General features: G+C 45.9%; 1 protein-coding gene across 2 annotated transcripts; it reads right to left on the bottom strand.

Annotated features, from left to right (window-relative positions):
* Positions 1-38472: 38472 nt before the first annotated feature.
* RBPMS (RNA binding protein, mRNA processing factor) lies at positions 38473-250635 on the bottom strand. Of its 2 annotated transcripts, XM_066574310.1 has the most exons (9): positions 250294-250634; positions 159409-159486; positions 158559-158597; positions 150074-150136; positions 112771-112921; positions 81865-81995; positions 61814-61883; positions 46135-46237; positions 38473-38810 (listed from the first exon to the last, which is right to left on the bottom strand). In XM_066574310.1, the coding sequence occupies exons 1-7, from the start codon at positions 250354-250356 to the stop codon at positions 61821-61823; spliced, it is 588 nt and encodes a 195-aa protein (XP_066430407.1). In that variant the 5' UTR covers positions 250357-250634; the 3' UTR covers positions 38473-38810; positions 46135-46237; positions 61814-61820. The 2 variants fall into 2 exon arrangements, with proteins under 2 accessions (XP_066430407.1, XP_066430408.1); XM_066574311.1 differs by lacking the exon at positions 81865-81995 and having other exon boundaries at positions 250294-250635.
* Between the last annotated feature and the right edge of the window lie 3598 nt (positions 250636-254233).

The following is a 254233-nucleotide window of genomic DNA, read 5'->3' as shown; positions in this document are numbered from 1 at the left end:
TTTTACCTCCCTTATTCCAGTGGCCCAGTAGTAATAGCGCCCCCTTTTTATGCCCTCATCAGTAATGGGCTTCAAGCCCACGGCCGTGACGGACTCCGCCAGCAGAATATCACAGCAGAGTCCGCCACGGCGCCCCCCAAAACCCCCGTACTCACCACTCTGGATCCGCTATACGCGGGCCGTTGCGCAGCACAGCGCATGGCGTGCCGAATGACGTGTCCGGCAATGGGCTGGGGCGCGTATTCACGCGATACTTCTGCTGTGCTATAGTGGAAGTATAGCGTGACGACCGGCTTCTATTGACTACAATGGAAGACGGCCGCGAGTATTCTCGCAGCAAATAGAGCATGCCGCGATTTCTTTCACGTTGCGGAATTCCGCAGCGTCAACATTGAGCTAATAGGTTCAGTAGAACCCAATAGCTGCGGGACAACGCTGCGTAAAATGCGGCAGAAATCCGGCCGTGGGTATTAGCCCATATGCTCCCCCTGACTGCCCAATCATTAAAAATGCTCTTTCATATTGTCACCATCATTAAAAATGCTTCCCCTTGTTGCAACGCGCAAATCGCGTGCAATTTCTTTCGGCCGTGGGAAAGCAGCCTAAACCGGGGGGCTTAGAGATGATGCCTGCAGGTTAGTTGTGGGCGGCCCGGGACGTGATTGGCTCACCGGTTTCTTTCCTGGTAGACTGAGTGACCAATCCCCGGCTGGTCGCAGCACCCCTGGCAGGTTCTCACGGTACACCAGGGTGTCACTGCACCCCCGATGGGAATTACTGCTCTACTAAAACGGTAGAACCTGCAGAGCATGATCAAGTTGGGTTGTGACAAGCACTTCTATTCCAGTCCTCTTCTTGGGTTCACCATTCTCCATCTCTGCATTATCTGGCCTTTCATCCAGAGTTAGAGCCGCAGCCAAAGTTTAGTAATTCTTGTGTCTATACCGGCATTTGTCTCTGTCGTGGCAGCAGCCATATTGGTTGTCACCTTTATATTGACTTATCTGAATATACCAACAAAGTAACAGTTTTGTGATCGGCTTGGGAGACACTAATTCAAAAGTATCAATCAATAGCGCCGGAAGATGGAAGACTGCCGCAAAGTAAAGCCTAATGCTGATTAAAGGGTCTCCTTATAAACCTATTCCAAGATTCTCTGAATATCCGGTGACCAACGTGACGTTCCCTCATCTAGGACATTGTTGGTCCCTGTTAATGCGAGGGTCACAGCTGTCCACAGGTTTGTCATGTTGCTCCGTGACCCTACTTCTTGCCGTGGAGCGAGCCGTGGGCCATCTCCGGCACAGTCATCATGTCTCTCTGACCCTGTAAATCCCCGTAAAGACTCTGGAATGAGTATTTCCCAAGAACAACATGTCTAAGTATCTGTGGATTACTGCTAATCCTCCGCTGATCGGTCCTGGGGTGGAAGCAGAAGACCCCATGGAAGAGCAGGTGGTTTCCTTCCCAAGAGCGGATACTATACACCCCTTATGTCTCTCTACGGCTGCCTACACGGGTCTTTCGGCCCGGTATCGCACTGTTAACCAGTGTTTTACCTGCGGAAGCGAGGCAATTTTTAAGGAGCAATCCCCTTTCATCCATTCTGTGAGATTCCGATCCTCCTGCGCGAGTCTCATACGCTATAGTGGATCGAAAGTGTTTCCCGTTGATTTCAATGGGAAACCTCGCACGGCATGAAAGAGCCATTCAATATATTTACGGTCCCATTTAAATCAATGGGCGATGGATTGCGAAAAAATAGAACATGCCACAATTTATTCCCTCACTGCATCGCAGAGCGGGACAACATCGCTCGTGCGTATGACCCTATTCAAAAGAAAGGGGTTCATAGTCGCACGCGTTTTGTGAGTCTCCCAACACACAAAACCCGCGCAAGATTCTTGGCCGTGTGAAATTGGCCAAAAGTTAGCGTTGCACGAGTGTATGCATATTTACACACGCCTGAGAGTCGCGGTGCGGAACGAACGATTACAATTTGTGTGTTTTTCTATGGGACATGCATGATATTTGGCGCATCAGTTTTGATGCGGACACCTCCCTGTATTGGATACAAAAACATTGCATGCAACATTTCTGTCCAGCTTTGGACGCCGAACCGGAGCACAAAGTGCGCCAAAGTGATATCCGTTGTATTCGGCTCCAGTATAAAAACCGTCCAGACACAGCAGATGTATGTGAACCCAGCCGAACAATCCATGGAAGTCATTGCCTCAGTGCTAAATATACAAGCCAGCTTCACACGGACATATGCACAATTGCGCGTGACTCATTGCAACGTATTTGCGCTGTGAACGAGGCTTTTTTCATTGGCGTATGTTACTGTAGTTTTTGCACCCGCCTGCAGACGGCCGGGTCGGATCCCGCTGCAAGTATTCTCACAGCAGGATGTGGACCCGTGCCCCTGCCAGCCCTGCAGCCCCCCTGCTCCCGGCGTCTTCTCTCTACGTGATGTGCCGGCTGCCGCCCAGCCGATGCATGCGCAGGGAGGAGCCGGCCTTTCACCAGTGACCTTTCTTCTTGCAGAGGCCCGCACATGCCGCGATTTTGTTTTCCACGCATGTTTTCACGCGGACAAATCGCGGCCGTCTGTCTAGGATTGTGTTATCTAATGCAATCCTATGGCAGCGGGCATGGGCGGAAAATCCCGCCGTGGAATTTTCGCCCGTGTGCAGGGGGCCTATGTCATGTTTTTTGCCCACAGGAAACAACCACTCCACTTACATGACCATTTAACCTAATTAGTTCCAGATGTGTTTTACATCGGAAGTGCGCAGTGTATTGCACGCCTCCTTGTATATTGCGTGAGCGGTTTTGCACCCCCATGGCCTATTACAGGGACCTTTACGTTTGTGTGCATTTGCGCACTAAAGAGCGGGCTTTTATTTTCCATGTGTGCAAAAAGGAAGTGCGAACAAACCCATTGACATCAATGGGGTCTATTCCCTGCGTATTGTACGCCTGAAGCCGCCCTCGATCTGATGCCCAGTAGGGCGCTGTTTTTAGGTGGTTTCAGGGTTTTGTTTTATGTATTTTTGTCTGCAGTTTTTTTTTGTTTTTTTTAATAACGAAAGTCAGAAGTTGATTAAAAATCTGGGAAGTATAAAGGACTTGTACTGCTCCCTCCTGTTGGTCAATTTCTGGCTTTGATTCAGAAAGCTGCCGCACAGTCCTTGAGGGGGTCGTTGACCCCCTCACCTACCTGCCCCCCCGTGGGGTTACACATATGGTATTTCTACCCCGGCTTCGGTCAGCATATCTTCATATTTCTGGCCATTTCGTCTGCTGTATTATCCCAGTACCCGGCCATCAGTCATGTCTACAGCTGGAAGCAGACCTGAGTGTAATGCATTACCGCGTCACGCCACGGCCCACGTCTCTACATTCCTGGGATGAGCGATCAGTCCGTGGATGCCTCTCGGGACCACCTTGCTATGTGGGGTTGCACACATCTGCTCATGTTTTCCACCACGTGAAGAATGCTAGAGATGCATCTCCTCTGTGATGGAGCTCCACGCTGCTGTCTGCATAGGTTTCTGTCGATTTGGTATTTCGGTCGCCCTCCGTTACCTTCCCCACAGCTGTTTCTGATGGGATCCAGAAGACGCTGATTGGATTTGATGGGCGCATAAAAATATAGGATGTAAAGAAGTGTGTTCTCTCGCTTTGCATCTGCCCTAATGCTTCATATTGGTCACCCTGAATCGTTCCTGTTCTTATCTGGAGAAGGAAGAAGAAACGCGGTGAGGGGGTTTATGAGCTCCAGCTTTGGTTCAAACTAATTCAGACCAAATCAAACTATTTGGCCAACCAACCAACCTGAACTTTTGAAGAAAAAAAAAAATTTGCTTCTCTCTTCTGTTAGGAAATGTCTAATTGTATTTCTATGAAAACAGTTGGTATCCCATTTAAAATGACAAAGTGTTGTGCCTCATCCTAGTCTAGTCTTAACCCTTTTCAAGCCACTGTCTGACGTCTTCCTACATTCTGATTGAAGCATGTACGGCTCCAATGCCAGAAGACGTCCGACAGGGTATTCTTACCGTCTATTACCAGCCACTCCACTGTCGGAGCCTCTCTGACCCACACACTGGCTTTAGCCAGCAGATGGCACTGTTGTACAACAGCAAAAAGAGAAAGCCTTTTAGGAAACCCTGAATCCAGAATTGAATTGGAAAGGGTTAAAGGGGTTGTCCGGCCATAAACATTAGGTCTCATTACTTCTGTTTGCCCAATACAATGCACTTTGTAATATACATTGTGCATTGTAAATTAGGCAAACAGAAGTTATTCACTTACCTCTTGGGCTGCCCCCTCCCCCTGTGTTGCTCCTCGGTTGCCATGGTTCCTGGTTCCGACAAGTCTCTTGTCCTCTTCTTGTCGGGACGACGGAGACACGCTTCTCCAGCACAGCTCTGCGCATGTGCAGAAGAACTTCAGCTGCTGGGAAGCTCAGTTCTGCCTGCAGGGGAGGCGTGGCTGCTGGCTCTTCATCTCCAAGGTAAGAATGAGTGGAGGGGTGGGGTGGGGGGTGGGGGTGGTGGTGGAGGTGGAGAGGAGAGGAGAGGGAGAGATGGATGGATGGATGGATGTGTGCAGGGGGGGGGGCGGCGCGGGGGGCGGGGGTGCAGTGATGCAGTGATGCAGTGATGTGTGTGTGTTCGTGGTGTCTGGAGACCCGGCTGTCAGAAGTCCCGGGGGAAGGGGGTGGTGGGGTGGAGAGGGAGAGATGGATGGATGGATGGATGGATGTGTGCAGGGGGGGTGTGTGTCTGTGTGTGTGTCTGTGTGTGTCTGTGTGTGTCTGTGTGTCTGTGTGTGTCTGTGTGTGTCTGTGTGTGTCTGTGTGTGTCTGTGTGTGTCTGTGTGTGTCTGTGTGTGTCTGTGTGTGTCTGTGTGTGTCTGTGTGTGTCCGTGTGTGTCCGTGTGTGTCCGTGTGTGTCCGTGTGTGTCCGTGTGTGTCCGTGTGTGTCCGTGTGTGTCCGTGTGTGTCCGTGTGTGTCCGTGTGTGTCCGTGTGTGTCCGTGTGTGTCCGTGTGTGTCCGTGTGTGTCCGTGTGTGTGTCCGTGTGTGTGTCCGTGTGTGTGTCCGTGTGTGTCCGTGTGTGTGTCCGTGTGTGTGTCCGTGTGTGTGTCCGTGTGTGTGTCCGTGTGTGTGTCCGTGTGTGTGTCCGTGTGTGTGTCCGTGTGTGTGTCCGTGTGTGTGTCCGTGTGTCACCGTGTGTCCGTGTGTCACCGTGTGTCCGTGTCCGTGTGTCCGTGTCCGTGTGTCCGTGTCCGTGTGTCCGTGTCCGTGTCCGTGTGTGTCCGTGTGTGTGTGTCTGTGTCTGTGTGTCCGTGTGTGTGTGTCTGTGTGTCTGTGTCTGTGTGTCTGTGTCTGTGTCTGTGTGTCTGTGTCTGTGTCTGTGTGTCTGTGTCTGTGTGTCTGTGTCTGTGTCTGTGTGTCTGTGTGTCTGTGTCTGTGTCTGTGTGTCTGTGTCTGTGTGTCTGTGTCTGTGTCTGTGTGTCTGTGTCTGTGTCTGTGTCCGTGTGTCTGTGTCTGTGTCCGTGTGTCTGTGTCTGTGTCCGTGTGTCTGTGTCTGTGTCCGTGTGTCTGTGTCTGTGTGTGTGTCCGTGTGTCTGTGTCTGTGTCTGTGTGTGTGTGTGTGTGTGTGTGTCTGTGTCTGTGTCTGTGTGTCTGTGTCTGTGTCTGTGTGTCTGTGTCTGTGTCTGTGTCTGTGTCTGTGTGTCTGTGTGTCTGTGTCTGTGTCTGTGTCTGTGTCCGTGTGTCTGTGTCTGTGTCCGTGTGTCTGTGTCTGTGTGTCTGTGTCTGTGTCCGTGTGTCTGTGTCCGTGTGTCTGTGTCCGTGTGTCTGTGTCTGTGTGTCCGTGTCCGTGTGTCTGTGTCTGTGTGTCCGTGTGTCTGTGTCTGTGTCCGTGTGTCTGTGTCCGTGTGTGTGTGTCTGTGTCTGTGTCTGTGTGTGTCTGTGTCCGTGTGTCCGTGTGTGTCTGTGTCTGTGTCCGTGTGTCTGTGTCCGTGTGTCCGTGTGTCTGTGTCTGTGTCCGTGTGTCCGTGTGTGTGTGTCTGTGTCCGTGTCCGTGTGTGTGTGTGTGTGTGTGTCTGTGTGTCCGTGTGTGTCTGTGTCCGTGTGTCTGTGTCCGTGTGTCTGTGTCTGTGTGTCTGTGTCTGTGTCCGTGTGTCTGTGTCCGTGTGTCTGTGTCTGTGTGTCCGTGTGTCTGTGTCTGTGTGTCCGTGTGTCTGTGTCCGTGTGTGTGTGTCTGTGTCTGTGTCTGTGTCCGTGTGTGTGTGTCTGTGTCCGTGTGTCCGTGTGTGTCTGTGTCCGTGTGTCCGTGTGTGTCTGTGTCTGTGTCCGTGTGTCTGTGTCTGTGTCCGTGTGTCCGTGTGTCTGTGTCTGTGTCCGTGTGTCCGTGTGTGTGTGTCTGTGTCCGTGTCCGTGTGTGTGTGTGTCTGTGTGTCCGTGTGTGTCTGTGTCTGTGTGTCTGTGTCCGTGTGTCCGTGTGTCCGTGTGTCCGTGTGTCTGTGTCCGTGTGTCCGTGTGTCCGTGTGTCCGTGTGTCCGTGTGTCCGTGTGTGTGTGTCTGTGTCTGTGTCCGTGTGTGTGTGTGTGTGTGTGTGTGTGTCTGTGTCTGTGTCTGTGTCCGTGTGTCTGTGTCTGTGTGTCCGTGTGTCTGTGTCTGTGTCCGTGTGTCTGTGTCCGTGTGTCCGTGTCCGTGTGTCCGTGTGTCCGTGTGTCCGTGTGTCCGTGTGTCCGTGTGTCCGTGTGTCTGTGTCTGTGTCCGTGTCCGTGTCCGTGTCCGTGTCCGTGTCCGTGTCCGTGTGTCCGTGTCCGTGTGTCCGTGTCCGTGTGTCCGTGTGTCCGTGTCCGTGTGTCCGTGTCCGTGTGTCCGTGTCCGTGTGTCCGTGTCCGTGTCCGTGTGTCCGTGTGTCTGTGTCCGTGTGTCTGTGTCCGTGTGTCTGTGTCTGTGTCCGTGTGTCTGTGTCCGTGTGTCTGTGTCCGTGTGTCCGTGTGTCCGTGTGTCCGTGTGTCCGTGTGTCCGTGTGTCCGTGTCCGTGTCCGTGTCCGTGTCCGTGTGTCCGTGTGTCCGTGTCCGTGTGTCCGTGTCCGTGTGTCCGTGTCCGTGTGTCCGTGTGTCTGTGTCCGTGTGTCTGTGTCCGTGTGTCCGTGTGTCTGTGTCTGTGTCCGTGTGTCTGTGTCCGTGTGTCTGTGTCCGTGTGTCTGTGTCCGTGTGTCTGTGTCTGTGTCCGTGTGTCTGTGTCCGTGTGTCTGTGTCCGTGTGTCTGTGTCCGTGTGTCTGTGTCCGTGTGTCTGTGTCCGTGTGTCTGTGTGTCTGTGTGTCTGTGTGTCTGTGTGTCTGTGTCCGTGTGTCTGTGTCTGTGTCTGTGTCTGTGTGTCCGTGTCCGTGTGTCCGTGTCCGTGTGTCCGTGTCCGTGTGTCCGTGTCCGTGTCCGTGTCCGTGTGTCCGTGTGTCTGTGTCCGTGTGTCTGTGTCCGTGTGTCCGTGTGTCTGTGTCCGTGTGTCTGTGTCCGTGTGTCTGTGTCTGTGTCCGTGTGTCTGTGTCCGTGTGTCTGTGTCCGTGTGTCTGTGTCCGTGTGTCTGTGTCTGTGTGTCTGTGTGTCTGTGTGTCTGTGTCCGTGTGTCTGTGTCTGTGTCTGTGTCTGTGTGTCTGTGTCTGTGTGTCTGTGTCTGTGTGTCTGTGTCTGTGTGTCTGTGTCCGTGTGTCTGTGTCCGTGTGTCTGTGTCTGTGTCCGTGTGTCTGTGTCCGTGTGTCTGTGTCTGTGTCTGTGTCCGTGTGTCTGTGTCTGTGTCTGTGTGTCTGTGTCTGTGTGTCTGTGTCTGTGTCCGTGTGTCTGTGTCTGTGTGTCTGTGTCTGTGTGTCTGTGTCTGTGTCTGTGTGTCTGTGTCTGTGTGTCTGTGTCTGTGTGTCTGTGTCTGTGTGTCTGTGTCTGTGTGTCTGTGTCCGTGTGTCTGTGTCTGTGTCTGTGTCCGTGTGTCTGTGTCTGTGTCTGTGTCTGTGTCTGTGTGTCTGTGTCTGTGTGTCTGTGTGTCTGTGTCTGTGTGTCTGTGTCTGTGTCCGTGTGTCTGTGTCTGTGTGTCCGTGTGTCCGTGTGTGTGTGTGTGTGTCTGTGTCTGTGTGTCTGTGTCTGTGTCTGTGTCCGTGTGTCTGTGTCTGTGTCCGTGTGTCTGTGTCTGTGTCCGTGTGTCTGTGTCTGTGTCTGTGTCCGTGTGTCTGTGTCTGTGTCCGTGTGTCTGTGTCTGTGTCTGTGTCCGTGTGTCTGTGTCTGTGTCTGTGTGTCTGTGTCTGTGTCTGTGTCCGTGTGTCTGTGTCTGTGTCTGTGTCCGTGTGTCTGTGTCTGTGTCCGTGTGTCTGTGTCCGTGTGTCTGTGTCCGTGTGTCTGTGTCTGTGTGTCTGTGTGTCTGTGTGTCTGTGTCCGTGTGTCTGTGTCTGTGTCTGTGTGTCTGTGTCTGTGTGTCTGTGTCCGTGTGTCTGTGTCCGTGTGTCTGTGTCTGTGTCCGTGTGTCTGTGTCCGTGTGTCTGTGTCTGTGTCTGTGTCCGTGTGTCTGTGTCTGTGTGTCTGTGTCTGTGTCTGTGTCCGTGTGTCTGTGTCCGTGTGTCTGTGTCCGTGTGTCTGTGTCTGTGTGTCTGTGTCTGTGTGTCTGTGTCTGTGTCTGTGTGTCTGTGTCTGTGTGTCTGTGTCTGTGTGTCTGTGTCTGTGTGTCTGTGTCCGTGTGTCTGTGTCTGTGTCTGTGTCCGTGTGTCTGTGTCTGTGTCTGTGTCTGTGTGTCTGTGTCTGTGTGTCTGTGTGTCTGTGTCTGTGTCTGTGTCCGTGTGTCTGTGTCTGTGTGTCCGTGTGTCCGTGTGTCCGTGTGTGTGTGTGTGTGTCTGTGTCTGTGTGTCTGTGTCTGTGTCTGTGTCCGTGTGTCTGTGTCCGTGTCTGTGTGTCTGTGTCTGTGTCTCTGTGTCTGTGTGTCTGTGTCTGTGTGTCTGTGTCTGTGTCTGTGTCCGTGTGTGTGTGTCTGTGTCCGTGTGTCCGTGTGTGTGTGTCTGTGTCCGTGTGTCCGTGTGTGTCTGTGTCCGTGTGTCTGTGTCCGTGTGTCTGTGTCTGTGTCTGTGTCTGTGTCCGTGTGTCTGTGTCTGTGTCTGTGTCTGTGTCTGTGTCTGTGTCTGTGTCTGTGTCTGTGTCCGTGTGTGTGTGTCTGTGTCCGTGTGTCCGTGTGTGTCTGTGTCTGTGTCCGTGTGTCTGTGTCCGTGTGTCCGTGTGTCTGTGTCTGTGTCCGTGTGTCCGTGTGTGTGTGTCTGTGTCCGTGTCCGTGTCCGTGTGTGTGTGTGTGTGTGTGTGTGTGTGTGTCTGTGTGTCCGTGTGTGTCTGTGTCTGTGTCCGTGTGTCTGTGTCTGTGTCTGTGTCTGTGTCTGTGTGTCTGTGTCTGTGTGTCTGTGTCTGTGTCTGTGTCTGTGTCTGTGTCTGTGTCCGTGTGTCTGTGTCTGTGTCTGTGTCCGTGTGTCTGTGTCTGTGTCCGTGTGTCTGTGTCTGTGTCTGTGTCCGTGTGTCTGTGTCTGTGTCCGTGTGTCCGTGTGTCTGTGTCCGTGTGTGTGTGTCTGTGTCTGTGTGTCCGTGTGTGTGTGTCTGTGTCTGTGTGTCCGTGTCTGTGTCTGTGTCTGTGTGTCCGTGTGTCTGTGTCTGTGTCTGTGTGTCCGTGTCTGTGTCTGTGTGTCCGTGTGTCTGTGTCTGTGTCTGTGTGTCTGTGTCCGTGTGTCTGTGTCTGTGTCTGTGTCCGTGTCCGTGTGTCTGTGTCTGTGTCCGTGTGTCTGTGTCTGTGTCTGTGTCCGTGTGTCTGTGTCTGTGTCTGTGTCCGTGTGTCTGTGTCCGTGTGTCTGTGTCTGTGTGTCCGTGTGTCTGTGTCTGTGTCCGTGTGTCTGTGTCTGTGTGTCCGTGTGTCCGTGTGTCTGTGTCTGTGTCCGTGTGTCTGTGTCTGTGTCTGTGTCTGTGTCCGTGTGTCTGTGTCTGTGTCTGTGTCCGTGTGTCTGTGTCTGTGTCCGTGTGTGTGTGTCTGTGTCTGTGTGTCTGTGTGTCTGTGTGTCCGTGTGTCTGTGTCTGTGTCTGTGTCCGTGTGTCTGTGTCTGTGTCTGTGTCCGTGTGTCCGTGTGTCTGTGTCTGTGTCCGTGTGTGTGTGTCCGTGTGTCCGTGTGTGTGTGTCTGTGTCTGTGTCCGTGTGTCTGTGTCTGTGTCTGTGTCCGTGTGTCTGTGTCTGTGTGTGTGTCTGTGTCTGTGTCCGTGTGTCTGTGTCTGTGTCTGTGTCCGTGTGTCTGTGTCTGTGTCTGTGTCCGTGTGTCTGTGTCTGTGTCTGTGTCCGTGTGTCTGTGTCTGTGTCTGTGTCCGTGTGTCTGTGTCTGTGTCTGTGTCCGTGTGTCTGTGTCTGTGTCCGTGTGTCCGTGTGTCTGTGTCTGTGTCCGTGTGTGTGTGTCTGTGTCTGTGTGTCCGTGTGTCTGTGTCTGTGTGTCCGTGTGTCTGTGTCTGTGTCCGTGTGTCTGTGTCTGTGTCCGTGTGTCTGTGTCCGTGTGTCTGTGTCTGTGTCTGTGTCCGTGTGTCTGTGTCTGTGTCTGTGTCCGTGTGTCTGTGTCTGTGTCTGTGTCTGTGTCCGTGTGTCTGTGTCTGTGTCTGTGTCCGTGTCCGTGTGTCTGTGTCTGTGTCTGTGTCCGTGTGTCTGTGTCTGTGTGTCCGTGTGTCTGTGTCTGTGTCTGTGTCTGTGTCCGTGTGTCTGTGTCTGTGTCTGTGTCCGTGTGTCTGTGTCTGTGTGTCTGTGTCTGTGTCTGTGTCCGTGTGTCTGTGTCCGTGTGTCTGTGTCTGTGTCTGTGTCCGTGTGTCTGTGTCTGTGTCCGTGTGTCTGTGTCTGTGTCTGTGTCCGTGTGTCTGTGTGTCTGTGTGTCTGTGTGTCTGTGTGTCTGTGTGTCTGTGTGTCTGTGTGTCTGTGTGTCTGTGTGTCTGTGTGTCTGTGTGTCTGTGTGTCCGTGTGTGTGTGTCTGTGTCTGTGTCTGTGTCTGTGTCTGTGTCCGTGTGTCTGTGTCTGTGTCCGTGTGTCTGTGTCTGTGTCCGTGTCCGTGTCCGTGTCCGTGTCCGTGTCCGTGTCCGTGTCCGTGTCCGTGTCCGTGTCCGTCTGTGTCTGTGTCTGTGTCTGTGTCCGTGTGTCCGTGTGTGTGTCTGTGTCTGTGTCTGTGTCTGTGTCTGTGTCTGTGTCTGTGTCTGTGTCTGTGTCTGTGTCCGTGTGTCTGTGTCCGTGTGTCTGTGTCCGTGTGTCTGTGTCCGTGTGTCTGTGTCCGTGTGTCTGTGTCCGTGTGTCTGTGTCCGTGTGTCTGTGTCCGTGTGTCTGTGTCCGTGTGTCCGTGTGTCCGTGTGTCCGTGTGTCCGTGTGTCCGTGTGTCCGTGTGTCCGTGTCTGTGTGTCTGTGTGTCTGTGTCTGTGTCCGTGTCCGTGTCCGTGTCCGTGTGTCTGTGTCTGTGTCCGTGTGTCTGTGTCTGTGTCTGTGTCCGTGTCCGTGTGTCTGTGTCTGTGTCCGTGTGTCTGTGTCTGTGTCTGTGTCCGTGTGTCGGTGTCTGTGTCTGTGTCCGTGTGTCTGTGTCTGTGTCCGTGTGTCTGTGTGTGTGTCTGTGTCTGTGTCTGTGTGTCTGTGTCTGTGTCTGTGTGTCTGTGTCTGTGTCTGTGTCCGTGTGTCTGTGTCTGTGTCTGTGTCCGTGTGTCTGTGTCCGTGTGTCTGTGTCTGTGTCTGTGTCCGTGTGTCTGTGTCCGTGTGTCTGTGTCTGTGTCTGTGTCTGTGTCTGTGTCTGTGTCCGTGTCCGTGTCCGTGTCCGTGTCCGTGTCTGTGTCCGTGTGTCCGTGTCCGTGTGTCCGTGTGTCCGTGTGTCTGTGTCTGTGTGTCTGTGTGTCTGTGTCTGTGTCTGTGTCTGTGTCTGTGTGTGTCTGTGTCTGTGTCTGTGTCTGTGTCTGTGTCCGTGTCCGTGTGTCTGTGTCTGTGTGTCCGTGTCTGTGTCCGTGTGTCCGTGTCCGTGTGTCCGTGTGTCCGTGTCTGTGTCTGTGTGTCTGTGTCTGTGTGTCTGTGTCTGTGTCTGTGTCTGTGTCTGTGTGTGTCTGTGTCTGTGTCTGTGTCTGTGTCCGTGTGTCTGTGTCTGTGTGTCTGTGTCTGTGTCCGTGTGTCTGTGTCTGTGTCTGTGTCCGTGTGTGTGTGTCTGTGTCCGTGTCCGTGTGTCCGTGTGTCTGTGTCTGTGTCTGTGTGTCCGTGTGTCCGTGTGTCTGTGTCTGTGTCCGTGTGTCCGTGTGTCTGTGTGTCTGTGTCTGTGTCTGTGTGTCCGTGTGTCCGTGTGTCTGTGTCTGTGTCCGTGTGTGTGTGTCTGTGTCCGTGTCCGTGTGTCCGTGTGTCTGTGTCTGTGTCTGTGTGTCTGTGTGTCCGTGTGTCCGTGTGTCTGTGTCTGTGTCCGTGTGTCCGTGTGTCTGTGTGTCTGTGTCTGTGTGTCCGTGTGTCCGTGTGTCTGTGTCTGTGTCCGTGTGTCCGTGTGTCCGTGTGTCTGTGTGTCTGTGTGTCTGTGTGTCTGTGTGTCTGTGTCTGTGTGTCCGTGTGTCCGTGTGTCTGTGTCTGTGTCCGTGTGTCCGTGTGTCTGTGTGTCTGTGTCTGTGTGTCTGTGTGTCCGTGTGTCCGTGTGTCTGTGTCTGTGTCCGTGTGTCCGTGTGTCCGTGTGTCCGTGTGTCCGTGTGTCCGTGTGTCTGTGTGTCTGTGTGTCCGTGTGTCCGTGTGTCTGTGTCTGTGTCCGTGTGTCCGTGTGTCTGTGTGTCTGTGTCTGTGTGTCCGTGTGTCCGTGTGTCTGTGTCTGTGTCCGTGTGTCCGTGTGTCTGTGTGTCCGTGTGTGTGTGTCTGTGTCCGTGTGTGTGTGTCTGTGTCCGTGTGTGTGTGTCTGTGTCTGTGTCCGTGTGTCCGTGTGTGTGTGTGTGTGTGTCTGTGTCCGTGTGTGTGTGTGTGTGTCTGTGTCCGTGTGTCCGTGTGTGTGTGTGTGTGTCTGTGTCCGTGTGTCCGTGTGTGTCTGTGTCTGTGTCCGTGTGTCCGTGTGTGTCTGTGTCCGTGTGTCCGTGTGTCTGTGTCTGTGTCTGTGTCCGTGTGTCTGTGTCTGTGTCCGTGTGTCCGTGTGTGTGTGTGTCTGTGTCTGTGTGTCCGTGTGTGTGTGTCTGTGTCTGTGTCCGTGTGTCTGTGTCTGTGTCTGTGTCTGTGTCTGTGTCTGTGTCTGTGTGTCTGTGTCTGTGTCTGTGTCTGTGTCCGTGTGTCTGTGTCTGTGTCTGTGTCTGTGTCCGTGTGTCTGTGTCTGTGTCCGTGTGTGTGTGTCTGTGTCCGTGTGTCCGTGTGTCTGTGTGTCCGTGTGTGTGTGTCTGTGTCTGTGTCCGTGTGTGTGTGTCTGTGTCTGTGTCTGTGTCTGTGTCTGTGTCCGTGTGTCTGTGTCTGTGTCTGTGTCTGTGTCTGTGTCTGTGTCTGTGTGTCTGTGTCTGTGTGTCTGTGTCTGTGTCTGTGTCTGTGTCCGTGTGTCTGTGTCTGTGTCCGTGTGTCTGTGTCCGTGTGTCCGTGTGTCTGTGTCTGTGTGTCCGTGTGTGTGTGTCTGTGTCTGTGTCTGTGTCCGTGTGTGTGTGTCTGTGTCCGTGTGTGTGTGTCTGTGTCTGTGTCTGTGTCCGTGTGTGTGTGTCTGTGTCCGTGTGTCCGTGTGTGTCTGTGTCTGTGTCCGTGTGTCCGTGTGTGTGTGTCTGTGTCCGTGTGTCCGTGTGTCCGTGTGTGTGTGTCTGTGTCCGTGTGTCCGTGTGTGTGTGTCTGTGTCCGTGTGTCTGTGTGTGTGTGTCTGTGTCCGTGTGTCTGTGTGTGTGTGTCTGTGTCCGTGTGTCCGTGTCTGTGTGTCTGTGTGTCCGTGTGTCCGTGTGTCCGTGTGTCTGTGTCTGTGTCTGTGTCCGTGTGTCCGTGTGTGTGTGTCTGTGTCCGTGTGTCTGTGTCCGTGTGTCTGTGTCCGTGTGTCTGTGTGTGTGTGTCTGTGTCCGTGTGTCCGTGTGTCCGTGTCTGTGTGTCTGTGTGTCTGTGTGTCTGTGTGTCTGTGTGTCTGTGTGTCTGTGTGTCCGTGTGTCCGTGTGTCTGTGTCTGTGTCCGTGTCCGTGTCCGTGTCCGTGTCCGTGTCCGTGTGTGTGTCTGTGTCCGTGTGTGTGTGTCTGTGTCCGTGTGTGTGTGTCTGTGTCCGTGTGTGTGTGTCTGTGTCCGTGTGTGTGTGTCTGTGTCCGTGTGTGTGTGTCTGTGTCTGTGTCTGTGTCCGTGTGTCTGTGTCTGTGTCCGTGTGTCCGTGTGTCCGTGTGTGTCTGTGTCTGTGTCTGTGTCCGTGTGTCCGTGTGTGTGTGTCTGTGTCCGTGTGTCTGTGTCTGTGTCTGTGTCCGTGTGTCCGTGTGTGTCTGTGTCTGTGTGTCCGTGTGTGTGTGTCTGTGTCCGTGTGTCCGTGTGTGTCTGTGTCTGTGTCCGTGTGTCTGTGTCTGTGTCCGTGTGTCTGTGTCTGTGTCCGTGTGTCCGTGTGTGTGTGTCTGTGTCTGTGTCTGTGTCCGTGTGTCCGTGTGTGTGTCTGTGTCCGTGTGTCCGTGTGTCCGTGTGTCCGTGTGTCCGTGTGTCCGTATGTCCGTGTGTCCGTGTCCGTGTGTCTGTGTGTCCGTGTCCGTGTGTCTGTGTCCGTGTGTCCGTGTGTCTGTGTCCGTGTGTCCGTGTCCGTGTGTCCGTGTCCGTGTGTCCGTGTGTCTGTGTCCGTGTGTGTGTGTCTGTGTCCGTGTGTCTGTGTCCGTGTGTGTGTGTCTGTGTCTGTGTGTCCGTGTGTGTGTGTCTGTGTGTCTGTGTGTGTGTGTCTGTGTGTGTGTGTCCGTGTGTGTGTGTCTGTGTGTGTGTGTCTGTGTGTCCGTGTGTGTCTGTGTCCGTGTGTCCGTGTGTGTGTGTCCGTGTGTGTGTGTCTGTGTCCGTGTGTCCGTGTGTGTGTGTCTGTGTCCGTGTGTCCGTGTGTCCGTGTGTGTGTGTCTGTGTCCGTGTGTCTGTGTCTGTGTCTGTGTCTGTGTGTCTGTGTCTGTGTCCGTGTGTGTGTGTGTCTGTGTCTGTGTGTCCGTGTGTGTGTGTCTGTGTCTGTGTGTCTGTGTCTGTGTCTGTGTCCGTGTGTGTCTGTGTCCGTGTCCGTGTGTCCGTGTGTGTGTGTCTGTGTCCGTGTGTCCGTGTGTGTGTGTCTGTGTCCGTGTGTCCGTGTGTGTGTGTCTGTGTCCGTGTGTGTGTGTCTGTGTCTGTGTCTGTGTCCGTGTGTGTCTGTGTCCGTGTCCGTGTGTCCGTGTGTGTGTGTGTGTCTGTGTCCGTGTGTCCGTGTGTGTGTGTCTGTGTCCGTGTGTCCGTGTGTGTGTGTCTGTGTCCGTGTGTCCGTGTGTGTGTGTGTGTCTGTGTCCGTGTGTCCGTGTGTGTGTGTCTGTGTCCGTGTGTCCGTGTGTGTGTGTCCGTGTCCGTGTGTCCGTGTGTGTGTGTGTGTCTGTGTCCGTGTGTCCGTGTGTGTGTGTCTGTGTCCGTGTGTGTGTGTCTGTGTCCGTGTCCGTGTGTGTGTGTCTGTGTCCGTGTCCGTGTGTCCGTGTCCGTGTGTCCGTGTCCGTGTGTCCGTGTCCGTGTGTCCGTGTCCGTGTGTCCGTGTCCGTGTGTCCGTGTCCGTGTGTCCGTGTCCGTGTGTCCGTGTGTCCGTGTGTCCGTGTGTGTGTGTCTGTGTGTCCGTGTGTGTGTGTCTGTGTGTCTGTGTGTCTGTGTGTCTGTGTGTCTGTGTGTCTGTGTGTCTGTGTCCGTGTGTCCGTGTGTCCGTGTGTCCGTGTGTCCGTGTCCGTGTGTCCGTGTCCGTGTGTCCGTGTCCGTGTGTCCGTGTCCGTGTGTCCGTGTCCGTGTGTCCGTGTCCGTGTGTCTGTGTCCGTGTGTCTGTGTCCGTGTGTCTGTGTCCGTGTGTCCGTGTGTCCGTGTGTCCGTGTGTCCGTGTGTCCGTGTGTCCGTGTGTCTGTCTGTGTCCGTGTGTGTGTCTGTGTGTCTGTGTGTCTGTGTCTGTGTGTCTGTGTGTCTGTGTGTCTGTGTCTCTGTCTGTGTCCGTGTGTGTGTCTGTGTGTCTGTGTGTCTGTGTGTCTGTGTGTCTGTGTGTCTGTGTGTCTGTGTGTCTGTGTGTCTGTGTGTCTGTGTCTCTGTGTGTCTGTGTGTCTGTGTGTCTGTGTCTCTGTCTGTGTCCGTCTGTGTGTCTGTGTGTCTGTGTGTCTGTGTGTCTGTGTGTCTGTGTGTCTGTGTGTCTGTGTGTCTGTGTGTCTGTGTGTCTGTGTGTCTGTGTGTCTGTGTCCGTGTGTCCGTGTGTCCGTGTGTCCGTGTGTCCGTGTGTCCGTGTGTCCGTGTGTCCGTGTGTCCGTGTGTCCGTGTGTCCGTGTGTCCGTGTGTCCGTGTGTCCGTGTGTCTGTGTCCGTGTGTCCGTGTGTCCGGCTGACAGAAGTCAGGGGGCGGGGGTCGCTGTGGGAGGGGCACTATGAGGGCATGTGTGTGTGGGGAAATGTTTTGTTTTACTTTAGCGGGGGGGGGGGCAGTAGGTAGTCTTGCAGTGGGGGGCTGCAGGAGAGTTCTCTCTCGGCTCTCCCCAGCCCCTCTCCATTCACTATACACTTATAGTATGCAGCAGGGGGCGGGGCCTGGGCGGGGAGAGACTGTACAGCAGTTCAATAGAGGTGGGCGTGTTGTGGGCGGGGCTAGGACGTGAGCTGAGGGAGGCTATGAAATCCTGCCTTTTCATGTCTCTTACTACCATCGGGAGCGCGCACACAGAAGAGGGAGAGCGCAGAGCATTGTGGGAAGGCAGCACAGAGGCGCCATCTTTGAAAGTTGCAGTGAACATCAGATTCTAAGGTAAGAAACTGACATTCCAGCTGATCTGCCTGCCGGTTTGAGCCCCTGTATGCTGTCTGTTACTATCCTTACTGAAAGGGAAGCAGCAGCATTATAAAAATTTTTTACCCTGTGTGGCCGGACAACCCCTTTAAGCAAGTTGTTAAAATGAAGCACGTCATTGTTCTTCTGGTGAAATTCTCTGCCAGTTTGATATATCGCACACCTACCTTCACACTGGAAAAAGTTGAATCCAAGCTGGCGACGTTCAAAATGGCCGTCAAGTTGATCACATGGCCTAATAGGCTTGTATGCAGAATTGGATCACCGCCTCCCCATGCGTATGCATTAATTTTCCATACTTTAAAGATACCCTATATAGATGTTTACTGACTAAGCGGTATAATGTACGGTTTAGGATGATATGGATTCTACAGATATGATCACCAAGCAGTTGGATAACACAATCGGATTATTAATAAAGGAGGCTTCAGGATTTTAGCTTTTGTTCCCAGCTTTTCGGCAATGTTCTAGAATTTCTCTGTGTGCTGTTACTTAGAAACCCGACCATGACACAGACTATGAGGCATCTACAGATGCAGTGAGCGTGCGAGCGGCCGCCAGCAAAGTTTACGACAATGCTTACGTAATAACCCATGTATGTTTCATCCAGTTTGGTCAGAAGCAAGACAATTTTATGTATGGCAAGACACCAAGTCCCATGTGGTTCCTCACACTGCAGTCCAGAATCTAACCTCTAAAAGTTGTGTTCATCACGCATCCATTAAAGGGGTTGTCCCGCGCCGAAACGGGTTGTTTTTTTTTTCAATAGCCCCCCCGTTCGGCGCGAGACAAACCCGATGCAGGGGTTTAAAGAAAAACCCGGATAGTACTTACCCGAATCCCCGCGCTCCGGTGACTACTTACTTACCTTGCGAAGATGGCCGCCGGGATCTTCACCCACGGTGGACCGCAGGTCTTCTGTGCGGTCCATTGCCGATTCCAGCCTCCTGATTGGCCGGAATCGGCACACGTGACGGGGCGGAGCTACGAGGAGCAGCTCTCCGGCACGAGCGGCCCCATTCAGAAGGGAGAAGACCGGACTGCGCAAGCGCGTCTAATCGGGCGATTAGATGCTGAAAATTAGACGGCACCATGGAGACGAGGAAGCCAGCAACGGAGCAGGTAAGTGAATAACTTCTGTATGGCTCATATTTAATGCACGATGTACATTACAAAGTGCATTAATATGGCCATACAGAAGTGTATACCCCCAACTTTGTTTCGCAGGACAACCCCTTTAAAGGTTTTACTATCTATGTTCAAATTAGGGAGATGGAACAATACCTCCACAGCACCACGTATTGGAAGGCAGCATTCCTGCAGGTCAATGTTAGACTCTTTATACAAGCCTTGTAACAATAACTGGGAATTAAAAGTCAAGCCAGAAACCTACTGTACACTAATGAGGGGCAAACACCCCAAATCAGCTGTCTGTGTAGGAAATCTGGCTTGGCTTTCAATTCCCAGTCATTGTTACAAGTTTTGTATAAAGAGTCTAACATTAAAGGAGTTGTCCCGCACCAAAACGGGTTTATTTTTTTTTCAATAGCCCCCCCGTTCGGCGCGAGACAAGCCCGATGCAGGGGTTTAAAAAAAAACAAAAACGGATAGTACTTACCCGAATCCCCGCGCTCCGGTGACTTCTTACTTACCTTGCGAAGATGGCCGCCGGGATCTTCACCCACGGTGGACCGCAGGTCTTCTCCCATGGTGCACCGTGGGCTCTGTGCGTTCCATTGCCGATTCCAGCCTCCTGATTGGTTGGAATCGGCACACGTGACGGGGCGGAGCTACGAGGAGCAGCTCTCCGGCACGAGCGGCCCCATTCAGAAGGGAGAAGACCGAACTGCGCAAGCGCGTCTAATCTAGCGATTAGACGCTGAAAATTAGACGGCACCATGGAGACGGGGACGCCAGCAACGGAACAGGTAAGTGAATAACTTCTGTATGGCTCATATTTAATGCACGATGTACATTACAAAGTGCATTAATATGGCCATACAGAAGTGTATAACCCCACTTGCTTTCGCGGGACAACCCCTTTAACTTGCAGGAATACTGCCTTCCAATAATAGGCGCTGCTGCAGAGGTATTGTTCCACCTCCCTTATTTGCATATTACCCAGAGGAGCATGTAAGGCCTTATAAGTCTCCTCACTCACTGGCCTTGTAGGTACTAGCCCTAAGGATATTTGCATATTACCCAGAGGAACATGAATGGGCTTATCAGTCTCCTCACTCACTCACCTTCTAGGTTCTCTCCCTAACGAGAAAAGTTAGTGCTCCTGACCCACTATCTATGCTGTAACTGATTCTGAAGTTCTGTTATGGACTTCTATCCTGGAAATGTGCCGCTAGTGTTCTGTTGTACCTTCTCTGCTAACGGCTCCTGTTCATCTCTTCTTAGATCGTTATGTCATTTTTGGATGTTTTTGATAACAGCTGGGAATAAACATCTGATCTAACATCAAATAAGGAGGGTAAAAAAAAAATCAAGAAAAAGCCATGACATGACGTGGAAAAACGTGAAGTCCGGAGTATGAGACCTCTTCAGAATGTGCGGCTCATGTGGTGGTCCAAAGATGATCCTCCACCCTCGGCTGACCATGAAGACAGTGCAGCGTCTTTGTCTGCTTATTACATTACGCCCATTACTACAGCTTCCCTAAATGTCAAGGGTCTGAACCGCCCCTTCAAGCGCCGCCTACTTTGGCGTGAGGCCCTCCAGCTACACGCTGATGTAGTCTGCGCTCAGGAAACACGTTTTATAGAAGACCGACATCCCCAAATGGTCACACCGTAAGGTTCCATATATGTCTCTAGCTTCCAATCCCGAAAAGAGAAGAGTATGGACAGCAACTACTAACTCTGTGTCGTTCTCATGTCAGACTTTGTGTCATTGCGCCATTTTTATTATCCTTGTCTGTGAGATTTACTAAAGTGAAAAGGCCGTTGTTAATGTATAGTCAGGCTGGAGTCTTCACCCGCATTGGGAAGGAAGCTGACGGGGTCAGGTGTACCAAGCCCCCCCTGACATGCTTCACTGCTTAAGTGGCAGCCTTTAAGGGTCTGGGCTCAGAACAAGAGGCACACCAGAGAAAGGGGTATTTAAAGCCTCTGTGATGTCACTGAGAGGTGTTGTAAGCAGGGGGCTCAGCAGGGGGCTGTTGTACTGGCGGGCGGCTCCTGCTATGGGGCTGACACTGATAAAGAATGCAGGTCTGCTCCATAGGAGCTCACCTACCACAGGTGATTAGTAAAAGGAAATTGTTGCTTACCACCCCCGCCTCATCAATCAGCTGTAGGTATAGAGATGACTCAAACATCTGCCGGCTGCATAGAGGGGTGAGATGGGCACAAATCTATACCCCCATACCTCACCATAATTGTGCCAAGCTGGGTGACAACTAATTGAATCATCATTACGTTGTCACTCAGCTCTTCCAGGATCCTGAATGCCAGCTGCATTATGCAAGCATGTATACCACATACATTGCTATAACTAGTCAGACATGGCATTTGGGGCTTCTGGAAAGCTGGGTGACAGGTAATAAGATAACCATTACATGTACACTCAGCTTTCCCTGGATCCTGAACGGCAGGTTGACGAGTAGTATATTCTTCATTCTGGGGCGGTACTACTGCTCTTTATTCCTCCTGTAATACCTCCCTGCCTGGTTTGGGGGAGTTCAAAATATTTTTTTTCCTATCTTTCTCCTCTAAAACCTGGCAGTGTCTTACAAAGCGGAAAATACGGTAAGTGATTACAATATCAGAGCAAAATGGTTATTGTGGAAAGCTGAACTCTTGAAGGGAGGCTCTAGTACCCTGTTGTACCGCCTCTAGCATGGATACAAGCTCTAGCTTGTATACAAGATGTGATACGGGCGGGCATGGAGGCTCTAGTACCCTGTTGTACCGCCTCTAGCTTGGATACAAGCTCTAGCTTGTATACAAGATGTGATACGGGCGGGCATGGAGGCTCTAGTACCCTGTTGTACCACCTCTAGCTTGGATACAAGATGTGATACAGGCAGGCATGGAGGCTCCAGTACCCTGTTGTACCGCCTCTAGCTTGGATACAAGATGTGATACGGTCGGACATGGAGGCTCTAGTACTCTTTTGTATGGCCTCTGGCTTGGATACAAGATGTGATATGGGGGCATGGAGGCTCTAGCAACCTGTTGTACCGCCTCTGGCTTGGATACAAGATGTGATACGGTCGGACATGGAGGCTCTAGTACTCTGTTGTATGGCCTCTGGCTTGGATACAAGATGTGATACGGTCGGACATGGAGGCTCTAGTACTCTGTTGGGTTGCCGATAGCTTGGATACAAGATGTGATGCAGGCTGGCATAGAGGCTCTAGTACCATGTTGTACCGGCTCTAGCTTGGATACAAGATGTAATACAGGTAGGCATGGAGACTCTAGTACCTTGTTGTACCACCTCTAGCTTGGATACAGATGTGATATGGACAGGCATGGAGGCTCTAGTACCCAGTTGTATCGCCTCTAGCTTGGATACAAGATGTGATATGGGGGGCATGGAGGCTCTAGTACCCTGTTGTACCGCCTCTAGTGTGGATACAAGATGTAATACAGGTAGGCATGGAGGCTCTAGTACCCTGTTGTACCGTCTCTAGCTTGGATACACGATGTAATATAGGTAGGCATGGAGGCTCTAGTACCCTGTTGTATCGCCTCTAGCTTGGATACACGATGTAATACAGGAGGCATGGAGGCTCTAGTACCCTGTTGTATCGCCTCTAGCTTGGATACACGATGTAATACAGGAGGCATGGAGGCATACAGGTTCTGTATAGTATCCTGCAGCATATTGCTCCACATTTGCTGTAACTGAGTGTCTAGATTGTGCAAACCCATAGGCTGTTGATATTGGCATCCCAGATGATCCCATACATGTTCTTTTGGCGATAAGTCTGGTGACCGTGCAGCCACAGAACTGTGACAATGTTGTGGGGGCTTCCTGCGACCCCCTTGTGTGCGTCCGAGCATTATCCTGCTGCCTCTTGGAAGCCGCCATGTGAGGAACACATGTGGCTGCAGGATGTCCTGACCATATCGCTGAGCTGTCATCGCTCTACTAGGGGTGACCGACTGTTGTATGCAATGGTCCCCCAGACCATCACACCAGCAGGGGGCAGCGTGCCACTCCATATCAAGGACCGGATTGTGATGCTCACCCTTTGATCTCCAGACACAAACATGGCCATCATCAGCTGCCAAACTAAATCTGGATTTGTCACTGAAGACAACCTGGTTCCAATCCGTTGTATCCAGTTTTGTCGTTCATGACACCACTGCAAACAGAGGCGACAGTGGGTTGGTGTCGAAAGGCAGTACGTGTAATGGGTGCTGTGAGACAAAGTCCTTCAGCCAAGCGCCTGGAGATGGGTCTGACAGACACGGGCATTATGATGATGTCACCTCTCTCTAGCTGGTGGACAACAAAACAATTGGAGCTGCCCATGCTTGTCAGACAATAAGGCTATGATCTCGACTGGTGGTCTGTCGAGGGCGTCCTGAGCCTAGTTGCCTTAACTTTGCCGAAAATTACCAGTCCATGCTTGAGGACATTCCACAACTTTTAGTAAGCATTCGCAAACCATGTATTTCCTGGGCTGTAAGGATAGCAACTGTCACCATTAGAACTCTAGCAATTCCTGTCCAGACTTCCTTCTGTGCTAAGATTCAGACCATTCTTAGATCTTGAGTTTGGAGTCTGGGAATCCTCGAGCATTAAAAAAAGAATCGGTGATCTACATAAAGCAAATTATACCAGGTGCGCCTCTTGGTCAGACTATTAAGACTTCAACTTGCTTTCCGTTCCATCAATATCCACAAACCACTTTTTCCTTGAGTCTTCTTTTATCTTTTTTTTCCCAACTCTGATTGAAAGAGTGGAGTAAGGCCACAGTCACACGGGGCGGATTCCCGATGGAAATGTCACGGTTTGACCGCAGCGAAAAACCGCAACATTTCCGTCGGGAGAACCACTGCTTCAAAACCCGCGGCGGTTTTGAAGCGGTACGGCCGCGGGTTTTGAATCAGCGGTTCTCCGGACGGAAATGTTGAGGTTTTTCGCTGCGGCCTTACTCCACTCTTTCAATCAGAGATGTTAGTTAAAGGGGTTGTCCCGCTGCAGCAAGTGGGGTTCAGCACTTCTGTATGGCCATATTAATGCACTTTGTAATATGCATCGTGCATTAATTATGAGCCATACAGAAGTTATTCCACTTACCTTCCCTGCGCTGGCGTCCCCGTCTCCATGGCTCCGTCTAACTTCAGCGTCTAATCGCCCGATTAGACGCGCTTGCGCAGAAGGGTCTTCTCGGTCTGGCACGAGCGCCGTTCTGGCTCCGCCCCCTTCTACGCGGCATCGCGTAGCTCCGCCCCGTCACGTGTGCCGATTCCAGCCAATCAGGAGGCTGGAATCGGCACACGGGGCGGAGCTACGCGATGACGCTAGAAGGGGGCGGAGCCAGAACGCCGCTGCTGCCGGACAGACCCGAAGGCAGAAGACCCTTCTGCGCAAGCGCGTCTAATCGGGCGATTAGACGCTGAAGTTAGACGGCACCATGGAGACGAGGACGCTAGCAACGGAGTGGGTAAGTGAATAACTTCTGTATGGCTCATATTTAATGCACGATGTATATTACAAAGTGCATTAATATGGCCATACAGAAGTGTATAACCCCACTTGCTGCAGCGAGACAACCCCTTTAAAAAAATGAACATGCTACGGTCAGCAAATCCGCGCCGCAGCGGCGGTGTCTGCCGGATTAGCCGCAGCGGATTGGCCGTCCCGTGTGGATGCGATTTTTGAGAAATCTCGTCCACATGGCTGGCTAATCCTGGGATTAGCGGCCGCATGTGGATTTGCCGCGGCGACGGCAAATCCATCCCGTGTGAACCCAGCCTAAAGCTCTTTCTAAAAAAAGTTTTTCCATAAAGCCCTGGTAAGCTTCACAAAATATATTTATGCGTTGGTACGTAACCCACCCCAGGCTGTCCAACATGAAAAAAATCAAATTCTGAAACTTTTTGGAGGGGATGCGACTTGAAATGTACATATGTGGTGGTCCGGCCCAGTTACTCAGGATTTTTCATTTTATTTATCTGGTAATCCGTCACTGGCTATTTGGTTTTGTTTTTTTGTTTTTCATTCACGACTAGACTTCCATCTCATTAGTCTGTAATCCTCTCTCCTATTTTTCTTGCATTGCATTCGCCAATTGCTAAAAAATGCAAGTCTGCAGGTTCACCTTTTATGACTGAAGTTATAAACTCGATTACCCTGACGTGCCATTTGAAAGAATTCTATGCCTATGGATATGAGTCTAAGGACTCTTCGCTCTGTTCCTGAGCACCTTAGATGGAATTCCTTCTCATGAGCGCCTCATAATTGTTTATATTGTTGCTTTAGAAGCCGGAATGTTTTTCTCGCTTTACCTTACCTGAGTCAGGTGTACAAGCCCCGGGGTTTGACATGATGTAACAGTCAGGCTGCTTCCATACATGCGACGCGATGTCCCATCTGTGTTCTGTGCGATATTGCAACTTTGTAGCGCTCTTTTGGCGGGATTTTTTTTGAGGGGGCAGCTTGAAATAGAAGTCCTAGCCCCAAAATAAGCTCCAGCCACGTAAACAAAAAACATCACACCTCAGGCGCTATTTGTCCCCCACACATCTCCCCTTAAGCTCCCGACACTTGCTTGAAGTTCTGCAGAGCTTCCTAGTCAGGACATTGAAAATCCCCCGCCTCCAGGATGCTCTACCTCTGATTGGTTCTCAAGCCAATCAGCCATTCACTGAGGAGGAGGGGATTTTCAGAGTCCTGACCAGGAAGCTCTGCCAGGGAGACGCGCGGGCAGCTGACAGCGCCGGAGAGGTGATGTATTCTTTTTTTTTTTTTTAACTATTTGATGTGATGCAACACATAGGAAGGCTCCATAGGAAACAGGGGCTACAAAAACAAAGACAGACAAAAAAGAAAAAAAAAAAATCGCAAATCATGGCTGTATTGAGCGTGCCGCAATTTTGCATTCTAGCAGTGTCACAGGCTACAAAACATCGCTCATTTGAAACAACCCATTGGACACCATGGGCTTCTCATACACGCGATTTTGTAGCCCTGTAACGCCTGTTCCGTAGAGTTGAGCGAACTTACTCTGCCGAGCTTGATGCTCATTCGAGTATTAGCGTACTCCATGGAGCATCAAATCGTGTTCGACCCCGCCCCAGTTTTTGGCTCCTCCCTGCTGTGACGCACCTATTTTGGCCCCTCCCCGCTGTGACGCAGCACGCACCATTTGAAAATTTTTGAGAGGGGGAAAAAAAAAAAGCTCTGGACCCTGCGTTCCACATACGAAAATGCTCGAGTCTCCCATTGTAGTCAATGGGGTTCGTTACTCAAGTAGAGCTCTCGAATTTTACGAAAAGCTCGACTTGAATAACGCGGACCCGAGCATTTGGCGGCTCGCTCCTCTCTACTGTTCAGCCTTCGCTTCCCCTTTCCTTTCGCCTTGTTTTAACGGTGGCGGATGCTTCACTCTACGTATTTATACATAAACAAAACCACTATAGGGTGAGATTTTTGTATGCGCTCTGCACATTTTCGCAGACACGTATTTTATTCCCAGTGTCATCGCTTGGCCAAGTCGAGGTTCGAGACTCGGATTTGTTGATCATCATCAAGTTTGGAAAAAGTTCACAATAAAGAAAGACTTAAAATAAAGATGATCCGACTTTGGGCTCAAGCTGTAGTCTTTCACAAATGGATCCCTGACTTTGTATACTTAAGTGCTTGTCCCTAGGCTCTAGGAAACAAAGACAACATTGTTTTTGTACGTTTTACTAGGATTCTTGGCTGAGATCTGTTTATAATAAACGACACCATGCCCATGTAAGGCAATGCATACAATGGATTGTGAACCATGAGCCGTCATTGTATAGACTTTATACTGGAATGCCATAGATTTTCGTAATTCATTTGTCCCATTCCTGCTTAAAGGGGTTGTCCCGCGAAAGCAAGTGGGGTTATACACTTCTGTATGGCCATATTAATGCACTTTGTAATGTACATTGTGCATTAATTATGAGCCATACAGAAGTTATTCACTTACCTGTTCGGTTGCTAGCGTCCTCGTCTCCATGGTGCCGTCTAATTTTCAGCGTCTAATCGCCGGATTAGACGCGCTTGCGCAGTCCGGTCTTCTTCTTTTCTGATTGGGGCCGCTCGTGCCGGAGAGCGGCTCCTGGTAGCTCCACCCCGTCACGTGCCAATTCCAGCCAATCAGGAGGCTGGAATTGGCAATGGACTGCACAGAAGCCCTGCGGTCCACCGAGGGAGAAGATCCCGGCTGCCATCTTCACCAGGTAAGTAAGAAGTCACCGGAGCGCGGGGATTCAGGTAAGCACTGTCCGGTTTTCTTTTTTAACCCCTACATCGGGTTTGTCTCGTGCCGAACGGGGGGGGGGGGGGGGGGGGTTGGCTGTTGAAAAAAAAAAAAAGTTTCGGCGCAGGACAACCCCTTTAATGAATATAGTCTTATTTAAAGGCATATTCCAAGAAAACAAAGAAAATTAATTATTAGGGATGTCCAGGATTTACAATCAGTGGCTGCCCATGGGGTTGTGGCTGCCATTGCATCTCCTCCCTATTAACTCCAATGGGCTGGACACAACCTACTGGCATCAGTGTGTATGTACTGTAGCTAGAGAATTAGCATAAAATAAGTAGAGAAAAAAAAAAGACAAACCATACAATAATATATTTTATTTAAAAATAACAATAAAAAAGTACCTTTAAAGAACTCTAAAGCTTCAGATACCATTTTATGTTGGTATACACACGGAACACACACAAAGAAATAAAATCTGGCTATACATGACAACGGCATCCCTTGTTTTTTAATGCGATCAGTAATCTTTCATTTAAATAAACCATTTACAAAGGACACAAGAAAATTCACTAAAGCTCAGTTCTTGAGTATTTGCAAAATACTATAACAAAGAAGAAACCAGAACACGAGGAATGCACCTAAAAAGGAGATAAGGCATACATGTGTGATAAAAGGGTTAACCAGCCTAATCTGACTGTATAGGAGACCGATGGCGATGTGGCAAACGAGAGAATAATAATAAGTCTAGACTAGAAGCAAATAGAGATTCTAGTCTAAGGGCGAAAATCACTTACCATTGTTCATAGTATTAGGATGCGATCCCTACATGGGTTTCACCAATAACGACTGGATTAATGCTACAAGTATATACAGATGAGGGGCGGCATAGGAAGAACAAAAATGGACCCTTGCCCCAGGTACTGTTTCACACCACCACAATCTCTTCCCAGTGCTTGTTCGCCTCTCATCCTCCCCTTATCTCTTACCTTGTAGGAGGACGGGGCAGCATGGTCCATGAGGAAGGGACCAACCTGAGCTGGTGGGCCTGACAATCTTTGGGCTCTATAGTTGCCCTGTGTCCACCACTGGATCATACAGTAAAACACAACCCATCTATTAGCCTTTCTTCTTTATAGTTCTTGGTTAGTAGTAGTTGAAAAAAAAAATATTGAATTTTAAAAGATTTGGTTTAATCGACCATTTGAAATATGTTTTAACCCTTTCCAATCCACTGCCTGACCTCTGAACACATTATTTATGATTTAAGGCTGTGCAGCTCCAATGTTGGAATACATCCGTCAGGGTTCTCTTACTGTATATTGCCAGCCTCTCTGCTATCTGAGCCTATCCAACGTGTCACCTCATGCAGTACTGGCTTTAGCCAGCATATAGCGCTGTTGTATAACGGCAGAAAAAGAGTAAGCCCCCCTAGGAAAGCCAGGATACAATTTGGATTGGAAAGGGTTAATAAGGCACGCTGGGCTGTAAAAAAGTATGTCTCTTCCCCCAAGTTGTGGATGCCAAGATAAAACCGTACACATTCATTAATTCCAATAGGCATCCTTGAAAACAGAATTAAAGGGTTTTCCCGGAAATCCAATATGAATTGCCTCTCCTTTGGCTAGGTCACAAAAGCCGATCTTTGGGGGGGGGGTTACAGCTCTGGACCCCCACCAACCAACTGTTTGAAGACGTTGCCTCTTAACAGGCACAGCTCCGTACATTTTGTAGTGGCGGTTCCTGGTATAACAACTCAATGCCATTCACTATGTGACAAGTGTATGCAACATCACATGCCTGTCATTTCAAAAAGCTGACTGGCAGGGCTCCTGAGTGGTGGACGCTGACCACTTGGATATTGATGACCTGTCCTGGAGATCGCTCATCAATACTGGAGTCTTGGAAAAACAACTTTAACATTACAATTTACCTTAATGGGACATTCTCAATATTAACGACTGCAGAAAAACAAGTAGTCCATAGAGTTTGTTTTTAATGCATTGTATTTTTAAATGGGTATGATTAAAGTCAGGTCCCTAAACTAGTACAATCTGCAAATGAGCTTGTAATGCCGGCGTAAGATCTCAAGGGATTTAAAACTACAGAAGCAAATGAAGACATATAAACACTCGAACCTGCACTTCAAAGCACTATGTCCTGCGTAACAACATACAAGACCCCTATTATAATGCCCTTAGTCAATAAAGGCCTCATTGTTACTTAGTTCTGGTTTTCGTGAACACTCAAGGAACTGGTGACTGTTATCCTCACACACACACAAACCACCACAAACTGCATAAAACACTATAGTACAGAGCAATATTAATAACATTAACACATGACTGGAGAACTGAGGCAATCAGAAGTAACTAGAATGGAGCCATTATTTATTGTATCAGCTATAACACACCCCAGGGGCAACAAAAAGTGCCAAATGACTCATTTCAGTGGTTTAGAACGATCTTGGACTCTTGTTTTCTGCAAAAGAATGGATGTTACTTACTGATTATTTATCGAACAACTGCAGCTATGTAGAATAAATAAGAAGCCATATTGAAAATATCACCGTTACCTCTGGTGCCGCTTCCGTCATGCTTAATAGCATAAAATCTACAGTATACTACCGGTCAGAAGTTTTAGAACACCTCCATTTTTCCAGTCATTTTTGACAATAACACAGTTCCAAGCAAATACTCGGAAATGGTTCAAAGTGAGTCGAAAGCATAATAAAATATGAAATTGTTAACCTGGAATGTAACAATAGTCTGAATTTATCATTTTAACCCAAGGAAGGGTAAGTCTGTCCTACAGAGAAATTGTACTGAATGCCACCTTGGTCTTTTTGGCAGTTTCCTATACTGTCAAAAGGCACCTGGAAACTGGAGGAAACTGACAGGAAGAGGTCTGGTGGACCAAAGGCCAATGCAAAATCACATGACAAGTTTTTTTTTTTTTTTTTTAGAGTCAATGGTTTGTATGATCGGTGCCTCACAGCAAAAAATATCTTCAAGCACAGGTTAATGTGGCAAAGAATAAACAAGTTTCCATTTCAACTGTGAAGAGTAGCAGGCTTGACAGGTAGGGTATCAGAAAGAAAGCTACTGCTAAGATTGCCAAATAAAAACAAAACCTGCCTGGGCCAACAGCACCTCCAGTGGACCACTGAAGAGGGAAAGGTGGTCTTATGGACTGATGAATCAAAATGTGACATCTTTGGTACATCAAGCAAAGTTTTTTTTTTTGCACACCGTCAGGTAGGTGAAAGGATGGTTCCTGAGTGTGTGACACCAACTGCCAAACACGGAGGAGGAAGCACGATTAGTTGGGGCTTTTTTGCTTGATCCAGAGTTGGTGACTGGCACACAATACAACGAGCTTCCGTAGCATTTTAATACACCATGCTATACCCTCTGGTATACGCCTAGTTGGTCAGGGGTTCATATTACAGCAAGACAATGATCCTAAACAAACTTCTACGTTATGTCAGAACTACTTAAGAAGACAAGAAAAAGTTGGTAGCCTTCAAAAGAATTGAATGGCCTGCACAGTCTCCAGACGTAATCCCAAAACAAGCCCAATGGGGTTTTTACTGGACAGAAGGGTGAAAACAAAGCCACCTACAAGTGCAGCACAGCTGTGGAAACTTCTGTAACAATGTTGGGAAGAAATTTCCAATCAATATATGAATGCAATTGTTCAAAGAATGGCTCAATTGTGGAAAGCTGTTGTTATATTGACAGGTTTCTCATCCTGCGACGGAAGCTCTGGATGAAGGTTCTGTCGCAAATCCAGCTGCAAATACTGGGAGAAAAAGCACTAAATACAAAGCTTTTTCTTCCGTTCCAAAACCGGGCAGCTGGGTGGAAAGTGGGTGGATCCATTATAGTCAATGGGGTCCGCCCTGCGGTGTTCGGCTGAACGGTTCCTTTTCCTGCTCCCTGAACAGCGCAAGACTGCGGAATCCCCAGTGCAAGAGTGAATGTTTTATGCTTTCATTTCACAGTAGATTCGAGACATTATACTGTAAACCTCAATAAAAACTGGAAAAATTGAGGTGTTCTAAAAATGTTGACAGGTAGTGTACATGGAAAAGAAGTGGTCCCCTAGCAAAGATCAAAACTGGCTACCCAATATGCTGCCGGGTTTCGCCACCCAAGACAGAAGAGCCTGGTGTTTGTTCTCCTCTTTGCACCCAGGGAAGTCTTGGAGAAGTTCTTGCCACCAAGTAGCAAAAGAGATCCATGAGACTAAAAAGGCTGCCCCCACTCCCCCTCCTCTCTGCAAGGGCCCGACAGCAGCTGTATGTTCTATCTCTATGGTATGCACACCATTGCCCAACTATATATGGTCAACACATGTCAAGTACTACTATGTCGAACACCTTTCAATCAGTGCAGTATCTTGCAGGGGTAAGTTGCTGTTGGCCTTTTAAATGAATGGTCTTCCTTGAAATATACGATTGCTAGAGGCTCCTTTAGGGAATATTGAACGGGAGACCTCGATAGCGCTATAACGTTCGTTGTTAAGGGAATGGATTGATGTAAACATTCTAGTATTCACCTGAAACCCACTGAAAACATAGACCTCAGTACAAGCCAGTTCCCTAAACAGGTATTCCAATGAGATTTCTCTATATTGCATAGCCGTTTCTGCTGCTTCTCATAGATGTCAATACAGTCAGGCGTTGGATTACAGGAGTAACGGGGGACAAGGGGACGCAGAGCTCTTAAACCATGGAGGCTCTTGCCAATCGGCTATGCCAAAAAAGTCAGACGTTCTTCAAGGGCTATATATCCAAATATATTATAGAGCAAAATTCTGTTAAAGTCACTACAAGTAAGAAATCCTGATGATCTCCATCCTATGACGTTTTTCGGCTCCCACCAGTGTATTTCTAAACGGACCATAATGGAGGTTTGAATAATGGACGGCAATGAGAATCACTCAGTGATAAAGGACGGATACGAATGGCACCGCATTTCCTCCTCCGTCTACACATGAGGCCATGAATATCGCAGTTCATCACAGTGACGAGCTTCACAGCATATGTCGATGTGTGTAATTATACACAACTGCTAAGCTATTCCCAAGGCTGCCAGCACCAACACATTTTCCTGAATGAGTATAAACTGCGATCTTGTTTCTTATACCCGTACCCAAGGAAACGAGAAGTAATGAACACAAAATGATGAATCATGGACTGGCATTTCCCATATGTTTGAACACAGGGCCAAAAAGTTAATTGCGTAATAAGCCTTCATTCCACTTTTATTAATTACTGTTTTACTCTATAGACTGAATAATAGGATGTCAATGATATTACTGGTCTTGTAATAACATATTACAGACCTTTTTGTAATGACAGTGCACTGAGCAGGGGGTTTGAACCTGATGACCCTGGAGGTTCCTTCAAACTCTACCATTCGACCATTCTATGTCAATGACGCATCATGAATGTTGGCCATTTATTAAATGCATTTGTTTTTTGGTATATTGGTAAGACTTTTTCACATGACTTTTTGGTTCCAGTGCCGATTCCATCATCCATGGGGACGGAAACCATGATGGCATCATAGGGAAGACTATGTCAGATGGAGACCTCTTTCGTCTCTGTGTCATATAGATTTTGTTCCGCCCTGGTTATTCTTTTACTGGATAGAAGTGCGCTGAACACAATGATTTTATACTTAATTTAGAAGACCTAGGCTGCAATCACATGGGCAAACGTGATAAGGGGCTGAGAAACTCAGCCCGATATTGCGCTTACCATCGTGTGATTTTCAAATCCCATAGCTTCTGTGAAATTGCAGTTTTCACGTGCGTGATAGGATTATCACACTCGCCCATCTGAATGTAGCCTAACAGGGAAGGCAACTATTCGACACAGGAACCAAAGTGGTCTCCATCTCACATATTCTTCCCTATGGTGCCGTCCAGGTTCGCTCCTCTTGTGGTTTTCTGTAGAGGAGTACTACAGGTGGAAAGGCAGCTAACCCTGCTGTCTAGAGTGCCGACCATACAGGCAGCTCCATAGAGCTTAGTTTTCAGGCTTCCTAGGAGTATAACATAGGAGAGTTATTGGAAACCTTTTAACCTAGGATTTAGAGGCCATTGACACCCAAGAGTATTTCATGTAATAGGGATAGTGTCCAAGCTTGACTGCACCAACGTCCGAGCACTGTATGAATCTATGGTGCTCCAGGTTGGGGGGTCAGGATACCCGTAGTCGGGCCAGGACATTCATCCGTAATATGGACATAATATGTCATGGGTCATTGGCCTTATTGAATGCAACCTGGTAACAGTTTTCATGCAAGTGTGTGTATGATGCCTATGGGGATCTATACATGGGTAAGAACATTCCAGTGAACGTTCAGTTTGCCCGATCACTGGCCAATTCGAAGTGCCTGACAAATGGGCAAACGCTTGGTCATTGGGTGATTGCATCTTTTAGGTGGCACAAAAAAAAAAAAAAAGTTATAGTCATTGGCAACCCATTCCTGTGTAAATGGAGGAAGCGCTGCTGATGGTGCAGAACAATTGTTTACCTCCTAAGATGCTGAATTAATTACTAATAGCAATATTAGGGTCGCGCTTAAACAGTAGATATGACAGTATAACAGTAGGTAGACTCGTAGACCTCCAAAATCCCAGGCAATAATCCGGTTTCAGCATGACCCTCACATTGCTTTTTCTACAATATAGTTTTTTTCGACCATATGGGTTGAGGGCTGCCGGCCATCCCGGGGTTGTGCGGGACCTTCTGTCTACTGCAAACGATTCTCGTTGGATCGCATTTAGACTGTACGATTATCGCACACTTTTGGTCGTTTGAATAATTTTTTGAATGATCATTTCATCTAAATACACCCTTTTGGGGATATCAGTGTGACACCATTTGGTGGTACACACCCGGTGGGTACTGTATGTGACGCTTTAGGACACTAATCCTTCTGGCGCCAAGTGTGGGGCTTAGCTTTTAATTTTGCAAGAGAGTCTGAATTGACCTGAAGGCCAGGCAGACAAGTGTTGATCTCATTGATTGGCACTCGTCATCTGTAACAAATCTTCTAATTTAAAAGGACCCTGAAGAATGCTACTAAATTTTCCGAATTTTTCTCAAATCACATCGAATGAGTCGGTAACGGATCAATGTAAGAGGAGGCTTGAATACAACTATTACAAGGTCCATCTTCAAGCATTTGTAGTGCTATGTAAACTATGACCTACCAGTCCCCATAAGGCACGCTTCGAGGCGGATGCTTTCTTTTTGAAGTTTTGGTAATGTTAACATTTGCATAGAATTTTTTTTTAAACAAGTACCATAAACTCTAAATATCTATGTACAATGCAGATAGAAGGACATCCATGCCTTATCTATTGTACAACTCCATACTAGGACCATCTTTGGACTTGAATGTATACATTTGACCTAGTCTTCGTAATTCACATGCTGTTTGAAACATACAGAATCTGTTATATTTCCATTTATTAAAAATACTGTGATTAGCCTAAATATATACTTAATTTATATAAAAAAAACTTCTAAGATATTTATAAATAGCTAGAAGACAATACAAGGAACCACTCACAGGCATGACAGAGAGAAGTTTTTGGACTAGTGAGACTTTGGACTTGAGAACTGACCCAAAAAGGGGGGACTGTTAGTCACACTTAAGCTGCTTTCACATCTGTGTTGAGGGTTCCAGTTAGCTGCTCCATTATATGGGTAGGAAAGTGGAATCCCCTGTCTGAACGGATAGGTCTTATGATGGAACCGAACAGTGGCAAACGGACCTAATTGACTTTAATGGTGTCTGTTGGTCTCCATTCAGCTGTCCACCGAAAGAGTCCTTTGTGCCGGATCTGCGACGGAACCTCTAAATAGAGGCTCCTAAGACAGATGTGAAGGCAGCCCTAATTAAAGCAGTTGTCTGGACTTGTAATAATTCCAGAAAGAGTACCACTCTTGACCAGGGACTGTCTCTGGTCATGCAGGTCTGTCATAATTACTTCAATGGGGCTGAGCCGCAATACCAGACCCAACCCGTGGACAAAAATGGTGTTTCTGTTAAACAAGAGATTATTTTCTAATTCTGGAAAACCACTTTAAAGAGTTTTTTTTTTCAATTGTAGACCAAACAATCATTAGAAACTGTCTATGGAGACTAAACTCTCCATTTCCATTTAGTAGCGTTCTAAGTCTCCTCTCAGAGTCTTTTCATACTCTCTGACCCCATTCAACACCATGGCTTTGAACACCCTCCCCACTGATTGCATTTGCTGCTTGGAATGAACACAGCAGGGAAGTGGTTTGAGCACGGTTCGGATTTAGGGCAATGCAGTCTAGGATCCGGCTGTTGACCCCAAATGGGGATGGAATTGGGGGTATTTCAATAGTAAGGCTGCTTTCACATCTGTATCAGGGGTTCCGGCTGGCCGGACAGATATGCTCATGATGGAATTGAACAGTGTTGAACGGACCCCATTGACTATAATGGGGTCTGTTTTGTATCCACTCAACTGTTTGGCATTGTACCAATACTTTGTGCCGGATCTGCAATGAAAACTCCGAATAGAGGTTCCAGCGTAGATGTGAAAGCAGCCAAACTTATAGATTTACAACAATTTGTAATCTGTTTTATAAAGCCAGACACATTTTGCACAATCTATTAATTGTCCTACAAAACTTGGTACTATTAATGTCTACATAGGGATGAACTGCAGTACCCGACAGTCCATGCACAAGGGTGGCACAGTTTTTGAAAAAAACTTTTTTTTTTTTGGATGGTTTCTTGTAAAGGTCAATGCTCTATGATGAAAATCTGCACTGATGTGGTCAATATGGGATAACTCACAACACAAATGTGTAACACAATGTACGGACACAATATTAAAAGGGAACCGGACAAAACATATCCTTCCCCACAGTCAGTCACTCATTGATATTGACAATGTGAACCAACTAAATAAGAAAAAAATGCAGTAGACATTCTATAGGTTCAGGCCATCCTTTCTTCTCCATTGACCCCCGTTGAATTTGGACTCTGCAAATACAAGAAAAAAAGGCACAGAAGTGCCAAGAGGTGCCCTCGCTGTGGGTCCTCGAGCAGCTTCTTAGGGTTCTGTTGGTTAGTTATGCAAGGACTGACCTAGGACTAGTTAAATCCCTTACTATAGTTGCAATAGGACAGGACATGAGGTCAAAATTGAGGATGCTAGAAATGTTGATACTGTAGTCTCATAGACCTTCGGTTGGCTGCTTGTTAACCAACAACTTCTAGAAAACAATGCCAGCATATCCATAAACTTCGAAGCAGACATTTCTGATTGGCTTGTTTTGGTCCAGAGAGGCTATAAAACAAATGTTAAACTTCTCATAAGAAATATCTAACTAAATAAACAGTGCAGTTAAAGTTTCCTTTATGGTTTGCCAATACACAACAGAATGAATTCCCATCTCATGGCAGGAAGAACTGTTGACATGTCAAGATGAGATATGGGGCATTGTTGGCACACGGAGAGCTGGGGTTATAGCATGGGTGGAGTTACATACAGTCACATCAGGCTGTACCAGGTTAGATTATAATTACATATCATCACATTTAGTATATCCAGAAGACACATCTGGATATACCTTCTGGCTTCCAGATGCTCAACTAATCGGCACACTGGAGTGTCTATGTATGGATATGGGAAATGTCATCCTTCAGGTGGGTGAGCTGTACCCATTCTTCTCAAGTATGAACTTTTCAAACCTCACATTTAGGGTAATGGGATCCTCCAAGCATTCTGAGCACCTTTCTTGAGTAAGAGCCCTTATATACGGGCCGATGAATCGTTGAGATTCTCGTTCAGTATAAATGCATGCCTCGACAGAACGCCAAACGGGAAGTGAATGAATTCTCGTTGGTCATTAAGTTTCTGCATACAGAAAACTGAATGAGGGATCGGCTAGTGTAATCAGGCAGTCGTTCATTTATGAACAACTGCCTGCTTACTGAGAATGGAGGCGGACCAGAACCAACCCTGACCCCGCTCCACCTCCATTCATTGAGTGATGCTTGTTTCTGTATAAAAGCACAGGAACAATCAATTATAACTGGGAAGACCCAACATAAATTAGGTTAAATGTAACAGTGAAGTAAGAAGGAGGGAGGTGAGGACAATAGGAAACATTAAAAAGTCCTATGTTATAGCGTCAAGTTTTCCCCTTTCCATCACCATTGGGCCAATTCCTACACTCCTGTTTGGTAACAATGGAGTTCCTCGAGATAGGGACATAGGTTTTCATCAACCATTATGTGAAAGGGATGTGTCTTATCTCTCTCCAAGGGCTCCATAGAAGCTGCATGGCTTTTCAATATGGTATAGGGGTTATTCCACTTCTAGCTGTTTTCAGGCAGCTCCATACATTGCACAGTGGCCTGTGTTGGTACTGCAGGCTAAATCCTATTAAAGTAAATGAGACTCAGCCCATAGTATTAATCTAGGCTGCTGTGCCATATACAAAGCGGTCTGAAAACATCTAGAGGTGGAACAACCCTTTAAAATCTAGCCATATAACTATGCTGCATTTGTCTATGGAAGAAACAGATTAGTTACATAATGGAGTTCAGGTGTAAATGTTGCACATAATGTGAGCCGGGTTAAGGAGCACTACGTATAAAAGTATGATGTCATAAAAGTGCAACTTATAAAAAGAACCGAGGAAATTCAGGTAACCCTTTCCAATCCAATTTTGGATTCAGGGTGTCCTAAAAAGGCTTTCTCTTTTTGCTGTTATACAATGGTGCCATCTGCTGGCTAAATCCAGTGTGTGTGCACCAGAGAGGCTCTGACAGCAGAGTGGCTGGCAAGAGACGGTAAGAATATCCTGTTGGACGTCTTCTGACAATGGAGCTGTACAAGCTTCAATCAGAATGTAGGAAGACGTCAGACAGTGGATTGGAAAGGGTTAATATGTTGATGAATCTGGGCATCGTTAGGGCTGGATCAGGGGCGTAACTATAGGAGATGCAGGGAATGTGGTTGCACCCGGGCCCAGGAGCCTTAGGGGGCCCATAAGGCCTCTCTTCTCCATATAGGGAGCCTAGTACTATGAAGAAAGCATTATAGTTGGGGGCCTGTTACAGGTTTTGCACTGGGGCACAGTAGCTTCAAGTTACGCCTCTGGGCTGGATGCATGTGACATAAAGTAGTAATCATGGGGTCAGAAATTTTTTCTGGACTTTGTCACTTATCCTATTGAAGAACGCAACAACCCAACCTGAAATGTGAACAATAGATTGAATTTAGCTACATACCAAATGTAGATAGTACATCTCATTCACATGGCTGAATCTATTCTAAGGGTGGTTTCACACCTGCATTGGGGGGAGATTCTGGTTTCCCGCTCCATTCAGGGGGGGGGGGGGGGGGGCTGGAAAGAGGAATCTCCTGGCCGACCGGCTGATGAAACTGCACAGCACCAAATGGAGCCCATTGACTATAATGGGGTCCATTTGCTTTCCACTTAGTTGCCTGGCTTTCTGCCTGAAGAAAAAGTGCTGCATGTAGAGCCATCTCTTCCAATATTTTGTACCGGATCGGTGACGGAACCTCCGACCAAAGGTTCCAAGGCGGATGTGAAACCAGCCTAAAAGTGGGACCGCATTCTACTGGCGAGATACCCCATAAAGGTTATAGTGGAGAATAAACTAGGAATGTGCCAGCCAAAATTGGGGTGCAGCACCAGGACTGGGGGACCAGCAAAGGGAACCGATTAACTGCAACTTTCCACAGGTTTCCACTACAACATAATTCACATATAACAGACTTATTAAATAAACCGCTTCTATCTTTAGAATATGAAGTACAACCAGAAACTGCTTTCTACTCCAATGACCCCCTCTACAGATATATTGGTACAATGCCAAGTAATACTGGGGACAAGCCGCTCTAGGGCACAATAAGTACAGCTCACACAAATAGCATAAAATACAGTTCCGTAGTCTTCTGGTTTTCCTCTTAAACATGATATCTTAATATTTATAAACATGCAGCTTAAAATTAAGAAAAATAGATTTCTTTCTTTAATTACAAGTATTGAAAATAGTCATCAATTAAAAGTAGAGTCTCTGAACACAGTAGATTTATTGGGGGGGGACGGAGACTTTTACGTTACATGCCCCGAGCTGGTTCTCTTAGGGTTGAAAGCATGGACTAGACCGGAAGGAATGGCAAGCCAAGCTTTCTATAAGGCACTTGCAGTTCTTTACAGTGTACAAGGGAAAGGGGGTATTCACTTGCATTTAATGTCAGTTGGACAAGGCAGATGTGTGATGGAGGCTTGGTCGGATCTTGAAGGAATCATGATGTGGCGATGGGTTGTCTTCAGTTGTTGTAGCCTGTATTCGAGAAAAGTGAGAAGAATCTAAGCAAACAATGGTGCACTTAAAGTACAGTATAGGCAAAGTTACCCACAATCCATCATTTCCATATATTGTATCTGTATTTTTTGTATATTATAATTTGTTTTTGTGGCATTTAACCCTTCCTTTAGACATCAGACAGCGGATTGGACATTTTGATGGAAGCCTGTACAGCTCCGATGTCGGAAGACGTCCGGCAGGGTATTCTTACTGTATATTACTGGCCACTCTGTTGTCGGGGGGCCTCTCCAGCATTTCCCATACCGCAGTACTGGTTCTAGCCAGCAGATGGCGCCATTGTATAATGGCAGAAAGAGAGAGCTCCCCTAGGAAACCCTGAATCCAAAATTGGATTGCAAAGGGTTAAATACCGTTTTCGGTACAACACAATAATAAAATCTGCCCCAGTGGCCATCGACACTAAGATCGGACACAGTCTGGCTTCATTTTATTTTGACCAAAAAACTTAGAAAATCAACCAGAAAATGGTTAAGGGAAATGATTGCCCTGATTTCTTGTTGTTTTGGATAGGAGCCATTGCAATTTTTGTGAACATTAAAGGCTCGGACACAAGTATAAATCAGGAATTGGCCCTTCGTTATATTATTTTCAGCATTAGCCCATTAGGATAGGTCATCGATAGCAGATCGTTGGGACCCCCACTGATTAGCTGTTGCTAAGGACGGCCAGAATGCCATCCGCAGTGCAGTGACCCAGTTTGGTATTACAACTTTTTCCCATTTAAAGGGAATGTGTAATCAGAAAATGATTTATTCTATAAAATCACATTTTTGTGTGAAGAATTTTTGGTCACTCTCTGCATTAAAAAAAAAAAAATCAAAAATTCTAATATCTTGCATTTTTCACACGGATCACTGAGCCTAATACTAGTGTGATACTTCCTGATCTGTAGAGGAAGCGTTGCAGCTTTCTAGATAACACAGGATGCACCGTTCACAGTAGGTATAGGCCGCCTGCAGACGGGCGGAAATTCCGCGGCGGGATTTCCCATGGAATTTCCGCCTGTGGAAGCTGCCATAGGATTTCGTTAACAAATGCAATGCTAGGCAGACGGCCGCCATTTGTCAGCGCGAAATCTCGTGGGGCAAACAAATCATGGTATGCCCTATTTCTGCACAGAAATCTCACTCCTCGGCCGCCGGCTCCGGTCTGTGCATGTGCCGGCTGCCCGGCAGCCAGAACATCAAACAGCCAGGGCCGCAGGAGCAGGCGAGTATGCGCTGCTCTCTGCAGGGGCTCGGGTCGGGTCCCGCTGCGAGAATTCTCACAACCGGATCCGACCCGGCCGTCTGCAGGCGGCAATAAACTGTGACCATCTACTCCCCTCCCAACACAATAACCCCTGCACAGGTCACAGAGGATATCTAGAACAGCCTCCCATACAAGCCAATAGCTCCCCTCCTGTCCATTGTGGAAATGGCCTATGAAGCTGCTGTAAAGCATCTCTCTAAATGCTGATAAATGTGGATCAGGCAAGATGGCCGCCCCCACAGCCATGTGTAGATAACAGAATTTTTTTTAAAATTCTACAAATCAGAAAACAAAAACAGAAGAATGAAAAAAAAAAATTATAAAAAAATGTGGTCGCTATAGACTTTCAAGTGATTGGTAGAGAGCTGCAATACGTAGCCGGGTCACTGCGCTACAGGCGGCATTCCAAGCATTCCAGCCGTCTGTAGCAGCGTCTTATCATAAATCCCTCCATTTTGAAAAATGCACTCATTAAAATATTCAAAACCCCCATTAGGAAGCTCGTCAGTCCTTAGGTGTTCATAGAAGAATTAATGCTAGTTCTGCGTTGCTCTAGTGTGCTGCTTGACTCCAACGTCGGCCCCAGACGGGAAGGAACAACTTATGGATTTTTTGGGGGTCTGCTATTTATTTGGACATTTTCCAGGCAAGGTTTTAAGTTTGCAGAGGTTGTGAGGCGCCAACACGTAAGCACCCCTTGAAAGACCCCATTTTGGAAATGACACCCCTCAAGGCATTCATCTAGAGGTGTAGTGAGCATTTGGACTCCGCCGGCGTTTTACAGAATTTATTAGAATTGAGCCTTAAAATTAAAAAAATACATCAGATTATGCTGAGACAGACAAAAGCCCGATCTTTACATAGACCAGGGTTTTCCAACTTTTTTGGTTTGCGGCACACCTGGTCAAAAAAGTTTCTCTCGACCCAGACTCCTACAAAAATCAGGTTAAAAAACCCCTCTCCCTTCCTCTTTCTCAAATCCTTTTCTTTTCCCACCCCTAGCAGCATCTCGTGGCACACCAGAGTGCCGCGGTGCCCTGGTTAAGAATCGCTGATAAAGACCATAATAGCAAGTGAACTTCTCCCCTGTCACCTTTAGATGGGGCTGTCTACAGCAGGGCTTCATGGGAAGGGTTAAAGCCGTGCCCCAGTATATCAGAACCTGGGTCCAGTAAAGCATCCTATATGTGTAGTAAAGGGATAGCTCTATAGAAACAACTTCTATTCCTCTGGTTAGGGTTCCAGAATTTAGAACCCTACTGAAAGCAGTTTTCCAGTAGGCTTCCCAGTGTATAGGGGCATTTTATATAGAATGGCACCCATAAAAAGTTATATGACAGCTAATGTAATAATTAGTAAAAGTTCAACTCATTTTAATTAAACTAAACTAATGTTTTTGTGCTGACATAACAGACATGCTGTTAGGAGTTAGTAGTGAGTTATTTACTGCTATTTATTCAACATCCCACTGCTCAGTACTGCTACACAATGTCCTATAGGATAATATGTCTGTGTGTGTTACAGACCAGAATCTGCAGTTCTCTGCACACAGTATATAGAACACAGCATTACAGCAGGCTCCTCCCATGAGTTCTGAGAGAGAACTGAGAATCAGATATACATCCTGCAGAGTGGAAAAAGGGTGATAAGTGCAGAATACAATTCATCTACTGCCCATAAATGGTGTTATTCCTCCTGTACATGACAGCTCATTCTGAAAAGTCATCTGGAACGTTAGGTACGCGTTAAGTTACTGATTTCACTAGTCAATTTGGTAAATACAGTTTGCTAAAATAATGATCTGAACCTTCAGATTGGAGTCGGTTCTAACCCGCCGCTCTGCTATAAATCAGTCAAGAATCTTTGGCACCCGATTTCTTAGAATGGATCCAGGGAATCACTAAGTAAATAGTGTAAAACTTGGAGGAACTTGGAGTATCTCTGCAGTTAGTGAGGCACGGTCTCTGAGCACTTCCGAGCATCCGGCTTCACTCCGTCTGTTCCCGTCCTCTGGAACTGATAGGAGTGATAAAGGTTGTGCTGATTAACCACTTCCTACCCGGCAGATATACTGCCAATGTCCTATCACTTGGGATTGGAAGAAGAACAGTGTGTATCATGCTTGTAGGATACGTATAATATATCTGGAGCATCTGTTTGGAGACTTACTTGATAATGCAGACAAAGCATAACTCCCGACTGTAGTGTGGATGCGGCTTACCAAGTCAACAATGTTGTTTTTGGTGGTGACCATTTCCCAGTTTTCATATATGAACATACTTATGCACAATTTTTCCTCTAGTCTGCATTAAATATATTAGAATACTTGTGTACCATACTCGGTTTGAAAGCCCGTTCCAAGACGGCGACTGCAATATACATACAGGGGGTGGACAAAAATATGGAAACACTGTACGAAATGCATGCCTTGAGTTACATAGGATTAGAACTCATATTTCAATAAGACTTGTAGAGGCTAATTTTAAGTGGAGGTAATAGGACACAGATGCTGCTGGGTAGCTCACACGACCAGAAGTGTAACATGTGTATCATACAGCGCTTTACTGCTGTGGAGCTGGTGGTGAGCCGGCCTTTCACTGCGCAGGACAGCATGTGCATCGGTGCCTTTAAAAGTAGCATGTATGCAAAGTCATTACGTAGAACATGTCGCATTCTTTTTTGCATGTGTATTATACACTATTAGAGATGAGCGAACATGTCCGTTACGGACACATCCGCACCCGGACACCGGCTTTGCCGAACACTGCAGTGTTCGCGCGTAAAGGTCCGGGTGCCGCCGGGGGGCGGGGAGATGCGCGGCGGCGCGGGCGGCAGTAGCGGGGAACAGGGGGGAGCCCTCTCTCTCTCCCTCTCCCCCCCACTCCCCGCCGCACCCCCCCGCGCTGCCACAGCGGCCCCCGAACTTTTTCGCCCGAACACTGAAGTGTTCGCAAAGTTCGGTGTTCGGGCGAAAAAGGGGCGGGGCCGAACGTGTTCGCTCATCTCTATACACTATGAATATACGAACGTGTGAGTGGGTCAATGAAAATCAATATACTTTTATTGACTCCATTTATGGTCATAATATCCGGTGAAATTCCACTTGTGTGAGCCTGCCCTAAGATGTATATGTATTCGAGTACATGTGTAGACTGCTATAATGGCATCCAGTATAGAATAAGCTATGAGTAGTGTGTGTCCTATGGAGAAAGGACTGGATCCATGTAAATAGAGGTTCTCTGGGGGAAGGAAAGATTTTTCTGGAGATTCCTTTACAGTAAAAAGCTTGGAAGTGTCAGGATCAGGCAATACTTTTGGAGGAAGCAGTAGTCTGAGCCCCTCCCCTTAGAAGTAAGAGCAGTGCAAGGAGCGCTCGGCTGTATGACATGCTGGAAGACAATGATGAGCCTTATCAGGGATTCACAGCGGGATACAGCTGATACTATTGTTTCAGCTGTATCCCGCTCCCTGATGACAGGCGGGGTATGAAGAACAGAGCCGTCCAGCTGTGGTTTCCATACCCTGCCTGGAGCGCTTGGCTGTATATCAGCCGGGCGCTCCGAGCGGGGAACAGCTGGATGCAGAAGACAAGCATGGACACCCCACTTGTCTTCTGCATCCTCCGCTCAGAGCGCTCGGCTGTATAACAGCCGGGCGCTCGAAGCATGGAACAGCTGTATGCAGAAGACAAGCGGGGACACCCCGCTTGTCTTCTGCTTCCTCTGCTGGGAGTGCTCGGCTGTATGACAGCCAGGCGTTCGAAGCGGGGAACAGCTGGATGCACATTGTGTGTAAATGGGCCTTAAGTCTACACAATGTTTTCTAATAAGATTATATATGCAGGAGAACGCCTACATGACTAAACTAGATAAGTGATTAAGCATTAGAGCAAACCCCTCCTTAACCTGCTATAGACCGCAATACGCCTTTTTACTGACCTCACTAATGGGCTTTAAACCTACACATACATCTTTTAAAGGCGGTGGCTTGGCTGATTACTAACAGCCAGGCTCCTGCTCTAACTGACAGTAGCAGAGAAACATCAGATCCTGATAGTTTAACACCTTACATGCCACAAATAATATCTGCTTACATGCTGTAGATGCGGACAGGGAGGGGGCTCCCTCCGTCACCCATCAGCACCTCACAATGCGATCACAAGGTATTAATGAGTTTCAATGGCAGTTGGAAGCCTGACAAAGGCCTACATATCTGCCGTGTAACTCAGTTTATTAGGCCCCGCCTCCTGCAGAGTCTGATAGGCTGCTGTCATAAGCTTAGTAAAAGGCACTACATAAATAATACAATGTACTATCCTAGCGATTAAACAATCGCATCTTTCAGTCCTCTTAAGGGGCTAAAAAAAAAGTTTTAAAGAAATTTAATAAAGTTTAATTTAAAGAAAATAAAAACTTGTTCAAAAATAAACATTCTTCCCCACAAAAAAACCAAACATTTTAAATGGATAAAATACCTAAGAAAATAAAAAAAAAAACCAACAACACATAATAGATATTATCGCATTCATAATGACCCAGAAAATGCAAATATTTAGTTATTTTTCTTGTGTTATGAAGGTCGTAAAAATAGTTAAAAAATAAGTTATATGGAATTGTTATATTTTCCTTTTGTTCGCCTTCCAAAAAAGTGCAATAAAAAAGCAATCCAAAAGTCTCATGTACCTCAAAATGGTACCAATAAAAACTACAACTCTTCCCGCAATAACCAAGACCTCCCAGAGCTCCGCTGGGGGAAAACAAAAATGTTCTGGATCTTAGAATGCAATGATGCCGATTCAATTGTTTTTCTTTAAAAATGTGTTTTTATTGTGCAAAAAAAGTAAAAAAATAAAAATCTATATATAAACTTGGTATCGCAGTGATCGTGCCGATCAGATAAAAAAGCCATCGTGTTACTTTTACCAAATATTGAACTCTGTAAAAAAAAAAACCCAAAAACAATGCCAGAATTTCTGGACATTTTTTCAATCTGCTCCCCCTAAAAATGTAACAAAAGTCATACAAACACATTATACGTCCCCCAGAGTGCTGGCATTAAAAACTACATCCCGTCCCTCATACGGCTATGTCGAGTTATGGCGCTTGCAATGTGATTGTGAAAATCACTTGTTCCCTAAAACAAAAATAGGCTGATCACTAAGGGGTTAACAGTCTATCTTCACCGGTTTGCCGGTTGCCTTCTACTTGTCTACATTTGGGTTCTTTAGTTTTGGTAAGCAATACTAACCCTGCTCCCGCTATGACAATACGAGCAGATATCTTCAGTACATTGTGTAACGTCGGAAATCTGGAGGCCCAATAATAAATACTGTATATACTCGAGTATAAGCTGAGTTTTTCAGCACAAAAAAAATGTGCTAAAAAAGCCCCCCTCGGCTTATACTGCCCTTGGTAAAAAAAAAACAAAACACCTCAATACTCCCCTCTCAGCCGGCATCTGTGTCCCCGTCGTGATGCTGTCCCTGGTGCGATGCTCTCCCAGTGGTGCGGCAAGCTGCTTCAGTCTTCTCCTCGCTGTCATCTCCCTGGCTTGGTTTTAAAATCCCTGCCATCAGTGCTGTGATTGGATCGAGCGCTGTCTGTGATTGGCCGGCGCTCGATCCAATCACAGCGCTTCTGGCTGTGATTGGCTGGCGCTCGATCCAATGACAGAGCTTCCACCACACAGTGCTGACAGCAGGGATTTCAAAACCAAGCTGGGGAGATGACAGAGGGGAGAAAACTGAAGCAGCTTGCCCCACCGCCGGGACAGCATAGTGCCAGGGACACAGACGCCGGCTGAGAGGTGAGTATTGCTTTTTTTTTGGGGTTTGCCCAGTATATACTTGAGTATAGCTCGGCGTATACTCGAGTCAATAAGTTTTACTAATTTTTTGTGGTAAAACTTATTGACTCGGCTTATACTCGGGTCGGCTAAAACTTGAGTATATACGGTATACACATAAACTGGAGGAAGGATGGAAGTCAGGACTCCGACGCAGTATACTCCCAAGGGGTCTGTAACTTACCAGCACACCGATTGGATGGATAGCCTGAGACTCCAGTGGCCAACAATGAATTCGACATCAATACCCGCAAGACAAACTATAGCCGCCATCACACACCTGGTACCTGTGAAATAAACTTCAGGTTAGTCATTTTACTGCCTGATGAACAAACTATCAATGTTACTTCAGTTAAAACTAGAAGGCTTGGCCTCCACAAGTGGATGACTCCTAAATGCCCACATTCCTGGGTCATCCATGAGTTACTTGGACCTCGGGCACGACACTCGACACGGTTACCAAAACATATAAAATACGTACATACAGTATATTATATATTATGAAACAGCCAAAATGTAACTTTTTAATTAAATCTATTTTTCCAGATATATTTTGTTTTTTTACCTTTTTTTGCAAGTGTATTTCTTTTTTAAACATCTATGTGCCCCATGACGTCATAAGATCTCTGGGGACACTCACACCTTTTTTTTTGTTATTTCACACTTTTGCACTGTAATTGTAGCATCCATAAGACCCCGAGTTACAGGGGAATACGTCCCCCTAGTGTGACAGTCACTGTCAGATCTGGTCAGAAGTCTGCCAAGACCCTGCAGCTCTGACATGCTGGGGGTCGCCGCCGATCACTTGATATTCGGGTCTCATGCAGGAAACTGCACTGCCGCTTCCTGCATTCTCTTTATAGCGCTTACTGAGCGCCATCTAGCTTGTACAGGGAAGACAGAAGTAGTCAAAACCGCTTCTGTCTTCTCCTTTGGGTCCTCAGCTGTATCTGACAACCGAGGACCGGACCTTCTCCTGCTAGATTGCAGGAGCTTTAATGTCACGCCGTATTTTTACTAGTGGCTGGGCCTAAAGTCCAGGACCAAGCGCCATAAATGTAGAATGCTTGGTCCTTAATGGGTTAAAGAAAATTTACAACAAAAGCCATTGTAAAGTAATTGAAAGGGTCAACAAACTGTGGGACGTAAAGTCATCATAATGTAGTCTTACTAAGCTTGGCTATTTCGGGCTAAGACATCTTCTTCCGGATTTAATTACCCTTATTAATCATAAGATAGCAGGATATTGGCTTAGAGTCTATTTATTAAATATCCTGGTGTTGTGTGTGTCAATATTGGTATTAGGCGAAGTGACATTCTGTGCCATCACCAGGGATACAAGGTGTTCTAGAAATGCTACATTTACTTTCATCAATGTCTGTGAGTAGGAAGATAGATTCTTATTGCCCCTCCGAAACAGAGAAATCCCCCTTTAAAAAGGAACAAACTGGGTAAAACCAATACCTAGCGCAGGCCCAAGGGGGCAGCACATGACTCAAGGAATTCAAAAAACACCTTCAGGCCCCGCATTCATCAGGACCCCAATATTGAATAAGTATCCTCAGGATAAGTCATCAACATTAGCTTGGGGGGGGTTCACTGCTCAAGACCCCCACTGATCAGCTTCTCAGGCCAGTTAGGTCGCGTTCATTGGCCACGTGACTTGAGAGCAACTCTGTTCCATTCAAGTATGGGATGAGCTACAGTGCTACACCAGGTACTGCCGCTACGGAATGTACGACATTGTGCTTGGTATGCACTGAAGAGGCCACAACAGTCAACTGAGCCCTATGTCCTAGTAGCAGACCCCCAGCAAACTGATATTGGTGACTTATCCAAAGGATAGGTCATTAATATTGGGGTCCTGGAAAACCCCTTTCAGTTGCATGTCCACTTAAAGGGGATTTCCAGCAGTGAAAGAAAAAAATTCTATGGGCAGCGAATGGTTGAAAATGGAAAAATAAGGCATACTCACCTCTTAATAATCGGCACAAGAAGCCCGGGGTCCCTGCTTCTTCAATCCCAGAAACAGCTTTTGTGCTCATGTAGCATTCGTTATGCATGTGAATGCTTATCCAATCACAGCCTTCAGCTATGATACTGTCATGAATAGCATGTGACCACTGAAGGCTGTGATTGGCCGATTTGGTCATGTGCAAAATGAGCAGCATATGACTCTAGAAGCTTCAATGGGGGCCAGTGCCGGATTAAACCCCCGAGGAGGCCCCTAGGCAGTCAAAATCTCAGGGCTCCCCTTGCAAATTTTCACCCGATACGTAGGTTTTCAATTTTACCAATCAACAATTCGAATAAACCAACATTATTACACAAAACAAACAAATTAGCATAAGTAAATCTATTTAATATCATCGTATTGTTTAATTATATCTAATACATCTGCTGGCAAATATTCTACTACCCGGTTTCCCTGAAAATAAGACATCCCCTGAAAATAAGACATAGCATGATTTTCCAGAATTTTTGAGGATGCTTGAAATATAAGCCCTACTCCAAAATTAAGCCCTGCTAACAGTTAATTAAAAAAGTCAATTTAAATAGTATCCAGGCAGCTATAAATGTTAAAAAGTTTAACCTTTTTGAACAAAAATTAATATAAGACACTGTCTTATTTTCGGGGAAACACGGTAGGATCTGGAGTCGGCAAGAACGTGCGACGCACCAACTCATAGAAAGCTGTAGTGGATTGACATTGTGGTGTAGTGTGCGTGTTGACCCTTAGGCCTCACGTTTGCGGGAAATTCGAGCCTGCACGGATTCCCCATGCAGGTCCCTCCTGCCCCGCAGACATGAGGACTCAAAATCGATTATACTTACCTGTCCGGACGCTGCTGGTCTCCCGTCTGGATCTTCTTTCTTCGGCCCGGCGGATGTGCTCGACATGCCGGCACCGCGCCGTGCTCATTTTTAAAAAAAATTCCTGCTCTCCCGCAACACAGCAGAAATTCAGCTGCGGGTGTGCCGCGGGACGGTACGGCTTCCATAGGCTTCAATGGAAGCCGCGGGAGACCCACACAAAATAAAGCATGCTGCGGGTGTTTTCCTGCACATTAGGGGGAAATTACATCCACAGGTGACATGCACACTGGCGTTTTTCATACGCGTTTTATTTTTCACGGGATTTTGCTGCGTTTTTTTAACGTGAAAGTCGATAGTCCTGCGTTAAAAACGCATCGCACGAAAATTGCAACTTTGTGTTGTGCGATGCGTATTTAACATTACAAAGTCCCTCTGACAATTGCGTTAAAACCACGCAGCGATATCGCCTGAAAAAAAACGCATGTGAAAACCGCTAGTGTTTTCTTGTGGCAAAATTGCGATCGCCAGTGCGAAGGTGCCCTTGAATGTTGATGACCGTTACTGCGGTACATGGATGCAGGTTGCACCAAAATGTTTTACAAGCTGGCAGCTGACAGAAGAAGCGCTTTTAAGAGACCCGCAGTAATGTGCGCCCGATGTCTACGCTTTATGTACCGTAAGTTGTTGATGGGTACAGTACGGTAATACCGTATTTTCTCAAATACGTCTTTAATGTAAAGTTTTTGTTTCTTTCAGTGGATTAATTTTTTTCCACCTTTTGGAAACAATATAATCCCCAGCAGTCACTTTAAAGGGGTCATCCATGCAGCGCCCGCCCGGACGTATCGGGGGCCGAGCAGATGCGCCGCTCCTACCCGTGTAGTAGCTGGCTCTCATTGAAATCTGTGGAAGCTGTGCTTGTAACTGCAGGCCTGGGTCCCATTGATTTCAATAAAGCTGCGCCTTCCATTCTGGGCGCCGGACACTACACGGGGCGGAGCAGCGCTCGCATGCCTAAGCTGGTGTGTCCCAGCAGGTGCCATCCGGATAAGCCCTTTAAATTGGAAAAATCCTCTAAAAAAATGGCATTTTAATACAAATATATTTGATACAGAACTCAGTCGCCTTAAAGGGGTTGTCCCGCGCCGAAACAGGTTTGTTTTTTTATTCAATAGGCCCCCCGTTCGGCGCGAGACAAACCCAAGGGATGGGTTAAAAAAAAAAACCAAAGTTTAGTACTTACCCAAATCCCAGCGCTGCGGCGACTTCTTCCTTACCTTACTAAGATGGCCGCCGGGATCTTCACCCACGATGCACCGCGGGTCTTCTCCCATGGTGCACCGTGGGCTCTGTGCAGTCCATTGCTGATTCCAGCCTCCTGATTGGCTGGAATCGGCACACGTGACGGGGCGGAGCTACGAGGACCAGCTCTCCGGCACGAGCGGCCCCATTCACCAGGGAGAAGACCGGACTGCGCAAGCGCGTCTAATCGGGCGATTAGACGCTGAAATTAGACGGCACCATGGAGACGGGGACGCTAGCAACGGAGCAGGTAAGTGAATAACTTCTGTATGGCTCATAATTAATGCACAATGTACATTACAAAGTGCATTAATATGGCCATACAGAAGTGCTGAACCCCACTTGCTGCCGCGGGACAACCCCTTTAAGTCTATTTTTAACCCCTTAGGAACATAAGAGCCAGTAAATAGTTTCCCCTTTTGTGTTCTAGTGGTCAAAACTCTTAACTTTTTCGGCAATACGACGACATCTTGTATTTTGCGGGATAAGTTCTAGTTTTTATAGGAATTCATTTTGAGTGAGGAAGCCTCTTCTTGGCAGCATTTAAAGGATTAACACATGGGATCAGAGTAATCTCCAATCCCAGCCACTGCAGCCAGGTGCCAGATAAGTTTTGACTCCAGGAGGTTCCCAGTCTCAGAGGAATCATCAAGTCCTCTGAATACTGCAAAAGCCTCCTAGAAAACAAGCGATTCCCTAAGCACAAGCTGAGTAAGCAACTTCCCTGGCACTGCCCTTTTCCTCGATTCTTCACCTTGCCCCCAACTCCCTGGAGCAAGCTTCCCCTCTGAGCACCACTGACCTCCTATGTAACCCCCCCCCCAAGTGCTGCACACCCCTTGGAGCCCATGTGGCCTTCTGCACATCAATCATAGGACATGGCTGCAGCATGGAAGAGGCAGCACAGAGGATGACGTGCTGAACCCTGGGGCATTTTGATTAGCACCTGAATGGGACATTAGAAGAGGAGTACTGTGGCTGCACTGGAGGAGGCGCTGTGCGAATACCATATAAGCCGAAAGATGGCGGGATGGGGCAAAAGTTAGATCCTGTGCCGCTGAATGGAGTATAGTGGTGGCACTATTTTGTAGGGAGCTCCCAAACTTTTCCTCTCTGGCTCCCTCGTTTTTTCCATATTGCTGCCCCCCCTTATCATGGGGAGAGGGGGTTAAAGTTAGCATAAATATTTATTTAAGCTCTATTCACTAATAATGCCGGACACGCACCACCGATTTATGAGTCGCATCTTACCGACTCCAGAGAAAACTAACTTCCACTCCACGAGCCCAACTCCATAGGCCTTCCTACTCTGATCATCTCTAAATATGTGCCTATTGCTTTGGCACTTCCGGAGAAGTATGTTGCGCTGCACTGTGATATTTCGTGCTACTGGGCGGTATTATGTGCACCCCATGGTAGCATATGGTTAGCAGTGCTGGGGGGATAATATGGGTGTTGCATGGCTGATGAGGCCGGAGTGGAAAGTTTACAAAGCCCAATACTAGTTGCAATGTGTAGGCAGCATCAGTATGCAGATACATTAGTATATATTCACAGGGCGGATACAGTGTGTATTTTCCATTGTGGATTTCTGTTTGTAGAATACACATCACATTACAGTACTAGAAAAATTAAAGGAATTTACATATATCTCCTCCTTATGGCTCCCTCACATGAGTGCTGCGATTTTCGGTCAGTCGTATCACAATTTTGGTCTGGTGCTGCAATTTTCGGTTGGCCGCGTCCAATGGGAGCTACTGAAAAAGGGAGATGGGAGGGAGTTTAGCAGAGGCTCTGCTAAACTCCCTCCCCCTTCCCTTCCCCTCTCCGCCCCTTGCCGGCTGCCATGATAGGGAGCACATGGGTCGGGAGATTAGCACACTAGCTCCCGCACCATCCCCTCCCCTTGCCGACTTCCGACAAGGGGCGGAGAGGGGAAGGCAGTTTAGCAGACCTAAACTCTCTCCCCCCAGTCTGTGCATAAATGGGAGATGCAGCCATGACTTGATCATGGCCACCTCTCGTTCATGCAATTTTCGATCGCGCTGTGGGTGATCGAATATGACGCGCCCGTGTGAAGGAGCGCCCACTTTGGGTTAAAAATCTGCAGTGCGGTTTGATCTGTGGATTTTAAATCTGCAGCATGTAGATGTAAGTCACTAATAGCTGTAATAGCTGTGACGTCTGATCGGAGAGCCTCATTGGTTCCCAGAATGGAAGGGTAACAGTCAGCTGAACATGCCGATTTCAGGAGTGGCTCGGCAACGTGTGTGGAGGTCTCCCAAGACTGGACATGCTGGACTTCAACAAGAGCCACAGGGGTCTGGGAGGACACTTTCCCCTCTTCCCTTAAAAAAAAACAACAAGCGTGCTGGGCAGCGCCAAAGGGATTTAAATGCTTATTAGGGCCCTTTAAATCTTACAAGAGTAATAATCCAAGATCCCTGACTTCACCGTATGTGTCTAGGACTTGACATATTGACTGGATATGCTTAAAAGTTTTACTGTCCCTTTAACAATTTGCATCCAAACAACTTACTGCATATGTAGAAGGAATGTTTATACCCAGAACCGTGACTATAACAAGGGGGCGCTCTCTACGTTTGGAGCAAAGAAAGTTCTGCACCAACACAAAAGGGGGTTCTTTACTGTAAGAGCAGTGAGACTATGGAACTCTTCTGCCTGAAGAAGTGATGGCTAACTCAATAAAAGAATTTAAGCAGGGTCTGGACACCTTTCATGAGCGATACTATATTAAGGCTTTTCTGCCTTCCTCTGGACCAACATTGAGGTGGGGTAATAGGCGGAACTGGATGGACATACAGGGGATGGACAAAAATATGGAAACACTGTACGAAATGGATGCCTTATGTTACATAGGATTATAAATCATATTTCAGTAAGACATGTAGAAACCGATTTTAAGTGGAGGTAATATGACTTAGATGCTGGCGAACAGAAGTGAACATCTGCCGAAGCAACAAGGTTCCATTGAACAGGGATTTGAACCTATCAGCTGGTTCCCAAAACCACCCAGAGCAGGGCAAGAGGTGAAGTAAACACAAATTTGGCAGGAAAGCTTTCCGCCAAAAGGGCAGCTCAGTGCTAATGATTAAACTCCCATGCATTTCATATGGTGTTTCCATATTTTTGTCCACTAGCTGTATGTGTTTTTCGGCTTAATCAGATGTCCTTTCCAGATGAGATGCTTTCATCACAGGACGATTTTGGTTAGTTTTTGATCAATACTGAAGACAAGTCATCTGAAAGGTTTGTACAGTTCTGCATTTGTATCCCGATGCCATCTATAATGAAGATACAATTTTTATACTCTTGATTGCGATTTTACCAGGATTTGGGATATTACATTTATAGCTATCTAGATGGATCATTCCATTTTTTCTGAACCTCTCATTAACATGCCTAGACGTGATGTGATGGGACATTTTTGTTCCATAGACACGGATGACTGGGGAGCGGATGAGGAATGGAGGAAGAACTTGCTTTGCAGATAACAGATTAAAATTAGAGTAAATATTTCTTGTTGAACCAGCAGGAGCCGGGCGTTTTATCTCTAACCACCTGTTAGATATGCTTTAGGTTATACCAAGGTCTCACATTCCACATTCTATATTTTGCCAATAATTAGTAGTTTAACCCTTTCCACTCCACTGTCTGACCTCTGAAGACATTATGATTGAAGGCTGTACAGCTCCGATGTTGGAAGACATCCATCGGGGTTCTCTTACTGTATATTGCCAGCCTCTCTGCTGTCGGAGCCTATCCAACGTGTCACCTCATGCAGTACTGGTTTTAGCCAGCAGATAGCGCCGTTGTATAACAGCAGAAAAAGAGTAAGCCCCTTAGGAAAACCAGGATACAAAAAAGGCAGATTGGTTATATTACGTGCCTAATGCAAACGAGCAGAAAGGCACAAAATAAGTTTTCACGTGACATTTTTTTGTTATACTCCATTCTCAAACACGTCTGACGATGCCACCTATTAGGGATGAGATATAGCGAACGCTCAGCGTGTGTGAGACTCCTCGGAGCAACAAATGAATATTTCTCAGAACAGAGATCCTATTTTTAGGTTTGACATTTCTTGTGGGCTTTCTCTAATGTTGTTCCTTATTAATTAGTGTGGCCCCAAACCAGCGAGATCTATCTAGTCCTGCCAGATCTCAGGAATGAGAGGCTGAACAAATGTCAAGCTTTACCATGAACTGTGCGCCAAAATCAGATAAGTTGTGTCATAACTCCCAAGTGTCAGAGGAACAGTCTCTAGTTGGGATCCAAATTCCTCTCCTTATCTCTTATAGCGTGTAGCCTACCTACAGTAGGATATCCCAATATGCCATTTTTGGCTTATAAATTTCTAAATAATTTTTTGAAAATCTGATAATACATGGTAAAACAGTAAGTAAGGCCGAAAAAAAGACATATGGCCATCCCGTTCAGCCTATTACCCCCTAATGTTGATCCAGAGGAAGTAAAAAAAAACAATGGAGGTAGAAGGCAATTTTCTCCATTTGGGGGAAAACAATCCTACCCAACTCTAACCTGGCAATTGGGATAATCCCCGGATCCCTGACCCTGCTCAAGTTATTAAGAATCATAACATGCAATATTGTATCAGTCAAGAAAGGCATCCAGGCCCCTCTTGTACTCTTATCAAGTCACTCCTGAATTCAGCATGTTCCACTGACTTTTATCTAAGAGTGTCTAAAGAAGGTTGGACACTACAGAACTACACGGAGGCCGTCCATTCTGGAAGCCAATGAGGCTCTGAGATCAGACGTAACCAATACCATCCTCTCATATTTGTCTTTGATATAACAGAAGATCACTTTCACTGGAATTCGCCATTAAGCTATGAAGCCAATAATAATACAGCTATTAGTGACCGCCTACCCCACCTCAGAAATGTCCTGTTATATAACATACTATGTAAGGCCGTAACAAGACACTAGTCCAGTGATGGTGAATCTTTTAGAGCCCGAGAGCCCAAACTGCAACTCAAAACCCACTTATTTATTGCAAAGTGCCAACATGTCAGGGGGCGGGGCTTATCACGACGTATGATTTTACCCCCGTTGTTCTAAAATGGGCAGGGCTGTTTCAAAACAGACAGCGTGCAGATTTTGACTGCTTTTTGGATGCAGAAATGCTGCAGAATTTGCCACGTGGAATTTCCGCCATGTGTAAACATACCCCAGCGATTATAGTGACCCACAGTGGCCCCAATAGTAATAGTGACATCCCACAGCGGCCCCAGTGGTAATAGTGACAGCCCACAGCGGCCCCAGTGGTAATAGTGACATCCCACAGCGGCCCCAATAGTAATAGTGACATCCCACAGCGGCCCCAATAGTAATAGTGACATCCCACAGCGGCCCCAATAGTAATAGTGACATCCCACAGCGGCCCCAATAGTAATAGTGACATCCCACAGCGGCCCCAATAGTAATAGTGACATCCCACAGCGGCCCCCATAGTAATAGTGACATCCCACAGCGGCCCCCAATAGTAATAGTGACATCCCACAGCGGCCCCCAATAGTAATAGTGACATCCCACAGCGGCCCCCAATAGTAATAGTGACATCCCACAGCGGCCCCCAATAGTAATAGTGACATCCCACAGCGGCCCCCAATAGTAATAGTGACATCCCACAGCGGCCCCCAGTAGTAATAGTGACATCCCACAGCGGCCCCCAGTAGTAATAGTGACATCCCACAGCGGCCCCAATAGTAATAGTGACATCCCACAGCGGCCCCAATAGTAATAGTGACATCCCACAGCGGCCCCAATAGTAATAGTGACATCCCACAGCGGCCCCAATAGTAATAGTGACATCCCACAGCCGCCCCAATAGTAATAGTGACATCTCACAGCGGCCCCAATAGTAATAGTGACATCCCACAGCAGTCCCAATAGTAATAGTGACATCCCACAGCAGTCCCAATAGTAATAGTGACATCCCACAGCAGCCCCAATAGTAATAGTGACATCCCACAGCAGCCCCAATAGTAATAGTGACATCCCACAGCGGCCCCAATAGTAATAGTGACATCCCACAGCAGCCCCAATAGTAATAGTGACATCCCACAGCAGCCCCAATAGTAATAGTGACATCCCACAGCGGCCCCAATAGTAATAGTGACATCCCACAGTGGCCCCAATAGTAATAGTGACATCCCACAGTGGCCCCAATAGTAATAGTGACATCCCACAGTGGCCCCAATAGTAATAGTGACATCCCACAGCGGCCCCCAGTATTAATAGTGACATCCCACAGCGGCCCCAATAGTAATAGTGACATCCCACAGCGGCCCCAATAGTAATAGTGACATCCCACAGCGGCCCCAGTGGTAATAGTGACATCCCACAGCAGCCCCAATAGTAATAGTGACATCCCACAGCAGCCCCAATAGTAATAGTGACAACCCACAGCAGCCCCAATAGTAATAGTGACATCCCACAGCGGCCCCAATAGTAATAGTGACATCCCACAGCGGCCCTAGTGGAAATAGTGACATCCCACAGTGGCCCCAATAGTAATAGTGACATCCCACAGCGGCCCCAATAGTAATAGTGACATCCCACAGCGGCCCCAATAGTAATAGTGACATCCCACAGCGGCCCCAATAGTAATAGTGACATCCCACAATGGCCCCAATAGTAATAGTGACATCCCACAGCGGCCCCAGTGGTAATAGTGACATCCCACAATGGCCCCAGTAGTAATAGTATGGATGAGGAGCAAAGAGAGGGGTGGAGCAAAACCCGTACAGTCGTGTTTATTGTGAAGGATGAAACTACGTATGTGGTGAAGAGCATAGAGTGATATCTTCGATGGTGGAGGTGCTGCCTGACCAGATGACGCCCCACCTGGGTGGGCATAACAGAACAAGACAATAGGACTAAAAGCTGGCAGTGGAAGAGATGCAACACTCCAAGGTAAAGCATGTAGGAAGTGACCAAAAGCTTGGAAAACTTCTTTTATTCAATAAAATACGTGATCAGCATATGAAGACGCGTTTCGGGGATAACCCCTTCATCAGCTCAGCTGGTGTTTAAAACATACAAGCAATGTGTGGGTCCCAAAAAGGGTTAATAATAAGATTCTGTTTGCCTGTGTAGTGAGGGTCAGCCAGGGCAGGAGAACGTGTGCCATAGGCTCGCCACCACTGCACTAGTACATCCAGTTCAGCCTATTAACCCCCAATGTTGATCTTGAGGAAGGAAAAACCCCAATGAGGTAGAAGACAATTTGACCCATTTAAGGAAAAGAATTCCTCCTTGACTCCAATCTGTCAGTCCGAATAATCCCCGGATCACCGAAGCTTTTGAACTTCCTAATGATTATAACATATAATATTGTATCGCTCAAGAAAGGTGTCCAGGCCCCTCTTATACTGAGTTCACCATATCCTATTTGCCTTTGCAGCAGCTGCCTGACACTGGTTGATGAACATGAAGATGCAGTGGATGGAGTAGAGTTGACCCCACGTTTAAAAATAATGGAGAACTTATCCTACTAGGGAAGAAAGAAACCCCTGGGATTCATTACGGTGTACAACTCCATGTCCAAAAAAGTTGAGAACTGGGTTTGCAAAACATGTAACATAGGAACCCAGCTATACCTCTGTCAGAAGACCTCATTGATCTCAGCAGGGTCCAGAAAAGAATCTACATTTTTTTTTGTCTCCATGGAATGGAGGTGGAGTATTTGCCATCTATGTGCTTCTAGTACTTTGGTAAGTAAATATGGCCATACGTTATCCCAAGAATTGTTCTCAAGCTAAATAAGGTTTGACTTTGATAGGCTTTGAATTTTCAATTTAAATCACACAATTTCCGACCCTCCTGAGGTGTCAGCTACTTCCCCCCACCGCTTTCCCAGCATCACCCTTATTGCCAAAATGAGCCCATACACACGAGATAGAAGTCATTTCAAAATGGCCGATTTTGACCATTTCAGTTGAACAGAATTAAAAAAAAAATACAATAAAAAACCCACAAAAACAACAACAGCAACAACGCAAACAGCCAATGCTGATGGCTGCTGGCGGTCTGAAACATGAACTTACAAGTTCAAAAATCTTGGCCATGGTTGGCTGAAAACAGTACATGGCATGGCATGATCACTCAGTCAACTCATCATTGCCCATTTTGTGCAAGTCCTCCGTGTGTTTACTTCTTCTAAACTTTACTTGTTGACCAGTTTAGGCCTAATGCACACAATCGGGTCGGATCCCGCAGTGTCCAGCCGGTGACCCCTGCCTACCTGTTCGAAGTGTTCTTTATCTGTAATGCGGATGTGCTGGGCGGCGCACATGTGCAGTACAGATGGCGCCATGCTGTCGCTAGGTGAAGGCACGGATTCTGCAGCCCGTCCGCAGTGTCAGCTGTGGATGGGCCGCGGATCGGATAGCTTCCATTGACTTCGTATTCTGTGCCGAAACAGACCATGCTGCGATTTTCCATGCTACACAGACCCAAATGCCTCATATGGTTATTAGTAGAACCAGAGTTTTTTAAAAGGCAAGCCTTCTTTAGTGCAGCCTATGGTGGCTGCATAGCCTCATATCATTGAAAGCTATCTCGGTTTCATTTTCTAAACCTGAATATTGGGGTTCCGGTTTCTCCCAGTTGGGACATTTATTTAGGATCATCGTTTTGAAGAGTGCTTCTCATATAATGGATACATTCACTGCAACCATTTCATTTACGGTATTCAATGTCTACCAATACTGTAATAATGAAGTTATAGTTGAGTTTGCAGAACACAGTCATTGCATCACTGACACCATGAGACATGTGCCCACTGTAGCCAATCAGTTCACGCCAGCCAGAAATTAAAGGGGTTGTCTGGGGCTTTTCCTAAATTGATTGGAGTCCAGCACTAGGGATCCCCAGGCCCGCTGTCAATACAGACAGCTCCAGAAGCAAAAAGCGCTGTCAATATTGCAGTGGCCCGATTTGGTACTACAGGCATAGCTCCCATCGAATTCAATGAGGGCCGTAGCTGCATTACCAACCCAGGCCACTGCAAGACGAACAGTGATATCTGCTTCTAGTTGTGTCCATACTTACAGCGGGCTTGTGAACCAGCTGATCAATGGAGATCCCGAGCGGAGGGCCCAGGAGATCAAGTATTGATGACCTATCCGTAGGATAGTCATTAATAGGAAAAAGTCCCAAAAGTCCTGAATAACCCTTTTAACTGCAGCAGTCACATGTCCCTGTGACAGGAAATCATCACTGCTGCAGCTGAAAATGAAGAACTGCAGAGGACTTGGCACCGGCGGGGATCAGGTGAGGAGAGTAGAACTCATATTTGGGCCACACACAGGGGTGCTCAACATTTGTTTCTGCCTGGAGAACAACTTTAAAGTTTCTAGCCCAAACTGTTGCCAACCTGCAATAGTTGGATTTAGTGTGTTTGCTTATCATCAGTCGCTGCTCGCTCTAAGTATTGACCCAATTTAATGCCATTACAGCTGAGTAAGGAAGGACTACTTAAAGGGGTTGTCCCGCGCCGAAACGGGTTTTTTTTTTATTCAATAGGCCCCCCGTTCGGCGCGAGACAAACCCAAGGGATGGGTTAAAAAAAAAAAAAAAGGTTTAGTACTTACCCGAATCCCCGCGCTGCGGCGACTTCTTACTTACCTTACCAAGATGGCCGCCGGGATCTTCACCCACGATGCACCGCGGGTCTTCTCCCATGGTGCACCGTGGGCTCTGTGCGGTCCATTGCCGATTCCAGCCTCCTGATTGGCTGGAATCGGCACACGTGACGGGGCGGAGCTACGAGGACCAGCTCTCCGGCATGAGCGGCCCCATTCACCAGGGAGAAGACCGGACTGCGCAAGCGCGTCTAATCGGGCAATTAGACGCTGAAATTAGACGGCACCATGGAGACGAGGACGCTAGCAACGGAGCAGGTAAGTGAATAACTTCTGTATGGCTCATAATTAATGCACGATGTACATTACAAAGTGCATTAATATGGCCATACAGAAGTGTATAACCCCACTTTCTTTCGCGGGACAACCCCTTTAACCCCTTAAAGACCAGGGTGTTTCTGTCCTAAAGGACCAGACACTTTATAGGGATTTTTACCCATACGGTGCTTTTACTGCCCTATTTTATGTTTTTCAGCTACCAAAATTATTTTTGATACTTTTCTGTGACAAATTGGGCTATTTTTTATAGCTTTTTTCTCATTTTTTACAGTTTTTTAGTTTTATTATAGGTAAAATGCTAAAATAATTTTTTTTTTACATTTATAGTTTTTTTTCTAAAATAAGTAAGTTTACACTAAAATAAAGACCTGCAGGAATGGGTCGCTCATTTTGTTCTGGACGTCTTCGGATATATAATTTATATTGGTTTGGATTACAGGGCGCATATGGTGACGGTTTTGATTGGTGGCAGTGGGATAGTGTATATATATTATATTAATTCAGTAATTTTTTCCTTACTTATTTCTGCAACTATTTTTTTTTTTTAAACATCTATATCCCCCATGACGACATAAAAGACCTCTGGGGGTCATCCACAGTGTTTTTTCCCCCCAACTTCACACTATTCCACTGTAGATGAGGCATCCATAAGAGTCCTAGGTAAAGGGGAAAAATCCCTCTAGTGTGACAATAGTCCCTAGCAGAGCTGATCTTGGTCTGCTAACACCCTGCAGCTCTGCTGTGGTAGGGGACACTCACGGTCAAGTGATCACTGGGTCGAATAGTGGAAGTGACACTTCTTTTCCCCACTACATAGTGCTCAATAAGTGCTATGTAGCCTGCAGGAGAGAAGGCAGAAGCAGTTAAACACTTTTGCCTTTTCCTCCAGCTCTGTGACTAACAGTTGAGGACCCGACCTGCTCCTGCTAGATTGCAGGAGCTTTAATCCTGTACCGTATTTGTACCACCGGTCGGGATGAAAGCCCAGGATCAAATACTGTAAATTTACTGTTGGTCCTTAAGGGGTTAAAGAGTTTTAGAAACATGGGTAACATCACAAATGGCAACAACATAGGCTTCACGAAGGTTAGTAGATAAGGTATTCGACTCTGTACACTAAGCCTATGTCTTTCTTTGCTCTCAAACACAACTTTTTGAATCGTCTGAGGTTTGCAGCTACATCTGATGACATCATGCTCAACCCCGAGCGTGCACAAGCTGCTGCCAAATACTAGTCTATGAAGATGGGGCCAGAAGCTGCAGGAAAGTGCTCTAAGATCTCTCCAACACAAGGCCAAGTGCACTAGTTCCATAATGTGGAGGTGATCTCAGGAGCAGAATCTCTTGTATTTTCATGTTGTAAGAGAAAATAAAGTTACATTAGTCATGGAGTATATTTATATAGAAGATAAGAGGCAAGAAGATGAGGTCATCTGCTTATATATGGATGATGTCACTTCATGTAATAACAGACATCAAACATGGAGCCCATTCTCATGTCAATTAAATATATTCGACACTTCAACAGTTTTGTTAAATCTCAAAACCAACATTTGCTAAAAAAAAAAAGTTTCCAATGTCAAATGAAACTTCTAGCTTATCTACAAATGGGAGGGGGGGGGGGGGGGACTCGTGTTTAACAAATCCATATTGATGTCCTACTCATGTAACGTAGATCACTGTACAAGACGTTTCCTACGTCCGGTGGAACATACTGTATAGATTTCAGGTTTCCCGTGATCTTTATGCACAAATATGTAGAAATACTTACACGTTACTCAGCAGAACTGGCGGGACTTCCAGCCCTGTGAAGTAGCATCTGAAGGAGGGAGCCAACGGACCTAAAAAGAAAAAAAAAAAATGGAGAGATACATTAGTTGGTACAAAATTAAAATGTATAAACGTTCTCCATAAATGTGAATAACTAAAAGGCTGATCGCAAATGAAATTAGTTTCAAGCTTCAACTTAATATGGCTCACACTTCTGGCACGCACGTCAAGCCCCCCCATTGATCTCCCTTCATTGGCCACCAAGCCCCCCCATTGATCTCCCTTCATTGGCCACCAAGCCACCCCATTCTCTGAACCAGCTCTGTGCCATAGCAATATTCACAAGTTGGTACAAAGAGAAGCTTGGGGGACCAATGCTGAAACCATGGATGCCAAAGCAGTATCATAGTTTGCTTCTGATATTAGCTCGATCCAAACAATAGTAATAACCTCGGGAAGTCCAATAGTAGATTCCTTTGACAGCAGTATGACATTATTGTGGATGGTAACCTTATAACCTGCTCAGTAAAATAGCCTACATTTCATTAGTGGGGTTTTCTGTGGAAAATGCTATTGATGATCTATCATCAGGATAGGTCATCAATAGTTGATCGGCTGGGGTCCGTCACTAGAGATGAGCGAACCTACTCGTTTCGAGTAATTACTCGATCGAGCACCGCGATTTTCGAGTACTTCAGTACTTGGGTGCAAAGATTCAGGGGGCGCCAGGGGGGAGCCCTCTCTCTCTTCTCCCCCCCACTCCCCGCTGCAACCCCCACTCCACCCAAGGGGCCCCCCGAATCTTTTCGCCCGAGTACGGAAGTACTCGAAAATTGCGGTACTCGGGCAAAAAAGGGGTGTGGCCGAGTTGTGACCCCGACCGATCAGCTGAGTGGGCGCATGCTGTCAGTGCCGCAAATACACAGAGGTCGGAGCGGAAGCAGTGGAAGTCTCCGCACCAACCTTGTGTTTGTCGGTGCTTGTAACTGCAGGCACATCTCATGTTAATTTCAATGAGAGACGTGCCTGCAGTTACAAGCGCCGGCCACTACACAGAGGTTGATGCAGAGACTTCCGCTCCGACCTCTGCGTATTTGTAGCCTTGACAGCATGCACAGCTCAGCAATCGGGGTCCCGAACGATGGACCCTGGCCGATCAGCTATTGATAACCTATCCTGAGGATAGATCATCAATAGTATTTTCCATGCAAAACCCCTTTAAGTTGCTATTACAGCTTGAGACCTTCTACTGACCCTTTGCTTTGGATCTACTGCATCTTTTATTGTGTTCTATAGTATGTAAGGCCAAAAAAGACACATGTCCATCCAGTTCAGCCCATTACCCCCCACCCCAATGTTGATCCAGAAGAAGGCAAAAAAAAACCAATGAGGTAGAAGCCAATGTTCCCCATTTATGGGAAAAAATTCCTTCCCGAATCCAAACTGTCGAGCTTGAGAGCCTCTGTTGCAACTCGCATTGGACAGCTGAGCTTTGATTGGTTGCTGTGGGCGACTAAAACAATCTAGCTTTTAGTCAGTTTCATAAATCGGCCCCATGGTACGGAACAAAATCAGAGTAACCAAGTCTGTACTATTTGGTACTCTCACTTTCAATCAATCCCATGATGCATCAGCCCAGGATTAGTTAAGGCTATACCATTTTTTACCTGTGGGAAGGACTGTTTAATTATCATTACTTATGGTCTGTAGCTTATATAAGTGACTATAGAAGGCATATGGTCAGATGGATGAGCTGTGATCTCCTCTGTTTTAACTGTGTGACTGGAGTTGTATGATCATCATCAATAACTGAAATAGGAGATTCTATAGTCAGTTTGTGTGGAAGATCCATATAAGCGCATCATGCATACTGAGAAACTGACTAGACAATGAATTCATAACCCCAAGTAAATCGGAGCTGGTCAGAACTGAGATCACATGACCATCTGAGGGAAAAGAAGAGAGTCCAAAAGAAATAACTAATCAAGGTGAGCTCACTTATATATACTGGGGCGATAGCTAGATAGTGAACATTCAAAATAAAATTCACCTATTAGCATTTTTTTTTGAGTACGAGTGGAAGGCGGATTGGACGCCGAATGAATTCATATGTTCTTCATTTTCGTCATTCGCAAGACATGACATGTATAAAGTGATTGTTAAGTCGTTCACATTCACTGGTACGGCGCCCCGGACGACCAACGATCGAGTAAATGAAGCGCATGATGAAAAAATGTTAATAATTATCTACATGTGTAAACTGAAATTGTAAAGCAAAGGACTGCCATTGTTCGCTCGTTTAAACCATTTCGCACTCCATGTAAAAGGTCCCCTAGACCCCCTTCACATCTGAGTCGGAGGCTCTGTTCTGGGGCACCACTGCAGGTCTGACATGAAGCCCCGGACAAAACAGCACAGAAAATGCTGAAAGCCGGACGCACTCCATTAAAGTCCATGGAGTCCGTTCAGAGCCGCTCGCGTCTGGCATGTGCCGGATTTAGCAGTTCCAGTATTTTCATTGTTTGGCTCCAAGGACAGAGCTGAACAATGGAAATAGACTGGAACTGCATGCACATATGTAAAAGGGTGTCAGACTGCAGTGTCTATATACAGTGATATGCAGAAGCTGCAGAAGAGAAACAATGCAAAGTTTTTGAAACTTTGAATAAAAGTTTCTTAGCTTCAAATCCATGCATTTAATTTGGAAAAATCCCCCCCAAAGTGTTCAAAGCCTTTACACGATACAAAGCTGTAACACCCCCCCCCCCCTCCTCAAAGCAATGTTAACACAAGATATAGTGAGGGACAGAGGCGTAACTTGAAGCTTCTGGGCCCCAATGCAAAATCTGTAACCGGGCCCCCAACTATGATGCTTTATTCATAGTACTGGGCTACCTATATGGAGAAGAGAGGCCTTATGGGTCCCCTAAGGCTCCTGGGCCCGGGTGCAACCGCATCCCCTGCATCCTCTATAGTTACGCCCCTGGTTAGGGACATTGTAGACAGGAACAAGCCCACCTACCGTTTGCTTTTCCACATTGTGCGGCATAAAGAAAAGTCATTGCCTACCGAGGTTTGTGATTTTTGGAATATTTGAAATGAACAGAATTGGCAGCACCGCGTAGAACATGACGACAGACCGTGTACTCCGTGAACCGAGGTGTGCGATATGCGCCGTGCACTCTGACCAATGGGGAGCAATTTCTACAAAAAATATAAAATCTGGTGTGCTATTATGCTTTATATGGGCAAACAACACTACGGATATAGGTTTATACGTTAGTGAGGTTACTCTCGAGGATCCAATAATCACACTTATGCAGGAAGGTACAATTATCAGAAAGGCAATGTAAAAGGGGGTGTCCAGGATTAGAAAAAAAAGCCAAAACCCCCCCAAAACGGTCTGCTTTTTATTAGAAACTGCGCCATGTACGTCCACAGACTATGGATGCTCTTAGACCGGACGACTCTTATACGAGCCAGTGACGTCATCGCTAGCCCAACCAGAATCGTTCACTTCTTGCTTAGTGTTCACATCCGCCATGTGAAACGCTGAACGAGCGCTGTTTAAACGGAAGACATGAAGGAACCAATGATGATTTTAATGCCTGCTTAAACTGAACGATGAGCGAGACGTGGACGATTCTTGTTCAAACGAGTCAAGGTGAACAATAATCGTTCCGTCTAAATGTGAGCGACAAATGATATTTCGAACCATAATCCTTCCATCTAAAAGCACCTTATGCCTATTCAAATGAACAGAGCTGAGCTGCAATACCAGAGACAGCCTGTAGACAAGTGTAGCGCTGTTACTTTTTACTCTTGGATTACCCTTTTCAGCTAACATTACTGAACCTTCCATAATGGTTTTTACATATTGCTTTACTTTACAGACTTTAGATAAAAACAATAGAAGTGGAAATCAGCCAGTCAGGAGTTCAGAAGAAGAGACTAGAGATGAGCGAGTATACTCGCTAAGGCACATGACTCGAGCGAGTAGTGCCTTATCCGAGTATCTCCCCGCTCATCTCTAAAGATTCGGGGGCCGGCGCGGGTGACAGGTGAGTTGCGGCGGGGAGCGGGGGGGAGGGAGAGAGAGATCTCCCCTCCGTTCCTCCCCGCTCTCCCCCGCCGCTCCCCGCCCCCCGAATCTTTAGAGACGAGCGGGGAGATACTCGGCTAAGGCACTACTCGCTCAAGTAATGTGCCTTACCGAGTATACTCGCTCATCTCTAGAAGAGACTTGGACTTGTCTAACAAATAGATTTGTTCTCCCCCTGAGTACCCTATTAAGGGGGCTATTGTACTTTCTATTACTGAGCTGTAAGATTATATGCCGGTTGCCGGTTCCGATGACAGGATCTTTTAATAGTAATACTAACCTATAAGGCTCTGGTCACATCACGTTTCAGCCTACTATTAGAGGTATACAGGAGTCATTTTGAAGGTGCTGTAAAGGATGCTCAAGTATAGGGGGTGCAGCACCCGGCTCTCCAAGGAGGAAGCGCTCCATCTGAGCTCCATACCCGCCACTATGTATAAGCTACCTACAGCGCTGTCAAGTAGCATTTGAGCGGTGAGATAATCCTTGGAACCCGAAATATGGTTCCCAAAAAGATACATGCGATTCACAGTCTACATCAAACTATTCCAGTACTTTTCCACACTGGGACAGTATCCAATATGGATGCCCAGAACCATATAGAGTTTTTAGAGTTGAAGCTACTGGATGTGGAAAATAGCTGCAGAATAGCAAATATTCACATACAGAGCCTATCAGAAACCACCACCACTTTTAAAGAGACAGCAATTTCACTTTTTCAGGCCCGGTTGAGTTCTTCCGATTTTACCTCATTCACCGTGCTCTTGCTAAGCCAAGGCACATCGATATACCCAGAGATATTCCTACGTCTCTACTACCCTGAGATTCGGGACCAGTTATTGTTGGCCATTAGGAACCTATTCATGTGGTCAGGCATGGGCGTAACTATAGGGGATGCGGTTGCACACGGGCCCAGGAGTCTTGGGGGCCCCATAAGGCCTCTATTCTCCATATAGGGAGCCCAGTACTATGAATAAAGCATTATAGTTGGGGGCCCTGTTACAGGTTTTGCATTGGGGCCCAGGAGCTTCAAGTTACACCTCTGTTGTCAGGCATGCCATCCTCTGTGCACCTTTAGCCCGATGTGGCACCCTCCACCTTAGAATGCAGGAGGACCTTGCGTCCTTTAACTCTATCCTTACAGAGAGCACAGACCAGGAACGAGTGGGGTTTCCCCTTTGCTTTATTCTTTTCAAGTTAATTCCCATTTCTATGCTGTGAAAATCTACAGAAAGCTCAGGCTACCCTTCAACAGGAAGGGATCCCTTAGGAGAACATTACGGCAATGCCTCCTAGACCTCCACGTCCTTCTAGAACCTGGACATACGTGAAGCAGATATCCAAACCCTCCTCCTGGATCTGAACTCTGCGGGTTCTTGACTTTACTATAGTCTGCCTAGGTGCGGCCTATTGGATGAGATGGCTCCTTTGTGTAAGTTACTTTGATCAGCCTTGGCCTTACCATTTTAGACTTCTGTCTACATATGCCGAACGTAATGTTAAAATGCTATGCGAATGAAGCCGAAATTGTACAAACCCCTTGAATGATCTAAATCTATCCAGCCGATCTTACAAAGATATTAAACACCAAAACGTTGAGTAAATCAAGAATGGAACGTCCCATCCTACATCAACACAGTAGATTCTCCTGGTCCTTCAGCTACAGTATAGACTTTTTTTTTAAAGATTTTTCTTTCAAAGCTCGATCAGATATATAAAGTATTGGCTATCTCTATATAGCTGCAAGGCTACGATTGGCAGATCCATACAATCCCTGCAGTAGTTCTATTTAGGGTACTGGTGTATCTTGATGCCACCAGAAGCTAAGGGTTTGACTGGGCTTCCATGGAGGAACGCCCCTCTCACACCCCTAGCTCCTGATAGGTGCAAGAATGTAAGGTCCTGGAAGGTGCTATGATACATTTCTTCCTGTCGCCGGCCTCAATGTACATTTGCAGTGCAGTACGTACATGCGTGCAGCGGTTGTCACTCACTGTTCCCCTTCTATGTCAATATTTCTATTAGATATACTTTTAGTATTCAAAAACCGCACAGCATCCTTATTTTAGGAAAAGCATGTGGCGCTAAGGCCCAACATGGGGATATAGTACGTTAGGCCGAAGACATATGTCCATCCAGTTCAGCCAACCCCCCCCCCCCCCTAAAGACCTGCCCATGAATACGGAGCTTCATGGTTCATATTGCCCATTTTCCTTAGCTGCCAGCACCAGTCCTTATCTTGCAGCAGCAGCTCTCATCTTGTTAAATGTCAACTTCTCCTTTCATTCAAAGAGCAAAAACACGTCCACCTCAAAAGGACTTTGCATGTCCGATGCATACATATAGAGTGCAGTTCCAGTAAGGCTGGTTTCACATCTGTGTTGGAACCTCTGGCTGAAGGTTCCATTGCAGATCCGGCTGCAAACAACGGACAACTGGGTGGAAAGTGGGTGAACCCCATTATAGTCAATTGGGTTTGCCCACTGCTGTTTGGTTCTGTACAGAAATGGAACCATTCTGCTGCCGGGATTCCCCTATCCTGCTCCCCGAATGGAGCTGGAAAGCGGAATCCCCAGTGCAAGTGTGAAAGCCCCCTAAGACATTGCCACATAATAAATGAAAAATGCTACAACATCCCCTCCTTGTATATTTACAAGTACGTTAACTGAATATTTCATAGGCCTCTAACCCAAATGCTAAGCCTCTAACACAGGGGTGTCACTCCTTTTTACTGAGGGCCACATCAGCCTTCTGGTCGCCTTCAAAGGGCCGATCGTAATTGTATAATAAGGACTCATTCAAATGAGAGTATTTATGCAGCATATTACTCGCACACTTTTTGCATGCGCAATACGCAGTGAATGGATCCAATGGGTTCATTCACGAGTATATTTGTTTCACGCTCTGTCTGATAATGTGAAAAAATAGGTGGTGGCATGGCCTACTTTGGTGCATATTACGCACCCCAATAGGCCATTAAAGTTAATCGGTGGGTACAAATCCTGGTGATAGAACATCCATAGTAAAAGTTTGCGACCATCACTAGGATACATCAGCAATAATTAATTGATGAGGATCTGCTGCTTGGTATGTCCGCTGATTAGCTATTCGCAAGGCCAACTGTCAGCATGGACAGCGGAGGAAGCAGATAGTGCTGTCAACAATGCAGTGGCCCAGGTTGGTACTGCAGGTACAGTTCCCATGCAATAGGGACAGCAGTATCTGCTTCCAGCGCTGTTCGCACTTAGGCTGGGACCCCACGGGATGGAAATCCTGAGAAAAACTCTCGGAATGATCGCACTGAAAAACCGCAAGATTCCGCTGGATGAGCGCAGCCTGCATTCCGCTGCGGCCATCTCTCCCCATAGAGAGGCCGCTGCATAAATGAAAAAATAATTGACATGCCGGGTCTTTGTTTTCCGCGCGGCATGTCAATTTCAGTGTGGCTTGCCCACAATGGATTGGCCGCAGTGTGTGTACGAGATTTTTGCAAAGGCTTGTCCATTTTGCTGGCTAATCCCGGGATTAGGAGCCACAGGCGGAATTGCCGTGTGGACATTCAAAACAAAAATTCCGCGGCAATTCCTTCCCATGTAAACCCAACCTTACAGCTATCTAGTCTCAGACCCTAGTTAAACAACTACTGATAACCTATATTGATGATAGATAATCAATTGTAAAGGTCCCGGACATCCCCTTTAACTAAGTAATGGCTAAACAGAACTGGACATAAAAGAGGACCCATGGTGAACCAATCTCTCTTGGGGTCTAAGGCTAGCTTTCCAAATTCTCCCACCTACTTTGGCTCCGTAAAGCTCACCATGATAACTGTCCGATGGACAATCAGTAATTTTATTGGCCCGACTCCCTCTTTTCCACCAATCCCTAAGCATCCTAGCACCGTTACTCAATAAATACTCTATTTCTCTCCACACATGGGCAGCTCTCAATGCAGGATGGTTGGCAACCCCAGTCACCATGGTTCTACGATGGGCCACCAATTATCTGCTTTGACCTTGGTTTCTTTGCGCCCAAGCCTTCACAACACACTTGTCATACTCAAATCTATGGAATGGAAACACTTCCTTTGCTTCGCTGTCCTAGGACATTTATTCTTCCTTTGGGTATGGATTTGTTGGACAGATACAAATAGCCTAATTTGGCTTGATTATGCAATAAGGAAGCTCCGTTGACGTATAGAGATATGAAGTGGCAGGATGAGACTTCTCTATGTGAATGCGTCATTAGAGTTTCCTGTATTTCATATCTACATGATGGTTAACATTTCAGCCTATAAAAAGGAGAATTTTCTTGAAATCAATTAATATTTAACCATTCGTTTCCTAAGAACGGCCCCAGGTGGGTCCAGACAGCATGGCTCAGTGGTCACATAACTTGAGTTTTCTTACAAGAGAACATTGTTTAGCCATTACTCCTGTGAAGAACGTCCGGTTTTATTGATGACAGACGAGAATCCATCAAGTGGAAAAAAGAACATTAAAGCTTGATCAGGATGTCTCCGGACTGACGGCCATATATATTTTAGGCAGAGCGTGATTGCTTATATACCGAGAAGTTTCTTTCTAGATATTAAAGTGAAAAAACTAATCTGTGCTTTCTTCTATCTCCTTTCATCCTGTTCACTCAAGCATGTAATACTTCGGAGGAATGCTCACACAAGCTTCTTAGGCCAGTGAAGGACATCATCTTTCATGTACCGTCAAGTGCATAAATGAGCCTTTATGATGGAAGATGATCAGTTAATACACACTTCAAACAAGGCCCACAAGCCGAATCCGGCTCCCACATCAATTTATGTGGCCCACCGGCCATGCAGCATACCTGATGAGGGACAAATACCCTGAAACAGCTGTCTGTGTATGGATTCTGGCTTGGCTTTCAATTCCCAGTCATTGTTACAAGGCTTGTATAAAGAGTCTAACATTGACTTTCAGGAAGCTGCCTTCCAATAGGTGGCGCTGCAGAGTTCTATCTCCCCTATTTTTATATTACCCAGAGGAGCATGCATGGCCTTATAAGTCTCCTCACTCACTCACCTTCTAGGTGCTCTCCCTAAAGAAAAAAAGATAGCATTCCTGGCAAACCTAACAGGCATTCTACTCTCCACATCTGCCGCTTCGATCCAGCGGAGGCAATGTAGAGTTGTTGACCACTGAACCCTCAACATATGCAGACACTGAGGTGAGAGGTCAGCGGTCACAGACTTCGTAGCAGCTGACGCATACGGCTGCAAGCTAGGTGAGTGGAATGCTTGTAGGGATGCTCTCCTATGCTTGTAGGGGAGCTCTCCGGCAATGTATGGCAAAAGTAGGGCTCAAACTCAACGTGAACAGAACTTTATATGTAATTGAAAAACTTCTACAGTCTTCATAGCCAGGCTAAACCTAGAGTTTGCTGGGACAATCTAGGTGTAGCACTTGACACAGTAGTAGGTTGCAATGGTGCAGGAGTAGTAGCAGTGTAGGATCTACTGGTTACTGTGTTGGAGACACAGGGCACTAGAGCCTCAGCATTGTCAACATACACACTTCCTGTGTCATGGCAGATACAGGAAGTGATGTCCATATTGGTCTACAAAATCACATGGAAGTTGCTGTTCCAAGGCTTGTACCAACAAGTTCCATGATGTTCTATAGGACAAGAAAAATAATTGCACTCATCACTGGTGATTGTTTGGTGCTGAAATGTCAATGTCTAGCTCCAGCTTAGAATTCCTTACCTGCACAAGTGATCTCCATTTCACTTCTGTGATGTACACAAAATCCATTGTATGCTCCATCTTACTTTAACGTTTTATCCTTTTGATTTGTGCTAAAAAAGCCTCATTAACTGAGAGCTCAACATTTGCCACGGTTGGTTGTCATATGCGATGCATTCGGAAAGTCTTCAGACCCTTTCCCTTTTTTACATTTTTTTTACATTTTGGGATGTTATGACCTTGTGCATATTAAAAAAAATGTAAGTTTTCCATCATTCTGCACTCAATAACCCATAATGACAAAGTGAAGACAAAATGTTAGAAACCTTTGTAAAGTTTTAAAAAATAAAAAAACTAACATTTTGCATTGACACAAGCATTCAGAGCCTTTGGTATGACACTTGAAATTTAGCTCTGGGGGCCTCCCATCTCCATTGATCCTCTTTGAGATCTTTCTACACCTTGTTTGGAGTCCACCAGCAGCAAATTCAGTTGGGCATCATTTTAAAAGACAGCCCCCTGTCTATATAAGGTGATACAGCTCACAATGCATATCAGAGCTAAAACCAAGAAATGAAGAGGAAAATAACTGCCTGCAGAGCTCAGACACAGGATTGCGTGGAAGCACAGATCTGGAGAAGACAACAACAAAATTCTGCTGCACTGAAAATTTCCAAGAGCACAGAGGTCGCCATAATCCTTAAAAGGAAGAAGGTTGGGACAACCAAGCTCATCCTAGAGCTGCCGACCAAAGTAATCGGGGGTGAAGGACCTTGGTAAGACAGTACGCCAAGGACCCAATGGTCAATCTGGCTGAGCTCCAAAAATACTCTGTGCAGATGGGAGTAACTTTCAGAAGATCAACCATCATTGTAGCGCTCCACCAATCTGGGCTTTATAGCAGAGTGGCTAACAAGAAGCCTCTCTTCAGTATTAAGACACATGGAAGCCCACCCAGAGTTTGTCAGAATGCACCTGAAGGAGTCGGATTGTGAGAAACCAGATTGTCTGGTCTGATTTAAACTAAGATTGCACTTTTTGCCCTCAATTCTAAATGTTCTGTCTGCTCATCCCCTCTTCAGTACCATCCCTACAGTGAAGAATGGTGGTGGCAGCATCATGCTGTGGTAGTCGTTTTCAGTGGCTGGAACAGAGAGCCTGCTCCAATCAGCTTTCTATCAACCCTGACCAGAGTGCAGAGATAATCTTAATGAAAACCTGATCCAGAGGGCAAGGGACCTCAGACTGGACAGAAGGTTCACCTTCCTACAAGATAATGACAATAATATAGCCACATTCAAGCCACCCACACAAGAATATCTTCAGATCAACCAGGTATTTCATAGAGTGGTAGAGTTGGAAGGGACCTCCAGGGTCATCGGGTCCAACCCCCTGCTCAGTGCATCATTCACTAAATCATCCCAGACAGATGTCTGTCCAGCTTTTGTTTGAACACTTCCATTGAGGGAGAACTCCCCACCTCTCGTGGTAAACTGTTCCACTCACTGATCCCGCTCACTATCTAATATCTAATCAGTCTCTCCTCCCTTTCAGTTTCATCCCATTGCTTCTAGTCTTTCCTATTCACCAACTCCCCTATTTTACTTTGTCCACTCCTTATCTTTGCCCCTCATACCTCCTCTACCCACCCCATTCGAAAAGCTCTGTACGAATGAGCCCTCCCAGAGAGGAACCCTCTCATATATCTATAGTATGTTGAATAAACCTGAAGCCGAGGAAAAACTACTGTTCATGAGAAGATGGGAAGAGGACCTAGGGAAGGAGATGACCCCAGAAAGATGGCAGCACTATTGCTTCACGATCACGAAGGGCAGCCATCAGGTTTCCCTTATGGAAACATCAGTTAAAATTCTACACAAAACGTATTTAGTGCCACAGAGACTGCATCACCTGTTCCCATACTCCTCTTCGCTTTGTTTCTAAGGCTGTCAGACTCTGGGCCACTGCCGTAACTATAGGGGATGCGGTTGCTCCGGGGCCCAGGAGCTTTAGGGGGCCCATAAGGCCACTCTTCTTCATATAGGGAGCCTAGTACTATGAATAAAGCATTACATTTGGGGGCCCTGTTACAGGTTTTGCATTGGGGCCCAGAAGCTTCAAGTTATGCCTCTGCTCTGGGGAATATGCTTCACACCTGGCGATCTTGTCCGGAGGTGGAGAAACTGTTGAAACAAAGTTCATGACTTGCTAAACCAGTTGTTTGTGGATCTGATACCTAAATCGCCCATGGAGGATCGCCCTCCTAGGTTTAAATTTAGACCCCATAAGCTCATACAGTTTATTTGTATAGCCTCAAGGATCTACTTCGCCTCTAGATGGAAATCCTCGAACCTCTCTTTCCTTGAGGTGATCAATAGATTATCCACAAGCAAACTGAAGCCTTTCCATTTACTATCAGTTTTTTTGAAACCCCATTGAAATCAATGGGGGGGGAAAAAAAAACGAAATCAGTTTTTTTCTGTTTTATTTCATTTTCTTTTCTCCAAAATCGGAGGAAAGAGACAGAAACTCTGAACTGCCCCTAATGCAGGTGTGAAACGAGCCAAACATTAAAACTGGATCAGCATAAATCATTTAAAACAAACCATGGTTCTTAAGGGTTAATAAAGGACATCAATAAAATGTTGCCAAAACACACAGCATTGCTAATCTGCATTCAGACATGATGTGGGACAGCTTGGAGGAGTCAATACTTCTGGAATTCTATTTATCTAATGTGTTTTCTTAGTTACAGAAAACTTTTAGTAGAAGGTGCGCCGGCTGCTTCATAAGTCAGTAGGAAGATTACTAACACTCAAGTGCGCAAATACAAATCACTTGGCAGATCCTTATATACTGTATTCAAATATCACAACTGCATCTGGAACCTCTTTAATTACAATCTCCCCCCAAACACTGATTGTACATGAGTAGTTCTGGGGTTGTGGAACCACTCTGGTCAGAAGCAGGAGTTCTTACTACTTTCCAAAGATGCCTAATCTAAGAACATTTTTGTGTTCAGACCCAGTAAAGTTATAGTCCAACACCTAATGGATCAGAAATCCCGGTGGAAGAGGATTCAAAATCCATAGTGTCGCCAGTGGTAATAGCGCCCCCCCCCCCCCCCATAGTGTCGCCAGTGGCAATAGCGACACCCATAGTGTCCCCAGTAGCTAGAGAAACCCCTCAAGAGTCACCAGTAGCAATAGAAACCCTCCCATAGTGTCGCCAGTGGCAATAGCGACCCCCATAGTGTCTCCAGTGGCAAAAGTGCCCCCCATAGTATTGCCAATGGTAATGGCACCCCCATAGTGTCAGCAGTGGTAATAGCATCCCCCTCATAATTTCACCAGTGATAATAGCGCCCCCTATAGTGTCCCCAGTAGCAATAGCACCCTCAATAGTGTGCCCAGTAGCAATATTGCCCACATAGTGTCCCCAGTAGCAATAGCACCCCACATAGTGTCCCCAGCAGCAATAGCACCACCCATATTGGCACCAGTGGTAATAGCGCCCCCATAGTGTCGCCAGGGGCAATAGCGCCCCCATAGTGTCGCCAGGGGCAATAGCGCCCCCCATAGTGTCGCCAGTGGTAATAGCGCCCCCCCCATAGTGTCGCCAGTGGCAATAGCGACCCCCATAGTGTCCCCAGTAGCAAAAGAAACCCATCAAGAGTCACCAGTAGCAATAGAAACCCTCCCATAGTGTCACCAGTGGCAATAGCGACCCCCATAGTGTCGCCAGTGGCAAAAGTGCCCCCCATAGTATTGCCAATGGTAATGGCACCTCCCATAGTGTCAGCAGTGGTAATAGCACCAACCCCATAGTTTCACCAGTGGTAAGAGCATCCCCCATAATTTCACCAGTGATAGTAGCGCCCCCTATAGTGTCCCCAGTAGCAATAGCATCCTTAATAGTGTCCCCAGTAGCAATATTGCCCACATAGTGTCCCCAGCAGCAATAGCGCCCCACATAGTATCCCCAGCAGCAATAGCACCACCTATATTGGAACCAGTGGCAATAGCGCCCCCATAGTGTCACCAGTGGTAATAGCGCCTTTCCATAGTGTTGCCAGTGGTAATAGCGCCCCCTCATAGTTTCACCAGTGGTAATAGCGCCTCCCCCCCATAGTGTCCACAATAGCAACAGTGGTCCCCATAGTGTCCCCAATAGCATCTCCCATAGTGTCCCCAGTAGCAATAGCATCTCCCATAGTGTCCCCAGTAGCAATAGCATCTCCCATAGTGTCCCCAGTAGCAATAGCGTCTCCCATAGTGTCCCCAATAGCAATAGCGCCCCCCATAGTGTCCCCAGTAGCAATAGCGCCCCCTATAGTGTCCCCAGTAGCAATAGCGCCCCCCATAGTGTCCCCAGTAGCAATAGCGCCACCCATAGTGTCCCCAGTAGCAATAGCGTCTCCCATAGTGTCCTCAGTAGCAAAAATACCCCCCACAGTGTCCCCAGTAGTAATTGTGCCCCCCCCCACCCCCGTAGTCGCCCCACTTTTTACAAAGTGTATTTTACTGAATATGTGAAGGCAGCTCAGGCTTATATAGAGTTCTTATATATGGGACTATAAATATTAAGCCAAGTATGGCAGTTAAGGTTACAAAATTGTCCGTGCTCATATGATGAAATCATTTTCTATATCTTGTGCTAAGCGGCCGGGGATCTACAATCATCTTGTTTCCATTCAGAGATATTCAATTACATACAACACTTAAGTCGACACGCCCCGAGGAAGATAGAGCGCACATTTCTAAGTCAGCCCATATGTACAGATATGCAATATCTCACGGTTCACATAATGAAACTTTGACAGCCTGACACATTGTATAGGTTAAGATTATGCCTTCTTTCATGTCAGTCGAGTTTACCAAATGTTCTGCGTTTTTTGGATTTTGGCCTAACCTTGCATCATTGATTCGTATTTCTGAAAATCTACATTTTCTTTTCATGGATGATTAACAGTGAATGATGGAGTCGGAGTGATCTTGATTTCATTATACCAATTACCAGGTCAAGCTTTAAGCTGTCATGGTCTCTTGAAAGTTGTGCATTAAAAAGGACGTGTCAATGATTAGCTGTTCCATTAAACTCCGGCACAATCCAGCAAGAGAACGAGCGCATCGGTCATAGCAAAAGCTGATCCATATAGGACATATGTGAGATATACAGCGCTGCAATGCTGAATGGTTATACATTCTATTCTCCATTGACTCTACAACATGCAAGTCAATCCGATTTTCTGCAAATTACCATTTTCATATTTCTCGTAGCTGAGAGATAGGCAAAAAATGTAGACAGGGTCTGGTGAGTACTGCACATACTCCTGAGGTGCTTCAGGCCAAGACAATTCGCATGAGACACATCACCGGGCAGGTGTCCAGTAGCATCACACCACCATGAAATTTGACATATCCATTTGTCTTCTTGCAGCAAAGCCAGTCATGATGCATTGGGTCATTCAGCAGAGAAAGGACGGTCTGCTTTCCCAAGCGTAGGAGTCTTCCAAAAATGGTGAAGATTGATCGGCCATTGATTGCACTCCATTGGTTCTCCCTGTATGGCAAATTGCTTAGCGGGAGCCTTGGTATCACCAATGTCATTTTCTTGGCAAATGACCCACTTTGGTTTTGCTTTAGGGCGGGCTCAATAGAACACAGCATGTTCTATTTTACCGCATATTGGAAAGGAGAGGTCAATGGTCAAAGACTCTGCACTGATGCCACCAGACTGGAGCTGCAGGCTGGTTAAGTGGAAAGCTGGTAGGGATGCTGCCCGGCCAGAGGCCACTATGGGGGTTACTATTAGGGCTCTTACATGTAGGTGTAAGTGTATTTCGTCTGTTCAAACATGGTGTGTATATGCGCAACCAAAAATTGCTTAAGCCCGTGTTTTTCGGTTACTCTTGCATGCAAATACACCATGTGGCTCATTCACTTCAGTGGCCTATTGTGGTACGTAATATGCAGCATAATAGGTCACGCCACCTATTTTTTCATGGGATCGCGCATTGTGTAATAAAACCCTTATTATACACTCTTACAATCGGCCCTTTGAAGGCAGCCATAAGGCTGATGTGGCCTTCTGTGAAAATGAGTTGGACACCCCTGGCCTAAGACAACAGAACTGGATTCAACTATACCTGGATCAATATTAACCCCTTCCCGCAACAGGGCGTAAACTTACGTCCTGGAGATAGCGCGGGATCACATAAGATCCCGCGCTCTCTCGCAGCGGGAGCCGGCTGTCAGTCACAGCCGGCGTCCCGCTGCAACAGCGGGGGGGCATCGGAGATGCGCCCCCCGCTGTTAACCCCTTCCCTGCCGCGATCTAAGTAGATCGCGGCAGGGAAAGAGTTCACAGAGGGAGCGCGGCTCCCTCTGTGTCTCCGGCCGGAACTCGCGATGTCATCGCGAGAGCCCGGCCTGTCACCATGTCAACAGGACGCCAGACACTGGCGTCCCGTATTGCCTATGATCGCTGTATAAGCGATAAGGCATGGCAGAGCAGTAGCTCTGCCATGCCTTATACCAGCGATCATCAGGGCAGTGGTTAAAGTCCCTCAGAGGGACACAAACAGTGTAAAAAAAAGAAAGATTAAAAAAAGAATTTAAAGAAATGTAAAAAAAAAAGTTAAAAACCCCATTTTTTAATGCTTTTTCTCAGATTAGCATAAAAAAAGGTAAAAAAAAACCAAACCCCACATATTTGGTATTGTCGCGTCCGTAACGACGCGTACAATAAGTTGCACATGCTTTTGACTGTGCACGGAAAAAACGCAAAAAAACTGCTAAAAAACTGAGGCAAAATGCTAATTTTTAGCATTTTGCCTCACTAAAAACGCAATAAAAGTGATCAAAAAAGCCGTATGTACCCCAAAATGGTACCAATAAAATCTACAGCTCGTCTCGCAAAAAATAAGCCCTCATAGAGTGCCGTACATGAAAAAATAAAAAAGTTACAGGACTTTGAATGCAGCAATTTAGAAAAAAAAAAAAGATTACCCAGAAAAAGGGTTTTTATTGCAGAAAAGTGGGAAAACCTAAAACAAAATGTAAGAATTTTGGTATCGTTGTAACCGTACCGACCCGCAGAAAAAATGGAATGTCTCATTTATGCTGCATGAGTACCGCTGTAAAAAAAAAATAAAAGAATCTATGGCAGAATTGATGCGTTTTCTCTCCCTGCTATCATTAAAAAAAAAAAAAAGTTTTACAATATAGTCTATGTACCGAAAAGTAGCACCGATAAAAACTGCAGTTCGCCACGCAAAAAACAAGCCCTCACACGGCCGCGTCGACGGAAAAATAAAAAAGTTATGACTTTTGATAAACGGAGAAGAAAATCCGCCAAAAATTGTTGCGTCCTTAAGCCCAAAATAGGCCGTGTCATGAAGGAGTTAATCATGTATTTACGGCTTCTATCACTACTGGACTACTAATCAACAAGCAACAATAACCAAGCTCCCATTACTTTTCATCCCAACAAGATGGTTAATCAGGCACATGCTGAAGTCAAGGTGCATCAGGGTGCTCTGACAACAAGCCCCCTACACCCTGGATAAGCATTTGCGCCTAAGATTTCTACGTGCCACATGGGGCATAGAGCGGTCGACGCTACGAAGGAGGAGACATTCTGCATTACACCACCAATTTCCTTTCTCCCCAAGCAACAAAGGTCATTTCGTACCTACTATGTCTTATTTTCAGGGAAACAGGGTAGGGGTGACTGCTCAAGGAATAGTTTTGTAGCACGCTTCTTCTACAGGTAACTCAGTTTGGTACCTGGAAATATAGCTGTCGCCTTCTGCTCTATGCGCTGACAATTTTAGAACTTCCACCCCCATTCAGTTTTGCCTCTTGTATCTGCAGCGGTGAATAGGGTGGTGACTGTATGTTAAGTTCGTGAATGAGATGTAACAGCTTCCTGTTTTGTTCTTTGGCGTCTTGAGGTATGTACCCGTCTGGACCCCGATAGACCAATCAACATGGGGGAAATCCTCAGGGTCACATGATCACAGCCATGTGATGCTGTATATTGCCACTGAGCAGCTCTGGTTTATGGCTTAGACATTGGCTCTGGACAGATGTCATTGGAATGGATTTAGGGGGTGCAGAGGTAGCAGTCTCTACCGGGCCCTGGAGATTTAGGGTGTCTAAAGGCCCCTCTATCATATAACAAGACTCCAGTATTACAAAGAACACACAGATGGCTAGGGAGCCACATTACAGATTTTGCATTGGGGTCCCCTACATTTGCCTAATCTTATGATTGTAGAAATGACCCCACCTACTAGTGTTGCATTGATGGGCTTCTTAAGTAACCCAATAATGCAGAGGAAATTTGTGGAAGAGCCACCCATGCTGAACTTTTGCATCTGGGCTCATGAACTCTTCGATACGCCTCAGGTATTGATGACAGATGTGCTGCTAGGTAATATTAAGCAGTTGAATTTAAATTGAAGGGGTGAAACCGGCTGCAGATTTGCACCAAAATCTGCAACAGATCTGTGACTTATAAAACGCCTTAAAACAGAATTTAGACCCCGCTTTTCATAAGTCCATAAAAGCAGCAATCTACAAATTGTTACGTGTGCTGCTGGGATCTGTAGTTCTAAGCTTCCTAGCAGCACAGCCCTCACAGGGTTAATTGATTGAGCTGGCTGGGTGTGGTACTTCCTGCTAGCCAATCCCCTGGGTCTATGCTCACATATAAACCCAGCTCCTGGTCAGTCTGAAGCTGGTCTTGTACTGTTTGGATGTATCTGTGACATGGGTCCTGTTACCTGTGCTCTGTAAGCTTGCTGTGTGACCTGCTATGTGTGTTCTGTTGCAGCTTGCTGTGTGATCTGTGCCTTGCGGTTCATGTCTGTCTGTATGTTTATTTTGTGTCAGTTTGGTCTGCTGAGTTTGTTTGCTATATCTGCACTAGGTTGGCCCCTAGGGCCCTCTAGTAGATGTGTCTTGCTAGTGTAGGGACTGCAAGATACAAGGGGCCTTGCCGGGGCTTGCAGCTTAAGTTCATTGGCCAATGTACGAACTAACACCTGGTATTTATATTCAGCTTATCATCTGCTATTAGTGTTTGCATTTTGGCTGCTGTATGCTGTGTATTTTGGCTCTGTGTGTCCTGTGGTTCAGTCCTGTCATGTGGCATGTGAATGCGTCCTGTTCCAGTGCGTGGCTCCTAGGATCAGCTAGGGCCCAGATCTGAAGACCGCTGGGCTGCCCTTATTGGGGCAATGTCCCCGCTTAGGTAGAGCCATTCCATCCTCCCGTATAGATCAGGGTCAGTTTGCCAGAAACCCATGTGCATACCCAGTCCCCTTTGGTCACGATCGTGTGGGCCCTGTGCTCACTTTGCCCACACGATCATAACACAAATCCCTGGGTATATAACATGGTAGGTGGCTGGAATATGGACATATGTGACAGTACAAAGAGGTATATAGAGGCAGAGGCTGGCACTGGTCTGTGAGCAGACCCAGACTGGCAATCAGATTCCCGATGGGCCGTACGGCCTGAGCTCAGTGATCTGCCGCCAGCCAAACTGGTCCTGTTTCTCTGCCCGTGTCTTCAAGAGACACATACTATCCATATATAAGTAAATGTTCATGCTATAGGAGGGGGCCCATGCAACAGTTTGCTGTTGGGCCGAAACTTTGATAAGTTATCTCTCTCTTTATATTTATCTCTGTTTTCTACATCCTGGATGTCTTTATAAACTGGCATATATACATTTTGTCGCAGTAGCTGATATAATCACGGTGAAGTCTATGCAAATGATAATCTATAAAACCCGACAGCAGATCGCCACTTTAAGTTAGAGCATCTAGTAAATGTTAAACTGGTCACAACTTCTTTGGAAATGAACTTTTATAACTGTTGCTTCAATCACACTGTAAGATTTGATGGTGGATTTCCATTGAACTATTGACTACTACTTCCTCCAGCCAAAGTACAGATCTATTTTGTGTTGAACTGTAGGGGAAAAAACTCAAATCAGTTGAGTCAGTGGTTTGGTATTAATTAGAGATTTACAAAATCAGAGGTGTAGGGTTCCCGCCACATGAAGAGTATGAGGAAGAACAAGAGAGGCATCATTGACCTCCTTGCGGTGAGCCAGTTAGCTGGTAGGACAGTGGTTAGTGTGTGGAGTGCACCGTGGTACCAGGAAAGGGCAGGTGGGATACAGAGTGAGGATGTGGCTGATTGGTATCAATTACCTGGGCATGCAGTGAAGCAGGATAGGTAAAAGCAGGAGGAGGTAGAGCAGGTGCTAGTTCCGCTGGGTAGAGGGGATACGGCGCCCACACTTCAGGGCTACCCGGGTAAAGTGCAGGCACTGTGAGTTCATCTGTAAGAAAAGAATAAGGACACCAGGTTAGTAATAACAATAATGGAGGACCGTAGTGAGAACTGCTGCTGAGGACTTCTGTATGGTTTGGGTATGTACTTTCTATACATAAAAAGCAAAGTGACCCCCATTAGTAAAGGTTGTACAGTATTATGTACTTATTGGTTATTAGAGATGAAAATTAAAGGGGTTGTCCCGCGCCGAAACGGGTTTTTTTTTTTTTTAAACCCCCCCCCCCGTTCGGCGCGAGACAACCCCGATGCAGGGGTTAAAAAAACAACCCCCACAGCGCTTACCTGAATCCCGGCGGTCCGGCGTCTTCATACTCACCTGCTGAAGATGGCCGCCGGGATCCTCTGTCTCCATGGACCGCAGGGCTTCTGTGCGGTCCATTGCCGATTCCAGCCTCCTGATTGGCTGGAATCGGCACGTGACGGGGCGGAGCTACACGGAGCCCCATAGAGAAGAGGAGAAGACCCGGACTGCGCAAGCGCGGCTAATTTGGCCATCGGAGGGCGAAAATTAGTCGGCACCATGGAGACGAGGACGCCAGCAACGGAGCAGGTAAGTATAAAACTTTTTATAACTTCTGTATGGCTCATAATTAATGCACAATGTATATTACAAAGTGCATTATTATGGCCATACAGAAGTGTACAGACCCACTTGCTGCCTCGGGACAACCCCTTTAACTAAAAGTTTTGTTTGTACCTTTACAGTTTGGTAATCCCCATAAGCATAGATCTCACTATGAGAGATCGTCCCTATGCTAAAATGACTTCAAGTTGGAAATGTAATTATATTAATTCCATTGTGAATAGAATATAATCTCTACACATAATATCTATATAATAGAACCTAAATCATGAAACAGGAGGTCAAGGGAGCTCAGCGAGGTTTGTAGTTTAGTCAGCTGGCCTCTTTTTCCTGCTGCTAGGGCACTGAAATACAACTTAAACAGATTGGCAACATGTAACTTGATCCCTCAGTTTAGCAGTGATTTTGAAGTGAATGATTAGTGCAGAAGGCAGGTGGAACGTATGCAACTTTATAAATATAACGTTTGCCTAAGTATTATTGTTACAATAATGTGGACTGCTGTGAAATCATAGGCCAGTTGGGTTATATAACAATTTGTGTGTCTCTTCCTGGTTCTCTCCCACTCTGCAGCTGCTCCCCATTCCCACATAGACTTGTATTGGCGACATGTAAGATAATCACTCAGTTTAGCAGTAAATTTGAAGTGTAGGAGGTAGATGGAAAAGTATGCAAATTCAAGATTATAAATTTTGCATATGTGTTAGCATTAACATGATGTGGATGACTGTGGAATCATAAGCCAGTTATGTTATATCACAATTCATCATAATTAAAATGGTTATCTGGGAATTTTAATTGATAGCCTATTGATTACTCCCACAGATTAGGAGAATGAAGAGGTTCACGGCTCTCACTGGGCCAACAACTGAAAACCCCTGACACACGCTTTCTTGAGATATTCCAAATACTTGAAGTCTGTTTACAAATGATAATTATGATCATTTCCAAAAGATCAAAGTGATGATAAAAATCATTTAACCCTTTCCAATCCACTGTCTGACCTCTGAAGACATTATGATTTAAGGCTGTACAGCTCCGATGTTGGAAGCCGTCCGTTGGGGTTCTCTTACTGTATATTTGCCAGCCTCTCTGCTGTCGGAGTCTATCCAACGTGTCACCTCATGCAGTACTGGCTTTAGCCAGTATATAGCGCCGTTGTATAACGGCAGAAAAAGAGTAAGCCCCCTAGAAAAAGCTAGATACAAATTGGATTGGGAAGGGTTAATTGTTGATCAAAATGGAGCGTGCATGCATGAAAATTATCATCAATAGAGACAAATCTTTGGGAAAAAATGGTGGTGCAAGTATGATGATTTTACTGATGGAAATGCGCATGACATAACTGCACTGATTTAGACACAAATTAAGTGATCTGGTCAGTCCTGGCAGGGCACCATTAATAGGATCTTCTAAGTCACACAGCACATATAGTAAAGTGGAGATCCTACTTCTACTTCTTTATAGCAAACCTTCATAAGCAGCAGCATGGAGGACATTATACAGTAGAATCGAGCAGTCTTAATTCAGCACTGTATTGAGATAGAACACTTAGATGAGCCTTCAACAGCTGCATTTCTGTATCTCTTTCACTTTGCAGCTCCTCCCTCCTCCCCACTCCCACATAGACTTGTATTGATAATATGTAACTTGATCCCTCAGAATAGCAATGAATTTGAAGTGAATGATCAGTCTAGAAGGTAAGGGGGGGGGTGGTGGTGAAAAAACAGCTGATAACTTGAAAAAAAAAGGCATTTTTCTCTAAGATATAGAACAGAGTTCCTTATATTTGCTTGTACTACACCCATATGATGTTAATTTTCATAATGCTCCGTTCTCCACTTATTGATTCCTCTGCCCTCTGGTTTACTGCTCGTTGCCAGGAAAACAGACCACCTCTTCTATGGAAAGAAATAGAGCACAACAGTAGCTGGTGGCACGGTGGAAAGCTAGTCCGAATGTGCTCTGAAATCCCAGCTATCAGATGTAGACGAAAGAAGTGCACAAGCACCGGCCTCCTCTGCTATTCCTATCCATAGAAGAAGTGGTCTGTTTCCCTGGCAATGAGTAGTAAATGGAGATGAGCGAGCATACTCGTTAAGGGCAATTACTCGATCGAGCATTGTCCTTAGCGAGTACCTGCCCGCTCGGAAGAAAAGGTTCGGCTGCCGACGCGGGTGAGAGGTGAGTTGCGGCAGTGTGCAGGGGGGAGCAGGGGGGAGAGAGAGATCTCCCCTCCGTTCCGCCCTGCTCTCCCCGGCCACCGCCGGCAGCCGAACCTTTTCTTCCGAGCGGGCAGATACTCGTTAAGGGCAATGCTCGATCGAGTAATTGCCCTTAACGAGTATGCTCGCTCATCTCTAGTAGTAAACAACCAGAGGACCAAGGAATCAATATCTGCAGTATCTGGAGAACGGAGCATTTGGAAAATTAACATCTTATGGGTGAGCGCATCGTTTTGGGATTTTGAACGCACTGAAATAGGACTCCCAAGATGGAAGACATCTATGTTGAAAGATAATGGACATGTGTAAATTATTGCTTTTGTGTTAGCTGGACAACCATCCCAAAAAGGGCATTTTAACATCTTTTGAGTTTTGTTCTCGAATTAAAACATTTTATTACCTCTGGTTTGCTCTTTTGGCTGCACTTTTGTATCCTGGTATCAGATGCTGGCTACAGAATAGAGAAATTAGTGAAATGTGTAATCCCCTGGATGGTGGCTAATTATTGGTTACATTTGTTTTCCATGACTGGAAATGGATATTACTTGATAGTTCCAATAAGTTCTGTCTAGATTTTTTTTAGACCAACTCTCTAGTTGACTCAGTGTTAGGCTGCTTTTATATCAGCACTTGGGGGTTCGTTTTCCTGCTCCATTCGGGAATCCCCAGACCAAATAGCTCCGTCTTATGACGAAACCAAGCGGTGTCGAATGGACCCCATTGACTATAATGGGGTCTGTTCAGTTTCCCCTCCGCTGCCCGGAATTTTACCAGAAGAAAAAGCCCCGCAGCCATTTCTTCAGGTATTTGGTGCTGGATTTGTGACGGAACCTTTGATCGGAGACTCCAGCGCAGATGTAAACTCGGGTTTAGCAAAGATTTTTGGAATGTAAAATTTAATTGAAGTTTATACATTTAGCAATTATGTAACATTTATATTTTGAAATCTTGGAAGTATGAGCACAAAAAGTCACAAGAAATCTGAGTGTAGTCAGGGGCATAAATAGGAAAACTTGGGTCCCATAGCAAACTTTTAAATGCTCTCTCAAGCTTGAACATTTACTAGGTTCATTCTATGGATATGGCAGACACCGAGATAGCCATTGCTTCTTTTATGGTTCAAAAGTATTTTATTAAAGAACTGTAGGATACAATGAGGAATAGTGCTACATGCAAAATATGTTTTACAGCAGAATGATACATTTTCTTTGTTCTAACTCAAACTGACTAAAAGGCCCATTTAGATGGGACGAATGCCGGGCAAACAATGCCCGACACGCGTCTCTGCACAGACTCACTCTCATGCTGCTGCATGGGGGATAGTATAGCTGGCTCACAGCAGGGCGGCTGGAGGAGATTTCTCTCCTCACGCTCCCCTGCCCCTCTCCATTGACTTAACATAGCAGCCGTTCACTACTGAACAGCTGCTATTTAGACTGAGCAATCATCGTTTGGCTCATCGTCCATCATTTATACAGCATAAACGATGAGCTGATCGCTCAGTGTAAATAGCAGCTGTTGAGTACTGTACGGCCCCTATGTTAAGTCAATTGAGAGGGGCGGGGGAGCGTGAGGAGAGAAATCTCCTGCAGCCTCCCCGCTGTGAGCCAGCATCACTAGCTCCTGTGCTTTTCCAACTTTTAATATTAAAAAAAAAAAACTTTGTCAGAATACGTCCCCCTACCCTTGGTTCCTAGAAGCTCAGCTTTATAGCTGTTGGATGGACAGTCATTAAACTGCATCATGTTGCCTCCTTCTGTCCCTGGAAGTCATATGTATAATACATTACCTCCCAATTTGCCTCCAGCCCGCATCCCTTCCACACGTATGTAATGTTAAGCCATGTGGAAACCCTACCACATATCTGTAAGTAGCCGCTGCCTGATAGAGCGGAGAGGTCAATGGGCAAGCAAAGTATCCAAGCCTCTGCCAGTCTATCAACTGGCTGCAACAATATGTAGTTTCAGCTCATAGATAAAATATAGGCTGCTGTCAAGGGACCATAAGGGGACTGATTCTATCATGGCCCTTTTTTAGTATGTTTGGAAATCTGGTTTTAAGTCCTGAAATTGGATTTCAGATTTATTCTTCACGAGAAGAGAAATTACTAATTTTTATCAATTTTCATTTCAGAGTAAAACCAATGTTCTAATGTCACGACCAATGTGTACAACACCAGATAAAAGCCTGATACATGGCGCAAATCTCCACAGGACTGTGTTTATGGCAGATTAGGTGAAGTCAAGCAGATTTTTTAATTTAAATTAAGCCGACAATGAACACGTTGCGAGGCAAAAGAGCCTCTTCATCAGTTACAATTATACAGGCACACTGTATATGTGTCGATGCCGGCTGTTTTTGACAGCTTACACCTGCTCACACCGATAGTGGCTGTTGAAATTGATAGCAGCATTTAAATAGTTAACACCGGCTTTAAAATGTTCAAAATGGAGTTTGGGGATCCCTGAACGCCCCCACCCACCCTACCCATGAGATCACGAGGTTCCGTTTAGTTGCTAGCCAGAGGCCTTCTGGCGACTCCCAGGGCTGCCATTGCTGACTGCCTGTCAGAATGTGATATGATGCAATACTATGGTATTGCGTTATAATCTATTAGTGGTCAAACGACTGCAAGTTCAAGTCCCCTTTGGAAGCTAAAAACAATAGGATGAATGAGTTAAAAAAAAAAATTCTAAAAAAACATAAAAAGGAAGTTTGAAAAAAAAACAAACAAAAACCTTTGCCCACATTGAGGCCCAATGTCCACTTGCACACACTGATTCCACAGCTGAATCCCGCAGTGCCCGCAGACATGGACAGGAAAATTCAGTTTCTTACCTGTCCAGATCCAGCGCGGGTCTCCTCCATGCCGGCTGGATCTTCTCCTTTTTCAGCATGGCGGATGCTTCTAGCTGCGCCAGACGCATGCGCAGTACAATTTTTTTTTTTATTTCCTGCTGTCCCGCACATCTGCGGCACGTCCACAGTGACCATTGTGGCTGTGCCGCGGATCGGATGGCTTCCATTGACTTCAATAGAAGCCATCCCACAGGATTTGCAGAATAATGGCGTATGCTGTGATTTCTTCCCGCACATGCGATGCGCATGCCGGAAGAAAAAAAAAAATAAAAAAATCACATCCGCATGCTCTAAATTGTTTCGCGGATGCTAATGCATCCCAGTGGCCGCTAGAGCTGCAGATCTCCCGTGCGGGAGACTAGCGCAGATTTTATAATTAAAATCCACCTGTGGCCATTGGGCCTTAGAACATAAAAAAGACCCAAAAACATATTTAGTATCAATGCGTCTGTAAAACTCAGATTAAAGTAAAACATTTATATTTATCCCACATGATGAACGTCGGTCGTCAGGGGGAAAAAAAAAGGACACAAATGGCAGAATTGCCCTTTTTGGTCACCCTGACTCCAAGAAAAAAAATCAAGTAAAAAATGATCAAAAAGGCATATGTACTTCAGAATGGTACCAAGAGAAACTACAGGACGTCCCACAAAAACCCGAGCCCCCACACAACGATGTCAACGGAAAAATAAAAGTTACGGCTGTCAGAAGATGGCGGCAAAAAAATTATCCATTTCTTCCAGATATTTAACTTTTTGAAAGTAGTACGGCAGAGAAAAAAAAAACGATAAAAATTTGATATTGTTGAAATCCTACTGACCCATAGACTAAAGTTACGCCATAAAAACACCACTCCCCCCTCCCCCCACCCAAACATGGCAGAATTGCATTTTTTTTTTTACTATACCCCACTCAGAAATTAAAACTTTTTCAGTACATTAAATAGAACCATCGAAAGCTACAACTCACCCCATGAGAAAACAAGCTCTCAGACTGCTACATCGGAGGAGAAACAAGAGTTACGATATTGTGAAAGTTATACTATATTGTTAATTTTATATCCCTCATTAATTGTACGACCTGCACTGTGATTTACGTTCCAAGTTCCCCTTCTATTCCGATCACCGTGTCCACTTGTATTACTGCAAGCTGTATTTGTGCATGCCACATGAATTGCATCATGCCTTATCCCTCCAGCTCCGCTTGAGTTATGATTATGGTCTCCACATTTTCATTGTTGCGTGGAGAACATCCATTTATTATCCCTATATCAAGCTAATTTTAGATGAAATGCCGTTTCCTTTTTACGATCCCCACATGTTTAGGTTATATAATAGTGTGCCCCCATCTTAGTTCATTATGAATTACTTTTATAGTCAAAACTATAGTCAGAGAAGAGTTACCAAGATGGTGAGCGGTCTGCAAATCATGTCCTATGAGGAGCGGTTAAAGGATCTGGGAATGTTTAGCTTGCAGAAGAGAAGGCTGAGAGAAGACTTAATAGCGGTCTACAAATATCTGAAGGGCTGTCACAGTGCAGAGGGATCAGCCCTATTCTCATCTGCACAATGAAAGACTAGAAGCAATGGGATGAAACTGAAAGGGAGGAGACACAGATTAGATATTAGACAGTGAGGGGGATCAATGTGTGGAACAGGTTACCACGGGAGGTGGCGAGTTCTCCTTCGATGGAAGTCAAACAGAGGCTGGACAGACATCTGTCTGGGATGATTTAGTGATCCTGCACTGAGCAGGGGGTCGGACCCGATGTGACCCTGGAGGTCCCTTCCAACTCTACCATTCTAGTTACAATTTATTATGGATTAATGCATCCTTGCTTTTTGATCTTACCCCATATGTACTAATTTATTATCTGTACTAATTTTTTGATTCATTATATGTTATACACATTTTTCTGACTGTTTTAGGCTATATAATGGTGAATCCATATCTTAATCTTTATGTCCTATAATATAATATATAAATGTATACCGTATATACTCGAGTATTAGCCAAGTCAATAAGTTTTACCACAAAAAATTGGTAAAACTTATTGACTCGAGTATATAGTAGGTAAGAAAAAAACAACAATAATACTCACCTATCAGTCGGCATCTGAATAACATCACTGAATGGCTGTGATTGGTTTATTGAGCGCCGGCTGTGATTGGTCAGCGCTCGATCCAATCACAGCGCCGACGGTGGGGATTTCAAAAGCAAGCCAGGGAGAAGACAGCGGAGAGACGACTGCAGCAGCTTGCCGCACCGCTGGGGACAGCATTGCGCCAGGGACACAGACGCCGGCTGGGAGGTGAGAAATATTGAGTTGTTTTTTTTTAACCACACTCTAGTATAAGCTGAGGGGGGCTTTTTCAGCACATTTTTTTGTGTTGAAAAACTCGGCTTATACTCGAGTATATGCGGTATATATTTTATTAGACTATATATTAATGTACACCATAGTTTTTTGATTACATCCATATAAATCCCTGTATGTATTGTATATTACCGTCGACATTTATATATGCATTGTATTTTCACTTTCACATATTGATGACATCACCATTTTCATTATTCATTTATGTCCCCTTATTTCTCCCTTCCCTTTCTGACTTTACTTTTAGTACATTATATATATATATATATATATATATATATATATATACATATACATACATATATACATACATATACATATACACACACACACACACACATACAGTATAGTATCCGGTGTAACTGATGAAGAGGCTCTTTTGCCTCGAAACACGTTTTATCGCTGGTTTTAGTTGAGTCTAAAAAACACTTGAATATCACAAGGAATCTCAAGGAATACGGCCTTGTAAAGAATTCTTAACTTTAAAGAACTCAAAAGATTTGGTAAAGAGGAAAAATAAAACCTGGTTTCACCTAATCTGCTATAAGAACTTTTGTTTGGAGGTTTGTTTTATGTTCCAAGGATTTATCCATTGTCTCTCATGGGTGAAGTGTTTAACCGGTTGACAGCACCTCCTCACTTCCGTACTTGGGTTTGCTCCACCTCGTTTTCCACTTGCGTGACCAATGTGTGACAATAGTAGAAAGATAGAAGCAAGGTTGAAGGCCTCAAGAACTCTGCCTAGTGGTAACAAGGGCCTACTTTGAGAAGTAGCATGTCAACGAAGGAAAAGTGACACATTTTAGTAGTTGAGTTTCAGGCCTACAGCTTTCATATAGGAAAAAGTTCCTAATGGTTAAGTGTCAGCATATCTTCTGGACTTGTACAGATGTGTTTTGTCATGCTTTACGCTAGTGGGCCAATGTCAATATGACTGACGATGTGTAATCCTCACAGACTGTCCCGCCTGGCACGAAGTTTAGAGTTTCTCAGGCCTATTTTTCCACGATCTTCGAAAGAAACATACGGACACATGTACACCCACAGGTCATTTCTGCAGTTCCCAGATTTTATGATGAGAGAACAGTTAATGCCGAGTACGTTCCCAGAACACCCTGGGGACCTTATTCCCAAGTCAATATGAGAAGGTGAAAGGGAAAAATAAACTGTGTACTTCCTGGAAGTTCGGTTTCCTGTGGCTAGCAGCATTTGCAGATATTAAAGCGTTTCACTGACGTAGTATTCTAGGCTTAAAACAGTTATCTAACTAATTAACACCACATTTGTCTCTTGAGGGATGCGCATACATTAGACCGCAGCTTACCATGTACAGATACAGTATTACTGCAGTTAATCCCTCAATAGAACTTCGATAAGAAGCCATTGGGGGGATACGGATATATTTAATGAATAAGCCCAGTTTTCTCTCATCGAAAAGTCATAAGTTTGCAACTTTTTAACATTTTTTCGTCCTATTCAGCAGATTTTCTAAAAATTGCTTGGGCTTAGCAGAAAGGAGGCATGTCCTCCAACTGTCTGACAGATTTACTATGGTTTACGCCACAAACTGGCCTAAATTAGAGATGGTATCTACACCTGCTTACATTCAGGCAAACAGACTGGCTAGACAAGCACAAAATTCATTAAGGGGCATTCTCACTGTGGACACGCTAAAAACGCTCACTGTTGCCCTCATCCACTCACGGCTAGATTATTGCAACTCGTTGTTGATCGGCCTCCCCTGCACCAGACTCTACCCTCTCTAATCCATCCTGAATGCGGCAGCCAGACTCCTCTTCCTGTCCAGCCGCTACTCGGACGCCTCTGCCCTGTGCCGGTCACTGCACTGGCTGCCCGTTAAATACAGAATTCAATTTAAACTCACTACCTTCATCCACAAAGCCCTCCACAGTGCAGCGCCCCCTTATATTGCCTCCCTCACCTCAATCCATCACCCAGCCCGGGCTCTCCGCTCTGCTAACGAAACCAGACTGAGCGCCCCTTTAATTCGAACTTCTCATTCCCGCCTCCAAGACTTCTCCAGAGCAGCACCGGTCCTCTGGAACGCACTACCAAAGGCTACCCGGGCAATCCAGTACTCGCAGAACTTCAGGCGTGCTCTAAAAACGCACCTCTTCAGGGAGGCATACCGCATTCCCTAAACAAACCCCTCTGTACTCCGCCTGATAACATGCTCCCTGACCTACTGACTGCAATCCCTGCTAGCCATCATCAACTGCCCCTGCAGTCATAATGATTTTGCCGTCACACGGCTTAATGTCTGCCCATTGTCTATGTGTATATCACCCCTCACTCTCCACCTCGCCATACAGTGCATATCTCCAGCCCCTTTACCTTCTGTATCACCCCATTACTTGTAGTATGTAAGCTCGTTGGAGCAGGACCCTCACCCCTATTGTTTCCACCAACTGATTACTATGTAACCGTGGTTCTGTAATCTCTGTATTTTTTGTCTTTCTGTATTCCCCCTGTCTCTGTAAGCGCTGCAGAATATGTTGGCGCTATACAAATAAAGATTATTATTATTAGTCACACTTCACACCAAGCCACCATTTACTTAGTCCATCATATATAAAATAGGTCTGAAATCTCCAACAGTGTCCTGCGATACCCACTGCCAGTTTACTCCTTGCATTACCTTACATATTGACCAGCAGAAGACGGATCACTGTTCTCGGCAGCCTACATTCTTTTTTAGGGCACAGCTCAGGGTTTCAGAAAATAGTCTGTGTCTGCAAAGACATGTGCTTCATGTAACTTTCCAACTATGTTATCAGTATAAACAAAAAGTTTTCGATAGTCCAAGTATTCAGGACAACTCCTGGCCATGTTGCAAAATCTAGAACAGAGCACTTATGCCATTTATAGCTTTGTCGAATGCTAATACAAAGTCAGAACTAGACTTTTACCCGAGGCGAGGTTTCAGTTCACCGCTTTAGCCCTGTATCCAAATACCTTGGCTAATGCAGAGTGGTTTAGCGTCTGTCGTTGGGTAGAGTCAGGAACATAGGTATCCTCTGTTCCTCCTATAGTTACACCCCCGAAAGTAAATGGAGATCACTGTATGCACATGTAGGCTCACCGACATTGAACCTATTCTGAATGCTGTGTCTGAATCTTGACTCGATGTGAATGTTGTCCTCAATGGTGGAGAACCCTACCGGTAGGTTTGTTTACTCAACCGACAATCCTATCCGGAGTAGTTTTGGTCAATTAAAATTTCACCTAAAACATAAAAACCATCTATATATTGTCAGTTTTCGGTTCAGTTATAGTGGCCATTTTTGAAAAAGGGAAAAAAGCTTGATAAAGCTTCTCAGAAACAAATAGTGAAACGGGACGGGTGGGTTCACACCAGGAAAAAGGACTCCCAATCCGAAATGGATCCATGATAGAATCCATTGACTGTAATGGGGTCTGTCTGGCATCAATTAGGCCCTCCGGCGTTTCCAGGATGGACATAATGTGCTACACCATTTCGTCAGGGACTTTAGGGTAGATCTGTGCTGGAAGCTCCAAACAGAATATTTGATGCTGATGTGAACCGAGCCTCGCTCTGTAGTCTACTGAACATACCTCCAAAATGGCAGTTTCCGCAAGAGTATCTACAACGGATAGCCAGTATGGTTTTACATAAACAGTCACCACAACAAAACTGAAAAATGGCAACACCTTTGTAAGTGAAAAAACAATATGGGTGGCTTCACATCAGCGTCGGTACCTCCAGTCAAAGGTTCCATCACAGATACAACATGAAACAAATAGCTCCATGCTGAGCTTTTTCTTCTGGCTTAAAGCCGGGCAGTTGACCGGAGATTGAACGGACCCCAATGTAGCCAATGGGTTCTATTCAGTGCTGTTCAGTTCCTTCCTATGGCGGAGCTGTTCAGCTAGGGGGATTCCCCTTTCCTACTCCCCAAACAGAGGAGGAAACTGGAATCGGCCACAGGGGTGAAACCACCCTTGCTAAACTTTGGCTACTGCTCAGACTTCTGATTTACTAGTATTGAGGTGCTAAAGGAAATCTGTCCACACCTTTATGCTGTCCTCTCAGAGTGTAGCATACGGTAAAAGGTCAGCAGACTTACATTTAGTAAGGAGCGGCACACATATAGGACTACAGGAAGTAGTCCTCAATATTCATTTGCTACAGCTAGTCTTGCCCAAACCCAACCTCCAGTAACTGCTTAACAGCTGTCTATTACTGTGCATATCAGTGGATAGAGGGTGAGGTAGGCTTGTGGCTTATGACTATTGAGTACTACTTCCTGTAGTCCTGTATGTGTGCAGCTACTGATAGTGAATCGGAAAAGTTTCACTATAGTTGCAAAAGTTGTTCTCAGTCAGTTTTATTGAATGTTAGCCAAACTAATTAAGTAAAACTAATTAAACTGAATTATGGTGGTGTTAGGGGATGGGACACGGAGCAGAATGATACATATTTTATACTCACTCGCTCCTGCGGTGTTCCCGTCTGAAGTCGGTGCATAGCACACATATTTGACTGTTTTCAGAGTCCCGTGCGCAAGCTCTCCCATGCAAGTCTATAGGAAAGTGCACGCATGGGACTCTGAAAATAGACTTTGGGTGCCATGCTCTGACTTCAGGGGAGGACAACGCTGGATCGCTCGAGCAGGCGAGCATAAAACATACCTCCCAGTCACATGCCCTAACAGCACCATAACCTCAGTTATGGTGCTGTGGAGATATGATAGGTTCCCTTTAAACTTTCACAGAAGTTTCATACAACTCCAATAGTAATGCATTGAGGCCCATCTTTATTATATTTAGTATTTAAGAAAAATTATGTAGAAATTTAGTGATATCAATTAAGGCATTTTCAATGGGATGATCGGAATAAAATGAATCCAGTCGAACGTAGAAGACCATTAATAATTTCAGACAGCTCTGTACATTGTGCAGTGGCTCAGATAGGTACTGCAGGCTGAGTCCCATTCACTTCAATAAGATTTAGCCTGCAGTACCAACCTGGGCCACTGTGCAATGTACGGAGCTGTTTGAAAACAAATAGAAGTGTGAGAACCCCTTTAAGCTTTTGCCATTAATTAGAAATTAGACTTCTGAATATTTCATTATATCAAGATAAAATTAGGAATATGTAAGAATACAAATTTGCTTAAAATACCCGAGTTTTAGGTTACAGAAAAATTATTAGTACGGAGATAAAATTTGTAGACATTCTGTAACACCGGAAAGCTGAATAGAAACACATATAGAGGGCAATATGGAAAACGTCTTGTTCTAATTATACACGGGAGAGGAAGATGAATGATATCAAAGTCAACCTTCATCTTCTGCTTTAACTCGACAATTTATGGCTCTCATGGCCTCTAAAAGCATTACACATACCAAAGTGTATTTAAGGTTCATTTGCAGTTTAGTTTAAACAGATGCTTTGGAGCTGAGTCATTAGTTACATTCGAGAGGACAGAAAGGACAAGATCACTCTTATCGGGCAAAAATGAAGACCTTAAAGGAAAGCATGAAGAGGAAATGAAACATGAGGAAAATGACCTCCGAGGACCCGGCGACCGATCCGTGCCGATCAGAAGGACTAGAGCAGAAAAACGTTATGTGGGGAGAGCAAACGAGACGCGGTCATGTGAGAACGAAGGCGGCTTCAGAAAATAATGCAACCAGTTTTACTCTAAAATATACATGTTTACCAAAAATGTTCTATATATCAGGCCCCTTTCACATCTGCATTTCGGGTCCGTCAGGCTGCGCTGGAACGTCTGCTTGGAGGCCCTGCTGCAGACCCGGCACAAAATTTGTGAAGAAAAAATCCTGCACGCAACAATTTTTTGTCCGGTACAATGCCAGGCAACTGGGCGGAAACTGAATGGACCCCGTTATACTCAATGTGGTCTGTTTGGTGCTGTTCGGCTCTGTCAAAAGATGGATCCGTTCGGCCAGGGAGTTCCCCATTCATACTCCCATAGTGGAGCAGAAAAACTGAACCCCCAACACACTGCTTTCAGATCTGCATCAGGGTGTCAGGTTTGTGTTGCTGGAGTCTGTGGTTCTAAAGGGTTCCAGGAGCACACCTTCACAGGTGAGAGAAAGTTTAGCTGGCTGGGTGTGATTTACTCTTGTCAGCCAATCCCCAGGGTCTGAGCTCATATATACATACAGGCCCCTGTCAGTGTCTGTTTGGTGTCCAGGGTGAGCAGTCCTGTTACCTTTGTGGTGCAGCTTGCTGTGTGAACTGTGTCCTGTGTTGCTGGATCATGTGTCTCATTAGAGTAGGGACCGTGAGACACGAGGACCCTTGATCGCTGGGTTTGCGGCTTAAGTGCCTTAGCCAATTCACGAACTAATCCCTCGTATTTATATTACAGTAATTACGGGGATGTTTGGTGAGTGTTTTGTTTGTTCTTCAGTTCTATGTAATGTCTGTCCGAGAGTCCAGTCCGCAGAATGCAGTTCTCTGTCCAGTTGGTGTTACTGTCAGCAGGTCCAGTCTGAAATCTGTTTTAGGTCCCTGTGGCTGTGATGTACCCATCTTGGGCACGTTCGTGTGGGCCTGGTGCTTATTTGCCCACATGAACATAACACAGGGGTTCCAGTTTCCTGATCCATCTGGGGAGCAGAAAAGGGGAATCCCCTGGCCGAACAGGTCTGTCTTATGATTGAACCAAACAGCACCAAACAGATCCCATTGACTAAAATGGGGTCTGTTCAGTTTACGCTCGGCGGCCCAGCATTTTACTGGAAGAAAAAGCTCTGCATGCAGCATTATTTCTTCGGGTATTTTGTGCCATAACCTCTGAACGGACGTTCCAACACAGCTGTAAAGGCAGTCTTACAAAGTTCTCATAGAAAAGCATTTTACCGGAAGTACCAATTTATCTAATATGTCCAATTTATTTCTCAGAGGCCACAGTAGGCTTGAGGCTGAAGTTAGAAGGAAGAAAGTCCTTTGCTTGCTGAAGAAAACTTGTGCCAACTTTCTTAAGATGAATAGGGTAAGAAGAATAGCGGCGTACTGTATATTACTATATACTACCCGTAATATGTAGACATACTTCAAGATTCGCTCAGAAATACACAATCGCTGTATGGAGAGGAGTTTGGGGCAATGTGTGAACCTCCATGCAGGTAGGCAGCCGTGTAGGAATGCAGCTAATCTTATACCAAGTATGCAGATGAACAAGGGACCTGCAGGAAATGACACATGTCACACATCCACATGTTTAGATCAAAGCCCTACCTTTCTATTAAAGGGATTGTTTGATGAGAACTGTAGCACTAGTAACAGCCAAACATATAATTCAGCAGTCACATAAATGGGATCAGACATTTGAGGCCCCTCATCCTCAACACTACACGGAGTCCCAGGGGTCAGCCGCCCCTCAAAGCCTAATGGGGTTTAGAAGTAAAAAAAGAGGTTGTCAATGTCTAACGTCTGCTGTCATAGAGAGCAAATGGTTTGCTTAAGGTCAGTATAGATGGCATGCCTCTACTGTCATAAGCAGTAAGTCCAGCTGCTGTGAAGGACTAAACAACTAGGAATAGTAGAAATCCTTACTTCAACCACTTATTTTCTCATTCCTCAGTATCATACATAGAAATCAAAGTACTTAAAGGGAACCTGTCACATTGAAAGTGCAATCCAAACTGCAGGCATCATGTTGTAGAGCAGGAGGAGCCGAGCGGAATGATATATAGTTTTATGGGGAACGATTCAGTAAAACTTTTATTTTATTCATCATTAACATTTCTGCCTATTCTGGGCTTACAGGTCCAGTGGGCGGAGTTATTAGTGACTGACAGCTGTGTAGGACTGTGAATACAGAAATAGCTGCCAATCACTGATAGCTCCGCCCACTGGTCCTCTAAGCTGAGAATGAGCAATGGTTTAATGAATATAATACAAGTTCTACTGAGTCTTTCCCCATAAACTATATATCAATCTGCTTAGCTCCTCCTGCTCTATATAACGATGCCTGTAGTTTGGACGCTGTGCTCAAGGTGCACAATTCCCTTTAACCCCTTAAGCACATTTTATTTTTTTATACAGAGAGGAGACAGTGCACAAAAAAGATTTTTTTATTTTTGTTGTTCTTTTTACATTTTTGATGTCCATATAGCAGACCTGAACCAGAAAAAGCTAATGATCACTGGGATACTGCATTGCATTACTTCTGTATTGCAATGTGTCATTGCCCTTTCAATAGCGATCACAGGACATGGTATGCCCAGACACCATTATCTGGTGTTCCGTTGCCATAGCAACTCATTGGCCCTCCACAATGACATAGCGAAAAAGCCAACGATGTTACAGGGGTACGGTGCTACATTGATTATACATACATCTACATTGATCACAGCATGGAAGGGGTTAAGGCCTCCTGTCCATGGGCGATATTTCACTGCATTACCCACGGCAATACCACAATGAACGCTTTCCATGGGATAACTATGGAAAGCACAGCCCGATGTACATGAGCGGAAAATCGCGGCGATTTTCTGCTCGCGTATAAAAATCGCAGCATGCTGCGATTTTCCGTGATGAACCTATCATAGTGATAGGTTAATCGTGGAAAATCGTGCAGAAAATCGCGGTGAGATAATGCTCCCCTGTGGCGGCTCCTGCGGCGGTATATCGCAACGCCCGTGGACAGGGGGCCTAACAGTGAGGATCGCTGTGTTCTCACTGATCCCTGCTGTTGCAGCCGGAGGTCGGCTGTCAGTCAGAACTGAGCCTGTGCCATCCACAGGACGTTAGGGCTACAACCACATGGCAACTTTAACCTCAAACACATCACACACAGTAAAAAATACAATTTGAGCACTATGTGTTTTTAGCATAATTCAATATGAATTAAAGTCATTTTATAAGCCCTTAAAGGGGTTGTCCAGTTGTAAAACTAGTGATGGTCTATCCTTAGGATAGGTCATCAATAGTAGATTGGCAGGGATCCATGCAGCCGTTTGCATGGAGCAAATTTCCACAGGAAACAGACAGCTCTGTTCTTACTGTAGTGGTCAGACTTGGTATTGCAGACAAAGTTCCCATTCAATTTCCTGGCCACTTCAGCAAGCACTGAGCTGCCTGCTTTCTGTAGAAATCAACTCCATGCATAAGCACACCCGCCAAGAGAAGATGAGCTAATAGGTGGGGAGTCCATGCAGATGGAGCCCTGCCAATCTACTATCAATGACCTATCCTAAAGATCGGTTATCACTAGTTTACAACCAGACAACCCCTTTATCTGGCTCAACTTATGCAGAAAGTAAAGTACTGCTGAGTAGCACAAACTGTGCTAGGTACATGTGGGTGGAGGGTAGGACTGGTTCAGCAAAGTATCAGAGAATGCTTTGATGGGCTAATGTTCTACCACAAGAATGCCCCCCTGAGGTCCAGCAGAAGATCATTTCATGTAAAGCTGGTTTAGATCCTACCACATGCCGGTATGGGAGACTCAAGGTTTGATTCACAAATAGGTTATTAAAATGTATTGCTGATATGTCTTGTGTGCTCCATCATAATGTCATTTAGGGGGTCATTTAAAGGGAATAGGCATATATTCTGTATAGATTGATGGCAGGACTTGTGAATCACTTCATGTACTAGGCCAAAGACACCCCAGAACGACACATGGGGACCGGTCCTTGTAGTATTAGAATGAGAAATAGATTAGAATATCGGACCGCATTGGAAATTGGGCTGAATGCAAATTTTTACCCTCAACCGTCACGCAAAAATTGGAAAAACCCTCCCAAAAATGTCACTTTTTTTATTGTAGATTTTGAATTTATGTCTCAGGTAAATATATTTAAGACAGAAATCCTTCAAGAAATAACTAATTGCAGCCTTAAGAGCCAGTAAATCCCATCTCCTTTTGTGTTCCAAACATTTTTTTTTATTTTTTCCGTCAATGTAGCTGCATGACACCTTATAGTTTTATAGGCACTAATTGGGGGGGCAGAGATAAGTCCTGCCTGCCCCTCCCCCTTCTATTGCAAATAGTGGCGAGGGGTGGAGAGAGGGTGGAGAGAGGGCGGGAGCTCAGTGCACTGATCCCGGCCGCCTCCTCCCCCTGCAGAGAGAGCCAGCGTATATCGGCCGGGCATGAAAACCCAGCCGATATACGCACGTCGGAATAAGCCCTTATTCTGAGAGACATTACAGTTATGACAACAGCAAATTTATAGAGGTTTTATTATGTTTTACCACTTCCGGTAACTGTGATGAGGACTTGCTTCCTGTCTAGCATGTGGACTATATCAACTGTTTCTTTTTGGTAACAGGCTATTGTCTGCTATTGTCCCTCTTGTTATAATGAAAGGACATTCCAAGGTAACAACAGCTATAGAAAGTCATTACAACTCCCAATGGGGCTGTAACCCAAGTAAAAGCTGCTCACTTCCTCTACTACATTGCTACAGCAGAGCACTGCCCACCTCCTACCCTTCTTCAGTCTCATCTCTGTCTTCATGGATTCCTCCATTCCTTGCACTACCATATATATGGTTTGTGTAAGCTTGCTATGTTCAGTCAATCGCATCAACTTAAAGGGGTTTTGTCATTTACAAAAAAAAAAAATGTTAAAAATCAATACTTACCTATTCCTTCCCATTCAGTCTTCTCACTGCATCTTCTACTCACCTATCTTCTCCAGTCCCCCAGGTCAGCTCATCTCCAGCCGGCCAGATCCTCTCCTTGTTATGATGCGGCCAATCTCTGCATTCTCCTTCCTGCAGGTTAGTGTAGGTTACATCACTAGTGCTGTAACGTTCACTGCCTAGGAAGGAATGCTGAACTATTGCTGAGACTGCGCATGACTGCGCAGTCTCGGCAACTGCTCAGCACTCCCTGCTAGGCTATGAACGCTACGTCACTAGTGACTGGGTACACTGACCTGCTGGAAGGAGAATGCTGGCAATGTAGGCTTCAATACCGGAAGAAGAATTAGCCAGCTGGAGGTGACGTGACCTGAGGGTACTGCAGGAGCCAGGAGAAGATCGGTGAGGAGAAGATGCGGGAAGAAGACTGACGGGGAGGAATAGGTAAGTGTAGGATTTTTGTTTTCTAATGACAGAACCCCTTTAATGCTAAATGATTCCTATACTGAAATAAAGCCTACAAGACGCCATAAGAAAGATACAGAACATACATAATAGAGACATTACATTACTAAAATTCAATTGATTGCCAAACATACCCAAGACTGGACAGATTTCAATGCAAACACACAAACTCTACTGTCTATAGTCCAAACATTAGAAGCCACTTCATATATTCCAACCCTACAAATAGAAGAGCTTTGTCCCTGGGATGTATAGACCTATTGTTTTCTATGGGTGCGTTCGGAACGCAGTACATATGCACTTACATTGCGTATGTAAGACGCTTTTTATCCATGTTGCTAGGAAACAGTAAATATAAAAAAAAAAAAAAAAAAAAGAAACCAGAAAGCCCATGCACGACAGTGTGCATAAAATATGCTGTTCTTGCATATTTTAACCCTTGTCTGACGTTTGAAGACCTTATGATTTAAGGCTGTACAGCTCCGATGTTGGAAGACGTCCGTCGGGGTTCTCTTACTGTATATTGCCAGCCTCTCTGCTGTCGGTGCCTATCCATTGTGTCATCTCATGCAGTACTGGCTTTAGCCAGCAGATAGTGCCATTGTATTAAAGCAGAAAAAGAGTAAGCCCCTTAGGAAAACCAGGATACAAGTTGGATTGGAAAGGGTTAATCCGCTGCAATTTTTATGCAGTGTATTACCATACAGTTGTTTGCTTTTCATTTTTTTTAAACCCCATTGAAATCAATGAGGAAAAAAAATAGGTGTTTTTCGATTTTTTTATTTATTTTTTTAGATTTTATATCAGTTTCCTCCTAAGGCCTTAGTCAGACGGGCGTTTTTTGCCGCGATTTGCTGATCGCATGACGGATGCGCATCCGCAAATCGCGTGACCGGTGCGCGCAAGTCGCCCGCAAATCGCCCGAAAATCTGCTCCTAGCCGCGTTTCATTAGAAACGGGCCGGAGCTGTCCAGCGCATTGCATTCAGTGGAGCCGGCAATACAGCCGTCTCCATTGAAAGCAATGCGCTGCGGGCGAGCCCGGGATGAATTGTCGGTAAGGGCTTAAATATATAAGCCCTTACCTGCAATCCATCCTAAAATGTGTTAAAATAAAAAAAAATTGCATTCTCACCTTCTGCCTGCAGCTCCGGGCAGCCGTCCTGCAGTGGGTGTGAAGGGGGTGTGAGTCAGACCTGCCCCCTGATTGGCTCAGCGCTGAGCCAATCAGAGGCATGCCTCACTCACACCCATTCATGAATTCATGAATGGATGTGAGTCAGACCTGCCCCTGATTGGCTCAGCGCTGAGAGGCAGCAGTCACTCACCCATTCATGAATGGGTGTGTGAGTGAAACCGGCCTCTGATTGGTCAGGCTGTGACCAATCAGAGCAGATCATTCAGCAGGCGGGGATTTTAAAGCCCCGCCGGCTGAATAGTGCCGAGAAGCAGTTCAGGAGAACTGACAGCGGCCGCGGCTGGACTCCGGCTGCAGCGGAAAGGTGAGTATACAATTTTTTTTTATTTTAACACATTTTAGCATGAATTGCAGGGAAGGGTTTATATATTTAACCCCTTCCCGACAATTAACCCCGCGCACGCCGGCAGCCCATTGCTTTCAATGGAGCGGCTGTATTGCCGCTCCATTGAATTCAATGGGCAAACATCGTTCTTCTCTGCCACAGCTGTTACAGCTGTGGCAGAGAAGAATGATTTGTCTTCTATATGTTCTCAATGGGGTCGGCGCTGCTGCCGCCGGCCCCATTGAGCGCATATACAGAAGCGAACAGGAATCGCAGATCGCAGATAGGTGCGATCTGCGATTTTTTGTTCTATAATTTATCAGACGAGCGCATAAAAAGCGCTCATGTGTCCGATACCATTGCGAAGCAATGGTTTTAAAAAATCGCCGGACGCATGCGCATGCGCAAATCGCGGCAAAAAACGCCCGTCTGACTAAGGCCTAAAACAGAGCTGAGAGAAGGAACCCCTGAACTGACCCTAACGCAGCTGTGAAAGCGACCTAAGGGTCATGCCCATGGCCGTGATGGACTCTGCCAGCGGAAAATCACAGCGTGGTCCGCCACGGCGCCCCCCCAAAACCCCCATACTTACCATTCAGGATCCTCCGTACGTCTCCCGCATGGAGGGCCGGCGCGCATGTGCAGTATAGCGCATGATGCGCTGGCAGTGTCAGATAACGCGCCTGTCGGGGGGCGGGGCTGCGTATTCACGCAATACTTACACTATACTTCTGCTGTAGCACAGCGGGACAGCCAGCTTCTATTGACTACAATGGAAGCCGGCCGCGTGTATTCCAGTGGCATTTAGAACATGCCGCGGTTTATTTTTTTGGAATTCCACAGCGTAAACATTGAGCTATTAGGTTCAGGAGCCTTAGGGGGCCCATAAGGCCTCTCTTCTCCATATAGGGAGCCCAGTACTATGAATAAAGCATTACAGTTGGGGACCCCGTTCCAAGTTTTGCATTGGGGCCCAGGAGCTTCAAGTTACGCCTTTGCATCCCAGTAACCCATTGAGATAGACCGATTTATCCCTGGTACTATAACCATTCTTCTATACAAATAGTTCTCCCCTGTTTTCTCTCCATCCATGAGAATCCTTCACCCTGGACTTGCATAGCATAATTGGCTCACTAATAACATTCCTGTCAAGTTCACTGAGATTGCAAAATGGGATCACATTTCCTAATTATCGGAGAGCGGAGTGGGGGAAGTGTCCTCGCCAGCTGTCACGGCTTTGTCTCCTAGAAATCCTTCATACTTACAGATAGAAGGCAACAACTGTAAATGACTTGTGTTTGGATGTCACCACTTGCCCATCTTCTTTACGATGAGCTGAAGGCATTCTACAAGTACTTGGACGGAGGCGGACGCTACATTCTTCTACGACTTCACCTGCTCATTGGTTTCCTTTAGCACATCAGCATAGTTATTGCAGGCAGTACGCCGCCGTCGCGAATACCAGACTGACCCGCACAAAACAAAAGATTTGTTCTTAAAACCTGTATGATTGTCTACTATCACGATAGTCACAGAAGAAAGGAAATAATAGACCGTAGGCGCCACCCTTCTAATATAAGGCACATTCAGAGGAAAGGAATTAACCCCAATCTTATTTATTAACTGATTGTTTAATAGCTGGCACATGACGCGTTTCGGGGACACAGTCCCTTCTTCAGAAATGGCTGTAGTATCGGGTTCTTCATATCACGATATGCATTCTACATGAGCAAAATAGATAGATCTGACAGATAAATGAATCTGAGAGAGAATCAAAGATGCAAGTAGTATCTACACACTGTCAAGGTAAATGAATTCATTAAAAAACCTTATGGTTTTGGGTGGTCTAACAGAAAATATTTAACACTTTAAAGGAAGAAATGGTCCACTGTTCGTATAACGGATTAGGGCAGTGAGAGGGTATACATGAGATTCCAATATAGGTAGTAATAAAGTGTGACCCAGTACATGCTTTCCTGGCCCCCTCCATCTATATATATATAAAGCTGAAAGCCCTCACTCACTGACTGACTCACTGACTGACTCACCAAAAGTTCTCCAACTTCCCGATGTCGTAGAAACATTAAATTTGGCACAAGCATAGATTATCTCCAAAATAGGAAAAGTAATTGGGTCCCAACTCGATTATTCAATTCTAGCGCAAAAGAATTAGCGTCCAAATTTTACGTACGGAATCTTAATTCTCTCACTTCCCGGTGTCATAGAAACTCGAAATTTGGCAGGAGCATTGATTATGTCATAAATAGGAAAAGCTAATGGGTCCCAACTCGATTATTCAATTCTAGCGCAAAAAAATTGGCATCGAAATTTTACGTACGGAATGTATTTTTCTCACTTTCCGGTGTCATAGAAACAGGAAATTTAGCACGAGCATTGATTATGTCATAAATAGGAAAAGCTAATGGGTCCCAACTCGATTATTCAATTCCATGCGCAAAAGAATTGGCGTTGAAATTTTACGTGCGGAATGTAATTTTCTCACTTTCCAGTCTCAAAGAAATGGGAAATTTGGCACGAGCATTGATTATGTCATAAATAGGAAAAGCTAATAGGTCCCAACTCCATTATTCAGTTCTATGCGCAAAAGAATTAGCATCCAAATTTTACGTACATAATCTGAATGTCTCACTTCCCAATGTCATAGAAACATGAAATTTGGCACAAGCATTGATTATGTCATAAATAGGAAAAGTTAATGGGTCCCAACTCGATTATTCAATTCTATGCGCAAAAGAATTAGTGTCCAAATTTTATGTATGTAATCTAATTCTCTCACTTCCTGATGTCATTTTATATAAAGGAAATGTCGCATGGTTGCCTCCACGTGGTGTTTTCTGGGTAACGCAGAGAACTATGCAAAATGGTGAACATTAGAGATGAGCGAACGCGTTCGTCCGAGCTTGCTATTCGTGCGAATATTAGGGTGTTCGGGATGTTCGTTATTCGTAACGAACACCATGCGGTGTTCTGGTAAATTAAACTTTCTTCCCTGAGACGTTAGCGCTTTTTTTTGGCCAATATAAAGACAGGGAAGGCATTACAACTTCCCCCTGCAACGTTTAAGCCCTATACCACCCCCCTGCTGTGAGTGGCTGGGGAGATAAGGTGTCCGCCTGATATGAAAGTCTGCCCCTCCCGCTGCTCGCTATGGATGCATTCTATATGCGCTCAATGGGGCCAGCGGCAGCAGCGCTGACCCCATTGAGAACATATAGAAGACAAATCCTTCTTCTCTGGCACAGCTGTAACAGCTGTAGCAGAGAAGAACGATGTTTGCCCATTGAATTCAATGGAACCGGCAATACAGCCGACTCCACTGAATGCAATGGGCTGCCGGCGATCGCAGGATGAATGGTCGGAAAGGGGTTAAATATATAACCCCTTTCCTGCAATTCATCCAGAAATGTGTTACACTAAAAATATATACCGGCGTATAAGGCGACCGGGCGTATAAGACGACCCCCCAACTGTCACCTTATACGCCGGTAATACAGTGGAGAAAAGAATAAAAAGCATTACTTACGTTTTTAGATGATCTGCGGTGCTCCTGCAGGCTGTCGCTCCCTCCTAATCCACGGCAGAGTATTCCTTTCTCCACGAAAGACTTTAAATCCCTGCCTCCAGAAAGACACGTGCCTTCAGCCAATCACAGCCAATGACAATGATGTCATTGAATGGCTGTGATTGGCTGTGTTTCTGGAGGCGGGGATTTCAAGGCTTGAAATCCCCGCCTCCAGAAACACAGCCAATCACAGCCATTCAATGACATCATTGTCATTGGCTGTGATTGGCTGAAGGCACATGTGCTTCTGGAGGCAGGGATTTAAAGTCTTTCGTGGAGAAAGCTTGTCTGCCGTGGACCAGGAGGGAGTGACAGCCTGCAGGAGCGCCGCAGATCATCTAAAAACGTAAGTAATGCTTTTTATTCTTTGCTCCACTGTATTACCGGCGTATAAGGTGACAGTTGGGGGGTCGTCTTATACGCCCCGTCGCCTTATACGCCGGTATATATTTTTAGTGTAACACATTTCTGGATGAATTGCAGGAAAGGGGTTATATATTTAACCCCTTTCCGACCATTCATCCTGCGATCGCCGGCAGCCCATTGCATTCAGTGGAGTCGGCTGTATTGCCGGTTCCATTGAATTCAATGGGCAAACATCGTTCTTCTCTGCTACAGCTGTTACAGCTGTGCCAGAGGAGGACGATCTTTATGCTGACAGTGGGGGGGGGGGGGGGGGCACTCTTGCCGCTATTGTGGCTTAATAGTGGGACCTGTGAACTTGAGATGCAGCCCACCATGTAGCCCCTCGCCTGCCCTATCCGTCACTGTGTCATTCCCATCACTTTCCTGAATTGCCCAGATTTTCACACATGAAAACCTTAGCGAGCATCGGCGAAATACAAAAATGTTCCGGTCGCCCATTGACTTCAATGGGGTTCGTTGTTCGAAACGAACCCTCGAGCATCACGGGAAGTTCGTTACGAATAACGAACACCCGAACATTTTGGTGTTCGCTCATCTCTAGTGAACATATGTTTTTCCTCAGTATCTCTAAAGTAACCACGACTTCATAAGATTTTCCGTGTGAACACCAGATAAACACCAGTACCAAATTAACTCGGGCGAAGCCGGGTATATTAGCTAGTAATGTCATATAGGTCATGTCTTATGTAGATGCTCTGTGCAAATCTCTCTAGTCATTCTGTTGTGTATTGCACAGCTGCATGTGATGGGTTAAGTATTTGCAAGAGCCTGCAGATTGCCTGTGAATGTACCAATTTATGTCCTGTCACATGCTATGATGAAGAGTATATATAGGCGTGTCTGAGAGCGGGAAGAAGTCCATGTCTTCTGGGTTCCTGATAAAGAGGTTCAGCTGCATGAGGGTACCTTCAACCCTCATGCAGTGAAAAATGGAAGAGAAGAGGTTCCCTGGATTGACTTTTCAAGCATGAGAGAGTGAGCCCCATTAAGAGATTGCGTTAGTGAAATGTGAGTGTTATTCTTCAAGGCCCAGTGCAGAGGTACTCTTTGTCATTTGTTCACACCCGGGCGTCCTGAAGTCTGGGACCCCCAGTTGGAGGTAGTCTTCTTCCATTGTTCACGCCTGAGCGTCCTGAAGTCTGGGACCCACAGCTGGAGGTACTCTTCTTTAATTGTTCACACTCGAGCATCCTGAAGTCTGGGACTGCCGAGTAGAGGTACTCTTCTTCCATTGTTCACAGCCAAGCGTCCTGAAGCCTGGGACCGCCGGGTGGGGGTATACGTCTTCAGTTGTTCACACGGGCGTCCTGAAGCCTGGGATCACCGTGTGAAGGTACTCTTAATCAAGTCTGTCTAAATACCTGCACTTGGAAGATTGTCTACTTTGCCTTGTACTGTTGGAGTTATATTGAAGTAAAGTTGTTCCAGGCCCTGACCATTCCCAGGGACCGGAGGTATGTTATATATGTCTGCGGCTCCTTTATTCTCTGCCGAAGGTCATTCCGGTGTGTGGCTGAACGGTGGGGTCACCCGTGACAACTACTATCTCTGTTCTACCGTTTATTGGGCATCCCTCTCCTAGGTATGTCCGGAAGAGGCCCAGCGTTGCCCTGGCCGAGGCTATGTGGGTCCCTCCGGGAGGGAGCATGGTTAGTGGTGCTGTGACAAGCCAGTATCTTACCCTCCCTGCTCCTGAACGTATGCCCTGTGTCAGGGGTCACCCTACGGGACACTGCAAAAGCAGGGAACTTGTCATCTAATAGTGTTAATAACGAGATTACCATATTACGGTATACTGTTATAAGCGCCCCGCTACATTTGCATACCTCTTTTATAGTTTTCCAGCGCTGTATTACAGTTAGGCAGAAAGTCCGATTTCTCCGCACCAGGAACACCCCCGGCTTTTGATGGACAGGCATATTAATTTTTTATCCTCCAGTGAAAGGCGCTGTGTCAAACGACTCCCGTACTTGTATACTAATGCCCACCTTTACTTGCACTCACTTCATGTTCTGAATAAGCATGTGCGCTCTCGGCCATTACCAGCAGGGTCACCTGACATGAGACGCCATCCGGCTGCGGAGCTGTATGGACGTGTGCTTTAGCGGCTGGACAGCGTTTGATATTAGCTGATCCTGCAAGTAATTGCTATGAAAGTGCATGCGCAATCAGCTCAGCGGCCATTGGGGTGCAGCCCAGCAAAAAATCTACTCGAGTTCAGTTTGAGGATTTAGACAAACAATTAGAATAATGGCAATAAGTGGGAAAGTTAGGGACATATCGAAAATTTTGCCCAGTCTCCAGAATACCTCCTTATATCTGTAACTATCATATCTAGCCACCCCTGATGGTATTGGACTCTTGCAATGAAATTATGGAGAGCCCGACGGGTTGCCGTGGCAACAGGATGCCAGATACAGGCGTCCTGCATTGCCATTGCCTATGATTAGAGATGAGCGAGCATGCTTGTCCGAGCTTGATCCTCGATCGAGCATTAGCATACTCGAGAGTAGTCGGGTAAATTTCAGAGGAAGGAGAGAGAGAGTATAAAAAAAGATTAAATTAATGTAAAACAAAAAAAATGTAAAAAAAAAAAAAAGCTTTTCTTGTGCTTTTTCCCATATTAGCATAAAATTTATTTTTTTAAATTAAAATCCCACATATTTGGTATCGTCGTATACGTAACAACGTGTAGAATGAAATTGAATACGCTTTTGGAAAAACCTAAAGAAAAAAGAAAGGATTTTTGTATCATTGTAATCGTACCGACCCGCACAAAACATGGATTGTATCCTTTATGCTGCATCATTTAGGCCGGCTTCACACGAGCGTGACAGGCTCCGCCGCGGAATATTCCGCGTCGAAGTCCGTCACGGCGCCCCCCAGAGACCATACTTACCAGCGGAAGATAGCGTGAAGACGCTTCCCCACCCACCGCCGCCACGTCATGTGACACACCGGCCGTGTCACATGACGCGGCGGCGGTAGGCGGGAAAGCGTTTTCACGCTATCTTCCGCTGTGTTACAGCGGGAGATAGCGTGAACGGACGGCTTCCATTGACTGCAATGGAAGCCATCAGCGCATACACCATACACCCGCGGCAAATAGAGCATGCTGCGGGTGAGGACGGGAGATTTCACGGTGCGGAATTCCGCGGTGGAATTCCGCATCGTGAGCATTGTGCTATTAGGTTCAATAGAACCTAATAGCAGCGGGCAACGCAGCGGATTTTCACCGCAAATTATGCGACGTAAATCCGTTCGTGGGAAGGAGGCCTAACGCTGTAAAAAAAACAACCCAAAAATCTATGGCAGAATTAATGCGTTTTCTCTCCCTACGATCATAAAAAAAATAATAAAAGTTTTACAATGTAGCCTATGTACCCAAAAATGGCACAAATAAAAACTACAGTTCGCCACGCAAAAAACAAGCCCTTATACGGCCGCGTCAACGGAAAAATAAAAAAGTTATGGCTTTTGAAAAATGGAGATTAAAATCCACCAAAAATCATTGCGTCCTTAAGCCCAAAAATAAGCCATGTCATGAAGGGGTTAAAGAATATTCCACATTCTAAAATGGTAAAATAAGGTGGGGCCACAGTAGGCGGGGTTTATTAGTGTCACAACAACGCATGTGTGTTGAGGCGATTAGAAGCAGAGAAACACTACAGCTTTTACAAACAGCGCCACGCTTGTCCACAGGTTCTGGTTGGTATTGCAGCTGAGCTCATTGAAATAAACGTGGATAAGCTGCAATACCAGACACTACCCGTGGACATGAGGGATGCTATTTTTTTTTTTTAAGACAGCAGTATCTTTAAAGACTCACTCCAGCAAAAATACATTCTTTCCATCCATTGCCCCCTCACCTGAATGCCTGTCACACTCAGAAGGTCTCCTTTGTGTATTCCAGTCACTACCATGAAGTGCAGCCCCCTGTCTGATGCTTATTAGACACCATCTTGAGGGTACATTTTTTTTAAACTTTCTGTTTCACATCTATACCATGTTGCATCAGCACAGCATTAGCTAGAGGCTATACCATTTCTGCCTGCTCAGTGGACAGTTGAATTATCATTACCATCTACTGTATATTCACCTAAATAATCTACAGAAGATATATATACAGTCAGGAGGATGAGCTGTGATCTCCTCTATTATGACTGTGTGACAGGAGGTGTGTGATCATCGTCAGTAACTGTAATAGGAGAGCCCGTGTCTCTCTGTAGGTCCCATTGATTTATTTGAGAGTGGTACTTGCAATTACGAGAACCGGCCACTACACAGGGTCAGAGCAGTGCTGCAACCCGGTGTATCCTGGATGGTGCTGCCTGGAAAACCCTTTTAAGGAATGTATAATAAAAAAAAAGTTTTAAAAAGTAGAGTGGCCCTTTAATAGGTTCCTGTAGACTGAGGTGACTCGCTCCATATTTATTTAAACAGCTGAGAAACTTCCTGAGGACGCGGTTTCTGGATTTTCTCACAAGCTCCATTCAAAACACCCGGCGTTGGAGACCAACATGTTAGATTTCCATTATTGAGCACCGATAGAGAGAATGTTAGGGATAGAGTTCTCAGTGTAAATATCCCAACCCACATTTCAATAATCATGTATGTAATAAGGGATCAGCAGTCTGACACTTCATTACTGAGACTGGATTGTAGCTCAAGCTCTAGGCAAAGAAGACGACTGATACAATGTATCAAAGCTGTTTGTTACTGTATCCTGGTACATAGAAAGATGAAAGAACTTAGCGACGCAGGCAGGAACCAGCCATCTAAACAGGGGATGACGTTATTGTAAGCTTTCCTCTTTGGAAGAATCATGGACTGAAAACTGAACATTTCTCATCAGCATTGACACAAAATCATCTGCTTTTAAATCTTTTCACATGAAAATTGCAGACAGAATTCTATTTTGCAGTCATCACTAGTGATGAGCGAGCATACTCGCTAAGGGCAATTGCTTGAGTGAGCATTGCCCTTAGCGAGTACCTGCCCGCTCGAGAGAAAAGGTTCGGCTGCCGGCGGCGGGGAGCAGTGAGTTGCGGCAGTCAGCAGGGGGGAGCGAGGGAAAGAGAGGGAGAGAAAGATCTCCCCTTCGTTCCTCCCCTGCTCTCCCCTGCAGCTCCTTGCTCGCTGCCAGCAGCCGAACCTTTTCTCTCGAGCGGGCAGGTACTCGCTAAGGGCAATGCTCGTCTAGCAATTGCTCTTAGCGAGTATGCTCACTCATCTCTACTCAGAACTTGAGCTAGCGTATAGCAAGCTTTGTCCTACAGACAGTTTGGGGAATATAAATTAGCACTCTATGGCAGGGGTCCCCAACTCCTGTCCTCGGGGCCCCCCACTAGGTCATGTTTTCAGGATATCCTATGGTAAGAACACCGGTGGCAATGTCTGAGCCACTGACAATAATTAAATCACCTGTGCAACACCGAGGAAAAATCCTGAAAACATGACCTGTTGAGGTCCCTGAGGACTGGAGTTGGGGAACACTGATCTATGGTATTGGTTCAGACATTGGTAATATGTATGTACTTCTGTACAATGCCATTATGTTCCAAGATGACAAGTGTTTAAGTGACCCTACAGTTTCGGGAGAAAGTTCTATTCTAGGAAAGTAGGGGGTATATTACCTGCAGTTCTTCTCTATTGCCCCTCCGATCTGCCGGTTCCAGGCCTTGTTTTCAGTTTTCCAAATGGCTGCAGTAGGGTTCTAATTACCTAATGCATACTGTGCACTTCTCTCGGATTGGGCGGTACTAATCATATGAGCAGTTCTGGCCAATCAGAGACCAAGTATAGTGCATTACCAGTCTAACACTAGCAGTTCACTGTGGGGATTGGGTAGTCTGAAGATTGCATTTGATGGGACCCGGAACTGATGAATCAGAGGCACGGTAGAGAAGAACAACTGCAGATAATATACCCCCTCCGGTCCTGGATTACAATTTTGTCCCAAAACTGTAGAGTAGATTTAATATAATGGATGTGGCATCTGATCCAAGTTTATGAAAGACGATACTGTCTGATGAAATAACGTCTGTCTGCTCTAAAAAAAATCCTTCTATTTAGCTATAAATACAATAGAGGAACCCAATACTTACATTGATCCCTGGAGATAAACTGAGGTACATTGTTCAGCTGAGGTGTGCTGGGATTTGGGGTTCCGACAAGTTTGCTTTTGGCCATTTTTGTATTTGCTTTTGCAAACTCCAACCGTAACGTCTGAGGAATTTCTGGATCAAAGCGTATTCCCTGAAAGCATTAAATGAGAAACATTTATTCATTAGACTACTAACATTTAAGGCAATCCATATAGTAAAGACTTGAGATGTGTCCTTACTGGCATGTAGAAAGGGTGGTGATCAAGTATAATGCATAACATCCACTAACACATCAGGCTGCAGCGCTTTGGTACAGACATGCATATACCGTATATACTTGAGTATTAGCCGACCCGAGTATAAGCTGAGACAATAAGTTTCACCACAAAAAACTGGGAAAACCTATTGACTCGAGTATAAGCCGAGCTATACTGGAGTATATACTGGGTAAAAAAAACCCTCCAGCCGGCGTCTGTATCTGTGCGACAGGCTGCTTGAATTCTCTCCGCTGTCATCCCCCGCCGTCTTCTCTGCTTGGCTCTGTCAGTGCTGTGTAAGTAAGCACTGTGATTGGATTGAGCACCAGCCAATTGTAGCTGGCGCTCGATCCAATCACAGCGCTTACTTACACAGCACTGACGGCAGGGGATTTGAAAGCCGAGCAGGGAGATGACAGCAGAGAGATTTCTAAAGCAGCTTGATTGGCTGTGAATGATCGAGCACTGGCTGTGATTGGCTGACGCTCGATCCAATCACAGCTCTTACTTACACAGCGCTGACGGCGGGGGATGACAGAGCTGAGCAAAGAGGATGGCGGGGGATGACAGCGGAGAGATTTCAAGCAGCCGTACCGCCGCCGGATACACACCAGCCTGCCGAACCCGCCGCCGGCTGGGAGGTGAGTATGGAGGGATTTTTAAGCCTTCCCTGACTCGAGTATAAGCAAAAAAATGTGCTGAAAAACTAGGCTTATACTCGAGTATATACAGTAAATAGTAAAGGTTACATCATATTTAATACACTATGTTCCATTGAAGGGGTTTTCCGGGCAAATACCATTGATGACCTATCCTCAGGTTAGAAGAGGTGTGACAGCATTCAAGGTGCAAATATAAAAAGTCTTTATTCCTCCATGAACATAGTAGCAATGTTTCGACTACAAGGTCTGTGTCGAGCAAATTGTCACCCAGCACAATTCTTGCCATCAAAATTCTCTTTTGGAGGAGAGAATAGTATATTGGACTATATTGTTCTGTCCTCCAAACATCTAAACAAACTGCAACAAGGATCTTTGCTTGACTAATTAGAATTAAAGGGGCTATCTAGCCTTTAAATGTGGGTGATGTTCAGCTCAGGATATGCAATCAATATCTGATTGATGGATGCAGCTGATTAAAGTGGACACTGTAGCGCATCCACAAGTGTTATTGACCCTTAAATCAGATGGGGTCTTCAGTGGTGGGACCCCCACTGATCAGATACTGATGGCCTATGGATGACCCCTTTAACAGTTTCATTCAATGTTCTTTTAGAGTACCATTTTTGGCAATTCAGCAGAAACCTGAGGCAGAAAGCCACAGCATACACAGAAACATTGCATGAACCCAGCCTTAGTCGTCTTTCACATGTAATGCACCTGTAAATCAGATATGCCAGAATATACACACACCAGACACAGGTGAAAAAGACTTGGGTATACTAATAGATCATAGACTGAACATGAGTCAACAATGTGATGCAGCAGCCAAAAAGGCAAACAAGTCTGGGATGTATTAAGAGAAGCACAGAGTCTAGATCACATGAGGTCATTATTCCGCTCTACTCTTCCTTAGTCAGACCTCATCTGGAATACTGTGTACAGTCCTGGGCACCCCACTTTAAAAAAGACAGAGACAAACTGGAGCAAGTTCAGAGAAGAGTTATCAAGATGGTGAGCGGCCTGCACATCATGTCCTATGAGGAATGGTTAAAGGATCTGGGAATGTTTGGCTTGCAAAAAAGAAGGCAGAGAGGAGACTTTTAATAGCAGTCTACAAATATCTGAAGGGCTGTCACAGTGCAGAGGGATCAGCCCTATTCTCATCTGCACAAGGAAAGACTAGTCTAGAACCAATGGGATGAAACTGAAAGAGAGGAGACACAGATTAGATATTAGACAGTGAGGGTGATCAATGAGTGGAACAGGTTACCACAGGAGGTGGTGAGTTCTCCTTCAATGGAAGTCTTCAAACAAAGACTGGACAAATATATGTCTGGGATGATTTGGTGATCCTGCACTCAGCAGGGGGTTGGACCTGATGACCCTGGAGGTCCCTTCCAACTCTACCATTCTATGAAAATGTACAATATGTGATAGTTTCTTTTTAAACGGCAAAAGAGAAAATCTTCTTATACATTTATGTTACACCTTAATTGGTTCGCTATGAGATTTCTAGAAATTCCCTTTAATGCATTCATTACAAGGTGCAGAACGGTTTTGCATTTTTTGCCAGGCAATTAGCCAATCCAGACAATAAATGTAACAGGTGTCATGTTTTGGTACTTCCTATTTTTCTATCCCTGTGGTAGGTCTGTAGTGTTAATTACCATCACAATGTAACTAGTGTGTAGACCTATGTAGAGAGACCACACCATAACAGAACACAATTCTCTGTTGCCGAAAGCCACAGTATTTCCAATACAATCATTGAGGATGGGATTTTAAGAAATTTATACACCTTCATGGATTTCAGTGGGCTCTTTCAGTGCACAAACATGCACCAAGATAGGTCAACCTTCGCGAGAAAGAGGTTGCTCATGTGATCTAACCCATTGAAATCAATGGGTTCTATTCACTTTGCATGTGCAAGACGTGAACGAGCCCTCAAGGTTGTGTTTTCTTGGGAATTTTTTAACATCTGACAAGGAACAGACCATTAAAATAAGTAGTTCCCGAGTCCTAGAGGATGTGTGGGAACAACGTAATGAAACGAGTAACAAGGAAATTGTGCAATGGCCATAAAGGCCTCCAGCATTAGTTACCGTTGAAGCCCTTATATGGAATGATTTGAAGACAAGCTCAAGAGCAGACTGTATAGAAATACTGTACTATGCAAGTACTGGCAAAAGGAAAAACATTCCCAGATTTACTCTTCATTGTTCCGAATGCCATACAGAGACTGCACGTACATCGGTCTCTAATTAACCCTTTCCAATCCACTGTCTGACGTCTGAAGACATTATGATTTAAGGCTGTACAGCTCCGATGTTGGAAGACGTCCGTCGGGGTTCTCTTACTGTATATTGCCAGCCTCTCTGCTGTCGGAGTCTATCCAACGTGTCACCTCATGCAGTACTGGCTTTAGCCAGCAGATAGCACTGTTGTATACCGACAGAAAAAGAATAAGCCCCCTAGGAAAACCAGGATACAAATTGGATTGGAAAGGGTTAACTCCCATATATCACATACATCATAACAGATAGAATAATAAAAAAAAAAAAAGTTTACTTGTAAGGCGCAGATGACAAACAGGCTACTCTTACATCTGCGTTCAGAGGTTCCGTTTCCTCCTCAGTTATGGGAGCAGGAAAATGGAACCCCCTGGTAGAACAGATCCGTCTTATGATGGAACCGAATGGTGCTAAATCAACATCATTGACTTTAATGGGGTTCGTTTGGTCTCCGCTTACTCGTCCGGCATTTTACCGGGCGAAGAAGTCCTGCATGCTGGATTAGTCATGAGGTTCTGACTTTGGACCCTCTGACTTGGAAAGTTCAGCAGAATATGTCGGTGCAATATAGAGATGATAATGACTATGACGATATTTATATGGACTGCTAGGAAGACCAGTTCGAGGACATGGAGGAGTGTACATGATGCCAACATTGTGCTCCCACCTCACCCCTTACCTGGGCCATAATTAGAGTTTTTGCTGCCCTAGACAAATGTAGTCCTCAAGCTCCCTACTAGTGAGACAGGTCAAAGGTGCTATCCATAGACTTTACATAACTATCGACCCAATGCTCATCCGGCCATCAGCGTCTCAATTCTTCCATACACACTTTGCCAAGAGCGCATGAGTTCTCAGGGACTTATCTTCCACTGTTATATGCATATGACAATAGAACAGAGCTTGCTGTATAAATATGGTACCAGAACCAAGAATACTACACAGATACGGTACTAAATCCATAGTTACGGAAACAGAAGCAAGCTGACTAAATAAAACCACCGTTTGAGAAGAAGATCTACAGTTCCAAGGATAAATAACCTGAAATTGTTAACAGTAGACGAGGGGGCAAATAAACCCCCAAGTAGGTGTGTGGCATTGGTTGATGATGCACAAAAATACAGTATTGCCAATAAACCCAGGTTAGCAATCCACCTGTTAGTGACAATTATCCCTTTCCACACTAGTGAACCACCTCATTGGAACCACCAGAAGCAACAATGGCCATGGGGCAACTTTTTTTTCTCTCTGAGGCCTGAATGTCTCTCCTTTTTTGTTTCTCACATTATAAGCTTACTGCATGGACATGGTACCAAAACCAAGGTTACTGTATAGGTACGGTACCAGAACAGTCCATCTATACCCAGCCTCCTAGCACCAAACCACTCACTTTCACCAGCTCCTCTCTGTCCTTCCCATCAGTGTTGTGTCACAGTGTTACAACATCACAATGCACACAAGCACATCCGGTTCCGGATCTTTTTAAACCTGTTCCAATGAGAAACCATAACAGCCAGTGCCAGCTACGATGACAAGGCAAGGCAAATACCATGGCCGGCCAGTCCAAGCAGCCTCAAGGTCAACGCACATCATTACGACATAGCTACAATACATACATTACATTACACATACTGCCCAACTTTTGAACAATGAGAAGAGGGACATACTATACTCCGCAGCGGGAGAAGTCCTGATGCTGCATACACCATAGATCAGCGAGGACTGTTACTGCAGCTCCTGTTGAGCCAAGTTACAGGAGTGGCCCGGAGGTAGAATGGAGGGGCATTTGCCATGCCTCCCAGAAAGGTAGGAGAGCCACCAAAATCTGGAACGATTGGGAGGGATGCATAGGGGCGTGTTCAGACCTCATTATGGTCTCTGTCTAGCGGTCCTGTTGGGGTTTCCATTTAAAATCCCAAAGACGGGATCTGAACAAATCCTTAATGAAACCCATAGGGGTCTATTTTGGCAGGTTTCTGTTCATTTCTAGCATTTCATGCCAGAAGTAATGATATGGTAGACTGCGCTATTCTTTTCAGCAAAAAATGCCGGAAATGAACAGAAACCTGCCGGAACAGAGGCTTATTGATCCCCTATTTCAGCAGTTTTCATTAAATTCCGAGATAGGTTCCATTCAGGTCCCATCCAACGGTGCCGGTTTCAGGATTTTGAATGGAAACTCCGATGGAACTCCTTGATGGAGGCCATAACAAGGTCTTAAAAGGCGCTTTCTCCCCACTGACGTCACATTTACAGACTTCCCCAGCCTACTTATGGGGCGTCACAGGCCCTTCAGCCAATAGCAGAGCTCTGAGATCGATCACTAAGCTCTGTTATTGGCTGCAATGCCTACGACATCCTATAAACCGGGTGGGACTGCAGCCTGGTCACAAAAAGTGGGAGTAGGACTGAGCGACGGCTCGTGACACAGTGGGAGTGGCCAGTATAAGCCGATGTGTTATTTTATGGCAGGAGAGCTGGATTTCATGTAAATTATACATCTTGGAAGACTCTTTTAAATAGACAGAAGCATAACATTTACACCCCTTAACAAGCTGAGCCGCGATTGGTTGCTACATGCAACAAGCTCCGATTTTGGTTATTGAATAGATAGAACAGTTATTGTTACAAGGTTTGCTAAAAGGTCTGACACTGAATTGCAGGAATGCTGCTGTCCAATAGGTGGTGCCATAGACGCATTATTCCATCTTTCCATTTGCATATTTCCCAGGAGGAGCATGCATGGCCTTATAAGTCTCCTCACACCTTCCAGGTGCTCTCTCTAAGGAGAAACGATACCCACATATCCTGACCCAGGCCTCTCACTAGGCAAGCCTACTGCACACTAATGAGGGGTAATCACCTGAAAACAGCTTCTGTGCATGGTTACCTTTTCCTTCTGGCTTTGGCTTAAATTCCCAGTCATTGTTACAAGGCTTGCTGAAAGGTCTGACATTGACTTGCAGGAATGCTGCCTTCCAATAGGTGGTGCTGTAGAGTCATTGTTCCATCTTCTCATTTGCATATTTCCCAGAGGAGCATGCATGGCCTTATAAGTCTCTGTACACCTTCTAGGTGCTCTCCCTAAGGAGAAATGATCCTGACTAGCTGTTCTAGATTAAAATGCCAATGACTTTCTCCAGATTTACTAAGATACCTGAAGTGTCCCTTTTAGAGATGAGCGAACGTACTCGTCCGAGCTTGATATTCGTGCGAATATTAGGGTGTTCGGGATGCTCGTTACTCGTAACGAGTACCACGCGGTGTTCCGGTTACTTTCAGTTTCCTCTCTGAGACGTTAGCGCGCTTTTCTGGCCAATTGAAAGACAGGGAAGGCATTACAACTTCCCCCTGTGACGTTCAAGCCCTATACCACCCCCCTGCTGTGAGTGGCTGGGGCGATCAGATGTCACCCGAGTATAAAAATCGGCCCCTCCCGCGGCTCGCCACACATGCCTTGTGAGTTAGCTGAGGGACAGTGGTATCGTGCTGGAGCTGCTGTAGGGAGAGCGTTAGGAGTTAGTGTAGTCTTCAAGAACCCCAATGGTCCTTCTCAGGGCCACATCTAATAGTGGGCAGTACTGTGTTAGCACTGTATTTTTTTTTTTCAAAATTGGATCTGCAGAGCATTGCGCCCTGCAATAGGGACAGAAGTGGTGGTTAGGCAGGGAGAGTGTTAGGAGTGAGTGTTAGGCTTCAAGAACCCCAACGGTCCTTTCTAGGGCCACATCTATCCGTGTGCAGTACTGTCCAGGCTGCTGTTAGCAGTGTTGCATATTTTATTTTTTTTCTCAAAACCGGCTGTGCAGACCATTGCACCCGGCATTAATACTACAGGGATAGAATTGTGTAGGCAGGGCCAGAAGACATACATTATTCATTGAATAGACGCAGTGTGGCTTTTCCTTTGAAAAACAAGGGAAAAAATTCTATTTCGCCTGCCTCTGACAGTCCTCAGGGCTCTGGGTACGTGTGTGCTGCGTGCAGAACGTTAAAAAAAATCAGACGCAGCCAGCTACGTTTTACTGCAGGCTTGCGCCAATTTTTTTCCTGCATGGGAAATCCCTGATCTGCTGTAGCGAATAACTTTGCATCACTGCAGTTCTGTGACACATTTGCAGGGCCACAACACAGTTATTAAACTTAGTAGTATTCATTGAATACACGCAGTGTGGCTTGTCCTTTGAAAAACAAGGGAAAAAATTCTATTTTGGCTGCAGGCTTGCGCCACTTTCTTTCCTGCCTGGGAAATCAAATCACTGGTAATACACCATGCTGAGGGGTAGGGGTAGGCCTATAGGACGTGGACGCGGGCGAGGACGCGGAGGCCCAAGTCAGGGTGTGGGCACAGGCCGAGCCAGTGCGGTGGCCAGGGGTAGAGGCAGGGCCAGACCGAATAATCCACCAACTGTTTCCCAAAGCGCCCCCTCACGCCATGCCACCCTGCACAGGTCAAGGTGCTCTACGGTGTGGCAGTTTTTCACAGAGACGCCTGACGACCGACGAACTGTGGTGTGCAACCTTTATCGCGCCAAGATCAGCTGGGGAGGCACCACCACCAGCATGCGCAGGCATATGATGGCCAAGCACCCCACAAGGTGGGACGATGCCCGTTCACCGCCTCCGGTTTGCACCACTGCCTCTCCCCCTGTGCCCCAACCTGCCACTGAGATCCAACCCCCCTCTGAGGACACAGGCACTACCGTCTCCTGGCCTGCACCCACACCCTCACCTCCGCTGTCCTCGGCCCCATCCAGCAATGTCTCTCAGCGTAGCGTCCAGACGTCGCTAGCGCCACTGTTTGAGCGCAAGCGCAAGTACGACGCCACGCACCCGCACGCTCAAGCGTTAAACGTGCACATTGCAACATTGATCAGCCTAGAGATGCTGCCGTATAGGCTTGTGGAAACGGAGGCTTTCAAAAGCATGATGGCGGCGGCGGCCCCGCGCTACTCAGTTCCCAGTCGCCACTACTTTTCCCGATGTGCCGTCCCAGGCCTGCACGACCACGTCTCCCGCAACATTGTACGCGCCCTCACCAAACGCGGTTACTGCCAAGGTCCACTTAACAACAGACACGTGGACAAGCACAGGCGGGCAGGGCCACTATATCTCCCTGACGGCACATTGGGTGAATTTAGTGGAGGCTGGGACAGAGTCAGAGCCTGGGACCGCTCACGTCCTACCCACCCCCAGAATTGCGGGCCACAGCTCGGTGGTGGTATCTGCGGCGGTGTATGCTTCCTCCACTAAAGCACCTTCCTCCTCCTCCTCCTCCTCCAACGCAACCTCTGTCTCCCAATCAAGATGTGTCAGCAGCACGTCGCCAGCAGTCGGTGTCGCGCGGCGTGGCAGCACAGCGGTGGGCAAGCGTCAGCAGGCCGTGCTGAAACTACTCAGCTTAGGAGAGAAGAGGCACATGGCCCATGAACTGCTGCAGGGTCTGACAGAGCAGACCAACCGCTGGCTTGTGCCGCTGAGCCTCCAATCGGGCATGGTCGTGTGTGACAATGGCCATAAGCTGGTGGCGGCTCTGCAGCTCGGCAGCCTCATGCACGTGCCATGCCTGGCCCATGTCTTTAATTTGGTGGTTCAGCGCTTTCTGAAAAGCTACCCCCACTTGTCATACCTGCTCGGAAAGTTGCGCCAGCTCTGCGCACATTTCCGCAAATCCCACACGCACGCTGCCACCCTGCGGACACTGCAACATCGGTTTAATCTGCCAGTGCACCGACTGCTGTGCGACGTGCCCACACAGTGGAACTCTACGCTCCACATGTTGGCCAGGCTCTATGAGCAGCGTAGAGCTATAGTGGAATACCAACTCCAACTTGCGCGGCGCAGTGTGAGTCAGCCTCCTCAATTATTTACAGAAGAGTGGCCCTGGTTGGCAGCCATCTGCCAGGTCCTTGGAAAATTTGAGGAGTCTACCCAGGTGGTGAGCGGCGATGCTGCAATCATTAGCGTCACCATTCCTCTGCTATGCATCTTGAGAAGTTCCCTGCAAAGCATAAAGGCAGACGCTTTGCGCTCGGAAACAGAGCCGGGGGAAGACAGTATGTCGCTGGATAGTCAGAGCACCCTCCTGTCTATATCTCAGCGCGTTCAGGAGGAGGAGGAGCATGAGGAGGATGAGGAGGAGGGGGAAGAGACAGCTTGGCCGACTGCTGACGGTACCCATGCTGCTTGCCTGTCATCCTTTCACCGTGTATGGCCTGAGGAGGAGGAAGAGGAGGAGGAGGATCCTGAAAGTGATCTTCCTAGTGAAGACAGCCATGTGTTGCGTACAGGTACCCTGGCACACATGGCTGACTTCATGTTAGGATGCCTTTCTCGTGACCCTCGCGTTACACGCATTCTGGCCACTACGGATTACTGGGTGTACACACTGCTCGACCCACGGTATAAGGAGAACCTTTGCACACTCATTCCCGAAGAGGAAAGGGGTTCGAGAATGATGCAATACCACAGGGCGCTGGTGGACAAGCTGATGGTAAACTTCCCATCCGACAGCGCTACTGGCAGAAGGCGCAGTTCCGAGGGCCAGGTAGCAGGGGAGGCGCAGAGATCATGCAGCATGTACAGCGCAGGCAGGGGAACATTCTCCAAGGCCTTTGCCAGCTTTATGGCTCCCCAGCAAGACTGTGTCACCGCTCCCCAGTCACGGCTGAGTCGGCGGGAGCACTGTAAAAGGATGGTGAGGGAGTACGTAGCCGATCGCACGACCGTCCTCCGTGACGCCTCTGCCCCCTACAACTACTGGGTGTCGAAGCTGGACACGTGGCCTGAACTCACGCTGTATGCCCTGGAGGTGCTTGCTTGTCCTGCGGCTAGCGTCTTGTCAGAGAGGGTGTTTAGTGCGGCTGGGGGAATCATCACGGATAAGCGTACCCACCTGTCAACCGACAGTGCCGACAGGCTAACACTCATCAAGATGAACAAAGCCTGGATTTCCCCAGACTTCTCTTCTGCACCAGCGGACAGCAGCGATACCTAAGCAATACGTAGGCTGCACCCTCGGATGGAAGCATCGTTCTCTATCACCATCCAAAACGGGGACATTTCTGCTTCATCAATCTGTGTCTAATATTCCTCCTCCTCCTCCTGCTCCTCCTCCTGAAACCTCATGTAATCACGCTGAACGGGCAATTTTTCTTAGGGCCACAAGGCTCACTCATATAATTTTTCTAAACAATTTTTATACGTTTCAATGCTCTTAAAAGCGTTGAAACTTTAACTTGAACCAATTTTTCGTTAAACTGGGCTGCCTCCAGGCCTAGTTACCACTTAAGCCACATTAACCAAAGCGATTAATAGGTTTCACCTGCCCTCTTGGTTGGCCATGGCCAATTTTTTGGATGTACATTAGTACTGTTGATGAACCATTTTTTGTGGCCCCTCGCCTACAGTGTAATCATAGTAATTTGTATGTTCTTCGCCTGCACTCATGGTACAGAAGTGTGTGTGGGGTTGGCCTACACTTTAGCTACATAAATGTAACTTGTGTCTTGTCTATACTGCAGCTACTGAAATGGAACGAAGACTGCGCTCCCACTATACTGCTGCTTCGGAATTGTTACTGGGGCCTGTCTTGAGTGCTACTATTACTGAAATGGAACGCATACTGTGCTCCCCCTATAATGCTGCTAGTGATATGTTAGTGGGGCCTGTCGCTAATGCTACGGCTGAAATGTTACTAATTCTGGGCTCTGCCTATACCGCTGCTAATGGTATGTCTCTGGGGTGTGGAAACAGAGGCTTCCCAAAGACATGATGGCGGCGAGGCCATTTCCCACCAACGCTGTTACTGTTAAGGTGCATATAACCACGGACACGTGGAGAGGACACGTAGTGCCTCAAAAACATCCCCCGCCACAGCCCACTTAATCCTGGCCACATTCCGAAAACCAGCAAAATAAAACCGCGCTACTAGGTCCGCAGTCACCACCACATTACCACCAACGCGGTTACTGTTAAGGTACATATTACCAGTCAGACTGGGGCATGCAGTGTGGGCCCAAGCCCACCTGCATTAAGCACGACATTACTACCTCAGCTGTGTTGGGCACTGCAATGGGATATTTTTATGTACCGCCGGTGGGTTCCAGGGAGCCACCCATGCTGTCGGTCGACAGGGACTTCACAATAGGGAGTTGTACCTGCCTGTGTCTATGAATTAAAAAGCCCGGTCTGACTGGGGCATGCAGACACCTTGACAGAATGAATAGTGTGTGGCACATAGGTTCCCCATTGCTATGCCCACGTGTGCAGCTCCTGATGGCGGTGGCACAGGATTCTATTTCTCATTGCTTCTGTACAGCATTGTGCGCTATCGCCCCGCCCCTTTTAAAGAGGGTCGCTGCCTAGCCGTGCCAACCCTCTGCAGTGTGTGCCTGCGGTTCCTCCTCATGGCAGACGCACTTCTAAATAGACATGAGGGTGGTGTGGCATGAGGGCAGCTGAAGGCTGGGCAGGGACACTTTGGTGTGCGCTGTGGGGGGGAGGGGGGGCGGTTGGGCAGCATGTAAGCCAGGAGAAGTGGCAGCGGAGTGTCATGCAGGCAGTGATTGTGCTTTGTTGGAGGTAGTGTGGTGCTTAGCAAAGGTATGCCATGCTAATGAGGGCTTTTCAGAAGTAAAAGTTGTTGGGAGGGGGGGGGCCCACTCTTGCCGGTATTGTGGCTTAATAGTGGGACCTGTGAACTTGAGATGCAGCCCAACATGTAGCCCCTCGCCTGCCCTATCCGTTGCTGTGTCGTTCCCATCACTTTCTTGAATTGCCCAGATTTTCACACAAGGAAACCTTAGCGAGCATCGGCGAAATACAAAAATGCTTGGGTCGCCCATTGACTTCAATGGGGTTCGTTACTCGAAACGAACCCTCGAGCATCGCGAAAAGTTCGTCCCGAGTACCCGAGCATTTTGGTGCTCGCTCATCTCTAGTCCTTTTACATTTGCTACCTTGTGTAAGGGGAGGGATCAGCATATTGTATTCATCTTCCATTACATCTAACTTCACTTCATTACCAAATATGTGCACCCAGTGACAGAAGACATGGGATCGCTACCATTCTCAGCTACTCTGACCACTAGTTGCGCACCTCAATAATAAAAAGCAGAAGGGAATATAAATCGGTAAACCCGGGGATATCAGCCCGGCGCACACAGATGTCCGCCTCGGAGCGCTCCACGAAGGGGGCTGTTGTGCAGAATTAAAGCATTATTACTTTAACATCTTTAAAAGCTCAAGTCCAATGAGCTCATGTGTTTGGCAGGGTTGGCCGTTGCTATCAGGCTCGAAGGCAAAAGCAACATTCCTTCTATCCTCTTTAAGCAGCGCAGCACCATATTAGGAGGGATATCTCCCACCTCAGTCCGCTCTTATCCGCTGGCGTTGTAACAGAGTAGTATTTCACAAACGGTCCAGAGGAGTAGACGACATGATGTTCAGCCCAGAGTGAAATGGATGATATGACTTTCTGGGCATTGTGACTCCATCCTAAATGTTACCGTGATAAGATTTAGAGGGAACTGGCAGACGGTTCTCCTTTCTATCTCTGGAGCCTCTTTATAAGCGCTGGCGAAGCATGAAAAGTACGTCACTAGGGGTGCACTCGTATGAACGCATTGGCGCTGTGCAAAATTTATGGGCGCAATACGCAGTATATCGTATATAGAAACCATGTGCATTTCTGCACACGCGTTTCGGTCATGCAAAGAAAACCCAAGGAACGCAGCATGTCGTAATTTGGTGCATATTACACACCAGTTAGCCCATTGTTACGGCACTCTGACCCCCGAGCGCCAGGTGGGGTGCCCTGAACTTCCCGCACCCCACTGTCCCTGCCTACTTGCCTCGGCCCTGGCTAACCCCAGGCGGACAACTGGGCGGCGGTCCCTGCTCTGGCTAGGGACCTGGCGACTACCTAGATGGAACTCACTAACGGGGGACAGAGTGCGGACAGAGGAGGCAGGTGGAACAGACCAACAGAACAAAGACTGAGCAAAGACAGGCTGGAGGAAGCTGACTAGCAAACTAGGAGCTGCTGAGACGAGCTGCAGACAGACTAACTAGTGGCTAACAGAACCAATAACTGGCAGTGAGCTCAGGTCACTGCCAGCCTTATAAACGAAAGACTCCGCCCCGGGGCGGAGAGTGGGAGGAGCCAGCTCCCCCACTACTGCACAAGAGAGGTGGAGGAGTGCGGGCGGCGCCCTATGGGCGGACACGCCCACGACGCCGCACACCAGCCGTTCACGTCGCCGGGAGAGCCCCGACGTCAGGGCTCCAAGACGCCGGAGCCAACGCCGGGGTGGCGCGTGCTGACCGCGGGACCCTGCGCTGCCCTGCATGGTAACACCCATATTAAAACTTAATTGCCCCTTGAAATGGAAGGGAGCATACTTGCGTTTTTTTTTTGCGTGCGCAAACACACAGTAAAATACGCACAGATGTCCCCAAAAATGCAACGCCATCATACAAACATGCGGTAAAAATGTGTGCGCAAATACGCTTACACCCATATGAAGCCAGCCTGAGGACAGCATCACACGGGCACAAGCACATTTGCGCGCACAATTGTACAAAGAGCATTATGTTTTTGTTCGCGCTTTACTGTAATTTGTGAGCGCACAAACTCTCCCGCAACCATGCTCCTATTAAGCGAAATTGGCAATTCGTGTAATGCGTGTGACTCCAAAGACATTCGTGTGGCTCCACCCTGAAGCCCGTCTATAAGAGTGCATTAAAGGGGTTGTCCCGCGGCAGCAAGTGGGGGTATACACTTCTGTATGGCCATATTAATGCACTTTGTAATGTACATTGTGCATTAATTATGAGCCATACAGAAGTTATTCACTTACCTGCTCCGTTGCTGGCGTCCCCGTCTCCATGGTTTCGTCTAAATTCGCTGGCGGCTTGCTTTTTTAGACGCGCTTGCGCAGTCCGGTCTTCTGCTCTGAGCACGAGCCGCTTCAGTGTGCTCGCCGCTACAGCTCTTCTGCGCATGCGCAGACGAGCTGTATCTTCTCGGGAGCGCGCTGGAGCGGCCATTCTGCTACCATCCTCTGTTAGAGGAAGGTGCAGAGCTGCCCAGCCGTGCCGAGAAGCCGCCCAGCCGCCCAGCAGAGCCGCCCAACCCAGCCCAGCCGCCCAGGTAAGTGACGGGTGACGGACTAACGGGGGTGACGCGTGACGGACTGCCGCGCGGGGGAGCCCGGGGCCTAGCGCGCGGGGGAGCCCGGGGCCTAGCGCGCGGGGGAGCCCGGGGCCTAGCGATGGGTGACTGGTCGGCCGCGTTCAATCCCGGGGTCTGGTCGGCGGCTGCGGTGGGTCCGGTCGACGGCTGCGGGGCGTCTGGTTGTCAGGGAGACACAGCTGGTAGCGTCTCGGGAGCGCGCACGTCGGGCTACAGCAAGCGACGGGAAAAGAGCCGGCGGCCATCTTGGGGAAACTTTTTATAAGTTGCTGGAACTGTAAGTACAAACCAGCTAGAAAAGTCATTTACAGGGGGGCTTAGTAATGTATGCTTAATTAGGGGGACTGGGCAAAAAAAAAATTTCACTGCTTCCTCGAGACAACCCCTGTAACTCAGGTGAGCGCGATATGGGTAAACTCTTACAGATTTTGTGATTGTACAATTGCGATTCCGAATGCGAGCACAATGCGTTTTTGTGAAAAATTGCTCGCCGGCCCCATTGAAAATAATAGGTGATAGCGCAGATTTTTCTTAGCGCTCGAGGCTTGAGTGCAGGCATCGCAAAAGAGAATGAAACCATTGAAAATCATTGATTTCATAATCATCACTCTCGCATCGCAGGGAAGTATCGCCAGCGGGTGTGAGCCCTTAAAGCAGCCTTGTCCACTGATAACGTAAGTTGTCACTATTCCATGGAAGCTAATCACTAGTGCATCACATTGACCGGACCTACATAGGACTATCCATAGAGTGAGAGGTGTGATATTCAGACTATGTACATAGACAGAGAGAATGTCATCGATGATTATTGGCAACATAGTAAGTTAGGCTGAATGAAGACAATGTCCATCTGGTTTCAACCTCCTTGTTGATCCAGAGGAAGGCAAAAAAAAACCAAGAGGCAGAAGCCTATTAGCCCTATCGGGGAAAAAAATCCTTCCTGACTCCATAATGGCAATCAGAATAATCCCTGGATCAACCTCTGATGGTTCCTACCTAAATGTAAGACTCGGAACAACAACCTGCTGATCACCTAATGCCTATATCCTGTAATATCATAGAACTCTAGAAAGACATCCAGTCCCCTTTTAAACTCCTCTATGGATTTTGCCATCACCACGTCCTCAGACAGAGAGTTCCACAGTCTCACTGCTCTTACAGTAAAGAACCCCCTCTGTGTTGATGATGAAACCTGCTTTCTTCTAGACGTAGCGGATGTCCTCTTGTTACCGTCGCAGTCCTGGGTATAAACAGATCATGGGAGAGATCCTTGTGTTGTCCCCTCATGTACTTATACATGGTTATTTGGTCGCCCCTTAGCCGTCTTTCTTCCACAGTAAATAATCCCAATTTTGATGCCTCTCTGGGTATTCCAGTCCTCTCATTCTGTTTATTAGTTTAGTTACCCTTCTTTGAACCTCCTCAAGCACTGCAACATCCTTTCTGGGCACTGGTGTCCAGAACTGTGCGCAGTATTCCATGTAAGGCCTGACAAGTGCCTTATATAGTGGGAGGATAATGTTCCCGTCCCTCGCCCCTATACCTCTTTTAATGCACCCTAAGACCTTATTAGCTTTTGCAGCAGCTGACTGGCATTGATTGCTCCAGTTAAATCTACAATCCACTAGTACCCCCAGGTCTTTTTCCATCTCACTTTTCCCTAGCAGTACCCCATTTAGTGTATATTGGTGACATCCGTTTCTCCTGCCCATGTGCATAACCTTACATTTATCCACATTGAGCTTCATTTGGTGATCAAGTGTTTTAGAGAAAGAGGACTGAATCATAGAAAAACTAGACGATTTTCTACTACTGTTTTGCATTCTATCTTTTTTTCCACTCTAAAATGGGTCAAATTCACATTTTTTTGGTCTTTTCTATACTATTAACATCCACGTTCCTCGCCCGGCGGCTTTCGGTGCCCATGTATGTGGCTCGTCAACTGCTGGCAGCAGCAGATTCTATTGTCATAGCATTTCTGAGCCTTGGCACCAAAGTCAGAACCTCATGACTAGCGGTTGACACCAGACAAAGAAATATCACTTTCACTTGGCTCCAGCATCAATATAAATAGGAACTTGGCATCACAGCCAACACGGCAAGAGCCGCACCAGTACACATCAGCACTGGAACACACAAAATCAAATGCTTTGTGTCCTAAATGGTCTTATTAGTAACTTCTTGTAAAAGTTAATAAATGGAACATGTCATTTTAATAATAGTTATTTCAGGAAAGGGCTTAACATTACTTTAGAGATGGTGGCTGGCTGGACTTGCTGCCCGCTTGCCCACTATATTAGTAGATGGAGTGAACTGGTGGCAAGATGTTCTGAGAAAAGACTTTCTCCATGTGAAATAGGCCGGTTTCTTTAACTTTCCTCTAAAGGAGGCATTAAAGGGGTTGTCCCGTGATGACAAGTTAAGTTAAACACTTCTGTATGGCCATATTAATGCACTTTGTAATATACATCGTGCATGAAATATGTGCCATACAGAAGTTATATACTCACCTTCCCTGCGCTGGCGTCCCCGTCTCCATGGTGCCGTCTAATCGCCCGATTAGACGCACTTGCACAGAAGGGTCTTCTCCCTTCTGGTCGGTCCGGGCACGAGCGGCGTTCTGGCTCCGCCCCTTCTACGCGTCATCGCGTAGCTCCGCCCCGTAACGTGTGCCTATTCCAGCCAATCAGGAGGCTGGAATCAGCAATGGACCGCACAGAGCCCACGGTGCACCATGGGAGAAGACCCGCGGTGCATCGTGGGTGAAGATTGCGGCGGCCATCTTGGAGGAAAAGAAGGAAGAAGTTGCAGAGAGGGGATTCGGGTAAGTAAAATTTTTTTTATTTTTATTTCAACACATCCCTTGGGTTTGGCCTATGCAAAAAAAAAAAACAAAAACGTTTCGGCGCGGGACAACCCCTTTAAGAGATACAAATAAATGTTGCAGCTTGAGTTTAACCCATTAAGAACCAAGCATAGTAACTATACAGAGCTAGGTCCTGGGCTTTAATTCTGGCCGATAGTAAAAACCCGGCGCAGGATTAAAGCTCCTGCAGTGTAGCAGGTCGGGTCCTCGGCAATGCGCACATTTCGTGCCTTTTTCTCGGCTGTGTGAAAGCGACCTTAGACAAACATTTTAGGCCACACAACTAGCATGAAAGCCCCTTCAGCGTGTGTAAGACACAAGAGCGTGTGCCATAGCTGGAATGGGTAACATACTTCAAAGTGGCCGTCACTCAGCGCGGAAGAGATAACGGCGTCTATTCTAGGGATCCTCTATGCAAGTGCAAATTTGCTCTCAGGCAATTTTCTCGCAACAATCATATATAATTAGTTAGGAAACTGCACCGCGGAGAACACTTAATTGTAGCAATGAGAGATACCTTTGGAATGTGTACCGATGTATATCAACGAGTCGGACGGGGCCATTCATAGTGTGTTGACTGTTGCACACACAGATATCAAATGAGTTAAAACGGTTTCCTTGTTACACATAGCAACATGATTAGAACCTGCGTATGCGCTTGTCGATGTGTGATCTAGTCCAGCACCTGCATGGATTACAGCCAAGCCAGCGGGAGGACGAGGCGCTCAGTATAGTTACAGTCATTGCAATATCTGACTATTTTATGCAGTTTTACGTCTTTTTACTATAAAGTGGTCAAAGATGTTGGTTACCCAGTGAGATCTACAAATAAAAAACTCACCAGCTATGGGCAACACTCTAAAAGATGATAAATGGGACTCCTCAGCACTCCAATGAAATGTGTAGATAAGTTATATGGAGAGGAGTTGTTTAGTGAGACAGTCCCAACTCTTTAGTGACGGCCAATACACCTTCACACTGACCTCACTATTGGGCTTTAAACCTTCATACACATTTTCTTAAGGCGGTGGCTTAGCTGACTACTGACAGCCAGGCTCCTGCTCTAACCAAGAGAGAAGCATAGAGTCTAGATCATGTGAGGTCATTATCCCCTCTACTCTTCCTTAGTCAGACCTCATCTGGAATACTGTGTCCAGTTCTGGGTACCCCACTTTAAAAAAGACATAGACAAACTGGAGCAAGTTCAGAGAAGAGTTACCAAGATGGTGAGCGGTCTGCAAATCATGTCCTACGAGGAACGACTAAAGGATCTGGGAATGTCTAGCTTGCAAAAAAGAAGGCTGAGAGGAGACTTAATAGCGGTCTACCAATATCTGAAGGGCTGTCACAGTACAGAGGGATCAGCCCTATTCTCATCTGCACAAGGAAAGACTAGAAGCAATGGGATGAAACTGAAAGGGAGGAAACACAAATTAGATATTAGACAGTGAGGGTGATCAATGAGTGGAACAGGTTACCACGGGAGGTGGTGAGTTCTCCTTCAATGTAAGTGTTCAAACAAGGGCTTGACAAATATCTGTCTGGGATGATTTAGTGATCCTGCACTGAGCAGCAGGTTGGATCCGATGACCCTGGAGGTCTCTTCCAACTTTACCATTCTATGATTCTAACTGCCTGGAATGAATAAACCTCAGATCCTAGCAGTTTAACCCTTTACATGCTACAATCAATAACAACTGCAGTACATAAGTGGATGACAGGGGGAGGGGGCTTTGTCACCCATCAGCACTCCGCAGTGCAATCGCAAGGTACCAATGGGTTCCCATGTAACTCGGCCTATTAGGACCAGCATCCCACAGATAATAAAAACAAAAAATAAATGCAAAAAGATCCTCTGCGCTCATATGGAACCAAACATAACCTTGAGGATGTAACTTACATAAATATGAAGGGGTGGGGGGGCTTAGGTAGCCATCAAGAAACCCCTTCCCTAAGGGATCCACTAATCGTCCAGTGAACTTAATTCACTTTTGTTATATTGTAGTGGCCCAGTACAACGGGGCCCCTCTATAACTGTATGCATGCATTTGTCTATGTGAGGTCAGTGTCTTCTGTGTTGCATGATTGATGTGTATTGCATAGCTGTAGCACTGAATTGGTCAAGTGTCTGGAAAATGTTTTTTTGTTTGTCATGGGACCTTGTCATATATTTGTGAATGCAAGGTGCATGAGTGGGGAGTTCTGTTCTGGGCTTTTAAGAGGGGGTTCTAAGTGGAGAGGAAAAGAGTTCTGCAAGAGGACCGCATGGGCACCTTCATCTCTGTGTGGCCCAGAATCGAAGAGGCTGTAAGGAGAGTTTGATGGCTGTGTCTTAAACAGTACCCGTGTGTGTGGAAGCTACACAGGAGAGGATTTACTCCACCAGCTAGGAATTCCCCACGACAGAAGAAATGGTGGCATCAAGAGTGACATAAGGTAATCCATTATGGGGTTTCCCGCTTATTACCTGCCCTTGGCCCTTGGGCGTGTCACTGGTTACCCTCCGGGTGGGAGACGGTAGAGCCACCGTGACAAGGCCCAAACTCTACCCGGAGTATCCTAGGCCGTGGCCCGCTCCTCTATCGCTGCAATATCTAAAGAGAATGTGCCTCCCACAGAGTCTAATAGGTTGTTGTCATAGGCTTAGTAGACTGCACTACATAAGTAATGCAGTGTATTATCTTAGCGATCAAACAGTCACATCTTCCGGGACTAAAAAAAATAAATATCAGACAAGGTTAATTGAAAAGTTCTTCGAGCGCTGCTCAGCCAATCACAGCCATCGCTTCATGGAGGCAGGATTTATAAATCCCTTAACCAGGAAGTGATCTTGTGTGGGTGGCAGAGGACTGCGGGAACCGCACTGGGGCTCTAGAGAGCAGCAGGGGGACTTGAACTGAGCCTCCTAGGTAATGTATTCCATCATATTGTGAAGGTGGCATTTATGAACTGACTGAGCTGCGGCTCAGTTAATTCATAAATCCTGCCTCCATGAAGCGATGGCTGTGATTGGTTCGTCAAGCGCTGCTCAGCCAATTTATAAATCCCTCCTCCATGAAGTGACGACTGGGATTGGTTCATCGAGCTCTGCATTGATTGGCTGAGCCGCGGCCCTTGAAACACTGATCACAGCCATGGCTCAGCCAATTCATAAATCGCATTCCATGACATGATGGCTATGATTGGTTCTCCGAGTGCCGTGGCTCAGCCAAAAAAATGCAGCGCTCGAAGAACCAATCACAGCCATCGCTTTGTGGAGGCAGGATTTATGAATTCCGTAACCAGGAAGAGACCCTGTGTGTGTGACTGAGGACTGTGGGAACCGTGCCAGAGCTCTGGAGAGCAGCAGGAGGGACCTGGACCAAGCCTTCTAGGTAAGTAAAATAAGACATTCCCGGCAAATGAGCCCTAGCGCCTCTTTTAGGGCAAAAATTATTAGACAGGGCCTTCTTTTTGGAGAAATGTGGTATGTACTGCAGAGTGGTGCCACTAAAAAGTACAACTCAGCCCCAAAAAACAAGCCCTCATACATCTATGTCAATGAGTTATGGCTATTGCAATGCGACAAGGCAAATTGCTTGGTCCTTAACCTGTTAGTGACCAGCCTATGTGTGCCTTAAGCCACATTCCAGTTCTCGTTTTGATCTAAATATATGGCGAGAACAGATTTCTGATATGTGGAAATAAGAATTGAAAATAAGAATAATGGGTTTTCCGATGAAGGATATGAAATGCTAGAAGCAGAACACTCACTGACCCTGGCCATTGCAGTCCATGAGGCCCTCATCCACCAACATGACCTGAGAACATTCAGTGGACCATATGGTGGCACCAGCACCATTAATGTATGTTCCTACTAGGCTTCTGTGTAATTAGTGGTAACCTCACATCACACTACCTGCTCATTCTTTACTCCAGCACGCATAAACACCGGACTTCATCCTCCAAGTATTTTGCAATAAACAGTGAGTGTATTTCCATAAACGCTTCCAGGAAAGTAAAAAGCTCCCTATCTCAAGTCTACTCATTTATCCCGCAGCCTCCAGATTTCAATGTTTAGCGCAAAACAGCAAGAGCCCTCGCTAATGCTCAGGAGTATATAGTAAGCGCATCAACGAGCTCATCTAGTAAGATGAGATGCAGCGTGAGCGTTGCAGACGTTTGCAAAAATAGTTCAAAACGAGATTTAAATAGTTCAACACAATTAACCCCTTAATGACACGGCCTATTTTGGCGTTGAGGAGCAAACGATTTTTGGTATTTTTTCATCTCCATTTTTCAAAAGCCATAAGTTTTTTATTTTTACGTCTATGCCGCCGTATAAGGGCTTGTTTTTTGCGTGGCGAACTGTAGTTTTTATTGGTACCATTTTTTGGGTACATAGACTACATTGTAAAACTTTTATTATTTTTTTTATGATCGTAGGGAGAGAAAACGCATCAATTCTGCCAGAGATTTTTGCGGGTTTTTTTTAGAGCGTTAATTATGCAGCATAAATGACACACTACATTTTTTTTCTGCGGGTCGGTACGGTTACAACGGTACCAAAATTGTTATTTTTTTTTAGGTTTTTCCACTTTTCCACAATAAAAGCCCTTTTGGAAATTATTATTTTTTCTAAACTCACTGCATTTAAAGTCCTATAACTTTTTGTATTTTTTCATGGACAGAGCTCTGTGAGGGCTTATTTTTTGCGAGACGAGATGTAGTTTTTATTGCTACCATTTTGGGGTACATACGTTTTTTTAAATCACTTATTGGGTTTTTTGGGATGCAAAATGCTAAAAATTAGCATTTTGCCTCAGTTTTTTAGCGTTTTTTAAAAACGTTTTTTGCCGTGCAGGATAAAAAGCATGTTCAATTTATTGTACACATCGTTACGGACGCGTCAATACCTAACATGTGGGATTTTTTTTATGCTAATATAAGAGAAAGCATTAAAAAAGGATTTTTAAACTTTTTTTTTACATTTTTATTTTTTGATTTTTATTTTTCTCTTTTTTTTTTTTACACCATCTGTGTCCCTCTGAGGGACTTTCACCACAGTACTGCAGATCGCTGCGATAAGGCATGGCAGGACTACTCTCCCGCCATACCTTATCGCTTATTACAGCGATCTTAGGCTATGGCAATACAGGACGATGTTATCCCGAGAGCCGTCTGGTTGTCACAGAGGGAGCACGCTCCCTCTGTGAACCCTTACCCTGCCGCGATCTACTTAGATCGTGGCAGGGAAGGGGTTAACCTCTGGTGGGCCCAACTCTGATGTCATTCAGCTGAGAGCTGCCCCTGATTGGTCCCTGCGCTGAGCCAATCAGAGGCAGCACTCACTCACCCATTCATGAATTCATGAATGGGTGAGTGAGAGCTGCCTCTGATTGTTGAGAGCTGTGACCAATCAGAGGCAGCTCATTCAGCAGGCGGGGATTTTAAATCCCCACCTGCTGAATGCTACAGAAAGCAGTTCAGGAGAACTGAGGGCCAGACGCGGCTGAACTCCGGCTGCAGAGGAAAGGTGAGTATACATTTTTTTTTTATTTTTACACATTTTAGGATGATTTTCAGGTAAGGGCTTATATTTTTAAGCCCTTCCCGAAAATTCATCCCGCGCTCGCCGGCAGCCCATTGCTTTCAATGGAGCCGGCTGTATTGCCGGCTCCATTGAATTCAATGGTCAGTGCTCGTTTAATCGAGACAAGTACCGCGTGGTGCTCGTCTCGAGTAACGAGTACCTCGAACACCCCAATACTCGAACGAGCATGCTCGCTCATCTCTAATAATGATCAGGATTAGATTAATATCAAAACAGCAAATATATATTATTGCAACACATCACAATGTCCCACTATGGCCAAGCTCACACGAGCGGGTTGGGTTCCGAGTGCGGATATCCGCAGAAGACCTACAAATGATTGTGGAAACAAAAATTGCGTATGCATGCGGTTTTCTGAGCAGAAAACCCCGTGGAAACATCCTTCTATCACTCAGACGACCGCCCAGGCGACATTTCCTGTCGTGGTGAGAGCTGTTTTGAGAGCCTTCAGGATGGGTTAGGGCTCCTGTCCATGGGCGATTGTGCATTGCGTTACCCGCTGTGATAATCCGGCCGCGGGTAACGCACTGCACGCTTTCCATAGCGTTGCTATGGAAAGGGCAGCCCCCTGTCCACGAGTGAAGAATCATAGCGATTCTCCCCTCAAATCGTGGCATGCCGCGATTCTCCGCGGTGAGCCTATCTGTCAGATAGGCTCACCACAGAGAACGGTCAGTTCTCTCCCCTGCTCACGGGTGGCGGAAGATCGCTAGCAATATTCCGCCTCGCCCGTGGACAGGGGGCCTTACTGCTATCTAAGCTTGGCTGGTTTTATACTTTTTTTTTTGGTGTAAAACTGGCTTCTACCTCATTGAGGGTTTTTTTGCCTTCTTCTGGATCAACATTAAGAAATAGTATGTGCTGCTGAAAAAAGACTGTCCATCCAGTTCAGCCTTTGTTACTATGTAGTTGCAGAATTTTGGTAATGGGATTTGAACCGAAATTTTAAAAGTACAGTACAATGTATGCGAACCGGTTTGTAAGAAACCCCATTCACCCACAATGAAAACATCCGCTGTGGATTCTATCAATATTGTGGATTTTCAAACCCGCAGCACACTCCATTAGTTGCAGACAGGCTGTGGACTTTCACCACCGATTTCATTCATGGCAATGCAAGGAGTAAAATCCATGGCCGTTACTGCATCAAAGATGGCAATGAAATCAAGCAGTTTCCATTGCAGGCTTTCATGGTCTAAGTGTGCAAGTTGCCTTATGTGATCTTAGAAGCCCCATTAGGGATGACGAATGCTTAAATATGGCACTTTTTCAATTATCTATTGATTCTGGTGTATGACCAATCTGAAATGATTTTTGAATAGATGTTTTTGCTTTCTTGGCTTTACATAAATGAAGCATATGACCATATTATGGAGCAATATTTTACATATCAGTAATGCTGCTGTAGGCCCTATAGAAATGCAGTACCAAAAATGGCCTTTAGGGGACTTTTAAAAAAGTTTTGTAAAGAAATCTCCAGCAGGGAATGGGGTTCTGTTGCTAATTAATCAGCCAACACCTGGGTGGTTTTGGCTACAGAAGAGAAGTTCTGCTGATTTCTGTATCCATTAGCTGGTCCCCAAGAGCTCCAGTGAGGACCAAGCCTTGGTCTAGTGCCGCGCTCCTGCTGCCAACTTGGAGAGCCTTGAATCGGTTATGTGTAGACAGCTCTTAGAGTGACACCCTGGATGGGTATGAGATTGATGGGCACAGTGCTCTGTTAAGGCAGTAGGCCTGTGTGATAGATAGGTGCGAGTTCTGTTAGATAGTAGCCAGATGGCTAGGAAATAGTTTTCCTGCATGTACAACAATAAGAAGATTGCAATGTGTTTGGTGGAAATAAACATGGGAAGTACCAGTTTTTACTAAGATTCTGGTCTCGATGTCCCTTTGTACTGTGCTGCTACTAGAGATGAGCAAGTATACTCGCTAAGGGCAATTGCTCGAGCGAGAATTGCCCTTAGCGAGTACCTGCCCGCTCGAGAGAAAAGGTTCGGCTGCCGGCGGCGGACAGGGAGCTGCGGGGGAGAGCGGGGAGGAACGGAGGGGAGATCTCTCTCTCCCTCTCTCCTGCCCGCTCCCGCCTGCTGACTGCCGCTACTCACCGCTCCCCCGCGCCGGCACCTGAACCTTTTGTCTCGAGCGGGCAGGTACTCGCTAAGGGCAATGCTCGCTCGAGCAATTGCCCTTAGCGAGTATGCTCGCTCATCACTAGCTGCCACCCATCTGGTGGAGGAAAGATGTCCCATCAACTCAATACCCCCAGATTATCCCAGCCCCTATACAGTGTACTGTAGCTCATTCTGCTTGGGATTTGCTAGGGAAGCACGCAGCGGTCATTTTCTGACAGATTAATTCATAACTCATGAAAACTTGGTTGTATAGTTGTATTTTTTTCCTTCCTTTATTCCACTAGTGAGGATGACCACTAAATGTATCAGAGATCCAAAACTGATGAAAAACAGACACCCGATTACTGTAGCATCGTCTGTTCTCAACCATTCTTACAAATAAAAGAAAGAACCCTGCAGGCTATTGTAGAGCCAAACTCTCGGCCTCAAATGACTCATGACTCGACTGTCCATGTGCTGACAACAGAGAACGGAAGAGCAGTGACCTTGCCGTTACCCATCGCTGCCTATATAATTCTGAAATGTAAAATGTCAAGTTTTTGGCAAAATTGTATAAGGGAAAAAAATCTGTAACAAGTCCTATCTCCATATCTTTTATAGCATAATGCACTCTTATCTTTATCCGTTTAGCCGGGGCCGGGTCTCGGACACTTTATGGATCAGCCCTCTCCATGCGGTTCTGTGTATGGCTTCTTTCAGTTCAATCATTTGATATTTGCTTTCATACCGTGTTTCCCTGATAATATGACCTACCCAGATAATAAGCCATACCCTGATTTCCAGGGGTTATCGGGGGAGCTTGAAATAGAAGCCCTGCACTGAAAATAAGCCCTAGCTATACAACATTAAACAAACTCGCCTTGCAGGCGGCATCCCGGCCCCTCTTGCTGCTCTCCAGGCATGCCGGCATTCTTCCTTGTCGTCCTCCGTGCTGAAAGAGCATTTTCTTCCTGGTAACGTAGGTTGAATACCCCGCCTCCAGTGAGAGAATGCTGTGATTGGCTCAGGACCGTAGCCTCAGCCAATCACAGCCGGCGCTTGATGAACCAATCACAGCCATTCAATGAATGACATCATTACATAGAGAAGGAAAGAAACAATCCTATAACTCTAGTAGTGACCTACAATTCACAGCTAAGGAAAACCACAAAGAAACTCCACCATACCGTATACAAGGATGACTGCCAGAAAACCATATTCCCAGACCCTCCCCTTCTGTGTTACAGGCAAACCTCCAAATGTGAGGAACTTTATAACCAGGAGTGCATTTCCCTCTGACACACAAAAAGGAACTTATCCCTGTAATGTAAGGAGCTGCAAGACCTGCTCCCATATACTGACTGCGGACAGGATACGGATCCCCAACACACAGCAGGACTATAAGATCCCGGGGACATTCACATGTTTCATGTCCAATGTTGTGTACCTGATCCTGTGCAGCAAATGTCCTGTTGGGGGTCTCTATGTTGGAGAAACGGGACAAAAAACTTGAGAGGATGAGCTCTCATTGTTGCTCAATTAAACTGAGAAAGACAGAATTACCTGTGGCCGAGCACTTTTCTAGTCACGGACACAAAATGGAAGACATGAAAGTTATGATACTGAAAGGCAATTTCAAGTCACAAAGCCATGGAAGGGCTAAATTGTTCATGAGGATTCATGCTTGTCTGGGAAGTATGAGACATCTATAGCACAGATAACACTGCTGACCTGATGAGCCCCCTAACACTAATCCAGGGACCATAAAACCTTCACATCTTTATCAGTGGACTATTTAATTAAGTTTGTATTTCTGTGGTAGTTATTTTTAAGTGCAAATTAATGTTTGAGCCTTGTCATAAGTATGTGTGTATAAATATGCATGCCTTTGGATCTATTTCATTGAAGCCTGAAGAAGAACCCTGCATAGGTTTAAAAACTCACATGAACATCATGTATTTTTGTTAGCCATTAAAAGGTATCATATCTACAAGAGTACTGGGTTTCTCTTGCTGGGGACAATCAGATAATGAATTAGCTCACATTATGTGGCCCAAATAGGAGTCTGTTTCGTAATTTTGCCCTCCAATGAAAAATTTGTTTTGATGCGGTCTACGACTGTTTAATTTGTGATCTTGGCGGTCCAAGGAATTCATAGAAGTTTCCTCCAGCATCAAAGTTCGAAGACATCAATCTTCCACCGGTCCGTTTTCTTCAAGGTCCAACCTTTGCTGCTGCAAGTTGTGATTGGGAAGATCATTGCATTGACTATCCAAGATTTCATCACAATGCTCATGTCTTTGTTTTTCCAGACCTTATCCATACATTGCTTTGCGAACTAGCGAGATCCGTAGTTTTATTTTGGGTCCCTTTTCTGCATTGCAGTTGATTTTTGATCCAAGGAAGATGGAGCCTTGATCTGCTTGGATTTCTTCATTGTTGATTTTGACTTTTCCTGTACCGTTACCGCTGTTGTCATGATCTCAGTGTTCTTGATATTTAAGTGTAGGTTGCATCTTCACTTGCTTCTTTATCTTTTAGTATCAGTTGTTTAAGACCTTCCTGACTTTCTGCCACAAGGTTGTATCATCTCCATACCTGAGATGGTTGAGGTTTCTTCCATGGATCTCGACTCCGATGTTGGATTTGCCTAAATTGCATTGCTCAAGATCGCCTCTGCCTACAGGTTGAACAATGCAGGAGATCAGATGCGCCATTCCCGATTCTGAACCATTCCACGATACCGTAGGAGGTCCTGACCATAAGCCTCTCAGTTGGCATATAACGACTGTATAATACATGCACTCTAATGATCTCTAATCCCAACTGGTGGATTTTATTTCATACTAAAGCTAACAAGCCTATCCAACACATTTCATGAGTTTGTAAATGGCCAAACCCCCCCATGTGTTAGAGACTATTTCACTTTCTAGAATTGTGAAACTTCATGCGAGAATGTGCTGAGCATAAGGAAAACACCTGTAATCAATTGTGAGTAATATCCACATGAGCCAAGCCATAATTGCCTTCATGGAAAATAAGTGGATATTTGTAGAGTCAGATCTGAGAACAAATTAAATCCCCGAGCAGAGATTTTAGTAGAGAAGAAACTAGTGTCAAGGGAGAATTAACATTAGCGCATAATGGAGGTTATCACAATGAAATAAAAGAATCCTTCGTTATTACAACATGTGATGGAACAGAAAATCAGAAACACATAAAAGTCGAGTCCAGGCCGTTAGGCAGGCGGTAGGCTCCGTATTATGAATCAGTACAACACGGATATGCAAACGACCAAGTACATGAAGCGACCCTCTTAGGCCCCCTTCACATGAGCATAGTGTTTTTGCGGAACAAGCTATGCTTTTTTGCACGCACATTGGTGCATTTTACTGTACTTTTTGTGTCTACAAGGCATATTCATTTGGACGCGGAAAACAAAGACGCACCGATTGAAATGGCTAATTAGTCTTAATGAGTTCCTGACGTGTTCTTTTCCCAGCGCAATTACGCAGCGTTACACGGACCTCCTTGCATATTGCACACGCATTTGCGCATCCCCCATTGACGTCTATGGGGACCTTCGGTATAAAAATATGCTGAAAAATTGGGCATGCTGTATTTTTTTTTACATGACTGAAAAATACGCACCTGTGAACGAACGTATTGAAATCAATGCGTTCTATTCTTTGCGCATTGCGCATGCAAATTTTGCCCAGGTCAAGCCAGCCTTAGTCTGTACCTTATTGTAAGAAGCTCCCCTAATGGGTGGTGAAGGGATTGCCATGGCAATAGATCAGAGTTGAGATGAACGTAGCATGTCCAGAAGGGTTGGGTGTGATTGGCTACGCATGAGACAGAGAATTATTGCTGCATCACAGGAAGTGGGGCGGTGCAGCCTCGGACAGAGAGCAGGAGGTAGCAGCTCACAGGGTCTCCACATTAGAGAAATGTCACAGTAGGGGCAGGCGACACAGGAATCGTGGGACGATGTGGACACCGGGCTTTAAAAAAAAAAAAAAAAAAAAAATATATTATATATATATATATATATATATATATATATATATATATATATATATATATATAATTTTTTTTTTTTTTTAAACAAACTTAGCGATTAAGTTGGCCATAGAAGCAATATGCGATTATTCAGAAACAGACAACCTAGCTGACTCTAAGAGTAGGCTGCACTAATGTGAATGGGGTATGGTAACAACAAAGATCAGCACCACAGTTCCACTGTAGAACACATGGTAGTACCACTGAATGTTTCAATGGCGGTCGCCTGCACACAGCTTCTGGCGCGTTTTGGAGCTGCGCTTCTCAAACATCGGCTGCCTCCTTTCTTATGCAGCTGTCCATCTCTAACCGGCACAGATTCTCTAGGACATGCCCTCCGTGGCTCCCCAAGCTGACTCTTCACTCCATTGGTAGCTCTGTCTCTCAGCAATTCAGTCTATCTTAAGGCTCAGTACCACTGGAATTGCTCTCCAGCTTGCAGCTCTCTAGGATCTCAGGTCCGCCAGATTTCCCACCTGACTGTTGCAAATCAATGGGAAGTCATACACAACACTCCATAGAGAAATACACAAACTGCAGTAATGTATGATGGCCTGTAGAGGTCACCCCTATACTATGCAAATTATATAACTATAGGAACCATAACAGAGTTCATTACAGCACAAACTTGAACCTGGACTCCTTCCTTACAGAAAACGCCTGTGCAGAGGACATTGTAGACAACACGGTGTGCGACCAAAGTGTGGAGAAAGGCTATGCATCAGCTATAACAGCACTGCGGCATGAGAGGAGGAGCAGCATAGAAATTCTGCATATCAGGTACTGCTGCTTGTCTGTTGCTGTTTCCAGGAGGCATTACTGGGAGTGATAGTCTGCAGGAGGCCAGCTGCAGATTTAAGGAGCTAGCATCTGCAAGGAGCAACAGCTGAAGAATTCAATGCAGATTTGTTTACGCCCCGGGACAGACCAAGCCGGAGACATCCTACAGGTCAACGGATTCAGAACCGCCAATGGAATCGTTCAAATTATGTATCTTTGTCAACTGGTTATTAACTAGAGATGAGCGAGCATACTTGCTAAGGACAATTACTCGATCGAGCATTGTCCTTAGCGAGTATCTCCCGGCTCGGCAGAGAAGGTTCGGGTGCCGCCGCAGGTGACAGGTGAGTTGCGGCAGTGAGCAGAAGGGAGCGGGGGGGTGGGGGGGGGGTGGGGAGGGGGGGGGGAAGGAGAGATAGATCTCCCCTCCGTTCCTCCCCGCTCTCCTCCGCCGCTCCCCGCATGCCGCCGGCAGCTGAATCTTTGCTCCCGAGCGGGCAGGTGCTCGCTAAGGGCAATACTCGATCGAGCAATTGCCCTTAGCGAGTATGCTCGCTCATCTCTATTATTAACCTTTTCCAATCCAATTTCCAACCAGCAGCACACTCCTCAGCTCTCATTTATTTTGGGTGGGAAAGTGGGTTATAGATTCCTTGGAATTTCTCAACAGAAATACATAAAAATGATCCGTTATGACGAAATTTATTAGCTTTTTTGGAAAATGAAACATGAGTTATAAGTGTGTCACATCGGGAACATCATTTGTAATAATCATGTAAATATATGTATATCAGAGCTCTGTTCTGCATAATGCAATATACATATGCAGAACAGCCTCTGACATCCGTGCTCTGTCCTGCATAGTGTTAGAAATGTGTCAGACCTCGCCCAACATGGGAGCTATATAGGGAAATCTTAACATACTGCATATATGTTATCACAATTTCAGCGTTTCCCTCAAACCAACTTTTAAATTCTTTCTTAAAAATCCTTTTACCTTGCCATCATTTCTGCACCCAAATCATCTTACAAAGAACTTCTTTTACTATCGCCCAACTGTAGAGTTTTTCATATTTTAAGCAAAAGGTCTGACAAAAACGGTTATATACAATGCAATCGTACGTGCAATCCAAAGTAAGCCAAAAAATAGAAGCAACTGTTCCTACACTTATCACCTAGTTGTTGAACTCCATAAAAGGACCTTTTAAAGGGTCCTCTAATGTTTTATATGTAATGCCGCTAATTGCTTGCAGCTAAAAAATGGTCTACGCTGCAGATATGATATTGACCCCCCAGGACCCCCCACCCTCTCCTAAACAGTAGATTCTAAACTTTCTATAGACTTTGTAGATTGTACTTTTACATTTCCCTTACCATATATTGGTCAAGCATCATCAGGAATTTAGGAGTCACACAGAGGATTTACAATTAGAATTTAGTGCTTTACATTAATATAGCACCTTAAAGGGGTTGTCTCGCAGCAGCAAGTGGGGTTATACACTTCTGTATGGCCATATTAATGCACTTTGTAATGTACATCGTGCATTAAATATGAGCCATACAGAAGTTATTCACTTACCTGCTCCGTTGCTAGCGTCCCCGTCGCCATGGCTCCGTCTAATTTCGCTGTCTTCTTGCTTTTTTAGACGCGCTTGCGCTGTGCGGTCTTCTGCCTGGTGAATGGGGCCGCTCGTGCCGGAGAGCTGGTCATCGTAGCTCCGCCCCGTCACGTGTGCCGATTCCAGCCAATCAGGAGGCTGGAATTGGCAATGGACCGCACAGAGCCCATGGTGCACCATGGGAGAAGACCCGCGGTGCATCGTGGGTGAAGATCCCGGCGGCCATCTTGGTGAAGGAAGAAGAAGGAAGACGTCGCAGAGCGGGGATTCGGGTAAGTAATAAAAAAATTGCACCATGGGAGAAAACCGCAGTGCATCCCTGGGAAAGGACCGGCGGCCATCTTAGGCAGAAGATTTTTAAAACTTCATATTTCGTCGGATCGGTGAGTAGCAAGCGGCTTAAAAACCGCTTTAAATTGCTATTTTATGCCAGGGGGGTGACAGGGGTAATGGGGTAAAGTAAAATTTTGATGTTTGCCGCGAGACAACCCCTTTAACCCTTGCAGCTTTTTTGTTAGTTTGTTTGAACGCTAAATAGGTCTTGAGCCTATAGAAGTTTATAACACAAATTTACTAGTAAGTCATTTCAATTCTAAGTGTAGTGGCCCAGAGTTAGTGGGGCCCCGCCAGAATGTTCCCTGTCTGTCTCGTGTTAATGTCTTGTCAGTGTCTTGTGCATCAAAGTATGTTTATTGAATGTTCGCAGGCATGAAACAGGTAATGTCTGGGTCATGTCTGGAAAATGTAACGTTTTGTATGTATCGTTTGTGGTTACGTGATGATGATATATGTATGTGTTTGCAAGAATGCAAGAGAAGGAGAAAGAGAAAAGGAGGGAAAAAGAGAAGAAGTTGGTCAAAGAGTGAGTGTGTCGCTCCGGAACTGCAGAGAGACTGTCGGATCGGTGTGTGTGTAGAGAACATGGAGGAGGCCCAGCGACTTCCTTATGCTCAGCCTGGGCCCGTTCCACCCAGGAATCCTCGGTGCTTCTGCTGAGGGCTGGGAGAGGAGAACTGCTTCATAGCGAGGAGAGAGAGAGTGTGAGTGTTTACCGGGAGAGAAATCTTACAGATAACTTAGACTGTGGATTGTATGAATGCCCCAAGAATCCTCCCGGTTACACCGTGATGACTTGTTTTCTGTACAAGACTGTTAATTTGGATCTAAGTTCAAGAGTTTCAGTAAACGAATAGAATTGACCGTTTCCGGTTCTTGTTCAGAAATTACCCTGTGTGTGGACTACTTTATTACATCTGTGAGATCCGCCACAGAGGACGGAATGGTCGCGTCACGAGTGACAACTGGACTTATGGTAACCCCGGTTATTACCCCTGTGATCTCCCCTGGCAGTAACGTGGTCAGCTCCCGAGCTGCCCTTAGTGGGAGGAGAAGGTAGAGCCACCCGTGACAAGGTCTTTCTGTATCCCACTGTCTCCTCAGCTGTGGGCCTGCTCCTCGGACGCTGCATAAGGAAGTATGCATAATTAGATGTATGGTGTGTGTAAGAGCAATGTGAGACACCATGGTCCAGGTCCTCAGCTGCTGTCTAAACAAGCTTTATTTCCTTGACTGTGTGCCCTCAACCTGCTTACTGTATTTTATAACTTAATATACCGGTACTAGTCTCACATACAATTAGATGGAAACCAAAAAGGTTATCAAGTCACAAAGGGGAGAGAAGAGAAAAGGAATAAAATAGAAGGTGCACCTCATGCTAGTCCTTCGAAGTTCTGCATAGAATACAAGGAGATTAGGCTCACAATAATTCATTTCAGAGCACAGTGATGATTATTGTTGATCGATTATTGAAATATTCGGTTCAGGAGTACCCATCCAGATCTAAAAAATAAAGCTGACTCCGACTCCCATTAAACTCCATGGAAATTAAAATTCTGCTTCACTAATATGTGTGTGTGTGTCTCAGTTATTAGCACTGCTGCCTTTCAGTGCTGGAGTCCCATGTTCAATTCCCATCAAGGAGAACATCTGCATGGACTTTGAAAAAAACTCCATATAGAGTCCTTGGTCAGGTCTGACCCTATGGCTCAAGAACTGCCAGGCAGCAGTGCTAACAAGTGAGCCACCATAACTGTCCTTTCTGCTACAGAGAAGGAGAACAACAGAAAGAATACACACAAAGAACACAACACCATCAAGATGTTGACCTTGGACAGATTTGAACCTAGAACTTTAACACTGCAAGGCAGCAGCACTGACAGCTGAGCCACCACACCAGTCCTTTCTGCTCTGGGGGAGGGTAGGAGGAGAATAAATACAAAGAACATACCATCTAAATATTGCCTTTGGGCAGATTTAAACTTAGAAGTTCAATACTGCAAGGCAGCAGCTCTAACAACTGAGCCACCACACCCGACTTTCTCCTGCAGAGGGGGAGAACAGGAGGAATAAAACAAAAACATATAAACAGCATCCAGATGTTGCCCTTTGACAAATTTGAACCTAGAACTCCAGAACTGCAAGATAGTAGTGCTAACCACTATTGCCCATCTTTATCAGCCGGGTGATAAAATCATCCCAATTTTCACAAAATCGAACCAGGTTGGTTTTGTACTGATTTTTGGCAAAAACCGTGGTCTGTTAATAGGGACAGATATTCTACAGAGGATATACTTCTCCTGCTCTGAAAGCTTGTAGACCAGCTGAGAACGTAAACGGGGTTATATTGGATGGAGCAGAGAGAGAATCTGCATCATGTTTATATGCCTATTAGTATTGTGGTCTGTACATTGGGAGAGAGGATATTTCTGCTGCTGTCCATGTATATAGCAGCAAAGTAGATTGAGAATAAGATAATCATCCTTTTGTTTTTCTTCCATCTCCTACATTTCTGCTTCTCCTCCTACTCCTTATACTTCTTCTCCTTCACTTTCTTCTTCTCCCATCTCAGGAGGAGAAGGAGGAAGAAGATGAAGAAGGAAGAACAAGTATAATGACTCAGTCAATAACGGTTGCCTTGCAGTGTCGGGGTCCTAGGTTCAAAGCGGTCCAAGGACAACACTTGCCTGGACTTCTCTCTTTGGTGTTCTCCATCTCCTCCTCCAGAAAAGGAAGACCAAGCATGGCGACTCTATTAGTGCTGCTTTGCAGTCCCGGAGTTCTCTGTTCTAATCTCACCAATGCCAACATCTGGATGGGGTTTTTCTGTTCTGTGTGCTTATTCTTGTTCTCCTCCTCAGGAGCAGGACAGACACATATGGTGGCTCAGTTGTTAGTGCTACTGCCTTGCCATGCTGGATTTGTTGGTTCAAATCTGATCAATAGCCACATCTACAGGGAGATTTTCAAAGTCCATACAGATATTATTGTTCAGGGGATTTGAACAATGAAAGGCAACAATGCTACCAACTCAGCCACATTCATTGAAAAAGTACACACACCTCCCTTCCTCCTTTGCTTTTATTTGTAATGCGATTTTCGGGATGACCAGATCCAATTTTGCAAAAATTGGCCCAATTTTATTGCCCAGCCCATCACAACGAGCAACAGTAGTGCTGATTATATTCGGCATCTGGTGAAGTAGCAGCAATAAACTTTAAAGGACATTCTGATATTTGATAACATCATTTAAAGGGGTTGTCCCGCGCCAAAACGGGGGTTTTTTTTTTTCAATAGCCCCCCCGTTCGGCGCGAGACAAACCCGATGCATGTGTTGAAAAAAAAAAACGGATAGTACTTACCCGAATCCCCGCGCTCTGGTGACTTCTTACCTACCTTGCGAAGATGGCCGCCGGGATCTTCACCCTTGGTGGACCGCAGGTCTTCTGTGCGGTCCATTGCCGATTCCAGCCTCCTGATTGGCTGGAATCGGCACACGTGACGGGGCGGAGCTACGAGGAGCAGCTCTCCAGCACGAGCAGCCCCATTCAACACGGAGAAGACCGGACTGCGCAAGCGCGTCTAATCGGGCGATTAGACGCTGAAAATTAGACGGCACCATGGAGACGGGGACGCTAGCAACGGAGCAGGTAAGTGAATAACTTCTGTATGGCTCATAATTAATGCACAATGTACATTACAAAGTGCATTAATATGGCCATACAGAAGTGTATACCCCAACTTTGTTTCGCGGGACAACCCCTTTAACCATTTCATCTGGAACGGTACTAATGGGGTCATACTTGTACTGATCGGTACTAATGGGGTCATACTTGTACTGATCGGTACTAATGGGGTCATACTTGTACTGATCGGTGAATGTTGAAACTACATTTACATTTTGATCTATTTATGTGACCAACATGGTTTATTTTGTATACAGAATCCTTCAAGGAACTTCTGAGGTTAGCATAACCTTGTGTGATAAAGATCCTCCACTTCACATGAGGTTCAATGTCTGCCATGTTCCCATGGGCGATGTTTCAGTCTCAGTTCCATCCAATGCGGAAATAGAAAGAACTCAGGAAACTTTCACACAAGCGATCGGGATCATCTGACTCAGTGATGCTCTTAGAAGGAAAGTATTGTGTTGATGGTCATGTGATCCCTCTACACTTTGTTTTTCCCGTACACATACAAAAGTGCACGTTTGTTTCCAGACAATAAACCATAAAGCTCTAGGAATCCATCTTTGAGGGCACTGCAAATAGGCCTAGCATGAATAGATCTGTCTCAGATAACTTCGGAGGGAACATTTTTCTTTACAACAAGAGTGGTAAAACTGTGGAGCGCATTTCTAAGAGTCATAAGTGGCTGATAGGGCAGGAAGTAGACAGCTCCATGCACTGCATAGTGGTCCAGGTTGGTACTGCAGGCTGAGTCCCATTCACTTCAATGGTGCTCAACCTGTAGTACCAACCAGGCACTGTGAGCTTTCTGCTTCCTGCAGCAAAACATCTAGAAGTCTGACAAGCCGTTTAAGTATTCCTTAAAATATTACTATTTCACGTTACGATCAAGGTACTATGTCTGATGAAACATTATACTGCATATGTCCTTGAAATTGATCTGTTTTCTCGGATACTGCATATATCACTGTGATTACTGTGTCCCTCTATAACCTTTACTTATCTTAAAGGTACTAAGAGAGTTTAAAAGGGCGACTAACATTTCAGACAACTTCTGCTCATCTAAGAGCTTGTGTTCGTCTCATAATTCATGTAATATACTTGCATTAAAGATGCTGTTGCTTCACCATATTAAATCACATTTGAAGTGTCTGCCACTAGGGGTCTCCCTTCTAGCTTCTCTGGAATCCACTCTGTCATTATGTACAGAGCTTCCATAGTAACAAGGACACAGGGATGTTTCCACAGCAACAGGAGGAGAGGCTATCTTCACAGGCAGCTCACTTATACTCAGAGGCTGCAGACTGACAGATTTGCAGACACTGTGATAACGATCTCAACAGTCTCTGCCTCTACTGCTATTATAGTGGATGTACTAATTATTTAGCCAAAATGTCTCTAAATGCCTTATCATCATGAGAAAGCAGAGTAATGGTCATTCAGATATTGCTTCCATTCTGGTTGGACCAGACATTTTAATGCAGCACGGAAAGTCAGGACAAGGACATCAGGACATGAACTTCTGGCAGAAATCTAGGCTTGCTACACACCCGCTCCCTGAAAGTGGATTGCAAGCAGCAGAGCAAGAGACAAATGACCAAAAACAGGGTGCAAATAGCAGGAAATTAAGGTAAGGAGAACCTGATGTATTTTAGAAAACCCAGGTACTCTTTAAGACGACCTACATTTGGTGACAACAACTATTCCTTTGGAAATAAACTTGTCCAATTTTATTTAATCTTTTCTAACTAGATAATTAATAAAAGCTTTCAAGAATTCTAATTAGATTTGAGATGCAAATATCGGATAGGTGATATCAGGAGGCACGAGTACTACTCACATTTAATGCGTTCTTGGCAGCTTCTGCTTCTGATCTGCTATCAAAACTTACAAAACCAACAGGCTGTGGAGTAGAAAAAAACAACATTGAAGTGTGTTGAGGTCAACTGTTATTTATGCACCAAACTTATTGATAAAAGGCAGCACAGCTACGCTAAATGCAGGCATGCACAACATGTGGCCCGGAGGCCACTTGTGTACCACAATGCCATTCTGTGTGGCCTCAATCACCTGGACACAAATATCTGTGCATGTCTACTTACATGTAGTTTCCATGTTAGGGTGAAGAGGAGTGACATAGCAGGGCAACAGGAACAGACAAGTACTAAGGGTGCACTGTATAGCCATGTCTGGTTTCCCTATATATTAGGACAAGTACTAAGGGTGCACTGTGTAGCCATGTCTGGTCCCCTATATTTTAGGACAAGTACTAAGGGTGCACTGTGTAGCCATGTCTGGGTGCCTATATATTAGGACAAGTACTAAGGGTGCCCTGTGTAGTCATGTCTGGTCCCCTATATATTAGGACAAGTACTAAGGGTGCCCTGTGTAGCCATGTCTGGGTGCCTATATATTAGGACAAGTACTAAGGGTGCCCTGTGTAGTCATGTCTGGGTCCACTATATATTAGGACAAGTACTAAGGGTGCCCTGTGTGGCCATGTCTGGGTCCACTATATATTAGGACAAGTACTAATGGTGCCCTGTGTAGCCATGTCTGGTCCCCAATATATTAGGACAAGTACTAAGGGTGCCCTGTGTAGTCATGTCTGGGTGCCTATATATTAGGACAAGTACTAAGGGTGCCCTGTGTAGTCATGTCTGGGTCCACTATATATTAGGACAAGTACTAAGGGTGCCCTGTGTGGCCATGTCTGGGTCCACTATATATTAGGACAAGTACTAATGGTGCCCTGTGTAGCCATGTCTGGGTCCCCTACATATTAGGACAAGTACTAAGGGTGCCCTGTGTAGTCATGTCTGGTCCCCTATATATTAGGACAAGTACTAAGGGTGCACTGTGTAGCCATGTCTGGTCCCTATATATTAGGACAAGTACTAAGGGTGCACTGTGTAGCCATGTCTGGGTGCCTATATATTAGGACAAGTACTAAGGGTGCACTGTGTAGCCATGTCTGGGTGCCTATATATTAGGACAAGTACTAAGGGTGCACTGTGTAGCCATGTCTGGGTGCCTATATATTAGGACAAGTACTAAGGGTGCACTGTGCAGCCATGTCTGGGTCCCCTATATATTAGGACAAGTACTAAGGGTGCACTGTGTAGCCATGTCTGGGTCCCCTATATATTAGGACAAGTACTAAGGGTGCACTGTGTAGCCATGTCTGGGTCCCCTATATATTAGGACAAGTACTAAGGGTGCACTGTGTGACTATGTCTGGGTCTCCTATGTATTAGGACAAGTACTAAGGGTGCTCTGTGTAGCCATGTCTGGGTGCCTATATATTAGGACAAGTACTAAGGGTGCACTGTGTGACTATGTCTGGGTCTCCTATGTATTAGGACAAGTACTAAGGGTGCTCTGTGTAGCCATGTCTGGTCCACTATATATTAAGACAAGTACTAAGGGTGCCCTGTGTAGTCATGCCTGGGTCCCCCTATATATTAGAACAAGTACTAAGGGTGCCCTGTGTAGTCATGCCTGGGTCCACTACATATTAGGACAAGTACTAAGGGTGCCCTGTGTAGTCATGTCTGGGTCCACTACATATTAGGACAAGTACTAAGGGTGCTCTGTGTAGTCATACCTGGGTCCACTACATATTAGGACAAGTACTAAGGGTGCACTGTGTAGTCATGCCTGGGTCCACTACATATTAGGACAAGTACTAAGGGTGCCCTGTATAGTCATGTCTGGTCTTCTATATATCAGGACAAGTACTAAGGGTGCCCTCTGTAGTCATGTCTGGTCTTCTATATGTTAGGACAAGTACTAAGGGTGCCCTGTGTAGTCATGTCTGGGTCCACTACATATTAGGACAAGTACTAAGGGTGCCCTGTGTAGTCATGCCTGGGTCCACTACATATTAGGACAAGTACTAAGGGTGCACTGTGTAGTCATGCCTGGGTCCACTACATATTAGGACAAGTACTAAGGGTGCCCTGTGTAGTCATGCCTGGGTCCACTACATATTAGGACAAGTACTAAGGGTGTCCTGTGTAGTCATGTCTGGTCTTCTATATATCAGGACAAGTACTAAGGGTGCCCTCTGTAGTCATGTCTGGTCTTCTATATGTTAGGACAAGTACTAAGGGTGCCCTGTGTAGTCATGTCTGGGTCCCCTATATATTAGGACAAGTACTAAGGGTGCCCTGTGTAGCCATGTCTGGTCCCCAATATATTAGGACAAGTACTAAGGGTGCACTGTGTAGTCATGTCTGGTCCCCTATATATTAGACCAAGTACTAAGGGTGCCCTGCGTAGCCATGCCTGGGTCCACTACATATTAGGACAAGTACTAAGGGTGCACTGTGTAACCATGTCTGGGTCTCCTATACATTAGGGCAAGTACTAAGGGTGCCCTGTGTAACCATGTCTGGGTCCCCTATATATTAGGACAAGTACTATGGGTGCCCTGTGTAGCCATGTCTGGTCCCGGTCCCCCTATATATTAGGACAAGTACTAAGGGTGCCCTGTGTAGTCATGTCTGGGTCCCCTATATATTAGGACAAGTACTAAGGGTGCCCTGTGTAGCCATGTCTGGGTCCCCTATATATTAGGACAAGTACTAAGGGTGCACTGTGTAGCCATGTCTGGGTCCACTACATATTAGGACAAGTACTAAGGGTGCCCTGTGTAGTCATGTCTGGGTCCACTACATATTAGGACAAGTACTAAGGGTGCCCTGTGTAGTCATGCCTGGGTCCACTACATATTAGGACAAGTACTAAGGGTGTCCTGTGTAGTCATGTCTGGTCTTCTATATATCAGGACAAGTACTAAGGGTGCCCTCTGTAGTCATGTCTGGTCTTCTATATGTTAGGACAAGTACTAAGGGTGCCCTGTGTAGTCATGTCTGGGTCCACTACATATTAGGACAAGTACTAAGGGTGCTCTGTGTAGTCATACCTGGGTCCACTACATATTAGGACAAGTACTAAGGGTGCACTGTGTAGTCATGCCTGGGTCCACTACATATTAGGACAAGTACTAAGGGTGCCCTGTGTAGTCATGTCTGGTCTTCTATATATCAGGACAAGTACTAAGGGTGGCCTCTGTAGTCATGTCTGGTCTTCTATATGTTAGGACAAGTACTAAGGGTGCTCTGTGTAGTCATACCTGGGTCCACTACATATTAGGACAAGTACTAAGGGTGCACTGTGTAGTCATGCCTGGGTCCACTACATATTAGGACAAGTACTAAGGGTGCCCTGTGTAGTCATGTCTGGTCTTCTATATATCAGGACAAGTACTAAGGGTGCCCTCTGTAGTCATGTCTGGTCTTCTATATGTTAGGACAAGTACTAAGGGTGCCCTGTGTAGTCATGTCTGGGTCCACTACATATTAGGACAAGTACTAAGGGTGCACTGTGTAGTCATGCCTGGGTCCACTACATATTAGGACAAGTACTAAGGGTGCCCTGTGTAGTCATGCCTGGGTCCACTACATATTAGGACAAGTACTAAGGGTGTCCTGTGTAGTCATGTCTGGTCTTCTATATATCAGGACAAGTACTAAGGGTGCCCTCTGTAGTCATGTCTGGTCTTCTATATGTTAGGACAAGTACTAAGGGTGCCCTGTGTAGTCATGTCTGGGTCCCTTATATATTAGGACAAGTACTAAGGGTGCCCTGTGTAGCCATGTCTGGTCCCCAATATATTAGGACAAGTACTAAGGGTGCACTGTGTAGTCATGTCTGGTCCCCTATATATTAGACCAAGTACTAAGGGTGCCCTGCGTAGCCATGCCTGGGTCCACTACATATTAGGACAAGTACTAAGGGTGCACTGTGTAACCATGTCTGGGTCTCCTATACATTAGGGCAAGTACTAAGGGTGCCCTGTGTAGCCATGTCTGGGTCCCCTATATATTAGGACAAGTACTATGGGTGCCCTGTGTAGCCATGTCTGGTCCCGGTCCCCCTATATATTAGGACAAGTACTAAGGGTGCCCTGTGTAGTCATGTCTGGGTCCCCTATATATTAGGACAAGTACTAAGGGTGCCCTGTGTAGCCATGTCTGGGTCCCCTATATATTAGGACAAGTACTAAGGGTGCACTGTGTAGCCATGTCTGGGTCCACTACATATTAGGACAAGTACTAAGGGTGCCCTGTGTAGTCATGTCTGGGTCCACTACATATTAGGACAAGTACTAAGGGTGCACTGTGTAGTCATGCCTGGGTCCACTACATATTAGGACAAGTACTAAGGGTGCACTGTGTAGTCATGCCTGGGTCCACTACATATTAGGACAAGTACTAAGGGTGCCCTGTGTAGTCATGTCTGGTCCCCTATATATTAGACCAAGTACTAAGGGTGCACTGTGTAGTCATGTCTGGTCCCCTATATATTAGACCAAGTACTAAGGGTGCCCTGTGTAGTCATGTCTGGTCCCCTATATATTAGACCAAGTACTAAGGGTGCCCTGCGTAGCCATGCCTGGGTCCACTACATATTAGGACAAGTACTAAGGGTGCCCTGTGTAACCATGTCTGGGTCTCCTATACATTAGGGCAAGTACTAAGGGTGCCCTGTGTAGCCATGTCTGGGTCCCCTATATATTAGGACAAGTACTATGGGTGCCCTGTGTAGCCATGTCTGGTCCCGGTTCCCCTATATATTAGGACAAGTACTAAGGGTGCCCTGTGTAGCCATGTCTGGTCCCCCTATATATTAGGACAAGTACTAAGGGTGCACTGTGTAGCCATGTCTAGGGTCCCCTATATATTAGGACAAGTACTAAGGGTGCACTGTGTAGTCATGTCTGGGTCCACTATATATTAGACCAAGTACTAAGAGTGCCCTGTGTAACCATGTCTGGGTCTTCTATACATTAGGGCAAGTACTAAGGGTGCCCTGTGTAGACACATCTAGGTCCCCTTTGTATCAGGAGAATAAAGTCTCTTTACCCCCTTTGGCACTCCAGAAATGAGTATATGAGTTAGTGGCATCAAATATACGCGCAGCTCTCTGCATTGTAGTTTATAGGACTTATGAAATGCCCGCCATTACCTCAGCATCCTTCATCTACCATGGAGAGACCGACATTCATTGTCTCCTCCACTCTGGATTGCTGATTGGGGAGGGGAAGGTGACCCCCATTCTCCCAATAGGTAGTAGTCCTGAAAATGGAACTTCCTTCAAACTTATGATGTCATACATAGAGATGAGCGAATATACTCATTTCGAGTAATTACTCGATCGAGCACTGCGATTTTCGAGTACTTCAGTACTCGGGTGAAAAGATTCGGGGGGGCGGGGGAGGTGTGGCGGAGCGGGGGGTAGCAGCGGGGAACAGGGGGGAGCCCTCTCTCTCTCCCTCTCACCCCCCTCTCCCCCACGGCACCCCCTAAATCTTTTCGTCCGAGTACGGAAGTACTCGAAAATCGCGGTGCTCGGGCGAAAAAGGGGCGTGGCTGAGTAGGTTCGCTCATCTCTAGTCATATACTTAGGATATACCAGAAATGTCTCAGATGGAAATACCCCCGCGACGCTTGGCAGTGGCTCAATATGGCAATGTAGCCCTCAGACCAGAAAACGCTTTTTACCCTTGGCTAAAGGGGCTGCATATGACCATCTGCATTTTCTTCTCCACAAACAGTGCCACTCTGTGTGTGGCATTACAGATTGGCATAATAAGTGAATGGGGCTCCACTTCAATACCAAACAAAGCCCATAGACAAGAGTGACACCGTTTTAGAAAATAAAGCAGACCTTTTTTCGAATGGGGCCTCAGAAACCTTTCAAGATTCAATAATCAAGGGCTAAACCATGGCCGGCACACCGGCTTATGGAAATATCACATTGAATCATTTTCTATACTGACAATCTACAACTCAATGCCAAAGTGTTGATGTACCTCACAGATCGGAAACTTGGCTCCAAGTAGCATCTAGACAACCTTGCTCCATCCAGGTGTCATCACTACTCTAGAGAAGTTTCCCCCCGGTAGTCTGATTATTTAAATGATGATCCCGTTCCATTCTATAAAGATGTGATTGTTCTACATATGGTTTTTTGATCAGCTTAAGAACGAATTTTATCAAGGCCCATAATTGTGTCATGAAATGGAATATCATATGAGCAGCATGTGCAGGCCAAGAACATTATTAGCAGATCTTTCAGTACGTGGTATTTCTTTCAGTTATCTGATATGAATAATGGATTATTAGGCGGGAGCTGACTAAACGAAGAAAAGCTAACTAGGGACAAGGATGTATTCAATATTAAAGCCTAGCAACCTATGTGGCTACACAATATGGAGAATAGCTCAGTAGGACCTAATCTGTTTTTTTCCACCCCGTGGTCAGTAGCGTATAGACTACTTGGGCTCGCTGTAGAATAGAAGCATGCCATCGTTGTGACTCGAAGGGTTATTTCCATCTGATAAAGGGATGGCTTGTTGTGAGGATATTCCATCGCTTCATTATCAGTGGTGGTCCAACCTCTGGGACTCCCATGGATCCCGCGATTTAGCACTGCACCCCCTTTCAAAAGTTTGCGGTGCTCTCAGCCACCAGCTGCACTGGGAACTGCATACAGCCTGGTCCTTGTGCAACACTTTGCTGCCATGTTCAGTGGTGACTATTCGTAAGACGTCTTCTTATGGGTTACTATCACTTCTTTTGTCATTAGGTAAAGGTAAAGTCCCCTGGTGCAAGCACCGAGTCATGACTAACGGTGACATAACATTGTGACTTTTTCTTGGCAGACTGTTTTCGCAGGTGGTTTGCCATTGCCTTACCCAGTCATCTTCCCCCCCCTGGGTTACTCATTTTATCGACCTCAGAAGAATGGAAGGCTGCTGAGTCAACCTAGAGCCGGCTACCTGAACCAAGCGGGGATTGAACCTGCAACCTTCAGGTCATGAGCGAGAGCTTAGGACTGCATTTCTGCTGCCTTAACACTCTACACATGACTTGCACGGAAAAAGTCATAACTTCTTCAGGTCAGGATAAAGTGAGGGCGAACTGCCAATATATCCCATTTCTTTTCGATCACTTTGAGTCCCACCGTCGGGACCCCTAATGTTCCTGAGATTGAAGTGGCTGCAGTGCTGCCTTAATACTGTGCCTTCTTCAGAGTTATTCTTTGCACTTTGGTGCTCCTGATGGCGAACAGAAGCAACACAGCTCCATTCAAGTGAACGGGTGTATGCTGCAGTTCCCGTCATTCTCAGGACAGGTGGGTTGCAAGAAAAAGTAAGTGAACACTTTGGGATAACATGAATTTCTGTATTAATTACTTATAAAAGCTGGTCCGATTGTTTTACAATTCTAGGCAAACTTTATAGAACTAACACAAACAGTTGTGCCATTCAGGTCTATTATGGAGCACTTGGAGTATACAGCCACAACAGTGAAAACAAAGTTAGTAAACCATTCAAGGGAGCCTGCACGCCCCCACAGCGGTATGGTTAGGGGAAGTCACAGGTTGCCTTAAAGAGTTTACTAACTTTGACCAAGGTTTTGTTTTTTTCTATACTCGCCCGCTCCCGTGATCCAGTGGTGTCCCCCTTTGAAGACTGGACACAAACTGCAAATCCGACTTTTCACAGTGCCGTATAGGCATTGTTCCCTAGACTTGCATAGGAGCGTGGCACTGTGAATAGGGTCAGATTTGCAGTACTTCAGAGGGGGACACCACTGAATCCAGGAAGCAGGGTGAGTATAAAAAATACCTCCCCCAGCTCCATGTCACCTTCCCTAACAGCACCATAATGAAGTTTATAGTGCTGTGAGGACGTGACTAGTTCCCTTTAAACTTAATTACCCATAGATTTTAGGATATGTTCACATGGAGCAGATAGGGCGCCTGCACACGAGCGGAAATTCCGCGGCGGGATTTTTCCGCGAAATTTCCGCCGCTGGAAGCCTGCATAGGATTGTGTTAACAAACGTACTCCTATGCAGGCGACCGCGGTTTGGCAGCGCGAAATTTCGAGCGGCAAACAAACCGTGGCATGTCCTATTTCTGTGCGGGACCTCCCCTTCCCCCTACTGCCCTGCAGAGTTTTTTCTCACTCCCCATCTAGTCACTACATACTGGCCTCCAGTGAGGGCATGCAACGGTGACATGGGTTCGAGACATCATCGCTGCGGGGTAGTGGACCAGTGGGGCGGCAAGTAAGTTTGCACTGAGAAGGTTTTTGTTTTGTTAATTCTGACTATTCTGCAGCATTAAATCCCCAAATCTAACAAGCTGCTGCACACCTGCCCATGTGAATATACCTTAACACAAGAGTTTGCGCCGTGTTGCACATGATATAGGTACATGTATTCGTGGGAACAGTCTTTTCTTACCTGCTTTGACGTAAGTTTTATCAAAGAACCTTCATATCCCTGAAACAAAAAACAAGGTTCTAGTTATGGTCAGCATGTGAATTATTGCTCATAGTACCGTTCATACATACAAATACCATTTACAAGACTTCTAGATGTAGGCCATCATTTGGTGATGTAGTATTAGAACTACCATATTACTGATGTCCGTATATCGGCTGGGTTTCCACTCCCAGCCGATATACGGCGTCCCTCTCTGCAGGGGGAGGAGGCTGGAAGAGCCGGGAGCAGTGCACTGAGCTCCCGCCCCCTCTGCACTATTTGCAATGGGAGGGGTGGGACGGGGGTAGAGCTAAGTCACTGAACTTGGCTCTGCCCCTCCCCACACCCCTCCCATTGCACATAGTGGCAAGGGCCACATAGGGGGCAGGAGCTCAGTGCACTGCTCCCGGCTCTTCCAGCCTCCTCCCCCTGCAGAGGGGGACACCATATATCGTCCGGGAGTGGAGGAAACCCAGCCGATATACAGTCGTCTGAAGCCGCCCTTAAACTGATTTTTCAGGTGGTTTCCCATATAAAAAAGTTTTTGGGAAAAAAAAAAAACACATTAAGTTGATAGCATACAATGTCTGGGAAAAAAAGACGAACCCAAGAAACATAAAAAAAAAAAAAAAAAAGCCACAAAGAAGAAGCATGCTTTGTGTTTCATAGCTTCTTAGTTATCTATAGGTAACATCTGGCCTTAACAAAAAAAAAATGGCGCAGGAAGGGGTTTTATTTTTAAATGTTGTGTGAGAACACTAAAAGGACAAATTGCGCCAGTTGTGCGGTAAAACGCTTCCATCTAGATGTTGATAACAATAACACTTACCTTAAATGGCCTGAATAATAAGTACAGTTCTCTTGGCTTTATGTCTAATGGCAATCCGCTAACAAACAGCGTCCTGACCTGCGGAAGACACAAGAAAGAAGAAAAAGATTCATAAGGCATCTTAAACATCACTTAACAGTCAAATACCTATAGAAAAAAAAAATAATTGGCTGTTGCCCGGTGACCTGCTTCAATAATACTGCCTGCATTAAAACAAAGTGAAGTATATTTACCCCTCTGCGACTTCTGGGATCCAGTGCTGCATCCCGCTGTGGTCCCAGTGATTGCTGTGATATAGGATGTCAAAGCAAAGCAGGTGACGGCTGCAGCCAATGAGAGGCTGCAGCTTCTGGCTCCTGAACTCCTGGCACATTAGCGCTCAGGATGTCAGTGCCAATGTGCTCGTTGGCTGCAGCGGTCAGTTGATTTCTTGTGACATCATCTGTCACAATAATCACCGGGACTGCAGTGGCTGTAGCACTGGATCCTATTGGCAGCGGATGGGTAAGTTTACTTCAAGCCATGGTTTTAAAGGGTGGTTTCAGGTCAAGTTGAAACCTCCGGTTAGAAATTCCGCTGCAGATCCGTCTCAAAATAGCGGAAGAAAAAGCGCTACATGCAGCGCTTTTTCTTTGGTTTCTGCTTGGCTTTTAGATGAACGGACCCCATAATAGTCAATGACTTCCATTCGGCACTGTTTGGGTTTGGTCATGAGACTGAGCCATTCGGGCATGTGGATTCCCCGAATGGAGCAGGAAGGCAGAACCCCGGGTCCAGGTGTGACACCACCCTAATGCAGGCAGTGCTATTGAAGAGAGAGGGGTTGGCCGGTAGCTGGACAACCCTTTAATAGTCACACATTTTGCCACAATTTAGTTAAAGTGAACTTTTAGAAAACCAAAACTGAAAAAAAAAAATCATCATCCAGGCATAAAACCTCCGAAGCGACACCATTTTTTTGCGGTTGACTCTTCTGATTCCATTTCTACTAGAATATTGTCCCAAATGTAAAACAAACCCTCGAGTTGTATTGGTGATACAGTAAGTACAGACCGATGGTGTCCTGTTACTAGGATGGGGCGCTACAATACTCAACATTAAAATTGCAAGACCAAGAAAGAAAAGTCGTAAGGCTCTGGAAATCAAGAAAGCTGAAGATATCGCTCAGGGCTTGTTCCCACTAGCTCAGTAGATTTTCGTTCCTCTGATCCGTTTTTTGGGCAGAGAAACAGAGTTCAAAAGCAACAAATGGCGCGGTCAGCTGTGCTATTTTTTCTGTTTGAACAGAATAAACAGAAATATTTCGGGTTTTACACAAAAACACCACTGGAGAACAAAACTGAGGAATGTTGTTCCGTTTGATTTCCGTTTCTCTGTTCCAAAAAAAAGGAACAGAGGAACAGAAATCTCTAGTGCTACTGGAGACAAGCCCCACATATGCAAATGCTCATATTTTCCAGCACCTAGCCCTAATCTGTGGTAGGTGGGAGGGGCTTCAGTTGTATCAAACCAAGATCGAAAGTAAGTTTTTTTCACCCAAAGGAAAAAAAAATAAATCTGATAAACTCTTATGGTATGATCGTGTGATGCCTCCTGTTGATCGATGTGCCAGTTATTACGAAGGACCGACAGATTGCCACACACACACACACACACACACACACACACACACACACACACAGACACACACACACACACAGACACACACAGACACACAGACACACAGACTAAAATGTCAGGGCTGCTTACCATTGCATGCCCCAGTGGTTGGGTGAGCAAACAACCTGAATGACAGCAAGAGGTGCACAGATGTGAACCTCTACATGGATGGATCACCAGATTAGAAGAATGGCGCCTAGTGATCCATTCTACAGTGAGAGTAAAATTAGACGTCCCAAGCCTAGGATCAAACTATAAGACGGAGCTTGCATGATCTTGGGCTTCGAGCCAGATGTCCAGCGACACATGGTCCATTGACCCCATGTCACTAATCTCAAAGTCTAGCATGTTGCAGAACAAGACAGCAATGGAGGTCTGTCCTCTTCAGCGATGAGTCCTGCTTTTGTCTTGGATGTAATGATAGCCGGAGATTGGTCTGGAGACCATGTGGGCAACGCATGAAGAGGCCTTTATGAGGGAATGTCACAACGGTTCTACTATGTTGTAGGGTGGCAAAATGTACTGTAGCCGGACACCTTTAGTCTTCATTCCAGGTACACTAACATCTTAGCGTTATATTGATTTGGTCGTAGAACCAGCGGTACGGCCATTTCTATGAAGAGTTCCAGGAGTCATTTTTCCACACGACTCCAGGCCACATGTTGCTCGTAGAACTATGAGCAGCCTGCGTTGCCTAAACGTGCTACCATGGCTTGCAGTGTCTCCGGACTTGTCTCGCATCGAGCACATCTGGGATGTCATTGGTCAGTAATTGCAAGGTATGCTGCCAGCAGGGCATCTTGATGATTTCAGTGCCCAAGTGCATCCAGCATGGCAGAACATTCCCCAGACAAGCATTAATGGCCTCACTGATAGCAGCCAAGGTGTGTAAGTGCGTGTATTTCTGCGCATGGCGCCCATACTCGATACTTAATAAAGAGGTTTTGAATATTTTGTTTCCATTTTTCATCATTTGCATATCATTAACATGTATCGATCCTGTGATTTCCATAATTCCATGACTTTTCCTTCTTGGTGTTGCAATTCCAATATTGAGGAGTGCATAATGTGGCTCTGAAAGAGATCTACTCATGCTGGGTTTTACACCCATTTTTTGGTTATCCTACTAAGGAATTCTGAGCTATTAGAGGGGAGATTGTTTGGAACCTCCAACAATTAGCTGGAGGGGAGAGAAAAAAACAACGGGTATCTTCTCTTTGAAGGACACAATTACATGTCCGTGCATTACCTGGACGGCTTATATAGGCATCAATGAGCATAATGTAAGATTTCATTTGCCCAGTGGTGGCACTGCAGGGAAGGGGGGGAGGAGGGGGGTGAACCCTAGGGGGTTGCTGGGGGTCCAAGCAGGAAGGAACTAGTCACTAGAACAGATCTCTATATTCCTACTTGTGAAGCTCTTCAGTATTGCTATTCTAATGGACGCAGCAGTCTCAGTAATACTCATGAGGTTGGAAAAAAGTTTTCCACTCGTGTCCATAACTCTGGCGAGTCTCAAGTTGTTCCAGGCATTGAGCAGAATGAGAGGAGAGGTGTTACATGACACATTGCACATCAAAACACTGACTTTTAGGCTGGGTTCTCACAGGGCGGATTCTCGGCGGAAATCTCGCAGTTTGGCCGCAGCAAAAAAACGTGAGATTTCCGCCGGGAGAACCGCTGCTGCAAAACCCGTGGCGGCCTTGAAGCGGTCCGGCCACTCGCTCTTCCGCTGTGGCCGGCGCTCCCATAGAGCGCTCTGCAGCGGATTTGCCGTCCTGTGTGGATGAGATATCTGAGAAATCTTGTCCACATGGCTGGCTAATCCCGGGATTAGCGGCCGCATGCGGATTTGCCGCGGCGAGCGATGCCTGTTATTGGTCACAGTGCTCAGCCATTTACTGAATTCAATGAATGGCTGAGCGCTGCCTCTGATTGGCTGAGAGCTAGGACTAATCACAGCCAGCGCTCAGGTGTCATTGAATGAATGGCTAAGTGCTGCCTGTGATTGGCTGAGCGCTCAGCCAATTAGATACAGCCCTTTCAGGAGGTGGGGATTTTTAAATCCTCACTTGCTGGAAGAGCTTCAGAACACTGCTGAGGGAAGCCAGGGACAAGACGTGCCTGAGCCCACAACAGTGGCGGAGAGTTGAGTGTTTATTTTTTTATTTTTTTTACACTATCTAGGGATGATTTTCAGGGAAGGGCTTATATTTCAAGCCCTTCCCCGAAAATCAGTGTGGGGGTTGCCTGCATCCCATTGTTTGCAATGGGGTCGGCAGCAGTAGCGCTGGCCCCATTGAAAGCAATGGGCACGGAGCTTCGGTCATGCATATTTTGCACGTTCGTGCAGCTCATTTTTTTCCGCAGCACAGATGCGCACAAATGCACGCTCTTCTGACTGAGCCCTGAATATGCACAGTTTCAGTCCATTAAAATGCTGCATATATGGCTCTATGATAGTACTTCTCACCTTCCACCTCTTTAACACCGAGGGTGGCTAGGGAGCCGGGCAGAGCTGTCAGAGCTGTCAGAGCTGTGCCACTACTGGTGAGGTGCAGAACAGAGCGGTGTGGTGCGCCAGAGCTAAAAACGCGAGATGGTACTCGCTCCCTGTGCTGGCATCTCCACCTCTGCCAAGCGCTGACTGCATCCTCCAGGAAAAGTGGACAGTTGGACCTCATCACGGGCAAAAAAGAAAATGGCATGGCGGGCCAAGCTTGGCCTGTTGGCCTTGAGTTTGACACATGTGGTCGCAGGAGCAGTCAGCCAATGAAGGAGGTCACTGATATAAGAGAAAGCAACATACAAGTGGCTACTCGCTGGCTGCTTATAGGTCAACTTCTCACGGTAGAAGAGCGTAACGTAAGAGGAGTTATAGGGCACAGATGGTAAAGACACACTATGAAGGGACTGTTCACCCACTACGGGTCCATCAGTATCACAGTCCTTCTCCAACTTTCCTAGAATGTGTAGGAGACTATGCAAACTACTTTCTCTCAGGTAAGTAGACCAGTAAGTATGCGTGATGCAAATGGTTTTGAGCTTAAGACATTAAACATGCATATGAACTAGGTCAGTGGTGGCGAACCTATGGCACGCGTGCCAGAGGCGGCACTCGGAGCCCTCCCTTCTGGCAGAAACCACCGTTGGCTGCTCACCACATTAGTGAATACGGGCAGGGGCCACGGCTCCCCTGACGGCATTCACTCAGCTGCACTGCTAGCGGCGCTGATTCCGGCACACACTGACGTCAGTGTGCAGCCAGGATCCTCCTCCCCTGACGTCTCCTCTTAGGGTCCGCAAGAGCAGGGGGAGAAGGTGTCCGTCAGCACAATGACTGCACAGTGTGCACCCGGGATCAGTGCCAGCAGCGGCGGCGCTTCCACGAGGAGCAGGGGATAAGTATAAGGGTCTCAGGGGCACTATCACTACTGGGGCCACTGTGGGATGTCACTATTACTACTTGGGGCCGCTGTGGGATGTCACTATTACTACTGGGGCCGCTGTAGGGTGTCGCGGTCACCGTTGGGAATGCCGTGGGGGTCACGCTTATCGCTGGGGTATGTTTACACGTGGCAGAAATGTTGCAGAATGTCCTCAGCGGAAATTTCCGTGGCAAATTCTGCATGATTTCCGCATCCAAAAAGCAGTCAAAGTCCGCACGCTGTCTATTTTGAAGCGGCCCTGTCCTCTTTATAACAACGGAGGTAAAAATCATACGTCGTGATAAGCCCCGCCCCCTGATGTGTTGGCACTTTGCGATAAATAAGTTGGCTTTGGGTTGCAGTTTGGGCACTCGGTCTCTGAAAGGTTCGCCATCACTGAACTAGGTGAATATACTGCATGTGGTTGTGGAGTGTAGAGGCAATTAAAACTTTACTTCTAACATTCCACTGAATCCAACTAACAAAAATGTTGGGTAGCACCCTCCTCACCCCCCCCCCCCCCCCCCCCACTCCCTTCACCTACCAGATAGGAATCTAGTCAACCGGTGTGCAAGAGAAATAAATTGTCCCGATACACAAGAAGAAAACCAGACTCTTCTGTCGAGCCGATGCTTAGTCCGGGAGGTCATGTACCGGCTTCAATAGCTCTACAAGATCAGGTGCATTCTTATCTCCCATCTCCTCCCCCAAAAAACTAACAAAACCTTTGAGCCGTGAATGGCATTTTTTTAAAGAATAAAAACACAACAGTCATCTTGAGGAATGTTTCCAAATCTTTAAATCCTTCCATGTAATGATTAACTTTTATGGTGGCTACTCCTAATTTGAAGATGAAAGGAACAGAACGAGGAGCATATGGAGAGGCATGAATGATCTTGGCACGAAATCGAACTCCTAACAATTTGGCGTAAGAACTACCTTTTGTCTCTAAAACCTTCAAGTTCACTTAAAATATATAATGGCAGAAAAGAGAAAAAGCAATCTGGGCAAAGAGCAATATTAGAAATGGAGCGTCTTCTACTCAGGTCCGCACGTACAGTCTACATGGAGATCCTAATATACGAAGGGGGGCAAAGTTACTATTCAGAACTCAACCGTTTTCTCCGTCTCACGTACTTGGCACCACATTTATGATGCGTTGTAGACTCTTTTTTCCAATACAGCTAACAAGGATGGCATGGCTTTGTGGGAAAGGGGGCATGGTCCCAAAGAGCCAAATTGTCCCCAAAATTTGCCAAAATTTTGGCTCCCTTTTGGAGTAAACCATGCCAATTAATAGGTTGCATAAAGTTAGAGCTCTTTTACATGGAACGATAATAGTTAAAAAAGAAAGAAAACAATTTTTGGATCACGCGAATTTGAATAATTATTGAGTTGCTTTTTGTTCATTTTATACAGGCATAAAAATAATCGTTGGCGCGTTGTTGCGTGTGAACAGCGATCATTTAGTTGTTCGCCTTCGCTGGTACAGTAAATGCAAACGTATTTGCGAATGATTTATCTGCAGGCTGCATGAGCGAACTAGCATCATTCCACTTGCGTGAACGATTTATCGCTCGTTTAGAAGAAGCCTTTAGTGTATTTACACGGAAGCATTATCCTTCAGATTCCCGCGATCCAGCTAGAATCTGAACGATTACCATTCAGTGTAAACGCACTAACCGACTGAATGATGAATGAGAACTCGATTGCCTCTCGTTCTTCGTTTACCTTCTGCATCCAGAAAACCGAGGGTCGTATTGTTTTGTGTAAACAGGTAGTAGCTTACTTATGAAAGACTGCCTGTTTATTGTGAAGGGAGATGGAACGATCCCGGACTGCTTGACCTCCATTCAGTTAGCACAGGAACAACTATCGCTGGGATGACCCGGTCGGCATCTGTTGTCTGACAGATCATCCTATGTAAAAAGCACCCCTAGGTAGAGATGAGTGAGTATACTCGCTAAGGCACATTACTCGAGCAAGTAGTGCCTTAGCCGAGTATCTCCCCGCTCGTCTCTAAAGATTCGGGGGCCGACGCGGGTGACAGGTGAGTTGTGGCGGGGAGCGAGAGAGAGATCTCCCCTCTGTTCCTCCCCGCTCTCCCCCGCCGGGCCCTGAATCTTTAGAGACGAGCGGGGAGAAGATACTCAGCTAAGGCACTACTCGCTCTAGTAATGTGTCTTAGCGAGTATACTCACTCATCTCTACCCCTAGGCTAACTTCACATGGGTTGTGCTCACCAACAGGCATTTTTTCTGCAAATGCGAGGCGTTTTTCTCTCAAAACCACCTGGCATCACTTTGTGGAAGTCTTGACCCTCAACCGTAATTGTATTGCGCATGACCGCGTGCTCACGCATGTTACCCAGAGGAGCATGGATGGCCTTATAAGTCTCCTCACTCACCTTCTTGGTGCTCTCCTTAAGGCGTGAGGTTACCCCTCCCAAACCCTTGGAGTTTGTCACTACTGGTTCTTCTAGAGGGAACTTACATTGGAGCCTTTTTGAATCATCCCCTAGTTGACAATGTAGCTAGAATCTTAAATCTGCATATAAAAATCTACAGTATATACCCGAAAAAGTCTTTGAAGTTTTCGGACCTATGGTCTCTTTTTCCTTTGTACATGGATGGCGGCCAGTGTTACATAGCTGCATACGGGTTTCCCACTGTAGATATTTATTCTACACATTAAACATTTCTAGTAAAATATTACAAAAATGATCGATTTTTGAGTGGGATTATAGAAAAACCTGATCTTTCCCATTTCATTCTCCGGCACACTGCAGTTGTTGGAGCCGGTCCGTGCCTGGCCCCATCAGTCTTCCGCCTAATGCTTGAGTGGTTGCATGCCAATACCCATCCCGCTCCTAGTAGTAATGCTGGAGATCTATCATGTTAACAGCATGGATGGTGCTGTGGGACCACCGTACCGGAATACACAATATAAATCCCTCGTGAGCACGCAGTTTGCTCATTCCAGGTATCTGCTTCATTCCTATCCTCTTCCTTATAGCGCTTTCACACCTGCGTTAGGGTCAGTTCAGGGTTTTTTGTCTCTCTGCTCAGTTTTTGGAGGAGAGGAAAAAACAAATGGATCATTCTTTTTCCCCATTGCTTTCAATGGGGTTGATAAAAAGCGAAAAGCAAACGGAAAGACTTCTGTTCGCTTCCTTTCTATTAGGTTTCCATTTCTTTAAACTGAAAAGGCTGTAGACTGAGTCACTTTGTAGTCCCAAAAAAAAAACTGAAACCCGACGGAATGGAAGCAGAATGAAGTCTCTCTTTCTGAAACCCAATTGAAATCAATGTGGAAAAAAAATCATCCATTTTATTTCAGTTTCATGCCTCAAAAATAGAGCAGAGACAGAAACCCCGAACTGACCCTAATGCAGGTGTAAAGGCAGCCTAAGGGCTCCTTCACACTGGCGAAGGCAATATTGGGCCGGTATTGTACTTTCCACCTTGTAAAAGCCCCGACGTGCCTTCATGAGCGGCAGAGAATCGCTGAGTCCTCTCATTGCTTTCAATGGGGCTGGTGCTGTTGCCGCCGGCCCCATTGAAATCAATGGGCGCTATTGCAAAAAGATTGAACATGCTGCTATTTGTTTTTCCATACAGCATCTCATGAGTGGCAAAAAAAATTCTAAATTAGAATGAAACCATTGAAAATCATTGGTTTCATAATTATGCGTTTTCACTCACTCTCGCATCGCGCAATTTTATTGCCCATTGGGGCGGTGGCTGCTGCACTGGCCTCATTAAAAGCAATGGGAGAACTCCGCGATTCTGTGACAGCCACGGCGGGAGAATCCCTTAAGTGGTGGCGGGATGAAGGGATTTTTCGCCGACGATGTCAAGCTATTTTCACATAAAAACGCTTTTTATCCATGAGGCTTTCACTTGGTGAAAAGTGCGAGATCACCCTTGGCAGTGTGAAGGAGCCCTTAGCGAGTTTTAATAAGCCTTGCAATATAATTGACTGTTTCGCACCTTCGCAACTTAGTGTGCGTCTTGTAAAGAAGTACCGCCATGGCTGCTGAGGAAAGTTGTGCCATCGTGGAGTGGATGTAGTGTTGGAGGGGGTACCGCCAAAACCCAGGGTGGACCACAAAGTCAAAAAGCTCAACGGGGAAATGGAAGTAAGCAGAGTGACGCAGTAATTTGTCGGTCTGGACAGAAATGAGAAAACGAGATTCCCAAAAGCTCCGAGAGTGATGGAGACCGAGCGTTCCTGAACTGCAGAGCAGCTTCTGTTAACGAAACCTGTACGGTCTGCTCATGAAACTCAGCCGCGCGATCCAAGGGACGGAAAAATACTAACAGTGTCTGTTCCTATTGTAGCAAATGGTCAATAGAACTTTGTTGAGTAAGCAAGTGGTCTGTTGGAGGTTGTGTGCCAACCTGCTGCGGGGTGACCGGGCCTTCCTCAAATGCTTTACAATGGTGCTCTGAAAATAATAGCTGGCCAGCTCCATGGTCTGCCCCTTGGTAAGTCTGGTCAAGCACCTGCCTGAGGACCCCCTTGCCCGAGACCCCTTTCAATTGCACTTCAACCTCTTTACCCTTCTTTGTGTTACGGTATCACAAGAAAAGAACAAGGATGCAGGCTGAGGTTGGCTTTACACAAACGTATTCGCATTTACATGCGCCTCAGCAAGACTTTGACATGGAACAAGGCTTTTTACACACGCATAGACTGTACTTTTCCCACCCGCAGGTCATTTTCATTCGCGTGCGGCAAACAAAGACGCACCAATTGTAATGGCTAATCTTAATGAGTTCCAGATGTGTTCTTTTCCCAGAAGAATTACGCAGCGTATCACACATCTTATTACGCACCGCCATTGACTTCTATGGATACCTTTGCCGAGCAAATACGCAGAAAATAGAGCATGCCTTAGATGCTGTTGGTTACTTGGCTCACAGCACCACAAGGAGGTCCTTCTAGAGCCTACATGATTGTCTCCTCACCCTGCCGTTTCCTTCCAGCCATGCAAATCTCAATGACTTTACATACAGCACACACAAAGAGGAAGCCGGCGTTGGACCCATAAATGAAGGAAGCATTATGTAAAGTTTTTCTCTGGTATTCTTCTTCTGTTTTTAGGATTAGACGGTAAGATTTTAAGCTCTTCCTGATTTATAACAATATTATTCAAAACAGGAAAAGCAGACCAATTCCTAAGCCAATGCATTATGGGCCATTGTAGACACCCTATGAGGATATTACATAGAGTAAATTAAAGAGATCCTCCAGGTGCCAACCTCAAGGCCCCCTTCACATGGGCGTATGCATCTGTGCTCGCCCTTGAAAGGTACGTTTTAGCACAATGAATTGTGCTTTTTGTTGTGTGCATTGGTGTGTTTTACTGTTCTTTAGCGACTGCAAGGCATGTTCATTTGTGTGCGACATACAGATGCACTGATTGAAATGGCTAATTGGTCTTAATCACTAATGAGAAGTCCAGATGTGTTTTTTTGCGCAGTTTTACATATATCCCCTGGTGTATTGCGCACCACCATTGACTTCTACTTGGAAAACAAGAGCATGTTGTACTTTCTTTATACCCACATTTTTTCCAACTCCCGTCCCCAAGGCCCTCCCAACTCCCGTCCCCAAGGCCCTCCCAACTCCCGTCCCCAAGGCCCCCCCAACTCCCGTCCCCAAGGCCCCCCCAACTCCCGTCCCCAAGGCCCCCCCAACTCCCGTCCCCAAGGCCCCCGCAAGTCCAGTCCCCAAGGCCCCCCAAGTCCAGTCCCCAAGGCCCCCCAAGTCCAGTCCCCAAGGCCCCCCAAGTCCAGTCCCCAAGGCCCCCCAAGTCCAGTCCCCAAGGCCCCCCAAGTCCAGTCCCCAAGGCCCCCCAAGTCCAGTCCCCAAGGCCCCCCTACTCCAGTCCCCAAGGCCCGCCCTACTCCAGTCCCCAAGGCCCGCCCAACTCCAGTCCCCAAGGCCCGCCCAACTCCAGTCCCCAAGGCCCACCCAACTCCAGTCCCCAAGGCCCGCCCAACTCCAGTCCCCAAGGCCCGCCCAACTCCAGTCCCCAAGGCCCGCCCAACTCCAGTCCCCAAGGCCCGCCCAACTCCAGTCCCCAAGGCCCGCCCAACTCCAGTCCCCAAGGCCCGCCCAACTCCAGTCCCCAGGTCCAGTCCTCAAGGCCACCCAACTCCAGTCCCCAAGGCCCCCCAAGTCCAGTCCTCAAGGCCTTCCAACTCCAGTCCCTAAGTCCTGTCCCCAAGGCCCCCCAACTCCAGTCTCCAACTCCAGTCCCCAAGGCCCCCCAACTCCAGTCTCCAACTCCAGTCCCCAAGGCCCCCCAACAGGTCATGTTTTCAGGATTTCCTCAGTATTACACCAGTGACCTAATTATCGTCAATGCCTCAGATATTGCCAAAGGTGTTCTTATTGTAGGATATCCTGAAAACACGACCTGTTGGAGTGCCTTCAGGACCAGAGTCGGAAGGTTATCCATAGGGCTACTAGAGGAAAAAAAGAAAAGCTTGAAAAAGAGTGGAGGTCGAAACTTCGCTGTTCCACGCGTTATGGGAGAATAAAAAAGCCCTGCTCCTATTTTGCACCAACTCATGCTGCCCAGTAGTTCTTTCTCTGCTGGATTACTCTGACTTGGTTTTGGATCCTCTGACTTGGCTCTGCATTTCTACCTGCCCGGCCCAGAGTGGGTGCCTGTGTGGTGCTGCGGGTGCATTTCTCATTGGACTGTATCCAGGGCTCCTGTGACCTGACATGTTAGGAACAGTCTCCTTTTAGCATCTGACAGGTTAATACAGCATAACTTTTTTTTTACTGCATGGTTGGCTATTCTAGTAAATACAGAGGCATCCAGCACAAAAAAACCCATATAACTTGCAATATACATTTATTTTTTACAACGAGACTCTGTGTGCCTATATAGAGTGGCATATGTCAAATCCTTCCATTGGAGGTAAATGCCAGGAAATACTGCTGACATATCTCAAAAGCAATGTGAAAAGAGCCGTTAGGGATCCGTCTGATTTCAAGTCTGCTGATCCTTTCCAATGATAACCAGCAGAACTGTAACTGTATATCTTGGCTATAACACAGGCTGTAATAAAAAAAAGCTCAGTACTAGATATTCAATACAATGCATTTACAAAGTTAAAGGGACATGTTTCTGCACCCCTCTCTGAGAGCAGCATAAGACTCTGTTCACATCTGCATTGGAGCCTCCGGTGCAGTAATGGCATGTAATGCCAGACAAAAAGTGGTGCATGCCGGACAGGTGCAGAAACTGAACGAACCCCAATATAGTCAACGGGGTCCATTCTGCACAGTTTGATTCCATTATGAGATGGATCTGTTTATCGAGGGGATTCAGTTTTCTTGCTCCCATAATGGAGCAGAAAAAAAAATGGAATCCCTAGTGCAGATGTCAATAGAGCCTCAGACAGTGCCTTTCAGGCTGATCACAGTGATATATGTCTGCTGTAGGGATCTGTGCAATAGTTTTGGAGAAACTTGCCTTTTATCAGTAGCACATGCATAGAGCACGGTATTATTGTAGCTTGATGCCACCGAAAGGTAGGGGTGTGACAGGGCTTAGATAGAGGGCCGGCCCTGGCACACCCCTAGCTCCCGATTGGTTCTTTGTCGGTGTGCTGTTCGCTCCCCCCAGTTGTGTTACTCACCACCCAGCACGTGTTTCCAGTGGACTGCCTGTGTGGCCCCTGCCAGACTCACATCTGTGCTGCCGTCCCCCCTGTCTGCACGCTGATCCGCTGCAGCCGGATCCTCCATGTCGGCTCCCAAGTGCGCTGCCGTCTCCCCTGGCGCCCTGCTCATAACTGCCCTCTGCCAGCTGTGTGCAGCCACGGCCACTCACAGCACTCTGACGCTCCATTGTGGCTCCCATCTCCCCCAGTGTCTGCTGCAGCCGGGTCCACTGACAGCGCTGTGATCCTCCATGTCGGCATGTCGGCTCCCATATGTGGCAGTATCCCCCCTGCCGCCCCGCTCATCAGTGTTCTCCTTTGTCCTATATCCGCTGCATTATGGCCCCGCGGACAGCTATCTCACCCTCCATGTCCACAAAGGGACATTCTGTGTCTACAGCAGCCAGGTCCAATAGCGTGGCCTACAGCTAAATTCCCCATGCAGTTACACTACAGTGTCGGCCACTGGGGGGACAGGGACACTGACTCCAGGGCTGGGGGGTGACAGTGCAGGAGGCAGAAGAGAGAGCATACACTGCACCAGGGGGACCTGAGATTGTGGAGACCCAGCGGGGAAATCACAGGGTCTCCGCAACTTGGGAATCTGCACAACACTGGCTGCCAAGTGGAAGCTAGGGGCTTGTCAGGGGGCGTTCACTCCTGCTAACGCAGCTCAGCCCCTAGCTTTCGGTGGCATCAAGATACAATAATACCATAGAGCACTACTTAAAAGCAGATATTCATGAGCTGCTGCATAGCCACACCCACCCTTCCCTCCAATCAGTTCTCTGCTTATTACAGTGTATAGTAAGATAGCTGCCAACCATTGGCTGGAGGATGAGGTGGGTGTGCCTAGGCTACAGCTCTTTAATATGCAGGACTACTTCTGTGTCTGGCTGCTACTAATTAAATGTAAGTTTCTCCCAAACTACTGCACAGATCACACTGTAATCAGTGTGACAGGCACTACCTTATGGAGCTCTCAGTGAGGGCTACAGAAAGATGGGGCTAGAGAAGAGATTCCCTTTACGTTTCCTGTAGATGAATTCTATATGTAAAGTGTTAAATGCGGGGCTTTAGATTAAGGTCATGTAGTTAAAAGTAATTTTTCATGAAAAGAAGCAGCAAAAACTTCAGCTTGAATGATGAAGTGGTTCCTAGTAAGATAACATCGATTACATCTCCAGTTGAAGAAAATAAAGGCCGTCTTATCCCAAGAAGGAAAGTACTTTCCTTGACAGCTTTATTTCACGGAATCTAATAAAACACAAAGCATAATGGAAATATTAACCCGTCCCGAGGATTCATATTGCACAAGTTCCAAACCCATTACCAAATCTTAGACTAAAGAATCATACAACTAGGATATTCATAGCGAAGAGCCTCAACAAAAAAAAAACTGCGCTACCTTTTCTTAACCCCTAAAGGACTGCGGTGTTTCCCTCCAAAAAGGACCAGATACTTTTTAGGGATTTTACGGTCCTATTGGTTTTTTCTACAGCTGCCAAAATTAATTTTGCTGCATTTTCTTCCTGTGACATATGAGGCTATTTTATCCCTGTTTAGTTTTTTTAAAGTTTTTTTTACCCAGAAAAGTTTTTAAAATTAGTTTTTATTTTTGAATTTTTTTTACATTTATCCTAATATAAAGTACAGGAACGGGCTTCTCATTTTTTTCCCCAGATGTTTTGATATATAAATTTGTATAGTCTCGGATTACAGGGCGCTTATGGGGACTGTTTTGGTTGGCATCGACAATGGGTCATTTTCACTATAATTTTTTTGTATTTTATTCTGTAATTTATTTGTTTTTGTAACTTTAAAAAAAAAAAATGTTTTAACATCCATGTCCCCCATTATGTTATAGAAGATCTCTGGAGAACCGCATTCATAGGAGGCCCAACTACAGGGAAAAACATTCCCCTGAAGTGACAGTAGTCACTAGCAGAGCTGATCTGTATCTGCTAAACAGCGCCGGCCCCAGTGAAACTCCACGATCCTCTGGCGCGGCTGTCGAAGTGATGCGGCTGTTTTCCCAAAAAACTGCCTTGCATCCCTGCAGAATTCACATGGTGGGGAGCGTGATATGGAGGGTATTCACAGCACCATATTGCACTTACCTCTGTGAAGTTAGACTAGGGCAGTGGCTTGGCTGACGGCCGGGCACCTGCTCTAACAACTAGTAGTGGAAAAACCTCAGATTCAAGCAGTTTAACTCCTTACATGCCACAATCAACAGCAACTACAGTATGTAAGCAAACAGGGAGGGGACTCTGTTACCCATCAGAGGCGCATCAGCCAATCAGAAGCAGCTCTTTCAGCAGCCGGGGATTTTAATTCCCTGCTGCTGCAAGAACTTCAGTGCAGAGTCGGGGACAGTGGAGAGAGGATGGAGACAGGTTAAGGAGTACATGGTGGAAGTGAAAGAAAAAGAAAAATGGCTCAAGGTGCAAAGACTCCAAAAACGGGAATGAGGAGACAATAAGAAGATTATTTAAAGGGGTTGTCCCGCGGCAGCAAGTGGGTCTATACACTTCTGTATGGCCATAATAATGCACTTTGTAATGTACATTGTGCATTAATTATGAGCCATACAGAAGTTATAAAAAGTTTTATACTTACCTGCTCCGTTGTTGGCGTCCTCGTTCCCATGGAGCCGACTAATTTTCGCCCTCCGATGGCCAAATTAGCCGCGCTTGCGCAGTCCGGGTCTTCTGCTCTCTTCAATGGAGCCGCTCGTGCAGAATGCCGGCTCCGTGTAGCTCCGCCCCGTCACGTGCCGATTCCAGCCAATCAGGAGGCTGGAATCGGCAATGGACCGCACAGAAGAGCTGCGGTCCACGGAGGAAGCAGACCCCGGCGGCCATCTTCAGCAGGTAAGTATGAAGATGCCGGACCGCCGGGATTCAGGTAAGCGCTGAGCGGTTTGTTTTTTTAACCCCTGCATCGGGGTTGTCTCGTGCCGAACGGGGGGGGGGGGGGGGGGGGGGTGTTAAAAAAAAAAACAAAACCCGTTTCGGCGCGGGACAACCCCTTTAATATGGAGTATAACCAGCAGAAAAAATGCATTTCGAGGATAGACATTTACTAAAGAAGAGTCTATCCTCGAAACGTGTTTTTTTGATGGTTATACTCCATATTAAATAAATAATCTCTTTGTACCATCATCACAGTTTTTTGGAGTTGTTGCACCTTGAGCCATTTTTCGTTTTCTTTTCACTTCCACCGTGCACTAAGGGGTTAAGGCAACGGTAAAGTCTCATCAAAAAGTACTGGTTAGACACGATGAGGACCAGTGTTGGTTGCTCACTATGGGATTATAGCTCCAGACACACGGTGGGTGATCCCTCCATGACCCACGTAGACACTTATGTAGTGATACATCTGTCTATGCCCAGCAGTGGAGACTTCTATGGTAGTCAAAGTTCCCGAACCTCAATGAGGCCCCATTTGACTCTAAAAGTTGAATTAGTGTAGGGAAGTTGCAGCTTGTGCTCCATGGTTAATAGTAACCACCACGCTCTGTGCCTTTGTCACCACCGTGCCTTGTACTGTAACCACAATCTGGAGAAAGGCTCTAAGTGGGGCCCCGTAACAAGGGTCAAGGGCCACACATGAAACGGACCCCCTTACAATTGTGCACATCTCTATGTACCTTATGTTTGTTTTGCAGGAAATGCAGAAGTAACAGAACTGACTGTCTGTTAATTATGTAGAGGTATGGTAATAGCTTTATTTCCAGTTCTTGGCAAAACCACAAATAAAATGACAATTGACTCTCGCTTTCCCTGGCAGCTGAGAACTGCATCGTCAACGTCACTAAAGGCTCTTTTAGACAGACTGATAATCACTGGGTCCTGCAGCTGTGGGGGTCCAAAGACCCCGCTATCATAAAAAAGCATCAGTATGATAAATGGCACATTGATGGTTGGGGGAACCACATTACAGATTTTGCATTGGTGTCCCCCACATTTAGCCTCTGGGTACTCGTCTAATATACTAGCAATGCCCCCGCTGCCAACGTTGCCTCAATGGGCTCCAAGATGGCATCCGCTCCCTGTGCTGGCACCTCCACCTCTGCCAAAGGCTGGCTGCATCCTCCAGGGAAAGGGGAGACTCACTCAGTCCCTCTGCATCCAGACCTAGTCAAGGGCTACATAAAAATATGTGGCGGGTCAGATTCAGCCCGCGGGTCTTTATTATGACACACGTGATGTAAGTAAATATAAAAAATTGAAGATTTAAGAACGATCAGCGTAATTAGTGTTATTTTCTATCTCTTCTTGACAATTATGTTTGCGATGGGAATTTGTAGGTGGAATAACTCTAAATGCACATATGGGTGGCTCAGTGGTTAGCACTGTTGCCTTGCAGTGCTGACAATATCTGCATCAAGTTTGTAGATCCTCCTCAAATTTGGACAGGTTTCCCACATTCCAAAAACATACAGATAGGTGAATCTAGATAATGAAACCTGATGAGGGCAGAACCCAAGGTGAATCTAGATTATGAACCCCAATGGGGACAGAACCCAAGGTGAATCTAGATTATGAACCCCGATGGGGACAGAACCCAAGGTGAATCTAGATTATGAACCCCGATGGGGACAGGACCCAAGGTGAATCTAGATTATGAACCCCGATGGGGACAGGACCCAAGGTGAATCTAGATTATGAACGTCGATGGGGGGCAAAACCCAAGGGGAATCTAGATTATGAACTTCGATGGGAGCAAAACCCAAGGTGATTCTAGATTATGAACCCCGATGCGGACAGAGCCCAAGGTGAATCTAGATTATGAACCACAATGGGGACAGAACCCAAGGTGAATCTAGATTATGAACCCCGATGCGGACAGAGCCCAAGGTGAATCTATATTATGAACCACAATGGGGACAGAACCCAAGGTGAATCTAGATCATGAATCCCAATGGGGACAGAATCCAAGGTGAATCTAGATCATGAACCCCGATGGGGACAGAACCCAAGGTGAATCTAGATTATAAACCCCGATGCGGACAGAGCCCAAGGTAAATCTAGATTATGAACCCCAATGAGGACAGAACCCAAGTTGAATCTAATTATGAACCCCAATGGGGACAGAACCCAAGGTGAATTTAGATTATGAACCCCGATGGGAACAGAACACAAGGGGAATCTAGATTATGAACCCCAATGGGGACAGAACCCAAGGTGAATCTAATTATGAACCCCAATGGGGACAGAACCCAAGGTGAATTTAGATTATGAACCCCAATGGGGACAGAACCCAAGGGGAATCTAGAATATGAACCCCGATGCGGACAGAGCCCAAGGTGAATCTAGATTATGAACCCCAATGGGGACAGAACCCAAGGTGAATCTAGATTCTGAACCTCATTGGGGACAGAACCCAAGGTGAATCTAGATTCTGAACCCCAATGGGGACAGAACCCAAGGTGAATCTAGATTATGAACCCCGATGGGGACAGATCCCGAGTGATGCACAGTGCTGTGTAATATACATACGCTATATAAAATGGATTGATCGATATGCCTAATTTGCCTACACGGTAAGCACAGCCATGCTCAGGAAATTAACTCTACAAATGCTTACATACAGCTCATAATTAAAGCAAGGAAAGTAATTGCTCATCTCAGAGGAACGCAGGATGGGAACAATCCATCTTTTCTGGTTGCCCTGGTTATCGCTTAATAAAGCGACCCTTTCAAGTTGATTTTAATCATGTTTTAGTCAGGCTAGTTCATTGAACGGATTGAGCTGGTGATTGCGGTCTGCCCCCTATACTGCAATTAGCTTCTGTCAGCAGATTTCAATAAGCTGGCAGCCGTTGCAGGAAGAGCTCCGCATCAGGGTGAACGCCGGAAACTTAACTCCCGCAGGAACATAAGGCGGAGGGGGGGGGGGGGGGGGGGTTGACTTCATTCCAAATTATTGTATATTGCAATACCTTGCTTTCCTTTTGATAATTAAATTCAAGAAAATCCGGCTTCCTCGCCATTGTTTTCAAGGTCTATAAACCTCGAATCACTCCGCTACCAACAATAACCACTTTACCGTACATAACTTTGTGGTCACCGCCATTTGTCGCCATAGTGGCTATATAGCTTGAGACATGACTTCTAGGGTTTGAAACGCATCGGCATAAAATGAGCATCAAGCTTAATGGTAATAGATGAGGATTATGATATCTTAACCCCTTAGTGACCAGCCTTTTATTTGCCCCAGGGACCAAGCGCTTTTCATTGCTGCATTACAAAAGCCATAACTCATTGACATAGACGTATGAGGGCATTTTTTTGGTGGGGGACGAGTTGGACTTTTTAAGTGGAACCACTCGGGGTCGATTTAATGTGTTCTGTGACTTTTTCTAATTTTCTTTTAGAGGGGGAATGTGGGGTGGGGTAAATGAAAATTTCGGCCAGAAATTCCGCCATTCTTTTGGGTTTTGTTTTCACGACGTTCACCATTTGGTAACAATAACCATTTTCTTATCTGGATCAGCATGATAACAAGTTTAGGGAGTTTTTTTATTTTATTTTTTACTACTTTTGCATAATTAGGCCTCAGTCACGCAAAATAACACGCTTGTCTATGTGCGCAAAAAAAAAAAAAGCGCTGCGCGTGGCCGAAGCGCCGTCCCTTTTCTGCATGTGCGCAAAATAGTGAGCTCACATGATGTAATTATGCGCAGCTCGCACTTATACAGACTTTGGTTCTATGTGCAATGTGCAGCACGGACCTTATGGGCACGCATTATACGCACACATGTCCTATCTTTTGCAGGTGCGAGTGCGGACATGTGAACACTTCATAGGAAATGCACTTCAGAGTTACATAGCAGACATTGAGTCCTTTCCTTTATCAGGCTTCCTACTGCCATGGCAACCCATTGGTACCCTGCAATTGCACCGTGGGATGCCGATGGGTCACACAAATGGCGTCCCGCCCCATGTTTTCTGCTTACATGCTGCGTTTGGTATTAATTGTGGCATATACGGCAATAAACTGTCAGGATCTGAGGTTTCTCTGCTCTTGCCAGTTAGAGCAGGAGCCTGGCTGTCAGTAGGGGTTAAAGGTTACTGTCAGAAATACTCTATAGAATCTGATACCCTGCAGTATAACCACAGGGAACATGATTTCACAGCAGGCATGTTGGCTACTTTGGCTAAAGAGACTTTTTGATAATATAATTGAGGGAAATTGAGATCACATTCCTTTTTTTCAACGGTTTTGTTATCACTAATTTAGAACTAGGACATTTATAAAACTATTCCTTTTTGGAAAGGTGCCTGTAAGAGGTTGTGAAAGTATTGAATTATATTTTATGCCGTAGTGTCGTGTGCATAGCAAGAAGTATGTGTGCAAAAGACATATTGTAGTGAAGTTCTTCTAACAGGTCTCAGACGCTGAGCATGCCACTTTGTCATAATTAACCTTTGTAAAGTTTTACTAAGAGAGAAGTATCACATATGCTGTAGACGCCTTTGTGGGATGTGTGAAGGGGTTGTTTTACTATATAGACTTTTGCTTTGCAACTATAAAACAGAAGAATTGCCAGAGACACCAGTAATTCTCATTCTTCTCCGATGCATCTAAAAATAATTTGGCTTGCCTGATTGATAAGTCTATGATACTGTCAGATTGTGCTTCTGGGACCTGTTGTTCTATATCGGTTTCCATGAGCACAGCTTCACAGGTGTGGGATAATTGAACTGGCTGGGTGTGGTGTTCTCCAGCCAGCTAATCTCTACTGGTCTGCTGCACATGTAGTATATACCAGCATCTCTTAGTGGAGGATGCTGTTCATTTTATCCATGCTATGCATTCTGTGTTACTTCCACTAGGAGCTTGGTTTTATACATGTCTAGTCTGTAGTGTTTCTCCCACCTTCCCTGAGGATGATCTGGACACCTATAGTTCCCACCTGTATTATACGTGGACCCCCTCTCCCTTCCCTTTGACAGGTGCGGCCTCCTGACGTCTGATGTCTTGTGTGTTGTCAGATGGGTGATGCCTGACACTGTTCCCTGTATGTCAGTTCAGTGTCTGCCTATTTCCTCTTGGTGTGAGAATACTTGCCCTAGCAATGATTTATCTGTCTGCATAAGACTTCTGAGTGGGTTTTTTTGTGTTGGGTTTCCCCTCACCCTAGGCTTTTGTGTTTATGCATGATGTGTGGTGCGCGTCTGTGCAGGTGGCCAGACGTGTGAAAGCGGTGTGGTGTTCATTGGCTCTGTACAGGTGGCCAAACAAGGTATATGAACAGTCCTGTTCTGTGTTGCATGCAATCCCTAGTGTGTTGGTGTGAACTGCATCCTGTCCTGCTTTGGATCTTTTACCATCTGAGCTAGTTATGTTCCAGCGAGGGGCCATCCCTATTGGGACGATCGCCCTGCAGGCAGGTTTTCTTGGGTTAGTTGTCTCATTAGAGTAGGGACCTGCAAGACAATGAAGGCCCTTGAAGAAGCCTCGTAGGCTTACGTATCTTGGACAAAAGGCAAACCAATACCTTGTACATTCTCTAGTTATTCCATCTAGCTATATGTGTAGGTATGCAGGTGAGTGTTTTGGACATTTGTCAGTCATTGGTTTATTTCTGTCTAGGAGTTTGGAGTCCAGTTCACTGTCCCTTGGTGTTCCGTGTGTGTGTTTGTGTAGTATCACAGGTTACATAGCCAGCGGATCTCGTGGAGATGTGAAAGATACCCCTTGAGTATCACCTAAATTAAGTGATCACTTTAACAAGACCCTTGCAGCTCCATTAAACTGTATGTACTCCATGCACTACTATATCGTGGCATATTATGAGGATATTCCCCATTAGAAGCAATACTTGTAGGGGGCAGTCCCCTTTCAATATACACCTTATCAAGGGCACAGCCAGGTGGACTGGCGTGTAATGTGGCCCGACAGCCGAGGGGGGTCCGCAAACAACCCACTCTGTTTTGGCCAGGCTATTAGGCTACAGTAGGAAGATGAATTTTTGCCCTGGCTATAATTCTGCATCTGATGGAACCTGAACTTACTGAACCAAGCGATTATGCTAGTTGAAACAATAAAAGTTTGCTTTCACACCTGCGTATTGTGAAACTAGGCCCAAAATCTCGTTCGCCAATGTGCGATTTACCCACGGATGTAAGGAGTTTTTCTTTAAAAACTCCTCCCATCACTTCAGGTAAATTAGCGATCTGAACGTGTTTCCCATTGTTATCAATGGGAAGCCTCGCATCGCACTTGCCTGCACATTGCATGCCTTACGATGAGCTTCCCAGTCCCTTTGAAAACAACTGGCGATGCGTTCCAAGGAATGTAAAAGGATAGAGCGTGCCGCAATTTTTTAGCAGTGCAAGATAGGGGTGGGGGGAAGAAAGAAAACAAAAAAAAACTAAAACGCTCATGTATGACTATTTAAAAAAAATAAGAGTTCATATTCGTGCAAGATTACTGCGTCTCGCACAAATCTCATGCAATTTTCTCAGCCGCGTGAAAGCGGCCTTGGGGTCAGTTCAGGGTTTCTGTCTTTCCGCTCTGTTTTTGGAGGGGAGAAACGGATATAAAATTGATCATTCCCTTCCCCTCCCCCATTGATTTCCATGGGGTTTCGAAAAACGAAAAGCAAATGGAAAGGCACCCATTCCATCAGTTTTTTTTTGACGGCTGCACTATTCTTACATCTAAAAAAAACGGAAACTTGCTGAATTAGAAGCAAACAGAAGCCTTTCCGTTTAACTCCCGTTTTTTTTAAACCCCATTGAAATCAATGGGGGGAAAAAAAACCATAAACGGTTCCGTTTTATTTTACTTTCCCTCCTCCAAAAACTGAGCAGGGAGACGGAAACCCTGACCTGACCGGAACGCAGGTGTGACAGCGGCCGTACACTCGCGGTCTACTACGAATGCTGCAGAACCCCCACCGTTCCACTAATCATCTGCAGAGTTCACAAAGTTCCTAAACGCCAACTTGAATCCTGGCCGCTCGCCATGTGTGTCTAGACCTGGAGTGACGAGCGAGTTAAACAGCATTTGCCAATTGTGCCATCTCAAGTTTCTTCAAAATAAATCCCTAGATTTTTTAATATCCTTTGTATTAACTGGGTTTGCGGATTGTGATTGTGACTTGGCGCGAGGAAACACTGTTTGTCTTCGCAATACTGTTTGCATTTGTCAACTGCAGGTGTTCAGATCAGTTGGCTGCGGTATGCGCTGTACACGACCGCTCACCTGGCGGAGGCCGGCTGCCATGTTCTACATATACCAACGGGGGCCGGAGTTGTTGGCAATTGGGCGCTTAGAAAAAGAGAAGAGAATCGAAACAAAGTTTGCCTTACGCCTAATCTGTTCTCTTCAAGCTTACAATAAGGGCTCATTCACATGAACGTTAATACGCTGCGAATTTTGTGCGCTTTTTTTTTTTAATGCACACTGAATAGAACCCTATTGATTTCAATGGCTTCATTCACACGACTTCCTACCTTGGCCATTTAAATCATTGGGTGTGAGTAAATACGCCGGTAATCTGCATAGTTACTCACAATATTAATGGGATTTCGTGTAAATTTTGTAAAAATTTTATGCATGCAAATACACTGCGCATAGAAAAGAATGCCCATAGGCAGAAACAAGCGAGGTATCAGCGTATTTCAGCCCATGAATGTGCTGTATAAAAGCACCCTAGCATTCCTGCAAGTCAATGTTAGACTCTTCATACAAGCCTTGTAACAATAAGCTTTCAATTCCCAGTCATTGTTACAAGGCTTGTATAAAGAGTCAAACATTGACTTGCAGGAATGCTGCCTTCCAATGGGTGGCGCTGCAGAGATATTGTTCCATGCCCCCTATTTGCATACTAAATGCAATCACGTCAGTTATATTGACTACAATGAAAAACACAATAGCGCAACTTTGCAAGGAGGTAAGTCTAAGCCATTTGCAGGTCAAACCTCTCATAGGCCTACATCAGGTTGGGCCTATATTTCTTCCCAACAACCAGTGTGAACGCTGCAAGCATTCTCTCCACAGGCATTAAACTGTTAGCACAAGCGGGACAGAGGAACTCGCCGGATGGTCATACCAACCCTCTCCCATACAAGGAATGGGGCCAATTAGACCCTCTGTCAATGAAGGGTATAGTAGGTAGTAGTAGTGGCTGAACTAGAAATAATGTGGCCCCAGTGTGATGACTAATGATAGAAGCAGCAAGAAAAGGAATACGTGAGAGACTGACACATGCAATTTCTTAATGAGGCACGAGAAAAATGTGTTCCATTTGAGGAATTTTATGCGCTAGTCTCTTATCTGTTCCTTTTCCTGCTGCTTCTATCCCCAAATATCACACCAGGATAGCTGAATAGTAACAGATCCCCTTGGGCTCAAGTAATAAGCAGGTTACTGAAGCCTAATTATTACTAAGTGTCAACTCATATAGGTACTACAGCTTTCTGCATGATGCAGTCACATGGACTGTTCCACACAAGTTCCTCATGGGGAGGGTGGAATAAACCTTGATCACAGTTACTTCTGATGATTAGAGGTTTCTGTCACACCATTGTAATGAAGAAGGAAATAACCGTTCACCTCCCTAACTGTATACTTATAGCCACTTATCTTATTTAGAAGACTATAGGTGGAAGGATCACAATGTCCTGCCAGTAGACAGAGATGGTATCACAAGGTCCTCCCAGTAGACAGAGATGGTACTGACTCCACCTGCACAGCAGGGTGAAATCAAAAATTCAAGATAGTGTTTATTCAGAAGCAGATAGGAGACTAAACTGTAGTATATTATATATGTAAAAGTGCCGAACATGATAAAGGGGGAGTAGTGGCAATCAGAGGCGTAACTTGAAGCTCCTGGGCCCCAATGCAAAACCTGGAACAGGGCCCCTAACTATAATGCTTTATTCATAGTACTGGGCTTCCCATATGGAGAAGAGAGGCCTTATGGGCCCCCCAAGGCTCCTGGACCCGGGTGCAACCGCATCCCCTGCATCCTCTATAGTTACGCCCCTGGTGGCAATGTAATATGAGGGAAAGCTGTGTTGCATTTGCCCAGCAAAGGAGTGATGAAATAAATCAGTCACAGCGCCGCCTATTGGAATGGTATGCACTCTGAGTCAATATCTGACCCTTTAACAGGCCTTGCAATATGACTAGGATATTGCAAGGTCTGTTAAAAGGTCGGCTATTGACTCATGGCTCATATACGGCTCCCTACACCCTGGTGGTGCCTATGGTCCCATGGTTTCACCACAAGGAGAAACGTTCTTCCCCTGGGTCTTGCATTTTCCCCCAAGGCAATAAGCTAAGCAGAGTGTTATAGCACATCTTCCTGTTCAGTTACAGACTCCTTACTAAAGCCATAATGGTGTTAAAAATACTCTTTCCTGAACCGGTAAAAGTCCTTCTGGTTTTAAAAAGGTTTTACCCATCAGGATGAAATGTAAAACAGATGGTGCAATCATTAAACAGAGGATTTTCTTGAAAACGGAGGCGTTTTGTGCCGCTTCTGCTCCATAAATAGATACTAAGGAACTGCAAGTCTAAATGTTGCGGAAAATGACTTATAAGTAGAGATGAGCGAGTATACTCGCTAAGGCACATTACTCGAGCGAGTAGTGGCTTAGCCGAGTATCTCCCCGCTTGTCTCTAAAGATTCGGGGGCCGGCGGAGGGCGGGGAGCGGCGGGGGAGAGCGGGGAGGAACGGAGGGGAGATCTCTCTCTCCCTCTCTCCCCCCCGCCGCAGCTCACCTGTCACCGGCCCCCGAATCTTTAGAGACGAGCGGGGAGATACTCGGCTAAGGCACTACTCGCTGGAGTAATGTGCCTTAGCGAGTATACTCGTCCATCTCTACTCATTAACTAAGATTTAATTATTCTGCTTATTCATTATGAGGTGGTCGACACCTTTGGGCGCATTTTTTTTTTTTTAACTGGAAAAAGTGTTTTTAGCTAAAAGTAATTCTCGTAAGCCCAGTTTCATAGTCATTTTTGCAAAAAAAAAAAAAAGCCTTTTTTTGCATTTTGACAGTGCCCCCCCCCCATCTTATTAGGCAAAAGAACATTATGTCCAGATGTTTGCTGTAGGTCAATAATAAACTATGAAGTGCCCTACAAATATTGCAGTTGACTTTTTTTTGCTATTTTTGAGGCTTTTCGTCGGGGTCTATGATGTGTTTATTTTGTTTTTGCAAATTGCAGCATGTTCGGATTTTGTCTTTTTCCATATGCTAAAGAAAGAAGGTGCGAGGACACTTGTAAGGACAATCACTGGGAATTGTGAGCGAAAGCCAGAATCTTCTCCGAAAGCAGAAGGTAACCATTCACAGATGGCTGTTTCGATGTGATTGCCCCTCATCAGTATTTTGGCTCACAATTCCCAGTCATTGTTGCAAGGCTTGTAAAAGGGGTTCTGTCATAAAAGAAAAAAATCTATACTCACCTATTCCTTCCCCGTTAGTCTACTTACCAGATCTTCTCGCTGACCTTCTCCTGTCTCCTGCATTCCGGGGGGTCACCTCACCTCCAGCTTGCTGATTTCTCTGCTTCCTGTGAGGTTACGTACATTCACAGACAGTCTCCTTTCTGCCCAGCAATGTACGCTATGTCACTAGTTCAGAGCCTAGCAGGGGGGAGTGCCGATCTATTGCGGAGACGGTTTATGCATGCTGTCTCCGCAATAGATCAGCATTCCTTTATGGCCAGTGAATGCTATGTCGCAGGGACGTGACCTTCACTGACCTACAAGTAGGAAGAATGCAAGGAATGCATGCTTCATAACAAGGAGAAGAGGATCTGGCCGGCTTGAAGTGAGTCGATCCCAGGGAACTGGAGAAGTTCAGTGAGATGAATATGCCGTAAGGAGTCTGCCTGGGGAGGAATAGGGGAGTATAGAATTTTTATTTTAAATGACAAAACCCCTTTAAAAAGTGTGACATTAACTTGCAGGAATGTTGCCTTCCATTAGGTGGTGCTGTAGAGGCATTGTTCGATCTTCCTATTTAAAAGGGGGGGGGGGGGGGGAAATCACCATACAGAAAAAAAAGTGCCAACTAAACAAAAAAGGCAGAAAAAATGCAGGCGTTGTTAAGGGGGGAAAAAAAAAAACACATGCAAGTTTTCATAAAAGTTTCCTGCAGTTTTTGTATCACAGTAAAATGCCATTGACTAGACCGGTTGGCCAATGGCTCAGTCTGCAGCCCCTGCATATCCTCTCCTAAAAGGATCCTCTAAGCTGATTTTTAAGTTCATGGCTGGCAGGAATAGTGTTCAAAATATCAGGAACATGCCGGCAGTGATGGAAGAGCCACGCCAAGTACATGTCATAGCGCTGGCTCACTAGGGGTCTATTCAAGTCTTGGATCTTTAAATACTCTACCGCTGGTAACCATCAATGGCGATTAATATTCCTAACATAGTAGTCAATGACAGTCATTAAGGGGTCATTCACATGAGCGTATTTATACAGCGTATTATGCGCGTAATATGCCGTGAATAGACCCCCATTGATTTAGTGTGTTTGTTCACATCTGCCCTTTTTGGTCACATGTAAAACTACGCAGCATGTCCCTTGTTGGTGCAACGAAATAGCCCATAGAAGCGGCCGTGCATAAACACTTCGGAAATATGCAGAAAACCTGCGTATTCATGCGATAAATCATTGATATTTGGTACGAGGGGGGGGTGACTGTCAAGAATTAAAAAAACAAAAAAACCAGACGTCGCTGGACTCCTCGAAACCCCGATTTACGGGCACCATATTCACAGATCTATAACCCTTTAATTTTAATTTTCCATGTCTAATCCATCTTCATTTAGCAGCTGCTAAAAAAGCAAATACTGGATTGATTATGATCCTCCGAAACATGTAGAGTTTAGAAACATTTTCAAGTTCATTAAAACAATAGAATGGCTGGACGGATGCCAAAGTGGAAAAAAAAGTCTCACAACAAGAAAAATGGGGTGGAATCATGATTCGTATATTTGAAAGAGTTGGTATAAAAAACCTTAGAAGTCTTTAAAACACACGCCCGATGGGAGGGGGGGAGGGGGGATTATAAGGCTACAATGCTATTACTTTTATGTATGCATTTGAAGAACTGAAGTAGCAAAAAAGACGACCAAAAGAAGAAAAAAAAAACCACTGTGGGATTAGTTCATTATGGGCCATGGCCTGACCAGAAGATGCTCAAATGGTCTCCAATGATTTATGCCTACAGATGTCAAGACACCAGGTGGGGAAAATAAAAAGTAATTCCAAATTTTTTTATCGTCATGCCCGGTCAGACTGTCTTTGGTACGGTTACAAGGGTTTGACACTGAAGAGTAATGTTGGAACAAGACCGGTTTCCTACAAGATCACAGTGCCCTCAAGTGCAAGGAAACGTATATCAGAGACCTCAGTATTACACAGTATACAAAAACCACACACTATTATATAGTGCAGAATAGGCAATAAAGTAGTATTTATGACACGGCGGGATCATGAAGATACCTTTCCAAGCATTCATTCTCCGATACCGTTTCCTACCATGGACCTTGTAATATTTATTTTTGACTGGTTGAGAAGTATAGACCAATCAGAAGCTGGGGTATTAATCTGGTGCACGGGCCTGCAATTCATTATAGCGTACCGCGTGGCTTAGTCGTTGTTCTTCATGAACGCTCAACTCCAATGCCTGTAATTACTTCAGGAACATTCTATACTGATGCCAGATAAGAAGCCTTCAGCCTTGAGGAATATGTAAGGAGATTGGCCTCACGGAAGCACAAAGAACAAGGTCTCCTTTTATACTGTTCCTTGCATCATCTCATAATGCACCTTGTTACTTTATTTATCTAATGGAACATACTGGTTAATGCGCTAGAGATTAAGACGATCAGTTACTAGAATACGCAGGGAGCTTCTCAGCATTCATATATTACATGTGGACATCGTGAGCACTTAAAGTATGTTAAGTAGTTGGTGCAACTTGTCGAAAAAAGAAAAATTGCGAATACAGTATATTAGGGAGGACTTATTAGGACTTACATTTCATACACCAGTATCAAAGAGCAGCGGAGGAGGATTCGCCTAATTTCACTAGATTTTGAGTCCTCCATGAAACTTCAGAATCTGTTCTCCTAGGCAGGGGCGTACGTAAAGGCTCAGGGGCCCCGATGCAAAAGGTGAGCTGGGGCCCCCCCTCTATCTGTATCTGTACCCGTACCCATACCTAAACCATGCTGCACAGAGACATAACTTGAAGCTTCTGGGCCCCAATGCAAAACCTGTAACAGGGCCCCCAACTATAATGCTTCATTCATAGTACTGGGTTACCTATATGGAGAAGAGAGGCCTTATGGGCCCACTAAGGCTCCTGGGCCCGGGTGCAACTGCATCCCCTGCACCCTCTATTCTTACGCCCCTTCTCCTAGGCGTTTAATGAAAGGACAAATAAGTGACCATGGACCCTTTCATGGGCTACCAGTCTAACAGTATTACATTTATTTGCTTTCCCCTCTATCTTCCCTTCTTTCCCTCTCCTGTACGCATGCATTATATCAGAGATACCACTAGAAGTTCTTAGGCCCCATAGCCAAATCTGTAACCGAGCCCCCTACCTACCATGTGCTATTTAGAATATTGGTGTGTTTAATGTGCTGGAGGGGCCTTTGGGCCACCTAAGGCTACAGGGTCCAGTAGCAACTGCTCCCCCTATAGCTACACCCCTGCCCGGTTATGATATTTTTTTTTCCTCTCCCCACATTTTTCCATATTTTGTTTTACTCTTTTAACTACTGAAGGACTTTGACCTTTTCTCTCTTTGTTGAGGAGAAGACCTTACCATTTTTGCTTTTTAAGGCGAACTATCACTTGAGGTTTTTACCCTGCACTCTCACCTGGTTGTCCTAGACACCATAAGAATAAAAGGAATGGCTTGCAGGAGTGGATTTGAATTTCTCTACATAAAAGTTGTATTCTTTTCTATGTTTTATTATATTTTCATGACATCCTGCGAGACCTTTATTTTATTTGCAAAAATTTCTGTAAAACAGATTAAACATTTTATACCAATTTCTAGCATAAATTAAAGTACATCCGACAGGCTATGGAATGCCATGCTCTCTCCCTAAATCATACCCTCTTCTTGCCATTTTATAAAAGTGACAGGCAAAGGTAACAGTAGCAAATTTTGACACAAATCTGCCGTACACCAAAATTTGCAACATTTATATGCCGGCGGCAATACTTTGACGTCACCAGCTTGTTCGCTCAAGGAAACTCGAATCATGAGATTCTCTTCATTGTTCTCACAGGTGAACCACTGGATTGCATCAGCTGACTATTCTGTTCATTCTGCCTTGTTAGGGTGGAGTTGTTATTTGCTAGTCTCCCTTTAGATACTGTTGGCTTCAGCAGTCTGTGCAGTTGATAGCTGTGACAATTGTTTTTATCTAGAATTCCTCGTAATAAATTGCTAGTACCAAGTTCTAGTCTAGTTTTCTCTGTGTGTACTATTTGGGCTTCTATCACAAACCAGAACTTGTTAGGATTGTGCCTCACGGACAGTAGCCAGGTTGATTGTGGTCAAAACCTTGGATCAGGAATACCGGTCACAAATGTGCGCATGAAGAAAGTGCTGTGTAGAGGGAAGACACCTTGTCCCGGAGGACATCCAGGGAAGAGCTGAAGTAAGGAGAGATCCCTGAAGACCAGCCAGCCACAGGGAGAAATGAAGACTAGAGAAAAAGAAGGAAAAAAACCCTGCGCTCAGAGTGTCCCAAAAGATACTACAGCATCACTGAAGTGCCATTATATGTCTTGGTTGCTTGAAAAAGAAATGCATTGGTTCTAAAACGCGTTGCACTTTGTTCTGTTCACCATCATTTATTTACCTTTTCGACACGTCTAAAATAATGTATAGCCTTCTGGTCTACACTTGACCGTACTTTGGCGCTATAGTATCTTTTGGGACACTGAGCGCAGGCTTTTTTTCCCCTTCATTTTCTCAGTTTCCTAGTTTGTATTGGTCTACCTTGGTTCATAACCCACCATTGTTTAGTCTTTAGTCTGGACCCCAGTGCCCTCAGGTACAGTATTTCAGTCAGGATTCTTAGAAGTATTGTCTAGTAGTGTCTAGTACTGAGGGATAGTGTCAGAATGATTATGGAAAGTCATAGGGACAGTTTTTTTGGGAGGGGGCTTATCTTGACTCTATCTGCTCCTGTCTCCACTGCCAATATTATTATATGCATCAGCATCATCCTCATTACCATCACCCTCTGCTCCTGTCATCCAACGATGAGTCCTTAATATCAGTGTGTTAATGTGTTGATACATGCTTCGAATTTCTATTTCTTGCGACATCCAGTTAGTACACAATTTGGCTTTACTGTAAGTCCTGGGAGACTCTTAAAGGGGTTGTCCCACGATAGCAAGTGGAGTTATACACTTCTGTATGGCCATATTAATGCACTTTGTAATATACATCGTGCATTAAATTATGAGCCATACAGAAGTTATTCACTTACCTGCTCCATTGCTAACGTCCCCGTCGCCATGGTGCCGTCTAATTTCAGCGTCTAATCGCCCGATTAGACGCGCTTGCGTAGTCCGGTTTTCTCCCTGGTGAATGGGGCCGCTCGTGCCGGAGAGCTGGTCCTCGTAGCTCCGCCCCGTCACGTGTGCCGATTCCAGCCAATCAGGAGGCTGGAATCGACAATGGACCGCACAGAGCCCACGGTGCACCATGGGAGAAGACCCGCGGTGCATCGTGGGTGAAGATCCCGGCGGCCATCTTGGTAAGATAAGTAAGAAGTCGCCGCAGAGCGGGGATTCGGGTAAGTACTAAACCTTTTTTTTTTAACCCATCCCTTGGGTTTGTCTCGCGCCGAACAGGGGGCCTATTGAAAAAAAAAAAAAACGTTTCGGCGTGGTACAACCCCTTTAATACCAAGGAAAGGCAGCTGCTAAGGTAAAGCAGAGTTCTGCCCTTTCGAATCCAGCTGGAGTCATTACATGAAGTACATACTGTACTACTAGTCCTAACAATATTTGTAAATGACCCCAAACATATTATGTGATTAATGCTCATTATCTCCAGTTAAATTATATCTAATCTTCGGCAGAATCCAATCTAATGTTATGCTTTCATCCTCAATTCCAAGTTTTTCTTTCAAACTCCAAAAAGCGAAGACTAAAGACGTAGCAGATGTTTGAAGAAGAACACATCGAGCTTAGAAACAGGGCAAACGCTGAGTCCTTCTCTGAGGGAATTTCCTGCAGTTAATCACTCTTTATCCATGTCCAATAGTCCAATAGTCTAGTGGGTAAATAAGGAACCCTCTTCCAGCACAACCAGGGGGTGGTTTATGCCTTTCTATGTTAACACCATCTATGAAATGTAGTATTCGCACCAATGGAAATCGGATGTTTTTTATATGTACAGCGGATCTAAAAACTCTACACACCGCAGTTATAATAAAATCCGACCAAGATGAATCATCTCTGAGGTATTTCCTCCTTCGATGAGGCCCGCTATCTCTACCATTCCATTAGACACCTAACTACATCATTTGGGGTGGAAGAACGAAAACAACAAAACTAAAACGTGGTTCCATAAATATACACACCCTAAAACTAATACTTTGTTGATGACTCTTAGACACCGACCCAAATAGGCTGAATGCAGAGATGAGCGAGCATACTCGCTAAGGACAATTACTCGATCGAGCATTGTCCTTAGTGAGTACCTGCCCACTCGGAAGAAAAGGTTCGGGTGCCGGAGCGGGTGACAGGTGAGTTGCGGCAGTGAGCAAGGGAGAGAGAGGGAGAGAGAGAGATCTCCCCTCCGTTCCTCCCCGCTCTCCCCCGCCGCTCCCCGCCCGCCGCCAGCAGCCGAATCTTTTCTTCCGAGCTGGCAGGTACTCGCTAAGGGCAATGCTCGCTCGAGTAATTGTCCTTAGTGAGTATGCTCGCTCATCTCTAGCTGAATGCTCTCATAAAGTCAATCATCATGGCACATCTTGACTTGGCGATCTTTGCCCACTCTTTCTGGCTTTGCTCTGAATTAAAGCATAGTACTGGGAACGATAAAGAATGCAGTTTAGGGCTGCTTTCACACGGGTGACAAAATCGTGCGATTCTTTCGTGATGCGGCAGTGCTGTGTAGCCCATGCTTTCCAATGGGCCAATTTTTTTCCCACCATGTAGCAGCCTACAAAACATCACTAATGCTCTATACACCAGTGATTTGTGATGTTTTGTAGACCACGTTTCCCAATGGAGCCTTTCTTCATATCACGGTTTTCGTGCGGTGCAACTTTTATAGTAGGAAGTTCTACCGTTTATTCATAAAATAAGCCCTAGCTGCATAAAAAAAGCCCCCAATAGCACCCTAACAGGTGCTGTCTGCTCCGCGGCAGTTCCGCGGCACTTGCATGTAGTCTTCCGCCAGCACTTCCTGGTCAGGGGGTTCAAAAATCTTGCCTCCAAGAAGCGTTAGCTCTGATTGGTTCATCAAGCGCTGCACTGATTGATTCTCGAGTGCCACGGCTCAGCCAACCAGAGCAAGCGCTTCCTGGAGGCGGGAATTTTAAATCACCTGACCAGGAAGCACTGCCTGAAAACTACAAACAAGCACCGCAAAATTGCCGGAGGAGAAGTGCGCCGGAGCGGACAGTGCCTGTTAGGTAATGTATTGGGTGTTTTTAGTGCAGCCAGGGCTTATTTTCAAGGTAGGGCTTATAATTCAAGCCCCCCCCTGAAAAAAAATTCCCAGTAAAGAGCGCTACAAAGTTGCGTGACTTTGTAGCACCAGAAAATCGCAATATCGCCGCGAGAAAATGCAGTGATATCGTACAGAACACAGCTGCCATTTTCTTGCTGTCATCCGTGTAAAAGAGGCCTAAGGGTGCATTCACATAGGCATATACATATTTCGGTCTGTGAATATGTAGTATATTCATGGGCCAAAATACGCCGTTCCCTTGCATTTTTCCACCTATAAAAGACAGCCGTACGAAATCCCATTGATTGTGCGTAAACACACAGCGAATCCGCAGGTTTCCTGCATAGTTACGCACACCCATTGATTTCAATGGGCTATTACGGTGCGAAAGTTTAAAACTGACAGAGATCAGACGGAAATCGAACACAATAAAAGTCAATATATACATTCTTTTTTCCCCCCAAACATGTGGTTTGTGCAAAAAAAAACTAGAAAGTACTTTTTCAATGACATCCGTTTTTTCCCCTCTTTTTTTCATGCACCCATTGACTTCAATGGAAGTTTCAAATATGACCAATTGACAACCTTTTGTTCACACATTTTTATGCGGATTTTAATCAATTTTTGGTTCAGTTTTTGCATGCACGTGTCATCAAAATGCAATACTTTTTCATGCAGGTGAGGAAATAAAAGGAAGGCGGACAATCAGTCATTTAAAACTTCCACTGAAGTCAATGTGTGCGTGAAAACAGAATTCACTCACATGCCATGTGACTGCATTCCAGGTTTTGTCTTTTTTAACGCACCCATTAACTAAAAAGGGCAATTTTGGTCTGAAAAATGCATGCGATTGCTGAATGTTTTTGTACATAGACCAGGATCTCTCTCGAAGGCTAGTTTCACATGGGTGCATTTATACGCTGGTAATAGAGGTTGTGTCCCAGCCTGATCGTGAATCTACTGACCCAAATTCACAACATAGGAATCTATAATGCTGTTAGTTCAGGTCAGTTGACTAGCGGTTGGGTTGGAATAGTTGCCCATACTTTTCGTCAGCTAGTATTACTTTGGTTAGTTAAAGGGGTTGTCCCGCGCCAAAACGGGTTTTTTTTCAATAGCCCCCCCCCCCGTTCGGCGCGAGACAAACCCGATGCATGTGTTGAAAAAAAAAAACGGATAGTACTTACCCGAATCCCCGCGCTCCGGTGACTTCTTACTTACCTTGCGAAGATGGCCGCCGGGATCTTCACCCTCGGTGGATCGCAGGTCTTCTGTGCGGTCCATTGCCGATTCCAGCCTCCTGATTGGCTGGAATCGGCACACGTGACGGGGCGGAGCTACGAGGAGCCGCTCTCTGGCACGAGCAGCCCCATTCAACACGGAGAAGACCGGACTGCGCAAGCGCGTCTAATCGGGCGATTAGACGCTGAAAATTAGACGGCACCATGGAGACGAGGACGCCAGCAATGGAACAGGTAAGTGAATAACTTCTGTATGGCTCATAATTAATGCACAATGTACATTACAAAGTGCATTAATATGGCCATACAGAAGTGTATACCCCAACGTTGTTTCGCGGGACAACCCCTTTAATCCTTCCTATCTGAAGCTCCTGGAGTCCTCCTCATGTGGTCATGTGATCTCAATTCTGACCAGCTCAGATTTACTTGGCTTTAGGTATTCTCAAACTAGTCACTTTCTCAGTCAGCATAGCATCTACATGGTGTGTACTACACAGAGGGGACACAGAAACTCCTATCAGAGTTACTGCTGATGATTAGAGGCTCTTGTCACAGTTATAATCGAGGTGACCATAGCCCATCCTCCTTACTGTATACTTATAGCTTATTTAGCTGAATACACAATATAATGCAAGTGCTTTTCCTGCAGCAGTCAGGTGATGAGGAAGTGACCAGTGGCATTGGGCTCACTAGATGCTGCCGGTGAAGTAAGCGCCATGAGTGAATGGACACGCTAATAGAAGCTGACTGTTAGCCATTAACCCCCTTTTCGATACTAGAACATCTAAGTTAATGTCAGTAGCCCCCTCACTTTGTTAGACCCCCAGAGAAGTATACACTAGCAGGAAATGTTTTTTCTTGTTTTCGGTTGCCTAAACCTGGGGGGTGTCTTCTAGTCCGAAAAATACGGTAAGCATCTTGAAGTCGAAACCAAGAATGGATCCCAAGCAGACAAAATCTAATGGAAAGACTTCTAATTCTGTTCCTCCGTTCCTGATTTTGGCTTCAAGATACAAAATACTGATCAGATCTACAGTGTGTGAATAAGGCCTTCGGGTCCTTAGGGGTATGATCTTGGCAAAGTACCGGATGAGCCATCTCCAGATGTGCTGACTCAGCACTAGATATGCTGGATAAGAAACCAGGAGGAAACGGTTCCACAATTATCCCAAGTACTTTGCAGAGTTATAACCGCTTCGATGTACAATATGTACTTTACTCCTACAGTTTTGGACTGCATAGCCGAATCCTAAAATTAATTTAAAAAAAATGCTAAGACTCAGAAAAAAAGGGCAAAAACGTGAAAAAGTGCTACAAGATCTGGGATGACAGCAAGTGTTTTAAAGAAACTCCCCACGGCTCGTTACATTGTAAGATAAAAGCAGTATGATTTAGGCTGGGTTCACACACGGAGGATTTGCCGTAGAAATTCTGTCCGGAACTTCGCTGTGGCGAATCCGTCTGCGGCCGCTAATTCCCCGTATTGGCCAGCCATGTGGACGAGATTTCTCAGAAAGCCGGCGTTGCGGTGCAGATTCCCCGGCCGCAGCATGTCCATTCTTTTTTTTTTGCCCTTGCGGCTGCGTCCTCCTTTACGGGAGCGCTGGCCGCAACGGAAAAGCGTGTGGCCAAACCACTCCAAAACCCACGGCTAAGTGTCGCGGGTTTTAAAGCAGCGCTTTTCCGGTGGAAATCTTGTGGTTTTTTGCTGCGGCCAAACCACGAGATTTCCTACAGGTATACGCCGTGTGGGAACCCGGCCTAAAGCACCTGTCCACCTGCTAACACACCTGTACATATAGAATCATTCTACATAAGAAGTAGAGTTCATAATACACCGCATTACTTAGTCTGTGCGATCCTTAGGCCTCATATCCACTAGCTTAATGGAATTGCGGATTCCGCAGCGGATTTTGCCCATAGGGAATCATTGGCCATCCGCAGTCCATTAAATTGATTTTTGCACCCGCGGATGGCATTTTAAAAGAATTGCGTTTTTCACGCGCGGGAGAAAAAACGCGGCACGCTCCATTCTGCCGCAGATTCCGCACGGATCGGCAACATTGCTATCACATTGATAGCAATGTGTGCAGATAGTTTGCCACGCGAGATTTCGCTCGGCCAAATCGCGGCCGTCTGCATAGGATTGCGTTTGTTAACGCAATCCTATGCAGGCTTCCAGCAGCGGAACTTCTGCGGGAAATCCCGCCGCGGAATTTCCGCTCGTGTGCAGGCAGCCATAGTTGCATTTCTTCTGTGCAGATTTTCTGCTGTGAAAATGTTACTTTTTTGTGAAATTGTAGTGGAAACTAATTTCAAAGATCAACAAAAACACAAACTCATCAAGTTTCGACAGAGAAATAAAAAAGCAGCACTACTCTATTTGGGGATTTTGGTGCAGACATTAAGTTACCCACTGGTCTCTATGGAGAAAATCCACGCAGGCTGGGTTGTCCGCGGGCAGCGCTGATAACATTATTTAACGGCTGTTAACAGCTGCTGTCCCGCTGGAGAACAATAGCGAGGTATTTAGAGAACAGACCACCGGCTGTTCTCTAAATACATGCACTGAAGTTCTAAGTGGCTGATTAGTCCATTATTACCTATGCAAAATTATTGCTCAAAACGGTCAGTTTCTGATGAATTTCGGGCAGTCATCTGTGTAAATGCACTTTAACTGTCCCACTCCACTATGAGGCCGGCATCACATGGCTGTATTTGCACACCCTAAATGTGCACACACAATACACAGAGAATAGAACTCATAAGTCCGCTCACATGCGCAGATTTATCCTGTACATTTCAGTTGCACCCCCCCCCCCCGCAGCATGCTCTATTTTCCTGCGTATTTGCACAGCAAAGGTGCCCATAGAAGTCAAAAACGATGTGCAAATGTGTTTAATATGCGCTAGGAGATGCGTGAAGCACTGCGTAATTGTAATTAGCCATTGCAATCAGTACATACTTTTTTGCTGCGCACAGGTGAACATGCCTTCCGGGCGCAAAAAGTGCAGTAAAATACGCCAAAGCATATTTTAGGTAATCAATAGTTGATCGGCTGGGGATGGCCACTCAGGACTCTGGGCAATCAGCTCATTAGGTGCCCGCTGTCGTCCCACAATACAGGAGTTGCAGCGGAAGCAGTTACCTTCGACCCTTGTGTAGTGGTCGGCGCTTGTAACTGCAGGTGCCGCTTTCATTAAAAACAAAGATAGCTGCTTCTGTAATTACAAGCGCCGACTACTACACAGGGGTCGGAGCAGCAGCTTTCGCTCCACACCAGTGTGCAGTGGCACTGACAGCGGCCGCCTGATCAGCAGAATGGCGGACCCCAGCAGATGAGATCCAGACTGGTGGATCTCAACTATTTATGACCTATCCTGAGGGTTGGTTACCAATAGTATTTGCATGGAATACCCCTTTAAAGAATATACCCCTGTATAGTAAGCTATTAGGGAGGTGTCTGACTGCAGGTCTGTTTCCAGTGATGACCAGTAGGATTGTGGGTGAACGGCTCTGGACTATAATACTGGCTGTGAGGATACTGTCACATCTAATATAGCAAAATAGCATGTTAAGCCAAAATAAAAACATGTCCATCCAGTTCAGCCTATTACCTTGCCCCCCTTCCCCCGCCATGTTGATCCAGAGGAAGGATGAAAAAACCCAATAAGGTAGAAGCCAAGAAAAAAAATTGCTTCTCGACTCCAATCTAGCATTGGGAATAGTCCCTGGATTACTGACCCTTCTGAAGTAATTAGTGATTATAACATTGTATCGCCCAAGAAAGCCATCCAGGCCCCTCTTGCCCTCTTACCGAACTTTATCATAATTGGCATTGAGGGTTCTGTTTTCCTGCTCTGTTCGGGCAGTAGGAAAGGGGAATCCCCTGGCCGAACTGGTCCATCTTATAATGGACCCAAGTAGCGCCGAATGGACACCATTGACTATAATGGGGTCCATTTGGTTTCGGCTCAGCGGCCCGCTCTGATATTTTGTGCCAGATCTGCAATGGAGATACCAGTGTGGGTGCGAACCCGGCCTAAGCAATGCAATGTATTCACAAAGTTATCCAATGGTTTGACGTTTAATGTTCAAACTTCAAAAACATCCATCCAAAAATGTCCATCACCCCTAAGGAACATCAAGTGCATTCCAGCCAATACTACAGATGTTACAAAGTTTGCAAATTGTGTGACTTTACTAAGGAATTCCAAATCCTTCTCCCAACCTCAGACTAATGTATTCAAGAGCCTCCAGAAGATTTATTACTAGACAAGTCCTAACCGCCAGAACCATGACATAACAGAAGGCACGGCTTATCTACTACCAGAAGAAGGTGGTCTGCATGGGCTTTGTCTCAGCAGCCGACACTAAAGTCAAAGTTCCATCATCCGTTTGCTATTCCCACACTGTCAGCCTGGTAGACATACAGGTAAACCATAAGTGACTTGAATTACGAAAAAAAAGTTCATAAAGTACAAAAAGTAGGTCAATACTGTGCAAACAGAAGATACAAAGTTGGAGACCATCGAAAACAGTCTAGAACACGACAAAATTTATTGCAGCAAAATGCAAAAAAAATTCAGGAGACAGATCTGCAATTTCCTGAGCAGAAGAGCCAAGACACAAAAACCAGACTCGGTGCTGTCCTGCAGATAGGATCTGGAGACTGTTAACGCCGAAATCAAAGTAAACACAAAAGTACAGAACTGAACCTGCGAGCAGCGACTCAGGAGGAGATCTCTAACAATGGGACTATGCAAGGCCGATTAGCATAAGATTAAATGTTCCAAGACTTCAGAGATGAGCGAGCGTACTCGCTAAGGCAAACTATTCGAGCGAGTAGTGCCTTATGCGAGTACCTGCCCGCTCGTCTCTAAAGATTCGGGTGCCGACGGGGGAGAGAGCGGTGAGTTGCGGGAGTGAGCGGGGGAGAGCGGGTGGGTTTGAGAGAGAGATCTCCCCCCCCGTTCCTCCCCGCTCTCCCCCGCTGCCCCCTGCCGCCACCCGAATCTTTTGAGACGAGCGGGCAGGTACTCGCATAAGGCACTCCTCACTCGAGTAGTTTGCCTTAGCGAGTACGCTCACTCATCTGTAGATATTTGTAAATGCTGGTAAAATGCAAGCAAAACCCCTTCCATATAAACCTGCACAGAAATGGTAAAGCCAGCCTTCAGTCTGAATACAAGCGCTATAGAATGGGACTGTTCTCAGTAAGAGAAAGAGTAACCTTGTAGATTATACCTTTTAATGGCTAACAAAAATACATGATGTTACAGCAAGCTTTCAAGCCTACTTGGGTTCTTCCTCAGTAAGACCTCTCATGTACTGTGGCTGCACTGGGATTGTTTTTTAAAGGGATTGTCCAGCTGTTAAAGGGGTTGTCCCGCGCCGAAACGGGGTTTTTTTTTTTTCAACCCCCCCCCCCCCCCCCCCCGTTCGGCGCGAGACAACCCCGATGCAGGGACCTAAAGAAAAATCCGCACAGCGCTTACCTGAATCCCTGCGCTCCGGTGACTTCTTACTTACCGGCTGAAGATGGCCGCCGTCATCTTCTCCCTCCATGGACCGCAGGGCTTCTGTGCGGTCCATTGCCGATTCCAGCCTCCTGATTGGCTGGAATCGGCACGCGACGGGGCGGAGCTACACGGAGCCCCATTGAGAACAGAAGAAGACCCGGACTGCGCAAGCGCGGCTAATTTGGCCATTAGACGGCGAAAATTAGTCGGCTCCATGGGAACGAGGACGCTAGCAACGGAGCAGGTAAGTGAAAAACTTCTTATAACTTCTGTATGGCTCATAATTAATGCACAATGTACATTACAAAGTGCATTAATATGGCCATACAGAAGTGTATAGACCCACTTGCTGCCGCGGGACAACCCCTTTAACTCTTCAGGATAGGTCATCAATAGTAGATCAGTCTATTGTTGGGACCTCCACCAATCAGCTGTTTTTGGGCTTCTGTGCTCATGCACTGAGGCGATTTCTAGAGGAAGCAGATAGCTCTGTCCCCACTGCAGTAGACAGACTTGATATTGGAGCCCAGGTTCCCATTCATTTCAATGGGAACTTGGCCTGCAATATGAAGTCTGGCCATTGTAGTGGGAATGGCGCTATCTGCTTCCTGCAGAAATTAGCCCAGTGCTTGAACACACCAACCTGTTAAACAGCTGAATAGATACTGGTAGACTCACGCCTTGAGAAATACTGTTAATGACCAATTTTGAGGATAGTCCGCTAATAAAGTGATACGTACCGTAATAACTTGCCAGTTTTCCGCTCTCAAAATATACATTGAAAGTAGTTTCTTTCTACTTGCTGCACGGCTTCCCTTTCACTCCCCAGCCGCGGTTTCAAAAGATGCAGCATGTCTGTTTACTTTTTTGTTTATTTGCGTCGCGGTCGTGTTCTCCTCTATGGGAGCGCCGGCCGCAACGGAAAAGCGAGCGGCCGGGCCGCTTCAAAGCCGCCGCGGCTCTTTCCGCGGCGGTTCTCCTGGCGGAAATCTTGCGGTTTTTGCTGCGGCCAAACCGCGAGATTTCCGACGGGAATACGCCCTGTGTGAACCCAGCCTAAATAGACATGCTGTATCTTTTGATTTCAGCCGGACTTACCGCAGCGGATTGGCCGTCCCGTGTGGATGAGATTTCTGAGAAATCTCGTCCACATGGCTGGCTAATTCCGAGATTAGCGGCCGCGGACGGATTTGCCGCGGCTGAATTCTGCGCGGCAAATCGGCCCTGTGTGAATCCAGCCTAAAGGCCTCCTGCACACGGGCGGACATTCCACGGCGGGATTTCCCACAGAATTTCCGCCAATGCCCGCTGTTATAGGACTGCATTAGATAACGCAATCCTATGCAGACAGCAGCAATTTAATCGCGTGAAAATGCGTGTGGAGAACAAATCGCGGCATGTCCTATTTCTGTGCGAGCCTTGCAGAGGTCAGCACAGAAATGTCGCGGCTGATGCGCCGGCTCTGCTCTGCGTATGTGCCAAGTTGGCGGCAGCCGACACACAGCAGGGCGGAGAAGACTCTGGGAGGAGGTGAGCCTCGGTGGTCACTGCAGGGGCATAGCTCGCATCCCGCTGCAAGAATTGTCGCAGCAGGATTTGACCCGGCCGTCTGCAGGAGGCCATAAGGCCTCATGTCTACAGGCGAGTCGGATTCTGCATGCAGGAGCCTGCAACGGAATCTGACCCTGCCCACAGCCAGCGACCCTGCTTACCCGTCCAGGTCTTTTTTTTGCGTTTTGCAGATGTATGCGGAAGTCTTATAGGGCATTAAATTTTTTGTTTTTCAACCTCCAGCTTACCTGTGGAATCTGCAGCTTGTTCGCAGTGTCAGCTGCGGACGGGCCGCAAATTGGACAGCCTCCATTGACTTCAAGAGAAGCCATCCGTGCGGGGACCGCCCTGAAATAGAGTATGCTGCACCTCCGCTACCTACCTTCTACAACCCTCCTCAAGGCTGTTTGAGACCTGGTCTTAAGGCCCCCTGTCCACGGCAGCGTATTGCTATGGAAAGTGCCGGCACCTGTCCACTGCAATTGCGATTCTCCGCTCGCAGCGGGCAAGTCGCAGCATGCTGCGAATTGCCCCGATTCTCCGTGGTCAGCCTATCTATTAGATAGGGCTGACCAGTGGAGATTTGGCTGCGGCTCCTGCTCCCAGGTGGCAATTCCTGCGGTGGACCTTCACCGTGGGATACCGCATCGCCCGTGGACAGCCGGCCTAAGTCTAGGACTCGGGCTTTTAAAACTTTTGGCTTTGCTCCACCCACTTTCTTCCAGCCTCAATTTAGCTGTAGGGCTTTCTCTTCCTACAATAAATCCCCTTAATCTTTCAAGATGGCCAAATGCAAATTCATCATCTTCCTCCCTGTATAACCCTATGTAGCGACATTCTCGCAGCGCTAATGCAATCAATTTCAGAGTTTTTCAAAAACTTTTCAAAATAGAAAACTTGAAAAATAAAGTGCTTTCTTCTAGTAAAACTCAAACTCCGTTTTTGTGGACCTTGATAACCAGGGTACTTTGGTAATATTGCCATTCCAATCAAATTGGCAGATAATTGGGGGGGGGGGGGGGGATCATCCCCCTCATACCTTGCAGCGCTCCTAGTGATACATTATTACATACAGCAGAATTCATCTTCCTTCTTTAAATCACACAATGAGCCCATTTTGTCAAAGCTTTAAAGAAGTTTCCTAAATTAGGCCTCAGAAAGACAAATAAGGGGAAGGCGTGCTCTTAATAATGACTCTTGTTTACTCTTACTAAAGTTGAAGCGCGGGTCAGCCAACTCGAACTGAAATAAGGTTGCATTGTTAGCAAGTGCAGGGAGTGATGCGGAAGGAACACACAGGGCCGGCCGGCCGCATGGAGGGAGTGGGGCCTGGAAGATTTCTTATCTCCCCGGTGGAGAACACCCCAAACACTGACTGACACCGGCTGAGGGAACCCCGCAGCTTGTTACCGGCATGTGTGGTGGGAAGCAAAACCCACGCAACTTTTTTTTTTTTTTTTCCAAAATCAGTGATTTTAAAAGGAAAAATACCCAATAGCAGAGATTTTATATAAATACATATATACCGTATTTTTGCGCTCTACAAAACGCACCTACGTTTTACGCCGGCTTCACACGGATGAGAAAATTGCGCAAGATTTGTGTGTTGCGAGACGCACAAGTATGAGCCCCATTCGGTCATACACATTAGCGATGTTTTCCCGCATGGCACTGCATTGCGGGAAACAAATAGTACATGTTCCATCTGGCTGCGTGCTCTCGCATCGCAGCACCATTGTTTTCCGTGGGGTTGGTGGCAGCCGTGAAACAGCTTTGCATCCCTTGGTATTTCACATGGTGAGGGGCAAGATATGGGGGCCAGGAGTCACAGCCCCATGTGAAGCTAGCCTTAACCCCTTCCTGCCACAAGGCGTAACTGTACGTCCTCGCAGGGAAGTACTTAGTGCAACAGGACGTACAGTTCCGCCCTGAGGGTAGTGCAAGGTCATAAGAGATTCTTCGCTATCCGGCAGCTGGAGCCGACTGCCATGATAGCTGGGCTCCCCCTGCGACAACAGGGGTGCATCGAAGCATCAAACCCCGCTGTTAACCCTAGCGCGCTGCCTCTGTGACATCATCGGACTCACACAATATAATCACAGAGAGCCCAATGGGTTACCATGCAGGCATCCTGTATTGCCAGTGCCTGTGATCACCAATACAAGCGATAAGGCATTGCAGTACAGAAGTCCTGCAATGCCTTATCATAGCGATCAGAGCTGGTATGGTGCAAGTCCCTCAAAGGGACATAAAATGTGTAAAAAAAAAAGATAAAAATAATGTACAAAAAAGAAAAATGTAAAAAAAATAAATAAATAAAAAAACACCCTTATTGTGCTTTCTCTCAAATTAGCATAAAAAATAATTAAAATTAAAATCCCACACATTTGGTACTATTGTTGCGTTTTTACGGGTACAGCAAGTTAAACACGCTTTTTATCACGGCCGGCCGATCTACACTTTCAGCTGAGCAGTTCCCCTCTTCCCACCCTCTTACCGAATCTCTGCCTCTCTCCTCCACTCTGGCGTTTGCAATGGAGTGGGCAGGACGGGGGCGGGGCTAAGCTTCACTATGCCTCCGCTCACTCCCATTGCTGGCTATGGACATGGGGCGGGGAGCTTAGCTTCGCCTCCATCCCAACCATTCCCATTGCAAACTGCTTGGAGGGGAGGAGAGAAGCAGAGAGCTGTTGAGGGGGAGGGAACTGCTGCGATGGAAGCGTATATCGGCAGGCTGCTAAAAAGCCGGCCGATATACGATCGTGTAAATAAGCCCTAACGCTGTAAAAAAGAAAAAAAAAAATCTATGGCAGAATTGATGCGTCTTCACTCCCTGTTATCATAAAAAAATTAATAAAAGTTTTACGATATAGTCTATGTACCCAAAAACAGCACCAGTAAAAACTACAGTTCGCCACACAAAAGGACAAGCCCTTATACGGCCGCGTCAACGGAAAAATAAAAATGGAGATGAAAAACAGACAAAAATTGTTGCGTCCTCAACGCCAAAATAGGCCGTGTCATTAAGGGGTTAAAGGAGAAAAATAGGGGAAAAAATATTTTAAACTCACCCAGGGACTTTCCTTTCTCTTCCACAACAGGAGCAGCGGCGCTCTGTAAGTCTGCACGGGCGGATTTGCATTATGGAATCCGGAGAAGGTGTCCGCCTTTGGATTTCACAGCAAATACCGCCTATAGCATGCTATGAAAAAACGCTTTTTCCTCTACACGAGCGGAAATCAATAGCGATTTTCTGCTTGCGGAGGAGAAATCGCACATGCTCTGTTTTTTCTGCGGATTCCCCGTCATCGCCTAGCGACAACATGGAAAAAAGCAGGGGTTTAAAAAAAAAAAAAAAAAAAAAGTACTGTACTGCGCATGTCCATTCGCAGTGCAGGAAGAGAAGAAGAAAAGCAGGAACGTGCGGATGCGCTGTGGACTCCGGCATCAGGAATCCGCCGGTCATGTGCAGCCGGCCTAACATCGACGTTCTCTGTAACAGCGGAACACGTGGTGCAGCGGGAGGAAGCTGATTGGTGGAGGTGGGGGGGAGCAGCTGTAGTTCCCGCCCGCGCTTACCACCAATCAGCGTTCCGTACGGGCGGCAGTGCAGAGGAGAAACGCATGAGGTTCTCCCCTCTTTAGACACGCGGCTCCAGTACTTTGGGGGGGATCCCCTCACGGATGCCTTATGTTGTCCAGGTTACACCTGCTCTTGGGGTCCGCACACCTGGGCAGGTATCTTCTAGTTAGGAGCTAAATGATTTTTTGCTCTAGGTTTTCCCAAACATTCCCCACTGCAGTATATCCTCGGTTGTAGATACATTGTTGCCTTTACTGCTACTTACTGCTTTCATGTTGCCGCATGTAACATTGTGTATTGGTTACCTGAGGGGTTTGGAGGGGTAGTAGTATTTATTACATGACACTCCCTTCTGTTTTGGCTTTTTGTAGGTTTTTAAGTGTCGAACATGTTTAATAAAGTTTATCTTTCTCCGTATAATGTAGCGGTGTTGCACTTTCTTGTGTTCATGGGTCTATGGTTCATTCAAGTCTATGGCCATTGATCTTTGGCGTAATGGTGATGTCAACCACACGCGTTTGAAGGTCATGGTAACAGGTATGTCTTAGTCTGTATGAGGCTCCCTCCTCTTCACTTGGCAGTCAGTCATACACCTTGTCTCTCTCACGGTTGTATTTCAGGGCTCACCCCCCCCCCCCCCCCCCGCCAGCACTGATGGCATGGACTTCCCCCAGGGCTGAAGCTTGCACTCTCTTCTACACGGTGCAGCAGTTCCATTGGCCGCCACCGCACTCGGTCTACTGCCCTTCCTTACTGGGGTGCCAAGTAGTCCACCCATTATACAATTAGAACGGGCGGACTACTTCGTAGCGACACTCAATGCATTCAGTGGCAGCTTCCAGCCCCGAGATCAGGGGAACGATGGGGGAGGTAGGTATAACACTTACATCTCCGGATTCAAAATGTCACCTACTCTCAGCCCATAACTTATAGGGCTAAAAGTAGGTGACAGATTCGATTGAAGTCCTGATCTAGTCCGGGCACAACCCAATGCATCTAGATTGGGACCCTCGCCATATTCACACATGGTCCAGCAGCTGTGTACTGGGAAACCAAATCAATTCTTGTCATCACTCTGCGGAACAAAGTGCCATGCAGAATGGAGCATGTAAACATGAATGTGCATGTACAGGCACGATGATATATCATTAAGCTAACCTTGCGGGTCAATGCAGTTCAATGAACTTTCTACTGAAGAGCATTTCCTCCTAGAATAAAACATACTAGTAAATATGCACCCTTGAGTTGAAACATTTTAAGTTTTAGCAGATTCAGCAAACTTGGATGATAATTAAGCCCCCTACCATTACAACTCCAAAAAGGGCCGTCCCAACTGAAGCACTTATGATTTCGCAAAAAACTAAAGGGAATCTGTCACCTACTTTCAGCCCTATGAGTTAAGCTTATGAGCTAAAAAGTAGGTGACCCACTGAGTCCAGGGATGTACTATACTTACATTCCCTCCCATTCCCCCGTTTTAGCAGCACTAGGTAGTCTGCCCGCTGTAATTTTACGGTGGGTGGGCTACTTAGTTTGTTGCTCAATACATTGAGCGGCGGCTTCCAGCGCTGACACTGGGGAAATGACAGGGAAGGTAAGTATAACACTTACATCCCAGGATTCAGTGGGTCACCTACTTTTAGCCCAAAAAGCTTAGCTCATAGGACTGAAAGTGGGTGACAGAGACTAAGAAATAATGGAATGGAAATTAAACCAATTGAAAGAAGGGGGACGAGTCAAGGAGTGTTCACTCAAATCCAAAACATATATTTGTGATGTATTGATTGTAGGGGAAAGTTTTCCTTTTACCCCTTCCTCACCTCGCTACGTAAATAACAAGCTAACAGGTTGGTGATGGTGCTATGCTCAAGAAAGGAGAAGTGTTGTGTTACGATCCAGTTCAGGGTTGGAACCGGTGCGGATCGGTAGAGCGGTCAGGGAAAGCCAGAGGTTGGTACACAGATAGGTATCAGTTTGTGATAAAGAGGAGCAAGTGAGTAGCGTAGTCAGGGAAGCCAGAGGTCGGTATACAGGTAGGTATCAGTTTGCGGTAAAGAGGAGCAGGTGGGTAGCGTAGTCAGGGAAGCCAGAGGTCGGTACACAGGTAGCAGGAGCAGCAGGTGAGAGAGCTTGACAACTGTCTGGGAGCACAATATTCACACACTGAGGGAGGAGAAGGGACAGGTTTATATAGAGTGGCTAATCAGTGTGAAGTAGAGCTAATCAGGAGCCAGAAACTGGGCAAGATTAGATAGGGGAGCTGTCCAGAAGGCTTAATAGCTCACTAGGGAGAGACACCGCATGGACCACGGGTGTTCCCAGGTTCGCATCCTGACATGCTACTTCCACATTTAGCTATTTGCTAGTGGAATCTTGTGACGTCTGTACCGATGGGGCTTGGAGGCATGTAGAGCTAGATGCAATGTTTGCATGCTTTGCATGTTTGTGCATTGAGATCACAGGTAACAGTGAATAAATGGGCGGTAGTTAAAAAAAAAAAAAAATAATAATAATAATAATAATAATAATAATAATAATAAAAACACAAAATGTAAAAAAACAAAAGCAAAAATGAAACCAGATAATTAAAAAAATAAAATAAAAAAAAGAAGATAAATAAAAAGGCCCCTGCTCCTCTCCAAACCCACACAGATATCCTGCAGGGGCCTGGTGCTCAAACATTAGGGCACTCTTGTCATGCAGAATGTGTGTTACACCAAAACATACAATATTTATTCCCAACTATTAATCTTAGTCTGTTCTACCCCAATCCTTTAGGCTTTTGCCGAAATTTTTTTCCACAATGATGACTTTCAAAATAGCCACTATGTTGGACACCACCCCTCAAAGATTTGCCCCCTTCTCCATGCCACACACAGGATGACCACCGTTTTCCATTTATTCAGGTGTCTCCATACCTTCGTATAGCTAAAGTCTGTGTTAACAGTTGGTCAATTGGACAGAAGCTTGTTTTATGTATAAAAATGCTGCTCAGCGACATCAATGTCAACCCCCCTCCTCGGTCATACTTCTGATAAATCAAAACCTGTTCTGTTACAAACATCTCCATATATGAATATCTAAGTTTTTCTCAATTGCCAAGCCCCCCACAAACAGAAAGTGTTCAACACATCCTACCATACAAGTAAATCAATCTTTCCTTCTCATTGAAAACACATTCAGACAGATTTGACAACAGCTAATAATAAACAGCTTTTTTGTACTTGTAAAATTCCTGTTTTCAAGTCAAGCGGAACTGTAATAACTTTCCTTTTCATGGAGGGCTAAATAATAGCTTGAATATGCTCGGCCGAAGATAACATCACAGGAGGCTTAATATGATAACCAGCACAGATGTTCAGTAAGATCTGTAAAGTCGTGAACGGTTAGCTTTGTTACGGTATTCCTAAAATGGAAGAAATCCTTTCAGATGTTATCTCATGCTTTATGTAGTGGAAAACGAATTTTAGGTTGTATCTGGTGTCAATAGCTTCATGCAGGGTGGGGCATGGTTCAGTCATGTACAGACTATTGTAGCAAGTGAACATTGACATACTATGGGTAGCAAGGGCAATTTTCATCAAATGTGTCCCAAATTGCACTATTATATTGTTTTATATGAATTACCTAATTCTTTTTCAACAGACATGCTTTACACTTTTGCCCTCCCAGACGAAGGACCAAGGATATTAAAAAAGACAACAAAGAGACTGTCTGGACTCAGGGTCCGGGAAACTGGAAGTCCCTGAAAAAAAAACGCAACCCCTATCCCTACCTACTTGCCCCCCTGAGCTAAGCCCCAGGGTGACAACTGGACGACGGTCCCTACACTCTCTAGGGAAGCGGGACACGGGGACTGAACAAACAGACGGACACTGGAACAAATAACACTAAGGCAAAGTCAGACAATCCGGGTTGGCAGCAGAAGGGTAAACGGGACAGAAGGGTCAGCCGAAGGCAAGTCGGGTCCAAAAAGTAGGGAGTCAAATATTGAATATGCGGGTGCAACTGGAAGACCAAACTAACGCTGGCAAGGATATGCAAACACAGGCAGGTTAAAATACTGTTAGAGCTCCCACCCCAGCAGCTAATTGGGGCCGGGGAGTCTGACAGCAGCTGAGTACACCCAGCAGCGCCGGGGAACCCACCCCCAGCCCTGCAAGAGGCAGAAAAGGAGACGCGTTCCGGGTTGCCATGGTGCCAAGGACACAGCGCGGGGCAGTACCCGCCGCATCGCTAGCAACCTTGCGGTGAGGAGGAGCCCGGCGGCCAGGGGAGGTAACTAGGACCCGGGCTCCCCTGCGCCACATGGCAGCTGCCTGTGTGACAGGACCGGCTGTGAGGGCACGGAGGACCCGTGAGCCGCTGGTCCTGACAGAGACCCTTTTCAAATCTATAGGTAATACTCTGATTACACTTGTAGCAAAGTTTAACTTGGGTGTGAAAACGTTCTGCAAAAAGTAATCTTGAGCCATTACTGTAACACAAAGCCACTGTAAAGCTATTGAAAGGGTAAACTAACTGAGGCACAGAAAGTCATCTTCACTCATTAGGTCTAAAGTTAAACTTTTGTTACAATTATAGAAAAGAAGACACACATGCAGCAAATTATAACTTTAAGATGGCTTTCTGTGCCTGTCAGTCCCCCTTTCAATAGCTTTCCAATGGCTTTGTGGTGTTATAATAGCAGTTTTCTGTGACAAGTTAGCCTTTTAATGGCTTAAGATATCACATTCAAGTTAAACTTTGCTACATCTGGAAGTGAACTATAACAGTGACGAATGCGTACTGAACTTTAACAGACTTTCCCGGGGTAGTGCATTACAGAAATAGCGGCGTAAATCGATGCTGTAGTTCCATAATAGACTGCGCCAGTGGCCTCCGCCCAGTGAGCAGGACAAGAAGCAGCTCATGCAGGGCATCAGTGGAGATTAATGCTTTACCACTCTTTTGTATTGATGGGTCATAAAACATTCTGGTGATAAAAACCTTTTATTGGGTTTTTAAGAAGTTTTAGATTTTTTTTTTTACTACATATTTTAGTACTTATCTTTTGAGTGGAGACCATCATGGCAGATCGCCGCTGCTCACCTGCTCCTGGGGTTGCAGTCAGATACCGCTGCACACCCAACCTCTGCTTCTACTTGCTCCCAGGCCTCTGCCTGTAAGGTCAATGTGTGCTCCCCAACCACGTCCCCCGCCCATCACAATCCATTGCTATAGTAGCCAACCCTTCATGAAGGATGTCCAAGCAATTCAGTCTCATAAGGCATTTATGACAAAGCCCCCATTTGAGTACTTTCTCATTCTGACATGTTGCTCGACTCTGACTATCCCGATCTTTGTGTTCCCTGACCTCGGCTTTGTAGTTTGGACTATTGCTTGCTGCCTGCTCTTCAGCCTGGATCTAGTTATTGCACCAGTGCTGCCAGCCCTGACCACAGCCTATATTCCTGCAAGGCCCCTATTGAGACCTTCAGGTACCACGCTTGGCCCAGTGCAGAATCAGCAGCCACCTTACTGGAACTATCTGTGTGAGTAACGGCTTGGACACCCAGCAGCAATGTTGGTATTCCATTTGAAGGAGTCAAGTGGAAAACCAGGGTTCCCTAGGTGCTGCCACCTCAGATAGCCCAAAGTCAGACCAATGTGGGGAAAGGCAGATCCACATCAGTTGGCCTGACAGAGACCTACTGGGAAAACTGCAAATATACCGGTACACAAAAACTTTTTAAAGGTTCAAATAAGTTTCTATTTGAGATACTGACCCCAAGCCAGATAAGATAAGTCCAAATCTCCACCATCGAGAACATTTGAGCTTCAGAGCACATTGCGTCCTGTTCTGATTTCTGTCATACAGTACTGTTTTGGGTCATTGCTTGGAATCAAATCATAGTCTACAACCATCTCTATAAATACACAAAAATAGCCATTATTTGAGCTAGTCATATGTAGATATCGATGGATTTGGTTTTTGGACTCACACACACTGTCTCCACAAGGCTACTGAACATGCCAGAAATCAGAAGGAGAGAACTCCATAGAGGGTGAACGTCATCTACTCTGAGGTCATACTAATCTCCTAATGCAACTGGTGTAAATGTCACGTAATCTAGAACCGTGCGATTAACTTTTTATATTCTGGAGCAATGCTAAAAGAAATCAACTTTTCATAAAAGTCAATTTTTTTGTAATATTGGATCTACAGCACAACCAGTGACCAGGCACATGCTGGTGGTAAGCCAGGTTGGCAGAAGTACACACACTTCATTTGGACAGTCTGATCCAAGAGCATCTATAAATCTAACACTATAAGGATACAAAGCACACATCCTTCTTGCAGAAGCCAACCTTGACAGGTCATTGTGGCACCATAAGAAAGGACTAAGGAACCAGTGGATGACTTCAATAGGCAATAAATTGGCAAAAAACAATATAGTGAGGTTGTGTGATACGTGTTTCTTGTGGATGAACAAATATTGCAGTTTCTAAAGACTTTGCATAATAAAAAAAAAGTTTGGTACGGTGTTAGCCAGTAGAGCATAGTGTGTTTGTTCTTAGTGAGAGAAACCAAGTAATCTTGTAGATATGATAGCTTTTGATGGCTAACAAAAATACATGATGTTACAGCAAGCTTTTGAACATCTCAGGGTTCTTCCTCAGGCATATATATATATATATATATATATATATATATATATATATATATATATATATATATATATATATATATATATATATATATATATTATATTACACACACACACACACACACACACACACACACACACACATACATACATACATACTTATGCCCAGGCACAGACATGAATGTGATTAATTTGCACTTAAAAGAATACTACAACAGGATGAGTAAAGAAATAAAAACATATTTAAATAGTTCACTGATAAAGATGTGAAGGTTTTATGGTCCCTGAATTAGTGTTAGGGGGTCACCAGGCCAGAGTGTTATCTGTGCTATAGATATCTCATACCTCCCAGTCACGCATGAATCCTCTTGAAGAATTTAACCCTCTATTGAAAGTGTCAAAAGTGGTTATAAATTTGTACTCCCAAATTCTTCTATGGCTTTGTGATTTTGAAATTGCCTTCATTCATCATTGCCGAATGGTTGCAGAATCCGCGTCATCGCCATCGCAACAGCGCAGCATCCTCTGTACTGCCAGCACTCCGGCCAGTACATTCGTAGCAGAGGAGAAGGTAAGCTGGAGTCACTGGCCGGGCTCCGGGTCGAACTCCACTCGGGAATCCAACCCAACCGTGTGCAGGCGGCCTAACATCATGTATTTTAGTTAGCCATTAAAAGCTATCATATCTACAAGATTACTTGGTTTCTCTTGCTGGGAACAATCACATTACAGACTTTGTGCCGTGGGTGTAGAATGTAACTTCCATTTTAAAGGGTTTTCTGAGAGTTTAGAAAATTCTTTCAGCAGTGTGTTGTCGTAGGGCAAGTGAGTCAACTATACTAATTCTTGGGACATCATCATAACCCTAGTGGGATTTCTCTACCCAGTGTTTGATGGGTATGATTATGCAAAACAAAACTCACTAATTGGCAGCAACTGTAACCGATGCATTTTCATCAACACCCTACAAGTTCCATATTGCAAGAAAAATCCATGGGACAGTCGGGAGATATGACTAGACTGGCTGGATCAGCAATTCATCACCTGAGAAGTACCAGGTCGCCGACATCTAGTGACGAAGTATGGAAGGATGTGACATCACAGCTCTATTCAGCTACCAGCAATGAACCCCCAGGAGTAACGCCAGCACCCGTCTCTATGCCCTTCTCTTTTATACAGTTGCCATAGTTTACTATTAAATGCATACATCAACTAAGTTGTACTAAATGAACTTTACCTCCTTAGTAACAAACCTATGATACAACTTAAGAACCGAGAGCACATTACAAGTGCCCCAACTTGTCGACAGCCGTCAGAGGCCTTTGTTTTTGGGGACAAGCTGTATTATATAATGGCACCACTCTGGGGTACATATAATGTGTTATATAAATAACTTTTTTTTTTGGGGGGGGGGGGGGGGATGATGGGAAAAACATACAGGAATTCTGCCATTGTTTTGTGGTTTTGTCTTCATAGCGTTCAGCGTACGAACATAACCTTATCTGGATCGGCACGATTACTACAATACTGAGTTTATGCAGACTTGAAAACATTTTTTACACTACTTTTGCGCAATAAAAACACTTTTAGGCCCCCTGCACCCGGGCAGAAATTCCGCGGCGGGATTTCCCGCAGAATTTCCGCCCCTGGAAGCTGCCTTAGGATTGCGTTAGAAAACGCAATTCTAGGCAGATGGCCGCCATTTGTCCGTGTGAAATCATGCGCGGCAAACAAGTCACGGCATGCTCTATTTCTCTGCGAGCCCCGCACAGAAATGTCACTGCCGGGCTCTGCGCATGCACCGGCTGGCCGGCAGCGGCACATCAAAGATCCGGAGCCGTGGGAAAGGCGAGTGCTGCGCTGGTCCCTGCAGGGGCTCGAGTCGGGTCCCGCTGCGGGAATTCGAATTCACCATACAAGGTCAATGAAGTATTTTCTTTGTGTGGATCAGTATGAACGTGGTCATACCTAGTATGCGTTGCTTTTTAAAATTCGGGGGGGGGGGGGGGGGCGTTTTATCCCTCTAAGGCCCCCTGCAGACGGGCGGATTTGCATTGCAGAATTCTGGATTCCAGATTCCGCAGCAAAAGCCGCCCCATAGCACGCTATGGAAAAACACGATTTCTTCTACATGAGCGGAAATCGATTGTGATTTTCCACTCGCAGAGGAGAAATTGCAAGATGCTGTGTGGCTGCCGTGCAGATGGGTTCCACTGAGGTCAATGGAAGCTGTCCGCCCCGGGACCCTCTTGCAATCATCATTGCAGAACGGTTGCTGGATCCGCATCATCGCCTAGTGACGGCACGGCATAATCTGTACGGCGCATCTGCATCAGGCAGGACATCTACAGCACAGATTAGAAGACACCAGACAGGTACGCTGGAGTGACCGCTGCGGGATCCGAACCAGCCGTGTGCAGCTAGCCTAAAAAAGTTTGTTGCGGGTAAAAAAAAAATGCATGTTTTTTTTAATTTTTTTATAGATTTTGTTAGTTAAAATAAAGTTTTTGGATGCTATTTTATAGTCCCTGATCGTTCGATCAGCTGGATCGTACACTGCATTACTTATGCAGTGCATTCTACTGAAGCTATGACAGCAACCTATTAAACCTTTCCATACTTACAGCATAATAGGCGGAGTAACATGGCAAACGTTGAGGCCTTGGTCAGGCTTCTGGCTGTCATGGGAACCCATTTGTACCTCGCAATTACACTGCAGGGTGCCAATCGGTGGCAATAAGAGCACCCTCCCCCTTTCTTCTGCTTACATGCTGCTGTTGCCATTGTGTCATATAAGGGGTTAAACTGCCAGGATTCTCCATTCCTGGCTATTAGAGCAGGAGCCTGGCTGTCAGTCACCCAAACCACTGGTTAAAAAAAGCGGTATGTGCTGGTTCAAGGTCCATTAGCGAGGTCAGTAAAAAGGTGTATTGCAGATTCTAAGGGGTTAAACGAATCCTAACCTCTTGCACCTGTACATAAATGAGCGCCTTATCTGTTATTCTTCTCCTTTAGATCCAATCATGTCTTATTGGCCACGATCCCGTCGTGTTCTCTTGTGTATGGCTATTGCTGAACCTGTAATTCCCGTTTGCTCCGTAACATCGACATTAACATTGAAGTTTGGAAACGCCAATGTGCTGGACTATTCTATGCGGAGCAGTAGGGATTAGAGATGAGCGAGTATACTCACTAAGGCACATTTCTGGAGCGAGTAGGGCCTTAGCCGAGTATCTCCCTGCTCGGCTCTAAAGATTTGGGGGCCGCCGGGGGAGCGGCAGGGGAGAGCGGGGAGGAACGGAGGGAGGATCTCTCTCTCCCTCTTTTCCCCCCCGCTCACCGCCGCAACTCACCTGTCACCCGCGCCGGCCCCCGAATCTTTAGAGACGAGCGGGGAGATACTCGGCTAAGGCACTACTCGCTCCAGTAATGTGCCTTAGTGAGTATACTCGCTCATCTCTAGTAGGGATCCTAGTGACAAGGGTTCATGCATTATATCATATCTGCAAGTTTGTAGCCATTGCTTCTCAGATTTTTGGGCAACATTTTAACCTCATTAGCATTTTTTAATTTTCAGAAACAGTCCTGAAACCAGCGGCCGTCCCTTTATATTAGATTCTGGGGAGATCCTGGTAAAATTGGTGGAATTGCCCAAAAACAAATTAAAGGGGTTGTCCCGCGAAAGCAAGTGGGTCTATACACTTCTGTATGGCCATATTAATGCACTTTGTAATGTACATCGTGCATTAATTATGAGCCATACAGAAGTTATTCACTTACCTGCTCCGTTGCTAGCGTCCTCGTCTCCATGGTGCCGTCTAATTTCAGCGTCTAATCGCCCGATTAGACGCGCTTGCGCAGTCCGGTCTTCTCCCTTCTGAATGGGGCCGCTCGTGCCGGAGAGCTGCTCCTCGTAGCTCCGCCCCGTCACGTGTGCCGATTCCAGCCAATCAGGAGGCTGGAATCGGCAATGGAACGCACAGAGCCCACGGTGCACCATGGGAGAAGACCTGCGGTCCACCGTGGGTGAAGATCCTGGCGACCATCTTCGCAAGGTAAGTAAGAAGTCACCGGAGCGCGGGGATTCGGGTAAGTACTGTGCGGGTTTTTTTTTTTAAACCCCTGCATCGGGTTTGTCTCGCGCCGAACGGGGGGGCTATTGAAAAAAAAAAAACCCGTTTCGGCACGGGACAACCCCTTTAAGGTCTATAATCAGCTATAACAATTCAATGAGTTGTAATTTAGTACGTTTCCTTGTAGTTCAATGGAAACCCCAGCCAGCACCATCAGTGAGGTGTGTTAAATGCCCAAATCAGCCATTTATATAACATAGTAACATAGTAAGTCAGGCTGAAAAAAGACATATGCCCATCCAGTTCGGCCTATTACCCCCCAATGTTGATCCAGAGTAAGACAAAACCCCCCAATGGAGGTACATGCTTGATTATGAAGGTAATGTCCAAAGTGATGTGGCCAGTCAACAATCACTATAGAGTGGCCCCCCATACATTGTATCATACAGCGTGCAACGGCACAAGGGGGACACCAATGGTGAAGAACCATCAACTCCCAAACAGCTCCAGGTCATAAAGATAAGTGACGGCTGCCATATTGTATGTAGAGCAGCTATGTAAATATGGACAATTTGCTTGCCAACCGTACCCCCGGTTGTTAAGAGGGAGAAACTGCCCTACTGAGCGGGCAAAACAAAGTAAATCATAGCATAACAAAAAAAAGTGTTACTTTTTTGTTACTACGGTACTATTTAGCCAATTATTTGTTTTTCCGGTGGATACCCATTTATACATTAAAAGCAATAGTCATTACCTGGCAGAAGGTACTCTTTAAAATGCCGTTTCGGGTGCCTTTTTGGAATAAGCAGTCATTCGTGTACATGAGGGACATCACTATAGCCATTACATGACTTGCTTCTTGCATTTTCTCCCACCAAGTCTAATCATTGATTTTCCTTGAGTCCAGTTTCAGAGTGGGTGGAGACCAGCTGCTATGATGTCTCCCATACACAGCACACAGAATCTGAGACCATACGCCGCTATTCCTCTGTAGCACACCCTCGGCAGCAGCCACTTGGGGGACATTATACAGCAGTACAGAGTAGTGTGAAACTAGAACGGGGTGGGACATAACACTTACTAAAAACTGCAGACACCTCTGCGCCTTTCCTTTCTCTCTGTCTACAGCTGCTTCTTTCTCCTCCCTCCCCTCCTCTTTCCATAGACTTAAATGGACAATAGCTATAGCTTGATCTCTCAATGAGCTGATGGCATTTTTCTGTTACAGGATAAATCACAGTTTCTTACCCCCCTTATACTATTGATTTATACAAAAACAATTGAAATGTCTGTTACTCTTTAAAGGAAAGGGGTTACCAGAAAATGGATTTATGCAGTCGTGACCGGCACGCCGATTGCAGTAGCGATCTCCATACATCTACATTGTGCCGCTCACACAAGTCGTGCGAAATACGTGCATTTAAAAAAAACAAACGAAAAAAAAAAAAAAAAAAATCACAGCATGTTCTATCTTAGCAGATACAATGCTTGCATACATGGTGTATGGGGGTGGCGGCACGTTGTCATTGCGTACTTGCTGCATGCTCGCGCATAACACGCTGCAAACACGCACATGTGGGCCCGGACTTACATCTTATTAGTGGCTGTGCATATTCATGAGCGTTGGGCTTCCCCATTTCCCCGCTACTGATTGACCATTGACTTTTCTCCCTTTGCAGAAGAAGCGGTCAACCAGTGATGGGAGGAAGTCACCGCTTATAACTACGGGGAACTCCTGGCTCACAGCGCCACAAGTAATAAAATGGAAGTTTGGGCAAACTACAGCATAGCTCTACAGAGCAGAAACATGCTGGAATCAGAGTGCCCGTCACTACTTAGGGTGGTATGAAGTAGGTGACAGGGTCCCTTTAATACTGGATTACTGCTGGGATCTCTCCTAGATTCCTGGATACTAGGGTAGGCTCACTTCCACATTCAGCGCAGATCCTACATGTAGCGGCGGCCGGATCTGCTGCTCCGTCTACAACTATCCAAGAGGACGATCTGGAAGAAGAATGATTCACACCACAATTGCTCATAAAATAAGGTGGGGCAACGTGGGGCATCCCAGGTCAGGTCAGCCCCTGTGCAGACAAGCTGCTCCCCCTCGGCTGTTGTGGAAGGGTGTACAGTTAAATGCATGGAGCGCAGCGCTATCTGTGTGTTCCACTTCTTAAAAAGCATCTACATACATTGTAGCTATACAATGTGTCTGTCTGTCTGTCTGTCTGTCTGTCTGTCTGTCTGTATATATACATACACACAGGCATACATATATACACACTGTATTGTAAGCAGTCTACAGAAAAATGCCATTGCGGCTGCTGCAGTCACTGACATAACTCCTGGAAGGCTCTGGCACTCCGCAGCACTATAGTCGGCTTTTTTTGCACACGTGTCGGCATATATTACTGTACTTTTTCTGCAGACAAGGCGACCGCAAATACGCACAGCAATAAAAAAAACGCACTGATTGAAACGGCCATTTAGTCTAATAAGCCCCAGTTTTTTCGTCTCCTGTGCAATCTCGCATTATATCATGCAGCTCCTAGCGTATTGCATGCGCATTCCCGTTGACTTCTATGGGGCCTTTTGGTGGCAGGTAGGGCATGCTGCAATTTATTCTCCACAAGCGGAAAAATCGCAATCGGTTTCCGCTCCTGGAGATGAAATGGAGTTTTGCTATTAAATACTATGTCTGTATTTGCTGCAGAGTCCAGAGGGGGATGCCCATGTGCCCGCGGACTCCGCAATGCACATATGCCCATGTGCCCGTGTGTTGAACTAGGAACCCAGGTGGGGTTCTGAATTAAGAGGGGAAGCTGCCTGTCTAAATCGGGAAAGTTGCCCCACCGCTCACCGAGCGCATCGTCTACTTTAATTTTCTACAGGGCTTCTGGCCGGTTTCGGTAGGGCATCCCTGCTATGACAGCCTTGTATGTCCGACACCCCACCCATCCACATTAGTCAATGCCTACCCCAGTAAAAGGCAGTATTATGGGCAAAACCATATGACCATTGGCCACCGTTGGGATTTCCACGGCTGCCGAAGCGTGGAGACCCAGCTTAATCATCAAGTGGGATTGGTACAAGCAACCATTCTCCATCTTGGTATCAATTTTGATCATCTCCCCTCCCCCTCCCCCACACACCCCTTGCATCTGAAGTACGGATCAGCTTTATGATCAGTGGGGATAACTGATAAAACAGCAGAATTTTGGGAAATTACATTGTATGCTGCCCTATGATGGGACTACTTAATAACTATCATGGACTGCACAGGAACATTCTACATAAGCAGGCATTTAGTGGTGGGGAGAGGCTGATGGTACGGCGATCCGGGGGGGGGGGGGGGGGGGGGGATTACGGATGGGAAGTCTGCTACGTGGAAGAAATGTCCCCAGCTTCATCTCTGATATCAGTGATCATGACAGGTTCCTGAACCAGGAGTTTGTGTATGAGGCTGCGGTCACATGGGCGAGCGCGACATCGGGCCGAGAACCTGCAATTTTCCCTGCGAGACTATACGTTTTTTGTTTAAGCAAAAGCGCATTGCTTCTGTGAAAATGCTTCCCGCGGACTTCAATGGGGGGGAAAAAAAAAAAAAATCACATCATACTTGCATGCACATCACATGACATGCAAGGGCAGTGGAATGGAAGATCCCATAGGAAACAATGAGCGTCACCTTCTATGGGAGCGCCAAAAAAATAGAACAAGCTGCGATTTATTTTTCCTCACTCATTCAAAAAAAAAAAAAATATCTATAAAGGATTCTGTCATCAGATCCTGCTGCCCGAGCCACGGGCATCACAAACCAGGACAAGCTGCCCGGCGGGCGTTTTATTCTGAATCACTGCAGTGTTTCAGAGTAAATACACTTTGAAGTTCGACTCCGAGTCAGAGGTCGGCCGTGCCAGCCTCTTCCTGCCTGCAGATTGACAGCTTGCTCCCTATACCCAAATGGGGAGAAAGCTGTCAAGTGTACAGTATGTGGGCGGTCGGAAACTGACACAGCCCACCTTCGTGACTCGGAGCTCCGCTCCCCAGTCAAGCTTCAAAGTACATTTATTCTGAAACCCTGTACTTTTCAGAATAACACACCCACGGAGACAATAGGCCTCACTGTCCCGTGCTCGATATTTTACTATACTCTTTGCCTCCCGCAAGACATGTTCATTTTCACACGGCAAACGCACTGATTAAAATGGCCAATTAGTTCCAGATGTCTTTTTTCATCGCAGTTACGCAGAGTCCGCCCATCTTGAATCGCACTCCTTCCTCCCCCTGACTTCTACGGTGCGCAAATACACCCAAAAAATTGAAAGTATCCCTTTTTTTGTGTATTTGCCAAAGGCCCGTGTGAAATACGAAAATGTGAAAAACCCATTGAAAATCAGTAGGTCCTATTCTGTCCGCATTGTGCGCAAAATTTGCAAATACGCCCGTGTGAAGGCGGCCTAAGCAAACCGTGGATTTCGTACAAGCAGATGCACATTACAATGTAATCTTCCATTTTTAAGCAACTTTAACCCAGCGGCAGCGATACTGAGAAGCTTTCGTCTTCAGTCATTGACACAGAAGTGTGACGACTTGCAGAATCCACATCGCTATAAAAGGAGATGTTCTTCACCAGAAATCACATTAACGCACCGCCACACAATGAATGCAATTATGTGCTTACACATTCCACAGCGTCCAGAGCGCACGCCAAATCCCACTTATTTCCTTCACCGCAATCCGCAACACTTCAGTCTTCCTTCCAGCTATATAGGTATATAATGAAAGGACTATTAAATCCATACGTGCTGGAGCAGTAAACAGGCGCTGCTGGCACGCCGTCCGTACGCCAAGCTCCTCGCACTTATCTCTACCCACAAATACAGCTGTGAAGCCACGAGTGGGAGGCCGCTCGTCAGGAGACATTATAGATTAGGGCATTATACTCCAGAATTACATATTAGCATAATCGCCCCTTTACGAGGTCGGAGACGTTTGCTGTCCTGCAGGCTGGGTTCTCACAGGGCGGAATCCCACCAGAAATCTTGCTGTTTTCCCGCAGCGAAAAAACAAAACATTTTCGCCAGGAAAGCGCAGCTTCAAAACCCACGGCACTTACCCCATAGAGAGCAGCACGGTCGCAACGTCAAAAAAAAAAAAAAAAAAAATAGACATGCTGCGGCTGAGGAATCCGCACCACAGCGCCGGCTTCGCCGCGAAGGATTGGCTATCCCATGTGATAAGATTTTTGACGAATTTCGTCCACATGGCTGGCTAATCCCGGGATTAGAGTCCTCGGGTGGATTTGCCGCAGCGAAATTCCTCACGGAATTTCCGCGGCAAATCTGCCCTGTGTGCAGCCAGCCTTACAGCAGCACACTGCTAACAGACATTTCAGAACTGGCCGCCATAAACAGTTAGTGTATTTTGCGAATGGTGAGGTATTTGGTTCCTGGCTCCGATGTCAGAGCGGGCAACAATGGCAGCGCAGCTTTCTAACATAAGGAATTAGAATTTTGTAAGGACAGACAAACATTTTGGTAACGACAGTGGATGGAAACAGTTTAAGGCCTTAGTCACATGGGTGTTTTATTGCGCAAATTGCGTATGCGATCGACGTACATATATAGACCCAATGCTTCGCAATGGGATCAGTCACATGTCTGTTTTTTATGCGGATGTGCGAAAAATTATAGGACACAACGATTCACAGATCGCGCCTATCTGCTTTTGCGTTTAATTGTGCGCACAAAAGGCATGTACTGCAACTAGCTGTACTCCCGTCATCTGCGCGAGTGCATAGTCTTCTAGGAAGTTCCGGCCGATCCAAGATTCATTTTGATGCGCACGGCGATTTTACTCAGGTCAGACGGCTGTTTTGCTGCAACGATAAACGCGGCTAGGTGCAGATTTTTTGGCGAATCGTCGGGCCCCGTCACGCGATTTGCGGATGCGCATCCGTTATGCGATCCGCAAAACGTGCGAAAAACGCCCGTGTTACTGAGGCCTAACTCAACTCCAAGAGGGTGCAGCTCCTTAGGGACTTGTAGGCACGGCACTTGTCTTGTCCAAGAGTCTATTTTTTACTTTTCATTTCTGTTGACGTAGCCCAACGCCGGGATGACACGACCGTGTGTGCCGCGCACTAATGTCTCGCGCACAGGCACGCAGCAAGTAGTCAATGACATGAACGGCATGTTATCTCTATTCTGCGGTCAGTAGAGTTACAGTTACTAATTCTTAATACCCTGTTTCTCCGAAAAGAAGACGCGTCATATTAATTTTTGCTCCCAAATATGCGCTGTGTCTTATTTTCAGAGGGTGTCTTATTTCGCCATGGCAAATCCATCTGTGGCCGCTAATCCCTCAATTGGGCAGCTTTGTGGACGAAATTTCTCCGAAATCTCGTCCACATGGGACAGCAAATCTGTTATGGCAAAGCTGGGAGAAGCCGGTGTTGTGGTGCGGATTCACCGGCCACAGAAATGGAAAAGCGTGCAGCCAGGTCGCTTCAAAACAAGCGGCTGAGTGCCGTGGGTTTTGAAACAGCGCTTTCCCGGCGGAAATCTCGCTGTTTATCGCTGTGGCCAAACTGCGAGATTTCCGCTGGAAATACTCTCTGTGAGAACCCACCCTTAAGAATCACACACAGGTTGCCTGACTCACACACAGAGCCATAAAAAAAAAAGGGCTGTAAAGTAACGTACCTGTCTGCAGACAGAAGTTCATGTACCACTTGTAAGCAGGGATAGTATTGCAGCTTCCGGCCACCAGGGGGAGCTCTGCAGATCTACCTATACATCTGGAGGTAGGAGACAACGGGGATGGCAGCAGGGGACAGGCCTCTTGACTTGCCTGCACACTTTACTATGCCTTATTATCGGTGGGGGGGGGGGTGCCTTATATTTGGGACTTCTGCAAATTTTGGGGGGTGTCTTATTTTCGGGGTGTCTTATTTTCGGGGAAACACGGTAGTATTCCTGTTTTTTCAGGTCTCACTACGTTGGCCGGTCTCACACGTATGTATGCTACTAGGATTACGCGCTCGGCTTTTGAGTGTGTCATATACATAGACTTTCAGTTGTGCCCCTCACACGATGCATGCGCAAAAAAAAAAAAATCATGGCATTCTCCATCTTGGAGCGCATGACACGCATATATACGCCAAGGTAGTGTATGTGGATTGGCGGCACCCAGCGAGTACACATCATTGCGTACTGTGTGCGCTCATGTGCGGCGTGCCGGCCAACCGTCGTGCGATTCTGGCCTTTTTAACAATTCAAGCATTTCTGTATCTCATCACATTCGAAGACCCGCGGCTTTTCTATTTTTGTGTCTTTCTTGTGGGGTGAGCAGCCGGTTTCATTGGTGCCACTTCAGGCCACACAAGCAATTTTTGAAAACTCTCATTTTTGAGAGGCGGAAGCAAAAGCAGCAATTAGTTTTTTTTATTGTTCACAGGGTGCGGATTAAAGCGTTATCGTCAGATAATAACATACGAAAGACGGCTTCACCGGGACGATCTCACTGTGCGCCGCCCGCATGTGACAGTTGCGTGGCACGCAGCAAGTACGCAAGGGCAGTGCATACTTGCTGCACATCGCCAATCGCCATGCACCATCTTGGCATGTATGCGTGTGTAATAGAACATACTGCTATCTTTCTTGTGCGCGTACTTCACGCAATATATGTGAGCGACAACATGAGACCCTATTGCGGATTGGGGCAGCGTATTCCGTGTGCAGATATGCGGTCACCACACGTTCTTGTGAAGGAGCCCAAAAGCAGGAAATGGAGGTTCTCTAATTTTTTCCCTTTGCATTTGTAGCCTTTTAGGGAACTTGATTGCTTCTATAATACACTGCAATACTTATGCCTATTAGGCCTTGCCTGATAAGGGTGGTAAGATGGGTTGGAATTCATATAGAGTTTTGTTGAATATGGGTTCAGGAGGAGAATACCTCCATATTACTCGTAAAGAGCGACGGCTGCAAGAATTCCTCCGTGCTGTATTCATGGCGCCCATACACAGTGCAATTTGGGTCACAATTACTGTAGGATGGAAACTAATCTTCCCTAATTTTGATGAAGTCATTTGAATTAAATTGGCTAGAACAGAAGCAAAATGACCAAATCCTAATAACACAATGATCTAGGAATGGATGGGGATTAATTTGGGTTCCCATTGGGTATTGCGGTTTCGTGTCAAATACTGATGGCTTCATCGACTTCCTTGGAAGTTGATCATGTCTGACATAGGGACATTAGCTGGTGAGACCCAGGGCTGCGGTGTGAGGACAACCTCCGTCCGGATGACTCTATGGTGCCTCTACACGCTACGCCAGTATGGGGGGGGGGGGGGGGGGGATATCAATACATAGAAACTGCGGCAGTCATACAGAAACAAAGAAAAAAAAAATCCATATGCTTTCCTATGAAGTCTCCTCTACAGTAGGGCCCTATAGACTTCTATGGAAGCCGTATTACAGCTTAGGGCCGGTTTCACACAGGTGACAAAATTGCACGCTTTTACGGCGATGCAATAGCGCAAGAAAACGCATGTTTGTGAAACCCTTGCTTTTCATCCGTTTTCTTCCCATTAGCAAGAGAAAAAGATGGCTGCATGCTCCATCTTTCTGCGATGTGCTACTTTTTATTTCCCATGTTTCCCTATGGAGCCTCCTTGTTTATCGCATCCCATGAATTCGCGATTTTTATGCGATGTGTTTAACATTAGAAAGTCCATTAGAAAGGCCAGCAGAGGAGAGCGCGGCTGCAGTGGAAAAAAATAATTGACATGCTGCGGCCGGGGAATTCGCGCCGCAGTGCTGGCTTTGCCGCGACAGATTGGCCGTCCCGTGTGGATGAGATTTTTCTCAAATCTCGTCCACATGGCTGGCTGATCCTGGGATTAGCGGCCGCATGCGGATTTGCCGCAGTGAAATTCCGGACTGACTTTGTGCGGCAAATCCGCCCTGTGTGAACCCGGCCTAAATGCTCTAACTGCGGCTCAGGCAAGGTGGCCGGCCCCATAGTCACATACAGAAAATATATGATTAGGAGATCTACAATTCAATAAAAACAGAGAAAATAGATATTAAAACCGGAATATATTGCACTTCGCAAAACAATGAAAGCGATACATTGTCTTGGTTCCTGTGTGTTCTGTCTATAGAATGGAACCCAATGGAACCATCACAGTCAATTTGAATCCACCAAAAAAAAAATTAAAATCTGTTAGTTCGCCTGCCCATGCGGGATCCAGCAGCGGAATCCGGCCCAGGCAGCAGCGGTGTCCGCGCCTTTCTTTATCTTCATCCATCTGGGGATGGTCCGCACAGCTCGCCATTGGACATGCACAAGGCAGATTTTTTTCCCCATGCCATAACTGGGCGATGACGTGGAATCCACTGCCTGTCCGTAAAGTGATGGTCACTAGGGGTCTCTCTTCTAATTTGCTATCCACTGCCTATTTCCAATTGAAGTCCCTATTTTAGTAACAAAAATAACAGGAAGTGAAAGAAGGTGATGAGTCATGCTACCAACAGAAGTCTATGGGGAGCAGAGGGGAGGGAGGTAGTAAGCTGCTGGAGCAGCACACAAATGCTACAGTTAAGGCTGGGCTCACACAGCTGTAAGTAACTTTACACTGCGCATGCCAGAAGTATGCAATGACATGCATACTTGCTGTGTGCCGCCAATCCTCTTGGTCTGTATGCTGCAATTTTTTTCGCAGCGAGTGGCCCAATAGAAGTCAATTGGCATTGCGTGTTGTGTGCATGACACACAATGACAATACACTCGTTTGAGAGAGGCCATATAGCAATTTCTTGTTGACTGTTATAGCTACAGGAATCACATCTTCACTGCTCAGTACTTCTCTAGTGTTTCCCTGATGAGATTATGTCTGCAGAGTAACTGTATGTAAAGCACAGCTTTCTCCTGGTTCAGGGTATAAAAAGCAGGCTTCTCCCAGCAGCTCAGAGAGAACTGAGAATTACCAATGAAGCCTGCCAAGCATATTGTGCTAAATGCAGGACAGAAGTCATATAATGGCCATAGTGCTATTCCCGTACACACCCCACGGCTTATTCTAAAAAAGTTATCCGAAGAGTTACGAAAGTTAACTTTCTTCCTGGGAACATTTTTCGCCATTTATTAAATTTATTTTTTTTTTTTATGGCCATTAGCGCAGGAATACCGAAATCCTACAAGCAATACACACATTTAGTATGGCATGATACAACATACAGCGCAACGAAATCCATTCCTGTGGCATCAGATCAAAGGTGGCTTAGAATTTAGGACTTATTCAGCATTTTAAGAAAAGCAATCTGTAATGCCGAATGCCTTAATGCAGAGCTCACACGAGAGGTCAGCCTGAAATATTACATGATGTGCTGTTTGCATGTTACAGCTGTGTAATAGACGACTTCTTCCTTTGATGTACTAAAGCGGCCGTGTCTCAGGTTTTCTTATCTCACAAGAGGACGGGATATGATGAACATAGGATTGTGTGTCCGAAGCCAATTGATTTGCATTGAACTCTTAAAGGGGTTTTCCAGGTTTAACCTAATGAGGACCTATCCCAAGGCTACTTCACATAGCAGCTGGGTCAGAATCACACAGCTCCATTCACCGATTAGTGGTGGGAATGGTATTGCAGGCAGCGTTCGCATTCTCTTAAAGGGACACTTTGGTGATTTTTTTTTATGCATTCACTATGTAGCTATCTCCCTAGTTTGCTAGTGTTACTTTGGTTAGTTATTTTGGTCTGTCTGAAACTCCTGGGCTCTTTCCTCAGACGGTCATGTGATCTCAATTCTGACCAGCTGTGCTCTACTTGGGGTTATTCATTCATTTTCTAGTCAGATTTTCAGTCCGTAATGCAGTTACATGAATCTACCACAAACTAATCTACAAAGTCACTCCTGCCACAGTTAGTGCTGATGATCACACAGTAATAATAGAGGGGATCACAACTCATGCTCATGACTGTATGAGTCTGTAGCTTTTTTAGGTGAACATAGAAGATAATGATAATTAAACTGTCCCCCCAGCAGGCAGAAATGGTATATCTTCAGCTGTATGACTGTATGAGTCTGTAGCTTTTTTAGGTGAATATAGAAGGTAATGATAATTAAACTGTCCCCCCAGCAGGCAGAAATGGTATATCTTCAGCTAATGCTGTGTTGATGCATCATGGAATTGATTTGAAACTAAAAAGTAAAAGAAATAAATAACTTTAGAGCTAGATTATATCTAATCCATCTCATGACGGTGCCCGATATGTATCAGACAGGGGGGTGCACTGCATGAAAGTGGCTGCAATACACAGAGGAGACCTCCAGAGAGTGACAGACAATCCGGTGTGGGGAACAGCGATGGAAATAATGTTTTTGCTGGAGTGGCCCTTTAAATATCTGCACTGAAAGGGGCTACCCTGCATGCGTTTGTAAAAGAAATCCAAGGCTCAGTCAGATTTTTCAGACGTGGATTGAGTTCTATTGCAGTGCTGTCTTCTACAGAACTGTAATAGGGGTGCAACAGACATACATGACCCCCTCTACTGTACTTCTCTACCCCTCCAACTTCACAGATGCATGCAGATTTTATATAGCACCTGACGTACCCTGTATAAGCTCGGTGTCACTGTGCATGAGCCATTAGACAGATGCATTCAGATTACTTCCAGTATAGACTAACCACTTCAGGAATAAGTCAGCCATTGTGGCCCCCGGCCTTTAAACAGCTACAAGGACATTTCTGTTCAGGTGAATGAGCTTGTGTGTTTGTGCCAACTGCTAGCAGGAAGTTTAGAGTAAGACGGTTTGGCACCTTCTAGCCCCTGTACACGGCTGTAGGTGATATCCACACAAGACAATCTCCTGCTTTATTATATTTTATGTTGTAGTTCTGTTCATATATTAGTAGAAGCGTCTAGAAAAGATACCTGCAAAGCAAGAGTCTAATGTCATTCCTCTCCAAAGTCCTCAGTGATGACACTTTCCATATTCCGGACATGCCCACAGTGCCCAATGGCTGCCTTGGAACGTTAAATTCTTAATATTGATGAAATGTTATTGTGGTTACAGGACTGTTCCTGTGGCCTGGTCATTGCCCCACGTAAAGATACCTCATGCAGTTTCTAGGTAGCAGGTTGTCCTTCAAGTCTCTAAACCATGCCCAGCTGCCCAAAAGGTCTGCCCACACCTGGCTGCTAGAGAACAGTGAACTTTTTAAGAAGTTTGCTTTGACTAGTTTGCCGAATTTCGTCAAAAAAGTTTGGTGCCCTCCGAAATAGTAAGAGTTTCTAAAAGTAGTCCAGAACACCGGCCAAGGACCCGGAAACAGCAGCAGTGGTGGTTCTCCAACGCATGGTGGCAGCCTCTGCATGGAATCGGAAAACTTAATGCAGATGCTATCCTTGGGCAGATTAGAGCCTATGAATCCAGAACTGCAAGGCTACAGTGCCAACCCCTGAGCTACATTCAATGAAGAACAGCCACCACCACCACCACCACCACCGTTCTAGACCATAGGTGTTCTGTAAAAGTTTTAGATGTTTTTGTGAACTTCCGGTTTGGCAGAAAGGTTCAGGTTCTCACCAAATTTTTTGGCAAAGGTCAACCTGAATTTGGGTTCTACAGGTTCAGCTAATCATTTTCACTGAGGACCTTTATGGTTGCCTTCAAAGGGCCGTTTATAAGAGCTCATATTACGGACAGTTTAAACACCATTAACTTGCATTGGGGCATTCGGTGTTGGCCGCGTCCTCCAAGGAAAGTAGAGAAATGGTCCTTCTGAATCTGGACCTCGCGAGCCACATGAAATAATATGGCGGATGGAATTGGCGGGCCTTGGGTTTCATGGATAGCGGACTGTAAATTCCGTTAGTTTACATGAACATCTGTACATAACATAAAAACAGAACCTTGTATGTGACAATAGGCGATGTGCGAATGTTCCGCACGGTTTTAGTAATCTTTTCTTGGCAGCCCGCGGACATATTCCTGCCTCGGATTACAAAAGATCTTCTAATGTGTTTCTTTTCTGCTATATTTAGCCTTTTTTCTCCCATAAAAGGGCACAGTTCATGCTCCAGCATGTTATTGTTGGGTCGGAGGAACTAACTTCTAGAATGGAAACTTTCGAATACAAGAAGAGTTAATAAATGAAATGATGCAGAAGAGAATATCCTCCCAACGAAGACTGCAAACATGTTATGTAAACCTTGGAAATTGGGGAAAGGCTGACGAACAATGACACCAACACCAAGCCACATTTAATATAACATAGTAACAATGTTCTTTTGTGGATTTTAACCCTTTGTGGCATAAAATACACAAATCACAATTCCAACATACTCTTCTGCCAGCATAACATTTCATAAGAACATAATACAATTGCGTGAAAGCCAGTAACATCATTCCCGTTCGCTAAGGCCAGGCTTATTAAATCCATTGTGTATTCCGCGTGCTATGAACGTGCGCATAATACACGGCGAATGGAGTCAATGAAAGTACATTGATTTTCGTTATTTCACTCACTTGCGTAAATTATAAATAACTAGGCGGCATGTTCTATTTTACCGCATTTACGCACATTGGTGCGTTCGGAACGCAGCGCATGTGCAATGACATTGCGTACGTATGGTGTTTTTTTTTACGCATGTTGCTAGGAAACCTCGGAAGAAAGTGAGAAAAAATGAAGAAGGCAGGAACTAGTGCGTTATAGCGTGCGGTAAATATGTTGTTCATGCGCAGGAGAAGATGTGACAATACATAGGAGTACGCAGAACTCTGCGATTTCTACGTATGAGCCTGGCCTGAGTCTGCCATTTGGACCACTATGGCACAATGCTAGAACACCAACAAGACAAACTAGAACACTGTGCATGAATGGGATTAGAGAGATGTCATATCCAGCCAATTGCGTAAGTACAAAAGTAATAAGCTTTGTAATAATTGGATCAGCCATAACTTGCGTTGAGTGAACTGAACCAGTACAGCCCTGTGTCGGCTCAAACTTTGCTAAAAGTTCGGTTTGGCAAGAATCTGAACTTCAAGCGGCTCATTTTGGCCAAAGGGGCAGTTCAGAAAGAAACTAGTATTAAACACTGTCTAAGAGCCCTGAAATGACAGTGTTGGCTCAGTGGTTAGCCTTACAGCGCCGAGGTCCTAGGTTCAAATCTGACCGAGGACAACATCTGCATGGACTTCCTAAAACTCCATGCAGATGTAGTCCTTGGTCAGATCTGAACCTAGGACCCCAGCGTTTTAAGACAACAATGCTAACTACTGAGCCACCATGGTTCAGGGCTCTTGGCGTTCAAAAGAGCTATTTTTCTATGGCTTGTTAAGAATTAAACTTTTTGACAAATTTCCTTGAAGCTAATTTTTGAAGAGTCCCATTATCTCTAGCCATAACATCGAGAGCTCCTGTCTAGCATTGTGTAGGTCCCTCTTTTACAGCACAATAGCTCTGCCTCTGGTCCTTGTTGAGGCACAGACTCCAAGACCTTTGAAGGCATCTAACTAACTTTCTTCAGCAGTTTGTGCTACAGTCCTTCTGTGGGTCCGGACCAGATGGACTCGCTTTCCCTACTCACATCCATCACCAGTTCAAGTTGTCCTCCTTTCAACCCCTTATGAAAAGGTACTAACCACTGCATAACGGTAACACCCAACAGCATCCAGTTGTCTGCTTCTGTGTTCCCCAACTCCAGTCCTCAGGAACCCCAACAGGTCATGTTTTCAGGATTTCCTCAGTATTGTACAGGTGATGTAATTATGTTCAGTGCCTAAGGCATTGCCACCGGTGTTCTAACTATAGGCTATACTGGAAACATGACCTGTTGGTGGTCCCTGAGGACCAGAGATGGGAAACACTGGTCTAGTTAATGCAGTATATCTAATAGTTCATGGACTATGCCTGATATTGCAGTTCATGCCCATACAATTTCAAACAGTCCATGAACAAACTATTTCTCTAACCTCAGACAAATCCTTTAAGTCATGTAGTCCTAGTTGAAAACTAAATATATAGAAAAATGTAAGATTTGGGATTTTTTCTGAACCCGGGATCATAAATGTGCTAAGATATGCTGTAATCAGTGTTCTATTATGCCAGTCTCCTCTAAAGTTGAAAATCCCTGACATTAATTCTTGCAGCTGTTGGCGGTGTATGAGTGGTAGAGGGGGAAGCATGATTAATTTTTCTGGTATTTAGTATCTGGTGAGCTCATCCCTTACTGTAAATTATCTAATACAACAGCAATGATACCATAAAGCTGTTCAAAATGGCCACCCGTGTGCTACATGGTTGTGTCATTGCCACAAAGTGTAGAAACTGGAGTGGCCATAAGAGTTTGTTTTCTTATAAACCGTGTTTATAGCCCGGACCCCGTTAGTTTATTTCAATTTGGTAGCATAAATATTGACTTCAGATATAAACAATGAATACAATGTTATGGAGAGGCTGACACAATGCTTTAATATTTATCTAGTTAACTAAATATTTGTATTCGTCACCGAAGAGCAACACAAAGAGACGCCTCCTAGCCGGGAATACCTCCCATGCTAGTCTATGCACATGTGTTACTGGCGCTGCCACTCCACGCTACTGGAGGGGGGGTTACATGAAGCTTTTCCCAGCTTTCTAGCAATTATGGTTTTTGGGTAGAGATGAGCGAGCGTACTCGCTAAGGCAAACTATTGGAGCGAGTAGTGCCTTATGCGAGTACCTGCCCGCTCGTCTCTAAAGATTCGGGTGCCGGCAGGGAGCGGCGGGGGAGAGCGGGGAGGAACGGGGGGGGGGGGGGGGGGGGGGTGGATCTCTCTCACTCTCTCCCCCCCGCTCCTCCCTGCTCACTCCCGCAACTCACCGCTCTCCCCCGCCAGCCCCCGGATCTTTAGAGATGAGCGGGCAGGTACTCGCATAAGGCACTACTCGCTCGAGTAGTTTGCCTTAGCGAGTATGCTCGCTCATCTCTATTTTTGGGCCATTACAGAAATCACAGCAAAAACCAGTTTCATGAAAAAAAACATTAAGGTTTTTCTAATTCACCCCAGTTACACAATGTGTAGGCAAGAACTTCAAATTTAACCCCTTAAGCACACGGCCTATTTTGGCCCTAAAGGATGTAATGATTTGGGAGGAGGTGGGGAGGGGATTTTATTCTCCACTTAGCCATAACTTTATTTTTCCGTCCACATGGTCGTATAAGGGTTTGTTTTTTTGCTTGGTCAACTGTAGTTTTTATTGGTACCATTTTCGGGTACATATAATGTATTGCAAGACTTTTTATTACATTTTTTGGGGGAGGGCAGAGAGTAAAAACGAAAACATCAACCCTGTTTTTTTTTTTTGTTTTTTTTTAAATACAGTGTTCCCTATACAGTATAAATGACATGCTAGAAAAAAAATTGGAAATTGTTGCATTCAAAGTCCCATAACGTTTTTTTAATTTTTTGTGATCAGCTGTAGTTTTTTTTAAATACCCTTTTGGGGGTAAATACAGATTTAAAAAAAAAAAACTTATTGCATATTTTTATGCAAAATTGGCTTTTTTTTGTTCCACAAGCTTTTTTTTTTTGCATTATTATTTTTTATGTCCCTGTAGGGGACTTAAACCCTAAAAACTATGATTACTATGATAATAAATTGCAGTACTTCTGTACTGAACTGCATTATTGCTTACATTAGAGATCACAGGCCATGGCATGCCAGGACACCAGTGTCTGGTTGGCATGGCACCCATCAGGCTTTTGTGCTCCCTCTGGGAACCGGTAATGGATTGTAATAAACTAAGTAAAATGCCTATTGCAAATCTGTGCTTTTATTACGCTACTAACACAAATGTCTGAAAGTGCTGAGTAACTACTCGCTCCTCCCCTCCCACCGTGTTCCTAAAAGTTAACTCAAGATGGCGCCTCCATCCAGGAATGCAACCAAGATAAGGATGTCAGCTCCTGGAGGAAGAGACCCATATAAGGGCAACAACCAATCAGCTACAGATTCTTACTGCATGACGTATTAACTATGCACACGATCTATAAACCCCATGCAGCTTGATTAGAATAAAGGAGTTTCATTCATCTGAACTGTATGTCAGCGTGTGATTCTTCTGTCCATGCACAGGCTCTTTTAATCAGGAAGGGGGCAGATATTAATTAGGTATATTAGGACCGATCCATAACAAACCCTGCATATTGATTGCATCTTGAAGGGGGTTCACAGTGGGGATCCCTGTTCACATCTATCCCAGCTGTTGCAGCAATTAAATTTTTTTCCCCCTGAGAATCGCTTTGATTGTAAATCCTTAAGGTCATCTTGCATGGACCGATGATTGGCTGAATGAAGGTTCGCTTCTAGAGATGAGCGAGCATACTCGCTAAGGGCAATTGGTCGATCGAGCATTGTCCTTAGTGAGTATCTGCCCGCTCGGAAGAAAAGGTTCAGCTGTCACCAGTGTGGGTGACAGGTGAGTTGTGGCAGTGAGCAGGGGAGAGCGGGGGGGGGAGAGAGGGAGAGAGATCTCCCCTCCGTTCCTCCCCGCTCTCCCCCGCCTCTCCCCGCCCGCCGCCGCCACCCGAACTTTTTCTTCTGAGCGGGCAGGTACTCGCTAAGGGCAATGCTCGATCGAGTGGTTGCCCTTAGCCAGTATGCTCGCTCATCTCTATTCGCTTCTGATCATTGCCCCATATAAAGTTGTACAGCAATTAGCCCTCAAACAAGCTAATGCTCATTTGTTGTTGATCACATCTTATGGGGACATGAGAATCATTATTTGTTGGCAGCACATCCCCTTGTGTAAACGGGATGTGCTGCTGACAACGATGCACACTGTATGAGGACAGTCAGTTGCATTAGGCTGCCTTCCCATCTGCGTGGGAACCTCTGGTTGGATCCGGCACAAAACACCGGAAGAAATAGCGCTGCCTGCAACTCTTTCTTCTGGCAAAACTTCCGGGCCGTTGAGCGGAAACTGAATGGATCCCATTATTGTCAATGGAGTCCATTCGGCACAGTTTGGTTCTGTTACAAGACGGATCCTTTTGGCCAGGGGATTCCCCTCTCCTGCTCCCCGAACGGAGCAGGAAGAATGAGGATTAAGGCTGCCTTTACATTCCCCAACGCGGGTGTAAAGGGACCCTTAATCATTTTTTTGTCCCTATGCAGTTTGCTGTGTTTTATAGAGCTCTCCTAAATAGCCAATAGGTGTATAAGATATCAAGCAGCTCCCTGCTGCAGACTGATGACTGTCTAAATAATAGCGCCAAATCTGCATGTTTGAGCTAAAACCAATGTAGCCCCCCCAACCCACCCTAGACCCTCAATATGTTTTGCCAACATAGCAGCGCCCTCAGGGGTCTCGGGTTACTAGTTAACTTCATTGAAAGCTAATTAGCCCATTAGCATATTTTGGAACGTGGGAGAAAACCATAGAACCCCGAGGAAACCGACACAAACAGATAGAACACACAAACATTGGAGCTTACTATTGGAAATTTTACAAAAACTACCAAAGATACTTAGTGCCACATTAACTATGTGTTTTAAACCCTTTTATACACTTTTTTTGCTGTGCCCGACAAAGGGTCGTTGTCTTGTTATAGGGGGTGTGGCCTAAATCGCGCCAAATTAAGCCAACTGACAGTTTGTTTAAACTTAGACTAGGCAGACAGTCCTAAAATTCAACTGATTTATCATCCAGCAGAGCTACTGTCATCAATCAGGCGCATTTTAACCCTTTCCAATCCACTGTCTGACCTCTGAAGACATTATGATTAGAGATGAGCGAACGTGCTCGGCCCCGCCCCTTTTTCGCCCGAATACCGCGATTTTCGAGTACTTCCGTACTCGGGCGAAAAAATTCGGGGGGCGCCGTGGCGGCGCGGGGGGTTGCAGCGGGGAGTGGGGGGGGGAGAGGGAGAGAGAGAGAGAGGGCTCCCCCCTGTTCCCTGCTGCTACCCCCCGCACCGCCACGCCTCTCCCCGCCCCCCGAATCTTTACGCGCGAGTACTTAAGTACTCGAAAATGGCGGTACTCGGGTGCGTAAGTACTCATTACGAGTACGTTCGCTCATCTCTAATTATGATTTAAGGCTGTACAGCTCCGATGTTGGAAGACGTCCGTCGGGGTTCTCTTACTGTATATTGCCAGCCTCTCTGCTGTCGGAGCCTATCCAACGTGTCACCTCATGCAGTACTGGCTTTAGCCAGCATATAGCGCTGTTGTATAACGGCAGAAAAAGAGTAAGCCCCATAGGAAAAACCTTCACAGTTGGGACTAAAACTTCCAATTTGTGGGGGCACATTATGTGTTTTTAAGCTTTTTCTAATAAAATGGGAAGTTTTAGTCCCAACCGTGAAGGGCTTTATTCTAAATTCATGCGGACTCTCTGCCCCTGTGACCCATAGGAAAACAGAATACAAATTGGATTGGAAAGGGTTAAGACTGTCTACTCTAAGGGTGCCTTTACACAAGACAACCTGTCAGGCAACAGATGCCCTACAGGTCGGCCCAGAAATAAACGTTCTGGTGCTTTTACACAGGAGCGAGCATCGCTGTCTGAATGGAGGTGGAGCTGGTCGGGGATGGTTTCAACCCGCCAGCCTCCATTCACAGTAAACAGGCAGTCTTCATAAGTGATACTGCCTGCTTACATGTCATTCAGTGTAAAAGCACCTTCAGTTTGCTCTGTTCAACTCCAACAACTATATTTACGCTGGTGAGCACAGAATCACTCTGAGAAACTTGGCCCTCATAAAACTGCAATTTTCTATGCGAATGCGAGAAAAATTTTATCGCAATAGTTTTTTTTTTCTAACACTCGCTTGAAAATTGCATGCATTTTTAATACAAGTATACAAAAAAAAATAAAACAGAAGACACTGCGCACACATGAAATTAGCAAGTACGATGCAACTTTTTTTTCCTCACCCATTGGAAATAATGGGCAAGATTTCTGAGGACTCGCTGAAAAATAGAGCAGGCTGCAGTTTTTTAATCACTGCAGAAAAAAAAAAAAATTAAGATAGCCCATGTAAATACCCCCATTCTAAATACTGGGTTGTATTTTCGTGCACATTGCAACTCCTAAAACTCGCCCGTGTGTAAGCACCCTCAGGTATTAGTAAATCTGCCCCTGTGTACTCAAGCTGCAAGGCAACAGATTTGACCCCCAAAATAGTGTTTATGGATAGCCATAATAGAATATTCGCCAGTTCCTCTTTATGTATTCCGGGTATTCTGGCGCGCCTGCCAGACCGTTTTTTTTACTTTTCTCTCAACTGCTCAATTTAACAAGATAGTAAACTATAATTAATGATAAATAATATATGTAATACATGTATGGATAGAAGCACAGTAGTAGCATACAATGCATTTGGGAGGTCTTCAGACCCTTTCACTTTTTTTGTTGTTGTTTTCTCTCTTGCAACAATTTTTGGCGTATTTTCTTCTCCATTTATCAAAAGTCATAACATTTTTATTTTTCCGTCGACGCGGCCGTATGAGGGCTTGTTTTTTGCGTGGCGAACTGTAGTTTTTATCAATGCCACTTTTGGGTACATAGACTATATTGTAAAACTTTTTTTTTTTTTTTAATGATAGCAGGGAGAGAAAACGCATCAATTCTGCCATAGATTTTTATTTTTTTTTTTTTTACAGCGGTACTCATGCAGCATAAATGAGACATTCCATTTTTTCTACGGACCGGTACGGTTACAACAATACCAAAATTCTTACATTTTTTTTAGGTTTTTCCACTTTTCTGCAATAAAAACCCTTTTTCTGGGTAATTTTTTTTTTTTCTAAATTGCTGCATTCAAAGTCCTGTAACTTTTATTTTTTGATGTACGGCGCTCTATAAGGGCTTATTTTTTGCGAGACGAGCTGTAGATTTTATTGGTACCATTTTGGGGTACATACGGCTTTTTTGATCACTTTTATTGCGTTTTTAGTGAGGCAAAATGCTAAAAATTAGCATTTTGCCTCAGTTTTTTAGCGTTTTTTTCCGTGCACAGTCAAAAGCATGTGCAACTTATTGTAAGCGTCGTTACGGACGCGACAATACCAAATATGTGGGATTTTATTTTTTTTTTACCTTTTTTTATGCTAATCTGAGAAAAAGCATTAAAAATGTTTTTTTTTTACTCTTTTTTTTAAATTCTTTTTTTAATCTTTGTTTTTTTTACACTGTTTCTGTCCCTCTGAGGGATTTTAACCACTGCCCTGATGATCGCTGGTATAAGGCATGGCAGAGCTACTGCTCTGCCATGCCTTATCGCTTGTACAGCGATTATAGGCATAGGCAATACAGGACGCCAGTGTCTGGTGTCCTGTTGCCATGGTGACAGGCCGGGCTCTCGCGATGACATCGCGAGTTCCGGCCGGAGACACAGAGGGAGCCGCGCTCCCTCTGTGAACTCTTTCCCTGCCGCGATCTACTTAGATCGCAGCAGGGAAGGGGTTAACAGCGGGGGCGCATCTCCGATGACCCCCCACTGTTGCAGCGGGACGCCGGCTGTGACTGTCACATATTGTCCGGCGCTATCTCCAGGACGTAAGTTTACGTCCTGTTGCGGGAAGTACCAGGCTGCCAGGACGTAAACTTACGCCCTGCAGCGGGAAGGGGTTAACATTTTGCTATGTAAGCGCTGAGGAATAGGTTGGCGCTATACAAATAAAGTCTATTATTTATTGTGGCCTTCTCACACTGTATTTAGTTGAAAAACCTGTGACAGCAATTACAGCCTGCAGCCTTCTTATTCCTCAAGATTTGCACACCTGGATTTGGGGATTTTCTGCTATTCTTCTCTGCAGATCCTCTCCAGCTCTGTCAGGAGGAGGGAGATGACTCATGCTGCCCACAGACTTCTATGGAGAGAGAGGAAAGCAGGAGGGAGACTGAAGCAGAGACTCACACAGACATGGCTGCTTGAGCCAATGGTGAGCAATTTACTGCCCCACGCCTACTGGAATCACAGATACACTAGTAAATGAGAAAACTGAAAATTAAAGATATGTCCTGCAGAGAGGGAAGCTGGTGAAAATGCCATATACAGTCATACAATGACCAGAAACCATGTTATTCCTCAAGTACAGGGGGTCAGGAAGGTCCCTACTGTCACAGTTCAGTGATGATGGGACTACCTGGGGGAATTAAAGAATGTCCTGCCACAGCTGTGACAGAGGACCGCAATGCTATCCCATTGCTTTCAATGGTGCCGGTGCTACTGCTGCCCCAATGAAAGCAATGGGATCAAGGCAACCCCTGCAGGGATTTTCTGGGAAGGGTTTGAAATATAAGCCCTTCCCTGAAAATAAGCCTTGGCTGCTTGAAAAAAATAAATAAATAAATCACCTCTCTGGCGCTGTCCAGCTCCAACTTACCTTCTCCTCCGCTCCCCTGCACTATTCTAAAGCATTTTCTTCTGGCCAGGGATTTAAAAATCTCTGCCTCCTGAAAGCGCTGCTTCTGATTAGCTCAGCGCTGTGACCAATCAGAGGCAGCGCTCAGCTGTCGTTCAGTAAATGGCTGAGCGCGGGCCTTGATTGGTGACAGCGCTTCCTGATCCGTGTCTATAGGCCTCTCACTAGCCAAGCCAGAAACCTGCTGCACACCGATAAGGAGCAATCACCCTGAAGCAGCTGTGTATGGTTGTCTATTTTGGATTTGGCTCACAATTCCCAGTCATTGTTACAAGGCTTGTTAAAAAGTCTGACATTAACTTGAAGGAACGCTGCCTTCCAATAGGTGGCGCTGTAAGGCATTATTCCATCTTACCCAGAGGCGTAACCTGAAGCTCCCGGGCCCCAATGCAAAACCGGTAACAGGGCCCCCAACTATAATGCTTTATTCATAGTACTGTCTCTCTATATGGAGAAGATAGGCCTATGGGCCCCCTAAGGTCCTGGGCCCGGGAGAAATTGCATCCTCTGCATCCCCTATAGTTACGTTCCTGATACCATTTCCTTAGGTACATACATGACAGCTTATTCCAAAAAGTCACCTGCAGGTAGGTTTATGGGTGCCTTCACACTTGCAAGAAAAATCGTGCTTTTTTCGAGCAATGCGAGAGTGAGGGAAAATGTAGAATTATGAAACCAATGATTTCCAATGGTTTCCTTCACGTTTGTGATGTTTTCACTCATGCGATGTTGCGGGGAAAAGGAAAAAAAAAAAAAAAAAATTGCAGGGAAAAAGTTGTGATCTTGCAGCGATATCGCGATCGCTGGTGTGAAGGTGCCCTTAAACACTGGAAAAGTCCCATATTTTTACGGACACTGAAATACTCTCACTCAACAGCCAGCCTGAGCTACATAATAGAATATAACGCTGTCACCCAACTTTTAGAAGAATTTCATCCTTTTACATCCATTAGTAATATTGCATTAAGTCAGCTGGAAGATACCTCACCACCGACTACTTATCGTCATAGTTTACTCATGAGGAGGTCTTAGATGTGTTTGATATGGAGACAGCAACACAAGATCCATTCATTAGGCAGATCATGAGGACAGCACTCAGCTTTCCCCCACATCCCCATTAATATCTCCCGGTTTTGTTATTTGGGTTCCCCATAGTATGCCCATGGAAAGTTTTTATACTCGTGCCACTGCAACTCCCAAACATCTAGTAGACTGGTGATGATGGCTTCACCATTCCCAATCGTAGTCCTTCTAAAGAGTAAAGGCCCATTTAGATCCAACGATTCTCGCTCAAAATTCGCTCAAAGCTGCCTTTTGAGCGAGAATCGTTGAGTCTAAACGCACGGACATTTGTGCAGTTTTCCTGCATGATGAACTGTTATCAGCGGTGCTGGCTGTTATCACAGTTGGCAGCGCTGATAATATTCTTGCAGCTCGTGTCCTTCTGGTAGTTCACAGCGGGATGCAATTAGAGATGAGCGAGTATACTCGCTAAGGCATATTACTCGAGCGAGTAGTGCCTTAGCCGAGTATCTCCCCGCTCGTCTCTTAAGATTCGGGGCCGGCGGGGGGTGGGGATGGGCAGGGGAGAGCGGCGAGATCTCCCTCTCTCCCGCCCGCTCCCCGCCACAACTCACCTGTCACCGGTGCCGGCCCGCGAATCTTTGGAGACGAGCAGGGAGATACTTGGCTAAGGCCCTACTCGCTCGAGTAATGTGCCTTAGCGAGTATAATCGCTCATCTCTAGATGCAAGCTGTAATCGCAAAGAACAATACAGCTGTTTGCTTATGCAGAACAGCTGTATTGTTCGCTGAGCGATAGCGGTGGTTTTCTGCTCCGTCTGCATAGTTCTTAAGTAGCTACTTAGCTACTATGGACTATGCAAAGATGATTGCTCAAAACTGTCACTCAAACTGTAATTTGAGCGTCATCTATCAGTGTAAATGGGGTCTAAGGCTGATGGACTGTAGGACCACCACTAGTCCTCGCAGTTTGTTTTAATTGCAGAATTAATTCCCTAATCTTTGGCAATAAACGTTCCCCATTAGTGGTTTCTGTTGAATAAACACAGCGCTGCTCTCAAGCCACAAATAGAGGTTGGCTCTACATCTGCTCCATCTGCCGAGTGAAAATATTTCACCATAAAACAGAAGCATTAAGAACTGTTTATGTGAAGGACATCGGGCCCCGACTGGCAGAAACATTCTGTTTGGTTTATGTCAATAGATCCGCGAACCACAGAAATGTACCGATATATTTAGAAGCAGATGTGACGCAAAACGTCAACTGACATCTGCTGGTTCTGTGATGTATCACCGGACTGGTCTTCCCTGCTGAAAGCTGAACCGTTCATCACACAATACATGGAATGCACCTGTTTATAAAGCGCTTACATCTGAGAATAGACGATGAGATAAGCAAGACATGCACCTCAGATATTGATTGTGTAGGAACAACTTTCACTTGTACTGTATATGTTGCAGCCATAGTTTGCTGAAACTTTTTTTGCTGCATTTGCAGAATGTCGCGCACGCTCCCCCCCCCCCCCCCTACTATCTCAAGCCTTTTAAATCTGACTATATATCTCAGGTCCTACGTTCTCTGAAGTCATTGGAAGCCTAGATCGAAAGAGAGGCGAGTCTGGCAGAGAAGGTTCCCATCTGAACAGGTCACCTGGACTTGGCGGATGGGCCCACGTGTTTTGATCAAATATGTGCTAAGAAGTTTACATTTTTATGTAGTTAACAGTTGTTGTTTTTCGTATGTGTATGAGTGCTGATGCACATGGTTTGACTTGTACTGTATTTGTAGCATCCATAGCTTGCATGCATCTGCATATTTATTTGTATGAAGGGCTGACTGAATTTGTTTTTTTGTTGCATTTGCAGAGGAGTGGTTGCCTCCACCTTTCATGAACTCTATCCACCAATCTGTCCCAAGCCTTTTAATTAGAGAACGTAGTTTTAATTAGAGACTTGGACCCTAAGACCGCCTGCACACGGACGGATTTGCATTGCAGAATCCGGACCGGGCGTCCGCCTCTGGATTCCGCAGCAAATACCTGCCATAGCATTCTGTGGAAAACCAGTTTTTCCTGCCCCCCTATGGAAATCAATTGTGATTTTCTGCTCACTGGGAAAAAAATTGCAGTATGCTCTATTTTTAGGTTGATTCCGAGCGGACGGCTTCCATTGTAGTCAATCGAAGCCATCTGACCTGCAGGCCTTCCACAATCATCATTGTGGAAAGGTCGCGGGATCCATATCATCAACTAGCGATGGCGCAGCATAATCTGTACTGCGCATGTATCGCGACACATCCGTAGTACAGAATATGAAGAATCCAGACAGATACGAGGTGTTACCGGCCAGGCACAGGGTCGGATTCCACAGCGGGATCCTGCATACGGAATTCAATCCGGTGGTGTGCAGGCAGCGTAAGAGAGGCGTTTGCTAGAGTAGAAACCCATCTGAAAGCAATGGTCATTTAGGCATGGCGGATGGGCCCACATGTTTTGATGAAATCATGTGCAAAGAACCTTGTATTTGTATGCAGTAAGTAGATAACAATTACAGTTTTTTCCCAGATATGAATATATGTAGGAGTGCTGAAGTGTGTGTTTTGATGGTACTGTATCTGTCACAGCTTCCGCTTACATGTACTTGCACATTTAACTTTAACTGTATGAATCAGGTTTTTTTCGTTGCATAAGCATGAGGGCTCGCGATATACACTTGTAAATTATATCACAATGCATTGATAACAGGTGTGGGTGTCAACCTTCTAAACCTGAGATTCTGTAGGAAATAAGAATGAGCCAAGTCAACAGCTGTCGATGAGTAAAACTTCAAAACATTATACATACACATTAAGGGGTTAAGAGTAGTAATGAGCGAGCATTGCCCTTAGCGAGTACATGCCCGCTCGGAAGAAAAGGTTTGGGTGACGGCGGCGGGCAGGGAGCTGCGAGGGAGAGCGGGGAGATCTCTCTCTCCCTCCCTCCCCCCCCGCTGAATGCAGCAACTCACTGCTCCCCTGCGCCTGCACCCAAACCTTTTGTCTCGAGCGGGCAGGTACTCGCTAAGGGCAATGCTCACTCGAGCAATTGCCCTTAGCGAGTATGCTCGCTCATCACTAGTTAAGAGATAAGCTTTTGCACCTGGGCCCTTGAGCCTTTAGCTATGCCCCTGTAATATGGGTATAACAAGGTTTAACTACTGAAGGAGCTGTCACTAGACTTTTATACAAAATATAGTATTAGAGAACGGCAGATATTTCAGGCTCTTAACATCCAGTACCACATATCAGACATTAACCCTTGCATTGCTGCAGCCATGCAAGACACGTAAACCAAATGCATTCCACAGTCAAGATGCTGACAATACAGTGACACAAGACAGACACAAAGCATTATGGAGGGGCCCCAGAAGCTCCGGGCCCCAACAGTTGTAGAACGGTAAATGAGATATTTTTGGGCCACTTCAGTTTCGAGATTCATTTCTATGGGCATATAACAATTCCTCGTAACATCAGACAGAATTATTTTAGCCTTCATTAGGGCAACTGTCTACAAGCTATAAAAGGAAGTCATGGTTGATTAATAGTCTTACTCATGTAGGAGGTCGTCTAGAGAAAGCTCTGTGAGACCGAGTGGTGAAACCACAGCTATGAGCCGGAGCTCCACGGTGAATGCTCAGACAATCAGCAGAGGAGCATCAAACGGTGGGATGACCACAGGAGGTCAAGGTGACGGCAACGGCTTCTTACTGACTGATGGAAATCTATGAAGCTACAGTATTTCAGCTATATATTAACCCTTTCCAGTCCAATTTGTATCCTGCTTTTCCTAGGGGGCTTACTCTTTTTCTGCTGTTATACAACGGCGCTATCTGCTGGCTAAAGCCAGTACTGCATGAGGTGACATGTTGGATAGGCTCTGACAGCAGAGAGGCTGGCAATATACAGTAAGAGAACCCCGACGGACGTCTTCCAACATCAGAGCTGTACAACCTTAAATCATAATGTCTTCAGACGTCAGACAATGGATTGGAAAGGGTTAACCCCTTAGTGACCGGCCCCTTTTGTGCCTTAAGGACCAAGTGATTTTTATCACCACATTGAAAGAGACATAATAATTGGTTGACATAGATGTATGTGGATTGGTCTTCTGTGGGCCGAGTTGTAGATGGCACCACTCTGGGGTACATATAAAGTGTTGTGGAACTTTTATTACATTTTCTGGGGGAGGGAGGGGGAGGGGGGGGGATGGAAAAAAACCTATGCAGAAATTGCAACATTGTTTTGTTTTTACAACGTTCACTATTTGGTAAGAATAACATAACTTTCTTATCTAATCAGCATGACTAGGGCTAATGCCCACGGCCGGATTCACCGGATTCTATTAAACCTAATAGCTCAATGTTCAGCTGCCGAATTCCACCGCAGTGTGAAATTACCCGCGGAATGTCCTATTTGCTGCGGGAATACGCGCGACCGACTTCCATTGTAGAAAAGGGAAGCCGGCTGTCACGCTATACTTCACCTGTAGCACAGCAGACGTATAGCATGAATACGCACCCCGCCCACGTCATATGAAATTGCCGGCGCGTCATGCGGGGGCTTCAGAGAGGACCCGGAGGTGAGTATGGGGTCTTTTTTTTTGGGGGGGGGGGGGGGGGGCGTGACGGAATCTGCTGCGGTATTCCTTTTGCAGAGCCCATTACGGCCGTGGGCATGAGCCTTACTGTGATATCAAGCTTATATATGTTTTTTTGTTGTTTGTTTTTTTTCTACACTACTTTTGCAAATAAAAACAGGTTTTTAAAGAAGACCTAGAACATTTCTATTTTTTCGGCAGCGGAGCTCTATGAGGGCTTGTTTTTGTTTTTTTGCAGGAAGAGTTGTAGTTTTTATTGGTATAGGAAGGCAACAAAAAGTAACTTCCCGACTCCATAATGGCAGTCAGAATAATCCCTGGATCAACACTCTTCAGAGAAAAGTTCCTTCCTGATTCCAAGTCAGGCTGTCGGAAGATCTCCAGATCAACAACCCTTCTGACTATTTAATGTCTATATCTTGTAATATCCTTCCGCTCTAGAAAGACATCTAGTCCCCTCTTAAACTCCTCTATGGATTCTGCCATCACCACTTCCTCAGGCACAGAGTTCCACAGTCTCACTGCTCTTACAGTAAAGAACCCTCTTCTGTGTTGGTGATGAAGCCTGCTTTCTTCTAGACGTAGCGGGTGCCCTCTCGTTATCGTCGCAGTCCTGGGTATAAACAGATCATGGGAGAGATCCTTGTATCGTCCCCTCATGTGTTTATACAAAGTTATATGATTGCCCCTTAACCATCTTTTTTCAGGGGGAATACCCAGGCTCTCTGGGTATTCCAGTCCTCTCATTCCATGTATTAGTTTAGTTACCCCCTCAAGCACTGCCACATCCTTTCTGGGCACCGGTGACCAGAACTGTGTGCAGTATTCCATGTGGGGCCTGACAAGTGGCTTATATAGTGGGAGGATAATGTTCCCATCCCTCTCCCCTATACCTCTTTTAATGCACCCCAGGACTTTATTTGCCTTTGCAGCAGCTGACTGGCATTGACTGCCAGTCAGCTTGCAATCAAGGTGTATTGCAGTCTGTAACAGGCTAAGGGGTAAGGTTTTGTACAAACTTAAGGGAAAGGAGCCATACTCCAAGTGAAGGTGCCTTTAATAGTCAAAGTCTTAGGCCTCCTGTGGATGGCCGGGTCGGATGCCGATGTGAGAATTCTCTGAACCGGGAATGCGAGCCGTGCCCCTGCAATGACCCCAGCGGCTCACCTCCTCTTGGCATCTTCTCTGCGCAGAGCAGGGCTGGCGCGTCAAAGGTGACATTTCTGTGCGGGCCCCTGCGAGGCTCACACAGAAATAGGACGTGCCACGATTTGTTTTCCGCACGAGTTTTCATGCGGTCAAATCACGGCTGTCTGCATAGGATTGCATTATCTAATACGATCCTATGGCAGTGAGCACGGGCGGAATTTCCACCCGTGTGCAGGAGGCCTTAGTCAATCACATGCAACAGATAAAGTTATTAAGAATGGCTTAAACTACTACGAAGAACCTCTGCCACTTCCCACCACCACTACTTGCATCTGTGGTAGTAGCTGGATACAAGTACCCAGGAGAAGTGGCAGCGGAGTGTCATGCAGGCAGTGATTGTGCTTTGTTGGAGGTAGTGTGGTGCTTAGCAAAGGTATGCCATGCTAATGAGGAGTTTTCAGAAGTAAAAGTTGTTGGGAGGGGGGGGGGGGGCCCACTCTTGCCGGTATTGTGGCTTAATAGTGGGACCTGTGAACTTGAGATGCAGCCCAACATGTGGCCCCTTGCCTGCCCTATCCGTTGCTGTGTCATTCCCATCACTTTCTTGAATTGCCCAGATTTTCACACATGAAAACCTTAGCGAGCATCGGCGATATACAAAAATGCTCGAGTCGCCCATTGACTTCAATGGGGTTCGTTACTCGAAACGAACCCTCGAGCATCGCGGGAAGTTCGTCCCGAGTAACGAGCACCCAAGCATTTTGGTGCTCGCTCATCTCTAATACCATGTGATTTGCATGTGAGTGCAATGCACTTTCTGCTATTGGAAACTATGGGAAGCACTTGTGAGAGCAGCACAAGTATATAGTTTTAGGACGATGGAACTTTATAAAGCAAAAAACGCATCGCGCTTGCATCCAGAATTGCAGTTTTTTCAAGTGCAATATTGGCCTGAGTTCCTCGGACTGATAGCGCTCTCACCCTTGTGAACGCTCCCTTATATGCAGTAGCTCCAACATCGGGCAGTGCTGTACAGACTGTAGTCATTCACATCAGACCTCAACCCCATTGGGGCTCCAAATATAATTTGGCCATCATAGACACACCCCAGGGTAACCTTCATAAGTAATAACTAGAGATGAGCGAACCTACTCGGCCACGCCCCTTTTTCGCCCGAGCGCTGCGATTTTCGAGTACTTCTGTACTCGGGCGAAAAGATTCGGGGGGCACTGTGGGTGAGTGGGGGGTTGCAGCGGGGAGTGGGGGGAGAGGGAGAGAGGGCTCCCCCCTATTCCCCGCTGCTACCCGCCACTCCACCACGCCTCCCCCCCCCCCCCGAATCTTTTTACCCGAGTACGGAAGTACTCGAAAATCGCGGTGCTCGATCGAGTAATTACTCGAAACGAGTATACTCGCTCATCTCTAGTAATAACCCAAGCAGTACATTTTGGGAGTTTGGAAGGAGACTGACGTATGCGGAGGAGAACCACACAAACACCAAAACAGGCATACTGTGCTGGTCAGATAGAGATTTGGGAGAAAGCCAACTTCTCCCCACATAAGGTGTGCGTAGACTTTCTAACATGCCCTCCATGGTAACTACTATTCTGCAGCACTGTATGCATTGAACATACATTAGACTGTGTTAACGGGGTCTCAAAATGGTCATACACAGAAAGAAGTAGACTGACGGTCAATGGCACAATCTTCTGGCCAATATGGTTTCACAGACCCAACCAGACAGAGTTTTGTCCATACCGCCCATTACAGCTGTTCAGGCTGACTGTATATGTACAACTACACCAAGAGGTGGATAAATAAGCCTTCTATGAACATCCCTGCAAAGAAAGATCTTTGTGGAAACAGAAGATCATTTGTAGACAAAATGTCTCAAGTCCATGAGACGAGAATCTCAAACCCTGTCGATTTCTTTCGAGAGGATGCCACTGCGTCATCGGCTTAAAGGATCGCTCATTGTTAAAAAGGTCACCTGACAAATGATCCTTTTGGTTGAAATAATCCATTTTGAATCATTTTGATCTAGTGTATATGGATGGGCACCTTTACTGTAGTCCTCGGCCAGAGATTCTGGGGCAGCACTACATTACAGTAGGTGTTGGGTGCACATTCTACAAGTTTTGTACATAGACTTTACAAGATAACATGAGGGTCCTAACTGTTAATGACTAAGTGTAAAGATGATGAAAAACAAGGAACTGAACAGATGTGTCACTTGGGTATCAAAACATACATACATGTCCATAGAATACATAGCCTGCCACCTCAGCTCAAATACCAAGCTGGCAAGGACAGTCCATTACCAAGTTTATGCACACAATGCAGCTGGATACAATGTTGCATGGGGAGAATCAATGTAACCGTACGCCGAGCGATACAAAGTATGACATAATGCAAGAAGAGGGCTGTAGATATGTATCACCCAGTCACTCCATGCAAACATATAGCAATCTGTATCCAGTCTAATATCAGTTTATAATGCAATTACTACTGTTTCTGTCACACTCTAGCAAAGAAACATTGTCATAGGGTCACTTGTAGGGTAACCATGATGCTTTCCATGCATTACCAGATAAAGAATCTTAACAGTAAAGCCGGGTTTAAAAAGGCGTAAATGCATTTCCGCACGATTTGCAGAATGGGCGTTGCATATTTGCATGTTTTACTGTACTTTTTGGGTAAAAAAAAAAAAATGAAACCATGCTCTTATTTATTCAAATGGGCAATTAGTGTAGTCTAATTAGTTCAATGTGTGCTCTTTCCCTGCATAGGAAGATAGAAGAGCATGTTGTGTATTTCTTGAGCATAACATCTGACTCAACAGGCATAAAAGCCACACTACTGAACGCCATCATATTGCCAACCCAGTCCTTTAGTAGGACAACCAGTGGTTGGGGTCCAGCATAGCAAATATCTGGTTTATGGTGGCAAGCAAATGACGACAAGGGCGGCTTGACATGAGTGTATGCACAATTGCGCATGCTTAGGCGCAACGTATTTGCGCGATAAATGAGGTATATTTGCATGTGTACCGACGCTTTTTAATGTAGTTTTTGCACATGTGACACTATTACGCCCCGATTTAAAAGGCTATTTAGCCTAATGAGGTCCAGTTGTGTTTTTTTCATGAAATTGCACAGTGTATTGCGCACCTCCCACAGACCTCTATGGGGACCCTTGGTGAGCAAATGTGCATGAAGATAGAGCAGGTACTTATTTTTTCATGTGCGCAAAATACAGAAGTGAGAACGAATCCATTGAAATCAATAGGTTCCATTCTCTGCTTATTCTGCGCACATTCTTACTTGAATTGGTTACCCTTATAACTACAGCAATAATTATGAATCTCTAGTAGTTATGACAAGTATTAAGTCATTCTTCTATGGAGCGGCTTACTGGGATCTCCTCATTGATAGAGTTATTGAGAATTTGCGCCTAGTAATTTTTTCGCTGATCTAACAGATTTTACTGCTTTATTAATCATCAAATCACCGGTTCAGAAAGTCATCCAAACAGCCTAAAAAAGTAGAAGACACTAGACCTGCCTGCTGCTACGGATTACATGGGGACGAGGTACCAGTACTTCGTATGAGCAATTTCAGGCAGCATACTTAGGGGATAAAGAAACTTTTTCAGTCTTTGTACAGAAGCCAGAGAGTTTTCTTCTAAGCACAGTATGATATGTTTCAGATCCGGATTAATTACTGTCTTAGACCAAGAAAACACACAAAGCAGAAAGTAATTGGTGTTCTGTAATAAGTTGGATGTGCGCTGTAACGCATGTGGATTCTGGCCGGAACAACTGATTAGAAATGCATAAAGTATTTCTGTGAGTTAGCTGCTCACTAGTGCAATGACATATATAGTCAACATTTCAGCTGAGGGCATGCAGAAGCCAAAAGTGAGAGAGAGAGAGAGAGAGGGGAAAAAAAAGGAGTATAACGTGTTTAAGAAAAAGTTACGCAATTGTAAAAAAATGACTATGGCAGAACTCCAAGGACTGCTTGTATCAGGCTGGAAAAAAACTGCATAGATTGGAGATTAAAAAAAAAAAAACTACAAATAATGAATGTATATAGAAACAGAAGTACATGCTAGCTGGATATATAGCATGTAAGATATAAATAAGTACATGCTAGTTGGATACATAGTATGTAAAATAGAAGTACATGCTAGTTGGATACATAGTATGTAAATTAGAAGTACATGCTAGCTGGATACATAGTATGTAAATTAGAAGTACATGCTAGCTGGATACATAGTATGTAAATTAGAAGTACATGCTAGCTGGATACATAGTATGTAAATTAGAAGTACATGCTAGCTGGATACATAGTATGTAAATTAGAAGTACATGCTAGCTGGATACATAGTATGTAAATTAGAAGTACATGCTAGCTGGATACATAGTATGTAAATTAGAAGTACATGCTAGCTGGATACATAGTATGTAAATTAGAAGTACATGCTAGCTGGATACATAGTATGTAAATTAGAAGTACATGCTAGCTGGATACATAGTATGTAAATTAGAAGTACATGCTAGCTGGATACATAGTATGTAAATTAGAAGTACATGCTAGCTGGATACATAGTATGTAAAATAGAAGTACATGCTAGCTGGATACATAGCATGTAAATGGAAGTACATGCTAGCTGGATACACAGCATATAAGATATAAGTACATGCTAGCTGGATACATAGTAGGTAAATAGAAGTACATGCTAGCTGGATACATAGTATGTAAATTAGAAGTACATGCTAGCTGGATACATAGTATGTAAATTAGAAGTACATGCTAGCTGGATACATAGTATGTAAATTAGAAGTACATGCTAGCTGGATAAATAGTATGTAAATTAGAAGTACATGCTAGCTGGATACATAGTATGTAAATTAGAAGTACATGCTAGCTGGATACATAGTATGTAAAATAGAAGTACATGCTAGCTGGATACATAGCATGTAAATGGAAGTACATGCTAGCTGGCTACACAGCATGTAAGATAGAAGTACATGCTGGCTGGATACATTGTATCCAGCTAGTATGTAAATAAACAGTGTATACTAGCTTGATACATAGAATGTTTGTTTATAAACAGTGTTTACTATTTGAGATTGAAGTAATTCTACATATTTTATACACACAAATACAGATGCTACATATGCAGAAAGAGAAAGCAAATTCTAACACATTACATCATTGTGGGTGGTCATTTGTATACAATTCTGGATTGACTATGCTTGTAATCAATACAGGATAACAGCAAAAACCTCATATAAGGAGTCCTAGAGATAAACAAGATACATCATACATAGGACTCCATGCAATACAAGACATCCTGACATACTAGACCTAGCCATATGCAGTGAACATTAGACATGTGAATGGGAAAGTCTGATCCTGGGTCATGTAGGGTGCAGCAGGGGGTCCCTGCTCATTTTCTTGCATGGTCACACAAGATTCCTGCATATGATTGTAAGGGGGCATTTGCAGAAAGGACACATACCTCCTCCTCTGGAAGGCTGATCTCATCAGGACAGCTTTCCTTCTCAGATAGGTTGTTGTTCATTGTGATCTCCTGAGTTGGGTGCTGGACACAGCCTGCGATCCTGCACAACTGGCAGCAAGAAGTGAAAGCTTACTAATTGTATTAGGAGGAATAGATATCCTTCAGTCTCACTGGTGAAACAGAAATGTCCCCTTAATCTGTGAAATGAGGAACTAGTGAAATGTCTATGGCTTGTGATAAGGAGGAAAGCATGAGAGAGCAGGGGAAGGGAGGAAAGGGGAAATGTTCTTGACTGTTGGTGATTAGGGTTAGATCCAGCCTTTGGTTTCTAAAGCTCTCAGGAGGGGAGGGGACTGAAGTCAACTTCACAGCTAGAAACTAAACTCCCAACTTTCTGGAAGGGAGGTGCTCTGTTTATAGAGGAGATGGAAGGAGGGGGAGACAATCAGTATCAAATCCAATTAGTTAAGAAGAAAAATCTCCAGTCCTTGCAAACTTGTAAAGAACTGATGGTTTCCAGAGAGGGTCAAAAGGTGAAATTCGGAGAGATAGAAGGAGTACAAGCCACAGAGGAGATAAGAGGGTTTACTGGTTATGGTTACTGGTAGACGGAACGATTTATCGCTGAAAAAAAGCGTCCAAATGTGCGAATGTGAACCATAATCGCTCAGTCTAAGGGTGCGTTCACACGAGCGCATAAACGGCGCGTTTTTGCGCCCAATCGTATAAACGTGACCATCTGAGGCGTTGGTTTCCAATGTATTCGTTCGCACGGGCGATTTTACGACGCGTAAAAACGGCAACCCAAAAAAAAGACGGAACATATACGACCGAAATACGCGCCAACGCATATTCAATGGCCGAAAAGATAGTTTGCAAAGTAGGAACAAACGATCATACGCTTTCTAGCTCTGGTCATGATCGCCGAAAAACGTTCTTTCCGGCGATTAAACGCTGTGCACGTGCGAACGTAAATACGCCTACGCTCGTGTGACCGCGCCCTAAGGGTGCATTCACACGAACGTATATCGGCTCGGTTTTCACGCCGAGCCTATATACGTTGTCCTCATGTGCAGGGGGGGGGAGGCTGGAAGAGCCAGGAGCAGGAACTGAGCTCCCGCCCCCTCTCTGCCTCCTCCCCACCCCCTCTCCGCCCCTCTGCACTATTTGCAATGAGAGGAGGCGAGACGGGGGCGGGGCTAAGTGGCGTGAATTAGCCCCGCCCCCGTTCCGCCTCTCCCCATTGCAAATAGTGCAGAGGGGCGGAGAGGAGGCAGAGAGGGGGCGGGAGCTCAGTTCCTGCTCCTGGGCTCTCCCAGCCTCCCCCCTCTGCACACGAGGACGACGTATATCGGCTCGGCGTGAAAACCGAGCCGATATACGTTCGTGTGAATGCACCCTTAGGGCGCGGTCACACGAGCGTAGGTGTATTTACGTTCGCACGAGTGCAGCGTATAATCGCCGGAAAGAACGTTTTTTGCCGATTACGACCAGAGCTAGAAAGCGTATTATCGTTTGTTCCTACTTTGCAAACTATCTTTTCGGCCATCGAATATGCGTTGGCGCGTATTTCGGTCGCATATGTTCCGTTTTTTTTCGGGTTGCCGTTTTTACGCGCCGTAAAATCGCCCGTGCGAACGAATACATTGGAAACCAATGCCTCAGATGGTCACGTTTATACGATTGGGCGCAAAAACGCGCCGTTTATGCGCTCGTGTGAACGCACCCTTAGTGTGAGCCAACGACCGAATGACAAATGCAATCGTTCACTTCCTGTTCGACATTCATTTTATGCAGGCATAAAAATCATAATTGGCTCGTTCACTTAGGCTAGCCATGAATCCTGCCCCCATATCGCACTCCCCACCATGTGAAAGCCCCGTGGATGGGAGGGGTTTTCACTGCGGCAGAGGATCGCGGAGTTCCACCATTGCTTTCATATTTGTGCAATGCACAAATCTTGCGCAACTTTTACTCTAGTGTGAAGGCAGCCTTAATACGACAATTTAAATGCCCCTTTTTAAATGAAAAATGCTTTTATTGTGTAAGCGCTTATTCAGACGACCGTATATCGGCCGCGTATTCACGTCGGCCGATATACAGCGTCCCTCTCTGCAGGGGGAGGAGGCTGGAAGAGCCGGGAGCAGTGCTCTGAGCTCCCACCCCCTCTCTGCCTCCTCTCCACCTCCTCTCCGCCCCTCTGCACTATTTGCAATAAGGGGAGGCGGGTTAGGGGCGGAGCCAATTCCCGGAACTTAGCATTCCAGCCTCCTCCCTCTGCAGAGAGAGACGCCGTATATGAATACCCAGCCGATATACGGTCGTCTGAATAAGCCCTCAAAGTAGAAAGATGTCAAGTATACACATCTAAATATGATTGTTCTCAGTGAGAGAAGCCAAGTAAACTTGTAAGAGATATATATATATATATATATATATATATATATATATATATATATATATATATATATATATATATGCTGAAAGCCCTCACTGACTCACTGACTCACTGACTGACTCACTGACTGACTGACTGACTGACTGACTGACTGACTCACTGACTGACTCACTGACTGACTCACTGACTCACTGACTCGCCAAAAGTTCTCCAACTTCCCGATGTCGTAGAAACATGAATTTTGGCGCGAGCATAGATTATCTCCAAAATAGGAAAAGAAATTGGGTCCCAACTCGATTATTCAATTCTAGCGCAAAAGAATTGGCGTAGAAATTTTACGTACATAATCTAAATCTGTCACTTCCCAATGCCTTAGAAACTTAAAATTTGGCACGAGCATTGATTATGACATAAATAGGAAAAGCTAATGGGTCCCAACTCGATTATTCAATTCTATGCGCAAAAGAATTAGCGTCCAAATTTTACGTACGGAATGTAATTTCTTCCCTTTCCGGTGTCATAGAAACGGGAAATTTGGCAGGAGCATTGATTATGTCATAAATAGGAAAAATTAATGGGTCCCAACTCCATTATTCAATTCTATGCGCAAAAGAATTAGCATCCAAATTTTACATACGGAATGTAATTTCTTCCCTTTCCGGTGTCATAGAAACAGGAAATTTGGCACGAGCATTGATTATGTCATAAATAGGAAAAGCTAATGGGTCCCAACTCCATTATTCAATTCTATGCGCAAAAGAATTAGCGTCAAAATTTTACGTACGGAATGTAATTTCTTCCCTTTCCGGTGTCATAGAAACGGGAAATTTGGCAGGAGCATTGATTATGTCATAAATAAGAAAAGCTAATGGGTCCCAACTCGATTATTCAATTCTAGCGCAAAAGAATTGGTGTTGAAATTTTACGTACGTAATGTAATTTTTTCACTTTCCGGTGTCATAGAAACGGGAAATTTGGCACGAGCATTGATTATGTCATAAATAGGAAAAGCTAATGGGTCCCAACTCAATTATTCAATTCTAGCGCAAAAGAATTGGCGTCAAAATTTTACGTATGTAATCTAATTCTCTCACTTCCTGATGTCATTTTATATAAAGGAAACGTCGCATGGTTACCTCCACGTGGTGTTTCCTGGGTAACGCAGAGAACTATGCAAAATGGTGAACATATTTTTTTTCCTCAGTATCTCTAAAGTAACCACGACTTCATAAGATTTTCCGTGTGAACACCAGATAAACACCAGTACCAAATTAACTCGGGCGAAGCCGGGTATATCAGCTAGTATATATATATATATATATATATATATATATATATATATATATATATATATATATATATATATATACACACACACACACACACATATACATACTGTTACGGGCGTGTGGGCAGGCAAAGCACGGGATCCACACGATTGTGACCAAGGGGGATGCACACGGGTATCACCAGAGTCACACGGGACTCACACCGGTTTCAGGCAACTGACCCTGTGCTACAAGGAGGAATGAGAGTGGC

Source organism: Eleutherodactylus coqui, chromosome 7, assembly GCF_035609145.1.
Source record: "Eleutherodactylus coqui strain aEleCoq1 chromosome 7, aEleCoq1.hap1, whole genome shotgun sequence".
NCBI classification, from domain to species: Eukaryota; Metazoa; Chordata; class Amphibia; order Anura; family Eleutherodactylidae; genus Eleutherodactylus; species Eleutherodactylus coqui.
Note: the sequence above shows the minus strand (reverse complement) of the source record. Positions and strands in the feature narration are given on the sequence as shown.

Excerpts from the sequence above, each read along its gene's own strand:
- RBPMS (XM_066574310.1), bottom strand. The coding sequence starts at position 250,356 with ATGAACAACAACCTATCTGAGAAGGAAAGCTGTCCTGATGAGATCAGC. Across the intron at positions 159,487-250,293 it reads TCAGCCTTCCAGAGGAGGAG|GTCAGGACGCTGTTTGTTAG; the intron begins GTATGTGTCCTT and ends TGTCTTCCGCAG. Across the intron at positions 81,996-112,770 it reads GTTTATCTCCAGGGATCAAT|ATGAACTCACAGTGCCTGCA; the intron begins GTAAGTATTGGG and ends CTTTTCTTACAG.